We start from the raw sequence: 288,358 nt of genomic DNA, 5'->3' as shown, positions 1-288,358 counted from the left end.
ATGTGGTATCGATCCCCAACCGCGAGGCTTTTAGTATCTGGCAACTCGTTTCATGTCATTCAGGTACGTCTGACATTAATATCGGCTAATATTTGCAATTGACTTTTCTGTTGACAGTGACATTCGTTCTGATATGGCAAGTTCCATGCAACGCATGGCGGCAGAAGAGAACACAAGGCTTTTTCTGGTGGAAAAGTGAAACGTAATTATGTGACCAACGTGGTACATCCTTAAAAATAGCGCTTCAGCCGAGAAGAATTCTCTCAGTACTCAGTCAGTTAGCCCTTATTTTGACAACGACCTCTCCATTGTCATAAACAGTATTTCTCTTTTCTCAAAATGAAACACAATGAAAAGGAGGAATGTAACACTACAAATGTAAATAACCTTTACAAGTAGTTCAATGGGCAACATTTGTGCACCAAGCAGTTGGTAGATGGATATAGATACGTCTAAAAACCGGCCACAGCAAATTAAATGTCTTGTGCATAGTGCAGTGCGGTTTAAAAATGAACAAAAAACTTACGTTTCGGCCACTCCTTCGGCTCCACTGAAGCACGTCTTCACTGAAACTGAAATTTGATGTTTTGGGTAATTTCATAATGAGAAATATCACTGCAGTAAATAGTTTTTAGCAAAACCAAATCACTTTTTTGCAACGCATTTAAATGAAATTAGAAGTACAGTCGTGCTCTAAAGTATCCGAACGACCTGAATTGCACTTCACCCGATTGGCATGCAACCCACATAACGCAGCTGTCTAGCATGTCCTCTGATTGCTCCTTGGTACAGTCGTTTGACTATTGAAAATGGTTCCAATAAGTCACCACTAAAAACACTGCTCTGTATCGCAATAACTCAAGATGTAAAGTAATACCACGATACTACAAATATCAGGGAACACCTTATCACAGATAAGACTGTCATTAAGGCTTGTAAGCTCATATTTATTACAATAAATGACACACATGAAATGTTACCACACTCATTATTACGTCAGATACGTAATGCGCGTAGTAACTTCGTCGTATTCATGATTTACTCTCCAAAGTAACATACCGTACTTATTATTTAATACAAATAACATTAAAAATTTAAGCTATTCACGAGCACCTAGTTGAAAGCTTGTATGAACTTCAAATGCTACGACGAACCGTCTCGTTCTGCATATGGATTCGAAACCCAGGTCATGCAGAGTAAGCAAAGATTTCGGGACTGACGGAAACTAACAATAGTTCCTTACTAGGCGTACAGAGACTGATATACCTCGATTTTACACAGTATCAGTCAGCAAGTATCAACTTTAAATTACATACCGTAACATTTTTAATGGACGCGAACTCCTACCGAGCACCTATTGTCACTGTCAACGAACTACGAGAAATGTTAAATATTGCTTCTACACAAGTAACTTACTTGAAATGCAGTGAGGTAAAGCTTTGTGTTGGACAGGGATTCGAACCCAGAACCTAATCGGATTGTTATCGAAGCACAATCAACTGTGACATATCGGATTTTCTCGGCAGTAGCTAGATGTTTTAACTGAAATGACGAGACGAAACATTAATTTTTTCCTGTCCAGGACTCGAACCAGGCTCCTATCGCTGTTATATTCTAGGGAAAACGAACGTTAAGTATATGTTTGATACACCAGCAGCGGCATGTGAGCATGTTTGAACTAGAAATAATATGACGAAGAATTCAGTGCTGACTGTTGACTACTCGCAAAGAGACGTCAGCTATGGAATTATATTTCTCAACCAGTAGCTCGGAATAACATCCTTGAACTTACAGTGACCTCGCATATAGTTCTATGTCTCACTGGCAGTAAAAAACGCCAGATATCGTTAGTGTTGACAACGAATAAAAATACAGTAAAACTCAAAATTATTATCCACCAACATGTAGGTGTTCTCATTCTAGAGCTTGATAATACATAATGAAAACGTTAGTCCCGGGCCAGAATTCGAATCCATTCACGCGCAATATGTGCATATGTTGAGGAATCTGCAGTTTTGAACAAACAACAAATTACAGTCGAGCTGTATTGTCACGAAGAGATCAAATTCCGCGTTAAGGGCAGTCTGAGTTGCATTCCCAGTTCAGAACCAATTTTTATCGACGTACAGAAGCTCGAATAAAAGATGGAATAAGTGTCCTGTGATTCTACATAGCGATTGTTTTGTCACTAGAAGTAAATACCTAGTATAAGAAAGGTTACTGGCGATAGACTTTCTACATGTTGCCCCTCCTGTCTTCATTCTGGTTCAACCTAACGTCTACATGATAGAGAAGGAATATCATGTCTAATGTGAATTTCAGACCACAGTGCCATTATACCTTCTTCACTTGGCGTAGCCAGAAAAGAATAGAATCTGTCTCTCCCTATCAAAAATAATTGGCAGAAGTTGGAATCGAACCCAAACCATAAGCATATAAACCTATCGTCAGTCCAACAGACCATGAACTACTCTTTACTGTTACTTATTTTTCTTTGGTATCGCTGTTGCGCCACACTGGATGTGAATTCTGACACACAGGCTCCCTGTAGTGGTTTGCAGCATGTTCAGTACATTCATTTACTTGGCTGACCGAATTGCCATGAACGAGCTGCCTCGGCTACACACTGCATACATTCGACTATATTTTGTAATCACCGAAATAAAATCGCGTAACTGCCACCTACACAGAACTGACAACAGTGTAGGATGTATAAATTTAAATAGGAAGTGTTCCTTTCCACTTGAGCTACCATATTGCGCTACCTGTTCGTTGAAAACGTCGTGCAGTGCAAAAGAAAGGCTGTAGCTGACTGTTTCTCAGAAGTCTCGACCCGGACATTTACATTCTCTCACAGCACTGTGGAATGCTCTGTCTCTCAGAAGTCTAGATCCGGACATTTACATTCTCCCACAGCACTGTGGATTGCGGAAGTTCTGGAGGAATTTTTCTCTACTTCTGGAGGTGCTGAATCTATGTGTCAGCTAGCAGCATAAAGGTAAGTGTCTGGTCCCCTAGTTAAGAAGTTGCGACTTCGAGTTCATTCAGTGCTACATTTTTTAAAACGCAATTCCGCTGTCTGCTGAAGTTATTATTCTAATAGAACTTTGAACACAATTCCCTTCACTTCTCACCCCAACATAGTCGCATGTGTAAAAACTTCTAACTTCTGCGACGTTTTGTTCTTATTAGGTTTAATAAACGCCCAGGCAGCAGATGCATATCGGAACTTTTATATTATGTATGGGGAGAGCGCATCGTGCCAAAATACGTCAGAAAAGTATTTTCCACATTAGCTGACGTGAGGTACTGGCATTTTATTCTTCTTCAAACCTTGTTTGACAGCATTAACTCAGAACAAGTTTTCTACATGCATCTAATCAATAAACTGGATGGGCATTGTTAGACTGCTATAGATAATATCAGGGAATTCGCATATATCGTTGATGATTAATTCGTCTCTCATGTTTGCCATTGTTTTAACAAAACCAAATGAGACCTTACGAAAATTGTGCACTGTTTTGTAAGAAATGAATTAAAACTAACGACGATAACCTTACGACGAAAGTCAGTTTCAATAAAACTGAGTATCTGTGTACAAGCGTGCCTCTGTCGGCACAAATTAGTAAAATGCTGCGCACTTAGATTTCGATTGGGTCTGTGTTTAATTGGTATACTGTGTCATACTCAAGAGGTATGCAAATGTGGCATTTCATAGTTATGTATTCCTAGAAACCCAAAATTTGCTTGTCAGCAGAATAAAGAGGCGTTACGTGTTGTGAAATTTTGTAAGTTTTTCGCCATTACACTATGAGCCGAAAGTATTTTCTTGCGCTTTTCTTATCGATGTTTCTTGTAGCTCGTTCACAGAAGGGATAAAAACATTACAGTCGTGGCTGTCATCCGATGACACTCGTTCAGGTTGTTCGTTGATCCGTTAACACAGTTTTCTTATTACTGGGGGTAGCTAAAACCTCTGACCGAACACGCTGAGCTACCGTGCCGGCAGTTTTCCGCAGTACAGCACATTACCACAGAAGTATCGAAAAGGTATGAATCTTGGTTTCCACTTAGGAGGCCAACAGTGCTTAGAACTAATAAACCGCTATTTACATGACGAAATTAGTTGCGATTTCCACGTGCAACGACTTTCCTCAGCTGAAAGCCCTAAATTTTCAATATTTTGTTACGCCTAATGGGATAATAACTCAGATTATTCAATGGAAATGACAGGAAAAATCAAGTGAACTTTGAGGCTTAGTTCAGTGTACACCAGGAAGTAGCTCGCCGATCACAGAGTTTGCAAACATACCTTGCCTTGTTGGTAAATATCAGTTACATTACCAGTCGGAAGAAGACGAAGCGATGTGATCTTACAGTGGGCTGGGAAGTTACCACAGCTGGCGTCTCAAAGACGCGGCTGCTACTGGCTGGAGTACTCAATGCGTCTGACTCGCATTTCTGTAACTAGGTTTAGGGACTGGAGCGTAGTTAATAATAATACCCAGAACTGCCTGCAAACTAAGCATCATAAATCAGTAACTCTCAGAGTTGTTTTTATATTTCTTTCGTAAGTGTGTGAGTGTGTGTGTGTGTGTGTGTGTGTGTAAGAGAGAGAGAGAGAGAGAGAGAGATAAAAATAAATAATAATGAGAGAGAGAGTAAAAATTGTTGTAAAGAAATTGAATCATGCCCGCATCTCGTGGTCGTGCGATAGCGTTCTCGATTCCCACGCCCGGGTTCCCGGTTTCGATTCCCGGCGGGGTCAGGGATTTTCTCTGCCTCGTGATGGCTGGGTGTTGTGTGATGTCCTTAGGTTAGTTACGTTTAAGTAGTTCTAAGTTCTAGGGGACTGGTGACCATAGATGTTAAGTCCCATAGTGCTCAGAGCCATTTAAACCATTTTGAAAATTGAATCATCGTATGTAAAGAAATCTTTCATGAAAATGACATATTCCAAATCATTACGAAATGTCGTATTCATGAATTATGGAACAAGTATTAATCAACTCAAAAGTAATCAGTAATCAAATTAAATCATATCATATTGCTGACTGTCCATGAGGAGTCATGAATTACCGAAATTGTCGCCAGTATCAATGACCAAATCTAAACTTGAAAATAAGAGACGACAGCTTGTGCAAGAAACCGGGACTCCTAACAATATGCTTTCGTCCCTGTTAACTAACCACGAAAGATTTCTGATATACCTTCATTCAGAAGCAAAAAAGTGTGCATGCATTTAAAGATGAAGCGCATAATGTGAAGTTCTTTGACGGAGATACCAACCCCACACGTGATCGGATTGTTAACTAAGTAAAATCGAATGTTACGTATTGATTTTTCTTACCAGCTGCTAGGTGTTAGAATCTAAAATAAGGATACAAAGTTTTGTGCCTGAGTGACAATCGAACCGCACACCTTGCATCCCTCTTTATCATAGACGAATATAGCTGAAGTATCAACTACTTACTCACCAACAGTAAGATATTTGGGTCTTTGACCAGCAATAACGTCACCTATTGCGATTGTTGGCAATACATGAACAGACATTAAAAATGCACGTTAATTGTCACTAGTAGGCTGGTGTGCACGTGATAGGGCTTGAAATGAAATTATGATTATTTTTGCTATGGATCAGGATTCGGACCCACATACTTACCTTTGGAGGAGACACAGAGAAGATTGCAGTCTTGGGAAAAGGAACAAAATGACTGAACTACAGTGTTCCGAGAGATTCAGATCCTCGAAAGAGGAGAAACGAACCCGAATCACAGTCCAGCGGTTCTAGTTCAATCAAGTACAAGTAAAATAAGAGCCCCGTTCCTTTAAATGGCTATCGGTTCATCAAATAACATAATGTAAGTAAGTTTACTTGCGACATTATTTCTGTTTACCATGACGGCCGCCTACGTCATTTCCCAACGTAAACCGGCCCTGCCCAGTTGGTAATGAAGGTACTGATGTTTAATGCTGATTCTGGATTATAACGTCTTTTTCTTGAGATTACCAGAGGTAAAGTAAATCACTTTGTGCCTCTTAAAAGTAAATGCCTGAACCCTCACTTTGCACATGTGATAGTTCGTTCCATGAAACCACTGTGGCCACATTTCCCAGCCCCAAGAGTGTGCTGTAACGGATGATGTGCTCAGCTTACAAAATTAATCACGGTGAAAAAAATGTGAGTATATTAAATGGTTAAGCAGAAGCAAGCTTCTGACTCGGAGTTTATGCTATTCTCATGTCAGCCTCGATGTGAAGACAATTTGAAATTTCCACTAATTCAGCAAATTTCTAAGTTCGAGAAAATTTACTGTGAAGTGTGAAGTTACCGGATAATTCGATTCTTACCCTCATTATTACTATCATAGCGCTACTGGAACACATGTGCTTGAAGATCATTTAACGCCTTTTGGTCAACATAAAAATAGTTGTCGAAGAACAGGTTCTTTCTCTATCTATGGAATCCTTTTCATGTTAATATCAAACATCAGCAATTACTCGTATATTACATTAAAACTAAAGTAATTGATGAAGACCTTACTTGATCACAAAAAACGCGCTGCCTTTCTTCATTTACTTGCGCCTACAAACGGCTGTCGAATACTGCCAAACCAAAAGCCAAGGCATCTTACTGCCTTCCGATATACGTCGCTGTCACTTCTTTCATATAATTTGGTCGACGTGACCTGTTTCAAGTTGTGTATGACTGAGAATGTTTTAGAAAATCAACTGTTGTTCCTTTGCAATAAACAGAACGATTTTCATTCTAAGCTATTAAAGTTCAAAATTTTCGCAATATTAGTACAAATTTAATATTCGCTTCTATATTGTAGGAAAGTATTTCACAGTTGCAAATCGCGCATCCGACACACTGACCTTACACTTAGTCGCTGACCGTAAATTCTAGCTCAGAGGGACACCAGTTTAAGTAACCTAATGTAGCGAAGACTCTTTGTCAGTGCTCTTCTCACTGTAAAATAGGCAATTCACTCATTGGGCTTCATAAGTGCTCTGTAACAGTAATTTCTGTGTGTATGCAATGCATACGGATTGTAAAATTTAGTGGTGCTCCCACTTCTGTATACAATATGCCTGACATAAACGGGCCCTTTATCATTACAGGCCCTGGTCAGTGCAACATCATACTGACAACAGTAATGTGCTTATACTGACAACAGTAATGTGCTTACACTGACAACCTCACTGTTCGTTTTGCCTCATGTTGCAGTCATTTAAATAAAACAACATGACCTTCCAGTGGGAGACATTTCGTCCCCCATTTCCTTCTGTGAAATTTTTCACTAAGCTTTTTGCCTTCCAACCAGCGAAATGCGACAGAGTACGGGCGGTAAACGATTCACAAACAACGATTTAGTGCCGTTAAGACGATTTTTTTAAACACTGTCGTAGCTGAAGGAATTTAGCTTCCTCTTAAATCATTTTATGCAGCAACGTTCACAGATATCTCAAATAGGAAAAGCTCTTTATCCAGCTAGGAAGGCTGTAAAACAAACTTCCCACAGCTTTGGTCAGGTTGATCTTTTCGTCTGATAGCACTGCGTAAGTATTTTGTCTAAGAGGTATCACAAGTAGTGTTCCTGTAGCTGTGGGAATTATTGGTTGAAAACGAGTTTAACACCAATAGGTACAGTACTGATAAATATCGAAAATGTTTATCAACCTAAGTCTGAGTTCATACACAAACTGAGGCGTATTTATAATGTTGAAGCAAGACTGTGTATCCTTGTTTTCCTTGAGTGGGCATTGGAAGGCGTTTAGTTCTTCTGGGTCTTCAGCGTGCAATATGTGTTGTAGATACAATCTTAGACAAAAAAATTGGCCACTGAGTCGTTGACGTAAGGTGGACAATACAGTCGTGCTCCCCTCAGAATTGAGTTTCTGGTAATATGCTCGATCTGGCAACATTGCAGATTGCGACACTTCCCCGAAGAAGTCTTGATTGCAGTCTGAGTCTATTACTCTAGACTACGACCGTAGCCTTGAGCTAAAACGGGAGACTAGCTAGTACGACGTATGGCAACCGAAAACACATGTCAACAAAAATTTTATCGCCCCTTTCCTCTCGGTGCTGAAGCTATGAGTGTAATTCAAGCGAATCTACAATATATTTCGCTTTCTGTCACATTGGTAATTACAGTTTGGTTCAACAATATTTTAGGGAGAGATTTCTTGGCCCACCATCTGCCTCAGAGCTCCGCATGCGTCTGAGTTCTCTAGGACCCGTTTGCTGCCTAGCGGTGGGGGCTGAGGCATCGTGCTGCCTTGCCTTCTGCCGACAATGTCTGCTCCACTCCTCACTCTTCATAGTGTAAAATGCTTTAATGTTGTTGAGTGGTGACCCATAAAATCTGTCTACGATTTGTGTTTCGCACTCGATAGCAGCGGAGGCACAAAATCGACTTTATTTGATGAATATTTTATAGCACTAGTATGCAATACATCAATGTGGCACTGAATTAATTTCATTGTTTCTGATCCAGTGTGGTATAATTGAAGTGTCACATCCTGTTCTTTTTTCTTTCATAGGACATTCTTAAAATAATTTATTTTTGTCATGGATTCATATGTGTTAGTCAAGGCACAGAGAGTAAACGCAATGTAATGTGTTTGGTTTCTTTCTTTGGTTCCCTGTGGTAAATGGATGCCAAACATTGTGTAAATACCTTTCAGAACCTTCTGTATAGCTACTGAGGCCAACTGCTTGTTTTGAGGTCCATACATTATTTACCAGAGAAGTGAACGCTGTTCAAAAGTGATATTTAAAATATTCAGTTGCATTTAAAGCGACAAAATTGCCCATATTTGAAGCTATCCAGAGGAAAAGTAAGTCGCTTTTAGCAAATGTCTGTTGAGAGTTCCTAATTGCTACTGTGGAAATTTAGCTTTGGGGCCCTATAGTAATCAAGAGGTGCATTTCCTTCGTACTTATCACCCTGGCATGTGATTCTTAAGTGAAGAACAATATTGAAATTCGTATCAATGACGTTCGATTCGAATTTCTTCAGAGACTCTTGCATTGTGAAGTAGCTTGGCAGTCAGAAAGCCGAGATCTATGACCATTAACACAACTTACTGAGTCGAGCTACCAAGAGGACTTGATGTGTAAAGGGTGTCTTCCGATTTCGTTATAGATTTTTTTCTAGAAATTCGCAGCTCCATTAAATAAATAAGAAAAAAACCTCGCACACACTGGCCCCTACCACAGTCAAAACTGACGACATTGAGCCATTGAGACACAGGCGGTGCCACGGCGCTACGAACACACTGCTGCTAGCACGCCGCTCTCATCATGGTATTGGTCGCTCAGCCTCATGTATCGTGAAAGATAATAAAAGTTGTCACTTATGTGAAGAATAGCACTTCTTTAGCCAAAAAATTGAATTTTCTGCCTCAGTGTCGTAGTTTACATGAGGATTATATAGCACGAGTCATTCCAATGGAAAGTGAATATCAAGTGAATTTAGCGACTCGATTCGATACCATACACGGAAGTGATTGCAATGTCACAGTGTTGCCAAATGTTTGTGACGTTGTTGCCAATTCTCAACTGTGCTAGGAACAGCTCTGTAGCGGTATGCAAGGAGAATCCTGTGCTCATGTCGCAGGAGGATACGGAGAGGAGGCGCGGGGTTTGGTTAATATGCAGCTTTTTCTCCTACCAGTCGTGTCAACCATGCAGGTGAGTAATCTTCCATCATGATTACAGTTTCCTACTAAATATATATGAATAAAACACTTACCTTGTTACTTGGAGACAAAAGATAATTTCAGTACAATAAAAAGTCTTTGTAAAACAAGTTTGCCCCCCTGTCACGAAAAGTAAAATAACAAACACTTTGCCCCTCGAAATCGATTGCATCTATGTACAGTCTTTTGATCATACACGTAGAACATGAATTACATGACAATTTAGAAAAATGTTGGTGCGAGTGGAAGCTACAAGAAATACAGTTAACTAATTATTCTGTGCCACATAATAATCAATTCATCTGAAAATTCAGAAGAGAAGAAACTAAAAATTACGCCCATTAAGACACAAAATAAAGTGCAGATGCGGGCACTGTGCAGATCTGCGCTTTTTCATCTTCAGATCTATAAAACTGATGTATACTAACCAACGAATTCGTTACTTTCATAATGTTTCCGTCTTGTTTAGTCTTCTAATGTTGAACTGGATCCACACCCATGAGTCTGATTGTTTCTTTGTATCCTTCCATCTACTAATTTCGTGTGTTATTGCTCGGTGTTCAAAAAGCAAAATGTTATGCCTGCTCCCACGAGGTATTAGAACGAGGTCGCAAGAAGGCTAACGAATTATAATCAAAATACAATGAGACGCCAATTTGTATGTCGTCACTATGTTAAGTTGACAGAAGTAGTTGGGTATTTTGCCTGCATCACCGGCATCCGTTTGTCACCTTCTCTTACTGAGATTTTCATATTATCTTGAACACCAGAGGCCTAGATAAATGTGTATATTCTCCATGACGAAACATCCCACATTCCATTCATCCTGATCCATTTGTTACGTGCGTTTGGGTTCGATTCCAACTTCTGCCAATTATTTTTGATAGGGAGAGACAGATTCTATTCTTTTCTGGCTACGCCAAGTGAAGAAGGTATAATGGCACTGTGGTCTGAAATTCACATTAGACATGATATTCCTTCTCTATCATGTAGACGTTAGGTTGAACCAGAATGAAGACAGGAGGGGCAACATGTAGAAAGTCTATCGCCAGTAACCTTTCTTATACTAGATATTTATTTCTAGTGACAAAACAAACGCTATGTAGGATCACAGGACACTTGTTCCATCCTTTATTCGAGCTTCTGTACGTCGATAAAAATTGGTTCTGAACTGGGAATGCAACTCAGGCTGCCCTTAACGCGGAATTTGATCTCTTCGTGACAATACAGCTCGACTGTAATTTGTTGTTTGTTCAAAACTGCAGATTCCTCAACATATGCACATATTGCGCTTGAATGGATTCGAATTCTGGCCCGGGACTAACGTTTTCATTATGTATTATCAAGCTCTGGAATGAGAACTCCTACATGATGGTGGATAATAATTTTGAGTTTTAATGTATTTTCATTCGTTGTCAACACTAACGATATCTGGCGTTTTTTACTGCCAGTGAGACATAGAACTATATGCGAGGTCACTGTAAGTTCAAGGACGTTATTGCGAGCTGCTAGTGGAGAAAAATTCGGTAGCTGGCGTCTCTTTGTGAGTAGTCAACAGTCAGCACTGAATCCTTCGTCGTATTATTTCCAGTTCAAACATGCTCACATGTCACTGCTGGTGTTATAAACATATATTTAACGTTCGTTTTCCCTAGAATGTATGAGCGATAGGTGCCGGGTTGGAGTCCTGAGAAGGAAAAAATTAATGTTTCGTCTTGTCATTTCAGTTAAAACAGCTAGCTACTGCCGAAAAAATCCGATATGTCACAGTTGATTATGCTTCGATAACAATCCGATTACGTTCTGGGTTCGAATCCCTGTCCAACACAAAGCTTTACCTCACTGCATTTCAAGTAAATTACTTGTGTAGAAGCAATATTTACCATTTCTCGTAGTTCGTTGACAGAGAAAATAGGTGCTGGGTAGGAGTTCGAGTCCATTAAAAATGTTACGTTATGTAATTTAAAGTTGATATTTGTGTAAAATCGAGGTATATCACACTCACCGCGTGACCGCTACGGTCGCAGGTTCGAATCCTGGCGCGGGCATGGATGTGTGTGATGTCCTTAGGTTAGTTAGGTTTAAGTAGTTCTAAGTTCTAGGGGACTGATGACCTCAGATGTTAAGTCCCATAGTGCCCAGAGCCACACTGACCACTTTACATACATTTGAACATTTGTAACGACCTACGCAAAATACAGATATCTGGCTTGATGGAAATGGTACTTTAGCTCATAAAGTTCTTTATTTATTTATTTTTATTGATATTCTTCCACGTGTGATTCGTGTGTTGCCCGTACAACGTCTAGGTGCTACTCAGCCGCTCTACGTGTATTTAATACATCTCTTCCGTCATGAGCACCTCGTATTACTCCCTTATGGGTTTGCACATTAGGAATTGGTGACCTGGACACTTAAGCTTTAACGTATCCCAAGACAAAAGTCATGAGGAGTTACCTCTGGTGAACGTGTTGGCCGTAATGTTGGACAGTCTCTACCGCCTCCTTTGTCTTGAAAGGTTTTATCCAAGAACTGGCGAATTCATAACCCACAGTATGACGGTGCACCACGTTGCTGAAAGGCTGCTCAAATGCGAAATTCCTGTAACTGAGCTGTCAGAGCAAATGTACTACTATTCCATAAATTTTTTACAATCTAAGCTACAATTGACAAAATCCCATGGGCAGCGATGTCACTCGAACATTCATCTACGATCGTTAGATAAGACACCGAACAAGGTTCAAAATGGCTCTGAGCACTATGGGACTTAACATCTGTGGTCATCAGTCCTCTAGAACTTAGAGCTACTTAAACCTAACTAACCTAAGGACATCACACATATCTATGCCCGAGGCAGGATTCGAACCTGCGACCGTAGCAGTCGCGCGGTTCCGGACTGAGCGCCTAGAACCGCTAGACCACCGCAGGCGGCACACCGAACAAGGGCGCCATGATTTTCGCCCTCAGTCAACAGCTACGGCTGTATTGCTGTTTCATTTTTAAAATGACGAGATATCACAAAATAATGTTAGTGTAAGTTAATCATAAATAATGTGATATCTCAGTTGCTCAGAAATCCCACTAGTTGATCACACAAATTTGTTTTCAGAGCTGTTCGTTGCGCATGGCACTAACGTGAGCCACCGGCTTGAAAGTGTCAAATCTATGTGGCATCCCAAGGAGATTGTTACGGAACTGCGCGCTGCCGGAGAGAACAGTGCAGCCGCAGACAGAACGTAAACATCACTACACGATCGATTTGGCGTCAAGGCATCCATTACGAACAACGAAAGAATCTCTCCAGCACTGTGAAAGTGTACACTTTCCAATAAATGAACTATATTCTGGTTATGTTTTTTTTCCTACAGTAAACCACAGTTTTCCATCTTTTTAGCTGGAACCGTAGAGTTGCACTGGTTAAATGGCAAGCGAAAGAATTTCAAGGAGATGGCCTACTTGAACTGGCGGTATCGTCGCTTCCTAGAATCCCAAATAAAGCATGATGCATATGCTTCACGATAAATGCTTTTTGGTATGCTGAAGATACTGATAATGTATTTTCACTTTCACTAATATTCGCTGTCATAAAGTTCATATTATCGTAATATTGCCAACGACCGAGGTGCACGTATTAAAATGGTTATTTCAACTGAAACTATGCAGGTTATTGGATCAATAATAATGCTTCTGGATGAATTTTGCTGCTCTTTCTTCGATCTCCTAAAGTTAAAATATTGTCAGCCAACTCTTCCTTAGTAAAAATCATTGTAGACCTAAAAAATCATGTATGCGTTAACATCCCTACGACCCGATACTATATACGTGCCGCGTAAATTGCTCTAACTTCGGCATATGTTCCAATACGCACGATACAGGAACACTCTGAATATACTACACTTCAGTCAGATCTTCAGAAGGGTGATAAATAATTGAGTATCTCTTACACCGGTGAAAAATTTTACTGATGAAATGAAATAAACTCTGACATCGCCCACTACCGGGCACTGAAATAACTGCAATGGCGAAGTGAGAACTTGTGCCGGACAAAGGGATTCCAACTCGGATTTCTCGTAAACCAAGGTTCGAATTCCTCTCCGGCAAAAGTTTTCACTTGTCAACACTGACGTCATTTCAGTATCAAACTACGGCCGATGTCACAGGTTATTTCAGTTCATCATATGTATTTATAGAAGCGGAATAAAGAGCAGTGTCTAGTTCTCGGACATGTACAAAAGAACAGACGCCACACATATCCCGCGTGATTATAATTAAACTTTACCTATTTTAACATTTACAACACGGGAATTAATTACCGTACGAGTACAAAACTTGGTAGCATTAATGTCCAGAGTAAGGGGTGCATGATTTCCATGCATCACAGCGCCACCGTCCAGTTCCAACTATGGCCACCAGGTGCCGTGATCAGTCATCCTGCTTCATAGTCTCACACACACACACCTGACCAGTCGCAATGCACTCTTTGGCGTGTCAACATGAGCTTGGACAAAAGGAGCAGGGCATTATTAGTGCAGCTTTGTTATCAAAACGACAGTAATGCTGCAGCTGCAATTCGAGAATATCGCCAGCGGAAAGGATTACGGAAGGGTCCTCTTTCTCCACCTCCTCTGAGGAGTGTGATGAAGAAGTTTGAATCAACTGGAGAACTGGGCGTCGCTCCGGGAAGAGACCGAGGATCGAATGCCCCACAGGCAGTTGATGAAACCGCTGTTGCCGTGGCAGACAACCCTGCCCGCAATTCTCGATCGTCAGGCAGTGCGCGTGCTGTGTCACGACAGTCGAACATCCTGTGATTCACTGTGTGCAAGGTGCTTCGGACCACTCTCAAATGGTATCCGTACAAGACCCATATCGTAAAGGATCTTGCACCACAGGACGTACAGCGACGTGTTGACTTCGCTCTCCACTTTCTAACAAGGATTGAAGTTGACGATGGATGGCCGTGGTCCATCCTATGGACAGACGAAGCTAATTTTCTTCTGACAGGTGAGGTAAACACACGGAATTGCTGAGTGTGGAGATCTTCCGGTCACTGTTCATGAAGTTGCTCTGTATGTTGAACGTGTCACCGTATGGTATGGCTTCACGGCTACGTTCATCATTGGCCCATTCTTTTTTGAGAAGGTCGGCGCTCAAGGACAAGAGACGTGCAGCGTGAGTGGCTAGCGTTACTGCGATATGCTTCGCCAGCAAGTCTCGGCCTACGGGAGAGAGATCAGCTTACTGATTTGATGTGCTAACTTCTCTGCTAATCTTCATATCCTCCTCGTTTCCTCTGTCATGTGTTATTTTTGCCTCCAATCTGCAGAACTCCTGCATTCGCCTAGTTTGTGGTCTCCAATTTTGATATTAAGTTTATCGCTAATCTCACTCCACTGTTTCTCACCACTCTCGTATTTATTTGGTTTAAGCTCAATATATATTCTGTACTACTTAGTCTAGTCATTCCATTTAACTTCTACGATAAGTCTTCTTTTCTTTCACTGCAGACAGCTATAACATTAGCGTACCTTACCACTGCTAACTTATCACCCGGAATTTTAATCTCACCCTTGAATCTTCTCTTCAGAAGATTGACAGAGAAACAGACAGAGAAGATAGCTTTTTACATCGGATATGCATACTCTTCCTGATTAAATAAAAGGGGATGAAGCTGAATCGACATGTCATTCGAGGACGACAGAATAGCTTCGAAAAATAGGGTTGGAAGAATTTTGGCCAGTTTCCTACCTATTTGCCCAGATGTGGCAAAGGAAGCCTCAAATGTCCTCGTACAGTCTCAACAACGTACCTGGGAGACATGGGATTCTCGACACCAGCCATTATTAAAACAAAACACCGTGTGATCTTACACATGTTTTAACTATTTTCAAACCAAACAAGCATGAGCTGCTTGAAGGAAAACAGTTTCAACACTCACTGACTTCAACTAATAAAACCGCAACAGCTACCAGATACTGATTTATTAATCAGTCAATCACAACTAGTTTAGTGACCGTAAAGCCACATCATCAGGTAAAAAACAGATGAATCCTCAATTGTGATTCGATCTTCATGTGTTGTATGTGTTTCCTGTCCGTATCACCTATGGTTAGCTCCTTCCACTTTCTGGGTTTTGTCTTCCTTTGTGTCCTCTGTCACCCTACGGATGACGGTTCGTTCTTAAAATGCCAATAACAATCAGGAAGAGAGGGGAATTCTGTTACTTATCGTCAAGGAGATGTGATTGCAATTGAAGGTTCATCTTTCACCTGAAGTTGTGACTGTGGTCACGAACTAGTTGTGATTGAGTGATTAATAAATGCATTTCCGGCAGCTGTTGCGGTTTTATTATAGTTGAAATGGATTACTTTTAACGCTCTAACTGAAATTTTTTCGTCTTGAGTTTGCTCGTAGAGGTTAGCTTTAATCACCGTGAACAAAACGTGCATGATCAGTAGTTTTGCTGCAGGTTATTTACCACCTCTTTCTCGGCTTCATTGCACATCACGCGATTGTGCTCATGTTAGAACGTGAGTTTAAATTTATGGCTACAAAATGCGTCTTCAACCGTTCAGTTATCGACAGAGCATCTCGCTTCCCGGTGATACCTGACGGTGACCGCTTGTAATATTGCTCTGCTTCACACGTTAAGTAACAGCACTTGTGAAGCGACCCGCAATATTTATGGGTCGCCTATAACCGAGCAGTAGCCAGCAGCTGATGTGGCAACAATGTCGCGGCGAGTGACGTGTAAACAAACAATTTTAATCGGACTATAGAAAACCGCTCGAACACTGCCAGTGAATTGACCGCACTTATTACGGTTTAGTTCAGCGTCGAAAATTCGCCACGGCGCCACAAAAATTAGTTCCGTGGTAAAGTATAAAATTCAATTTTTTTCACACGCTCTTGGAATGCAAACAATTTTTTAAGTAGAGATTTAACTTTGCTATGGATCTATTTGTTCTAAACTGTAAATTCAGTATTAATCATTCTGAGCTATAAATGATTCATTTCTTCAGTTCAAAGTATGTTGTTTCGTCTTGGTGATCCTCAAAGATGAGGGCAGGCCATACTCCTCAGATCGCTTCTGTAAGAAATTTTTTCGCACTCAGCCTGGACTTCACACCCGACAAATTTTGTCATAATTTCTGCGTCCAACAATCTTTCCCTGCTTACTTCCAAAATCATTCTTCATTTCTTCGTCTTAGGGTTTTTCCATGAGCACGATGTTCACTTTGCAGATCCCCATTCGCCATATCTCTCGGTCTAATGCGTCTTCCGCAAGTAGGTCTGCAAAATGCCCATCTTCTCTCCGCCAGCTATTAATTTCACTGTCCAAACCACGTACCAGCTGCTGTGTTACTAAAGGGGTCTAGAAGTTTGATGTCAGCCTAGCGCTATCTCCTACTTTTCCCAAGAATTGATTAACCTCAAGGCAAATTGCTGCGAGAAATCGTTGTTGTTATTCTATAAGCTTTCACAGCAGAACTTCTCGTATATGACCATCGAATCTTATCTGTATGAGGTAAACAACAATTGGATCCCTTAGTAATACTGCCTCTTTCACTTTGGGAACTTATCCCGTCAGACAGCTGTTATGGTGTCACAGCCAGAGTTAGCGAATTTTCCCCAATATCAAAAGAAATAAGTACCTAATGGCAGCACCTGTTACGCTTAAGTGAAAAGGTATTTACTTTTTTTGAGTTTAAACATCTATGTAATGCAGCGATGTATGAACCTTTTAACCAGTACTCAGACAATAATTGCGCAAAGATAACACTGTTAGAATATTGAAAGCGTGAATACTTCTCTTGTTAATCTCTTCCTTTTTCTTTAGCTGCCATATTATCCTTTATCTACGCTCTTGTTATCAGATTTGGAAGGAAATATATCTTTGCTGCTGAGCTGTACTAGTAACTGTAAGTTTTATTCACATACGTAGATTGACAGCTCATTAAAGCACAAAAATTAAACTGCTTACTACGACTTCGTTATTTGAACATCCTCTTTCACTTTGGATAAAAATAAAAAATACATTTCATTCATGAAAAGTGAGTAAATTAAGTACGCAAGCATTTCATTTGGTTTGTGATTATTTCAAAAGCAAGTTTGTATCTAATTACAATCTGCATTCTACATTTACTGCAACCTACAGTCATTTGTATTTCTCTAAGTCGAGAATTTTTTTGAGTAAGATTATTGCGAAGGTAAGCTTCATTTCTTTTCGCGGCCAGAAAAACACCAAAAGAATTGTTTCCAAGAAAACTGTGGGCCGCACCTATTTTGCCGTTTCAAAGTGATTGAGAGTTAAAATTATTATCATCATTCTTCATTTTTACCAAAAGATCAAACACACGATTGTAACGTTCCAGCTTTCTTATAACGTTACCGCCAATTACAGAGTTCCGACAAAAGATTCAGAATATAAAATAATTTCCTCAAAATTACAGGCAGTAATTTTATAGTGTTACACAGGCATTTTGTTCGTTCAATTTAAAGCGGTAGGCGTTGCAGAGTGAAGACTCAGCTGATATTTAACTTGGGCAGTTTTGTCAATGGCTCAGATAACATTAATTGCGTACGGGATAGCATTTAATTTGTAAGGCGAACTGTTCCGTGAAATATATTGGAACACATTAATTTAGTATCCGATCTCCTCAATAAAAGTGATTTTCTTCCTATGCGTACTGGAGACTTATTGCCAACCATTAAAAATCGACTGGCCATTAAATCTCAACATTATTTGTAGACATAAAAAACTCTCGCTCACACACAATCCGACTGTTTTGGTGTATTTCAGTTTGTGATCACCATTGTAATTTAGACAACAATGATTTATGTACTGCAGGTTTCCGTGAAAACTGCCGATATCTCTCTCGGCTCCTGGTGGGAGAAATCGTATCTAGAAGCTGAAGGGTAAATGTGTTTTGGTCTGAAGCGCACTATTGTTGAGAATGATCTACACTCTTGCAGATAGGACAAATCTTTTGTTCGCATTATTTTCAACACCGTTCCGATAATATACGGGTATTCTTCAACGTATCACCGATGAATGCAAGACGTAGTTCTTATTAGCAAGGCGATAAATGCTTTAATTTAGCAAACGCAAAATATTCGTTCACGTCAGAGGTTTTAATCAGATTTTCATGAAAAAGTTTGTATTTACTACTCCTAAAATATAGTATTTTCCACAACATTGGGATATACTCTCCGAAATGGCTTTCAAACCACGGAATATCATTCTATTGTACCGTTCACATTTATGGAGATATAACTGTACCATTGCACATTGCCGTCCAGTTTTAAATAATTTAGACACCGAGTTTGATTTAGGGTCACGGAAAATTTGAGCAGTAGCGGCTAGTAAACACTGCAGCTTCTTAGTTAGCATTTCAAAGGCACCTTCCAAATGCTCTTTTCGCTATAAGTTGTTTGTGAATCCTGGAGAATGAAGGACGACGTAATGGGATACATGCCACCAGTCCTGGAACTGTTTATTTTTCTTTGGACCCTATTGGTCCAATATATATTTTTTAGCAATATAACTTTATCCTCTTGTTCCATCTAGTTCTCTCTGATACAGTGATCTGTATGACCTTCCTGTTGCTCGGCGTTTCCGTCTGTGTGCGGAATCTTTTCCCTTATTGTAGTTACATCCCATTCCTATGTGATTCAGTTGTTATTTGACATGGTCAAACGGGAAACAGCCGATCTGCCGTTTTAAAATGTGTGGATAAAAGTCCTAAGTCAAGAGCGCACGAATTACTTTAATGATAACTAGTTTCAGTGTCGTCATGTAGTAGGTCATCATGAAGTCAATGAGCTGAAACTAATAATCAGTAGAGTAATTCTTGTGGTACTGAATTTTTATCCACATATTCTACCTGATCCCTGCCTTCCAAAGGTTGCCTTTCAAAGTTGTTGCGTTTCATATTTTCTTTTCTTCCATTCTCGTGATGAACCCAGAAAATTCCAGTCTTCTCTTGCGCGTCACGCTTGAAATTATTTCTACACTCTCGAACAATTCCTGTATTCATATGTTGATCCAGACGTGACCTAATTCTTTCATGCCAAAATGGTCTCTACAAATACTTCGTACCTCCTCCTACAGCTGGATAATGGCTCTTTCCCAAGATAATCATCTCCACAGTATACTACAATATTTATAATTGTCGACATCTTGCGTTACTCGATAGTTTTTTCCTGCAACAGTTTGTCTTTACAGCATATCATAGCTTCTGCGGTAATTGGAACCTACAGTCATCTTACTATACTCGTTATCTCCAGTTCTCGGAGGCTGTACGCATTCTCCATCTTAGACTTCCCAGTGGACTTTCGCATTCAGTGGCACAGTACACGATCTTGAGGCCTGTCTCCTCTACAGTTTCACCGAAATTTCCCAGCGTTGCTTTTGTACTTTCTTCATTCTCATGTAATCAATGCCATAGCATCGGCAGAGGCTAGGTAATCCACTGCGGTCTTACGCTTTACTTTGCATCTGGTTTGTGCAGTTGCAGTGGTTTCTGCCTCGACTGTTCGACCATATACTCCAGAACCAAGTTTAACGGAATCGTTAATAACAATCTCCTTGAGGAACTCCTTAATTTAAAACTTTCCTAGTCTCTACTTCGAAACCTGTCACGAATACTTGGGTCTTCCAGAATTTCCCTCAATGATCCGTGTGTTATACAGATGCGTTAATACCCGGTAAATAGATTTTAAAACTCATATTTCTGAGATTATAAAAAATTTGGAATTGCGATAGGTGTCACCAGATGATGGTTGCGCGTGTATTGTCGTCCGCAATTCTTACGACTCAGCGAAAAAAAAAAGTCATCGCTTCATATGAGGTTGATCCAGAAGCGGAAAGCATAAGATATTAAAAGCACCATGAAAGTCAATTAATCATGGAGGTCTGTAACCGACTAATAGAGGCAGTACGAAAAGGCCACTGTTAGAAGACGAATACCCGAGACATCCAACGTATTGCTTGCAAGAAAAACTCCACAATATGAGAGAAATAACCGTTACAGATATCTCAGGGATGTACTGCGTAATATACGATGAAAAGTAATGACGGAATGACGGAATACGATGAGTGCTATGTCATGAACGTGCACTGACAATGTGCCGTCGACTCGCCTACTTCAGCCGCTACACTCTGAGGACACGTCATGTGAATTAAAAGAAATGAAAAGGTTTAAAATATAACTGAAGGCACAACAATTTTGATATTGTACTGTATCACGAAAACTTAGGTATGGTTTTCATATGAATCTTGACAAGAGCGAAACAGAATGGCTGCGGTATCTTACCACGACAACACTCGAAAGACGACTCTAACAAGCTTATTCGAAACATCAGAAAAACAAAAGCAGCGGACGAACGAAATTAGTCTAGCGTTTACATTTATCTTCAAGACATGAGCCTTGAAGAGTCACTACTGCAAAATAAGTGACTCTATTCATAGTGCGAGCACAAGTGCCACACTTATATAATTACTGGGTGATCAACTCATGCGTACAAATTCTGGTAGACAAAATGCAATAGTGAAATACTGATTATTTCTTCATCACAAAGAACATTCTGTCCACGGAACCATCAGGTTTCATAAAAGTCTACGAAGATTACTACCTCAATTTTTCCTTTAATGTGACAGTGCCCTAATATTAATTCCATTCAATTCTGTACAGATTCTACTTTTCGGAAAGCAACGTTATAGCCGTCAGTACTTTACTAGAACTGTTTTCCCAACCTACTAAACAATTATCTTGAGAAAATCTTGTATCAGATGGTCACTATCAACATACCTCTATAGAATAAAGGTAGCTCCTCTCGAGTCTTAGGTTGGTGCATATGTTTGTAGCGTTTATGTTCTGAATGTCGGTATTCCGGTAGCTATGAATTTATCGATCGTTTATATGTAGTTTACTGTTGCTATTTGAGCGTATGTGTTGTCATTTTGTTATTTGGAGACAGTGAGAGGAGCCGTGAACACTGCAAAATGAAATTCAAGTGGAAAAATCAGAGCATTTTCGACGTATTCTTCTGCTTGAGTCCAACAGTGGGGTGACTACAGCCAGAGTCATTTACGCTATCTATGAGGATAATGCCATTGGACAAAGCACTGCAAGAAAATGGTTTTCTGGTGTTAAGGAGGCCCGTTTTGACATTAGTGACTCTCGACGTTCGGGAATACATTTGGGTTTTATGAAGGTCGTGTAAACTCATAATCCGCACTTATCAATGTACTCGACAATGGCCAGATGTGATGAAGTATGATCATTCCACATCGTGCGACGTTTGAGTGCAGTGGGGAAGGTTTAAAAACGGGTAACTGGGTTCCTCATGCTCTAAGCAAAAATCACAAAAATCAGCAGGTGGCCGTACACGCATCTCTGCTTGCTCTTCATCGATTGGTTGATGAACAAAATCGACAACTCCTATCCTGTAGAGTTGTGACGAGAAATGTTGTCTTTATGTTAACAACAGGAAAAGAAAGGAATAGTTGAACCAGACAAAGCAGCAACTTCTGTTCAGAGACCTCGTCCACAAAAGATAACGTTGTGCATGTGGTGGAACAGCGACCGAGTGGTGTATTAGAAATTATTTCCCGGGGTGTAACTGTAAGTGCTGACATTTATTGTCAACGATTGAGACGACCCGCAGACGCAATCTAAGAACAACGACATGGAGCACTGCGTGAAGTGATGCTACTGCACGATAACGCCTTCCCACATTCTGCTAGGCTTGCAAAAAAGGTGGTACAGGATTTGGGTAGGGAAGACATTCGGCACCCACCATGTTCACCTGATCTTGCGCCCGCACATTTTCACATTGTCGGCTGTCTGCCTAACAACTCTCAAGGGACTTCCTTTCCGGATGAAAATATGCTCCGTACCTACCTCGACGGGTTCTTCGTCTCAAAATAACGTGATTTGTACAGTCTCGGAACAGAATAGTTACCCTGCGTTGGCAGACTGTTGCAAATAGTGAAGGAAAATATATTATTGATGACTAGCTCTCTGTTATGTGTATCTAAGGAAAAACGTTACGAACTTACAATGGGATGACACAAGTCTTGGGATACCTCGTAATACAGTGTCGGACCACTTTTTGCCCAGCATAGTGCAGCAGGTCGTCATATCATGGATTTAATAAGTCGTTGGAAGTCCCGTGCAGAGATATTGAGCCATGCTGCCTCTACAGCTGACCGTTACTGTGAAAGTGTTGCTGGTACAGCATTTTCTGCACGAACTCACCTACCTATTACGACCCATAAATGTCTTAGAGGATTGATGTTGGGCGATCTGGGTGGCCAATTGTTCCAGAGTGCAATTTAACCAATTGCAAGTGCCTGGGCATAATATTTTTGGGGACATGAAGTCCGTGATAGCTGCATATAGTCTTCAGACAGCCGAACATATTCATTTCCAGTCAATAATTGGTTCAGGTGAACCAGAGGGTTCATGTAAACACAACCCGGGTACACTACTATGGAGCCACCACCAGATTGCAGAGTGCCTTGTTGACAACTTGGATCAATGGCTCCGTGGTGTCTCTTTTGATTCCGAGTTGCATTTCTTTTGACAATTTCAGTCTGTTAAGAACTTTCTGTATCTCTTCCCTTCTAACAAAGCCAGTAGTGAAAGAGCTACAATGCAATACAGAAAACTGAACAGCCAGAAGACACGGTATCATGTCGAAGTAAGTACGTACAAGCATACAACCTCGGCAATAATGTAAAATATTCGAAATGCAAATCTCTGTGGCTGGTAGAACGGCCATCAGAGTGCAGAAGTGTTGTTCGTCTTTAGTGTTGTTACCTGGGCTGGCAGGGTAAAAATGGCGATAAACAGCGGTACATATTGAGTGATTGCTGTGAAGGACACGGTGCTATGCGTAATCTTGTGAGACAGCGTTATTAGTGCCGGGTTAGGAAGGAGTCTCCGTTTGGGCGAGTGGTTAAATCTTCCAATATCCAGATCCGTGTAGCATGTGGATGTGATAGTCGCCCAATGTTTTACTGCACCAGAACGTGAGGGAAGGCATACTCACTGTCAAGGTTACAATGACCACATCTGACAATCGCAAGGAAAGATCGCCAGATTGTGCACCAAGCACATTGTAACGTCTGCACATCTGACTCCCTTCGAAGCACTTTTAGTGGACACCTTGCAACATTCTGTGTCGTCGTCAAAGACTAGCAGTAGCCATGCGTAGGCTGTCGTTAATACTCCACTGCCAATGAATTGCACCACATTGTGTTCAGCTATGAATCGCAGCTCTGTACTGCCCCGGATGATCATCATTGGTGAGTAACATATAAAAGAACATAGTTATTATTATAGGAAACAACGATCTATAATTATTATACATCAAAGAGAAGCAGTTTTGATCGCATAATTTTTTTTAATGTGGTGACCGGTTTCGATCTTATAAGATAATCTTCATACCTACGATAAACAAGCATCCTTATAAACATATAAATAACGAAATCGTATATTGACGAACAAATGTAAGGATGTAGAAGCTTATCTCACTAGGGGTAAGATAGATACTGCCTACAGGAAAATTAAAGAAACCTTTGGAGAGAAGAGAACCACGCGTATGAATATCAAGAGCTCAAATGGCAACCCAGTACTAAGCAAAGAAGGGAAGGTAGAAAGGTGGAAGGAGTACATAGAAGGTTTATACAAGGGCGATGTACATGAGGGCAATATTATGGAAATGGAAGAGGATGTAGATGAAGACGAAATGGGAGATACGATACTGGGTGAAGAGTTTGACAGAGCACTGAAAGACCTGAGTCGAAAGAAGGCCCCCGGAGTAGACAACATTCCATTAGAACTACTGACGGCATTGGGAGAGCCAGTCATGACAAAACTCTACCAGCTTGTGAGCAAGATGTATGAGACAGGCGAAATACCCTCAGACTTCAAGAAGAATATAATAATTCCAATCCCAAAGAAAGCAGGTGTTGACAGATGTGAAAATTACCGAACTATCAGTGTAATAAGTCACAGCTGCAAAATACTAACGCGAATTCCTTACAGACGAATGGAAAAACTGGTAGATGCGGACCTAGGGGAGGATCAGTTTGGATTCCGTAGAAATGTTGGAACACGTGAGGCAATACTGACCTTACGACTTATCTTAGAAGAAAGATTAAGAAAAGGCAAACCTACGTTTCTAGCATTTGTAGACTTAGAGAAAGCTTTTGACAATGTTAATTGGAATACTCTCTTTCAGATTCTAAAGGTGGCAGGGGTAAAATACAGGGAGCGAAAGACTATTTACAATTTGTACAGAAACCAGATGGCAGTCATAAGAGTCGAGGGGCATGAAAGGGAAGCAGTGGTTGGGAAAGGAGTGAGACAGACAGGGTTGTAGCCTCTCCCCGATGTTATTCAGTCTGTATATTGAGCAAGCAGTAAAGGAAACAAAAGAAAAATTTTGAATAGGTATTAAAATTCATGGAGAAGAAGTAAAAACTTTGAGGTTCGCCGATGATATTGTAATTCTCTCAGAGACGGCAAAGGACTTGGAAGAGCAGTTGAACGGAATGGACAGTGTCTTGAAAGGAGGATATAACATGAACATTAACAAAAGCAAAACGAGGATAATGGAAATTAAGTCGGGTGATGCTGAGGGAATTAGATTAGGAAATGAGACACTTAAAGTAGTAAAAGAGTTTTGCTATTTAGGAAGTAAAATAACTGATTATGGTCGAAGTAGAGAGGATACAAAATGTAGACTGGCGATGGCAAGGAAAGCGTTTCTTAAGAAGAGAAATTTGTTAAATTCGAATATAGATTTATGTATCAGGAAGTCGTTTCTGAAAGTATTTGTATGGAGTGTAGCCATGTATGGAAGTGAAACATGGACGATAATTAATTTGGACAAAAAGAGAATAGAAGATTTCGAAATGTGGTGCTACAGAAGAATGCTGAAGACAAGGTGGATAGATCACGTAACTAATGAGGAGGTATTGAATAAGATTGGGGAGAAGTTTGTGGCACAACTTGACTAGAAGAAGGGATCAGTTGGTAGGACATGTTTTAAGGCATCAAGGGATCACAAATTTAGCATTGGAGGGCAGTGTGGAGGGTAAAAATCGTAGAGGGAGACCAAGAGATGAACACACTAAACAGATTCAGAAGGATGTAGGTTGCAGTAGGTACTGGGAGATGAAGAAGCTTGCACAGGGCAGAGTAGCATGGAGAGCTGCATCAAACCAGTCTCAGGACTGAAGACGACGACAACAACAACAACAACAACAACAACAACAACAACAACATATTGACGAAACAGTAAATAATACTGATGTACCACAGATGTCTGCCAGAGGCGGTGGCGCATGGAAACCCTCTTGATTGTGGCTGGTGGTGTACTGCAACGTGAATGAGGCCGGCGGTTAGTTAAAAACTTGAAGCCCCGCCACCGTCTCCGGCATAACGTCATGGACAGCCAATCACGAAAGTTGCATTTGTACCGCTTAAGAATGTAACGTGGTGGTTACTATTAGGTCATAATTACCATCTATAGAACTCATAAAACAAGTTAAAATCTTATCGTTTATAAAACATTGTGTAAAAAGATAATTACTGCGACCTAAATAGTGTGGCCCTCTATCATGTATTGTTATCGACCAAAGCAAAGATGATAACACGGACGCCACTTAGTATCTATGGCTACCTACTCGTATTATTAGAGCCAAAGATGCTATCTGTGGGGAAAGCATCCTGGTCGCTCTAACGTTGCCATGGAGACCCAACGAAGGTCGAACAGTACACAATACGGGAAAGTGGTATGCGCGTAAGTTACTGTTGCCACTAAAATTTTAATTAAAAGACATCTCATCCAAATAAATATTACTGTTAGAATGTGACATCAGTAGTGGAATGTTACACAAATTTATAAATAAGAGCTGTATTTCCGCAACGGTCGTTGGTCTGCATAGAATGCATCGTCATGATTATCATGAGCATAAATTAATGACATTATTCCAATAAAAACATCCCTTGTCAAATAGTGAAACACAGATAAGTGATATATAGCAAGAAAATTGATTGGTGCACACACGCACTTAATCCTGCGTAATATGTGGTAAAACAACAGTCACAAGTTAATATAGTACACAAAATATAAAGATTGATAAAGTGATACTAAACATATTGAAGAGGGTATGCACATTCGTCTGACGGAAAATACAACAGTTATAAGCAAATGTGGTAGGCAGGAGTGCAACAAAAACAATCGGCGGTAATTGTGTAATAAAAAACAACTAAAAGGAAGCGTTACAGCGGAGATGTGGTTGCCGTGACATCTATACTCATCCAGACTAATGGAACATCGTGAAGAGTGAAGTATTTTAGAATAATTCCTCAAACAGATCAAAGAAATATTTTTCTCTGAAATCCAGTTGTTCGTTAAGTAGAGTTTCTGGATCTTTTCTCCGATGTATATAAATTTCCATTTCTTCAAGGATATTAAGTAAAAGCCCCTTAGGGACAGTATGCAGGATACTCATATTGTTATTGATAGTCCCTTCAGGATGCTTATTTTGGTTAATGTTTTGCCCGAAGATAGACTTACTACGTGATGTCCCAGTAGTATGTTCATGATATCTTAAAATTTCTACCAGTTTGCCAAATATAATGACTATCACAATTATCACATGTGATTTTATACACCCCGGAGTTTAAATACTTATTGCTCTTATTACTCATAGTGTGTCTCAATCTATGTTGAAGTAAATTGTTCGTATCGATAAAATTGTTTGTATCCATAAACATATTCTGAAATATTGCCCAAATAGGTCATTTTGGTGAAATTGTATTTATTCTTCGCTCTGCTTTGTGTTGGACTTTGAACAGAATTGCTAATTTTCTCATAAAGGGTATCAATAAACTCGCTTTCATAGTTGTTGGCTTTAGCAATTTGTTTAGTCAACTCATTTCGCACAGCCTCATTTTTTAGTGGTAGTTTAACGATCGTATGTACCATTGACTGGAAAAAGCCTTTTTTGTATCTATGTGGATGACATGATGTGGAGTTAATTATTACATCTGTAGTAGTCGGCTTCCTGTCAATTTTAATTTGGTAATTATGTTCGACCACAGATTTCAATTTTGGATGGCTATAATTGAGTTTGCTCGTCAAATTATCGATCTCTTCTTTGGAGCTATTAAAAAGTAATAACGTGTCATCCACATATGTTTTGTAATATACAATTTTATTCCTTATTTGGGGGTTTGTCTCAAAGAATATAATTTCTCTATGATTGACAAAAATATCAGCGAGTGTACCTGCTAGCGAATTTCCCTACCACCTTTCTTTCTTAAGCGGTAGAAATGCCACTTACGTGACTGGCTATCCACGACGTTATACCGAAGACGGTGCGCGGAGCTTCAAGATTTTAAGTAACGGCTGGCCTCCTTGATGTTGCAATACACCACCAGCCACAAGCAAGAGCGTTGCCATGCACAACCGCTTCCGGTAGACATATGGTATATCGCCGTTATTTACGGTTTTGTCAACATACGATTTCGTCCTTTATATGTTCATAAGGATTCTTGTTTATTGTGGGTCTGAAGATGATCTTATAATAAGGTCTAAACCGGTCACCACATTAAAAAAATTTATGATATCAAGACTGCTTCTCGTTTATGTATTGGTGCGTGAAGCGGCGACGTGGCGAGAGATCCCATGCTTCCAGCATTCTGGAGAGGCACAGCAGTGTTACGCCTGACGTCATGTTGTGGGGAACCACGGGTTGAGACTTAAGACCACGACTGGGGGAACTCTGACAGCGCAGCAGTATGTGACGGGCATCCTGCATCCTCACAGGTAACAGTATCGTTGTGACATTTCCCAACAGAACAAGTTTCGTCCATATATAACAATGCGTCTGTATGAACTCCATGCGTAATGATGTTAAGGCTCTTCCATAGCCAGCAAGATTCCCAAATCTGTCCCCGATACAACTAGTGGGGGGGGGGGGGGGGGGGGGCACTTAAGACATCAACTCCGTCTCAGTGCCATCATCCAGGATATTAAGTGTCAGTTACAACAGTTGTGGACCAGCTTACCTCAAGGGAGTATAGAACTGATGTACAGGTATGGCACCCTTCCCAACTTCATCAGGAGTGCAACCAGACCAGAGGGGGTGAAGTATCGTATTGGTAAATGGTTTGATACTGCAAGTTCTTTGAAAATTTGGCTCGATTTCGTAGTCACTAAAATCACAACACATATCCTCTCAGACTATGAAATTTCATTTCTTTTCATCCTCTCCCTCTGAGAGCGTAAAATTTTTTTACGCAGTGGAGCTACATTTACAACCTTCATTTTATCATTAACTTCGACGCAACGGATATGTTGCTCATGCCTCGTAGTTCCTTCAACAAGTCACTGTATTACAATGTCTTTTCGCACGCCAGTCGAAGACGTGACACAATGCAGACAGATCTTCTGATACTGTTATCACTGGAAGTATTTTACATTGTTTTTCACGTTTTTTATTTATTTTTTGCGTTTCGGTGACAACATTCAGCAACTGACAGACATTTCAGAAATGAAAAAAGTTTGTTAAAATAATAGATAGCACTTAAATACCTAATTATCCATACAATTCGTACAAAAAATACAGCAATGTGATTTGAATCAGCTTCCAAAATTAAAGTCACTACTTTCTGTTTCATGAAGGTGTGCCATATAGTTACTTTTGTTTCAACAACAAAATGTATATAATGTCCTATGTATTAATATGTCTTCGGATACTAAGACTTCAGTACGGGGCGTGAGTCGTGCTTGGATATCTCAGATGGTGGAGCACTTGCCCGCGAAAGGCAAAGGTCCCGAGTTCGAGTCTCGGTTCGGCTCACAGTTTTAATCTGCCAGAAAGTTTCATATGAGCGCACACTCCACTGCAGAGTGAAAATCTCATTCTGGAAACATCCCCGAGGCTGTGGCTAAGCCATGTCTCCACAATATCCTTTCTTTCAGGAGTGCTAGTCAGCAAGGTTCGCAGGAGAGCTTCTGAAAAGTTTGGAAGGTAGGAGACGAGGTACTGGCAGAGGTGAAGCTGTGATGACTGGGCGTGAGTCGTACTTGGGTAGCTCAGGTGGTAGAGCACTTGCCCGCAGAAGGCAAAGGCCCCGAGTAAGGCAAAGGCCCCGAGTTCGAGTCACGGTCCGACACACAATTTTAATCTACCAAGAAGTTTCATATGAGCGCACACTCCGCTGCAGAGTGAAAATCTCATTCTGGATTCAGTACTGGTGCTTGTAACTACCGTTATTTAATGCCTGTGTTTCACATGTTCATCCAGTAAATGCAGGCAACGAATACGTTATTTAGCTTGGTCTTCGCACTGGAATGATGATGCTATGGAGCTAATGTCTAATTAAGCATCATGCTTAATGTAATGACTAAAAGTTCTTATTGGTATCTGAACCCATTTTGCGTACATCTCGTTGTTATCGTTACTGTTATCGTGCCGAGTGCATTTCTCTTGTTCGCCTGCGAGATTCTCCATTCTATGTGCCTTGCTCGTCTCACGAGATGCAGCACTTTCTGACAAAGTTTCCCAACGTTAGTAATTTGTGCTCTTCTTTGCGGTAGTGAATGGCTTTCTTCGCTAACATGTCAGCTATATTATTGCCTGGTATATTGATGTTTTCTTTTATGTCACAGATTGTGACGTCTCTTTACAGTCAGCCGGCACATGTAGGTCACTATAATATGGACTCTTTGATGCTTTAAGTACCGCTATCCCTTTATGAGGTTTTTGAGCAAGATGATTGTAAATACAAGGTCGGACACAATAATGATATGCTTATCTGTTAGCAAATAGGCATATTTTTTAGCTTTAAATTGAGCAGTACGCTCTGCAGTCATAACAGTTATGATATTTTCCTTCGTGCTGGCGCATTCTCTCCTATACGCCACGTTTTTCCTATACAGCCGGGAAATTATTTACTATTCTTGAGGATTCAGACAACGTAGACACTGCCCCGGTTCCGTTAGTACGAGAATGAGTATTGGCGACAATTCCCCGGACTTTCATAGGGTCTCCGTGCTGTACTCGCAGACACCATGATACTTCGTCAGTCGCTGAAATCGAACGGAACACAAATGGCTGCGCGTAGCTTCGTGCACGTTTCGCTGAACATTAGCGCGCGTATATACCTCCCCATAATCATCTGTAACACGAAATGAGAATTCATGCTCCAGACTGCACTCCCGCGAACGACGACCGATCTCTACGTGCCACGTTATACGCTAGCGGTGAGCTGGACGGGGGTTGCAGTCAACCGATAACAGATAATCGCACTGGTATCACCTCACTGTTATACGTCAGCCCGCTCCATCGATTACTCTGACGGAGTAACAAGAAGTAACCGTTAATTTAGGGTGGGACGAATAGCGGACTACAATGGAGGATGTCACATACTGAACATTATCTGGGAACAGAATATACGATGGGCGGTTGAAAAGCTCCAGCCCGAGATAGTTACCGAAATGTCTAGCACAAACACCACCACCTACTTTTATGATGACCCTTTGTAGGTATGCAAGTCATACTTCGCGGCTCCAGCTTTGTTACTTTTGCCGCTAGGATACATTGTATACCGTAGTGTAAGCAAAATGGTGAATATATAGATAATCTAGAACCCTGCTGTGATTGAATATCTTCATGGGAAGAGATTTACTTCCAAGAAAATTGCGGAGGACAGGGCAGAATAAACTTAAGGACAGTTCACCGTCTTGTGCAACAGTGAAGAATTGGGTGACCGACTTCGAACGTGGAAGAACGAGGGTGTAAGATGCACCAAGGAGCGGAAAGACTCTCACCGATTCCACTGATGAAACAGTGACTGCAGTTCACGATACGGTTTTGCAGGATTGTCGAACAATGTTGCTGCACATTCAGACCACATTTGGAATCTCCCACGTGCGTGTTTGTGACATTGTTGTCAATATTTTGGGAATGCGGAAGCTTCATCTCGGTGGGTTCTAAAAAACTTGAATGCACATCAGAGACGGGAATGTGGGCAGTGTTGTAAGGAAATTGTCAAATTGTCCGCCAATCTGAAGCGGATGAAGACGGTTTTTGCGAGGTATGTTTGATCCTGAGACAAAGCAACAGTCACAACAATGGAAACCTCCTTCATCCCCTGCCCCAAAAATGTTCCAGGTGCAAAAATCGGCCGGTAAGGTGTTGGCATCGGTCTTCTAGGATGCACAAGGGATAATTATGGTGAACTACTTTCAAACTGGCGTAACTATCAATGCATCATACTATTACACCCTCCTGCGCCCTTTGAGAGAAGAGATAAAGAAAAGAAGGCGCGGAACATTATCGCTGGGATTTCTTTTCCATCAGGACAACGCATCGGCGCACAAGGCCCTCGCAATTCTGGGCACTCGTCACTGCAGGTTCGAATTGTTGCGTTATTCGCCATATTCCCTGGATCTGGCTCCATCAGACTTTTTCCTTTTTCCAAAAACAAAAAATAGACCTCAGAGTGCAACGATTTGACGATGACGATCCAGTGATTGATGATGTGAACGCTTAGTTGGAGTAGAAATCGAAGACCTTTTATTTGAATGGTTTGCAAAAGTTGTCTGAGCGTGCCCGCAAGTTTATTAATGTACACGGGTATCATATTAAAAAATAAATTGGTATTTTGAAATTTCTGTCATTCTTCATTTAGGCGAGGAACTTTTCAGCCCTCCTCGTTTTTGGAGAACTTACTTGCATTAAACCGATTTCATTATTGTAAGAAATTAATGAACATTACTTTTCAGGGAGTAAAAATACCACGTAAATTAGTATTGATGATGCCCCGCGGGATTAGCCAAGCGGTCTTAGGCGCTGCAGTCATGGACTGTGCGGCTGATCGTGGCGGAGGTTCGAGTCCTCCCTCGGGCATTGGTGTGTGTATTTGTCCTTATGATAATTTAGGTTAAGTAGTGTGTAAGCTTAGGGACTGATGACCTTAGCAGTTAAGTCCCATAATATTTTACACACACACACAACACACACACACACACACACACACACAGTACTGATGAGGAAAATAAGTTACTGTCATATCTAATTTTGATCTACACATTTCATTTTATCCTAGACAAATCTCCATATTTCTGATACGACATTGCGCTGCCTATGTTGTGAAGAAGTACGATGGAAAGTTCCTTCAGATACGTCATACGTTCTCAATGATCTACGGCAGATACTCATCCTTTCCCGTCCACTGTCACTTCCTATCATTCTACTGAATCTACTGCCATTTGTTGCAACACTTCTGTGAAGTTTTCCTGTCTTTTATCCAATTTTTCTCTCTGTCCACAGACATATTACTTGCTAAATTGCTGCCTTTCTGTACTTTATTTGACAGATTTCTTTTAAACTTCTAGTTTATCGGCGGATTGATACATGGCATAAGGGACAAACATAAAGACATTAAGTTTTATTTACTATGTCAAACTATTATCTACGACTATATAGAGAAGCCATAGAAATATACAGGATCTCCAGAAATCCCCGTTACATACTTCTTGCAGTTGTTGAGGGGAATGAGTACATAATATTTTGAATTGGAAACCATGTCGAACACTTACCGTTTCCGTTCTACAACGGTTTCAGTTCAGTGATTAACTCATCCACTTCTGCTTGAGGAACTGAATTAGACGTGAAGCAATGCAGTTATTAGGCAACAATTAGAAAGGAACCATAACGAATCATCAATTTACCACTTAATCACATTTGTTTGTGTTAATACTTAAACGTTATGTTACATTATTCCAAAATAAAGAAGGACCAACATACTGTACAGTGTACAGAATAGTATCGTTGAATTACAACAGCGACTCCATGCGTCGACGACATGTATCGTACATGTATCTTCCACACTGGATATTGCCGCTGTTCAGGTGCTGTATCCATCTCCGGGAATACCACGTCACGCCAGGTGACGTGACGTGGCGGAGGAGGTCGTCTCTCCTTTCCGTTGCAATGCGCTGGTGCCCGCTGCGTGTATGTTGCGCTGGTGATTATCGAAAGTATCGCTATCTCAGTCGCCGGCTGCAGCAGCATAGGCTTCAGCAGCCTACGACCCACACCACACATAGTGCCTTCCCATGACTTATGGTGACTCAGCGCTTCATAAGCCGGTGACAAAGAAGAAAATGTGTCAGTTTCATGTAATTACTCATCTCTCATCAAAAAGGCTCTGAGCACTATGGGACTTAACTTCTAAGGTCATCAGTTCCCTCGAACTTAGAACTACTTAAACCTAACTAACCTAAGAACATCACACATATCCATGCCCGAGGCAGGATGCGAACCTGCGACCGTAGCGGTCACGCGGTTCCAGACTGTACCGCCTAGAACCGCACGGCCACCCCGGCGGGCCATCTATCATTAACAAACATGGTATAGAAGAATCAGTCATTGTGCAAACATCCTATTTAAATTCCAGGCCTCTCCGCAATGTCTCATGAAGTGACGTAATCTGACACTGTTGATTGTGTTCTGATCGCTGGTTCGGGACAATAAGCTGCGCGACCCACCTTTGTGCTCTTCGAGCGAAGTAGTCTATATGCTGGCACCGGATATCACCCTCTCCCTTCTCTAATCATCTACAACATGAAACACTACACACACACACACACACACACACACACACACACACACACACACACAAACCATTACAGACGCCTACAGTTAACAGATCCCCTTAGAACACAGCTTGTAGCCTAACACTTATATCGAATAAGTGTAGGTTTATTTATTATAACTGTGTATCAGCAATTTATGAAGTGTGTATTTTGTGTTGTTTAAACTTGGTGTATGGGAAGAAAACTTGTAATGCACATATGAAAAAAGCAAGAGAATATGTTGAAATTTTAAATTATTGTAATATGAATATGTTTATGAAAAACGGCATGAAACTTCCTTGCAGATTTAAAATGTGTGCCGCACCGAGAGTCGAACTCGGGACCTTTGCCTTTCGCGGGCAAGTGCTCCACCATCTGAGCTACCCAAGGATGACTCACGCCCCGACCTCGCAGCTTTACTTCCGCCAGTACCTCGTCTCCTACTTTCCAAACTTCACAGAAGCTCTCCTGCGAACCTTGCAGAACTAGCACTCCTGGAAGAAAGGATACTGCGGAGACATGGCTTAGGCACAGCCTGGGGAATGTTTCCAGAATGAGATTTTCACCCCGCTGCGGAGTGTGCGCTGATATGAAACTTCCTGGCCGATTAAAACTGTGTGCCAGACCGAGACTCCAACTCGGGGCCTTTGCCTTTCTTCCAGGAGTGCTAGGTTCTGCAAGGTTCGCAGGAGAGCTTCTGTGAAGTTCGGAAAGTAGGAGACGAGGTATTGGCGGAAGTAAAGCTGTGAGGCCTGGGCACGAGTCGTGCTTGGGTAGTTCATATGGTAGAACACTAAACCGCGAAAGGCAAAGGTCCCGAGTTCGAGTCTCGGTCCGGCACACAGTTTTGATCTGGCAGGAAGTTTCATATCAGCGCACACTCCACTGCACAGTGAAAATCTCATTCTAAAAACAGCATGTTTGTCAAAAGCTGGTTCATGCATAGGGCATTTTTATTTGTAATATGTTAACGCTGTAGGGAAGTCCGTCCGCAACGTATGTGGCATGATGCCAATTAGGTGGTTGAACCTGTCTTCCGCATTCTACATCTACATCTACATCTACATCTACATCCATACTCCGCAAGCCACCTGACGGTGTGTGGCGGAGGGTACCCTGAGTACCTCTATCGGTTCTCCCTTCTATTCCAGTCTCGTATTATTCGTGGAAAGAAGGATTGTCGGTATGCTTATGTGTGGGCTCTAATCTCTCTGATTTTATCCTCATGGTCTCTTCGAGAGATATACGTAGGAAGGAGCAATATACTGCTTGACGTTTCGGTGAAGGTATGTTCTCGAAACTTTGACAAAAGCCCGAACCTAGCTACTGAGCGTCTCTCCTGCAGAGTCTTCCACTGGAGTTTATCTATCATCTCCGTAACGCTTTCGCGATTACTAAATGATCCTGTAACGAAGCGCGCTGCTCTCCGTTGGATCTTCTCTATCTCTTCTATCAACCCTACCTGGTACGGATCCCACACTGTTGAGCAGTATTCAAGCAGTGGGCGAACAAGCGTACTGTAACCTACTTGTTTTGTTTTCGGATTGCATTTCCTTAGGATTCTTCCAATGAATCTCAGTCTGGCATCTGCTTTACCGACGATCAACTTTATATGATCATTCCATTTTAAATCACTCTTAATGCGTACTCCCAGATAATTTATGGAATTAACTGCTTCCAGTTGCTGATCTGCTATTTTGTAGCTAAATGATAAGGGATCTATCTTTCTATGTATTCGCAGCACATTACACTTGTCTACATTGAGATTCAACTGCCATTCCGTGTACCATGCGTCAATTCGCTGCAGATCCTCCTGCATTTCAATACAAATTTCCATTGTTACAACCTCTCGATACACCACAGCATCATCTGCAAAAAGCCCCAGTGAACTTCCGATGTCATCCACCAGGTCATTTATGTATATTGTGAATAGCAACGTTCCTATGACACTTCCCTGCGGCACACCTGAAATCACTCTTACTTCGGAAGACTTCTCTCCATTGAGAATGATATGCTGCGTTCTGTTATCTAGGAACTCCTCAAACCAATCACACAATTGGTCTGATCGTCCGTATGCTCTTACTTTGTTCATTAAACGACTGTGGGGAACTGTGTCAAACGCCTTGCGGAAGTCAAGAAACACGGCATATACCTGTGAACACGTGTCTATGGCCCTCTGAGTCTCGTGGACGAATAGCGCGAGATGGGTTTCCCACGACCGTCTTTTTCGAAACCGAAACTCTTCACACGTTCATGCCATACGACTTTATCGTACTTTCTATGGTGCCAGAAAATTGTACTGAAACATATGTGATGGGTTGTAGATGGTGTATTGAGGAATAAACCGATAATATGAACCCAAGTTTGGGAACATCCCTCTAGGCTACAGAGCGTCGAAGTTACAATGGCCAACGCCACCATGGTCAGTGTGCCGATCTGTAAGCCACCCGTTCAACAGCAAAAGTAATTCGGTACTGTAACGCTATGCTGAGCGGCCTCTACAGTATCGCCGTGACATTGCTCAACGCGTTTAACGAAATCAAACGTCCTGAATGCTGTCTGGGCTAATCCGGGTTGCTCTTCTGCCGGTCCATGTACAAATAAACGTTTGAAGCCAATGGTGTAGATTAATAACACGTGTTGGCCGCCATAGCTTCGACATTCTTTAGCGTCACTGGATGACACTTTCAGACATGGTTTTCTATGCTCACTTTGTTCTTCAGGACACCCTCTACGACCGCTCCGAGTCTGCCGGCATTGTTTTGTTACATTCTTTATGCAGAATGTATCGAACAAGACGTAAGATGTTCATATATATAATCTCCAGAATGGCTTAAGATATGAGGTTTACGAGAAATAAGAGCACGTATGTGCTGATGAAATTCCCTCGTTCTGTTAGTTTTTTTAAGTCATGTACCAATCCAGATTTTGAAGCAAGTACGAATTTTAACGGTACAATATACATTTACTGAAGGCATTCGAAAGTTGTTGAAAGTCGTTCTTTACCGTGGAAATCTCGCCACCAGATGGAGTACAGGGGAATGCTCGCCAGCGGAAAATGTAGGCCATAACGAAGGCAGAGGAGAAAACTTCGGTACCAAACCGAAACTCGGTAGATCTTCGACACAGGCCAAGTAGAGAACTAGAGTTACGATGAGCGTTCAGAACATAGCGACCATTAGAGACGGCGACGGTAGAGCCAATTAAGGGGTCAACAGCTGCACTCGAGTCTTCCAGGAAGAGAACGACCTGGGTGTCTGGTTGCGGCCGACCGTAAAACAAAAACCCTAAAACGTATAATAATCATGAAGCACACAAAAAGGTTTAACGCTACAGCGTTCCACTGAAGCTACGAAAATTGCTATGGCCTTTCCCTGAAGTGACGGAACGTCCAAACCACAAGACACTGAAAATATCCAAAGTGCTTAATCTCATTTAAAGCATTGGCGTTGCAACAAGAAGCACCGGCAAGTTAAGTGCCGTATTATGATGATGTCACATCAACATCTGCTGTGTTCAAGAAAAAAATGGAAGGGTGCAAAATCAATACAAATGTGAAAGGGACACGAACTTCTACGTATAATGGGCTATAAAATACTAGATACGGTATTGCCACACTATTAGATGTATCCGTTGGCCTAAACGGAGTCGAAATACACTGAAGCAGTAAAGAAACTGGTATAGGCATGCGTATTCAAATACTGAGATATGTAAACCGGCAGAATACGGCTCTGCGGTCAGCAACGCCTATATAAGAAAGTAAGTGTCTGGCTCAGGTGTTAGATCTGTTACTGCTGCTACAATGGCAGGTTACCAAGTTTTAAGTGGGTTTGAACGTGGTGTGATAGTCGGCGCACGAGCGATGGGACACAGCATCTACGAGATAGCGAAGAAGTGGGAATTGTCCCGTACGACGGCGATTTCACGAGTGTGCATTGAATATTAGGAATCGGATCAGGCATCAAGTCTCCAATACCGTTGTGGCCGCGAAAACATCCTGCAAGAATGGGATCAACGACGACTGAAGAGAATAGTTCAACGTGACAGAAGTGCATCCTTTCCGCAAACTGCTACAGATTTCAGTGTTGGGCCATCAAATTTTGTCACCGTGCAAACCATTCAGCGAAACATCATCGAAGTGGGCTTTCGGAGCCGAATGCCCACTCGTGTACCCGTGATGACCTCACAACAAAAAGCTTTACGCCTCGCCTGGGAACGTCAACACCGACACTGGACTGTTGATGAGTGGAAACTTGTTGCCTGGTAGGACGTGTCTCGTTTCAAACTGTATCGAGCAGATGGACGTGAACGGGTATGGAATCCATGGATCCTGCATGTCGGCAGGGGCTGTTCAAGCTGGTGGAGGCTTTGTACTGATGGGGGGCGTGTGGAGTTGGAGTGTTATGGGACCCCTGATACGTCTAGATACGACTCTGACCAGTGACACGTACGGAAGCATCCTGTCTGATCACCTGCATCCATTCGCGTCTAGTGTGCATTCCGACAGAAAAATTTGGAGATATGTGGTAAGGTCTTGTGGAACCAAACTGCTGAGATCATCGGGCCTTAAACGTACACACTGTTTAATATAACTTAAACTAACTTAAGCTAAGGACGACCTCCACCTGGATTGGATTGGATTGTTTGGGGGAAGAGACCAAACAATGAGGTCATCGGTCTCATCGGATTAGGAAAGGACGGTGAAGGAAGTCGGCCGCGCCCTTTCATAGGGACCATTCCAGCATTTGCCTGCAGCGATTTAGGGAAATCACGGGAAACCTAAATCTGGACGGCCGGACGCGGGATTGAACCGTCGTCCTCCCGAATGCGTGTACAATGTGCTAACAACTGCGCCACAACGCTCGGTTGAACCTCCGTCTGGAGGAGCAGTGCGGACCGTGGCAAGATGTCCCGGACCACGTGGCTACCCAGCGCGGCCCATTGCGACGGACTTGGCAATTCCAGTAGGACATTGCCATACCCCACACGTCCAGAAGTGCTTCAGATTGGTTCCGGGAGCACTCTTCAGAGTTTAAAGACTTCTGCTGGCCGCACATTTCTCAGGCACGAAGATTATTGACCATATCTTGGATGCCTTGCAACGTGCTGTTCAGAAGAGCTCTCCGCTCCCTCTTACTCTTACGGATTTGTGGACAGCCCTACAAGATTCATGGTTCATTTCTCTCCAGCACTACTTCAGACGTCAGTCGAGTCTAAGTTAGGTCGCGTTGTGGCAATTCTGCGTGTTCGCTAGGGCCCTACACGATATTTGGCAGATGTACCAGTTTCTTTGGTTCTTTATTGTAAATGGAAGAAATCGTGGTATATTATCTGTGGAACTATATATGGAGAAACAATATTGCCTTATCACGTCATTCCGTTTTGAACACCAGTCAAACGAACCTGGAGCGTCGTGTGCGCACCGCCGGGGAATTCCATATGCTCGCCGCAACTATTGTGGGAGCGCTCCAGAGTTGGCTTCGGGAGTATAGCTTTCCAATCGTAATTTTCCTTGTCGAGCCATCAGCAACCAACTACCGATTATCATCAACCACCACCACGTGGGTTTAGTGTGTCACGGACCTCGACCCGGGGAGAAGCTGCACACGTCAACAGGATTGGCTGGCACCATATTGCCCTGGGACGGTTTCGGCTTAGTTTGGCCTCGTATGAAGTGGAACTGAAGCGTACGGCATTTCTGTTTTACTAGAAACCTGATGTGTGTCGGTGGGACTGAGTTATTGGCGTCCTATAAACTTTCTTATTGACAATTGAAAATGATTGTGTTTTTTTTTATTTTTGGGCAGATGTTTTCTAGTCATTACTGACTGGTACTCATAGCTTCCATATTAACCTACTTTCTAACGCACGGCTTTCCGGGCGGGAAGGAGCGCCTGGTCCCCAGCACGAATCGGGCCGGCGGATATTTGTATAGGTCCGAAGAACCGGCCAGTCTGCGAATGGTTTTTAGGAGAATACGGGCTGGTTCCCCTTATTCCGCCTCAGTTACACTATGTCGGCCATAGCTGCCCAACAAGTTCTCCACGTACGCGTACACCACCATCACCCTACCTCGCAAACATAGGGATTACAATCATCTGGTGTGAGACGTTCCCTGGGGGGTCCACCGGGGGCCGAAACGCACAATAACTTTGGGTTCGGTGTGGGGAGGTGGAGTCTGTGGTAGTCGTCGTGGGATTGTGGACCACTGCGGCTGCAACGGGGACGGCTCCTCTCCATCGTTTCTAGGTCTCCGGTTAACATACAATACAATACAATACAACTTAGTTTGCCGATTGAACGACATTTTTATTTTCTTTGTTGTGATAATTAGTAACTGGTTTATTGTTATTGAATTTTCTGGGTGACCATCTTGATACTAAACATTGTTCCCTCAAATCTGAGATAAGCACAGTTTGTGGCTGATTCTGTGCAAGCAGCAGTTTTGATATTATATCTTACGTGATTGTTTCAAATAGATGTTGTTATAGAAGGAATATAAATCCGGACATAGATTTGACATTATAGGGTACGTTTTTAATTCAAACAATGTCAACTGAGTACTGGAAGGGTTAAAATCTATAAAATTAATAAATCTTTGTATAAGACAGGTTTTCCGTATTTTTTATGTGTGGTTGCGCGTTGTGGTTATTTATAAGCGTTCTATTCAATTGTAAATGTAATTGTGGGGAACGCGTCTTGATTTGGATCTGATTTGAATTGACGCTGTTATAATAAAGATGTTTTCTGAATGTTTTAGTACACGTTTCATCCGGATCTATAAGTCATAACAGTGGCCATACTAACTGGGTTGCTTGAAACAGAGGAATAAGAATTTTCCGAAGAATTATGCACACAACGAAATGAAGTACCGGCTTCAACGTAAAAACTGCTACGTGTGGAGGTTCACTAGCACTTTGGGGAGGAGACGGCTGGTCTTCATGGGTATCATCGAGTCTTCGTCTCCGGTAAAATAACTCAAAACGAAATAAGTTCGAAAAATAAATTAGCAGCTATTTTTCCAAGGAATCCCCTCAGAAAGTCCTCCCAGTGAGGTTTGACTCTAATTCCAAAAGTTTCGTGCAAACAATGCTAAAACATACTAGGTATGACGAAAGGAGACTTTTAAAACCATTTCATATTTGGAAATCAATGCTTACTCGAAGTGTGAGTAGAAACACTTGCAGAAAAAGATAGAGAATCACCCCAAGAGTCCAAGCAACTTTCCCGGAGGCCAAGAATATTTCTCGAAGGACGGTTACTATCAAGAAAGAGAAAACTGAATTCGACCGGTGTAATCGGGCTGAAGGAGGAGAGGGCGCTGAAATTTACAAAATAGCGAAACACAGATGTGTCACCGCAAAAGGCATTGAACTATTAAGTATAGCAAAGCAAAAGGCACCCTACTGACAGGGCTAATACCTGGCCCTGTAAAAGAAATCACTACAGCAGAAGTCAAACGAGCACTACCTAAAAGAAAAACAACAGAGCGAGTAGGCCAGACTAGGTATCAAACGAAGTGTGGCAAGGTTGGGGAGCCGCTGGGGAAACTGACAAGACTTTCCTTTTTTATATGGAACGTTGCAGCATTCATTATTGAACATCTAATGAAAATATTCCGGTTAATAACGATAATGTAATGCGGTGTATGGTCCCAAACGAGAAAGTACATATGCTCTTCCTTCAGTTTAACTGAAGCAGTCAATGCAGTTTATTTTATTGTTCAATCAATCACAACTTTTGAGTCTCACTTTGCACAGTGACGAGCTCAAGCTGATGGCGTTTGACACATTAACGGCAAGCTCGTACAATAGTACCTCCAATATTATACAGTACCTGACTCCATCAAGTCCCTATAATTATCTCTACAATAAATGGCGTAAAAAGTATGTATTACAATTAAGTTTACTACAGCGTTCTGTCAAGAAAGTAACTGAACTATTAACGGCAAAACGTAGCCGACAGATTTTATGGCGATCATCGCGTATTTTCCAATTTCATAACAAGAAATTTATAGACGATCTGGTGCATAAAAGCTATATTATAAGCTTATCGCCGTGATGAGGTGCGTTCTATCAGCATTACTATATAGCCTACGGACGAAGCGCTCGTTCGTACTGGCAACTGTAATTAATATTAATATTCAACCGCACGAGGCCTCTTTCTTTCTTCTCTGAACAAGTCCTCGCAGCTCCGTAAATCGTCGGGAAGTGAGAGCTGCGTGGAGAGCAGGTGCAAAAGTTCACCCTGTCCGCATTCATTTACGATAAATCATTATACATGATGAAGTTATTAATGAATAATAGAACAAGTAACTTCATTTTATTTACGGTTGCTGGGACAAGTGGTTATTTCGGTAGTGATGCGACTTCCCGCAGGTCCGTATGTGGACATTTTTTTGGTGGACCATGACTGAAAATATATCATGTACTCACAGGCGACACTTCTTCCCGACATTGACTCAGTTCGCTGTGTGTTGGATCTGCAGAGTCAGATGTCTACAACTTAGAGCAGAAAACAGAGGTCGAGCTGAACTTACAATTTTAGCCTCCACAGAAGCCGTCTTCTGATTTTGCACATCTTATGAGTGGTACGTATGGGTAGTTGTTGCAGCCACCGACACAAGATCAGCGTAAATTCAGTTAATTCGCGTTAGGGGTTTTGTTCCAATAAAGGTAACGGAAACACTGTTTCGACATACGCGGTGCATTTGCCTCATCACGGTCCTGGTAGAAGTGCGTTACTTATTCTACACATTCAAATCGTCGACGATCTGGCCCGCAGCAGACTGCTGAACACCAAAATGGCTCTGCGGAACCTACGTGGTGTCCGTCCGCCAAACACTTGTGAGCGTCCGTTGCGGAGGCATACATGTTTGAAAACCTTGTATCTGAGGTACTCAAGAACCACCCTAGGCACCGCTGATCTTGGAAGTCCGAGTTTTTGTACCATTCACGACGTACTACGACCCATGCGCCTTGCATTACACGTTAAGCAAAAACGTGTTGCGTGTTGAGATGACGAAGAAAGGGCTGCGACTTTTTGCACCGTCAGACACGGCCGTAACTCGTAGAAGTTGGCGAGACAGCTCACTCCGTTTTATAGTCCCTCGAGACGCCGCAGAGGATACGCCTGAGAGCATTCAGAAGTGTGTGTTTCAGCAAATTCTCGCACCTAACGCAACAGATACTTTTGAGGATTTGCTCCCTAGCCCACACAAAAAGCTTAAACGTGTCCTGGTCTGCGGCAGTGACAAGCGACGGGCAAGGGCAATTTCCGTGCTCTTTCACCACAACGCTTAATATCTCAGTAGGAAACAGCCGAGAAATTACAGACGTGGAGAAAATGAAACAACGAATCTGCTCTTCGGTGTATTTTAAAGTCGGATATTATTCTTAGTGTCACTATGTTAAATTATCTTGAGCTATGAAGCGATGAGGTTGCAGAGGTGGAGGACGGCGTACACTCTATCGGTTGGTTTCTCCTTCCTGGACTTCCTTTGAGTGTTGGAAATGAGAACACGGTCCAAGTTTTCCTAAACATACCTTGAAGAAAAACTAAAACTCGCACGTAGTCTGTCTGCTGCTGCAGGCCAACGGTGAAAACTACTAGAGCAAATCTGCCCACCTGTTTCACGTGCTATAGTAAGAGGATGCAGTACCCACTAGTTTCATGGTTTATGAAACTTACTGGTGATCGTAGCTCTCCACCTGCTATTACATTTACTGTTACTTTACGACCGTCCCGTTTACTTCCGAAGTCGTACCAGCGCAGTCAAGTTAATTAACTATCATTGCAAGATTAATGCCGTATCACACACAAATTCTGGATGGTTATACAGAGCGTTTCTAAATTGCCGACATACCTATTGAGGGTGTCTAATAGAGAACGGCACGTTGCTCTTAACTGTGAGCTATACACCCAAACGTACCTGTCCACAGCTACAGAATTCTGCTGTCTCATTTCAGTTCCCGATGAAACATCTACGCCATTGCTGTTTACCGCATACGCATGTAACTGGCCTAGCAACAATACCCATTGCCAACGGCATCTATAGTACAGAAAAAGGATGCGGAACATCAGTGGAAGAATGGTGCTATGTAAATACCGAACGTTCGAAAAATGAATCTCTCTTCCGTGGGTAAAGAATGCGCTGATCTGAATTCTTCTGACAGACTAAATCTGATAGTCGGCCCACGACTCAAACCCAAAATCTTGCCATTCACTGCCATTATTCTTACTAACAAGCACACCCGGGCTCGACTCATGATCCGTACTCACAGCTTTGGAAGCTAGGACAGAGCTACTGCCAGAACTGAAGCCGCTATGAGGGGTCGGGGATCAAACCTCGATAACTCAGACTGTAAGCATTCTTGAAAAATAAACTGCAAATGTCTGTTTTATGGTCATTTAATACTACTATCGCTTACACAACGTTAGAGTTGCGTCTTCAGGTACATCTAAATAAATAATGAGTAGATTGTGAATAGATTAAAAAATAAAGTTGTTTCTTTTTCTTTCTTTCTTTCTTTTTTTTTTAGAATGGCAAAAATTTAAATATTCTAGTAAACTTACATATTTTAGTTCATTTGAAGGAAAATGTTGAGCACTTGGGTGTCCCGTAAATGTGAAAAAGACGAAACGAAGTGGATGGCTATAAAAGGGAGTCAGCTCTGTAAAGAACAATAAAGTTGTAAAACCACGAAAAGGGACTTGAGGACGAACAGCAGTATTAAACAGCACTTGCGATCAAAAGACAGGACATAGTAAAAAAGAAAACATTAAAAAAGCGCCATGAAGCAAAATTAGAATGAATAAAAGAACGTTACAGCGATACAATTCAATTAAAACACTCTCACCGGAACATATCTGATGCATGTCGCTAAGAGAAGCTTGGTCTCAGGCGCCTTGTCACATACAATACAACATGTCAAAGATACACTGTCCTAAGAATAAACAGTCTCTCACTTGCCTGAAGTACATCACTCTGTGACATCCTCCCCACCCTGGTCGCCTTCCAAAGGTACGGCCAGCTGCACAGGACTATGTCGCCAGGGCGAAAGGGGATAACTCGTCCCGATGGGCGTTTAACTTCATGGTAGTTCCGGAGCTCCAACAGGTATTATTTAATCCAACGGTTTCAAAACGTGTCACGAGTTGCTGTCTCAGTCGAAATTCCTTTGTTGAATTCGTGTTCGCTGAAGGCTCTGGTCCCGTCGGAATAGTCGTAAGTTTTTCTTCTGTCAGAAAATGGGAAGGTGTGAGTGCATCACAGTCATCTCCTGATGTGATGGGCCTGGAGTTCACCGCGGCTTCAATACTGATCAAGGTGGTGTTCAGTTGTTCCTCAGTGAGCTTTGTGAGTCCCAATACCTTCCGTAGGCCACGTTTTATAGTGCCCACCATTCTTTCCCACCGTCCTCCGCACCAAGCCGCCCGGGACATAATGAATTTCCAAGTAATACCGTGGTGGGCGAGGAACTGATAAGTTTTTGTGGTGGTTAATGCCTTCCAAAGTTGGGCTAGATCCATATTCGTGGCGTGGAATATTTTCGCGTTATCTGTATATATCGTGTGGGGTAGTCCGCGTCTTCCGGCGAATCGCTGAAGTGCCATAAGAAACTTGTTCGTTGACAAGTCTGTACAGAGTTCGATGTGTACAGCTCGTGTGGTAGCACATACGAGGCATGAGTGTTGGATTCTTTTGATGGCCTGACGAGCTCTAAGGATCTAAAATTCGGTTCGCAGTTCGGATAGTACAGAACGAACACCGAAGTGATGAAGGCGGATGTGTGTCTCTCGAGTAATCAATTGTGTGAAGTGGTGGGAACCGTCAAGGAGTACAGGATGTTTTTGTCCCCTATTTAGGCTAGTGCACTGCAGTCGATCTCCTAGCCATATCAGTCCATCTTCTAGGAAAGGATTGTATCGTGCGATTTTTGACTCTTTTGGCAGTGGTAAGTTATTCTGAAGTGCATGTAATTCGCTGGGGAAGGAATCTCTCTGGCCCAATCGAATCCAGTACATTGTGGCAGCTGATAATTCGGTGGCTGTAAGTTCTCCTGAAGATTTATTCTTCTGACGAATGTTGTGTAGGAAGCGGAGAGTCAATGCTGTGATACGAATGAGCTTCCAGTATGAGCTGAATTTAAGTAAGTCCAGAAGGCTGCTTGGCGTAGATATACACAAGACTTGGCTCTGGGTTTTCTTCCTGTTTTCTTCGGGAGGAAGTCGTACCATCGTTGGAGCATCGTCTGGCCAGAATTCAGGAGGGGGTGTAAGCCAAGGCGGCCCATGCCACCAAATATCCTGAGAATTCATTTGGTAGCCGAGGAGTCCACGTGAGAGGTGGTCAGCAGGATTGTCTGGTCCTGAGCAGTGTTTCCATTGCGTGGGAGTCGTGTGCGTTTGTATCTGTTACACGATTACAAACGAAGGTCTTCTATCTCTTAGGATCACAGCGAATCCAACTTAGTGTTGTTGTAGAATGCGTCCACAATATCGTATGGGCAGTTTTAAAGTTTGTTCCGCGTCAAAAGTAACACAATAGTCTGGTCCCAATTACTGCCGCTAAAAGTTCGAGTCGAGGCAATGTCACCTTCTTAATAGGAGCAAGTCTGTTCTTGCTACAGACTAAATGGGTTACGACGTCATCATCTAAGACATTACAAGGTAAGCTAGATACCCAAGTGAACCATCGTGCCCCTAAGTCCCAGGGCATAAGTTCATCCCAGCCAATTCCTCGGCACCATTTGTCCTGGAATAGAAATTTCCCAACAAGGCAAACAGGGGAAAACAGTCCGAGTGGATCATAGAATTTAGCCGTACATTGTAAAAGGAGTCGTTTGGTGGCTGGCTCTTCTGACGATCTCATAATGATTTCGCTAGAATCGATACAGAAGTAGTCACTTGCGGTGTTCCAGTCTACGCCTAAAACTTGAGTCTGCGTGTGGAGTTCTCGCCCTTCTGCCCTCCAGATGGTGTGGAGTTGTTTACAGTTGGTATCCCACTTTGATAAGGGGAGACTGATCAATTTCATTAGGGTTACAAGTTCATAGAATATAGCTTTCACCAAATTATCACCTTGTACTGACATCACAAAGTCGTCCATGTATGCAGTCTTGTTTATAAGTGGCGCTACGGTGGGAACTGCTGTCACACGCTTGTCGGCAAGTTCTCTTAGTGTTTCAGAAAGTAAAAATGGGCTGCAGGTCAGGCCGAATGGGAGTCTCTTAAAACGGTATTCTGTTAGTTCGTCCGTCGTTTGAGGATTTCCTGTTTGATCCTGGCTAATTTTGAACCAGAAAAATCTGGTCAAGTCTTTGTCCTTTTCGTTCAAGGTTAATTGAAGGAAAGCTTGTGTGATGTCCGCGACGATAGCCGTAGAATATAGTCTGAAATTTCCAGAATCTCTGGTAATAGGAAGGAGCATTGTTTTCGTGAGATGAAGCGTCAAAGACTATTCTCTACCTAATGGTTCCGTATTTCACCTTCCTCACTGCATGAAGAGGGAGATAAAATAGCTCCTTTCCTGAGAGTGGGGTGGGAGCGACCTCTACTTGCCCCTTCATATTGTAGTCGAGCATAAGATCGAAATACATTTGCTTAAAGGTCTCTTGACGTTGAAATCTTTCCCTAAGGTGCTTGAATCGTTTTTCCACAATCGGTCTGTTACTCGAAAGCACTGTATGTTGTCTTTTGGGAAGTGTAACCACTGTTCGATGACCCCTTATAGGGAAAGATGCTCTAAACTCTTCAAGACGTCTCGTATCCTTGCTGTTCACAGGTAGATCCTGATCGGCAGTAATCCCTATAGTTTCCAAGTCCCAAAAGCGTCTGAAATCATTGTCCGAGTGCAGAGGAGATCCGTCAGTCTGAGCAAAATTTACCACGGTTGCGTGCACACAGGCTTGTGACACGTTACCACTAAGTATACAGCCAAACAGAGAAGGAACTAGCACTAAAGATTCAGAAATGCGCATGGGCGAATTGTGCTTCACTGTCTTCCAATAGAAATCGCCTCCTACAAGAATCTTTGCAGTAAGATCTTCTGTTGAATCGGTTTTCGGATCTGCTAGCGTAATCTTACGGGCATCTGGTAAACTCTTTATATGTTGTGGAACTGAAGGATGGTGAGAAATAAAGTGAGTACTTTCGAAGGCAGTAAGAGGCACTGAAGAATTCTGCCAAAGCCCCTTCATATTAAACTGAACAAGCCTGCGGTGGTGTGGGCGTGTAGGGTTTGATTCAAAGGAACAAATGGTTAGTTCTTGTCGGTTTACCGTTTGCAGTTTGAGATCATCAATCAGCGATTTTGCTATGAAGCTGGACTGACTACCTGCGTCCAGTAGACACCGCGTTGTCCTGCTCAATCCTGTAGGTCCTGAGACGCATACTTGAGCTGTCTGAAGGTACGTATATCCGTGGGGAGCGACAGATACCTTGCCCACGGAAGTAACGTTTGTCTGACCCGCAGGACCCCTAATATCCCTTCCTTCCTCACAAATGGACTTATGATGCAGTCTTTTACAGTTAACACACTTAACCCTTTCTTTCTTTTTGCAATTTGACACTTTATGCCGACGATGAAGGCAAAGAAAACATCTGTTTGCTAGTTTCAATTTATCTGTTCGATCATTAACGCGTATGATCTTCTTACAGTCTTTCGCCCAATGATCGCAAGACTCGCAAAAGACGCAGAATGGTTCCTTTACGCTGGTATTCTTCGGAGTCGATCTTTTAGATTTCGCGTGTACGTGAAGTTTGGACACTGTGGGAAGGTTACTAGAAGTGCTGGAAAATTCACCGCGTATCTTCTGTATGGTAAGCGCCCCGTCGACTTCCTCGTTCAGAAACTCCATCAGTTGCAAAATGTCCCTTTCGGATATTCCCGTACCCTTGGCGTGAATTATCCAGCGGCGGCATATGTCATCCGTAAAAGCGCGTAAACTTTTCGGCGCGAGGACTCGGCCGTATCCGTTCACGTCTTCCCCAAGTGCCCGAAGAGCTTGAATACGTCGCTGGCATTCAATGAATGTTGAATTAAGTTCCTCTGGGGTGGACAGCTTAATTGATTTTATGGCTTCAAGATAATCTAAGTGGGCTTGAATTATTCGATCCTTGTTGCCATACCGCGCTCGGAGAATCCTCTTCATTTCTGCGTACGTCTCGGCCGTCACTGAAATACCGTCCATAGCCGCGAAGAAAAAGCTGTTTATTAATTGTAGTTACCGTCGGATGGTTGTCAACCGACTGCTCAAACTGCTCCCAGAATCGCGCCCATGTCTCTATATCGCCTGAAAAAGTCTCAAGCTTGAACGGCGGAAGTTTTACTGAAGCTGTGGAACACTCATTGTTACAGATTTTACCGGTGGATTCTTGGGAATATTTATGTCTGATACCGATTTCGCAAGCTGCTTCTCTATTTCGTGAGACAATCGAGAAATTGTGAGTTTCGCGGTGTCTATATAATCTTCGCATTTAAGAACATCTTCTTCGTATTCGTCATCGTCTAACAACTCGTGAATATCCTCATCTAATTTAACGAGGCGGTTCAGAACGCTTCCCAATCTGTCAATGTAATATTTATAATCCCCGATTTCCGCTGTGTCTGACAACCTTGCAATTTCCGCTACGATTCGCGTAATATTTGCTCTTTCTCTCATACGTTTTCTCTTTAGAGAGTGTAACTGTGCTTCGGATCTGTGGTCTGACATGTCCATTCCGTCCGATTACTCCAAAGTTTAAAGCAGTGTCGGCTAGCGATCAGCTGGTTGGTCCTAGTAAGACGTTATCTTTGGATTGCTAGTCGAAGTAGTTCAATTGATGGTCGCTAGATGGCAGCACTTGTCATAAACAATCTACAAGCGTAGCGTAGGATCTGGTAATTGGTTAAAGCGCTAATCGAACAGCTACAATAGCAGCACACAGCGGCAATAATGTAATCAGTTGCCTTTACAAATGGCACTACAAAACATGTCAATTGAACTTAGCTGTGTATGCAGGCGGATGTCGTCGAAGAGCTTGTTGCGTGGTGTAACAAATCGCTGCAGTGAGCCCCCTCCTAGTATTGACGCGTGACGTGCGTCCAGAATTCGTGGTTCACTACGGCAATCGTGGAAATCCCGGGTTTCAGCACCAAATTCTTATGTCGTGAATCACAGTAGAGCAGCGATTTGCTGTCTAACAACTCTTTATTACATAGTCACAGAACATACAACACAACATGTCAAAGATACACTGTCCTAAGAATAAACAGTCTCTCACTTGCCCGAAGTACATCACTCTGTGACAAAGAGGTTCCCCCGTTGGAGGTTCGAGTCCTCTCTCGGGCATGAGAGTGGGTGTTATCCTTAGCGTAAGTTAGTTTAAGTTAGATTAAGTAGTGTGTAAGTCTAGGGATCGATGACATAGGCAGTTTGGCCCCTTAGGAATTCACACACATTTGAACATTTCATCTTGGTTGTTGTACATATTGTATATTATCCGTTTTTCGCTGTAGCTTATCCCTATTTTATGCATAATTTCGAACATAGTGCACCATTTTACATTGTACAATGCTGTTTTCAAATCGACAAATCCTATGAACGAGTATTGATTTTTCTTTGGCCTTGCTTCTAAAATCCGCATTGTCGGAATTGCTCTCTAGTGCCTTTACCTAAAGCCAAACTGGTCGTCATCTAAAACATCCTCAATTTTCTTTTCCACTTGTGTATATTATTCTTGTCAGCAACTTGGACCCATGAGTCATTAAGCTGATGGTGCGATAATCCTCGCACTTGTCGGCTCCTACAGTGTAAATGATGTTTTATTCAAAAGTCTGTCTCAAATGGTGAATGGTCACTTTGTTGCCAGCTCCCCTCACGACTTTAGAAATTCTAATGGAATGTTACCTATCCCACCTGTCTTATGACGTCCAAAGCTCTATAAAATTCTGAGTCTAATATTTGATCCTCTGTTTCCTCCCTGTCGACTTCTGTTTCTTCTTCTGTCACATCATCAGCTAGTCCTCCGCGTCATGGAGGTCATCAATGTGTTCTTTCCACATATCTGCTCTCCTCTGCATTTAACAGTGAAATGCCCTGGAATTCCCATTGCACTCTTAACGCAACTTGCTCTTAATTTCACCTAAGATTGTTTTGACTTTTCTTCACATTTCCCATGGAGCTGTTCCGCCTTAGCTTCCCTTCACTATTTACTTCATTCCTAAATGACTTGTGTTTCTGTTTTCATGAATTTTGCTGAACATTTTTGTAGCATCTTCTTTCATCGATCAACTGAAGTATTCCTTCTGTTATCCTTGGTTATGTTCCCAGTTACCTTCCTTATAGCTATCTTTTTCTTCCCAACTTCTGTGGCTGCCTTTTTAAGAGATGTCGATTCCTCTTCAACTGAAGGGCCTGCTGAGCTATTCATCATCGCAGTATCTACGAGTATACCCTGAAAGACTTTCTAGCGTATCTCTTCATTCTACGGTACTTCTGTATCCCGCTTGGCTGCGCGTTGCTTCTTTATGCCTGGTCTCGTAAATTCCAGCCTACTCTTCATCACTACTAAATTGTGATCTGGATCTTTATCTGCTTATAGGTACTCCTTACAATTCAATGCCGGGTTTCGAAATTTCTGCCTGATTATGATGTAACTCAACTGGAATTTTACCGTATCTTCCGGCCTTTTCCAGGTATACTTCGTCCACTTGATTCTAGAGCAGATGATTCGCTATTACTAGCTGAAAATTACTGCAGAACTCAATTAGTCTTTGTCCTCTCACATTCTTATTACCAAGTATATATTCTCTTGTAACCCCCGAGCGGTTCTAGGCGCTACAGTCTGTAACCACTGTCAAAAGCCTTTTGCTGCGCGGACTGTGGCGAGACATGTAGGGAGGGAATCGATGTGGTTCTGAAAGGTACCAACAGGAATGAGGAGTCACGACGACTCAAGTGACGTGACCAGCTGCGCAAGGTTCCTCGGTTGAGTATCCATGGCTCGAACAGCCCGAACAAGATACTCCCACGGATTCTCTATTGCGTTTAAATCTGGGGATTTGGTGCACAGGGGAGTACGGTAAACTCATCTTGGTGCTTTTTGAACAATGCATCTACTTTGCGAGCTTCTTGACACGATGCTTTGTCTGGAGGTATATACAATCGCGCTGAGGAGAAACAAGCCAGTCTGGGTGGCCGAGTGGTACTAGGCGCTACAGTCTGGAACCGTGTGACCGCTACAGTCGCAGGTTCGAATCCTGCCTCGGGCATGGATGTGTGTGACGTCCTTAGGTTAGTTAGGTTTAAGTAGTTCTAAGTTCTAGGGGACTGATGACCTCAGAAGTTAAGTCCCATAGTGCTCAGAGCCACTTGAACCATTTTTGAGGAGAAGCAAACTGCATGGCGAGGGGGAGTGGTTCAAATGCTTCAAATGGCTCTTAGCACTATGGTACTTAACTTCTGAGGTCGTCAGTCCCCTAGAATTTAGAACGACTTAAACCTAACTAAACTAAGGGCACCACACACATCCATGCCCGAGGCAGGATTCGAACCTGCGACCGTAGCGTTCGCGTGGTTCCATACTACAGCGCCTAGAACCGCTCGGCCACTCTGGCCGGCGGGTAGTGGGTTGTGGACACCGTGCCCAATGATGGATGTATACTTCCGTTGATACCTCGTGCCTTCCAGAATGCCACTTGACTATATGGCTCCCTCGTCCGGCTTGACCCTTTCGACGACTATTGCTGGATGTTTACTTTCATACGTTTCACGCCAATGGAGCAGGAAACAAGGTTCATCTCGAAACGTCACCTGTTCCCACTCAGTGGACGTCCAATTATAGTATCGGCGTGCAAATTCCATCCCTTGTCGCCGATTAACAGCGGTCAGCTTGGGTGCATGAACAAGGCGCCCCGATGCAGGGACCCATATACAACCATGCTCGTTGAATGGTCATTGCCGAGACACTGTTGGTTCATCTGGACGGTCACACATCTACGCAGCCTAAATTCACATCATCATGCACCACAGTTGCCTTGGCGCTGGTTTTTCATAGACATAATCGAAGCATTCACGCGTCTGCGAGTCGATTCAACACAACCTAGGGAACAAGGTTTTCAGCTGTGTCGCTAACGGTGAGTAACGTCACCCGTCCAAACTGCTAAAGGTTAGGCAACGGCGTTCGTTTTTTTGCTTAACATCATATCTGAAATGGTTGTATTCCTTTTTGCTTCATAGTAGCCCTTCTCGTGTACGTTACCCTTAGGAATTGAGAGTTAATATTTAGAATGGTGAGCAGCAATTATTTCCTGGTTGTACTGGCAATTATGAAGAGAAGAAGGAAGACCACATTCTTATATCCCCAACAGATGAAATTTACGTAGTGGTCATCTGCGATTACTTCGTACCCAGCAACAAGTGGTCTGTGGTAAGTGGTTTCCCTTTTAAGCATTTATCGACCAAGGGAAATAGCCTCCTGCCGAAATACAAGTATTGCAAATATGTTTCTCTTTAGAAGACTCTATTAACAAAGAATATTCTAAATTATTTCGCAAGTCTCTCTTTGTAGTGGAGCGTTCATGCTTTGCATCTCCCTCTAACTGCCTGTCTCCTTATTCTCCCATTGATTTAGGGTACATCCCACTGCCACCGTGGGAGGTGGCGCAGTGGTTAGCACACTGGGCTCGCATTCGGGAGGACGACGGTTCAAACCAGCGTCCAGCCATCCTGATTTAGGTCTTCCGTGATTTTCCTAAATCACTTCAGGCAGATGCCGATATAGTTCCTTTGAAAGGGCACGGCCTACTTTCTTCCCCATTCTTCCCTAATCTGATAGGACCGATCACCTCGCTGTTTGATCCCCTCGCCCAAATTACCCAACCAACCATCCCCTGCATTGTCCTCTCTCTCTCACTTACACTGTCTCCTTTTGTCTTTCGTTCCCACTATACCCCGACAGCTCAAAAATTCCGGGGGACCAACTTATTTTTTTCCGCTACACGTAAAATTTAAATTTCGTTCCAAAATGTGGCCTTCCCTACACCTATGCGTTAAAGTTCCACAATATGAGCGGGTACATACTTCCCAGACCTATGTATGGTCTCCACTCGTCTGTATTTTTCATTTCGACTGACTTCTCTCTCTTTTGCTCCCACTGCTTCTATCTCCATCGACATCTCTGTCTTACTGCCACTGTCCTGCACTGACCATCAGTATATCTACATCTACATCTACATCCATACTCCGCAAGCCACCTGACGGTGGTATCCCGTCTCATTGGCCTCCTGTGCTATTGTCTCCAACTATATATATCTTTCTCTTGCACTGCCACTTTCTGGCTCCCACCATTATTGTCTCCTCTCTCTTTCTCTCCCACTGTCACTATCTCCCAGTCTCTTTTAATGTCATTGTCGCTCTGCTGCTCTTTTAGCATAAAAGGCGCCTATATCTTCGCTTGGCAACATTTTTGCTGAGGAAGGCGAAATGAGAATTGAGAAAGTTGGTTCTCCACTTTTCTGTCAGAGTTTTTTTAAAAATCCATATATTCACCTGTTGTGTTCTCCGACAGGTTCCCATGCACTGTACACCTTAACCACGGCGGCAAGCGAACAGCTTACAAACTTAGTCGCCTCTGAAATGCTTCCACCCTCGATCCGAAAGCCAATTATTGTGCCCTTCTGAAGTCAGATAAACGGCGCCTTTCCTGCTTTACGACAATGACTGCACGTTCTTACGTGTCCTCCCGAGCCACTTTATATAGCCTCCAATACAAGTGCTGCAACCTGCCGTTTGTGGGTGGTTTTTGTACGCTGACGTCAAACGTAGGTGGTAGTCTGATTAATGTGAGTGCACAGTGAATAAAATTAATTAAGCATATAAAAACGTAAATGACCTGCTGTAATAGGCGGTATTAGCACACAACAAATGTAAGTACGCTCTTTAGGTTTTTATGTTGGTAACGTCACGTAGCGCTCTGTATGAAAATCACTGACTGGCTGGGTAGCATTGTTGGAATATTCGCTATTGTAGTGTTGGCCAGTTGGATGTGAACAGCGCGTAGCGTTGCACAGTTGGAGGTGAGCCGCCAGCTGTGGTGGATGTGGGGAGAGAGTTGGCAGAATTTTGAGAGCGGACGATCTGGACGTGTGTCCATTAGAAAGAGTAAATTTGTAATACTGGATATCATGAACTGATATATATATATATATATATATATATATATATATATATATATATATATATATATATATATATATATATATATATATGACGACTTTTGAACATTATTAAGGTAAATACATTGTTTGTTCTCTACCAAAATCTTTCATTTGTGACTATGCCTATCAGTAGCTAGTGCCTTCAGTAGTTAGAATCTTTTATTTAGCTGGCAGTAGTGGCGCTCGCTGTATTGCAATAGTTCGAGTAACGAAGTTTCTTGTGAGATGAGTGATTCATGAAAGGTATAGTTTATTGTTAGTCAGGGACATTCTTTTGTTGTGTCTCAGTTTAGTGTTGATCAGAATAAGTTAAGAGAGTAATGTCTGAGTACGTTCAGTTTTGCTCAGCTGTTTGAAAATCAAATAACATAGAGGTTTATCAGCATAGTAATTCATTAATTTTTCAAAGGGGATGTTTCACAAAATACAAAAAATAGCAACCAACCGACTCAGGAGTTCGCTCAGAAGAGCAGTTATTCACATACAACGGTCCATCGATGACTAACACTAAAACATATCAACACTAGAGCGCACAGGTCTCTAAGAGAAACAGGGTGAATTAGTACTCAGAAATCAGGACACCCCATCTGCATTTCACGCACAACAGCATCCATTCTAACATCACTGCCCATAGATTGGCGACTCTAAAATCTCTTCAAAGTATCACCATCGCACACAAGAGGCGACTGAGTAGATACCAAAACGGCAAAAGCCAAAATTTTTACTACAAGTACTCCAGGCACACGAGCCTTCAAAGTTACATATTCAGTCACACCATTAGCTAGGAGAATCTCAATATCGGGGCAGTCCAAACGATCTTTCTTCCGTCTACGCCCTAATATGTTACTCACAGAGCTCCACCGAGCGCCAATCGTCCCAGATGTTTCAAAGCGAAGCCGCCGCGTACACAGCAGTGATCGGCTCCATTCCATGTGGACACGTCACGCGGACGACAGAGCTCGCCTTTCTGTCGGCCGGTAAACAATTTCCCTTCAGCGTCGTCTGCATGCCCGTAAATACACTACCCTCTCGCGGAGCTAGGGTAATTGTACGAAGAGCTGGAGATCTCTTGTGAACAGCACGTTGCAAACCATCCCACATATGCTCAATAATCTGAGTAGTTTGGTGGCCAGCGGAAGTGTTTAAATACAGAAGAGTGTTGTTGGAGCCACTCTGTAACAATTTGGGTTGTGTGGGGTGTCGCATTGTATGCTGGAATTGCCCGTCGGAATGCACAATGGACATGAATGGATGCAAGTGATCAGACAGTATGCTTACGAACGTATCACGTATCAGAGTCGTATCTAGACGTATCAGGGGTTCCATGTCACTCCAACTGTACACGCCTCACGCCATTATAGAGCCCCTACCAGCTTGAAACTTCCCTGCTGACATGAAGGGTCCATGGATTCATGAGGTTGTCTCCATAGCCGAACACGCCCATGCGTTCGATACAATTTGAAACGAGACTCGTCCGACCAGGCAACATGTCCCCAGTCATCAACAGCCCAATGTTGCTGTTGAAGCGTCCAAGCGAGGCGTAAACCTTTGTTTTGAGCAGTCATCAAGGTTACATGAGTGTGCCTTCAGCTCCGAAAGCCCATATCGATGATGTTTCGTTGAATGGTTCGCACGCTGACGCTTGTTGATGGCCCAGCATCGAAATCTGCAGCAATTTTCGGAAGGGTTGCACTTCTGTCACGTTGAACGATTCTTTTCAGTTGTCGCTGGTCCCGTTCTTGTAGGATCTTTTACCGGCCGCAGTGATGTGGGAGATTTGATGTTTTACCGGATTGCTGATATTCACGGTACACTCGTGAAATGGTCTTACGGGAAAATACCCACTTTATCGCTACCTCGGAGATGTTGTGACCCATCGCTCGTGCACCGACTATAACATCACGGTCATACTCACTTAAATCTTGATAACCTGTCATTGTAGCAGCAGTAATCGATCTAACAGCTGCGACGTACCCTTGTTATCTTATAACCGCAGCGCCCTATTCTGCCTGTTTACATATTCCTGTATTCGAATACGCTTGCTTATACCAATTTCTTTGTCGCTTAGTGCATATAAAAGACAGTGTCCTGACTGACTGCCTGACTTGTCATCGCCCAGCTGAAACCGATAAGGATAGAAAATTGAGATTTAGAGAAGGTGTAGTAGATCTTACACTGAAGCCGTCGCTTAAGAAGAGATTTTTAGAAATTCCAAATATAAGCTATCAAGGCAATTTTGAAGTTAGACCTTCGAAAATTGGTGCTTGGTTCTCGGTCAGAAATTAAGAAACACATGTTTCACCATTTCTGGAAATTTATCCAGTCGGGGTGAAATAGAGGGAGAAAAGTTTTTTTTTTAAATCATATCATTATTGAAGTACTACCAAAGTAATTTTAAAAGCTACTTCTGTGAACACTGGTATGCGGCTTCTCAGTTATAAATAAAAAATTGTTTCTCAGTGTTTTTGGAAATTTTACCTGTAAGGGGTGCAATAGGGGATGATGTTTTTTAATAAAATATTTTATTATGAATGTATTTTTAAAGTTAAATCCATGAAAATTTAAATTTGGCTTCTCAGTTGGAAATAAAATATGTGTTTCACTATTTTTGAAAATTGAAACACTATTTGCATGAAGTGTGGGATGAAATTTGTTATGGAAATATGTCATTGTGCATGCATTTTTGAAGCTAAATCTATAAAAAATTGTATTTCGCTACTCTATTAAAAAATAAAACCGACGCATATCACTGTTTTCGGAAATTCAACCCGCAAGGGTATGAACCAGCGTCAGACTGATTCACTAACTCATTACCGCCCAGCCTAAACCACTAAGCGTAGAAACTTGAATTTGGAAAGCATTTGGATTCCATACTGTAGACGTCATTTAGGAAGAGATTGTCCGAAATTCCTCTCCAAATGTTTTGAAATAGGTGATGAAAGGCGTTGCAAATGCATGTCGTTATTAAGGGAATTTTGAAGCTAGAATTACGAAAATAGGTATTTGGTTTGTCAGCCAGAAAAAAAAAACTTGTTTTAGCAGTTTTGGAAATTGAACCGCTGTGGAGGTAAAGTAATGTATGAAAGTTTTATTGACGATAAATAATTACTAAAGAACTACTAAAGGATTTTAAGGCTCCATCTATGACAGTTGGTATTTGACTTCTTGGTTAGAACTAAAAAAAAGAGAAAAAAAAGTGTTTCTAGTGCTTGTGGAAATTCACCCCAAACGGAGTGCAACAGGGGATGAAAATCTTAAGAAAATAGTACGCTACATTTAAAAAAAATTAAGCTAAATTTATGAAAATTGGTATTTCACGGCTGGGTTAGATATAAATGGGATGAAAATTGCTGTGGAAATACACTCCTGGAAACTGAAATAAGAACACCGTGAATTCATTGTCCCAGGAAGGGGAAACTTTATTGACACATTCCTGGGGTCAGATACATCACATGATCACACTGACGGAACCACAGGCACACAGACACAGGCAACAGAGCATGCACAATATCGGCACTAGTACAGTGTATATCCACCTTTCGCAGCAATGCAGACTGCTATTCTCCCATGGAGACGATCGTAGAGATGCTGGATGTAGTCCTGTGGAACGGCTTGCCATGCCATTTCCACCTGGCGCCTCAGTTGGACCAGCGTTCGTGCTGGACGTGCAGACCGCCTGAGACGACGCTTCATCCAGTCCCAAACATGCTCAATGGGGGACAGATCCGGAGATATTGATGGCCAGGATAGTTGACTTACACCTTCTAGAGCACGTTGGGTGGCACGGGATACATGAGGACGTGCATTGTACTGTTGGAACAGCAAGTTCCCTTGCCGGTCTAGGAATGGTAGACCGATGGGTTCGATGACGGTTTGGATGTACCGTGCACTATTCAGTGTCCCCTCGACGATCACCAGAGGTGTACGGCCAGTGTAGGAGATCGCTCCCCACACCATGATACCGGGTGTTGGCCCTGTGTGCCTCGGTCGTATGCAGTCCTGATTGTGGCGCTCACCTGCACGGCGCCAAACACGCATACGACCATCATTGGCACCAAGGCAGAAGCGACTCTCATAGCTGAAGACGACACGTCTCCATTCGTCCCTCCATTCACGCCTGTCGTGACACCACTGGAGGCGGGCTGCACGATGTTGGGGCGTGAGCGGAAGACGGCCTAACGGTGTGCGGGACCGTAGCCCAGCTTCATGGAGACGGTTGCAAATGGTCCTCGCCGATACCCCAGGAGCAACAGTGTCCCTAATTTGCTGGGAAGTGGCGGTGCGGTTCCCTACGGCACTGCGTAGGGCGTGCATCCGTGCGTCGCTGCGGTCTGGTCCCAGGTCGACGGGCACGGGCACCTTCCACCGACCACTGGCGACAACATCGATGTACTGTGGAGACCTCACGCCCCACGCGTTGAGCAATTCGGCGGTACGTCCACCCGGCCTCCCGCATGCCCACTATACGCCCTCGCTCAAAGTCCGTCAACTGCACATACGGTTCACGTCCATGCTGTCGCGGCATGCTACCAGTGTTAAAGACTGCGATGGAGCTCCGTATGCCACGGCAAACTGGCTGACACTGACGGCGGCGGTGCACAAATGCTGCGCAGCTAGCGCCATTCGACGGCCAACACCACGGTTCCTGGTGTGTCCGCTGTGCCGTGCGTGTGAGCATTGCTTGTACAGCCCTCTCGCAGTGTCCGGAGCAAGTATGGTGGGTCTGACACACTGGTGTCAATGTGTTCTTTTTTTCCATTTCCAGGAGTGTATCTCCATAATAACGCAAAGGCGATTAAGAAAACCTTTGGACTCCAGCTACGAGAAACGCTTTTTTGTCAGAAGTATACTTTGAAAATACCATGCTTACATGGTCTTAATTAGATTTAAAAGCTTTGTAGGCCATATAGGCCTAATCTACGCGAGGGAAACAGCGACCGCTAAGTAGTTTATCTAAAAAATCTATTGCAACCAACAAAAAATATAAGCAAGATGTAGTGTATCGTATCTTCATTCTCAGAAGTCCCAAAAATTTTCAGTTTTATAATGTAATAGATCCACAGACAGTAAAGAGTACAAACTCATTTCCATCCCGTTTTTAGGCAGTGTGTCCTATTGGATTAAACGCCTCTTTGTGAATAAATTCAAATACCAGGTAACTCTTTCTACTAATAAGAACCTATAAAAACAGCTGATGATCTGTACTCAAACAGAAATGTTTACAAAATGATCTGCAGCAGTTGTACCAGTTACTGTCCTGGACAAACTGATGGAGCAGTCAAGGTGAGACATAAAGACCGTCTATTGGAGAGAAAGATAACAATGTACACAATTCCACCTTTGTACAACATTTACTTATTGCTTTTCATACTCGGGAGGATTTCGAGGATACCTTAGTCTCTGAGGAGCGTATATTAATTTTATGTGAAGAGCTCGAAATTTTTAAACAGTTAGAGAAAAATTATGGCTATATTCTCAATGATCAGCCTAAACTTGCAAGTAGGTATTTCCTGGAAGGCTTTAAGCCTCAACGTCTAGCAGAGAAGCCAAGTTTACCACTCGATGTTGCCCCTGTGCGTGGTGTTTATTTTTCTCAAAAACCTGCGTTCAGTAAAAATGTCTTTTATTTTGTTATTTTACACTGTACACTTCGCCATCCACGGTTGAGTAACTGTTCAATATTTTAGTAATGAGCCGCATCAGACTCTTCCACCATTTTTTATTGTAGTGTGTTTTATCCTGCCTATAACATCTACGCACATGTACACTGCTTAGCGTGCCTTCGTTTGTTCATTGTTTCAATGGGTATTTTATAACACCCCCCACCCAACGTCTAGTACTTTTGTTCATACAGTGTGGTTTATTAGTTCGACCACTGCTTTTAACAAATTAGCACACTGAACTCTCCTTCTGGAGGACGACGGTTCAATCCCGCGTCCGGTCATCCTGATGCAGGCTTCCCGTGATTTCCTTAAATCGTTACAAGCAAATAACGGGTTGGGTCCTTTGGAGGGGACAGAAGACTTCCTTCCCCAGCCTTCCCTCATCCAATGGGACCGATGACCTCGCTGTTTGGTAACCTCCCCCAAATCAGCCAACCGACACGACCTTTAGCATGATGATTCATAAGTGATGATCTATCACCCCTTCCCCCAACTTCCTCTTTCCGAAATCTGCATTTGTGTTTTAATGTTTGCACTTGCTCCGTAACAGTGTGTGCTTTTACGGTATTCCTTCATGTCAGGTGTCAGCTTAATACGTTAAGTATTGGCCATGTGATGCACTTTTAGTATTTTTTTGAAACGTTTTTTGCTATGACATTCATGCATGTTACAACCGCGTGTTTGCACACTAGCGCTTCTCATGCGTCTTTGTGATATTTTGAAGAGTTTCCTATTTTTCCTTAATCATGTGGGTTCTATTTCAGCCATATGACTTCAATGGTATACTTTTTTTTATCCCCTCCCATCTTCCCCTTTCAACGTTTTAGTTAGAATGTTAATTATAGTGTTGAATATTGCGCTTCTGAAGTGACACACGCTGCTCATCGCGAGTGCGTGCATACAGGTCCCGCAGGAGCGCCACCTACTAGATGCGGCCTAATGCTAGCGCCCCTACTCATCAGTCAGTCGACGCATGTCACTAGCTCTGTACGTTGCATACTGACGGTCTGTAAGCTCTACATGTCTCTCAAGCAGCGTACTACACGTTGTTGGATCAATTGTCATATGTGTGGCATTTTAAAAAGTCTTAAGACAAAGCTCTACAGTCGAGAGGTGCTACTCTTAAATGGTAAGTCAGTGGATAACATGCACATGTACTAGACCCAATCAACGACTCCCACGTTAAACATACTTAATATGTGATACTACGTGAGTGTGTTTCATTAAAAGTTTTTCTAAACATTTCCCGTAATTTTGTTTGCTGTAATGATACCGTATCTGTTATACACACAATGTCGTAATATTTGTTAATAGGTTCAATATCATCCGAAGAAGACAGTTTTAAAACTGTCGAAACTATACTCAGGATTTAATAACCCTGAATTCTGCGACTGGCTGGCTGTTATTTCCAATCCACTGACTCTCTTTCACCCACAGTTGCTGAAGCGTAACCATGTTCAAAATTTAAAAATAGAATTCTATCAGTTCCGTTCAACTGCTCTAGCTCGTCCTTCGCCGTCAATGACAAAATTACAATACTATCGGCAACCTTCATAGTTATTTCTTCTTCTCCTGAGCTTTATTTTCTTCCACAGATGTCTTCTTCGTTTCTTTACTGCTTACTCAATTTACAGATTAAATAACGTATCACACGGTCTCCCTCTTTCTCAACTACTGCGTCCCTTTTGTGCCCTTTGACTGCAGTCCGCATCGGAATAGTCGTTTAAATTAAGTGAAACTATCACAGAACCTGTAAGAACTTCCTGTAGAATTTACACATTAAAATTTATCTGGACATTGACCAGGAATTTATTTTCTTGTTTATATACAGAACGTACCTTCCAATCTGCAGCATATAATTTACTTTGGGAAACTGAATTAAACTGTGTTCCGGAACCTTCTCATTCGCGGGCAGCGCTCTTACCGGCTGAGCTGTTCAGGTTCTGTTCTAGTGCTTTCCGTTCTGCCAAAATCTGCCTCCTATTTTCCAGGTATCAGGGTACGCCGGGTTTGAGGAGAATATGTCCATGACCCAAACACCATGCAAAATATGAAGTCGCGATGGTGCTTTCATGTGGTTACTTGTTTTGGCAAGACTGGAGAGCGGTGCATGTTTGGAGTTGCTCTGCAGCACTTCATACCGGCTTCAAAGTAAGAGAGGTGTTATTAAATATCATTAGATTCTTCATATGTGGGTCCACAGCTCGACGTAATTTCAGAATGCTAAAAGCATTTGATGCTAATTTCTTTATTTGCATCATTTAGTATGGTACATTAGAGTCAAGTTAAGACTTATGACCATTTTCAAATGAAGTCGCGCCAGTTGTTTTTAAATATACTCTAAGACAAAGGGAAAATAATGAAGAAAACAGCGCACCGTGAAGAAATTATCCGGAAATCGATAGATGTAGGATACAGACGACACATGATTGCAACAGAAAAAAAATTGGATGATTTATTCAACAGAAAGAGCTTCACAAATTAAGGAAGTCAATAACGCTTTGGCCTACCTCTTGCTCCTATGCAAGCAATGTCACGGCCTGACACTGATTGAGAGAAATTCTGGATATCCTCCTGAGAGATATCATGACCAATTCTGTCCAAATGGCGCGTCAGATCTTTAAAACCTCGATGTAGTTGCAGAGCTCCAAAAGTTCTCAGTTGACAAGGGTCACGACGACCTAGCGTTTCTTATGCGCGAAGCAGTAGAAACATCGTATGTAGGCAAGCATTATCTTGCTGAAATGTAAGCCCACGATGGAGAGGTAGAATATCGTCGACGTACCGCTCTGCTGTAGGGCTCCGCGGATGACAATCATAAGGTCCTCCTACGAAATTAAATGGCCACCAAGACCATTACTACTGCTCGTCGGTCCGTATGTGGGATGACAGTTTGGTATCCACGGTTATCCGGGGCCTCTCCAGACACATCTTCACTGGTCATCGGGGCTCTGTTGAAACGACCTTGGTGTACAGAGGTCAATGGTAGTCAGTGGAAGAGGTGCTGTGATCTCAGTCCCCTCTCTGTGAGCCGGCTATCAATGGTCCTTGTGGTCACTGAAGCATCGGCGGCATTTCGTTTCGATGGTAACGAGCGCTTCTCTGACGACTGCTTTATCCCCACGTTCTGGCGCCTCTCTAGGTCGACTGCTTCCTTCTTCACTCTGTGTTCGGTAATGGTTCACCCATTCCTGACAACATCGCCGAAAGGGGGAGCGCTCCTATTCAAATACCGAGCACTTTCCCGATTACTCCAACCGGCTTCTTTGAGTCCAACTATACGTCCTGTGTCAAATTCTGACATCTGCTTACATTATTCAAACGTCCGTGTGCGAGGCACAGTAGAAGAAATTTAATTCGCAAAGCCCTTATGCCTTGGTATTGACATGTCCCCTTACTGTCCTTGCCAGCTGAGAGCGGTGAAACTGGTCTGCAGCGTCATACATTCACCCGTCGGCCGCCAAAGTTAACAATTTTGCGTTTGCCATTGATACCAGTACGAATATTAAATTGTGACCAGTTTGCACAACTCCTTCGTAACGCGCTGTTTATTTTTTTATTTATTTTTTATTTAGTGACAGACACTCCGTCGACTCACCTGCATTCTAAAATGGTCACAGGTCGAAACTGGCTAATAACATAATGCAATACATGAGACAGCGTAGGTCATATTTAAAGAATGTGAAAGGACACTGTGCACGTTTATAATGGTTTTAACATTTAGAAATTTTCATAAAGTTTTAATCACGAGCTTGAATAAATAAAACTGAGACCAAGAAACTTTGGTGTCCTTATATTTTAATCATCTTTCCTGATATCGTACATGAGTGACCGCATCGGCATCCTTTTCTTTGTTAAGAGTCTCTTAACCCATGTTGTCACTCCATGTCGCAGTTTCTTTGCTGAATTTGAGGGTACTTAGCGGCTGTGTCACGATTCGGTTCTCGTCTTATCGTTTCGCTTTACGCAGCGACGAAGCTTGGTGAGTTCGTCAAATCAGCGTATTAAACGCACACCAGTCGTCATCCATGAGACCCTACCCAGTGAACACGTCGACATGTCGAATGCCACAGACGTATAGACTATTACACCTTAGTCTCACATAAGCGAACTTCATGACGTGTGAAGACAGTTTGATTTATGTATTTTGAAAAAAACATTTTTCCTACAAATGTTACCACTGTGTCCACGGTACTGACCTCGCACGTACTGACATTGCTGTCGGTCTGGGGTTAACTTATAGGAAAAGATAGTACAATAAGTTGTAGTAACCTGCCGTCTTCAATACAAGAAATGCAGTGATAGGAGAGGCGTTAGTTCTTTATCAGGTACTGTTATTTGACATCGGTTCCAACTGTTCGTGACTCACATATGCAGGCATAGACGTTCTATTAAGCGATGTAAGCGAAATTTCATATGGGATGCCACTCGGAATATCTGTGATGTTCGCTAAAATAACATTTTCAGTGCTCATTAAGGTAAAAGATCCTAATCCAAGTGCAAGATAATCCACATAATTTTACGAAAATACTTTTCATTCACAAAAATCAAAAAACGAAAGTAACATCTTTATGAGCAAAAAATAATTTTCCTACGAAGTCGTGTGCAATGCTGGCAGACTTGGGTCAACACACACACACACACACACACACACACACACACACACACTGCTGTTGGCAAGGCGCATACCTCGAGTTGTAAAACAACCGTTGGTCACTGTAGAATGTCGTAACTAAGCGTAGACTACGGTACCTTTCCTAGTACCTTTGGTCAGTTAAGGGTGTAAACACGTTACCTGTACATTATATGTGTTGCATACTTACCGAGCGTTACCCAGTTTCGATCTTCCTTGCGTATCCGACCAGTGTCGTACTAGACAATTTGACAAGGTGCGAAGTGATTCAGCCTATTCTAATTTTCTTAGTCTACCAGCTTTATGTCTGATTATTTTAATATCTATATCCTTACAAGTTCACTGAAGAGGTACTTTGTTACGCTTTTGCAGTTCTTATTTTACATTTCGTTTAACTAAGGATTGGAGCTGAAGTTCTACATTTCTATGTAGAATCCATACACCAGCAGCAAATCAGGGTATCATGCTATGCTGGTTCCATAGGAGTTAAAAGTAGGAACTCAGAAAACTTTGTGCAGTATGCAAACCTACGTTCCTTGTTGTAAACATCGGTCAGTGCTTACGTTTGGTGGTCAGCCGCCTGCTGTGATTCATTAGATGCTTTTTATCTCAATAAATTAATCGTGACCGCAAAAGCCACAAATTTTACGATGTGCGTGGACCTACATCAAGCAGTGTGTTATAAACCTGAATTCATTCCACGATCAATACATGATTTTTTGTGCTTCAAAGGTGGAGTAACTTGTTGTTAGATTTGGATGATCATTTTTTATTTTATGGTTTCGTAGGTGTTGCGGCAAAAAACAGCATGGACAGCAGAACAAAACACTACCGCGACAGGTAACGAACGTAAAATTACTCCCGCACACAACCAGACAAGTGTATCCTTGAAAAACACGCCTCGCATGGTTCAGTAAAGGAAAAAGAAGTTTAGCGCTGATACGACCGTTAAGTTACGATAACAACAATGAACGATTTCACACTGAAGACGCTTAAGTCAGAAGACCAAATTTGTAAGTCTTTTATATTTCAGTGTTTTCCACTTTTTCCATTGCCTTTTTGTCTACCAAAGTTTAGTGTAGCAACATTTTTACTGTTAAGATTATGTTGAATTCCATGTTATGACGAGGCGTCCAAATATGATGCAATAAACTTTTACGTCAGTATACAGGATGTTCGGAAATTCCGGTAATAAACTTCTAGGACTTATGGAGGGGAGTCAGTAAGTAATATTTTGAATAGGAAACCATGGCCGAAAACGTACCCTTTCGTTGTACTACGGTTTCATTTCAGATGTTTAAAACTCATCCAGTTCTGCTTGAGGAATTGAATTAGGCGAAAGGAAACATAACGAAACATCCACTTGTCACTTAAGGCCATTTGTTTAAATTAACACGTAAACATTACACATTTATAACATTTCAAAACAATATAAAAGAACCCAGCTTACTGTATGTACATAACAGGACTGGTGCACAAATTGTACCTACGAAGCGTGTCCTGGTACACACTCTCCATCCCACCTGGTGTCTCTTCAGATTCTAGTGTAGCGCCCAGAACTCGTGACAGCAGATCTTCTATGCCTCTACAGGAGTCTCGAAAGTTTAATTTTGCTTACGACACCACAAATAGTAGTCAGTAGGAGCTAAATCCGGCGGTCGCGCACGTGGTTGGACCACCTCGGCCTATCCATCTTTCGACTATATCTTCTACTGAGATGTCGCCGAACCGCTCGTGAGACGTGAGGTGGTGCAACATCATGCTGAAACCACATTTTCTGATGTACATCCAGTAGCAATGCTTCCAATAATGGATCTAATATATTGTGTGGCAAAATAAAGTTTGTAGGAGCAGCTACCTTGAATGGAAGGAGGTATGGTCTAATCACAACAATAGACCAGAGTACCTGTCCGCACTTTAATACCAAACCTGTGACGAGATTGCTGAACATGCCTGGCCTAAGGGTTTAGTCGGCCCAGACCTAGCTGTTTCGAGAATTCAGGACACAGCCATTAGTGATCTTTCATTCATCTGTTGACATTACTGGACGCGGAAACAAATGTGTGTCAATGCAGCAGTGCAGCAACAACGTAGAATAGGCAGCGCATTGTGGAAAATCGGCTGTACCCATAGCGAGAACCCTCTGTACGTGGTACGGTTGCTCACACACAGAACGTCCCAGACGATGTTGTGACTAACAAACACTGTAAGCGTACGCTCATTTGTGTGAGTGCTTTTGAGTCCGATGCAGTACATCATCTACAAGTTCGGGCGTGCGGCGTTGCCGTGGAGCACCAGTCCTGCCTCCTCAGGGTGAGAGTACCTGTTTCTCCGAGCCGCTGCGCAACTTGGGCAAACGTTCTGTGTGATGCCGTGGTACGTTTCAGAAAAAGTTCTTGAAACAGACGACTAGAAGCTCTTCCTTTACCTCGAGCTTTCCCAACACACAAGTAGCTTGTCTGCGTATTCCGAAGACGTGTACCGAACCATGTTTGCTATATCGGAGACACAAAGGCACTGAACACGTATCGCAGCTTGGTAGACGTTACGTTACACCAGGTGACCACCTGACAGAGCACACCGTCACCTTGTCTACCCTGCTGCATACCAGAACAAGCAGCTCTGAGAATTTTCTCTTTACTTCAGCAGACGTGGACGCGTTGAACATCTGAATTGAAGTGTCGTACAACAGAAACGTTTCCGGACGCTGTTTCCTACTCAGAATATTACGTATTCACTCGCCTCTACAAGTCATAGAAATTTTTAACGGGAATTTCCGAACACTATTTATACCATTGTCCGTCCAAGAGAGCAACAAAAATTGTACATAAAGTTGTCAGTATCGCCACAGTTCGATACAGAATACCACCCGTTAGAGTGAGACAGTATCATGAGGCTAGCCGGAGGGCTGTAATTCCATTCGGAGCGTGTCGGGCAGTAAACTGAGGCACAGAGAGCCGGTGAAAATTCTGAGAAGAATGCAGACAGGGGAATAGTTTTACTACTCACCAGTGCATAGAGGACAACTCCAATAGATTCCGTGCTGGTAATCAAGGAAATTTACGCTACACCTTAAGATTCAAATGGGAGCAGCCATTTACTAGCTACAAAAAGGAAACAGAGAAAGTGTGGGTTAGGGATTTACCTTAAGATTCAAATGAGAGCAGCCATTTAATAGAAGAGGAAACAGAGAATTCGTGGGTTAGGGATTTAAATTTTCAGGCCCTTCACGTGAGGGAGACATTGCTGCAGAACAGTTGAAATGTTTTATAATAATATCAGAAAACAAAGAGTGAAGAATTTTTAATGTCCTATACACATATACTGTACATAGACGATTCATTTATATTAACATGGTTCAGTATGTAGTGTATTTCTAACTCACTAATAATACATTAAATTACTGACATATTGCCACAAGAAAACTAAAAAATATTTTTGCAACAGATAAGCAGGGTTAGTCATGAAAAGACACTATTTTAGCTCCTGAACGGGTAAAGATACAGAAATACGGTTAAGAACAATTGATAGCACAAAGAGGTCACATACTTTTATTATAACACTAGCTTAGCGCCTCTTGCTTTCCGCTCGTAGGCTACATGATCTGCACCGATGTCTTTGATTTTCCTTAATTGATTATTTTTGCTCGCAAATTGGAACAACTAAACTTTTCACGCTAATTAAGGACATAGAAGGACTTTTCCAAATGTACTCCTGGCTAGAGAGTGATTCTGGTACCTAGAGTACAAGATTTTTGGTAATCATGCCTTTTGAGTTCTTGTGAGGATAGTTTCGTAGAAACTTTCATAGCCTAAAACATACTTCTTTATATCTAACCGAGAGGTGAAATACCAATTTTCATAGATTTGTTTTTTTTTAAATAAGAGTAAGCATTTTGTTAAAAAAATCATCCACTGTTCCACATACCCCCCCCCCCCTCCCCCTCGCCTTATGAGATGAATTACCTAAAACAGTGAAACACGTATTAACTTTATTTCTAACAGAGAAGCCAAATACAAATTCTCATGTATTTATCTTTGAAAATGCTTTCATAATAAAATAATTTCATAAAACTTTTCATCCCCTGTTTCGCTCCCTTAGGGTGTTGAATTTACAAAACACTGAAACACGTACCTTTTTTTAAATTTCTAACCGAGAAGTCAAATGTCAGTTTTCATAGCTGTATCTTCAAAAACAATTTAGTTTTTCTTCAATAACGATTTATTGTCAAAGAAGCTTTCACCCCATATTTTACACCTTTAGTGGTTCAGTTTCCGGAATGCTGAAACACTTATACTGTTATTTCTACCTGAGAAACCAGATACCAGGTTTCACAATTCTAGTTTCAAAACTATTTTAAATAGTGACATTTTTTTCGAAAAGCCTTTCATCCCCTATTTCATCTTCTTACGAGTGGAATTGCGAAAAATCCCTTCTTAAACGCTGCCCACACCATAAGATCAAGGCTGGGCAATAATGAGTCTGTGACTCAGTCTGGGCCTGATCACCCTCTTAAGGGTTGGACTTCCAAAAACAGTGACACTTTTTTTCGTTTCTAACCGAAAAGCCGAACACCAGTTTCCAAAGATTTACCTTCAAAAAGTATTTCACAATTAAATATTTTCATGAAACATTTCACCTCTGTTTCATTTACTTAGTGGCTGACTGTCAAAGAACAGTGAAAGACGTGCTTTTTTTGTTTCCAAGAGAGAAGCCAAAACAAATGGTTCAAATGGCTCTGAGCACTATGGGACTTAACTTCTGAGGTTATCAGTCCCATAGAACTTATAACTACTTAAACCTAACCAACCTGAGGACATCACACACATCCATGTGGTCGCGCGGTTCCAGACTGTAGCGCCCAGAACCGCTCGGCCACAACGGACAGTAAGCCAAATACAAATTTTCATAGATTTAGCTTTAAAAATGCATTTATTATGAAATATTTTCAATAACTTTTCATTCCCCATTTCACTCCCTAAGGGGTTGAATTTCCAAATTCATTGAACGTCTTTATTTATAATGAAGAAGTGAAATATAATTTTTCACAGTTCTAACTTAAAATACTTAGCAGTTATTTAATAATTCTTTAGTTTCCTGAACAATTTTCTTCCGCTATTTCACCCCCAAAGGGATTAATTTTCCAAAAATGCTGAAACAAATCCTTCTTCATTTCTGGCCGAGCAACCAATTACCAGTTTCCGTAGATCTAGCTTTAAAGTGCCTTAATAGCGAAATAGTTTTAAAGAATCTTACACGCCCTGTTTCATCTCCTTAGGGAGAGAATAACGAAAAATCCCTTCTAAAAAGCCGCCTGCAATATAAGATTAGTACCCTCTGCAAATTTCAAGTTTCTATGCTTAATGGTTTTGACTGGGTGACTCAGTCGAGACATTTCCTCTAATATGTAGAGATTAATTCTTTTAACTCGCTTATGAATCTAGATATTATAGCAAATCTGTCTTTTATAAGTGGAGCTGTATACCGGTTAAACACTTTCGAAAGCTCTTGAAAAGAACAGTTCAGTCGGGTAACATTTTGTAACGATTGTTAACGGCGAGGCTGCAATTTTTCACAAGGTCAACGGAAAAAATTGTTGAAATTAAGAGGCATGGATGCCGGCATTGGCTACTGTGATGTAAACGCTGCAGCTGATGTCTGCTTATCAGGCTCCGTAATTTAGGTTGTCTCCTATCTCCACTGAAGAGTAATAAAAAGAAAGGAGTCTTGCATAATCTTGCCTGCCATCACAAAAAAGTTAATTTCCATTTCAGTGATTCACGCTCGGAGACATCTACATTAACGAGAAGCTGGATATATCAGTGGAATATTGTTGAATGTTTGCCCTCCTTTATTTAACCCAGGATTTCATTTGAGATTATGACCCTGGCTTTATCCCCTGAGCCATTATCACCTCTTTATTATATCTGATCGACGTCTAAGTAAATACAATATGAGTGCGATGCTTCTCTTAGTGGCAGCGCCTTTCGCAAGACGTGGTGGAAGAAAGTTGGGTTAACCACGGTTAATCAAGACAGAAATGAACTGAGAATCCTCACTATAGAGCTCATACATTTACTGACTGTTTGTAAAGTAACAGTTTCGTACAGATACAATTGATGGAATGCAAATGTTTTTGCCATGTATGCCCTACGCTACCAAATATTCTGAAAGAAAAATGAGCTTATGTAGTAACAGAAATTCTCGATGACTCCGTCTCAGCCGGTACGCAAGTCAGAGTTGTACAGCGATATGGATATACAGCTGAAAACTCTTGCCTCATATAATAGTGAGCATTGCTTAATTCTTCAGTCCCATCAGATTAGGGAAGGATAAGGAAGACGTCGGCCGTGCCCTTTCAAAGGAACTATTCCGTAATTTGTCTGAAGCGATTTAGGAAATTCACGAATGGTCTGAATCAGGATGACAGGACGCCGGTTTGACCCGTCGTCCTCCCGAATACGAGTCCAGTGTGCTAACCACATCTTTCCCCTCTCGGTCGTTATGCATGATGGGGAAGTTATTCAAGCATCTCAGGGTTTATGACGTCATGTCTCCTGGTTTAATTACCATACGTTTTCATAGTTTTATAAGTACATTCAATGGCATTTGTGGATACTCTCTGTAAAATGTGTTGAGAGTAGAGTTAGTAGCAAAGAAGTCATACATTAAAACGTCATGCGAGATGCAAAAATTTTTTCTCGCATCTCACTATTTGACCTTTATCTACCGAACCATGTATGATGCAACGATAAATTATTGTAGATACATTTAGTGTAATATGTGGGTACTGCGGCGAAATGTATTGCGAAGCACAGAAGTAACAAATCTGAATGTCAGTCAGCGGCACTTTTTGACGCAACTCATTGTTTAAGGCGTCATATCGTTGGATATATGACAGGCCGGTGGTTCTTTGCCCCACAGCGATTGTTGCCTAACAGTAAAAGATATGTGCACCAGTGTTAGTTCAAACCGCTCCAGTAGTTTAGGAAGAGATGCGGAACATACATACATTTTTTATAATACGTATGGATGTATCCTGATCGCCGATGTTCCTCTCTAGGCAGTTGCACGCTTGTCATGAAACTAGTGCGAAATGGCAACTTTCACGTAAAACGAATGACGACGAAGAGCCCTGCAACTCAGAGATAGCTTTTTAATGGGACATTTTGTATGAAGTCGACTACTACAGATTGATAATGTTCTGACGAATCTACTGGTGGTCTCACTTGTAGGAAAACGTAAATCTCTATAGAACACATAAGACCTATTACATAAATCTTCCCTATTTTAGCAATCTAATTAAAAAAGGAACATACAGTTATTGTGTGCAGCAGTAATAACTGATACTAGAATTAAGTGTTATTGTTCCATCACGTTTCAGGTATGCAACAGCAATAATTCTCCTTCTTCTTCTGATTTTTCGGATGTATAACGTTCAGCCATCTTCAGAGTGAGCCGCAAGACTGCCGCTCCAGTGCTCGCTTCGTCACTTTATACTCGTGTACCGCGCAACTGTGCATGCGGCGCAGATGCAAAAGCGCCAGAGACGTTGGTCGACGGCCGAGACGTGCACAATGCGCGAGTTACATCTATGACTCCGCAGTCGATCTGTGTTGGCATATCGATAAATCATTGTGAGCTGCACTGTGACGACGTCTTTGCAAGTTTATTACAGCAAGTGCTGGATTCCATGATTTATCAAGGTTGAAACCACTATCTCTATTAATTAAGTTCGTCTTCAAGCGAATTTCAATTGCCTCCTTCACTATCGACTCCCAAAAAGATGATGTAGTTGCCAAAATTTAGACGTTGTCATACAACATACTGTGACCAGTGTCAATACAGTGCTCTGCCACTGCCGACTTCTTAGGTTGTAAAAGTCGTGTGTACCTCCGGTGTTCTGTACATCTTTCTTGGACAGTACGAGTTGTTTATCCAGTGTAAGAAAGGCCACATTCACATGGAATTTTGTAAACTCCAGATTTTCGGAGCAGCAAATCATCTTTGACGGAGCCCACAAGTACAGCTGTCTTGGGCGCAGGACGAAAAATCACTTTTACTTTGAGTATGCTGAGAATCCGTCCTATTTTTGATGAGAGGCTACCCACATATGGCAAGAAGGCAATCGATTTAAAGATTTCTATGTCTTCTTTCTTTGTGGCCTCTTTCAATTTCATTTTCAGTGCCTTCTGTGTTTGCTGTGGGGAGTACCCATTGTGTTCAAACACTCTTTGTAAGTGGGAAAGTTCATCTTGCAGACTACTTTAGTCCGAAATAATATGCGCTCTGTGGGTCAAAGTTCTGAGAACACTCATCGTCTACAAAGTATGGTGGCAGCTATTTCACCTAAATACAAATCCGTGTGCGTCGGTTTCCGACACACTTCAAAACCCAAAGTGCCATCCTTTCTGCGCCGAACCAGAACATCCAAGAATAGAACGCATCCTTCCTTTTCAATTTCCATTGTGAACTTTATTGGATCGTGTAGGCAGTTTATATGTCTTAAGAAGTCTTGCAAGTTATCTTCACCATGGGACCAAACTGCAAAGGTATCATCAACATCCTGTCAGAATAGCGTGGGTATCCAGTCAGCAGATTCAAGCGCCTTCTCCTCGAAGTCTCCCATAAATGAACTGGCCACCAGAGGGATTAACGGATTACCCAAGGCGACTCCGTCCGTCTGTTGAAAAAATTCGTTCTTAAATAAGAATTATATAGAGGTCAAAACATGTTGGAATAATGATGAAATCTCTTCGTTAAAACTTCTCTCAATAAGTTGTAGAGATTCTGGAAGGGGACCCTTTGTGAATAAAGACACCACATAGAAACTAACTAATATATCACAAGGGTTCATTTTCAATTATTTCAGTTTACTAATGAAATCAGCATAGTTTCTTATGTGGTGAGCACATTTTCGGCTGCACATCCTTAAACTTAGTGGAACACTCTTTGGGCTGTCAGAACCTGAAGAGTCATAAAAGTGTTATTGCTTTCGCCATTTGTTGTTCACTGCAGTCACGAACCGGGAAGGCTAGCAGATGACAAAGTTCACTACAGTAGCAGGGAAACACGTGACGGAATTTGTAGGTGATTAGAGGTTGTCCCCCCCATGAACCATGGACCTTGCCGTTGGTGGGGAGGCTTGCGTGCCTCAGCGATACAGATAGCCGTACCGTAGGTACAACCAAAACGGAGGGGTATCTGTTGAGAGGCCAGACAAACGTTTGGTTCCTGAAGAGGGGCAGCAGCCTTTTCAGTAGTTGCAGGGGCAACAGTCTGGATTATCTGGCCTTGTAACAATAACCAAAACGGCCTTGCTGTGCTGGTACTGCGAACGGCTGAAAGCAAGGGGAAACTATAGCCGTAATTTTTCCCGAGGGCATGGAGCTTTACTGTATGATTAAATGATGATGGCATCCTCTTGGGTAAAATATTCCGGAGGTAAAATAGTCCCCCATTCGGATCTCCGGGCGGGGACTACTCAAGAGGACATCGTCATCACGAGAAAGAAAACTGGCGTTCTACGGATCTGAGTGTGGAATGTCAGGTCCCTTAATCGGGCAGGTAGGTTAGAAAATTAAAAAAGGGAAATGGATAGGTTAAAGTTAAATATAGTGGGAATTAGTGAACTTCGGTGGAAGGAGGTTCCAGACTGAAGCGCCTAGAACCGCTCGGCGGTGGGAGGAGGAACAAGACTTCTGGTCAGGTGACTACAGGGTATTAAATACAAAATCAAATAGGGGTAATGCAGGAGTAGGTTTAATAATGAATAGAAAAATAGGAATGTGGGTAAGCTACTACAAACAGCATGGTGAACGCATTATTGTGGCCAAGATAGATACGAAGCCCACACCTATTACAGTAGTACAAGTTTATATGCCAAATAGCTCTGCAGATGACGAAGAAATTGAAGAAATGTATGATGAAATAAAAGAAATTATCCAGATAGTGAAGGATGATGATAATTTAATAGTCATGGCTGACTGGAACTCGGTAGTAGGAAAAGGCAGAGAAGGAAACGTAGTAGGTGAATGTGGATTGGGGAAAAGAAATGAAAGACGAAGCCGCCTGGTAGAATTTTGCACAGAGCAGAAATTAATCATAGCTAACACTTGGATCAAGAACCATAAAAGAAGGCTGTATACATGGAAGAAGCCTGGAGATACTGACAGGTTTCAGATAGATTATATAATGGTAAAACAGAGATTTAGGAACCAGGTTTTAAATTGTAAGACATTTCCAGGGGCAGATGTGGACTCTGACCACAATCTATTGGTTATGACCTGTAGATTACAACTGAAGAAACTGCAAAAAGGTAGGAATTTAAGGAGATGGGACCTGGATAAACTGAAAGAACCAGAGGTTGTAGAGAGTTTCAAGGAGAGCGTAAGGGAACAATTGACAGGAATGGGGGAAAGAAATACAGTAGAAGAAGAATGGGTAGCTTTGAGGGATGAAGTAGTGAAGGCAGCAGAGGATCAAGTTGGTAAAAGTACGAGGGCTAGTAGAAATCCTTGGGTAACAGAAGAAATATTGAATTTAATTGATGAAAGGAGAAAATATAAAAATGCAGTAAATGAAGCAGGCAAAAAGGAATACAAACGTCTCAAAAATGAGATCGACAGGAAGTGCAAAATGGCTAAGCAGGGATGGCTAGAGGACAAATGTAAGGATGTAGAGGCTTATCTCACTAGGAGTAAGATGGATACTGCCTACAGGAAAATTAAAGAGACCTTTGGAGATAGGAGAACCATTTGTATTAACATCACGAGCTCAGATGAAAACCCAGTTCTAAGCAAAGAAGGGAAAACAGAAAGGTGGAAGGAGTATATAGAGGGTCTATACAAAGGCGATGTATTTGGGGACAATATTATGGAAATGGAAAAGGATGTAGGTGAATATGAAATGGGAGATACAATACTGCGTGAAGAGTTTGACAGAGCACTGAAAGACCTGAGTCGAAACAAGGCCCCGGGAGTAGACAACATTCCATTGGAACTACTGACAGCCTTCGCAGAGCCAGTCCTGACAAAACTCTACCATCTGATGAGCAAGATGTATGAGACAGGCGAAATTCCCTCAGACTTCAAGAATAATAAAATAATTCCAATCCCAAAGAAAGCAGGTGTTGACAGATGTGAAAATTACGAACTATCAGTTTAATAAGGCACAGCTGCAAAATGTTAACGCGAATTCTTTACAGACGAATGGAAAAAATAGTAGAAGCCGACCTCGGGGAAGATCCGTTTGGATTCCGTAGAAATGTTGGAACACGTGAGGCTATACTGACCCTACGACTTATCTTAGAAGAAAGATTAAGGAAATGCAAACCTACGTTTCTAGCATTTGTAGACTTAGAGAAACCTTTTGACAACGTTGACTGGAATACTCTCCTTCAAATTCTAAAGGTGGCAGGGGTAAAATATAGGGAGCGAAAGGCTATTTATAATTTGTACAGAAACCAGATGGCAGTTATAAGAGTCGAGGGACATGAAACGGAAGCAGTGGTTGGGAAGGGAGTGAGTCAGGGTTGTAGTCTCTCCCGATGTTATTCAATCTGTATATTGAGCAAGCAGTGAAGGAAACAAAAGAAAAATTCGGAGTAGGTATTTAAACCCGTAGAGAAGAAATAAATACTTTGAGGTTTGCCGATGACATCGTAATTCTGTCAGAGACAGCAAAGGACTTGGAAGAGCAGTTGAACGGAATGGACAGTGTCTTGAAAGGAGGGTATAAGATGAACATCAACAAAAGCAAAACGAGGATAATGGAATGTAGTCGAATTAAGTCGAGTGGTGCTGAGGGAATCAGATTAGGAAATGAGACACTTAAAGTAGCAAAGGAGTTTTGCTATTTGGGGAGCAAAATAACTGATGATGGTCAAAGTAGAGAGGATATAAAATGTAGACTGACAATGGCAAGGAAAGCGTTTCTGAAGAAGAGAAATTTGTTAACATCGAGCATAGATTTAAGTGTCAGGAAGTCGTGTCTGAAAGTATTTGTATGGAGTGTAGCCATGTATGGAAGTGAAACATGGACGATAAATAGTTTGGACAAGAAGTGAATAGAAGCTTTCGAATTGTGGTGCTACAGAAAAATGCTGAAGATTAGTTGGGTGGATCACATAACTAATGAGGAAGAATTGAATAGGATTGGGGTGAAGAGAAATTTGAGGCACAACTTAACCAGAAGAAGGGATCGGTTGGTAGGACATGTTCTGGGGCATCAAGGGATCACCAATTTTGCATTGGAGGGCAGCGTGGAAGGTAAAAATCGTAGAGGGAGACCAAGAGATGAATACACTAAGCAGATTCAGAAGGATGTAGGTTGCAGTAGGTACTGGGAGATGAAGAAGCTTGCACAGGATAGAGTAGCATGGAGAGCTGCATCAAACCAGTCTCAGGACTCAAGACCACAGCAACAACATAGAGGTTGTATAGGGTGTAAAGTTAGCTACAAACAGTTGCCACTTCTGGAGTAAACAACGGTCCCAAGTGACTGGTCGTCGACTCTAACTCAGCTTGAATGACAGTTACGGGTATGTCACTCCAGGCTACCTAAGTTTTAAACATGGGATCACCAGTCGTTGTTGTTGGCGAGCAGTGGTGAGCCGGCCTCTCTGCGGTACAAGGCCAGAGGTTTCAATCCATCAGAAACCTGGAGAACGTTCTAGCATTGGGAACAGTCGAACACTCTCTGTATCGAGGTAGGTCAGGACAGGACAGCCAACTTGGAGCCTTGAGTTACCTTCTTGAAAGGCGTCATGGAGAAATGATGCATCCATAACACGCCAGGAACGTAACGTCCGCTGTCCAATTGGCGGATATACTAACCGCAGGTGGTAGTGTTTTGTACCCATTGTCACTCAGTGTCATCACGGCAAGTGTTGGGACCATATGATGATGCCATTCGCAATCTGGCAACTTTCGTTCTTCCCGCAACACCCACACACAGGTATTCTCCTCGGGAGTCTCCACACACGATTACATCTATCGTGATGCTGTACACAGAACAGCTCCAGTGTCGAGTGATTCTCTCTGCTGTCGCTTCAGAAGATGCCGCAGTGATGGTCACCATGCTGGCAATCCTTGGTGCTCCAGGTATTGTCGAACTATTCGTGTGTAACTGACAGTAACTATAAAACAATCTATATCGCAAGACACGTTTATTAAAAGTTGACCAGTTTCAGTGATCACATGTTGATCTCCATACCTTCAATCATACTGATAAATGTAAATTTAAATGTCTTGTGACTAGGGCCTGCCGTAAGGTAGACTGTTTACCCGGTGAAAGTCTTTCGGTTTGACGACACTTGGGCAACTTCCTCGTCGATGGGGATGAAATGATGGTAACTAGGACAACATAACACCCAGTCCGTGAGCGGAGAAAATCTCCGAACCAGCCGGGAATCGAACCCGGGCCATTAGGATTGACATTCTATCGCGCTAAACACTCCGCTACCGGGGGCGGACAACCTTACTAATGGGCAATGGCTGTGCATGGAGCAGCAAACGTTAAATGACAATATTCAACTGCAGTTGGGCAGTTAACTATCGTCATTCGGCGTTTCCTGCTCCATGCGTAGCCCTTTTCCATCAGTATCGCTGAGGGTATGAAGTTCATCATATGATGATTGAAACCAGTCAACTTTTAATAAACGTGCCTTGCGATGTATGCTGTTCTATAGATAGTTTGTAATATTACATTACAATCGCTGACTCTTTCCAGGAATGTATACAAAAATAATTTACCCGTTTGTATAGGTGTCTTTCTGCAACCAAGCGCCTTAGTGCCATGGTGACCTTCCACTGTTCTCCCAATAGATGTCTTATCATTCTGTCCCTTTTTTCTTGCGAAACTTATCAGTCCACCTAATTTTCAACATTCGTCTGTAGCACCACATCGGAAACTCATTGATTCTCTTCTCCTTCGGTTTTCCCACAGTCATTGTTTCGCTACCATACAGTCCTCTGCTCCAAACGTACATTCTCAGAAATGTCTTCCTCAAATGAAGTCCTAAGTTTTGTCAGCTCCAACCTTTTTTATGTAGTCCTTGCTCCGTCCACCATGGGTTACTCTACAGCCTAGATAGCAGTATTCCTTAACATCGTTTTCCTCGTCATCCCCAGTTCTGATGTTAAGTTTCTCGCTGTTCTCATTTATGCTACTTCTCACTGGTGCACACTGGACTCGCATTCGGGAGGACGACGGTTCAATTCTGCGTCCGGCCATCCTGATTTAGGTTTTCCGTGATTTCCCTAAATCGCTCCAGGCAAATTCCAGGATGGTTCCTTTCAAAGGGCACGGCTGACTTCCTTCCCTATCCTTCCCTAATCCGATGACACCGATGACCTCGCTGTTTGGTCTCCTTCCCGAAAACAACCCAACCCTCTCATTGCTTTTGTCTTTCTTTAGTTTACTCTCAGTCAGTTTTCTCTACTCATTAGACGCCTCATTGCACTCAGTAGCTCCTGTAGTTTTTCATAATCTTAACTTGGTATAGCGAAGTTATCAGGGAATCTTATCGTTGATATCCTTTCAACTCGAATTTTAGTTCCGCACTTGTTCCTCCACGAGATACAACACGACATTCTAAGAGACAACCAACATACAATGTAATTTATGAATGAGAAACTTGTTGTGTAATTTTTCCTTATAAACAGAATGTAGATGGCGTTATTCTTACGAGAAAATATTTAAGCATTAATTAGCTGAAACGTTATTAGCTATAAAATGCACACATCGAAAAGAGTTTTGCACCACCTCCGTTCCGACGTTCCGAGAGCTCCGGAACCTGTACAGAAAATTGGAATACTGATCAACATAAACATAATTTCTGCCCTTTTTATTGCTCATGAAAACCACACATTGCATATTGTACCACATACAGCTGTTTAGCAAAAGTGACAAAAAGCAGATTACAGAGTACCTGACGGCTCAACACAAAAGTTTTGTCTCAAGTGCAGATAGTGTTGAGGATCAGTGGACAAAGTTCAAAACCATGGTACAATATGCGTTAGATGAGTATGTGCCAAGCAAGATCGTAAGAGATGGAAAAGAGCCACCGTGGTACAACAACCGAGTTAGAAAACTGCTGCGGAAGCAAAGGGAACTTCACAGCAAACATAAACATAGCCAAAGCCTTGCAGACAAACAAAAATTACGCGAAGCGAAATGTAGTGTGAGGAGGGCTATGCGAGAGGCTTTCAATGAATTCGAAAGTAACGTTCTATGTACTGACTTGGCAGAAAATCCTAAGAAATTTTGGTCCTATGTCAAAGCGGTAGGTGGATCAAAACAAAATGTCCAGACACTCTGTGACCAAAATGGTACTGAAACAGAGGATGACAGACTAAAGGCCGAATTACTAAATGTCTTCTTCCAAAGCTGTTTCACAGAGGAAGACTGCACTGTGCTTCCTTCTCTAGATTGTCGCACAGTTGACAAAATGGTAGATATCGAAGTAGACGACAGAGGGATAGAGAAACAATTAAAATCGCTCAAAAGAGGAAAGGCCGCTGGTCCTGATGGGATACCAGTTCGATTTTACACAGAGTACGCGAAGGAACTTGCCCCCCTTCTTGCAGCGGTGTACCGTAGGTCTCTAGAAGAGCGAAGCGTTCCAAAGGATTGGAAAAGGGCACAGGTCATCCCCGTTCTCAAGAAGGGACGTCGAACAGATGTGCAGAACTATAGACCTATATCTCTAACGTCGATCAGTTGTAGAATTTTGGAACACGTATTATGTTCGAGTATAATGTCTTTTCTGGAGACTAGAAATCTACTCTGTAGGAATCAGCATGGGTTTCGAAAAAGACGATCGTGTGAAACCCAGCTCGCGCTATTCGTCCACGAGACTCAGAGGGCATTAGACACGGGTTCACAGGTAGATGCCGTGTTTCTTGACTTCCGCAAGGCGTTTGACACAGTTCCCCATAGTCGTTTAATGAACAAAGTAAGAGCATACGGACTGTCAGATCAATTGTGTGATTGGATTGAGGAGTTCCTAGATAACAGAATGCAGCACGTCATTCTCAATGGAGAGAAGTCTTCCGAAGTAAGAGTGATTTCAGGTGTGCCGCAGGGGAGTGTCATAGGACCGTTGCTATTCACAATATACATAAATGACCTGGTGGATGACATCGGAAGTTCACTGAGGCTTTTTGCAGATGATGCTGTGGTGTATCGAGAGGTTGCAACAATGGAAAATTGTACTGAAATGCAGGAGGATCTGCAGCGAATTGACGCATGGTGCACGGAATGGCAATTGAATCTCAATGTAGCGAAGTGTAATGTGATGCGAATACATAGAAAGATAGGTCCCTTATCATTTAGCTACAAAATAGCAGGTCAGCAACTGGAAGCAGTTAATTCCATAAATTATCTGGGAGTACGCATTAGGAGTGATTTAAAATGGAATGATCATATAAAGTTGATCGTCGGTAAAGCAGATGCCAGACTGAGATTCATTGGAAGAATCCTAAGGAAATGCAATCCGACAACAAAGGAAGTAGGTTACAGTACGCTTGTTCGCCCAATGCTTGAATACTGCTCAGCAGTGTGGGATCCGCACCAGGTAGGGTTGATAGAAGAGATAGAGAAGATCCAACGGAGAGCAGCGCGCTTCGTTACAGGATCATTTAGTAATTGCGAAAGCGTTACGGAGATGATAGATAAACTCCAGTGGAAGACTCTGCAGGAGAGACGCTCAGTAGCTCGGTACGGGCTTTTGTTGAAGTTTCGAGAACATACCTTCACCGAAGAGTCAAGCAGTATGTTGCTCCCTCCTACGTATATCTCGCGAAGAGACCATGAGGATAAAATCAGAGAGATTAGAGCCCACACAGAAGCATACCGACAATCCTTCTTTCCACGTACAATACGAGACTGGAATAGAAGGGAGAACCGATAGAGGTACTCAGGGTACCCTCCGCCACACACCGTCAGGTGGCTTGCGGAGTACGGATGTAGATGTAGATGTAGACCTTCAGAGGGGCTGGTCCAGGTTGCTGTACACACCGGTACCTCTAATACCAGGTAGCACGACCTCTTGTATTGATGCATGCCTGTATTCGGCATGGCGTACTATCGACAAGTACATCAAGGCACTGTTGGTCCAGATTGTTCTACTCCTCAACGGCGATTCGGCGTAGATCCCTCAGAGTGATTGGTGGGTCAGGTCGTTCATAAACAGCCCTTTTTAATCCATCCCAGGCCTGAGCGATAGGGTTCATGTCTGGAGAACATGCTGGCCACTCTAGTCGAGCGATGTCGTTATCCTGAAGGAAGTCATTCACAAGACGTGCACGATGGGGACTCGAATTGTCGTTCATGAACACTAATGCCTCGCCAATACGCTGCCGATATGGTTGCACTATCGATTGGAGGATGGCATTCGTACAGCCGTTACGGCGCCTTCCATGACCACCAGCGGCGTACGTCTGCCCTAAGACAGCAGGGAACTTAAACCTTGGAAAGTGTGTCTACGGCGTGGAGCCTGAAAAGGTTTCCTCCAAACACGTCTCCGACGATTGTCTGATTGAAGGCATAATATGTGACACTCATCGGTGAAGATAACATGATGCCAATCCTGAGGCGTCCATTCGGCCTGTTCTTGCGCCAATCTGTACCACACTACATGGTGTCGTGGTTGCAAAGATGGACCTCGCCATGGGCGTCGGGAGTGAAGTTGCGCATCATGCACCCTATTGCGCACAGTTTGAATCGTAACACGACCTCCTGCGGCTTCACGAAAAGCATTATTAAGATGGTGGCGTTCCTGTCAGGTATCCTCCGAGCCATAATCCGTAGGTAGCAGTCATCCACTTCAGTGGTAGCCCATGGGTGGCTTGAGTGGGGCATGTTGTCAACAGTTCCTGTCTCTCCGTATCTCCTCCATGTCCTAACAACATCGTTTTGCTTCACTCCGAGGCGCCTGGACACTTCCCTTGTTGAGAGCCCTTCCTGGCACAAAGTAACAATGCGGACACGATCGAATCGTGGTATTGACCACCTAGGCATGGTTGAACTACAGACAACATGAGCTTTATACCTACATCGTGGTGGAATGACTGGAACTGATCTGCTGTCTGACCCCCAACGTCTAATAGATGCTGCTACTGCATGGTTTACATCTTTTGGTAGGTTTAATGACATCTCTGTAAGTTCAAAGGGACTGTATCTGTGATAAAACACCCGTCAACGTCTGGGAAGCTCTGGGGGCTGAAGTGATGCAGACCATTTTTGATGTGTGTAAAAAAGATTATATTATGAGTTTTATGTGGTAAAAGAAAAAAGAAGCTATTCAGTTCAATTTTATCAATTTTTATGTTGACTCCAGTATTGTCAAGACTAACAGCAGTAGCAAGAAGTTTATAGCAAGTTACAGCTGGCAGAAGTTCATTGCGATTTCTGAGTCAGAACGTTTATAATGTAGGATGGATGGGTTGCCCAACTGGTACTGGACATTGAATCACGTGAAGAACAAACAACCTTGGAGTAATGGATTCTCGAAATCGGTCATAATTATTTACGTTAACTAAGCCCAATCAAGTATTTGAAGTCAAAGAAGAAGCTTACGATTGCTATTACTCGACTCCACACTCATCACAGATATTTTCTTCTGTTATTCTCGTTCAGCCTGTACTAACGTGCATAAAAGTTAATCTTCATTTCCGTAAAAAGCACAGAGGAATGAAAATGTTATAACCAGGCCAGAATAGGGAAACTGATGTTGCCACGACGGGCGTGTCGCCAAGTCAGTTCACGCTTTATTCGACATAGAGTACATTCCAACCCTGTGGTTTTGAAACGTCTGTTCGTTACCGGAGAAGCCATGTCTACTGAACACAGTTATGTAAATTCACATACACTGCTGGTTAGAAGACAATCTCCTCTTGTTTCGTCACGTACGACAACCGTTTCCGTGAAGTGAAAGCTGTGGTGTGGTATTGTAGGAAATTTGACTGTGTGTTCTTACATAAACCCAGTCAGGTTAAATTGAAATACATATACACACTTACTACCAGCACACTACCCACTGTTCTAAAAGAGCAGGGAGTGATTCCAATATGGTGGCTATACAGCTCACTATTTACATGTTGCAGTTCAAAAATGGCTCAAATGGCTCTAAGCACTATGGGACTTAACATCTGAGGTCATCAATCACCTAGACTTAGAACTACTTAAACCTTACTAACCAAAGGACATCACACACGTCCATGCCAGAGGCAGGATTCGAACCTGCGTTCGTAGCAGCAGCGCGGTTGCGGACTGAAGCGCCTAGAACCGCTCGGTCACAGAGGCCGTCGGTGTTGCAGTTGATCCTAACTTTATGATTAATCTAAGAGGAATAAATAAGAGTTCCACAGAACAAACAGAGGGAAAGAAAGGAACCGTAGAGCGGAATAAGTCACTACTTCTGCCTCTGAGACCTTGCAATCGCTCGAAGGTTCAAGACAAACATATGCTTTGCTTCACTGGTCTTATATTAGGGATCTCCATGTGATTGAGTCAGTATTTTGGATACTAATTCATGCTTGTTGTTACTTCATATTCATTTTAAATAATTGGGTTGTTATAATGGCAGCCAACCAAAAAAGAGGCAGGCTATATAAAGAGCATGGCGCGAACGTTGGTAACGGAGGTAGTTGTCCTCTATTGTGAATCTGGAAGGACAGTGAGAAAGTTCCTCACTGCACCATATCCCTGTCACACGTGTTCGACGTGATACATGAAATATATTCGCAGTTGCGAATACGAACAACCGTCAGCTGTATAGAGGAATGACGACAGTGAAAATTTGTGTTGGACCGGAACTCGAAAGCGAAATTCCCGCTTCACACGAGCTTTCATCTTAACCGCTTCGGCTATCCGTGCACTACTCAGACTTAGCCCCAAACTTCATACGCCGTCGTTCCTACGTCACAACCTGACATTATGTCATTCGCATTCAGGGGAGGACAATGAAACTGAAACTTGCTGCCCGGTATCGGCAAATAAAGACCACACATGCATTGCAATACCGTGTTCAACGTGATGTCAGCTAGTCGTGCGTGCATCTGACCTCACTATTGAAGACGGGAAATAGGAACAGTTACGTATGGTGATGTGTGTGACTGCGGAAGGAGTGTCAGGAACTTAAATTCATGCAGAATGTAGGCTGTTTATTACAAACACTGTCCGTCACATGCGCATATATTTGCGTGAAATAAACGATTTCGAGGAGGCCGCGTTTCACTGAAAGACAGCACTCGGCTATAATAGGCCTATCGTGTCATTACCCATTCTGTTATTGCTGCGGTGGATGCTGCTGTCAGAAATGACCGACGGTAGAAGACATTCGGCTGATGTTAGGCATGAGTGACGGTACCGCTCACACCATAATGACAGAGCATCTGAAGTTCGGAAAACCTGTGCTCAGTGGGTTCCGCGCATTCTGACGCAGGAGCAGAAGTTGGACAGAATGTCGAAATCACTGATGCATCTGGAACGGTATCACGATTGTCGTGGGAGGTGAAACACTGTGCCATTATTTTGAGGCGGACAACAAGCATCGGAGCCGGCAATGGAGGCACGTGGACTAACTCCACCAAAAAAATAGAAAATCGTGCATGACATTTCCGGAAAATTATTTATACCTTTCTCTTTGACTGCAAGGGCCCGCTGATCATTGGCTTTCTGGAGCACGGCGCCGCAATAACGCACTGATATAAGAGCACACTTCACAAAAACTGAACTGCGCCATGAAGTCAAAACGCCCAGGAATGTTGACGGATGACATCATTCTGTTGCAGTACAGTGCTCACTCATATAACGCCAAGACTGTTCCTATTACTCTGGGAAGACCTTTAACACATCCTTCACACAGTCCCGACCTATCCCCGTGCGGGGTTTCCTTATTTTTGGCACCTCAAAAAAGATATTCATGGCTGTCGATTTGCCTCGGACGACGCCTGCGTTCAACCGTGGTTCCATAGGTAACCGAAAACTTTTTTTCCACGAATGGGAGAATTGTGACACAGTTATTTTGATTACTGCTGAATTAATAAAATTTTACTTACTTTTTTCCATCTGCCTCGTTTTCATTTGCCTGCCCCTTATATATATATATATATATATATATATATATATATATATATATATATATATATATATATATACTCTGTGTGGAGAACAAAGCAATATGTGGGCGAGTGACAGAGCTTTTGAGAGTGTTTCACAACACTCGAAATACCAATCCATTACCTTCCAATATGCATCTCGTACGTTCTCTTCAAATTGCACGATCGTTCCCAACTAAAGGAATGTAGGTAATTCCTGTATTTCAATTCCTCGTTTTAGCACGTAACAATGGCGACACGGTTGTCAAATTAGAGATCCTAATTTTTTGTCAAATAATACATGGAGCTTACATAATCGCTGGAAGGTGCCGTCGACGAAACATTTAAACCAGAAACAAGATGACATTGCTATGTGGAACCGATATCTGGATCAGCTAAAGGCAGAGGGCTAAAGGAGAAAATATAATTTTAATATTTTTCAGCGTTTAAAGTCATGACTTTTTATCGTAATGGTAAACTCATGTACAGAGTTTAGTTGCACGTGAAATAAAGTCATATTTCATCCCAATTAGGTTGTTTTACAAATATAAATTTTTTCTAATATAAATTTCTAAAGTAACTCATTGAATTACCAGTTTGCTAGGAGTCAGACAGCATTCGAACAGATGCACATAGTCTTCTATCTGTGAGTACATATTTGTGTATACATTCAGGCGTGTGCAGATTGGTCAGAAACTGTCTAAAAAGCGTGTAAGAGTGTCCTAGGGGAGTTTGCACCGAGACATAATTCCTAAGAAATAATAGGATACGTTGCGATGTTTACGAGTTACTTAGCTTTGAAGTTAGCCAGTCAGATCGTCTCGCGCGTAAATTCAAGCAACCTGTCCAAGGCAGTGTAGTGAAACATGTTCTTTGTTTGGTTTCCTCAAACAGAACAAACATAGCTTTTGCTCAGCCAGCTTAAATTTGTTGCTTCCGAAAAAGGCATATTTGAAAATGTGGTAACTCAGCGACCCGAAGATATCTGACTTTTCCGCATTTTAGAGCGTGCAATTGTTTGATTTTAATCGCGCAGTGACCTGATTGTTAACTTCAATGCTAACTAGCAATGAAACGTCGCAACATTCGAGCCTTTCTGAGGAATTATTTCTCAGCACAGCCTCCCATGCAGCACAATCACAAACTTTTCACACTTTTCTGGCCATCCTATAGTAATAATAACTTAATATGTATAACTTTCGGATAAAGGAAGACGCAAAAATTTATTACAGATTACTGGCATTGTCCTTCTCTTTTTGTTTCCTGTTTCCACTGTTACGAACGTAGTAACTTGTTTTTAAGTAACTGTATGCTGATAACGCTTTCCTCAATGATGAAGTACCATAATCCTAAGTATGGTAAGTTGAAAGGTAGAATTAATTTTCGTATTTGATTACAAAAATCGATGAGTGATGAAGATTTTAAGACGACAAATCATTAAATATGTAAGATTAATTAAAGCAATTTTCGTAATAATAAATGATTTCCAGTATATTCTGTGTCCTCTTTTAACATTATTCCAGTATGTCTAATGGACTACTGAGTCATGTCAGTTCACCCTGTGGTTTAATGCGGGTGTGGTAGATAGAACAGATACATCTGTAAAAAAGGATTTCACTGAAGATATCAAGATAAAACATATTTCTAAATTTTTATGAGGAAGTTGTCTGAAAACGTAATGCTCCCTATCATGTGAATAGGTACAGTGCCTTCCTCACTTGAATGAAAATTACGCCAGGTGACGCACAGTGCATCGAAAACTGATGAAATCAGTGAAGATAAGGTGATTCTGGCGCTTGTAAAATGCGTACGCAGAAAGAATCCTAAGCATAAGTTTTTATTCTTTTTACGCGGATACGTACCTCGAATGTATGAACGATAAAACGCGTCCGTGTTGCGAATTTAACGGAAATTACGTTCATAGTCATGCTAGTAATGTTATATTAATACGATATAGTGCTCAATTGCTACGAACAATGCTTAATTTCTGCTGTAAATGGGAAAATCTATGACTGACTGCTCCGTAATGAAATATTCCACCAATCACGAGACTGTCATGTTTACAGAGCTGAGTATGGTAAAGCTAGAAGCATGCAGTGTCTGTAAGTATTTACAGTCTAACATGAAAGAATCGACAGGGTCTGATCAAACGTGTCAGGTCGCCGCAATGCAGCACGTAATTCAGCACTAAATGTTACGAGAGAAGTAACCGACAATTTAGAAGGAGGCTGGGTGTATTGTGTTGTCACCAGAGAAACAGTAGCTCAAGAGAGCTCAGTGAATACGAACGTGGGCTAATCATTAGATGTCACCAGAGTAACAAATCTACAAGCAAGCTATAAGTGATGTTATTATGAAGTGGAAAGGTGAAGAAAAGAATGGACAGACCTCATGTAATGACTGATAGGGGCTGTCGAGTACTTGAAATTAGTGAGTGGAGTCACTCATGAGTTCGAGAGTGCTATAACCAGGCCAGCTAACATAATGACTATGTATAGGGAGAAATAAACGGGGTACGTTGGACCAGCAGCTCCTCAAAAGCCACACATTTTTGTCATCAGTTCTAAGCCAGACGTCACTGGACGTCAATCATGTTGAAGGCGTGGGTTTGGCGAATGACTGGAGAACAGAGTACAAAGGTACAGAAGTACAGAGGAGGTGGTATTACGGCGTAGGGGCTTTACTCGTGTTTAGGGTTTCATCCATTTGTTATGCTTCAGAAAAAGCTAAATTTGGGAGGAAATCAACACGTTTTACATAATTGTGTTCTGCAGAAATAGAGGAACAATTAGGAGATGATAACCGATGCGTCATCACCTGTGAGGCGAATGCTTGTGGACAGTAACATTCCTGAAATGGGGTGACATGCCCAAAGTCCCGATCTGAATCCAACGGAACACCTTTGGGATGAGTTAGAACGTCGATTAACTCCAGATCCGATCGTCTCACATCATCAGCTGTTCTGGTTTCGGCTCTTGAGCTGGAATGGGCTGCCACTCTTCCACTGATATTCAGACGCCTCACTGAAAGTGTCCACAGCAGAGTTCTAGAGGCTGGATATTAACATCGACTAATACGTTACCCGATACTTTTCATCTCATTGTTTATAACTGTTAGTGGTCTCTACGTATACTAGATGTCAACTGCAGATGTCTGAGCGTTCAGGATAAAGATCCTAATACGGAATACGTTTCTTGCGCAACCACAGTACGTCAGCCACGAAGTTTCACTAGATAGTACTTTCCGAAGTTGCACCTACATTAATCTACAGAGTTCCCGAGACGAAGAAAATGAACTGCCTCAAAACTAATGCAAAACTGGTGATATTTCTGTGCTATTATTTCAAAATTTCTTTCTAACATGGACATTGGGAAACTGATTACAAAACTGATTCCGCTCCCTTTCATTTAAACTATAAAATCCACTGTTGCGCAGAACCACGCCATGGGATTCAGAAATCGACAAATCGATTGGGGCACAGTGCTGTACTCTGAAGATAGACTACTAAGAAATGCAAGAGGTTTGGTGATCGGTGTTTCAGTCTAGTGGCCGATTCGAGAATCACATGAAAGGATACGCACTAAAGACCGTCATAAACAGTTCCTGACATTTTCAACTCTTGTTGTTTCTGTGGAGGATTTGTGGAGCATTTGTAAATATTTCCGGCCAACGTATTTTTAGTGTTGTATAAGATATTAAGCTGTTTGGAAGATATTGTTAGTTCTTTAGTTGTGGAACGTCATGTCAAGTAAAACTGCAGACATTTTTAAAATTAGTTACGCAATGTGCGGACGGTAAGCCACACGTCGTCGATCGTGTACCATCTCCCGTTTCCTAAGATCTTTTATCATGGAACACGTGGTATTTGTCAATTCCGTGAATATGTTTAATCTCCCTGCCATGAAAAAGAAAATTTTTGTTAATATCCTATAGCTTCTGCTTCAATTTATATTTAACTTATTGCTTATAAGTATAATACGTATACTTGATTTAAGGTCATTCACTGATTATTGGTGTTTGGCAGAGTAAAAGTGAACACATGTCAGTTAGGCTATCACAAACAGTACTGATGGGATTTCCTGGATCGGAACCGTTTAAATTCCGGTAGAGTGTTTGTTCACTGGTACACAACCATTTTCTGCCTTGGAACATTGCTCCACATTTGACAAACCTTTACTTTACTGGAGAAATTTACGTAATTTCAGAAAAAAGGCTGCTGTACAAGAGAAATTGATGCCATTACTTAAAAATGGAAACTGGACTTCTATTAGAAAGATGGGTAAGTCTGAACTGCATGTAATTCGTAAAAGCAATCATCACAAGCAATGCAATCGCTTTTTAAACGAAATTGACACAAGTTACACGTACGTTCCATAACTCACAACAAAAAACTGAATATCATTTACACTGGTATCATATACCAACATTAAGATGTGCAAGAACACATACGTCTCTATCTTAAACGAAATACGTGGTGTCTACAAATACGCATAACCTAGGAGGAATTGCATTGGAACTCACTTCCATAGAGAACGTACAGAAAATTCGATACGGTAATTCTCTCAACAGGATATTCAGTACTGAGTTCTCGGGAAGATAATCTGCACTTCTGGGTAATACGTGCAGTCTCTTCTGACAGAGATATATCTATCGGTTGCAGATAATGGATTTAGAGGTTTAGAGATAATGGATTTGCAAATGGTTGCCAGTTTCCTGCCGGATACACTCAGCAAAGACACAAACAGGGCGAAATACTTCCGGATCGCCGAAATTCCTGTTTTGATTTGGAGGATAAAGCCGCAAAATACAACGTAAAATTTTCTGCTTATGTGAAGGAAGAACTTATTGTAGCTATGTGGAGTTATCTAAAGACGTATTCCAATATTACGCTGATCTGATAAATAATTGTATCCAGAATTGTTACAATCCATAACATAAAGTTTATAACGCGAACAATGCTTAATCAGGTACAGACATATCGAAAGTTTTCGTCCAATTAGAGCGTGGAGAATGATGCAGACGACAGGAATGGAAGCAACTGCTGGGTCCACTTACATGGTGACAGTTTTTGCGTTAGGACTTTCAAACTGCACGGCTGACAACGGGGCATGGTGCGAATTGGTGTGCGCTGTGTGGTTCAGTTTAGCGACGAAGCCAACTTTGATTTGGATGGGGCCGTGAATAAGCAAAATTGGCTTATTCGGGGGACTGAGAATTCACATTTCGCGATCGAGAACTCTCTTCACACTCAACGGGTGACTTTGTGGTGTGTAATGTCCAGTCACGGAAAAATCCTTGCGCTATTCCTTGAGGGTCCGGTGACTACCGAACGGTACTTGAACGTTTTGGAAGATGACTGCATCCCCATTATCCAAAGTGACCCTGATTTAGACAGAATGTGGTACATACAAGGAGGAACTCTACCCCATCGAAACAGGAGAGTGTTTGATGTCCTGGAGGACCATTCTGGGGACCGCATTCTGGCTCTGGGGGGCATCCAGGGGACGTCTTCATGGTCCTCGATTGGCCACCATATTCTCCGGACATGAACACATATCACTGCTTTTAATGGGGTAATATTAAAGGCCAAAACCACTGATGAGCTGAAAACAGCCAATCAGGAGGTCGCGGCAGATTCGATGTTCCGACACTTCAGTGGGTCATGCATAATTTCGCTATTCGCCTGCGCCAAGTCGTCACCAATAATGGCAGGCATATCGAACATGCCATAACCTAAATCCAAATATCTGTAGTGACGTTTACATGTTGAATAATGTGTATGCACAACGTATTTTGTAACTAATTTATGTTTTTCTCATATAGTTCATTAATTATCAACATGTACCAAGTCTGTATTTAAACACTCAGTAAAACGTATCAGTATTAAAAATTTCTAAAGAAATAGCACCAATGCACAATTTAAAAATTTGTAACACGTTCTATTAGAAGAACACTGCTAAGTAATACACTTGTTGCGGTATGTTGATCATTCAGTGCCATTTGTGTAGTTTCCCAGATCATGACCCCCCTCCCTCCTACATCTGCGACGGCACTTCCGTCTATCAGTGGTAACTTGTGAATTAAGTGTAACTAGCTTCGGGTGGTGCAAGGTGCTATTCAGTCTGAGAATGAAGTGGCCTCCCGTGAGAATTATAAATAACTTGCAGTCCGGCTGTTGTTTGCTGACATCCAAAAAATGATAATATGATAATAGAGTGGAACTACCATCTACTATATAGAGTCAGAAAACCCTTATTGTTACGTTACATGAAGTTAAGGAGACAAACAGTGTACATTATATTAAGTGCTTGACTCGTATGTCAGATGCTGTATACAAGGTGATTCACAAATATATGTAGATATTTTATATGTTACTCTACAAGTAAAAAAAGTACATATAGAATGGACAGAAAATGTTTAGTTACAGAGTTACGGCTAATAAAAGATTTTGCCTGAAATTTAGCAACTTCACTAAAATGAAGCCATCGCAAAAGTGTACGAGGTTAAAATACAGCATCATTCCCATTTATTTTGTTGTTGTTGATCTGGTGAATCTAATAACACATGTCCCAGACGTGTATCTGCAGTAGTTTTCCAGAACATCCGGAGAAGCAAAGATTATTATACAAATAAATTTATTTACTTTGCATTAATAATGTAGAAAAGTTAATGACATTGTTGGCAACCGTTACTGAGTTGTTTCAGTCGCTTCCTAACGTTGGAACGAGTTAGCTTTCTGTATTGTTCAGTGACAGAACGTAATAACAACTGTGTATTTCAGTGAAACCACATAGTAACTGTTGTAGTTTGTAGATTATTTATGAAATACTGACTAATCCATACAGTTTCAGTTGGCGTCATTACCATCATTGTTCCAAAATTAAAATCTTCTTTTGAAGACGTTGTGCAATTGTCTGAAATTTAAAAAACAAATTAGACCAACTGGTTAATAAATTAAAAATTTTACGAATGAACACACGCTTCACTTATGAGAAGCTTATGTTTCTGTTGTAGTCTGTTCTTTGACACACAAAATTTTATGTGAATCGCACTCAACTTTCTAATACACAAATATTTTTTGTAAAAGTAGTTACTTTGGTTCAACAGCGAATGTGTTGAAATATCATTCTATTTGCCGCTCACATGCACCAACAGTTGTGGAATTAGTTTCTTCTATATTGCGAAACAGTTTAACAGTATTGGTATGATATCAGAAATTGAGTCCGCCTTGATGCCGAACATCTTGTTATTCGTTTATTTATTTACTCTCCCAAACTAGTTTCGTCGACAAATATCACCATTAGTGTTTTTTAAAATCTTGTTTATTCTATGTTACAGCATGTTTTAAGAATTATTGTCGCTGTTTGCGACATATTTTCTGTACGTCTTTTTTTTCTGTTGCCGTTTTTTTACTTAGCGAAAATCATGTCATGTTCGTTGGATGGTATGTAGCTGCTTTTATACACAGAAAATCAAAACATTCGCACTTTGTTTCTGATCAAGGCGGACTCAGTTTCTGATATTATTGTTTTTTTTTTATTGCAAACACGGACCAAATGGAAGAGTTCCATGATGAAATTATTGTAACAGATTTGATTTTAAAGTTTTATTGTCATTTCTGTGTGATTTTTCCTTTCAGCTACAATTATTGTGACTTGTTTGGTAGATTAAATGTAGGTTTGGCGTTCCATACAGGTTTATTAGGTTACACATTTACTAATTTGACTGGGAATATAGTAAAGAAAACATCGCATTGTTGTATAGATATACGATGTCTTTCTGCAAAACGTAAAGTCGTTTGCTGTGTACTTGGCAGTTTTTGTTATTAAAAGGAAACGATGTTCTTCAGTAAATTTCTGTATGTTTCAACAAAATAGTAAATAAACTGTCGTCTAATTTACTTTTTCATATCTCATTGGATCCTTAGGAAAGTGAAGACAAATATGGTGATACATTTTAGTTAGTGCGAATTTTTATGGCACTACATATCCTCACTATTGTAAAACTATGCTAGAAATGTATTTAAACGATTCACCCAATATCGTATTCGGAAATGTCGCTTTCCGTTCTCTTGGAGCGCTCCTGTCTCAGTGTACAACAAAACAGCATTAATGTGGTGACTATTGGGCAATGTCACCGCGTGTTTCCAATAACGGCCACGGGAAGACCAAATGCAGTATACTGTGGTCACGTAGTTTCAGACTATACGGAGAATAATTTTATAGTGGGCTTGAATATTTGAAGAACCAAAGAAGAAATTTTATAAAATATATATAGATTTTCTGGGCATTAATATTTAATGTTAAAAAAAATATTCTCTCTCTCTCTCTCTCAGGTGTAGTGTTTGAAAGGAAGTATATTTACATTCATATTTATAGTGTCTTGAAGTAAAATATGAAGGAATTTATTCAGTTTGCTGAAGAGAAAGCTGAGTGGAAACTGGGCTTCTAGAATTCACTTTTCCGCAATACTCTCACAGATATCATTTCAAGAAAAGAAACAAAAATAAAAATCAAGTCAGATAACGATAAAAATTACATCGTGACATTTCTTTTTTCCTCATTGTAAACAATGCGTTCATCGAGTTTATTAATAATGTATGTTATACATAGCACTTTGGCGTTGTTAGAAATATTTAACTGACGTAAAAGTTATTCAGCCAGCAACGAATTTCTTTTCGGTTGTCGTGTTAAACGAGAAGGTAAATAAAGCTGAAATTATTATTTTTTCCTCAAATAATTTTAATGTTATGTTCTAGCCCGGATCTAATTAACAATAATGAAGCTGCATACTAAGATCTCGCAGTATTTTTAAAAGTAGTATTCAGGTCATTGCAAGACAAGAGACAAGTCTTAAGACAGCAAATCGGTACTACCATTTGCGAAATTTTAGAAATGGTCTTGCACACAGTATCGCCACATGAGGTGAGTTCGTTCTATTACATTTTCTTGCTGCATACTCCATTCTCTCAGTTGGATTAGGCGCGTGATAAATTACTAGTTGGGGTGTCTAGCAGGGGGGAGAACGATGTATTTTTTCCATGTTTTCTGTGGAATGTGTGTGTGTGTGTGTGTGTGTGTGTGTGTGTGTGTGTGTGTCGTAAACTGCTGTATTTGGTGGCGATGGGAATGAAATTCAAGTTGCATACTTTGAATGCCGTGTTTTACGAATGTAATGAAGTTTGATGAAGAACAAACGCCCTTCTATTCATTTTAAAGCATCTTAAGTTGTTACTATAACAGTAGAGTTTTTCTTACAAATTTATTTTCTTGGGATCACGCACAGTTCTCACAGTATTTATTACTATCGTCACTTTTGTGTGCTTCTTACGTCATTCGTCACGCTCTTCTGCACATTTGTGGTAGATTCTAGCAAACAGCACTCTCACTAACTCTAGTTATATTCACGATTTTGTGTTGTGAAGAACCACTGTCATCTCGTCATTTCGTGCTGTTTGTTTGATTCCTATCCTCTTGCTATTTTTTACTCTCTCCCTCGGGGGTCTTGTCTGGGATATTAATGGGTATGTTCAGCATTGTTTGTCGCTGACGATAGGACACTCTTACCGCTGTTTTTCGTTCCCTTTTCCTTTCTTTCTTTCTCTTCTGCTCTCGTTCCTCCGCTCGGAGTTTGAGGTTCCTCTTTTTCTTTTTTCTCCCTGTAAGCTCCTGAAGGCCGGTCCACGCATCTGACGCGGAACAGGTGATTGGGTAACTCGTAATTCCCAGCCCCAGGTCGACAGGTATGGTTTGCAGTACCCCCTGGTACATGCCAGGCCCATGGAGGAGTGATTGATTGCTTGAGCTGCTACATTACCACATTGCCTATTGGTCCTTCTGTCAGATAATCATGAGGTGTGACCTGAGGCACTTGCGGCCCCTTGTGTAGACCCAGGGGGTCCCCCAGTTGGAAGAACCGCGCAATAGAAGACGCTGGGAATCATTCTCTCGCAATGAGCCAATCATCTTTACAATCAGCGTCTACAAAATGTAAACGGAACGGGGCTAACGATTCAATGACTCCTCCAGCTGCACCACAGTTCCACGTGGCCTCACACACTAAAAATGGTCAGCTATTTGCAACGGTAAACCCGTTTATTACTCAGAAAGATGTTGATGCCATTGCCGGCCCTATGAAATCCTGCTCTTCTTTACGGAATGGCACTTTGCTTTTGGAGACTACTTGTGATTCTCAAGCACAGAAACTGCTTGCAGCTTCACTTCTCTATGGCTATCCTGTGCATGTCGAGGCCCATAGAACTCTGAATTCTTATCGTGGTGTTATTTACACCAGGCTGCTCCACGGTCTGACAGAGATTGAAATCCTATCTTACCTCTCTGATCAGGGTGTCACTGCCGTCCACCAAGTGATGAGATAGGTAGATTCCTCCTTAGTGCCCACCCGCACTCTTTTTCTCACCTTTCATAGTGGTACGTCCGTCAAAAATCAAAGCACAGGCCGACCGTGCATTCCAAAACCGCTGCACTGCTACCAGTGTCATCGTTACAACTACACTCGAGAGTCCTGTAGACACCCAGCCAAATGTGTAATATGTGGTAGGGATGCGCATGAAGACAATTGTCCGCCTCTTCTCCCTGCTGTGTCAACTGCAATCGTGGTTGTTCCGTGTATCTTGATGAGCAGGCTGTCCAGGAGATCTGGGTAAAGGAAAAAGTGCCTTACCCAGCCGCTCGCAAGTTATTGGCTAGTTGCAAACCCTTTCTCTCACCTATAGTTCTGCTCTTTTTATTCCTTGCTCCATGAAGGACATGGCCACACAGACATGCGACCTCAAATTCAGCGCTGAGGTTATGAAATCGCACAGTGTCAAGGTATCATCGCCTTCCCTCCGTCCAGCTGGCCAACAAGCCATCAAACTCTCGCCTCAAAGGGCGAAGCCACCAGCGACGCAACTGGTAGGCTAGTAATGACAGTACTCCTTTGAAGACTTCCTGCATCCCTCAAACAAAAAAAAAAAAAAACCAAGTCTTGCTTTGCTAACTGGAAAGGCTCGAAGAAGTCCACCAAAGGCAAAGTCTTCTCCTTCACCTACTCGAAGATCCTCTTCGACGGTGTGATAACTTAGCCTGGCTGGCCTATGTGTCGCTAGTGCACACCACCAACCGTTTTCCCTCGTTGGACTCCACAGACCGACATCACAAGCGCGCCGATGCCTCTGTGGACCTCATGGAGCAGGATCCTCCTCCTTCTGAGCCCTGTAGCAGCGACACTTCGCAGGCTGTCATCGGCAGCCGGCGAGGCGACACCCATTCATTTCTACCTCATGACTCTCCTCCAATAGAACGTTCACAGCCTTCAGTCGCACAAAAGGAATTCACGTTTGCTTTCAGCCCTTGCACTTTGCCATCAGGAAACAAAACTGCGTCCTCACGACCGCTTTGAGCTTCCATATTTCTTCCCGGTTCATTTTAACCATCCCCCTGAGATCGAAATTCCATCTCATGGAGGCATCATGCTGCTCAGACGGGATGATGTTCAGTCAGTCTATCTCCCTGACTACCCATCTACAAGCAGTTGCAGTTTGCCTTTTCCTGACTCACCTGACTTTTTCCCTCTGTGTCATTTATGTCCCTTCATCACCAGGGCCGACTTCCTTCAGCTTATTGGGTAGCTACCACCCCCATTTCTGCTACTCGGTGACTTTAATGTGTCTCATCCCCTTCGGGGTTCTCCCAGAACCTGTTAGAGAGGTGCCCTCTTGGCTGATCTTTTTAATCAACTCAACCTCCTCTGCAGCCACATTCCTTCCCAACACCTCCCACACATACTCCCATTTGGACCTATCCTTCTGCACTGCCCAGCTTCCCCATCGTCTTGAGTGGTCCGTTCTTTCTGACACCTACTCGAGCGACCATTTCCCATCTGCTGTCCGTTTGCTGACTCCTACCCCAACTGCGTCTGCAGCTTACTAAAGCTGATGGGTTGCTTTATTCCTCCCTGGCTACCTTGAAGAACAAGATTTCCCCACGACCAGGTGGATTATCTCACAAACGTTATTCTTACTGCTGCAGAACGTTTCATTCCTAGCTCTTCTTCTTTCCTACGCTATGTCCCAGTCCTTTGGTGGAACGAGCCATGCCGTGCCACAATTCGCGAGTGTAGACGTGCTCTCTGTGTTTTTAACTGTCATCCTACGACGGCAAACTGCATTCATTAAAAACAGATGAGTGCAAAGTGTCGTCGCGTTCTTCGGGATAGCAAACGAGATAGATGGATTTCATTCACTAATTCTTTCAGCAGTTCCACTCCTTCCTCTATCGTATGGGCCAACCTCCAATGGCTCTCTGTGACCAAGATCCATTCGCCAGTTTCCGGCCTGACAGTAACAGACGATGTCATCGAGGATCCTGCTGCTATTTCCAAAACCGTGGGCCACGATTTTCCGGAAATTCTGAGCGCTTCCCACTATCAGCCTGCCTTCCTCCAACGGAAACGAGTGGAGGAGGCTCGGGCGATAGCCTTCTCAGAATCGTGAGTCCTACAATGACACCTTTACTATGAGGGAGCTAGATCATGCTCTCAATTCATCCCGATCCTCAGCACCAGGTTCAGACGCTGTCCATATTCAGATGTTGCAGTTCTTATCTCAAGTGGGCAAGCACTTTCTGCTTAATACATACACCCGCATCAGGACAGACGGATGAGGACAGAAACCTTCCTTCTAGCTACCGCCTCATCTCTCTCACCAGCTGTGTTTGCAAGGTGATAGAACGTATCATTGATGCCTAGCTGGTATGGTGGCTCGAGTCTCATAATTAACTAACGACTGCACAGTGTGGATTTTGAGCGCGCCGTTCTGCAGTTGACCATCTCGTTATTTTGTGCAACCATGTCACGAATGGTTTTCTGCGGAAATCCCGGGATTTTTTTTTCGATTTGGAGAAGGCGTAACACCTGCTGGAGAACTGGAGGGTTTCCTTGGCCGCCTGCCTCGTTTCCTCCAGGAATTTATAAAGACCTAGTTTTTAAGGTGCGTGTGGGTTCTGCCATATGGGACACCTTTATCCAGGAAAACGGTGTGACTCAGGGTTCCATCATGGACATCGTCCTCTTCGCTATCTCCATTAACCCTATAATGGCCTGTTTCCCACCGGACATCTCCAGCTTCCTTTATGTTGACGATTTTGCCATCTAGTGCGTTCTCCACGGACCTGTCTCACTGAGCGGAGTCTTCAGCGATGCCTTCACGTCTTCAATCCTGGAGCAGCGATAATAGCTTTCGCTTTTCTACTGACAAAACCGTCTGTATGAATTTCCGGCGATGCATTTGGTTTCTCACACCATCTTTACATTTTGGGCCTGTTGTCCTTCCGTCCGTTGAAACTACGAAATTCCTGGGGCTCATACTCGATAAGAAACTCCCTTGGTCCTCTCACATATCTTACCTGGAAGCCCACTGTACGCGGTCCCTCAGTGCCCTACGTGTCCTCATGGGTACTTCCCGGCGTGCCGATCGAACCACCCTCCTCCATTTTTAGCCGTCCCTTGTCCACTCGAAACTCGATTATTTGTACTTTGTTTATGCGTCTTCACGTCCATCCGTCTTACGCCGTCTCAACACTGTCCATCATCGTGACATCCGTTGGGCCACTGGAACCTTCTACACTAGCCCAATTGAAAATATGTATGCTGAATCTGCTGAACTACCACTGTCCTATCGCCGTGACTTTCTCCTCAGTACGTATGTATGCCGTTTGTCTGCCATGCGTGGACATCTATCCTATGCCTCCTTCTTCGGTGATTCCTTTGGTCGCCAGTATAGGGCGCGTTCCTCTTCTCCGTTACCTCGTGGAGTCCGATTTCGGCACTTGCTTCGGTTGCTTAACTTTATTCTACCTCCAGCTTTCCAGGTTGGTGTGAACCCTATACTACCTTGGCTTAACGAAGCGGCCCGTGTTAAACTTGGCGATCATACGCTTCCTAAGGACACTAGCCTCGCTCTATCGCCCTCAATTTCTCGAACTTTGCATGGAATATCGTGATAGTACCTTCGTACAAGCTGCTCTCGGACTGACCGTGGTGTCGGGTGTGTCTTCGTCACTGAAGCCCACGTCTTTCGATATCGCCTTCTGGCGCAGTGCCCGGTACGTACAGCCGAACTCTTCGCCCTGTATCGGACGACGAAGTACATGGGGCGACACAGACTTTCCAATTATGTCCTATGCTGAGACTCACTCAGCGTCCTTCTATGTCTATGTGTGCTGTACACCGTCCATCCCTTCGGTGCAGCGGGCCCTGGAAAAATGTCACTTGCACACTCTTGGTGGAGCCCCTGTGCTGTTTATGTGTGTTCCTGGTCATGTCGGTCTGCCAGGAAACGAGGCTGCTGACGCTGCCGCCAAGGCAGTAGTCCTCGTACCTGAGACCTCTAGTTCCTATGGTCCCTTCAGTGATCTCTGTGTTGCTGTCAGTCAGAAGGTGGTGTCCCTTTGGCAACGTCATTGGTTCTCCCTTCATGAGAATAAACCCCGTGTTATTAAGCCCCTCCCAGAGGATTTGACGATATCCTCTCGGCCCTCCTGTTGGGAGGAGGCGATTTATCCAAGTTGCGTATTGGGCACTACCTTTTTAGTCATCGTCATTTGACATTTGAGAAGTGGCGCTGCTCCACCATTTTGTACGCATTGTGCCCAAGCTTTAACTGCCAGACACTTCCTCACAAAAATCCTCTTTTAACCGTTTACCTTCTCTCTTGGATTTGCCGCCTGAGTTATTGGCCGCTTTAGCAAATGACGCGCAACCTGTCGACTTCATTTTAACTTTTATCCGTCAAAGCAATATGGCGATGACCAATTAATTTTTGGTTTTGAACCGCCATTTCTGTCTGGTGTCTTATGTAGCCCTTTTTTACGTCTGTTGGGGTTAACATGTAGTTGTTTTTTAACTCCTCTCTGTCTTCGAATTCTGTAGTTTTGACTTGGGCGCGTATGACAACATTTATTTTTGCGCCCTAAAACAAAAAAAAAACAAAAAAAAACGATCAGTTCTCATGCTCTAACTTACTACTATACGAGGATGGTGTGATACGTCCGATAAGAAAAGGAAGAAAATGTCAATTGAGGGATATACACTTGGTGGAACATCCTCCAGCTTTTTCATTTATGGGATAAAACTCTCCAAAATATTCGTTGACTGCAACTATCACTTCCCCATTTGAAGAGAATTTATTCCTAAAAAGCCAAATTTCCGAAGTAGGGAACAGTAAAAGTCGCTTCGGACCAAGTCTGAAATTTGTGGTAAGGTCTTGTGGGACTAAACTCCTGAAGTTATTGGTCCCAAGCTTACTCACTACTTAATCTAACGTAAACTAACTTAGTGTAAGGGCGACACACACACCCATGCCCGAGGGAGGATCGAACCTCCGACGGGACAATCCGCACGGACCGTGACAAGACGCCTTAGACTGTTCTGCTACCCCAGGTGGCCGGGACTAAGTCTGGTGGATTGGATGGATGATCGAGCGGTCTAAGGCGCTGCAGTCATGGGCTGTGCGGTTGGTCCCGGCGGAGGTTCGAGTCCTCTTTCAGGCATTGGTGTGTGTGTATGTGTCCTTAGGATAATTTAGGTTAAGTAGTGTGTAAGCTTAGGGACTGATGACCTTAGCAGTTAAGTCCCATAAGATTTCACACACATTTCAACATTTTTTAGGATGGCTGAGATATGCTGATGTGTGCATTATTCTACCGAAAGAGCACTTTTATTCATGCCAACTTTTTACATCTACATGGCTATTCTGCAAATCACACTTAAGTGGCTGGCAGAGGGTTCATTGAATCACCTTCACAATAATTCTCTATTATTCCAATCTCGAACAGCGCACGAAAAAAGCGAACACCTCTATCCCTCCGTGCGAGCTTCGATGTCCGTAATTTTATTATGATGATCATTTCTCTCTATGTACGGCGGAGTCAATGAAATATTTTGTCATTCGGAGAAGAAATTTTATGACTGAAATTTCGTGAGGAGATTCGACCGCATCGAAAAACGCCTTTGTTTTAATTACGTCCACCCCAAATCATGTATCATGTCAGTGACACTCTCTCCCCTATTTCGCGATAATACGAAAGGTGATGCAATTCTTTGAATTTTCTCAGTGTACTCCGTTAAACCTGACTGGTGAGGATCCCATACCGCGCAGCAGTACTTCCCAAGAAGACGGATAAGCGTAGTGTAGACAGTCTCTTTAGTACGTCTTGAAGAACTTTGCTCTTCTTTCAGCCAAGGCAAGTTTTAGACGATCCAACAATGGAGCATAATAGGATCCAGTTATAGTTTTGCCTTTTTCCTTGGGAATCCCAAAAAGTAGTGTCTGTCACCTTACCAACAGACGAAATGATGTTTGTTTCTTCAGTGCACTTTCACCAGCCTCTGTCCATTGTTTTGACTGCTGTTTGGACTCTGGTGTGTAATTATGGAACCAGATTTTATAAACAGTCAAAAATAGAAGCAAAAAGTGTTTGCAGATTGCGATTAAACATCTCCTGACCTCATGTTAAAATATAGCGCCTGATACGCTTTACCTCGACTGTGAGCAATCGCGCCACCGACCTCGCTCGCAGCTTCTTCATAGCCAAACCGCTGTGCAGGATGTTATGCACTCATTCAACTGAAATGCCTGCAGTATCATGACTTTTTAATCGACGGTCTTACATCATCATATCACGGATTTTGTCAATGGTTACCTTTGTGATGATCTCAGTTGGACAGCCGGATTGCGTTTCGTCTTCGGTGCCTGTCCGATCACATTTAAATTCATTAATCCAAAAGCAAATGATCTTCAGTGATGGTGCAGAGATTGTGTGAACCTGATCCAGTTCTGTTTTGATTTGTGCCGTGGTTGAACCCTCCTTGCGAAAATGTTTCATAATTGTATGAAATTCATTTTCTATACTTTCAATCGCTGTCCATACACTAACCATTTCAGACGGTTGTTAACGATGAACTGTGAGGTATACATTGTTTAAATTCTTTATGAGATTCTTAGAATGCTCAATCCGACCAGCCATGAAAGTGTAACAAAAATGTTCCATTCTTTCATGGAAAATGGCCAGACTTACCAAACACCCCCCAAAAAAGTTCAAATGTGTATGAAATCTTATGGGACTTAACTGCTAAAGTCATCAGTCCCTAAGCTTACACACTACTTAACCTAAATTGTCCTAAGGACAAATACATACACCCATGTCCTAGGGAGGACTCGAACCTCCGCCGGGACCAGCCGCAGCGCCCTAGACCGCTCGGCCAATCGCGCGCGGCATCAAACACCCCTCATACCCACTCGAACAGGAAGACATAAACACTCACACAAACAGAGAAATAGCAGACGCTCTCACTATCACTAAAGCTAAACAATAGGCCAACCTATTCTGCACATAGGTATGAAGTGCGCGAAATGACGAAATGGCAGTGGTTCCTCACAACACAAAAACACAAATGTATGTATGTATATAGTCTTAGTGACAGTGCTGTGTACCAAAAATCTACCGCATATGTCTATAAATACGTGACTAATGTTGTAATAAACAAAAGCCACGACTAATGATATAAATTAACACTGTTTATTGTGGCAAGTTAAAGCATGAGAACTGCTCATGATCCTAGCAAACTAAAAATGTATGAAAGTCTTGTTGTTACAGTGATCACTGAAATTTGGTTTCGGATAAAGCTAAACCCATATGGCCTTTCCTAAACGTAATTACAGTTGAAAAAGACGGTATTTAACCTATAATAAATGTATAATTGTCACTTCGGCGAAAACAGCCGGAAAACTAAGAAGACAACGTAGAGCAAAATTCTCAGATCGAGGAGCTAACGATCATAATAATAAATCTGTGAAGTATTTGAAACACAATACGTGTTTGTTACCAAAGGAAATTTGGTTTCCACTCTGAATTCAGTTAGTGCTCATGGTAAGCAGTCAGAGACAAGAATGTCGCCTAGGGGTACGTGTGTCCCATTAGAAGCATTTCTTCTATATTCAGAAATAAAATTTCCTTAAATCTCAAGTGCGTTGAGCAACTGCAGAAGGAAGCAGATATCTTGCTCCTTGCAAGTAACGGCAAACAGGAAATCCAACAATGTGTTTGTTACAAAGTAGTTTTTTAATAAGTTTGATGAAATAAAAGAGTTCCGTAAACGGGGCATGCACAGTGTCATGCAAGTGAAGAGTTCATCAACTACCTGCACCTAGTTAATAAACTGGAAGTTGTAAATGATTGGCCTGAGATAGTCGGCAATCTCTTGGAGGACTACAATAAATAATTTACATGAAAATGAGGAACGGGAGTAGAATTTTCTTCAGGTTGTATCTCATTACCATTTTCAGGGTATAAGAGGAGATATTACCAAAGAAGTGGAACTTTCAAATGGATACCTAACTTCCTAGCGCAGTTGTGTTGCAAGTCTTCTACATATCAGTTTTATGCACTGCACTATTCATATTAAAACAATAGCACTAATAATTAAGTAAGTATTGAGTTACAAAATGAATCAAATGTTTATACGATATATTTGTTCCCCATGCTGAAAGTCGAAGGACGCCTCTTTCACATACGTTTTTGAGTCTTATCGAGCCCAAATAGCACACAATTAAGTTTTCTTGTACAGATTGTAATGGTACACGAATTACGTAACCATTACGGCACTTCAACTCAACCTCTCTATACCAACAATATTCTACTGTGTTTCTGTAGAATAGCTAACATATTTGTGAGATAACATTTAGATTTGATTTCATTAATGTAGAGGTACTTTGATACAGCGATATGTTTATGTTGCAATGATATTATTCTTATGTGTATTCTTTCTGTTGTCACTATGATAATTGACGTATTTGTAACTCTGACTTTTGGGCGCGTAGTTTGTTAGAGATTCGGACCTTGAGAAGGTCAAGTCTTGGACGTCATGTTGGAAAGACGCATATTGTAGTCAGCTTATGAAATATGACCTTTAACAGTGAGGAAGACGTTTTCAAGTATGTTTTTTTATTGTGAAGTGATGTTTTGTGTGTTACGTGATTTGCAGCAACAGTAATAAAAAAGAAGTGTAACTTAAATTCGGAGTGCTGATTACTTTTTTACATCATCATTTTGCTAACTTTGAAAGGTTTAATCTTCAAGAATGGTTTGTGAAGCGCATCTACAAAACTTTTCAATATCGCAGAATAAAACCTAGGCCTCTTTGCATCCGAGCTTGGAATCATCACCACCTAGATTTTCGACGATTGAGCCATGTTTTTTACGAGACCAGCGTGGGAAAAACGAAAAAATGAGTGCCTAGTTTATTGATTATTACATGAAATGACTTTATTAACAGTGCTCTAATGACACCTGCTACATAATAACTTTGTTGTTGCCAGATAATACAGTATTTAGCAGCGAGAGCAACACCACAATCATTTTTAAATTTTTTACCTTTGTTGTGGTAAGGTTGTTAGAAGATGAACTAAACTGAGTAGGGGGTAGGGGGAGGGGGTGGCACAAGGAAAAGGATGAACCTTCGAAAGTAAGAGTCAACCTAATGGGACATGGCAACAACGCACAGAAATCAACAACGGTATTCTAAGTTATTTTTACTTTTACAGAGATAACACTCACTTAATCAGATTGCATACAAGACATAGCTCCAGTTACAGATGACAAGCACTTGGAATTTTTTGCTTCGTTGGAGGCTTGTCGTTCTTCCAGTAGAAAGATGTTTCCAACAAATTTACTTCCATTCTGCAAGGATGGCTAAGTTTATCGCCGAAACCAAAACCTGGCAAGAGATTTTTGCGACTCGATTGACGGCCAGAGCATCCGTTATGGTCGCGTCCTGAGCAAGGCACCGCCCGGTCGTTGCACTTAAAACTCACAACGGCGCGCTGTAGACTCGACGATAACACAGGGAAAAGAAAGAAAGGAATGGAAAAAAAGGAATAAAAATTTTCTGCGTGTCGGAGGACGGACGGACTTTACGAGACAGGCCGCCAGTCTTTTTCTTTTTGCAGAAGTCGGAGCCATAACGGAATAAAATAAATCGACAATAAAGCGAGCAGGAAAGCAAGTCCACGCGGCAAAGAACATAAAGCGGTAATGCACAATAAAAGCGTGTGATGTGTGCTCAGCAAGAAAAGGGAGTGAGCGCTCAGCACGTCGGTGCGTCCAGAGGGCTAGTATCACGTGCCGACGTCCACAGCTTCGTTACCTGTTATCTGAGCTTAATTAAAGAACTGTCCTAGCGTTTAACAGACAAGGGGACGTTTGTGCACAGATAACAGGACCTGCTTGGTCTGTAGCTTCGTAATCTGCAAGTGTGATTCAGCTTTTTCTCCATCAGCTATGTTGCTAAAACTGTCATCAGCTGCTCCAAGTGCCGGACGTCACATTCCCTGTCTAGGTGATAACCTCGTGAGTCAGCGAGTCTGTAACTGACACAGATACCCGCCACAGGGGAGTAACACTGTGTAAATCTACTTCACACGCAAGACTCCTGGCTCTAGCCTCACTTATTTGTCCATCTCTTTCCTTCCATCTCTTTCCAACTACCACAGTCTCCTCCTCTTTCGGGATTTAAAAAAAAAACGCTTGAATGTGTTCGCATGCAAAAAGTTTTGGGGAAATTTTTAAAGATGATGATCAAGGTAGAATGAGGCAGCTGGTAAACCCTACTTGTCGCTAACAGTCTTTTAAACAGGAATATGCTTCCCTTTTAGTCTTGTGCTAGGAGCATTCTTCCAGTAGCTCCCTTCCTTAAAAAAAAATTGTTCAAATGGCTCTGAGCACTATGGGACTTAACTTCTAAGGTCATCAGTCCCCTAGAACTTAGAACTACTTAAACATAACTAACCTAAGCACATCACACATATCCATGCCCGGGGCAGAATTCGACCTTGCGACCGTAGGAGTCGCGCGATTCCAGACTGTTGCGCCTGGAACCGCTCGGCCAATCCGTCCGGCTCCCTTCTTTACCTGCCACAGAAGTGCATGTCACTCATATGAAAAAAAAAAACTTTAAGAACGGTAAAATTTTGGTATTATACTTGCATAAAGTCGAAATAAAACAAATTATACACCTCGGACCAGATTTTACGAGCACAAAAATTTTGCACGTCCTTCAGCACTATAGCACGGGGTTTCCACAACGCTTCTGATGACAGGGCAAACCCTTTACATAATATTTCTGTGTGCTACGTCACTTTATAAACTATATTTCAGTACGTTTCAACACTGTAATTTCCTAACGGGAAATGGCTGACGATTAATTAGCTATTTTCTAGATTCGAGTGTATTTAATTTCAGCGAAAAAATGCTTCCATCGGAGTGCAAAACAGAGAAAAAATTCTCCTGTCTAAAAGAGTCTTACTGAAATGTTGAGTATCAGCTCCTTCATTCAACCTTCCAGTGCACCGTCACAAACTTGTCCAAAATTATGATAAATATTTTTATGTTATCAAGTCTGTCCTTATTTGTAACTGCAAAGACAGAACGTGCTTCTTCCAACACCTTCGCTTGTAACTATTGGAAAATGGTCTGAAAATGGCCTAAAAATAGACTGAAACCGGTCACCATTGTAACAAATGTTTTTATGCCATCAAGACTGTCCTAATTCGCAACTTTCAAAGTTTACACTGAGATCGCTGCTTATCCAATTATGTTTACAAAAATCATTTACGTGTATTTCTTGAGAAAATCTTTCTCTAAATGTGTCGAAAGTATTAATCATGTGGTGCTCGTGTATACTGAAAAATCCGAGAACGAATAATAAATACGATTCCGGGCATTGCTCCCAGGGAGATACTTCAAAAATGGTTCAAATGGCTCTGATGGGACTTAACAGCTGTGGTCATCAGTCCCCTAGACCCTCGAACAACTTAAACGTAACTAACTAAAGGACATCACAGACATCCATGCCCAAGACTGGATTCGAACCTGCGACCGTAGCAGTTGCGCGGTTCCGGACTGAAGCGCCTACAACCGCTCGCCCACCGCGGCCGGAGGAGATACTTCAAAAATGGTTCAAATGGCTCTGAGCACTATGGGACTCAACTGCTGTGGTCATCAGTCCCCTAGAACGTAGAACTACTTAAACCTAACTAACTTAAGGACATCACACACATCCATGCCCGAGGCAGGATTCGAACCTGCGACCGTAGCAGTCGCACGCCTCCGGACTGCGCGCCTAGAACCGCGAGACCACCGCGGCCGGCGGAGATACTTCGATCGAAATTGTAAATGTATGCTTCGACGAAAAATCTTGCAGATCAGATTGTAAAGATGTATTGAATTAACCCACCTTTAAACACATATATTTACTTGTATTTATTCTTCGGAAATATAGCCCCCCATCTGGGTGACTGACATACAAGCAAAGTAAATGTGAATAATAATAATTTGATAATTATTTTTACTTATTGCTAACACATACTACAAAATAGGTATTAATATTACAACAAAGAAACAGAAAAGGAAAGAAAAAGAATTACTTTTTACCACTATAAAACCATTATTGACTACATAATCACCTACGTGAATACTAACACTTCTGTAGGTACTACTGTTTTCATGACTGATTCCGATTGTACTCTTGTTGCTGATTTCTTAAGGAGCTGATACATACAGGGTGAGTCACGTAAAAATTGCACTGGAAATACTGCGGAAATGGAAATTTCTATTGATGTTCGGTTTTGACAGAGTGGGTTGGTAGTCAGGGGCTCCACGTGTTCGCCACCAACAGACTGTAATAACGCTTAGAAAGTGTATTTTTGTGCAAATACACACTTTTTAAAATGGAACAATGGCTTTTGACCTCAAAAGACTAAAATTATGGTAAATTTGAATGTCAGTGGTGTCTGTTACAGGATTCTAGTGCGAGTCGTTTACGAGATATCGCATTTTGTAAAGTTCCCACACCAACACTCGCACAATGCCTGTGGCAGCACACAATAAAGAACAAAAAAAAAGTGCCTAAGGCAGGCTGTCCAGAGCAGCGAGAGCTCAGTCTTGTAACGTTCTCAAACTGAAAGGCGAGAGCCGACCCTCTCCAGAGCACCCGTACAAGCCGAACGCAGAATATTCCTGCCCCCACGACAGTGGTCGTGGTTAAACGTTCCAATCAGCAACTCGAAAACCGGCGGAAAATTCCAATCTATTGCCGACGCACTACTAGTCCACCAATGGAGATTCTTGGCGCCAATTTCTGCGCTGATTTTGCTACGTCACAGAGCTATGCCTTGATCAAGCCAATCGCAGTTACGATTTTGCAGAAAACGCAGGAATTTGCCTGCCAAGACTGCCTGGGGACACAAGTCATTCCCACGCCTCGCTGGTAGCCCACCAGAAATTGTTTTCACTAAGTTTCTGCGAAGTAACGGAATCTCTAGCCCAGCCGCCCCTTCTCGCCCCTCTGGGCGTGTCGCTCCCGCTCTTATGACAATGTCGGCATCTGGAAAGCATCCACTCGACTCCCTCACACCCATCGGATTAACCCCTTCATGCTCAGCAGAACTCGCCTGTCACCGAACCACCCGGGTGGCGAGAGACGCTGGATGGGAAGTCCGCTTATGAAGGAATAGCAACTTTTCACCGCACGCAATTAGAGAGGAAAATCGAATTACTCAGACTAAGATAGAAATATGAGACAGGGGCTCCAGCCACCTCTCAAATTTTCTTTTAAATGTTGGGTGGCTATCTGTCAGACTTTTAATACTATTTGACAAATGACCAAAGATTTTTGTGGCACCATAACTCACTCCCTTCTGTGCCAAAGTGAGATTTAATCGTGAATAGTGAATATCATCCTGTCTTCTAGTGTTGTAGCTATGCACTTCGCTGTTATTTTTGAATTGGGATGGTTTATTAATGGTAAATTTCATAGGTGAATATATGTATTGCGAAGGTACTGTGAACATCCCAAGTTCCTTAAATAAATGTCTGCAAGGTGATCTTGGGTGGGCTCTAGCTATCATTCTGATTACACGCTTTTGTGCAATGAATACTTTCTCTCTTAATGACGAATTAACAAAAATATGATACCATATGAAAGCAGTGAATGAAAACTGGCATAGTAGGCTAATTTACTGATATGTTTATCACCAAAAATTTGCAATAACCTTAATAGCATACGTATCGGAACCTAACGGTTTCAGCAAATCATCAAAGCGTTTCCTCCAATTCAATTTCTCATTAATGCATACACCCAGAAATTTTGAGTATTCTGCCTTAGCAACAGACTTCCGTTCATATTCTATATTTATCAATGGTGTTATGCCATTTACTGTACAGAATTGTATAAACTGTGTTTTCTCAAACTTTAGTGAGAGTCCATTTGCAGAGAACTACATAATAATTTTCTGAAAGACGTTATTTGCAATTCCCTCAGCTGATTCTTGCTTGTTGGGTGTGATTACTATACTTGTATCATCAGTAAAAAGAACTAACTTTGCATCTTCATGAATATAGAGGGGCAAGTCGTTAATATATATTAAGAACAATAAGGGACCCAAGGCTGAACCCTGTGGGACACAATTATTGATACCTCTCCAGTTAGAGGACTCGGCTGGTTTTTGCAGACTATCTGTACTGTTAATTTCAGCCTTTCACAAGGATCAGTATGCATCTTAATAAAGAACTAATCTTCTCCCCACTGTGGGTTGTAGTGTAAGGATTCGACCGTTTTCGTTCTGCGAACCCTAACACCTCCTCAGCTATTTCCATCTTACTAGTTTTTTTCTGTCACGAAGCCAGAGTGACGTGGACAACAGTGACGACAATCTTGCTGCCTGCATCGGTAACAAATGAGTGATGTTAGGAGAGAGGTGGAGGGGGAACTGCAGGCTGACATCACATTTGTCAACCCCTGATGTAGACCACAATCCTAGTTACAAAGTATTAAGAAATAATTAATGTGACATACACTGCTGACAAGCATTGACACTCCGGAGTCATTAGTGTAAAATGTGATGATTTGTAAATGCTCTGTATACATTTGGTATGGTAGCACATAGATTTTCCTTTCAGTAATACACTATGTAGCTATAAGCAAGTACTATGTTAACCAGACAGGGTATGAAAATTGTCAAATCTAATGATGATAATTACTAGTAATGAATATTAAACAATGTATTATACAGTGATACATAGTATGTACACTTCTTAAAAATCAAGGAACTATAAATGTCAGATCTAATTATGACAATCACTTATCATCGTTATTAAACTATGTATCATGTGCTGACATGTGGCCGGCCGCGGTGGTCTCGCGGTTCTAGGCGCGCAGTCCGGAACCGTGCGACTGCTATGGTCTCAGATTCGAATCCTGCCTCGGGCATGGGTGTCTGTGATATCCTTAGGTTAGTTAGGTTTACGTAGTTCTAAGTTCTAGGGGACTGATGACCACAGCAGTTGAGTCCCATAGTGCTCAGAGCCATTTGATTTTGCTGATATGTACCCATGGGGAAACATTTAAATTTTAGTCCACATTGAATATCTTGACGATCTTGTCCTTAAGACTAATACCTAAATTACTTCCAGAGCATATTAGACTGAAGTCTGTGTTCTCATCAGTATTATATCATAACCATAAAATGCAAATGGTTTTAAATTGACTTATTTATGTTGCAACATAATAGATGCTAATAGTTTTGTCATTATGTATGCTGTTAACGTTTATGTGGTATTCACATTCAATGTAATTAATAATAGTGAGTATCTCTAATGCCTCAGTGAACAGTCTTTGACCTACTCTGTCCAGTGCATGAGTGTACTATATACAAACATCTAAGAGGTTAAATGGACACTTTTTGAAAGAAGTCCACTGGGGTACACTTATATGTGGCACCTGAATATTGTAATGATACTAACATAAACTAAAATAAAAACTATTACATTGTAAGCGATGTATGTCTCTGATTTGCCCCTGCCGGGATACAGAGTGAGATGTGTGAATGGTGTACAGTATTCCATATAAGTTCCTTATGTCATGCTTTCGATGTAGTGCATTTCCTGCACAGATGTATGGGTGGTACATTTCGCACTTTCAAATGCTTCTATTTATGAACATAATGACGCGTTTGGGTACAATGAGACTTCAGTATGTGAAAGGGGTGTACTGGGGTACACTTATACATGGCATCTGAATGTTATATAGATGCTAATGTAAACTAAAATGAAACTATCATATTGTAAACGACGTACATCTCTGATGGGCTCTGTAGAGCGGATCGCTGACTTTGCACTACTGCAGAGCCTAACATATTGCTTCAGGTCTGAGATTGTAGAGTTGATGTAAGAGAGTGCTTGGTGCACAGAGGTGGATGTATATCAGTCTCTGAGCGAAAGAGGATTCAGAAAGGGCTGAATGTATTTTGCCGTCACTGTATTCCTTTATTGATATTGGGAGTTGCATTGCCCAATCACTTCGTGCAAAGTTTTGCTAACAATCACACAGCACACCACTTGCGGTTACAAGATAACTACACTTTTGTATGCATTGACAGTTCAGACATTCATTTAAGTTTTACAGTAACATAATTACAAAGAACGTTACAGTATGTTAAGTAATATTAGAGCTACTATTAGTGATAGAACAACGAAGGACTGATAACGGTTACTCCAATTAAACAAATGCGTAACTGAGATGATGTTTCGTGGGTACATTGCCACGGTGATGTATGGTATGATATATTTGATGTTGCTTCACGTAAAAGTGCATACTTTAAACTCACACACACCGTTTTATGTGTTTTTGTTCTCTTTCGCACAGTCGCCCCTATGATGATTTGATCCAACACCGACATCGATTGTCTCATAAAATATACTGATACAGCTATGTATTGAAAAATGCATTTCTTAACATTCATCAATGTTGTACATCGCCACCTCCATAAAATATTCCCAACTATGTTAATGCAATATGCTATAATCGTCAAATGTACATTTGACTACGCGAAACAGTCCATATATCGATTGTCGTAGCACATGTCTTCATAATGACTTCTGTAATAATTGAAGGTATTGTGCTGTTTAGAAATGCAATAGTCTGTGTCTTGAGTCTATTTACAGTAGAGGGATGTCGCATTACGTTTGAAACGCAGACTACTCCGGACTGTGCACCCAGCCCTATTAACTTTTGGTCTGTTTCTGCGAAAAATTTCCCAGAAATAGCGTTCAAAAATATCATATCTTTAGCAGACATTGCAATACTCTTTGCTCTTATACATTTTATTGCCGCTCGGGATTAGCCTAGCGGTCTAAGGCGCTGCAGTCATGGACCGTGCGATTGATCCCGGTGGAGGTTCGAGTCCTCCCTCGGGCATGGGTGTGTGTGTGTGTGTGTGTGTGTCTTTGTCCTTACGTTAATTTAGATTAAGTAGTGAGTAAGCGTAGGGACTGATGACCTTAGCAGTTAAGTCCCGTAAGTTTGCAAATTAAAAAAAAACTTTATATTTATATATTATTATTGCTGGCATCCCTGGAAAAGCTGTATATGTTTGCGCTTTTTTACATCTGTGTTTCGTTAAATGTGTCGTTCCCGACTGGAAACACAATAATGTTGAACAGTTTATGTACCATACGTACACAGTAGACTTGCTATTTTCGCCTACGGCCAACATAAAAGTGTTCCAGAAGTCCCTTTTTAGACTCTGCCGTTCCTTCAGTGTGTACACATTGGCTTCAATCTTACTTCTTACTGCACTCGCTTCCTCGCACTGTGTGGTTGCCGACAGACACAAAACGACTGAGAGGTCTGTGCTGGCTCCAGTCGCACAAGGATGCAGATACATTTAACATCTTTGAACTCGTACAGTACTTATTATTTGGTCACGATTTCTATTCTCGGCCAGTAATTGCTTTGGGCAGCTTATCCAGTTAGACTGTGCTCGCTTACGGGGTGATGATAGTACCTAATTTTAGCCTTCGACGCTGTCACCCACACTTCTGTCTTAAATAAATAACGCCTTGATGTCTCCGCAAGTGTTCTATCAAACGACTCCTTCTTTTAGGCTGTTGGAACCATAAATTTCTTTCCTCCCTAATTCGATCAGTTCCTGCTCATTAATTATCCCATCTATCGATCTAATCTTCATCATTCTTATACAAACGATATTTCAGAAGATTCTTTTCTTCTCAAAAGTTTTTATCGTCCATGTTTTCCTATCGCACAATGCTACACTCCACACATATATCTTCAGAGAAGACTCTCTGACACATCAGTTTATATTTGATATTAACAAACTTCTTTTTTCTAGAAACGCGTTTCATGCTTTTGCTACACTGCATTACATATTCGCACTTTCTGCGTCGTCCGTAACGAGCGTTATATTTTGAAGTAAATTAGACCTAGTAACACGGTACAATATTCAGTATGAGAGAGAAAGTTCGGAAAGCTCAATGAAGGTAGAGAATGCACACGTTATCGTGACAGGAAAGTAATAAAATCGTCTCATTTTATTAAGAGTAGACGTCACAAATTATTATTTGCCTACGCATGATTTAAGGTTCTTACATTTCCAATTAATCAGTTACGCTGCAGCAATAACGGAAAAAACAAAACAGAGTTCCAGTAAAACGTAAAATTTTCGGAGCAGAAAATAGGTTTAGCAAATAGTTTAGACGGATAGTTAAACAAGGGGCAATAAATAACAAAAATTATTATGTTTAACAAATATATGACAAAACTGTGTGCCAGTGTCAGTGCTCGAAACTGTGTTTCCTAACTTTAACTGATAGTACGGTATTGCACAAATCTAAAATTTTACTTTCAGGGACTATTCGGTGAGGATAGATTTGTGGTCGGATGATGACATAAGCCACAGCATGAGAAACATCTCTCCAGCTGTCACTCATCTTCAGTATTCAACCAAGAGATCAGATTGTTTTGTAAGAACAACAAATGTGGTAGCAGCTCCCATCTTTCTACCATCGTTTCACAAATACATTCTTTCGGATTTTCAAGAAATGGGGTCTGCCTTTCCCATTTTTAATTTGGCTTCTACCAGTCCGTCAATCCAAGCCCGTAATTAATATATTGTCACACATTTATTATTCATAATGATAGTTTGATGTTTACTGAACTTCTCCTTAACTCACAGTTTGCATCTCTTGGTAAACGTATTCCACTGCTCTCAAGCTTATATTGTTTTAATGTATTTTTGTCTTCTCTGAAACTGTTCGAATACAAATGGTTAACTGGAACTGCACGGATCGTAAATCATGCACATGGAAACAAAATTTGTTTTCCTTCCCACCACGGAGCGAGAATAAATGAAACTGTTTTACTGCTGTCCCAGACGATAAATTTTTAACTGCACTAAAGCAGTCAAGGCATGTATCGTTAAATTATCTCTGCTACTAATGAATGATTCAGAAGATTAATATGCATGCTGAGGTACATAATACAGTATTCACAGAACTGTCGATTTTATATGCCGAAGAGGATGTACGGCAACCTCAAACAACAGATAGTATAGTTGATAAAAGCCAAAGTTTTCGTAGGATGCAGGTTGTAAGTACTAACAAGAAGTCAGCGCGTGGTGACTTGTCTGTCATTAGAAAATTCAGTTTTGTTTATTTTTTACTTTATTTTATTTTTTCCAGACTTCACGGTGCGGCTGAAGTCATAAGCACACAAATCATGACTTGAAATTTTACAGTGCGCCCTTTCTTTCTGTAAGCACGCAGCGGTTCTTGATGTTTGTTGACAGGCAGGGGCAAAAATGGCATTAGGAGGTGGGTAAAACTAGAATGAAGTCAGTTAAAAGGCAATAAACATAATAGAAAAGCAAAATGAGCAATTATATCAAGCAATCTTTTTTAGGAGATCTCTCGATAAGAGTTTATAGGATAACCGGTGTCCACTGTAGGGAATTAAATCGTCTTCACCTTGTTGTTACGGTGAGAAAAGAGTAGAACGTGGTGTACAGTCTTTGCAGTATCTGCTATAACCTCAACTGCTTCAGAATGCTAACACACATGAAAGTGTGGTTAAGAAACCCGCATAGTTTAGAAAGTGGTGCTACGTCACTGGTTCGTTACAGTGAGAGCAAAGTGGTGTGGGATCGCCGCTTAGTGGATAACGGTGACTGAAAAGACAGTGCCCAGTAAGTATAATTAAAGTTATCTCCTCGAACCGAGATGGACGCCATGAGGTTGCCCAAACCGCTGGGAGGTATTTAATTTCTCTGAGCTTATTTCAGCCAAGAGACGGCCAGTGTTGGTGGCAGAGTGGAGAGTGTTCGTATGAATAACAACGATTAGATTGTCCGAGGCGACAGACTTGCTAAAGTGCCTCCGCAGTGTACTTGCTTCTAAGGTGGTACGAGTTTAACAAGAGGAGGTGGCACTACAAACTAACGCTGTACGTTGCTCCATAAGGTCGACGGCGCCATTTTAGGTGCCCCAGAACAATTACAGTCAATTCTTTACAACTGCTTCTTGTCCTTGTTCTTAATTTCTGTTATGTGCGCGCAAGAGTTGTTTTATGTAGTAAATGTTACAATGGATTCGTGAATAACATAGTGGCGAAAAGACATTTTCAGAAGTTTTACTGGTCTTCAGAGGGTAATTGATCTAGTAATATGACGCATTTAGCCTCCTTAAACCTCATCTCGAAACATCGGTCTGTCAGACCCCTCCTTTATTTTACACGACGAGTGTGACATCACTGCAAAAAAGCACGCATTCACTTTCCCAGTACCTTCGCCACCATACTTGCCACGTGTAAAGCAGCAGTCAACTATCAGTTTTACTTCGTCAGAGAAGACGTACAGAGTATTGTTTAGAGGAGTGCGCGAAGTAGTGTGCCTGAGATATCGCATGTTTCGTATTACGTACAAGAATTTGGTAGGTCCAATAGACCGCCTGTTTCTGATTACGACATATTCTACTTGCAATGGCTGTTATTTTGTGGCGTCTTCTTCTATGCGTGAATTTATGTCATATTTCAGGTATAACATGGATCGACTTTCTAAGACGAGTAACATATCTACAGCTAATCCAGATTTGGAAGCTTGGGTGCAAGCACAGTTACGGGATTTAGATGAAGCGGAAAATGGGATCGATGACGACACATTTGACGATTCTGATGTTGATCCAGATCTGGTGCTAGGTGAGAGTCACCATGAAACAGAGAGTGATACTAGTGAAGAAAATGTTTTATTGCAAGAAGAGCCTGGAACGGTCTATACTACAGATAATACCTCACAGCAAACACAGTACTTTTATGAAAATAATTTCCAATGGGAAAGTTCTGAGCCTGTTAGAGCGAGAAGAACACTAGAGCACAACATTCTCAAAGAAAGAATGCCTAGCCTAACAGCCAAAAGTCGAAGTTTGGGACAAAGTCCTACTAAATCTCAAATATGGAATAATTTAATGGATGATGACATGATAGATGAAATTGTTTTACACACAAACGTGAAACTGAATACAATAAGAGCAAAGTTGCAGGAAACAACTAATCCGTCCAATTACAGAGAGACTGACAACGTTGAAATCAAAGCTTTCACAGGCCTTCTAATGATGACATCAATATACAAATCGCCTGATGAAGATATGTTGTCGCTTTTCGAAAAGGATCTGACCAGTTATTCTATATTTGTGGTGACAATGTTGGCAAAGCGCTTTGAAATACTTCTAAGATTTGACGATGCGACTACCAGAGACGAAAGAAAGAGTTCAGCTGCAATATCAAACATTTTTGAGAAATTTATTTTCGATTCTTGGAAACTATACTGTATAACAGGCGACGTTACAGTGGATGAAATGTTAGTACCAATCAGAGGAAATGTCCTTTCCGCGTTTATATGCCTAGCAAACCAGCCAAATACTGCATAAAAATTATGCGCCTGGCAGATTCTGCAAGCACTTACCTCTTCAATGCCTACATATATTCAAGGAAAGATAGTGATGGATATGGTCTGACAGAAGAAGAGAAAAAGCTTGCCAAACCAACTTAGGCTGTTTTACGTCTGTGCAAACCAATAGAAGGAAGTAACAGAGATATTACCGCTGACAACTGGTTTACATCTATAGAACACATTCGTGAGCTGAGAAAGAAAGGACTAGAATATGTAGGAACGGTCAGAAACAACAAACGCGAAATTCCCAAGAGTTTTTGGCTGCTAAAAGTAGGCCATTTGGGTCAGCATTATATGGATTCTCTGAGAATGCGACACTGGTTTAATTTGTTCCTAAGAGAAACAAGGCAGTAATTCTTGTCTCTTAAATGAATCATTCCATTGAAAATGATTCCATAAAAAATAAGCCAAAACTTATTTGTTACTACAATGCAACGAAATCTGGAGTAGATATGCTCAACATGAAATGTGACAATTATTCGACAAAGAGACGTACAAGGCGCTGGCCAGTTGCTATCTTTTACACACTTGTAAACATCAGTTGCGTGAACAGTTCCGATCTGTATCTGTGCTACGCAGGAAACCCCATGCTAAGTCGTCTCAAATTCACCAAAAGTCTGGCCTTGGAGCTGATAGAGCCACATCTAAGAAGATGCCTGTAAATTAAAAATTTACCTGGAAAGAGCAAGGAAATGGGGTTGGGTTGGGTTGTTTGGGGAAGACCAGACAGCGAGGTCATCGATCTCATCGGATTAGGGAAGGAAGTCGGCAGTGCCCTTTCAAAGGAACCATTCCGACATTTGCCTGAAACGTTTTAGGGAAATCACGGAAAACCTAAATCAGGATGGCCGGACGCGGTATTGAACCGTCGTCCTCCCGAATGCGAGTCCAGTGTGCTAGCCACTGCGCCACCTCGCTCGGTATCAAGGAAATGATCCACAAAGTTCTGGGAGACACTCAGCAATCAATCGAAGGAATACCAAGTGATAGAATCGTCGGGAGGAAGGCGTGATTGAAGCGCCCTGCGTCCAAGAAGACGAAAACTGCTTATGAGTGCATCAAATGTGGTCACCCAGATTGCCTGGAATGCAGCAGAAAGACGTGTGCAAAAGAGTTGTGATTTACTATTTCAGTTCAGTTCATTTTTATCTTTGTTTACATCTTCTCCAATACTTTATTTATATTTAGGAATATATTGTCAGGTATAACAATGGTGAAAATCATATGAAATCTGACACTGAATGACTGCAGGTACTTGTGATATTTCGTGTTTATTTTATATAATTTAAACAACAAAGTATTTATATGGGCTGAAACGTATTAAATTTACTCATAAAATGAATTAACTGACTATTTACTTGATTTCTGTCAACTTATGTTGAGTTCTGTGATATAAAATATTACTTGATCTGAGAGACCGCATGTTTCTAGCTACGCACACTTCAGAGATGTTTCGGATTAAGGGTCAATATAACTTTGTTTTTGTTATACGTTTCGAATAAACGAGAAATGAAATGTGTAATATGGCAAGACTGCTTTCGTAATCCAGCATTTTCCTTAATATGAACAAACGAAACAGATGTTCGGTCTGTCTCCTCTTCCCGAAACTATTGAGTACACACATTCTCAGGTTTGGTCGGTTTCCTGTCTTTCCTTTTCACAGTATTCATCCAGAGAGCATTTAGCGCTGGAGTAATAGGAAATAAAGGTCGAATGGCAGAAATAGAACAACTACATTGAAAATAACCACCGCTGCCAAAATTCGTGTATATTAAAGAAAATGTACCTTTAACGAGGCCATCTATGAATGAAATGTGATTCATTTAAACTTTAATTAGAACGATTAGTCGCACATAAAAATCGCGAGTTGGCATGTTTTAATCAAACCACACTGAACAAGAGCTAACGCTAGGGGCAACTGACGGTGTGAAGTTTTTGATGTCATGACATTTGCCCTTTTATACCTTCATGATTACAGCGTTAGCAGCAGCATCTGCAGTCTCATTCGTCGACACGCCGACATGTCCAGGATTCCAGACAAACGTCGTATTACTCGGAGCATCAGCGAGCGAGAGAAAGCATTCCTGACTGATAGTCCTTTCTTAATTTAAAAATAATCCATGAGAAATGGCTCGCCACTCTCTCATTTTAACAACAATGACAGGCAGATTAGTATTCATATTTTAGGGCATTCTCGGTGTTCCCCAGTAGTTGATTTCGTATATGCGGTTTATGTTTTTTTACGTGAGGGAACTGTGGACAGAATGTTCGTATAAATGGATACGTAGCGTGTAGAGAACTTGTGCACGAGGAGCCGTAGTTGAGGCGACGGAGAACAGGGAGAAAGATGGATTGTGGGACGTAAGTGCTGTGCCCAGCGATGTGGCTGTGTGAATGATTCTGGGAAGCAGCACTGTGTGTATTGTGCCTGCAGAGGTCCTTCGGGCGATGGCATTCCAACCTTCCCCTTAGGGTCGGAGCAGGAAGGCGCCGGTTCGCAAACATTTTGTAGGTGCCAGGTGATAGACCGTCGCGAAGTTGGCCAAATGGTGGAAAGTGTGTGGAGTAAGCCATTTAAAGGAGACTGCTGTAATCTGAGCTTTTGTGGAGATGTCGGGCAGGCCACAAGAATCTGAGCATTCTCATGTTACGAGCTGGAATGATACAGACGGAGTGGCTGGTGCATGTGTTTACTGGAGGGAAGACTGTAACTCACCTGATGGCAGGAAGTCGCAAGGTGCTTTTAGCGAGCGGCAAAAACATATGTTCCACAGGCACTACTGTCCGGGAAGACTAACAGCGTTCTTTCAGAAACTGGAAATGGTCGGCCTGGAAAGATTAGATCTCTTCGTAAATGAGAGACTGTGGTCCCTTCTAGGTAGAGGTAGACGTTTTCCGCTGAAACATGGCCATGTTTACTATGAGAATAACGCCTCCTTAGTTTAAAATCTTTTTTTCAGACAAGAGAGATTGTGAGTCGCTGATTGGCTCCTCACAGGATATGTAAAGCAGGTATTTTCTTTTCCTTCTTCGTCTTCTGGTCCTCCTTTGGTGGAGAATTCCATGTCTTTCCCTAGAGGGTGAGACTTCTGGTGTGCAACTTGTGGTGGACTAAGAGCCAGCGAGTTTCCAACTGTACCTCGGGCTTATCGCGTATCACGAGGGTGAACTTATTCGTCCTGAGTCGGCCTCCTGATGTTCGACAATTCCAGCATGCACCGTCGTGCCTGAGAGTCAAATCGGTTTGGCCACACCAGCAAATGGGTGCACCTTAAACTGAAATATGCCGGGATTTCAGGGCTTTAATAGGGAAGCTTTCCGATTTCTAATAATCAGAACGCCAGTTCGCGTAGCTTGCAAATTTTCATGGATGCGATAGAACATTAGTGCTGTCCTAGCGTGCCGCTCCTCGCCCGCGGCGTGCCGTTTATTGCTGCCGCCTGAATCTAAGTCAAAATTAAAATATTGTTACACCGGCACAGGGTTGTTAAATGATATACACAGTTCCCTGTACTCTGGTGAAACATAGTTTGTGGTATACTTGGTCGTAGTTGATTCCAAGTGAATAGGACTGGGCCTCAAAGTGTGTTCATGTAAACAAAGTCAGGTTGCGTTGTTAATGGGTTTAACTCAAGGTAGAATTTGTGTAGCTTACACCCCAACGAATACTTTGCCAATCAAGCACCACCCGTTTTCTGATTTGTGTTCGTAATTTTATCGTAAGATTTATCAGCTCGTTGTAGTTATAATAGGATGAATAAAAGCTTGCCATTATCTTTCTAAACTTAAATACGCCACTATTCCCATTCAAATTTCCTCATCTATTCACCGTGTTTATTATTATTATTATTATTATTATTATTATTATTATTATTATTATTATTATTATTATTATTTTGTGGTTACACATGGGCACAACAGTAATTGAAGGTTCAATTTTACTAAATTAGGCAATTGGATTATTAATGTGAGTTCTGAAAGAGAGCACAGACAAAGGCAACAGAAGTGCCATAAGTATATTCACTAATATTATAAATAAAACAGATTAAGGCTGTAGCTCACAATTAGAATGTTGTCGAGAAGATAAAACTTCGTAATTTAGAGACAGCATATATTTACGATTAAAGCAAACGACGGCTTGTAACCTGAAATTCATTCATTTTTTCATGAAGGTGCTCTTGCTACTGTATTTGCACTCAGTTTGATGTGTGTTGGATACTTTTGGAGACTCAATGCGGTTTCCTATGCAAACAATTTTGCATAAATATGACTTTAACGGTTGCACATACGTTAGTTTTTATTCCACTGTCAGCATCCGGGACTTACGTTTTGTAACGTGTTCTTCTCTGAGTATTCATGTTCTTTCAACAACCCCGGAAGGGCACACTTCTTCTTCTAGGAGTTCCAATTTACTACAATCAGACTTTTTTCTCATTACGTATTCTTTATCCTAACGTTTAATTTCAACGATAATTTTGAGCGGAGTAATCATACTATGTGACACTGACGTATGTGTAACGTTAGGGTAGATTACTTTTGGTAACTAGTCACTGTGAAAGAAGAAATTTTACCTGGAGTAGCGCTTCTGTTAAAAAACATTCTAGAGTACTGCCGCAGTTACTCTGAAATCCAGTTCTGTTCGTTTTAAGTAAATCAGAAAAAAAAGTTTTATAGAGACGTGATACGTAGGTTCGCACCATCTGTATAGGTGCAGATTGAGCCTCGTCAGAAGAGATAAAGTGTGGACATCATTTAGTGAGCCCTAGAAAATGAGATTTTCCATATTCGGAGTACAAATGGGCTCGCCAGTGCTCGTTTGCCAAGTGCCAGCAAGTTATGGCGGGGCTGCGAGACGGTGGTTTTAATCAATGCCTAACTATAATCTACAAAGGAGATCGGAAGGAAATACGTCCAGTGCATCTGGGAGCGGGTACCATAGAGGGCTTGTGACTTAGAGCCGATGGTCTCCAGCGGCCACAGCGATCCACGTTTCAACATTAGAAGAAAATATTTAAGAAAAGAATTCAAAATCGGTATCATACTGATTGGACAGCCCATACACCTCTCAAGTGAAGTACGTACTAACGTGACTATAAATAAAACATTACTCATCATTTTTCGAAAGTGAATTTAGTCTATTTATGGCAACACTTTCTATCACCTGATTCTGAAGAAGATATTCTCAGACAAAAGGTTTATTTCATGCTGAAGGTAGCACATTAGCGTTACCTCTTGATTTCGATCTTATTAAATCCGGGAGACAGGACGATAGTGGTCTTGGCCTCTGTTGCCCACAGCGAAACTAAGTGTACTGTGTGGTACCTCTTCTTGAAGTTATGGTAAAACCAACCACCATCCTTGAATAGTCTCAAATAGTTTCAGGAGTCGCTTTACTAGGTCCTTGTTCTACACAATCTCTCCAGGATTTTCATTAATTTATTTATTTTTTTGAGTCGTCAGTCTTCTGATTGGTTTGATGCTGATGCGACTACGAATTTCTCTCCTGCGCCAATCTCTTCACCTCAGAGTAGTAATTACAGCCTATCGCTTTAATTATTTGGTGGATGTATTCCAATTTCTGTTTACATCTACAGTGTTTGCTCTCAACAGCCCCGTCTAGTACCATGGAAATCATTCCCTGATGTCTTAAAAGATGTCCTACCATGTGCCCCTTCTACTTGTCAGTGTTTTCCACATATTGCTTCCCTATTTTATTCTGCGCAGAACATTCTCATTCCTTACCTTATCATTTCACCTAATTTACAACATTCGCCTTTTGCACCACGTCTCGAATGCTTCGATTCTCTTCTGTTCCTGTTTTCCCGTAGCGCATGTTTCACTACTGTACAATTCTGTGCGCCACACGTACATTCCTATAGCGCATGTTTCACTACCGTACAATTCTGTGCGCTACACATACATTCTCAGGAATTTCTTCCTCAAATTAAGGCCTGTGTTTGATACTAGTACAACTTCTTTTAACCAGGGATGACCCTTTTTACAGTGCTTGTGTGCTTTTGATATTCTCCTTCCTCCGTCCGTCATTGGTTATTTTGCTGCCTAGGTAATAGAATTCCTTAGCTTCGTCTACTTCGTGACCATCAATCCCGATGTTAAGTTTTTCGCTGTTCTCATTTCTGCTATTTTTCATTACTTTAGTCTTTCTCTAATTTACTCTCGATCCACATTCTGTACTCGTTAGACTGTTCGTTCCGTTCATTACGTCATGTAATTCTTCTTCACTTTCACTCAGGATAGTAGTGTCATCAGCGAATCGTATCATTGATATCCTTTCACCTTGAATTTGAATTCCACTATTGAACCTTTCTTTGATTTCCATCATTGCTTCTTCGACGTACAGATTGAACAGTAGGGGCGAAAGACTACACACCTGTCTTACACCCTTTTTAATCCAGGCACTTCGTTGTTCGTCGTCACTCTTATTATTCCCTCTTGGTTCTTCCGCATATTGTATGTTATTCGTCTCTCCCTACAGCTTAACCCCATTTTTCTTAGAATTTCGAACATCTTGCACCATTTTACAATGTCGAGCGCTTTTTCCAGGTCGACAAACCCTATGAATGTGTCTTGAATTTTCTTCAGTCCTGTTTCCATTATCACCCGCAATGTCAGAATTGCTTCTCTGGTGCATTTACCTTTCCTAAACCCAGACTGATTGTCATCTAAGATATGCTCAGTTTTCTTTCCCGTTCTCAGATGCTATTCCTGCAATTAAGTTTGATGCATGACCTGTTAAGCTGACTGTGCGATAGTTGTGCACCATCTGCTTCATTTGATCTTAAGTCCTCCAAAGCTCTCTTAAACTCTGATTCTAATACTGGATCCCCTATCTCTCTTAAATCGTCTACTGTTTCTTCTTCTATCACATCAGACAAATCTTTCATCTCGTAGAGGTCTTCAGTGTAACCTTTATACCTATCCGCTCTCTCCTCTGCATTTATATAGTGGAACTCCCGTTGTTCTCCTGATGTTAGACAATTGCTTTTTATTTCACCGAACGTTGTTTTCACTTTCTTGCATACTGAGTCAGTGCTTCCGACAATCGTTCTATTTTCGATTTCTTTACATTTTTCATGTAACCATTTTGTCTTAGCTTCCCTGCACTTTCTATTTAGTTCATTCCTCAGCGACGTGTATTTCTTTGTTCCTGAATTTCCCTCAAGATTTTTGTAGTTCCTTCTCTCATCCACTAACTGAAGTGTTTCTTCTTCTACCCTCGGTTCCTTGCCAGTTACCTTCTTTGTACCTATGTTTTTATTTCCAACTTCTGTAATTGCCCTTTTCAAGAGAACTCCATTCCTCTTCAATTACACTGCTTCTAATCTATTCCTTAGTGCTGTACATTTAGCATTAGAGAACTTCGAGTGAATCCATTCATTACTTAGTACTTCTATATCGCACGTCTTTGCATATTGATTCTTCCTGACTAATCTTTTAAGTTTCAGTCTACTCGTCATCACAACTACATTGTGATCTGAGGCTATATCTGATTCTAGATACGCCTTACAAACCAGTATCTGAAAAATGGTTCAAATGGCTCTGAGTACTATAGGACTTAACATCTGAGGCCATCAGTCCCCTAGAACCTAGAACTACTTAAAACTAACTAACCTAAGAACATAACACACATCTATGTCCGCGGCAGGACTTCCAGACTGAAACGCCTAGAACCGCTCGGTCATAACGGCCGGCAATCCAGTATATGACTTCGGAATCTCTGTCTGACCATGATGCAATCTAACTGAAATCTTGCCGTATCACCAGGTCTTTTCTAAGTATACCTCATGCCCATGTGATTCTTGAACAGATTATTCGCTATTACTAACTGAAATTTATTACAGAATTCAGTTAGCCTTTTACCTCTCTCTTTCCTTGTCCCAAGCCCATCTTCCCCTGCAATATTTTTTCTGCTCCTTTTCGGTCCCCTATAATTATTAGATTTCCATCTCCCTTTACGTACTGTAAAACCCTTTCGATATCCTCATATAGTTTCTCTATTTCTTCATCTTCAACTTTCGACGTCAGCGTGTATACCTAAACTATCGTTGTCGCTGTTGGTTTGCTGTCGATTCTGATCAGAACAAACGTACCATGTAACTGTCCACAGCAACGCATTCTCTACCCTACCTTCCTATTTACAACAAGTTCTATTCCCGTTATACCATTTTCTGCTGCTATTGATATTACCCCACACTCATCTGACCAGAAATCCATGTCTTCTTTCCATTCCGCTCCAATGACCCCTACTATACCTAGATTGAGCCTCTACATTTTCATTTTCAGATTTTCTAGCTTCTCTAACACGTTCATAGCTCTGACATTCCACGCCCCAACTCGTAGAATGTTATCCTCTCGTAGTTTTTTCTCATGGTCGGCTTCCCCTTGGCTCCCCTAAAGCAGATCCGAATGGGGATTATTCCGGAATATTTTGCCAATGGACAGATATTCATGACACTTTTTCAGTTACAGGCCACATGTCCTTTGTCTCTAGTGCGTTGGTTTCCATCGCCTTATGTATTCCATTGACGTTGATTATTTCTGATATTTCCACTTTTAGGGGCAGTTTCTTACCCCAGGGACAAGAGAGTCCCCTGAACCTCTGTCCACTTCTCCGGCCTCTTTGACAAGGCCGTTGGCAGTAACAGTGTGACTTATTATGCCAGAAGCCTTCGGCCGACAATGCTGGCTATTAATCGGAATTTAAGTAGTGGCGGGTTTCGAACCCGGCACAGAGAACGTTGTGATTCCTAATAAAAGCCACAACCCCTAGGCAATGTACGCATTTTCAGGAACTACTGACAAGAATATTTTGTGTTTTTTGTCCTCTAGTAATTGAACTTGAAAAATTAAATGTGCTGCAGTTTCATTACGTAGTCGGCACTCAGAGCGTCTTTCTCTATACGCATGGTATGCAGATGTTTTCTAGAGTTCCCATGACAGGTTCACAATGTCGCTCTTCGTAGTCTCACAAGGGATTCATGGCATTCTGCAGCGAACTTTGATCTTGCATCAGGTGTTGATAGAGATCTCCGAGCTGAGTATTACGTCTTAACCGCGGTAGTTGCTAATTATCCTAACGAGAAGCAGTATCATCGGTAGTGATATGTATTTCTGCTGTTGTTACAAAGGTATTGGATGTGTATTGTCACATTACAAGTATCAAGAAAAATTACCTCACGCGTATGTTTAAACAAACGATGTCAGAGATTCTTCGAATGACTGCGTATAAACTACTTCCGCTGCTGGATATATTCCACTAAGTAACACTGAGACGTCGAGAAATTCGAAGGACAAATACGTATTCTTGGGAAATTTGTTTAATTCACACTATTTCCTGTCATATTACAGACCTCTGAAGACGAAACTGGAGAATCTGGAGCTTTCAGAAACAGAGTAACAGCTAAGTGTCGCAGCTGCCCCAACTACATGACAGAAACATTATCGGTAAGATACCTGGCTTGGTTTTCTGAAGTGGTCTAAATGTGAGTGGATGCTTTTGCTTATGCATGAGTTCGTGCACGTTCCAGACAAGAGCTGAACTACAAAGTTTTATGGAGCAGTTAGTCCCCGTGTAGATTGAGGCTAAGCACCTACTATATTCATGTCCTCCCGATAAGCAGTAATCCAATGAAGCTGCCACCAAAAAGTAGGCGATGAGGTGTTCAGCTCCACGATGCGCTAACTTTAACTTGCAGGATCTCGTCACCTGGCTCAGTACAAGCAAAGTCTTCGTTCAGAATACTGTTCTCCCTTTTTTAAAGGAAAAGGCCATTTATGCCTTAGATTTATGTGCTGAGTTCATAATAATTATTTAAATAATTTTTAATATAACACGTTTTCAAAACGGAATAAAAATTATTAAGTAATTTCTCCTAACCCCATACAGATTCCTAACCGCATATTGGTAGCCCTGAAAATTTGTGCTTGTATATTTTTTAATAGCCGTGAAAATACTTGTAGAATTTACAACTAAATACTCGGGCCACACACAGTAGAGAATAGTAAGCATGTGAACTATTCATGCATCAGCTACGTACTGCATGCACCCCACGTTTCTCGTTTTAAATTCCTCGAGTATTTCCAAAGCTATTAAAAATTTATAAGCACAAATATTCACGACTATCATTATGAGGTTAGAAATCTGTATGAAAAGTTTTTAGTCCGTTCCAAAAACGTTTTATATTAAAAAGTTTTATTTAAATAATTTCATCTGATTTTTTAGAGACGTATGGTAAATCTCGGGATTATTTCAATTTCTCTTTAATGGAGTGAACTGATACATTGCTTCCTCCTACAATTATCTGACGAAAGGACTTGGAAGGTAAAAACTGGAGAGAATGGACGTTACAGGGGGGCTTACCAGCAACAGTTCATACCATGGACCGTTTTCAAGTGGAAAATAGGGAAATAGCAGTGGTACACAAATTACCGTCCACCCCACACCAGACACGAAAGGGGGTTAATACCGCGTTGTCATCGACGTCTGGGGTACACAACGTGATCAAAAGTATCCGTACACCTCGCGGAAAATGACTTACAAGTTCATGGCGCCCTCCATCGGCAATGCAGTAATTCAGTACAATGTTGGCCTACCCTTTACCTTGATATCAGCTTCCACTCTCGCAGGCATACGTTCAGTCAGTTGCTGGAAGGTTACTTGGGGAATGGCACCCCATTCTTCTCGGAGCGCTGCACTGGGGAGAGGTATCGATGTCGGTCGGTGAGGCGCCTTATCACGGTACGCGCTGCTCCCCCCCCCCCCCCCCCCCCCCCCCCCCCCCGTCGCAGGTTCGAGTCCTACCTCTGGCACGGGTGTGTGCGTTGTCCTTACTGTAAGTTAGTTTAAGTTAGATTTAATGGTATGTAAGCTTAGGGACCGATGAACTCAGCAGTTTAGTCCCAAAGAGCTTACACAAATTTACAATTTTTTTCGGTCGGTGAGGCCCTCCACGAAATCGGTGTTCCATGGGATTCAGGTCAGGACTCTGTGCACGCCAGTCCATTACAAAGATGTTATTGTTGTGTAACCAGTCCGCCACAGACAGTGCCTTATGAACAGGTGATAGATTGTGTTGTAAGATGCAATGGCCATCCCCCAATTGTTATTTAACAGTGGGAAGCAAGAATGTGATTAAAACATCAATGTCGGCCTGTGCTGTGATAGTGCCACACAAAACAACAAGGGGTGCAAGCCTCCTCTATGAAAAACGCGACCACACCATAACACTGCGACCTTCGAATTTTACTGTTGGCACTACACACGCTGGTAGATGAAGTTCACCGCGCATTCGCCATATCCACACCCTACATTGGGTCGCCACAACGTCTACCTTGATTCGTCACTCCACACAACATTTTTCCACTGTTCAATCGTCCAATATTTACGCTCCTTACACGAGGCTTGGCGTCGTGTGGCATTTTTCAGCGTGATATGTAGCTTATGAGCAACCCTCGACCATAAAATCCAAGTATCCTCACCTACCGCCTAACTGTCATAGTACTTGCAGTGGATCGTGTTGCAGTTAGGAATACCTGTGTGATGGTCTTGATAGATGTCTGCCTGTTACACATCACGACGCTCTACAACTGTCGTCGGTCTCTGTCAGTCAACAGACGAGGTCGGCCTGTACGCTTTTGTGCTGTTGTGTCTATTAACGCTTCCACTTCATTATCACATCGGAATCAGTGGACCTATGGATGTTTGGAAGCGTGGAAACTTCGCGTACAGACAGACGTATGACACAAGTGACGCTCAATCACCTGACCACGTTCGAACTCGTCGGATCGCTCCATTCTGATCTCTCACGATGTCTAATGACTGCTAAGGTCGCTGATAAGGAGTACCTGGCGGCAGGTGGCAGAAAAATGCACCTAATATGAAAAACCTATGTTTTTTTTGGGTGTCCGGATGCTTATGATCACATAGTGTATGTTGTAACTTTCATATCTCTAGCTCATCGGGGAGTTAGTTTAAATTGCATAATTTGCACCTGAAAAACAGGCAAGAAAGCGACCTATTGAAATTACAATTGCTGTAATAAATACTGTGCGAGTAAATCCTGGTCCAATGTAAGAGAGGGCCTGATGGTTCTAAGCAGATCAGGTTAAGTAATTAAATAAATAAAGTAATAAACAATCTTTAATAATACGCAGTGATGCATTACAAGATAATTCTTGATAAGATTCTAACGCAATGGAGTTACCTAAGAAGGAAAATGTTGATGAATAATAATTTAATTACATGGAAACATGGAACTTCTGTTGTATGCGAACGAATGTATCATCGTTTAAGCGGGAAAGCTTTAACTTATTTCTTACGTTAGATGTGTGCAGTTGGAAAATGTATGATATTTAAACTTCCGATGAGACTGAATAGAGTGAGTTAGATACGAATAAAAGCATCACCTCTGGAATGACTTGGTAGATTAATAATTCGGCAGATGACTAATTTCGTTGATTACTATTTCGGCAAAGGGTTTGACACTGTATAATGTTAAGGAAGGTACGAGCATATGGAATAGTTTCCCAGATATGTGAGTGGTTCGAAGAATTCTTAAGTAATAGACCCAGCACGTTGTCCAAAAACGGCGAGTGTTCATCTGAGCAAGCGTATCATCAGGAGCGCCCCAGGGAAGTGTGATAGGACCGCTTTTATTCTCTCTCCGTACATAAACGATCTGACAGACAGGGTGAGAATCTGTCTGCGGCTGTTTGGCGATGACGCTCAGGTGTACAGCAAGGTATCGCCGTTGAGTGACAATAGGAGGATACAAGATGTGATAAATTGCGGTATGCTCTAACTGTAGAAAAATATAATTAGGCAGACGAGTAGGCGAAACAATTCCTTCGTGTTCGAATTCAGTATAAATAGTGTAGTACTTGACACAGTCAAGTAGATGGAATATCTGTGGATAAAGATGCAAAGTGATATGAAATGCAACAAGCACGTAAGGTCTGCAGCAGGGAAAGCAAATGGTCGACTGCAGTTTACTGGGAGAACTTTACGAAAGCGTGGTTCTTCCGTAAAAGAGACAGCGTGTAAATACAAGTGTGATCTAATACTGAGTAATGCTCAAGTGTTTTATATCCCCAACAGGTCGCATGAAAGCAAGACATCAAAGCAATGAGGTGACTCCTAGTTTTGTTACCAGTAGATTCCATCAACATGCGAGTATTACGAAGATGTTTGGTGATTGGAAGTGGGAATCCTTGGAGCGAAGACGTCTTTCTTTTCTTGGAAAACTATCGAGAAAATTTTGCGAACTGGAGTTTCAGGCTTACTGAGGAAAAATTCTGCTCCCGCCAACATACATTTCACTTAAGGACCACAGAGATAACAGAATTTAGGAATCATATGTTAGCATATGGGCAGTGGTTTTTCCCTCGTTCTGTCAGCGAGTGAAACTGTGTAGGAAGTGACTAGTAGTGGTCCAAGTACCCTCCTTCACGCACCATACGAAGGCTTGGGGGTGTGTATGTAGATGTAGATTATCGTACCCGATAGTTATCGAAGCATTTCTCACAAAATCCAAAGAAATTCAGGTCTTCCATAAAGGCCGTTACTTGTACCATAGTTAGTGTCCAGACGCTCACGAATGACGTACGAACTGTAATTCAGGATATCAAAAGAGAAACATTGAACCTGGTTTTAAAACTTTCCATTAAAACTCCCTCTATATGATTATCACATGATTACAATACTGTGTCTTACAGATATTAGCGTCGCTGGTGTTGAGAAACTGCTGAAGTCACTAAAATAGAACAAAGCTCCAGGCCCCGATGGAATCCCTACACAGATCGCTCCTATCACAAGAAGGATAGTGGAAGTGATCGACAAAAGTGTCATGCAATATCCTTGACACTGATTTATTGTATAATCGTAGAAAACATTCTTAGCTACAACACAATGACCTCCACGCCAACTAACACGGCGTCCGAAAACATTTATCATGTGAAAACCAAAGATGCGGTATTTCCCAACTTCCGAAATTCATTTGATATAGTACCACATCTACAGTAACGGATGTATGACCGTATTCGGTATCAAAGAAAACTTGAGTGAATTGGGGATTTTTTGCTATGGAGGAGGCAGCATATTATCTGGGATGGAGATATATCAAAGGATGTAGAAGTAACTCCTCGGGAGTGCTCCAGGAGAACTGTTATAACTCTTTCTGTTCATGTTGTATATTAATGCCTTCGCACATAATATTAACAGGAACCCCAAATTTTTTTGCAGGTGATACAGTTGTCTATAATGGAGGACTGTCTGCCGGCCGGAGTGGACGAGTGGTTCTAGGCGCTTCAGTCTGGAACCGCGCGACCGCTACGGTCGCAGGTTCGAGTCCTGCCTCGGGCATGGATGTGTGTGTTGTCCTTAGGTTAGTTAGGTTTAAGTAGTTCTACGTTCTAGGGGAGTGATGACCTCAGAAGTTAAGTCCCATGATGCTCAGAGCCATTTGAACCATTTGAAGCACTGTCTCAAAAAGCTGCAGGAATATTCAGTCATATCTTGATAAGATTTCAAAATGGTGCAAACCCTGCGTTAAATGTTCGAGATATGTGCACTTCATAAAACGAAAAAACGTGATATCCTATGAATACATTATCAGCAAGTTACACAGGGGACAGGTCATCTCATAAAAGAAGTGGGTGTAACACTTTCTATGGATAACAAATGGACCAATCACATATTCACAGTCGAAGGTACACAAGATAGTAGACTTGGGTTAATTGTTAAAATACTACTAAAGCAAAAGCAGCCTACAATGTAGGTTGCTTACAAATCAATCGTGCGACCCATCGCTGAATGTTGCTCAAGTGTGTCGGACCTGTCTCTGGCATTTCACCACTGTGTTTTTTCTTGTCCCCTGAACGTTCTTTTGATGGTGCCACACATCGTATTAAATCCCTCAAATTTTTATTCAGCATCATCTTCACGAAGATACAGTATCTCACAGCTCAAGAATATGAAGGTGTAATTTGTTCAATGGTTTAGTTTCCTAATATGACTTTAAATCTTAACGACTGTGACCCTTGGAATGGCATGGGATGAGTTTTATTTACTGATACACTTAAATTGTGTTGCTTTGCTGTTTTACATGTTTCATATAGCGCTCTCTGTAAGTGATCTTCGTTATCTGCCGCTAGAATCTGGTTGTCAGCAAACATAAGAGTTTTTATGTAAATTGAAGGTGAAGAGGGAGAAAGGAAAGTAAAAGGATGGAACTAATGGTATCAACTACATCGAGACTTCATGCAGAATCAACGGCGACGAGTGAAGATGTGTGACAGACAGGGACTCAGTCCCAGGATTACCATTCTTACTAGGCAGTTGCATTAACCGCTGCGTCATCCGGACATAGTGTCCCTCGCAAATGCACGGCCTACCTCGGCGCGCTCTCCGGCCGACCAGCATTCCCATCAAGGGCCACATATCGGTAGTCCACGTCCATGTTCCCCGTCCAAGTTCCCCATGCTCTCTACTTCCAGATTCCCGCTAGAGGTCGAACGTAAATGTGTATCCACACAGAAGGTTTTTAATTCATTGCCCACCAAGGTGAGTCAGGTATATGTATGCGTGGTGACTGTTCTTTCGGATATGTCTGAAAGAACAGGGACCCCACATTCATATAAGAAGAGTCTTAATTAAGTTTCTTTCTTTGAAGCTGTCCTGAATATTTCATTTTATAGTCCATTTCCTACATTCTCTGGCAACATAATCGAAATATAAGTTAAAAAGTATTGGCGAAATACAACTCCTTAGTCTGACCGCCTAATTGATATTTACTTTTGCTATAGTTCCAACTTTCAGCTTTATATGTTTAGGGTCCTTGTATATATACTGCAGGTAATATCAATCTGATGTTCTTGTATTCTTCTCTTCTCCATAATACTCCATAGTTTTCCTCTGTGAACATTGTTAGACGCTATACCGGTAAATGAAGACTGAGTAGGTCTAATTGTATTCGCTTGCTTTTCTATTGTTTTGACGAGAAAATGTTATCTGAGCAGGAGATTCCTTTCACGAAATCTACTGTTCGGGTAATAATACGCTGTCTGCGATGTTTCTCATTTTCTTTCCTATCATCTGCACATATTTTTGTATGGCGTATTTAAGAAACTCATCCTTTTATAATTTACACAGCTCATTCTTGATTCTATTTTAAAAATGGGTATTACTGTTACTTTCTTCCATTCCATTTTTTGTAGCCAACATAGATTTTAAAAATCTGTAGATGTGAAGTACGTTTACAAGCAAACAAATTATTATCATTTCAGAAATATTGGGTGATTTATGCAAGACGATAATCTTCGCAAATTTTGCAAGACAATAACGCGTTGGTCAAACTCTGGCCTTTATGCCAGCAGTTATTTGGTTTGGTATTGATTGATGCATTCTTCGATGTCGTGCCAAATTCTGTCCAATTGGTGCATTAGATTGTCAGAATACCAAGATGGTTGAAGGACCCTGCCCATAATGTCCCAAGCGTTCCGTAGTTGGGGAGAGATACGTGGACCTTGCAGGCCAAGGTACGGTTGAGCAAGCACGGACACAGTAGAAACTCGTGCCGTTCGTGGGTGGGCATTATCTTGCTGAAATGTAATCCCGGGATATGTTGCCATGAAGGGCAAAAATATGGGGCATACAGTATCGTCGATTTACGGCTGTGCTGTCAGGTTGCGCGGACGACAACCGGAGGAGACCTGATATGAAAAGTAAAGGCACACCAAACGATCACTTCTGCTGATTGTTAGCGGGAAATATTGCATTCGACATTCAGGTTGGTCTCTTATCGGTGCCTGGGGTGTCTCCAGACACGTCTTCAGGCTAGAATCTCATTGATTGGGATAGAAATGTTTTCAGTGAGAGCCCCTTTTCGAACTGAGCGCCCTTGACCAACGAAGACGCGTCCGGAGCATTACAAGCACTATCTTCCAGCCAGCTCGCGATTATTACTAACACGTCTATTGAACTGAATTTGGCTGGCATCCCTTAGGAGTACATCCAAAAACTCTGGCACTCAGTACTAAGCGGCATAACAATTTGCATTAGCGCCACAGGTGCACTAATGCGTTACAGACTTGTTCAATTCGTGAAGCTCTTTCTCTTGAATAATTCATCAGATTTTTCTGTAATTATGAATATTTGTTTTTCTGTACATGTACATTTTTTTGTCTTCGAGTGTATAAATCACTGTTTAAGCGACAGAAAACTCCCGAAAACCCTCTTACTATGCAACTAGGTCCGACAATTTACGTCATCATGTGACAGATTTTGAAACTTAAAATGGTGTTTGCCACATGTCTGTTTCTGTATAGTGTGTTACGTGCATTAATGAGCTGAAGCATTATCAGTCGGCAAGACAGCGGAGGAGCGCCGTCCTGGACGAAACGTCAGGAACAAAAGAGTTTATTGGACCACGGAAGGTTTACGAGCAGCTATATACTGTTAGAATCAAATTCTCGGTTTTCATTGTAATTTCATTCTAACGAGCTGCATGGTCACCGATAGTATAGTTCGGACATGTCCGAAAGAACAGATACCATCTTAGTATATATATATATATATATATATATATATATATATATATATATATATATATATATATATATATATATGCTCACCGGCCACTTGAGCGTCTTCTTCTTCTTCTTCTTCTGTGAGAATGCACAAACAGTGCCCGAACTACGATAATCGGCAACGCGCCGCGAATAATGAGTATAAAGGGCGGGGGCACTACGAATATAGTGCGGGACAATACGTTGAGAATGTGGGTTTCGCGGGAGGCGTGCCAGAGATAAATCCCTGCAGTCGCGCTATCCTCTGTGTCCTCGGTGGCTCAGATGGACAGAGCGTCTGCCATGTAAGCAGGAGATCCTGGGTTCGTTTCCTGGTCGGGGCACACATTTTCATCTGTCCTCGTTGTCATATGTCAACGCCTGTAAGGAGCTAAGGGTGTTCATTTCATTGTAATTTCATTCTAACGAGCTTCATGGTATCTGTATCTGTTCTTTCGGACATACCACCTTAGTATATACATTTCTCCGAAAGTCAGACGGTATTCGCCAGACTTATAGATTATACACACCAACGTGAATAGTCGTTTTGTTGCCACTTCCCCCTATGATTTTAAAAATTCTGATGCAACGTTATCTGTCCCTTCTGTCTTACTTAATCTTAAGTCCTCCAACGCTGTCTTAAATTCTGATTCTAATACTGTATCCCCTATCCCTCCTAAATCAACTTTTGTTTCTTCTTCTGTCACATCAGACAAATCTTCCCCCTTATAGAGACGTTCAGTTGTACTCTTTCCATCTATCCGATCTCTCCTTTGAATTTAACAGTTTAATACCTGTTGCACCCTTAATGTTACCAAACTTGCTTCTAATTTCATCGAAAGTTATTTTGACTTACCTATATGTTGAGTAGTCCCTCCGACAGTCACTTCTTTTCCGATTTCTTCACATTTTATTTGCAGGTAATTCGTCTTAGCTTCCCTGCACTTACTGTTTATTTCATTCCTCAAAGACTTGTTTTTCTGTATTCCTTAATTTCCCTTAACATTTTTATACTTGCTCATTTCATCACTGAACTGAAGTATCTGTTCTGTTCCCCATTCTTTCTTCGCATTTACCGTATTTGTACGTACGTTTTTCTTTGCAACCTCCGTGATTGCGCTCGTCAACTTCAGCCTGCTCTTCATCACTACTACATTGTGATCTTCTTCTAAGTAACCTTACAATCCAGTATCTGATTTCGGAATCTCTGTTTGCCCGTGATGCTATCTAACTAAAATCTTCCAGTATTCCGAATGTTTCTTATTTTCCAAGTATATCTCGTCCTCTTGTGATTCTTGAACAGAGATTTTGCTATTACTAGCTGAAATTTATTACAGAACTTATTTAGTCTCACTCCTCTCTCATTCATTGTCACAAACCCATATTCTCCTGTTATCTTTCCTTCTACTCCTTCCCCTAAAACAGCATTGCAGACCCCTATGACTAGCAGATTTTTATCTCCCTTTCCGCACTGTATTAGCCTTTCAATATCGCCATATGCTTTCTCTATCTCTTCATCTTCAGCCTGCGACGTCGACATGTTTACCTGAATTATCGTTGGACGCTAAATGACTGGAAAACAGTGACCTGGTTAGATGAGTCCCACTTCCAGCTGGTAAGAGCCGGTGGTAGTGTTCGAGTGCGGTGCAGACTCCACGAAACCATGGACCCAAATAGTCAACTATATACTATGCAAACCAATGATGGCTCCATAATGGTGTGCGGAGTGTTTACATGGAATGGACTGGGTCATCGGCTGTGTTCTGCTATTTGGACACCATTTGCATTCCATGGACTTCATGTTCCCAAAAAAAGTTGGGATTTTTATGAATGATAATGGGCCATGTCTAAGGGCCGTAGTTGTTCGCGATTGGTTTCAAGAACATTCTGGACTGGACAATTGGAGCGAATGATTTGTCCACCCATGTATCTCCTGCTTACATGGCAGACGCCCGATCCATCTTAGCCAACGACGACACAGACGAATAGCGCGACTGCAGGGACTTATTCCTTGAATGCTTCCCGTGAGACCCACATTCCCAACTGTCCACAGTCTACATACGTAATGTTCCTAATAGATATTTGTCCATCCACTCATTACTCGCGCCCAATAAGGTGACGATTCCCGTAAGAGTGCGGGCAACCTGTGCACATTCGCGCCTTTCAACTATATATGAAGATAGTAACTGTTAACGGAAGAGCAGATACCATTGATGACCGTGCAGCTTCTCTAGAATAAATGATAATTAATTGAAACCCTCAGCTGCCGACAGGTGTTGTAGATATACCGCGATGGGGACAGTTGAAAACGTGTGCCCCGACCGGGAGTCAGACCATTACGAATCATTACGAAACATTACGTATGTAGATTGTGGACAGTTGGGAAATTGGGTCTCACGGGAAGCGTGCAAGGGATACGTCCCTGTGGACGCGCTATTCATCTGTGTCCTCAGTGGCTGAAATGGATGCCGGCACGGTAGCTCAGCGTGTTCGGTCAGAGAGGTGGTTGGCCTCTGTAATAAAAAATTGAGTGGAAGGATCAACAAATGAAGTTGACCGGATGTCATGTGACGTCCGCAACGACCAAACACCACGATCAACAACGATCAAGAGGGGGAAAAAAAGATAGATAGTGCGTCTGCCAAGTAAGCAGGAGATCCTGGGTTCGAGTCCCGGTTGAGGCACACATTTTCAGCTGTCCCCATCGAGGTATACTAACAATAACTGTCGGCAGCTGAGGGTTTCGATTTAATTATCATTTACAAAAAAAATGGCTCTGAGCACTATGGGACTTAACATTTTATGTCATCAGTCCACTAGAACTTAGAAATACTTAAACGTAACGAACCTGAGGACATCACACAACACCCAGCCATCACGAGGCAGAGAAAATCCCTGTCCGCGCCGGGAATCGAACCCGGGAACCCGGGCGTGGGAAGCGAGAACGCTACCGCACGACCACGAGATTCGGGCTATCATTTACATAAAAGTGTCTTTTATCAAAGCTTTAGAGCACAATCCGAAGACGATTTTCTTAAATAAATACCAAAAGTTGTTACACTGGGATAAAGTGTCGATTTTATAAAGATCCTAGACTGACGCTTTGTGACGAGAATTGAACCTATCGACGCATTATTCGTGAAGAGATGATTCGGGCGCCGTTTCTGTCTTACGGCATGTCAGGCGAATCTCTTATTTTTGCTCCAAATTCGGTTATTTGCAGCCTTATTCGTTACTTAAGGTTTATGTATATTTTATGCTCATACGACGTAAATAGAGTGGTTTCGAGAAGAATAGACATCGAGGTACTTTACATGTCTTTTAAAAATGATTTCAATAAAACCAATAACAGAATATATGCGCAAAAAGTCATATTTTGAAATAGCGCATAAATTTCTACCTCCTGATGAACAAAGATTCTGGTTTTCATACAAATACTGTTACTACATGAAAGTATATCTTTGCCACATATGTCTCTTTGGTTTTTGCGAAGACTGGTCTATTCGGCATTTATGTAACGAAGTTCGAGGACGGAACGGTTTTTGTGTGTTTGTTACTCGGGTCTAGCTGATTATCGGCTGTTGACAGTAGTTGGTTTTTTGGATTATACGGAAGAAAGTTTGGTTTCACTGTTATTATGATGAAAATGGAATGCATCGTCTATGTCATAAGAGCAAAAGAAATTTTTCTTCAATTGAATAAACACTGAAAAAGAAAGCTTGCGTTTCATTCGTGCAAATGATAAAAACCTGCACCATTATTAACACCAATATCTGTGGATTAATCTAGAATATGAGACAGCAGCATGCCGGATGTTTACCAAAGAAAAATCACCAAACAGCCGTACGTTTTCAGAAGCTGTTATTTTATTTATACAACCAGTTTCGGAATCTCATCGTCTTCAGAGCCTAGCATGTTAAAACAACCATTCGTGTGGACTGTGTGAACATATACCGGTAGTTTACATTACGGGAAATTAGTTGTGGTAATAAATGTCATTAAGGCCTACAAAATGTAACATACAAAGATAAAAAGAGTTCCTTTGCACGCAAATCACAACATAGCGGAATAGGTCCATTTACAAGATGGCATCGACACTTCGTCATAATACAATTGTAATAAAACATGCCAAACATTACGAAAAAGGTCAGTATACAAATTCGCTCATTTTTTAAATTCCGCAACTCATGTAGATGGAAATCACGATAGTTCTTAGGAAAATCTATCCTTCTTCCAATTAAAAATCACGATTTCACCTATGAAGCACTCAATAGTGTGCACGTCCATCGCCCAAATATCGTCACCACTTGTGATGTACCAGAATCAGGTTGCCGCAATATCAGAAACACAACCAGAGGCAAAATCCAACGGCCGACAAATTAGTAAGTGAATAACGGTAAGAAAAGAACTTGCGAGGAACGCCTATAAAATACCTAGAGGAGAGAATGTTTTATGTATAAGCAAAAAAATGAAAAGATATGACTTCGGGTCTCTTAAATATCAATTAATCAGTGGACAAATACTATGACTGAATAAGAAGTGACCCCATACTAACCAAGGAGAGCCCACGAACATCACGGTTAATTACGTAATTACTATTCCATTGAGAATATGACTTACCATACTATTAGCCTATTCATAGAATGAAAAAAAAAACATCCAAATATGAGCTAACAAAAATGGTTCGAATGGCTCTGAGCACTATGGGACTTAACCTTTGACTTCATCAGTCCCCTAGAACTTAGAACTACTTAAACCTAACTAACCTAAGGACATCACACACATCCATGCCCGAGGCAGGATTCGAACCTGCAACCGTAGCAGTGGCACGGTTCCGGACTGCGCGCCTAGAACCGCGAGACCACCGCAGCCGGCCGTTAACTAGTTGTTCTCAATAACATCATAGTGGGAACCGGGCATATTTCAATTTGAACCTGCTGTAGAAGTCTGTGCAAGTGTGCCCTCTGCCGGCCGAAGTGGCCGTGCGGTTCTAGGCGCTGCAGTCTGGAAGCGCGGGATCGCTACGGTCGCAGGTTCGAATCCTGCCTCGGGCATGGATGTGCGTGATGTCCTTAGGTTAATTAGGTTTAATTAGTTCTAAGTTCTAGGGGACTAATGACGTAAGAAGTTGAGTCCCATAGTGCTCAGAGCCATTTGAACCACCACGTGCGCCCTCTCAAATAGTTTCGAGATCGCCGGCAGTAGACTAACTGGGATGTCACACTGATCACACACGCGTATCACTGCCACCATCAGTCGATAGGCAGCAGAGTGGGCCATTATTCTCCGGAGGACGTCTGCCCAGCCCAGTTTCCCATCAGCCGCTGCCGGGGGCTATTCTCGGACAGCGACGACGCGAGCCAAGGGCAGCTTCGATGACGGCGACGCGCTGTTTAGGCGTCAGGAATAGTAGCGGGCCGAGGAATCACAAACAGTGCGCGGCCTGGCGTGCAGTTTAAGTAGCCAACATTTTAAGACGCGACCTCGCGAAATAGACCGTGATTTACGAGTGCGTCTCCTTTCCCAGTGAGGGCGAAAAATGGCCGACTGAGTACAAGCAGCGCCCGGCACAGCTGTTCTGACATGCGCCGGTCACATACTGCCGCAACTCGACGTTCCACGTGCTGCGCTGCGGGGTCTGCCGGAGGATGAACTTCCGCGTTGCAATAGCCGTGTGTTGCCCGACTCTTTCCGTGAAGTGCTCTCTCGAAATTTCAATAGTAAATCTCTCTGTGATGCCCGACGCCTCTCCTGTAATGTTTGTCAGTGGAGTTTGTTGAGCATCGCCGTAGCGCTCTCGCACCGGCGAAACAATCCCGTGACGAAACGCGCCGGTCTTAGTTGGAGGTTCTCTATCTCATCTATCAGTCGTACCTGGTAGGGTACCCAGATAGATGAACAATACTCAAGAATCGGTTGAACCTTATAACCCCACTTCCTTCGTCGATGAGTTAAATTCCTTTAATACTTTTCTTACGAACCTGAGTCTGGCATCTGCTTTTCCCACTATTTATTTTATATGATCGTTCCACTTAAGATCGCTTTCCACAGTTACTCCTAGATACTTTATGGTATATACTGTTTCCAGCGGTTTGTCATCAATAGTGTAGCAGTACGGTAGTGGATTTATTTTCCTATCTATGCGCAATGTCAATTTATTTGCGTTGAGCGTCAACTGCCAGAGCCTGCATTACTGACAAATTGTCTGGAGGCCATTCCGTCGAGCGTCAACTGCCAGAGCCTGCACTCTCCTCTAAGTTTGCCTTAAAGAGCATCCGACGTTTTCTACTAGGTCATTTTATACACTATTTGATCTAAAGTATATGGATACCCCCAGAAACATACGTTTTCATACTAGGTGCATTGTGCTGCCACCTACTGCCAGGTACTCCACATCAGCGACTTCAATAGGCTTTAGACATCGTAAGAGAGCAGAATGGGGCGCTCCGCGGAACTCACTGACTTCGAGCATCGTCAGGTGTTTGGGTGTTACCTGTCATACGACTGTACGTGAGATTTACACACTCCTAAACATCCCTACGTCCACTGTTTCCGATGTCAGTGTCGACTCCTGTTTCTTCTTCTTCCCACTAATAGATGTCGTCACTCTACTCTTTCAACCAATCTTCCCTCTCCTCTCCATTTAACGGAGGAATTCCCATATCACTCATAACGTTACCCCCCTTTGCTTTTAATTTCACTTAAGGTTGTTTTGAATTTTGTTATGCTGATTCAGTCCTTCTGCCAGTCATTTCGCTTACAGTTTCATCACATTTTTCATGTAGCCTCCTTGTCTGCACTTCCTGTTTATCCGTTCCCAAGTGACTTATATTTCTGTAATCCCCAATTGCCCTAAACTTTGTTGGGCGGTTACGTTCCTTGTACCTATGTTTTTATTCCAAACTTCTGTGATTGCCCGTTTCAGAGATGTCAATTCTTCTTCAACTGAACTGCCTACTGGTCTGTTCATTATCGCAGTATCTACAGGGTGTTACAAAAAGATACGGCCAAACTTTCAGGAAACATTCCTTACACACAAATAAAGAAAAGATTATATGTGGACATGTGTCCGGAAACGTTTGATTTCCATGTTAGAGCTCATTTTAGTTTCATCCACTTACGCTCAATGGAGCACATTATCATGATTTCATATGGGATACTCTACCTGTGCTGCTAGAACATGTGCCTTTACAAGTACGACACAACATGCGGTTCATGCACGATGGAGCTCCTGCACATTTCACTCGAAGTGTTCGTACGCTTCTCAACAACAGATTCCGTGACCGATGGATTGGTAGAGGCAGACCAATTCCATGGCCTCCACGCTCTCCTGACCTCAATCCTCTTGACTTTCATTTATGGGGCCTTTGAAAGCTCTTGTCTACGCAACCCCAGTACCAAATGTAGAGACTCTTCGTGCTCGTATTGTGGACGGCTGTGATACAATACGCCGTTCTCCAGGGCTGCATCAGCGCATCAGGGATTCCATGCGACGGAGGGTGGAGGCATGTATCCTCGGTAACGGAGGACATTTTGAGCATTTCCTGTAACAAAGTATTTGAAGTGACGCTGTTACGTTCTGTTGCTGTGTGTTTCCATTCCATGATTAATGTGGTTTGAGAGAAGTAATAAAATGAGCTCTAACATGGAAAGTAAGCGTTTCCGGTCACATGTCCACATAACATATTTTCTTTCTTTGTGTGTGAGGAATGTTTCCTGAAAGTTTGACCGTACCTTTTTGTAACACCTTGTATAGCCTCAGAGAACTTCAAATGTCTCTCATTCCTTAGTATTCCCGTATCTCATTTCTTTGAGCACTGATTATTCCTGATTAGTCTGTTAAACTTCAGCCTGCTGTTCTTAAATAATAAGTTACTATCTGAGTTTATCTGCTCTTGGCTACGCCTTACAATTCGATAACTGATTTCGGAATGTCTGTCTGACTACGATATACTTTAACTGTAATCTTCTCATATCTCCCGGCCTTTTACAAGTAAACTTCCTTTTCTGGTGACTATTGTACAAATCATTCGCCGTTACTAGCTGAAATGTATTGAATAACACAATTAGTCGTTCTCCTGTCTCATTCCTACTACCAAGCCCAAGTTCTCTCGCAACCCTTACTACTCCTTCCCCATTCAACCGCATGCCAATCTCCCATAGCACTTAGATTTTCATCTACCTTTTGGTACTGAATTACCCGTTCATTATCCTCATATACTTTCCCTGCCTCTCAATCCTCTGCTTGCAACGCCAGCATGTATAACTGAGCTACTGTTGACGCTGTTGGTTTGCTGTCGATTCTGATGACCAATCCTATCACTGCACTTCTCGCAGTAAATCACTCTCTGCCGTACTTTCCTATTCATAACGAATCCTACTTCCATTATACCATTTTCTGCTGACGTCTGATCAGAAATCCTTGTCTTCTTTCAGTTTCACTTCACTGACGCCCACTATATCTAGATTAAGTATTACCATTTCTCTTTTCAGATTTTGTAGTTTCCCTAACAAGTTCAGATTCCGGACATTCCATACACTGACTCTAGAAAGCTATCCTTTCTTCCATTATTCTATACATTCCTCATGGTCACGTTCCCCAAGGCAGTCCCATCCCAGAGATGCGAATGGGGAACTAGTCCGGAATCTTTTGACAATGGAGAGATTCTGATGACACTTTTTAAATTACAGGCCACATGTCCTGTGGATGCATATTATGTGTTTTTAATGCAGTGGTTTCTATAGCCCTCTGCATCCTCATGCCATTTTCGTTGTTGATACTTCCGCCTTTTACGGGCTGTTGTCACAGTGAGGGGTGACTTTATGGCGGAAGTCTTCGGACGCCATTTCCTCTTGATTTCTATTCAATATTTAAGTAGTGGCGCGTTTCAAACCCGGGACCAAGATCGTTTTCATTATTCATCAAAGACTCTACACCTAATCCACAGATGTGTATGTAACATAGAACGTCAGTTCGACTGCTTAACAACGTGTGCCTGATATCTGATGATTGGTTGTCCCAAATGGTGTAACATTAAGTCATTTTCATTCAGCAACTTATGAAGTTTTACCATGTGACCTATACAGCATTTGTGTTGTAACGTTCCAATTTCTTGTATTTTTTTCTTGTAATATGTTTCGTGTTCTCGCTGCAGCTGTGTTCTGGTGACAATGTATGGAAAAGCGTAACGGTGAATAACTTACTTTACGAACAAGACACTTCTAAAATTGAATCCCGTGCCAAATATGAATGGTCGCTTTCCTCAAATATGGAAGAATTTCTCAAGCGATGAAAGTAACATAAGCCTGTCACATAGTCAGCCATTAGTGACTGCGGGCAACCGAAGCACACTCCTAGCGCTCTGTACACTACAGCAGTCAGAATTCTCTATCGTTCCACTTCTGTGACTGTGATTGCCGTCTACCATAGCCACCACGAAAAGACACTGTTCACCCTCTAGGCAGGCGATCTCCATGACACTTTGGCCATCCCCCCACACACCACACCACTACTTTGGCGTTATGACTGTGCAGGCTGCCTGGGTCCTTGGCATACCACAGCAGACTGAAAGTTCTGTATTTGTTGCTGGCTACCAATCAACTCTGGTCTGCTCCAACTGTGGCCCGCAGCTAGAACTTTGCTCCGCACTGATCCACCCAAGACAAGTCCAGCCAGTACCGCACAGCAGATCGGTGTAGCCCAATGACTCGTCCGCCGCTAGGCACTGCGGCTTCAAGCAGTGGTACATGCAGACGCCGCATCTACCCGTCCCTCTGACGGAGACACCCAGGCCCAGCCAGCCTACACGGACAACCCCGACCGCCGCGCCGATCCTTGGTTCCAACGACACTCCGCAGACTTGACCGCAGCTTCCACCGCGGCGGCGGTATTAGACTCCAGATTATGATGTCGTTAGCACTCCATGTAGCTGACTAAGCTCTACATTGTCAAGTCACCCCACATGACCTCGAAGAGGCGTTGCTGCCGCTGAAGCTCTGCTGAGACTCCATCTGGCGAGAATATGATTGCCGTAGCAGCGCTGCTACACTCACCTCGGAGGGTAGAAATACAGCTGAAGAACATATTCGATTTCTAATGTAATGAGGGATTTCGTGGCCGGGTAGGATTAAGGCTAAAGAACATATCCTGAGCTGAAACATAACGAGAGATATTGAAAAGAATGACCTCTTCCATGCCAACGAGCATGGATACGAAAATATCAGTCACATGAAACCTGGCACGCATTTTTCTCACATGACATCCTGAACAGCATTCTGATACAGGCTGTCAATCAAGTTTTTGTATGTGGTTAAGAATTTCTTGGTTGGGAGGACACATCGCGTTAACTTGGATGGAGAGCCAATGACAGGTGTAGAAGTAACTTAAGGTTTGTCCCTTGCCGTTGATGTTGTGTATTAACGGCCTCTCAGACAAACTTGATAGTACCCTCAGACTTTTCGTAGATAATTCAGTTATCTGTAATGAACTGCACTTGAAAAAAAGCTGTACAAATATTCAGTCAGAACTTTCAGATTTTAAATTGGTGCAAAGATTAGCAACTCGTTTTTAACTTTCGGAACTGTAAAATTGTGCGTTTCTCAAAGCGAAGAAAACGTAATATCCTATGACTAAAATATCAACGAGTCGCAATTGGAATCGGTCAGCTCATGTAAGTACCTCCGTGTAATAATTTGTACTGACATAAAATAAAAGTATCAGACAGGCTCAGTCGTTGAAACAAATGGCGTACTGGTAGAATACTAAGGAAGTGCAATCATTCTATAAAGAAGATTGCATACAAAACTACTAGTGTGACCCATCCTAGAAAACTACTCAAGTGTGTGGCACCCATACCAAGTAGGACTAACAGAGGATAGTGAACGAGTACAAACAAGGGGAGCACGAAAGTTGACAAGTTTGATTGATTCATAGAAGTGGCACGAATACGTTGAAAGAACTGAACTGGTAAACGCTTGCAGGTAGATGCAAACTACCCCGTGAAAGGCTAGGAAGAGAATTTCAGAAACTAACCTTAGCTGAGGCGTTTAAGCAGTCATTCTCGTCGCGCACCGTACATAATGCAACGGGAAAAAGCACTAACAGCGGAAAGTGTCCTCTGCCAGGCACTTCTCTGCGGTTTTCAGAGTATAACTGTAGACATAGAGTAGGCTTTGTGTGTGTGTCTGTGTGTGTGTGTGTGTGCGTGTGTGTGTGTGCAAGTGGGAAAAGTTTACATTTTCCGAATGAGTTTGTTATGGATACTACAAGGCAGTACAGTGTAAGTATCCTGAAACATGTTTTCGTTTAGTTAACTAAATTTTCATTATTTCCGCCAACACCACGACCCCTAGCACCTAGTAGCATACGTTCCTGTAAAATCTCCATCTGCTGATTGACACCTGCAGTGCTTCGAAAACTAGTTAATGGAACAATAAATCGCATCAGACTTAAAATGGGAGTGTTTGGGTGTTACATCTGCAAAAACAATCAAGTTACAGTTGCAGGTAATAAACTTCGCCGTGTGGGGTATCCGAGCGGGTCTGAGCGTCTTGTCATGCTCTGCGCGGCTTCCCCCATCGGAGGTTCGAGTACTCCCTCGGGCATGGGTATCTGTGTGTTGTCCTTAGCGTAAGTTAGTTTAAGTTATATTAAGTAGTGTATAAGCTTATGAACCGATGACCTCAGCACTTTGGTCCCATGAGACCCTACCACAAATTTCCAATTTCCAATACACTTCTTTCAAGATTTTTGAACCATGTGTTAGCAACTATTACATTGCACCCCGTGCACAATTATGCCAGGCTCCCTCCGCTTTCGTTCTTCTGTCTCTCTCTCTCTCTCTCTTTCTCTCTCTCTCTCTCTCTCTCTCCGCGCGAGATTAGCCAAGCAGTCTGAGGCGCTGCAGTCACGGACTGTGTGGCTGGTCCCGGCAGAGGTTTGAGTCCTCCCTCGTGCATGGGTGTGTGTGGTAGTCCTTAGGATAATTTAGGTTAAGTATTGTGTAAGCTTAGGGACTGATGACCTTAGCAGTTAAGTCCCATAAGGTAAAAAAATAAAAATAAAATAAAATAAATCTCTCTCTCTCACTCCCTTCCCCCACACACTCTCCCACCCCCTCACCTGCAGTCCATGTACCTCCCCTTCCCTTTCTTTCCATTTCCATCCCCAAACACAAATCTATTTTCGCTTCAAATAACTATCAGTATAATTTCCTTTATCCCCCTAGTTGTATGAACTCATCACCCTCCCCCACCTCATCCTTTTCCTCCAACATCACTGAATCAATTACACTGTCTGCAGGCTTAATCTCCCCCACCCCCTGGTTGCCTCCTTCCTCCCCACGCCCCGCCTGTTGCCGCACCTCTATCGCTATATCCCTCCCTCTCTCCACCACCACACCCTACAGCTCCTTCAACAGGGCAATTTCCAGCGCCTCCCCCTCCTGGGTGATGAAATTCACCTTGCCATATACCCTTCATTCCAACTACAACTTGGCCTTGTTCCCCCCTTCCTCCCCAGGGTCCCTTTTTGCTAACCCCTCCTTCTCCCAGAGTGGATTTTCCTCCTTCCCCCCATTGAGTCCCTGCACCCCATTCTTGGCTGTTTTCCTCTCCTGTCTCTTCCCAGCCCTCCATCGGCGCGAACCCCCACCTCATCTTCCTTTCTCTCCCCTCATCCTCGCCTCCTTCCCCTGCTTCTCATTTCCCTTGCCCCCCCCCCCCCCCCCCCATTCTATGTAGGTCCTCCCAGGTTTTTATTCGGTATCAGTGTGCTACATTAGTGTTATGTTTCGGTGCCATTCTAGTGTCTTCTACTGATGTGTGTTTTAATTCTGTGCTTGACTTGTTTACTGACTATGACATTCCTTGCTATGCCGCTCGTCATGTGGTTGTTTTATTTGTTCTACATACTTATATGCTCCTGCCATGCTTTGTCTCATGCATTTTAATCGTGTTTTTTTTTTCTGAGTGTAATATACTTTTTCAGATTTTTATCTCCGATTTACAGTCACTGCTTTGTATGTCTTATTTGCTTCTGTTGCGCCTTTTTTGTTTCTATATGTTATCTTCTTTATATTATTTTTAAGTGTCTTCCTGCCTATTTATGTCTCTTGGCTGAATAGCAGCACTTATACTGCTGCCAGCCCGCCCCTGATGGGGAATGGAAATGACAATAAAGGAAAAAAAAATCACGACGAGCGGTACCCCTCGTCTCACTTGAAAAGTTGATTAAGATTCAGCTAACCAAGTCATTTCCTCTAGTTTGATTTCGTTTCACACACACAAATTTCTACGTCGGAAATAGGATACCAGCGCTCTCATAAGACTAGTCATGAGCTACGCCGACAATCTGATGCTCGTGAAATTCTCGGCATACTTGTTCCTACTGGGAAGCACTGCGCAGTGTAATGAAGCAAACGTTTATAACTGTTTGCTCCCTCATTGCAGGAACTAGACGCTACGGTACAACTGCCAGACTGCCGCGTGTGCACTCCTGGCATTCAGCGACGCAGATTAGCACTGGCGCCTGAGACCAGCTCGCTCTGGGAACGGTAGTTTAATGGGATGGTAGCATGTCTCCCACCAGTAAACATTTTGCGTCCCGGCGGTGCTTGCGATAAATTCGCCGATGGAGCCCACCACAGACTGTGCGTGTCGCAGCAACCTCCCCCCCCCCCCACTCCCTCCCCCCCCCCCCCCCCATCGCCATGCAGTGAGGTAGGCCGGGCCTAGTGATCATGCAACAAAGGACGATCTGGTGGCGAGGAGTGGGGGGAACAACATCGCAGCTCTCCATCACCTCACCCGACCTTGACGCACGCTCGGGGTTGAGTCGTTACTTTCAGCGGCGGACAGATTCAATTTGCGCGCCCGGCTCGGCCGGAACAATAGAGCATCAAGTGTATGTCGCGCGGTCGCCCTCAGTCTCTGAACTGCATGGCATGTGGGATTTCAAAAAAACTTTCCCGGAATTCGTTATAGTCGAATAAGTGCAGTGGATATGATATTACTCTTCAAAATTTAGCAGTGACATTTTGCAGGAAGTTGGTATCCCTTACCTTCCTCTAGTGTAGCCCTATAACATGGTAGTAACTATGGCGTTGCCTCCGTGGAATTGCGGTAAGACCATTGAACTCTTGTTGAAACAGGATATCTGCCAGTTATTGGAGTTAAAGACGTAGGCTATCTCCTAAATAGATAAAGATGATACGGTAGTACGTTGAATAAGTGAAAGTACTCAAAGGGATGAATGATATGTTATATCGACAAAATGCAGGCAACGATTTATGCTCCGTAGATTTAAATGATTAAGAAGTGTCATGTTTAGTTAGACGAGCTACTGATTGACAAGAAAATACCTATTATTCAGATTCATAAAATGTCAAGTCAAGACATGTAATGTTGATAATTTTGTGACAAAAATAAAACACAGCCTGTTGTAGATACTAGAAAAGATCACATGGCACCACAGCAATATACACAACGTGTTTGCGTTACGTCTACAGTATTCACCTGTGTTCGAGTACTCCATTCGCTCAGTTACGATGGTTGCGGCCGGACTACAAAACGCTGTGTCTACCTCATTGGCTCGCATGCACCCACTTGCACATCATATAACAGATACCTTTCACTTCATCTCTTATTTATTATTGTAGTTTTGCCCCTACACAAAACGTAATTAGTCTCAAAATCATTTGTCATTGGTATTATCCACGTCTGGAACAGTGTTTCCCGAACAAGCGGAAATACACTGAGGCGCCAAAGAAACTTGTATGGGTAGTCAAGTTCAGAGATACGTAAACAGGCAGAATAAGGCGCTGCGGACGGCAACGCCTACGGAATACATCAAGGGTCTGGCGCAGTTGTTAGATCATTTACTGCTGATTTAGTTGCAGGTTATCAAGATTTAAGTGAGTTCGAACATGGTGTTATTGTCGGCACAAGAGTGATGGGACACAGCATCTGCGAGGCAGCAATGAAGTGGAGATTTTCCCGTACGATCATTTCACGAGTGTATCGTGAGTATCAGGAATTCGGTAAAACATGAAATCTCCGACAGCATTGAGGCCTGCGCGATCAGGACCAATGACGTCTGAAGAGAATCGTTCGACGACACAGAAGTGCAAATTGTCGCACATTTCAATGTTGGGCCATCAACAAGTGTCAGCGTGGAAATCATTCATCGAAACGTCATCGATATGGGATTTCGGAGCCGAAGGCGCACTGGTGTACGCTTGATGACTGCACGACGCAAAGTGTAAGGCCTCGCCTTGGCCCGTCAACATCGACATTGGACTGTTGATGACTGGAAACCCGTTGCCTGGTCGGACGAGTCTGGTTTCAAGTTCTATCGAGTGGATGGACGTGTACAGATATGGCGACAACCTCATGAATACATGGACCCTGTATGTCAGCAGGGGACTGTTCAAGCTGGTGGAGGCTCTGTAATGATGTGGGGCGTGCGTAGTTTAGTGATATGGGACCACTGACACGTCTAAATACGATTCTGACAGGTGACACGTACGTAAGCATCCTGTCTGATTACCTGCATCCATTCATATCCATTGTGTATTCCGACGGATTTGGACAATTCCAACAGGACAATGCGACACCCCACATATCCAGAATTGCTAACGAGTGGCTCTTGGAACACTCTTCTGATTTTAAAGCCTTCCGCTGGCCACCAAGCTCCCCAGACATGAACTTTATGGAACATATCTGGGAAGCCTCGGAACGTGCTGTTCAGAAGAAATCTCCACCCCACTTGTATTCTTACAGATTTATGGACGGCCCTGCAGGATTCATGGTGTCAGTTCCCTCCGGCACAACTTCAGCCATTAGTCGAGCCCATGCTGCGTCCTGTTGCGTCACAGGGACTCTACATGATGTTAGGCAGGTGTACCAGTTTCTCTGTCTCTTCAGTGTTTTCTGTAAGAATTAGGGAAAGGTAGAAACGCTCCAATTGCAGATTTATGTTGTTTTTTTTTTCTCGTAACTGGACATTGTACTGTCATGTCTCACTCGAATATAGATGCAAACGTTCACTTGCTTTAAATGTTTTTCAGTCAGTCACGTCACATTATTCTCCCTCTTTTCATTTGCTACGTTCATTATCTGCGTTCGTCTTTTTCTCCTTGACTCATTTCTTCTCTCACGTCCGCTGCTGCCACGATCAACGTTCTGAATCTACCTTCCTATCCAGAAATTGTTCTTTATCATTTTAGTTTTCACAAACAGACATTAACTGTGTTTATATCTATAATTGATTTCATACTTCTTGGTGTTGGACTCTATACTATACTACTTACAGTCTGCGTGTCATAGTGAAACATGAAGAAAGCCTGGTTAAAAGCAAACGAGTGGTTGTTAGGACCAATAAATAAATAAAAGTCTTATGACATACGTGACTAGTTGTGAACTAAAGGAGCTCTTTAACATACATACACCATCGTTCATAGTTGTAAGATGAGGATCTTTTAATTAGGTTCCTCACGTATCATGGTGCATGTGCGAACGAAGATTGCATCGTACTTCTGAGCAACACCCGCACTGAAATATCGTATTTAAGCGCCGACACTGGGAAATCGACTTTCAATTAAAATGTCTCTCCCGTTCGGGAATATACATAATGGATGTGCAAATGCTCGTGAAGTACACATGGTTAACGATGTTTGGAAGTTTGGGTTTGGCCGACAAACGTGCTCGGATAGCGTAATGGTATGGTGACCGCTCCCGATAAACGGGAAATTCAGGTTCGAGTCCTGGCCAGGCACAAATTTTCACTGTCGTCATTCAGTTATGCAGCTGATGGTTGTCTTGTTCGCAACTATGCATACATTTCATGTAATTGATGAGGCTGTTATCGCCGCAGTGAACTGCAGTATCACACCACATTCTATGTCTACTTCATCAGCTCCTGAGTCGGCATGCGTCTCTGAACCCCACATTAGAAATCTAGCAATTCCTCTCATCCCACGTAATAATATACCAGCTGTGCCCATCGAGAAAATAAAAAGCATTCCTTCTGTGTTGCTACTGCCGTCAATGCACCGCGCTGTTGCGTTTGAAGAAAACTTCCTTTCATTTTATATAATTGTTCATTTGGGATGAGAGTAAAATTCGCATTTACATAAGTATAATTTATTTAGTGGTGTTAATGACTGTGCAACTGGAATAACTTCGCCAATTTACCCGTTTCTTGGTCGCTGTCCCAAATAAGTATCTTGTATTCGCGACGCCACATTCTAATACTTCAGTATCGGAACCTGCCTTTTCTTTAGTCGTCTCGACTGTACGGTCACCATCGACTGGAATTCGTTTTTGTGCATCGGAATCCATCTCTATTTTCTCCGATTCCCCGAACTTCATTATATTATATAAATGAGTCACGGAACCCACGTTACACTTAAAAAACTCACAAGTGCCGCAACAATATTACATAATGTAGAACTACGGAATGGTCGCTCATTTAAAAGCAAGAAGAATGGCTAGGAGTCCATCTTGCGATGCGTTGCTTTGTAGCGGCCATGTTGGACAACTTCAGTTTTAACAGTTTTGTACAACTTACTATTACAAGGCAATAAACGGATTTTTATAAAGTTTAAATAATGAAACATACATTAATTACTTGAATTTTGTCCAGTTGTCGAACATGCTATGGCGGGCTAGCTCTGCTGGCGTCCCTTGCCTTTCCTTCACAGTTGGTTTTCGAGACAGAATTATAAATTTTCCTCTCAGAAAGTGACCAGATGACGTCAATGGACAATATCTTCACATCAGGTTCGTTTTCCTTTGGTTGGATACATGAAACTGAAATATAACAGATGTTATTCATACCGTATAAAATTCTTATTCCGCGCCCTACATTGGGCGCCAGCATGATGCTTTTGGCTCCGGTATTTGAATAAAGTTGTAAAAGTGAAGTTGTCATATTAATTTCTCTCCTATCAAGCAAAGTCAGTGTTGTTTGTGGCGCGCATACTTCCTACTGAATCTGACACGCATTTAAAATAAATACAATGATTTCTTAATAAAAATAGCTCCCGTTCACAAGTCTGAGTAATTTAACACCAATATTAGTTCTGCGGGGCCTATATCTGAAAGAAGTGGAAACAGCAGTTTCGCAGTTCGGAGATAATGGCCAAATTATACATACTTAGCATTTGCTCAAAATGATAGCAAGTCACTTTTAAATGATTCGCATATAATCCGATGAATATGCTTTGCTTATAGCAGAATGAAATCAGTGTCACAATGCGGACTGCATTTGACACATTGTGTCTGTTCGTCACCATCTGCTGTACTCGCACTTCCAACTAGAGTTTCTGAAACAAATATTACAAAAAACCATAATTCAAGTACATCTTAATAAATGTGACTAGAACAGTCACTTACAAATGAAAACTATAATGTAACTAATTTTTAACATATTTAACCATAAATCAAATCACTTCTGCTACAGAGACACTTACACAAAATACGTCTGCTCAGTTCGATGGAGACAAGAGAAGTGAATTCCAGTTTTCTGAGTGTAGCTTCACTCCTTGCGTTTTTCTTAAAACATAAAAAATACAATTCCTCCGATTCGTTTCAGCCAAAAGATAGTTTCTCTAACAGCGTTGGTCTTAATTTACAGCCCATACACGTTTCATTACATTTTCCTTATACAATTTGGAATATTTCTTTAACAAAAGAACGCAATTCGCTCAAGAAAATTATTTTGAAATCACTTTATACTTAAAAATAGATGACATTCTTCAAGTTGTGGTTGTTGTTGTGCTCTTCAGTCCTGAGACTGGTTTGATGCAGCTCTCCATGCTACCCTATCCTGTGCCAGCTTCTTCATCTCACAGTACTTACTGCAACCCGCATCCTTCTCAATCTACTTAGTGTATTCGTCTCTTGGTCTCCCTCTACGATTTTTACCCTCCACACTGCCCTCCAATGCTGAATTTGTGATCTCTTGATGCCTCAGAACATGTCCTACCAACCGGTCCCTTCTTCTTGTCAAGTTGTGCCATAAACTCTTCTTCTCACCAGTTCAATTCAATACCTCATAATTAGTTATGTGATCTACCCATTTAATCTTCAGCATCCTTTTGTAGCACCAGATTTCGAAAGTTTCTATTGTCTTCTTGTCCAAATCATTTCTCGTCCATGTTTCACTTCTATACGTGGCTACACTCCATACAAATACTTTCAGAAACGACTTCCTGACACTTAAATCTATACTTAATGTTAACAAATTTCTCTTCTTCAGAAACGCTTTCCTTGCCATTGCCAGTCTACATTTTATATCCTCTCTACTTCGACCATCATCAGTTATTTTGCTCCCCAAATAGCAAAACTCCTTTACTACTTTAAGCCTCTCAAATCCTAATCTAATTCCCTCAGCATCCCCCTAGTTAATTCGACTACATTTCATTATCCTCGTTTTGCTTTTGTTGATGATCATCTTATATCCTCCTTTCAAGTCACCGTCCATTCCGTTCAACTGTTCAACTGCTCTTACATGTCCTTTGCTGCCTCTGACAGAATTACAATGTCATCGGCGAACCCCAAAGTTTTTATTTCTTCTCCATGAATTTTAATACCTACTCCGAATGTTTCTTTTGTTTCCTTTACTGCTTGCTCAATATACAGATTGAATAGCATCGAGGATAGGCTACAATCCTGTCTCACTTCCTTCCCAACCACAGCTTCCCTTTCATGCCCCTCAACTCTTTATAACTGCTATCTGGTTTCTGGACAAATTGTAAATAGCCTTTCGCTCCCTGTATTTTACCCCTGCCACCTTTAGAATTTGATTATTCAAGTAATGTTTCATTTGGTTACACCTCACGTCTCTCCAGAGATTCCGATGACGCGCGATGGCGGTAATTGCCGATGCTGCGTTGCAAATAACGTCGCGAGATCCGTTGTGTTACCGCTAGTATGATTCCCGTACTATTGCAGCTGAGTCGAGAGCTTCATGTGGGATTGCAGTTAGTGGATCCGCACAATTTGAAATACGCGGCGCCGAGGTATTTGCGGTTTACATTTGTGTGTACGATGTCTTACTCCATGGTACAGCACTGTTCAAAGCTTATTAGAGTCGAAGCTCATTTCTCGTAATGTTAATATCCGATATCGTGCACTCACAGTATTGCGGCAGTGATCTACCAATATGTGTTACTTACACATGCGAAAACTGTCGTATTTCATCCATCAATAGAAGCACAGAGCACTGCTCACAGTCACTCAATAGCAACCACTGTCCTGCAGTTGACGCTAATACGCTTTATCCGTGTTTCCTCACACGAAAGTCAACCCAATCGTCGTATCGTCACGCCCGCTCTCCTCTCGTCGCCGACGATACCCTTTGAAAGGGCAGTTTCAATAGTGGAAACAGGGTCTCTAATAGCACAGATACAAACACACTGAAAGAGTTATGTTCAACGTGTTTATGTGATCTCACCTTCACTGGAGCTTTCGGCTAAGGGGGAGAAAACCCTGACAGAAAGACCAGGCAAGTCAGAAGGCCTCAAGATGACAGGAGTATCAGCGGACTACTCTACCAAGCTTCGTAACCTCTTCTAGAGTGTGAAGTACACACCCCAATGCAATTTCCTTGGAGTTAAAACCACGGACTGATCATCTAATGACAACCGAATTTCGTAATTAAATACAAATTGAATCTCTGTGGGTGTAATGTGCGTGTTATCAGTTAAAAATAGAAGGAATTAACACAACTAGTAAGACAAAGGAGAATAAGTATTGCAACCATAACAAAAACCAAGAAAAAACTTAAAGGAACTAAAGATGCAGGATATATCCTGGTACACAGCGGAGAGAACGTGGCAACCAGAACAAAGGCACGTGTGATGCGGCTGATCTGTAGTAAACTGAAGGAATGGTAGTGTCCTATAACTACCTCAATAAAAGGATAATATGAACAATTACACTGGGGAGAGGTCACATCATGGTCTTTGCGCCATACGCACCAGAGGAAGGAAAGAAGGAAGAAAGGAGGGAAGGAGAAAACAGAAAAATGATATGCCACACTTCAGAAACAGCTGGAAGAACTGAAAAATAATGATTACCTTGTTATAAGTAGAAATTTAAGTGCTAGAGGTGGCAATATACCAATAGCATAGGTATTTATAACGTTTGGGAAATTGTATGTGAACGACGAAAATGTCAACTCACATTATCGATACGCATGTGTACCATGGACATCTCCTGACATGACATCTCCTCAGACGATTTCATGATTTCTCATGAATTAATGTGTCGATAGAATGGAGAAAGGCAACTAAACCTAATCAGAATAAAACCTACAAAAACAATTTACTGCAGGAGGACAGTGTCAGATATCTCATGTAAACAGACTGTCAAATCATCTATTAAATGTAGAGAATGAAGAGAAAGAATGGAACGGAATAAGGAACACCATCCGACAACTAGCACGAGAAGCCCTAGGGGAAACTTAAAAAGACAAAGAAGAGTAGTCTGCCAAGATGGATGGAAGAAATGAAGCAAGCAGCAAAATAAAACTATCAAGCTTATCATAACAGTCTATAAAATTCCTGTGATGCAAATATAAATCTCTATAGAGAAAAACGAAGAATATTAATGGAAATTACCAGAGAAATACGAGGGGCAAGTTTATCAGTGATACTGTAAATGATTGGCGTGAACATTCAGCAGTTTGCATATAAAATGATTCAGGAGGGCTCGACTAAATACTATTAAGGGTTATGGTATAGTGGAACACATCAAGAGCGGGATTTTGTGTACGAAAATTTAACTGTTGCCTTAATGTCTATGGATGAATTAAAAGACTTTCTGAAAACAAGGAGAAACTGAAAAGTCGCAGGAATACGTAGCATTAACCTAGAAAGTCTGAAGAATGGTAGAACATCCCTTGAATGAAAGCTGCTTCACTTATAGAATTCTTTTTGCATACAACAACCAATACCACAATACTGGACAATAATGACAGAGATTTCAGTTTTTAAGAAGGGGGACGGAAAAATTTGTATTAATTGCAGGTGAATTAGTAGTATGGGAGTCAGCTATAAAATCTATGCAAAATTAATAAATCAAATAATGGAAGCATTTACGGAGTGTGTTAATCATGTATTCGTAGTGAAACAAATTATTGATAAACGCAGAGAATGAACCATTTATCTTGCCGTTCGTAAGATCGCATGCGTATCTCAGCGGTACAAATATCTGTACCGTACCCTAGGTGCAACCACAACAGAAGGGTATCTGTTGAAAGACAGGAAAACGCGTGGTTCCTTAAGAGGAGCAGTGGCCTTTTCAGCAGTTGCAGGATCAACAGTCAGATGATTAACTGATCTGACCTCGTACAATCAACCAAAAAGGCCTTTCTGGGCTGGTACTGCGAACTGCTGAAATCTAGGGGAAACTACAGCCATAGTTTCTCACAATGACATGCAGCTCTTCTGTATAAGATAGACACGAAGTCAACACTTACCACAGTAGTACAAGTTTAATGCCAACCAACTCCACAGATGACGAAGAAATTAAAGAAATGTATGGCGGGATAAAAAAAAATTATTCAGATATTTCAGGGAGACAAATATTCGATTGTCATGGGGGACTGGAATTCGATAGTAGGAAAATGAAGAGAAGGAAACGACGTAGATGAACACGGAATCGGGAAAAAGAGTGAAGGAGGAAGCTGGCTGGTAGAATATTGCATAATTTAATCATCGTTAAGACGTAGTTTAAGAAACCTGAAAGAAGGTGGTATAAGTGGAAGAAACCTGGAGACACTGAAGGTTTCATATTGATTATATAACGGTGATACAGAGATTTCGGAAGCAAATATTAACAGCTCAGATGCGGCCCTAAGTAAAGAAGGGAATGGCAGAAGGACCATCTAGAGGGCTATACAAGGGAACTGAACTTGAATGGAATTTATAGAACTGGAAGAGGACGTAGATGAAGAATTTAAGATAGCCAGAAAGACCTAAGTCGAAAGAAGGTCTCGGAAGTACGTAACATTCCAGCAGAACTAACGATAGCCTTGGGAGAGCCACCCAAATGGAACTCTTCCATCTAATGTGCATGAGCCAGGTGAAATGTCCTCAGGCTTGAAGAAGAATATAATAATTCCATTTACAAAGAATGAAAGTGTTGAAAGGTGTGAAAACTGCCGTACTACCAGTTTAATAGGTCACGGTTGCAAAATACTAACACTAATTATTTACAGAAGAATAGAAAAACTGGTAGAACAGTTTGGATTCCGGAGAAATGTATAAACGTGCAACGCAATACTGATAATATGACTTACCTTAGAAAACCGGTTTAGGAAAGGAAGACCTGCATGTATAACAATTGTAGATGTAGAGAAAGCTATTGATAATGTTGACTGGAATACTCTCTTTGAAGTTCTAACGGTGGCAGGGGTAAAATACACAGGCCGACAGTTTATTCACAACTTGTACGGAAACCAGACGGGAGTTTTAAGAGCCGAACGGCATCAAAGGGAAGGAGTGGTTGAGACAGGAGTGAGACAGGGTTGTAGCCCATCCCGGATGTTACTCAGTCTGTGTATTGAGCAATCAGTAAAGGAAACCAAAGACAAATTTGGAGTAGGAATTAAAGTTAGAAGAAATAAAAACTTTTAAGTTTGACACTGTAATTCTGTCAGAGACAGCAAAGGACTTCGAAGAGCAGTTGAACGGAATGTACAGTATCTTTAAAGGATGACATGAACATCAACAAAAGCAAAACAAGGATAATGGAATGTAGTCGAATTAGATCAGGTGATGCTGAAGGAATTAAATTAGGAAACGACACACTTAAAGTAGTAGATGAGTTTTGTTATTCAGGCACGAAATTAACTGATGACGGCAGCAGTAGAGGATATCAAATGTAGAAGTTTCTGAAGATCGAACGTTGATTTAAGTGTTCGGCAGTCTTTTGTGAAGGAACTAAGGGGCAAAATTTTTAGGACAATTTCTGAGACCCCATTGTATCAGCAGTTAGCAGTGGAGGGAAGCGTGGGGCGTCAAAGTGGTAGAGGGAGACGAAGAGATGAATACAGTTAGCAGATCAAAAGGATGTAGGTTGCAGTAGTTATTCGGAAATGAAGAAGCTTGCGCGGGATAGAGTAGCATGGAGAGATGCATCAAACCAGTCTTAGGCCTAAAGACCACAGCAACTGAGAATTCAAAATAGAAACTCATCAATCGTTTATTGACTACGAAAAGGTCTTCGAAAGTGTGAGAAGGATGGATTTGTGGGAGATTATGGATAAGAGGGGCTACCCCAGGCAACTAATTCATGTTTTCAGAAGTACAAAGGAAGTCATAGAAGCAAATGAAATACTGAGTAAGCCAATAAATGTCAATAAAGGCCCACGTCAAGACTGCGTCCTGTCATATTTACTGTTTATCTTAATTCTGACAACATCGTACAGGAATGGATGTTCGAGCACTATTGTTGTAAATTAGAACGCGAGAAAAGTGTAAGAACTTTTTTACTTGTGGACAACAAAGCAATCTTTGTAAAAGACGATGAACAGCCGATACCGGTATGCTGACTTCACAGATCGCAATAAAGCTTATTTGAAGAACACAATCAAAATCATGGCATTTGGGGTTAACCATAATACACTCCTAAAAATTGAAATAAGAACACCGTGAATTCATTGTCCCAGTAAGGGGAAACTTTATTGACATATTCCTGGGGTGAGATACATCACATGATCACACTGACAGAACCACAGGCACATAGACACAGGCAACAGAGCATGCACAATGTCGGCACTAGTACAGTGTATATCCACCTTTTGCAGCAATGCAGGCTGCTATTCTCCCATGGAGACGATCGTAGAGATGCTGGATTTAGTCCTGTGGAACGGCTTGCCATGCCATTTCCACCTGGCGCCTCAGTTGGACCAGCGTTCGTGCTGGACGTGCAGACCGCGTGAGACGACGCTTCATCCAGTCCCAAACATGCTCAATGGGGGACAGATCCGGAGATATTGATGACCAGGATAGTTGACTTACACCTTCTAGAGCACGTTGGGTGGCACGGGATACATGCGGACGTGCATTGTCCTGTTGGAACAGCAAGTTCCCTTGCCGGTCTAGGAATGGTAGAACGATGGGTTCGATGACGGTTTGGATGTACCGTGCACTATTCAGTGTACCCTCGACGATCACCAGAGGTGTACGGCCAGTGTAGGAGATCGCTCCCCACACCATGATGCCGGCTGTTGGCCCTGTGTGCTTCGGTCGTATGCAGTCCTGATTGTGGCGCTCACCTGCACGGCGCCAAACACGCATACGACCATCATTGGCACCAAGGCAGAAGCGACTCTCATCGCTGAAGACGACACGTCTCCATTCGTCCCTCCATTCACGCCTGACGCGACACCACTGGAGGCGGGCTGCACGATGTTGGGGCGTGAGCGGAAGACGGCCTAACGGTGTGCGGGACCGTAGCCCAGCTTCATGGAGACGGTTGCGAATGGTCCTCGCCGATACCCCAGGAGCAACAGTGTCCCTAATTTGCTGGGAAGTGGCGGTGCGGTCCCCTACGGCACTGCGTAGGATCCTACGGTCTTGGCGTGCATTCGTGCGTCGCTGCGGTCCGGTCCCAGGTCGACGGGCACGTGCACCTCCGCCGACCACTGGCGACAACATCGATGTACTGTGGAGACCTCACGCCCCACGTGTTGAGCAATTCGGCGGTACGTCCACCCGGCCTCCTGCATGCCCACTATACGACCTCGCTCAAAGTCCGTCAACTACACATACGGCTCACGTCCACGCTGTCGCGGCATGCTACCAGTGTTAAAGACTGCGATGGAGCTCCGTATGCCACGGCAAACTGGCTGACACTGACGGCGGCGGTGCACAAATGCTGCGCAGCTAGCGCCATTCGACGTCCAACACCGCGGTTCCTGGTGTGTCCGCTGTGCCGTGCGTGTGATCATTGCTTGTACAGCCCTCTCGCAGTGTCCGGAGCAAGTATGGTGGGTCTGACACACCGGTGTGAATGTGTTCTTTTTTCCATTTCCAGGAGTGTATATATGAAATACAGATTGCCACTGATGGAAAGGTAATAAAGCAAACAAGTCTGCTTAAGGGATAGCTGACTATGTACGTACTAATGTGTGGAAGAATCAGAACATTAAAGAATAAAGACCTTAAAGGGACTCCGGTGAAATTTCATAGAACAATGGCGTCCCTAGAATAACATGTGACAGCGAAGCAAGGGTTAAATGGAGAAAAAATGAGCAACAAATTCAAGCAGCAGAAATGAAATTTTAAGATCAGTGAGAGCATTTACAAGACACCACAGAATAAGGAATGAATATGTTCGTCAGGAGCTAAACGTTTTTGCCCTGAATGACTAGGTAAACCACTACGGGAAGAACTGGCAAAGCATATGCCTAACATGGAGAAAAGTAGACCGTCGAGCCGGCAAGGACTAACATACTAATGGGTGGAAGAGACGTCGGTCGTCCGAGGAAAGGTGGGAAGATGCTGGAACGGGTCGAATGAACAGTACTTGAAGAAAATAAATATTGGAATCTATTGACATTTACTACGAATTATAATGGATTAAACATAACAAGGAAATGAGGGAAATATTTATATAGGCTTCCTGGAGATATGTACCTTTACACTATATAAAGTGAGCTGGTTGCTATCCATGATTATCATTCCAATATTACTAGATAATCAGTTTTCTTGATGTCTAAACTCAAGTTGTTGCTGATTAAACAAAACAACCAGTTCAGGTCAGATTGTCGACACTTCGGCGGTTTCATTTCGTGAGAAACACATCATTATAACGACGACCAAGGATGAGATATTTGAACATTTATTGACTTTTTGTTTGTACACAGAAAAAATAAAGTAAAGTCCTATGACATGAAGGCTGGGAGCTCTCTCCCAGGGCATCTTCAGCAGCCTAATTGGAAATATTTCTCGTAGTCTGCACGCCCGCACGTACTTTTAATTCGCGAGGTATGATAGCCACGTGTGGAAGTGTATCTGTCAAGTACAGATGACTGTAATACGTGTGTGTGTGTGTGTGTGTGTGTGTGTGTAGAGTAGGAACACTGCATCGTTCTTTTTAACAAGACAGACACTGTAATGCGCCGATATCAGGCACCGACTTTCAATGAAAATGTTCTCCCCTCTACGGGAATGACGTGTGTAAGGGTTGAAACTTAGTAACGATGACATATGGATATTTTGATCGTTCGGTGAATTATGCACTGGTAGCCAAAGCGGTTAGTGCGGCCTCTCGCGTGAAGAGAGAAATCGGGGTTCAAGGCCCCGTGTGGCACAAATTTGTCACTGTCGTCATTCCCTTAGCAGCTGCGAATACATTTCATGTGCTCAACGTCGGTGACCTGACGGTGTATCCATCACAACAACGGCCTTCGACACAGAACGAATACGAGGGATTAGAATGCTTTATATTGGCACTTACATATCATCCTATGCATGAATGCAAAATCCGTCTCGTGATCCCATTGTGTAGGACGTGGAGAGGAAAAATTTTCAGACCAAAACAAGAATATATGTGATAACGATATCACCAATATTTTTTATTTCTTCTTATTCATTAAAGTATACGCTCATCACCAAATAGTGAAAATTGTATCCAATAACTAAGATTTGAGTTGTTAGATAGTCGTATTGTGCTATCGATAAAATATCATTTTTTCTTCTGCTTATCATATACTGGGATACATGTTTACATTTGGCAGGTCTGTACATCTGAACACAGTCTTTCTTAAGCTTTAGCATGTTTAGTGGCAGCGAATAACGTAAGTATCCCGTTTAACCGTAAGCCAAAGTTCATTTGGTGAGCAGTCACATACGACTTTTCCGTATGACTAAGAGTATAATAATGGACTGGATACTATGTTACTGTACCGGAACGTCACCCCTAATATAAAACAATAGAACTGTCCAACCATTGCTGCTGTTACCGTGGCCTAGCAGCAACGTAGGCTGAGGAGAAGTGGCTAAGACTTCTTGTGGTGCAAATACATCTGAGCAGTACCACACGAGATACAATTAAATAAAGCAGTTCCATATAAATAAATTAAAATGGGAACATTAATTGTAAAAAACTTAACTTGTTCTCATTTAAAATTTTTCCAATACAACAGAACAAAATCTTTTGTGAGAGAAATACCCAACTGTTCAATTCAGACGCCAGTAGAATTCAATCACACTCCAAAATGGATTACAAAAGATTTCGTGTTCCGTGAGTGAGTTCTACTTCAAATTATTCTAAATCTTCAAAAGAAAAACGGATGGAAGCACGGGAACCATATCTTAAATTCCATCTTACGCGCATCAAAAAAAGTTTTGCATCACCTCGGTTCCGAGAGTTCCGGAACTTGTACATAAAACTGGAACAGAGATAAACATAAACATCATTTCCGCCCTTTTTATTGCTCACGAAAACCACATATTGCATGTTGTAGCACCATACAGCGAGACCTTCAGAGGTGGTGGTCCAGATTGCTGTACACACCGATTCCTCTAATACGCAGCAGCACTTCGTGTCGCATTGATGCATGCCTGTATTCGTCGTGGCATACTATCAGCAAGTTCATCAAGGCACTGTTGGTCCAGATTGTCCCACTCCTCAACCTCGATTCGGCGTAGATCCCTCGGAGTAGTTCGTTGGTCACGTCGTCCATAAACAGCCCTTTTCAAACTTTCCGAGGCATGTTCGATAGGGTTCATGTCTGTAGAACATGCTGGCTACTAGTCGAGCGATGTCGTTATCCTGAAGGATGTCATTCATAAGATGTGCACGATGGGGGCGCAAATTGTCGTCCATGAAGACGAATGCCTCGCCAATATGCTGCCGATATGGTTGCACTGTCGGTCGGAGGATGGCATTCACATATCGTGCAGCCAATGCGGCGCCTTCCATGACCACCAACGGCGTACGTTGGCTGCACATAATGCCGCCCCAAAACCCACCTTGCTGCATTTGCTGGACAGTGCTTCTGAGGCGCTCAGCGCGACTGGGTTGCCTTCAAACAAATCTCCGACGATTGCCTGGCTGAAGATATATGCGACACTCTTCATAAGGGAATGTGATGCCAATCCTGAGCGGTCCATCCGGTATATTGTTGGGCCCATCTGTGCCGCGTTGCATGGTGTCGTGGTTGCAAAGATAGACCTCGCCATGGACGTCGGGAGTGAAGTTGTGCATCATGCAGCCTATTACGCACAGTTTGAGTCTTAACACGACGTCCAGTGGCTGCACGAAAAGCATTATTCAACAAGGTGGCGTAGCTGTCAGGGTTCCTCAGAGCCATAATCCGTAGGTAGTGGTCATCTACTGTATTAGTAGCTCTTGGGCAGCCTGAGCGAGGCATGTCAACGACAGTTCCTGTCTCTCTGTATGTCCTCCATGTCCGAACAACATCGCTTTGGTTCACTCAGAGACTCCTGTACACTTCTTGAGAGCCCTTCCTGACACAAAGCAACAATGCGAACGCAATCGAACCGCGGTATTACCGTCTAGGCACGGTTGAACTACATACAACACGAGCCGTGTACCTACTTCCTGTTGGAATGACTGGAACTCATCGGCTGTCGGATCCCCTCCGTCTAATAGACGCTGCTCGTGCATTGTTGTTCACATCTTTAAGCGGGTTTAGTGACATCTGTGAATAGTCAAAGGGACTGTGTCCGTGATACAATATCCGCAGTCAATGTCCATCATCAGGAGTTGTGGGAAACGGGGTTATGCAAAACTTTTTTTTCATGTGTGTATTACCTTCAGAATTAAATCTGAAACCACACTGTTCAAATCAAATGCATGAAGGGAGTCTGTAAGCCAAGCAAACGTGCAGAATTTACTAGGGAGAATAAAGTTTACCAAGCCCGATATTTACTTTCGTTCTGCGATTGCAGCCTTGTTCTCCTCCCGATTACCGTCCAAGGAGCGAACGTTTACCTATGCTCCATTGCATAAGCCGCCATTCCATAATTTTTATCTTCAGCGTTGCTTAGGGTTGGTGAAATATCTAATTACTACATGCAATATTTGTGACCATACGAAAATCCTCACGGTATGCCTCGAACTGCATAACATAATTTTCCAGGATGAAACAGAATTGCCCTGTCTGCGAAATTCATATAGTATTCCAGGACAATTCACTAGAGTAGTAATACGATTTGCCTCCTGCTATACGAAGAAGTGTATGGTTCACTTATGATCGGGCTGCAGTACATTTCAGTAACATGGTTGCGTACCCTGGTACCTTCTACGGTAGATCCACAAACATACTCTGGAATCTATCCTACGATGTGTGGAGGAGGCACCTTGTACTGCTACTAGTCATTTCCTTTCCTAGTCCACTCGCAAATGGAGCGAAGGAAAAGTTTACAGTATCAGGTTTCCTTTCACTGGCTTTTATTGCCACAAGAGACTAGTTTACTAATGACTGAATAGAAGACTGTGATCCGCTTCCCGCGTTTACGTAGGACTAGAATTTTCTAGGATTCCCAGAGAGATCATTCGCTAAACTAAGGCAGTGGAAGCTGTACGTGTGCCCCGCGAGTCGATCTTTTTATAGACACACTAATTTCTACTAACGTTTGCTTGTCAACATTTGTGTGGTATTTTTGAAACGAATGTGCAACAGCATTTCCAAATTTTGTTATTAAACCACCTTGGAACTTTGCCACTCTCAATCCAATTACTAGACATACACTTCTCCACAGCGCTATTTCTACATTTTAGGTTGGGACTGCACTTGCGTGGCCACCCAACACCAGTCGTTTGTACTATTATCCCTCTGGTACCACCTAATATTAACAGAAATTATTAATATAAAGACGCTTTATCAACGACTTTTAGAAACCAGGAAAACAACTGGGTAGCGTCCGGCGGTATTTCAATGAAGGAGACGCTCCACGATCAAAAGTAAGGAAGAAAAGTCCTCTCGATGACAGAATAATCAGAGGCGGAGCATAAGTTCGGAATGATGAATGAAGGCGAAAGAAATCGATCATTTTCAAAAGGAACCATACCGGAAATTTCCACTAGCGCAACACATAGATATGCACCTTTAGGCACCGATCTGAACCGTCATCTATCCAAATCAGACTCCAGCTGCTTTCTGCTGTTACCGCTTGCAAGGTCCAACGAGGGTATGCATGTATATAGGAAGGGGCAAAAAAAATCGGGCCAAAGGACTGGATTGTAGGGTACAAAGAAATACTTCAGAGGAGAGGAAATAAAGTACTAACCTGACTACAGCAATTCTAAAAGTGACAGCCATTCATCTCTTGGCATTTTTGAGCCATGGTCAGCAAGTTGCTGTAGGTGGATCGAAACTGGACTGCTGGAATTGCTGCTGTCTCATCCTTAATGGTCTGCTGCAGTTCTTGAAGACTGCAAGGATTGTTGCGATACACCTTCGACTTCAGGGCTCCCCACACAGAGTAATCGCTACATCCTGTTGGGCTGTGATTATGTGCTTACGTTCTCCTCCTTTCTTATCCTCTCGTCCGGTTCACTTTCGTTTGATTCACCCATTAGAACCAAGCGGAGGCGGGTTCTGATTACCTGTCTAGCAATGTTGTAAGTTATTTTGATACGAAGTATATATATATATAACACTAATTTTCTCAATTTTTTCTTTGATGAATCTGACCACAAAATTATTAAGAATATTAATATAACATTAAAACTGATGAATATGTATTATACATTCACAAAATTGCTGTCGCCTCATTACTTCACGTACATTATATATTTTACTTTTTACGTTATCAAATATTTATGACTTCACGCTACATATTTAAAGATATTTTCCTTACATTCTTTTCACTATTTTTTAAAATGTCATTCAATGTGTGTGAAAGTTAACTCACTGCAGTAATTTCGCTGGTAACAAGCGTAGAACTTCTAGAGCTACCCAATTCCCAGGATTATCCAACAGAAATTGTACACTGATATGCTGCTGACGGGTTTCCTGTAGTCTTATTTAGGGAGGATGATTCAGGACAACGTCTCCTCTAGGATCATTTTAAATTATATTAAAACAGTCCCGTGGGCGGATGACTACGTTCCTTTATTGACAGACTGCTGTAATTTATGATGTGTTGCAGTGGAAATTGTGCACGCTACAAACTGAAATACTGCATAATTGGAAATGAACTCCCACCATTCTCCCTCCCAGCTTCCTGTACCCGCGAATTCCTAAATCTGTGTCTTTGTATTGGGACACGCGTCCACGTATCACGAAATTGTTGCGGGCATTCACTTCTGTTCCACATCTATAGATTTTACGTTCTGCTTTACCATCCACCGATTTCGAACAGAATTTGTTTAGTATCAAGTTCATAGGAGCTTTGTTCTCTCTTTCTATAGCAAAACGTTAACAGAGGGCCTTCTGTTTTTATTTAATACGTAATTTCAAGATGTGTAGGTATTGTTTTATCGAACAAGGGAATTTATTTCCCCTTGAAAAACCCTCGCCTAGTCCTTGTGTTTTAGTACAAAGAGGCGTTTTGTTCCATACATGCAGCGAATGTGGAGAGGCGTACAGATCAGTAAAAATAAAAATTCATGAGAAGGGGTTTCAGGTTAATGCCCGCTCGTTTAATTCCGTAGGGCAACCTTGAAATTCGGAACGCGCGCAGGCACATGACCCGCAACGGAATACACGTGTAAGTAGATCACTGGTAATCAACAATAAAGTCCAGCCTAGCTGTATGTCTCCCATCCTTTTTGCCAAACAACTGTTTCCATCCGCTTTGTGCGGTCTGCTTTCAATGAGAGATTGACGTTAAACAGAAAAAAATAAGAGATACAAAAATATTTTTGAATGAAGTTTTATCACTGGAATACTGTAGGACTCTGTGAGGAATGAGTATTTGTTTTCCCTTCATTGTCACTATTCAAAGCATTAAAAGAATGACTAAAACGGATACAGCAGAATCAATGACTCTATTGTGATAAGGATCGCCGACAAACTAATGTTCGAAGTTCAATGTTACCATTCAAGAAAGGGTGAGGGGATGGAGGAGACGGAGGGGTGCGGAGATGGAGGAGACCTAGGGGTGTGGGGATGGAGGAGACGGAGGGGTGCGGGGATGGACCCACCGTTGAAATGGACTATGAGGATGAGGGCAATGGATACTGAAAAATTACTGTTCTTCCTTTTTTGTTTATAAAAACTAAAACATATGTTGAATTTTCCCAGTAAATTTTTAGTTTTCATTTACCATGCCTGGGTTAAACTTACAATCTGTATTGCCTTGACTTTTCTTACATCTCGCCAGAAATCAAGCTGGTCTTCCCCAAGATCGGGCTCTACCACTCTTATGTAGACACACTTTGCAACCATTATTACTAATGAACTCATGGTTTGGCAATATTTACACCCGTCATCGTCTGTCTTCTTCGGAAAAGGAATTGTGACACTTTTGTTAAATTCTTCAGTAATCATTAATATCAGATGGAAAAAAAATTCTATGCGTTATTATGCTCGCCTTTTTTTCTATTGACTAAAAATCATTTGCGGATTTTATTTTTCGATATATTTCAGTGCTAACGTATCTTCTTGCTCCGTTGAAAATACAATATAACTCGTTTTATGAATTTTAAAATTTCTATTTCTCTACCATTCAAACCATAGGAAAATCAACTGTTTTGTGTTCTTCATATCTTACATATTTTTCCAGGCTTTAACAATTTTTCGACTGCGTGGAACGTCAATGAAGCCATGAAGTTTGATAATACACTGACGGGAAAAATCGCAGTACCAAAAATTATTGATGTGAATTAATGAAATATCAGGAAAACATTTATCTTAGGTACCATATTTAAGTAGTTAATGTTGCAAGATCAAGGTTAATGTATGTACGAGATAAGCCATTGCACGTGTGAAATGTTCTTACATTAATAACCGGTGTAACCGCCAGATTGTTGAATGCAAGCAAGCAAACGTGCATGCATTGTACAGGTGTCAGATTTCAGTCTATCGGATGAGCTCCATAACTGTTGCCCTTGACTGGTGATTAAGGAACGATCAGCGCTGGTTTTGAATGAGGCTAAAGTTGTAGTCAGATGATTTCCCATACGTTCTCCACTGGAGAAATATTTGGTGATGGAGCAGGCCAAAGCATCAAGTTGACACTCGTAGAGTATGTTGGGTTACAACAGCGGTATATGGCCGAGCGTTATCCCGATGTGAAACACCCGGTGAAATGCTGTTCATATACGGCACCACAACAGATAGAATTACCAGGCTGCCATATAAATTTGCAGTCAGGGTGCGTAAGATAACTACGAGATTCCTACTGTCATACGAAATTACACCCCAGACAACAACTCAAGGTGTAGGTCCAGTGTGCTTAGCACACATACAGGTCTTTTTCAGAACCTCAACTGGTTTACTTCTAACGATCACACGGCTATCACTGGCACCGAAAGCCGCGCGAGATAGCCGTGCAGTCTTAGGCGCCTTGCCATTGTTCGCGCGGCTCCCCTAATCGGACGTTCGAGGCCTCTCTCAGGCACGGGTGTGTGTGTTGTCTTTAGAGTAAGTTAGATTATGTATTATGTAAGCCTAGGGACTGATGACCTCAGCAGTTTGGTCCCATAAGTACATAGCACAAATTTCCAATTTATGGACCGACCGAGGTGGCGCAGTGGTTAGACACAGAACTCGCATTTGGGAGGACGACGGCTCAATCCCGCGTCCGGCCATCCTGATTTAGGTTTTCCGCGATTTCCCTAAATCGCTCCAGGTAAATGCCGGGATGGTTCCTTTCAAAGGGCACGGCCGACTTCCTTCCCCGTCCTTCCCTAATCCGATGAGACCGATGATCTCGCTGTCTGGTCTCCTTCCCCAAAAAACCACAACCAACCAACCAATTTCTGGCACCGAAACAGAACCAGCGTTCATCAGAAAACAGAACAGACCTCCACCCTGCCCTCCCATGAGCTCTCACTTGACAACATTGAAACCGCTGATGGCGGTGATTTGACGTCAATGGAATGCAAGCTACAGGGCGTCTGGCTTGGCCCTGTCTTCGAAGTAACCGATTTGTAACAGTTCGTTGTATCACTGTGGTGCCAACCGTTGCTCAAACTGCTGCTGCAAATGCAGTACGATGCGCCACAGCCAAACACCGAACACGATGCTGTTTCCTGTCGGTAGTGCTACGTGACCACCCGGAGCCCGTATTCTTGCGACTGTACATTCTCGTGACCATCGCTGCCAGCAATCATGTACAGTGGCTACATTCCTGCCAAGTCTTTCTGCATTATCACAGAAGGAGCGTCCAGCTTTTCGTAGTCCTATTACACTGCCCCGTTCACTCAGTAAGGTGCTGATAATGGCGTCTTTCTCGCCTTAAGGCATTCTTGACAGACGTCAACTCACCACATTCAATCTCAAAGATAACTAAAGCTCACGACCTTTACAGCCTGAATTTAAAGCAAACATGATTCCAATCCTCATAGTGGTGGTGGTACTAGCGTCACTCTTACCGAACTGGCGCGAAATTGGAATAGGTATATTTTTCTAATGTAGAAACGTGCCTACCAACTTTCGTTTATTCGCACAACTCCTTGGTGCTGCGATTTTTTTTTCGTCGGTATATACTACGAACATCTCTAAATCTATGAGAGCTGTACAATAATGAATGATAATTGTTTTTAGCACCATACCTTTACTCGTCCTCATAATTTTGATGATCCTTCTTAAAGTGCTCTCCCATGAATGCGATGCACTGGTCCAAGCGCAATTTTTTGAGAGGTCCTTCAAAATCGCCTGCGCAGCCTTCACCACTGCTTCTGACGATTGATAATATCTCCCACGAAGGCGTTTCTTCATGTTAGAGAATAGAAAAAAGTAACATTGGGCTAAATCCGGACTATAGGGAGCGTGAGGGATGCATTTCACGTTGATTTTTGCAAGATATTCAGCAACAACATTGGCAATATGTGGCCGCCTAGTATCTTGGTGCAGCATCCAGCCTGCATCACGGAAATTTGGTTATTTGCGCCGTATGGACTTGCAATGTTTTCAGGAGATCCCTGTAGTATTGACCAGTTACTGATGTTTGTCCAGGTACAAATGCATTTAAGTCATTCCATGAGTACTAAAGAGTGAGATGACCACAACTTTCGTAGCAGAAGCAACCACTTTTGCTTTCTTTGGGGTTGGTGATGAAAGGGGTTTTCACACTGAACTTTGCTGTTTGCTCTCAGGATCAAAATTAAGTAGCCAAGTTTCATCAGCAGTGATTTCATTTGAAGGAAACTCCGGATCTTTCTCTAACGTCAACTTTATCTGCATGCAGACCTGCACACAAATGTCCCTTTGTTCGGGAGTCAGCAGTCTTGGAACCCATCGCGCATAAACACGTGTCATGTGTAATTTTTCTGTCACCAATGTGAAATGGTCAGTATTTCAGGAAGTAATCTTACGGTAATTCGTCGCTCCTCTCTCACAACGACAACAGCAATGTTTTCTTCCACAAGAGCAGTAACTGGAGCACATGGTCCACCTTCCTTTGAAATTAACTGTCTCCCTCTCTATAAACATTTTAAACCACTTTCGATCAGTGCTGTGTGGAAGAACAGATTCTCCATAGGCCTCCCGTAACATTGTATAGGTCTCAGCTGAAGATTTGTTGAGAAGAAAGCAGAATTTCAAACCGCATATTGTTACTCGCTTGTTACCTCCATTGCAGCGGCAGGGTATACTGAACATGTCTGAACTTGCCCACCTCTCATAGGCGGGAAGCAGGAGTCCGAACAATGATGCTATTACGGCGTGTTTATTGCACATTAAGCTAACAGAATATCATAAGATTAAACTTTAGCGCAAGAAATTATGACCATAAAAATTATGATCATTCTTTATTGAACAGCCCTCATATTAGGGACCGTTTTACTTAGTTTTTATCTTTGTCTGTCCAATAGCTTTTACAAATGGAGAATAATCTCAAACTGTTCATTTAGTGTCTTCTTACTGTATGCACTCGAATGCCGAAAAACTTCTAATCACAGACCTTGCATGAAAGCTACAGGCCATATTCATTACTGCCTATGGTTAGATTTCTAATTACTTCTACATCCCTTTCCTCTTGGTACAGTGAGGGAGTCTTGTGATTTTGGCAGCCTTGGGCCCCAATACCTGTTTTACTAAAGGGAAGTTTACACTTACGAGAACGGAACAGACGTACAGTTGTCCTCGGGTGAAAGTCATTCTCGACGCAGACAAAGAGCGATGGAGAACAGTCTGCCCTCCCAGCCCAGTATGAGTGCTGAGGAGGGCGGACAGTATCCCGTAAAACTGCATTGTGTGAGAAGTGCAAGGAATCCCTTTCAGCTAACGTAATAATCTGAAAGGAAAGAGAAAAACGAAGCAATGAAGCATGAGAGCTGTCGTTGAGCCCAGGTGTGGCCTGCTCGAATCTTTGTTCGAATGCTAGTAAGGGGTTTTCTGCATGGCTCACTATAATTATTTCGGTAGGGGCTGCGAGTTCCCATACGTGCCTACACGTACACCCTTTGGTTGGCCATGACTGAAAATTTCCCATGTAACGGGAGACATTTTCTACCTCTTCCCAAGCCACAGGACTAACACACCTTACTCGTTAACCACAACAAAATCTACAAGTGTAGGAAATTGTTAAACTTCTTTATTAAATTATCATTAAACTGTGGCAATTTTGTCCGTAGTTGCTTTACAGTTTCTAAGGGTATTTTCGTTCCGTCGTTGCAGTTACAAAAAAATACGTTTTTTTTTCAGCAATCGTTTTCGCTTTATTGAGTTGAAGCATCGTCAATGGTGGTGATTTCCGACTGGTTTCTCGACTACATCGGGAGATGACGCCTGGCAGCACATCTTTGACACCAGAGATGTGCTAGCAGACGGCATCTTCCGGTGTAGAGAGAAACCAGTCAGAAATCACTACCACTGATGATGCTTTACCTCAATAAAGTCCGCCCCGATAGCTGAATGGTCAGAGTGACAGACTGCCATTCTAAGGGGTCCGGGTTCGATTCCCGGCTGGGTCGGGGATTTTCTCCACTCAGGTACTGGGTGTTGTGTTGTCTTCATCATTTCCTCCCCATCCGGCGCGCAGGTCGAACAATGTGGCGCGAATGTAATAAGACCTGCACCAAAGCGGGCGGACCTGCCCCGTAAGGGCTTCCCGGCCAATGACGCGAAACGCTCATTTCCATTTACCTCAATAAAGCGCAACCTGACTGCTGAAATAAAACACACATTTTCTTGTAGTTTTAACGACAGAACGAATATATCCTAAGGAAATTATCATTGGTCGAAACTTGCAAGGTATGCTGCAATTCGCTGACAAGGCTCCAACGCTGGCAGGGCTAGTTAGGTTTCGTTGAGTATAGTTAGAACAGAGTTAATTCATGGACACCGTCTAGACCTCTTGCTTGATGCAGTACGCTAGGTCTTAGAACCGCAGAGGGAGGTTTGTCTTAGAGCGATATATAAACTTAGACTTTGCTGCCGCTACCGCTACCGAGCCATCTTCTACCCTCGCACAACTTAGAGTGCGAAGCAAGTGCCATCATTTGTGCTACCGCAAAGAAATGAGTGCGGTGTCACTTAATTTGCATCAGCGTTTGGTTTTTCAGGTGTAATTTTCGAAGCCAACTAGTTGCATTAAGGCGAACGTATGATGTTCAGTCACGCTGTTTCAGTAAATTTTTTTAAATCGCTAACGTTTTCCGCAATCATTGGCTGTTTTACATCGTCCTTTAACGTGTCCGTTCATCCATGCCAAGGTTATAGTTCATGTTTTCAGTCATTTGTCCAGTTAAATTTTTGTAGTCTTGATTCAATGAGTAAATCATTTATGATGTGTATGGCAGTAAACCAGATTGTTAAAGTAACCATAGATTTCTTCGGTAATTCCTTCATTAACAGGTCTGTGTGAAGTCTGGTACCCATGCTTTCATGCTTCACTGGGCAACCACTAGTGAAATTCACTTAATAACACATTACCTGTTCTTAGACCTTGTCTCCTTTTAATCTTGTGGGAAGCTTCCCATACCTGTAGGCCAATGGGGATAGGATATAGGATCTGTAGTGCCTTAGAGGTATGCTAAAAATCCCAACCGACACTTCACATAATTCCAGAAATACTCGTCAATTTTATGTTATTTTTTTTATATAGTTTTCTTTGTCACCTCTGATTCTGATTTTATGTGCAATTTCACTTCCTATAGAACCAAACGTTACGTATTATCACTTCCTGAACATTAACCGTAATAGTGAGATACATATTCTGTCGACACCATTTAAAGTATTCATAAATGAGTCGTACATTTTAGTGACTGGAGAGAATTTAAGAACAGAGTCCCACAGGATTCAATTTTGGGTTTCTTCCTGTTCCCGAAGTGAATGTACGACCTTCCAACTGACCTACATCCAGCGGACAAAGTAATTTCAGCAGATGACGCAAATGTTAACAGTATTAGAGACAAAGCATTAGAACAATTGTTAATAATATTTTGATAGCATGGTCATGTAGTTCTTTGTGAACTGACACTCTCCAGCTGGAAAGAGTGGGACAGGGTATATTCAGTTCCATAAACAAACAGAAAAACGCCAGCAACTAATACAGAACATTAACAGGAATCAAGAAGGTAACAGAATGTTCCACTTTTTAGTATAGTCATTGATGGAAATTTGAAGTGAAAGAATTATGTTGTTTAGCTGCTCAAGCAATAAAGTTCAAAAAAATTGGCCCTTCATGGATTTGCTGATTCTGAGAACAAATAAGTCACATTTATATATATATTGCATATTTCCACTCACTGATATCTTATATCATAATTTGCTGGGGTAAATTATCGGAAAGAAAGTATCGATTGCCCAAACGGAAGGAGAGAGAATAATATATGCTGTTCATTCTCCTTCATGTTGTAGGCTTCTTTTAAAAGAGTTAGGCATTTGCTCTGCTCCTTTACGCTGCGTGTGTGTTCGGTAATGAAATTCGCTACAAATAACTTGAGAAGAATAATTGTACTCACAGCTACAGCACTAGAAAGAAAATTACTTTCGTTGCTCAAGCTATTATTGCTCGAGAGAGGATTTAAATGTGCAAGCAAAAACACCTTTAATCTTTCGCCCAACAATGTATAACATCTGCACAGAATCAAGCCAACTTTAAAATCTTGCTTAAAATCGCTTCTTCTGGTCAAGTAAATTTATTCCATTGAAAACGTTTTTCCCAAACTGGTAGCGTGTATAGCTTAGATCAGTAGTTTCATTCTTATTAAATTTGAGCCACTTTGCTATATTGTCTGTAAATTGTAACAGTACTGCCATACAAACTATTCATGTATATATCTGTAGCATGTAAACTTACACGTTGCACATCATTTCAATGAAAACCGTGCAAATTATTTGCCGGACATATAAAAAACTAATTTCCGTTAGACAGATACGTCATCTAGTATTTGCTTCTGTCCCTGTTAGACAGACACGTAATCACGTAATTGCCTCTGACCCTTTTCAGTTTATTTCGTGTTACCAAATTTTCCTTCACTACATTCATTTCTATATACACAAACAAGCTAAACAATAGTAGCTAAACAGTAACATAGCCATTCCTTATTTTACCTTACATACTTGGTTATTATAAATATTGTACATTATTTGCCTATTACTGCATTGCAGCTACATTCTAACGTTACGCAGTCAGTAACATTGTAAACCACATTTCCAGACTTGAAATTTTCATATATGAAATGTGGAGGAATGACTTCTCACTTTGTCTCCACGGCTTAAAGGACGCATTTAATTCTCCGTGTTTATTGCTGTAAAAATACACTGGCGTGGAACTTATCCCCTGGAATGTTTAAACAGTGGGGAAGGTTAGGGGCCGATGAAAGTGTCTGCAAACACTGAATGCCAAAGATGCAAGAAAAAATGTTGACACTTCCAGAGAAGCGGCAGCTGGTAGCAGCATAAATGTTTAATGTGAGACCCTGAGTCTTCCACTCGTCAACACAGCTCACGGTGCTAAACGGCTTCACAGATCAAGACGAACTCTTGTGATGTAGCACATCTCCGTTCAGCGCAACAGATCGTTTGTTTCCTTTCGTTCAGTGTCCATGGTGAAAGACATAACAGAAACGAATGATGTTTGCTTTTTGCCTGCTAAATAGAGCGGCTGTTCCTCCTGAAAGAATAGTTGTTCAGCACGGATAACTAGAGAACATAATGTATTTCACGGAGTCATTGACCTTAGTCTGTTGTTTTGAATCTTTTGAACTTTTCGGAAATTTGTTAATTAATAATCCTTTTTATTTACCATGCTGAACCCACTTGTAAAGAGTAACAGGGGTACAAAGCTACGTCGATATCGAAGACGTTAGCAACAATGCAGTAAATAAGGTGTGTCATCAGAATCTGTTTAAACCAAATCGTTGCACTAATGTACCAACAAGATGTTGACACAAATGTAGTGTTTATCCTCCACTTGAAAATAACCATAAAGTGTCTTCCGAAGCATCTCTCCCTATGACATATCTTCTCGTAAAAATATGGCACTGGATGATCCTATATGGCGCGACATTCAGCTTGTCGTAAAAAGAATTTCACAATAGTCAAAATAGTATGAGGGGCGTTTAATACGTAAAGCAACACATTATTCTTATGGAAGAATGTTGGTTTTATTCAGGATTTCAATCACCATATTATTCCCCACTGTTTTAGCTGTAAACCTCTATTTTTCAGAACTATATCCGTTCAATGAGACGCACTTACGGCTCCTTGCTAGGGGACCTTTATTACCCGCTTAGTACCACTCGATTGGTCGACGTCGGAGCCACCGTCTGTCTGCATCAATAAGCTCCCCATCACCCACGTACTGCTTGCTGTAGAGGGCATCGTTCATTGGGCGAAGCAGATAGAAGTCGTGAGGTGCAAGGTTCGGGCTGTAGGGTGGGTGAGGTACAACAGTGCAATCAAGTTTTGTGAACTCACCTCGTGTGCGCAGACTTGTGTGACGCCGTACATTCTCATGCAGAAGGAGAAGTTCGTTTGGATTTTTGTGGCGACGAAAACGGTGAAGTCGCTTCTTTATTTTTCTGAGAGTAGAATAATATATTTCAGAGCTCGTCCGTTGCACCATGAAAGGGGACATCTAACAGAACAACCCCTTCAGAGTCCCGGAAGACTATCGCCATTACTCTGCAAGCTGAGGTTGCGGGGTTTAGTTTCTTCTTCAGGGAAGAGGTGGTGTGGTCCCACTCCAAAGACTGCCCTTTTATTTCCGATGTGATGAATCCAAGTCTTATCGCCTGTGTCGTCCTCGCCCCCCCCCCCCCCCCCCCCCCGATAGCTGAGTGGTCAGCGTGACAGAATGTCAATCCTAAGGGCCAGGGTTCGATTCCCAGGCTGGTCGGAGATTTCTCCGCTCGGGGTCTGGGTGTTGTGTTGTCCTAATCATCATCATTTCATCCCCATCGACGCGCAAGTCACCAAAGTGGCGTCAAATCGAAAGACTTGTACCCGGCCAACAGTCTACGCAACGGGAGGCCATAGTCACACGACATTTATTATTTTATAGCCTGTGTCGATGATCGACAAAAAACTGTCACGATCAGCCTCGTAACGAGCAAGCATTTCCGCACAGATCGTTCTTCGTCGCTCTGTATGGTCTTCTGTTAGGTGGCGTAGAATCCAGCGGGTGAACACCTTTGAGTACGCTCATTAGCCAGCGAGCGTGTGATCTGTTCCAACAGAGACGTCCAGTTGAGCATGGAGGTGTTTGATTGTGATCTGTCGATGACCTCGAATGCGAGTGTCCGACTGTCCCAACACTGCAGGAGCAGCAGCTGCCTGCGGCCTGCCAGCATCAGCACACGGTTGATCAGACGGGTTTGTGAGACCTTGATGCCATGATGACAGACACATCGCCTAACGACTCACCGTGCTTTTGTTCACTGTCAGATCACTGTAGACTTTCTGCAATGGCCAATGAATATCTGCGATGCTCTGGTTTTCCGCCAAAAGAAATTCACTGACAGCTCTCTGCTTGGAGTGCACCTCTGATGCCATTTCGACAGTAAAATACAGTGCCGCCACATCGAAACTTAATGAAGCGATAGGCGATGAAGCGTAAACATTGAACGATGTTCTACAACAAAATCCACATTTCTCCAACTAAAATCTGCCTATAAAAATGTTTTGCTTTAGCTGTAAGTTATACTGATAAAAAGTTAAAATTGTAGTGATTATCGTGAAATAAATTACCTTGTACAAACGGGAGGAAATACAAAAAAGCAAAGTGTCCTGTCTAAACAGTACTTGTGAAACAGGAAGACATAAGCTGATTATACCTTAAAAATCATGGACTTCGCCCACATAGTGAAATAATGAAACCATATATGCAGAACAGAGACGAATTCGGAGTCATTTTAGCGTCATTTTACGTACTGTTTATTTGTTCAGATTGGTCACACTCTGACTGGCTCCTTTTTGCGGAGTTTGCAATAGTCACCAGCTCCTGCGATAATGCCTCAAATCAAACGACAAGGGCCGGCTAGCTACTTAAACGTTCAAATATTGCGTAAGAGGTCAGAACGTGCGAACAACACGTCATCTATCCAATCGCGTTCACTCTCACTCAGAAAGGGCTGACGTGATCAGACAATGGGAAGGTACACAGTACGCAAGCATTAGGAGCCAGCTGAAGTAGTCTGGTGTTTTCACTATGTGGAACTATATCACTATCCGAAAGATTTGGCAGGACTGAAGACTGGACTATTTGACATGAGGTGAAAATACTTTGGTAAAGTTTTGCATTGCTTGTAAGCGAAACAGAATTCTTTCGCATGCTATAACAGCATGTTCAGGCCAGTTCCAATGCTTATCTATATAATGCCGAGATCTTTGACTGATTTTTTTATTTACTTCCCTAATTTAAATGATTCCAGATCGTATTTACGTTAACAATGCACAAAGTATAAATATTCCTGATTTTTTTTTTCAGGTACCGTGTAAGAGAGATACACAGCTCGTTACTTACGACATCAATGAAAGAACAGTACACGAGAGAGGGCAACAGGTAAGTCATCACATAGTATAAACTAAAGCCCATACTTCATGTATTTTATAAAAGGATACTTCATACAGCATTATTATTTCGTATGTATGTATTTAGTTGGATATTTCTGTCCAGCAGCCGTGAGAACCACTCCTGAAACATAATTATTAAATTTAAAAGCTTGTACATATAGTAAAGAGTACATTGCAGATATTTAGTACAGCAAATAAAATGGCACCTCTGTTACGATGTCATTTGCGCATTATGATTCGTCTACAATGTGAATAATTGCATCCACATGTCAGTGGGATAAAAGGGAGAGCTGGGGTCAATAACATGGTAACCCACACAAACCAAGCTTCATGCAAGCTGGAAAATGCAGAGATATCATAATTCAGTGCACTGAAGCATTTTATCAAGTCACAATGATTTCTTTTAATTTTTTCTAACCGTTTTACTCGTATGTGGCTTACCATCTTTTTCATGGGAAAACTGATCTGAAGTGTTGGTAACCATGTTTTTTTATATTAATAATTCTGTTCTTTCCGTATGAAGGGTCATTTATATTTATTATTTAACTCCTGAGAAAACAGTACTGTGTCACATAACTGTGTTACTGAATAAAACTTACGGAAATAATCTTCTCAATAACAGAAAAATGACTGCATTTACGATCACATAACTCTTAAGGAATAAGTATTAAGTAAAATCTGTTGAAAATATTATACCATAACACAAACAACATACTTATGACAATATCTTAATATTAATATAAATGATATACTGAATATTTAACAGCGTATGTATTTTTCTATTCTAAGAACTCACTCCTACCAGATATGAACCGTAATTAATACTCATAAACCGATTTAGTGTAACAACATTTCATGAACTTGAGTTTCACAACACATTCTGACATTTTTTCACAACCTTTTACATTGAGAAGTAGGAAAAATATAGTGAAAATTGTTACTAAAGTTCATAGGAATTTCTTTGTGTGTGTTCAGTTGACACTGTAGAGCAGTTTTCTTCATCTAGCCCTCCTTCTGGTCTGTGACCTATATCCATTTAACTGTAATAATTTTCAAAGAAAATATTTGGGATATAATATTTCAAGAATAAAATGTCTTTCATTTGTAACAGATCTATTCTTTTTCATCCATTGTACTGTCTTTGCTTGTGATCCAACATGATACATATGAACAAAAATTTATGTTTGATACAGGCCATTACATTGGTATTTAATATTTAATTTCATTGGGTCGTCCACTGAATATGAGATGATAACTGCATTTTTGAATTAGATATGTTCCTATTCGGCCGTCTTTGTTCTGAAGTTAAAATATTTCCTGAGGTTCTCAAGACTTACAAAATCCTTGTGCATCATTCTCGTTACAATGAACATCTTTATTTGAGAAAATTTTTCTATAACTTCTATTCATTGTTGAGGAACATACACAGCCTAAGCATGCCTTCTTACATAGCTTTCTATATAGCCAAAACCTTGGTCTGGAGGAAGCAATGTATGGCCTGAAATAAGGAAATGGTGTTCTAACGTTCAAAGTGACCAGAAGCAATGAGATAGGATAAAAAAGCTACCACAGACCAATATTTTCTTTGTATGCCACAGTTATCACTTATCAAAACAAGTTTCTTTCCTCTCACATTAAATTTCTCGATATGCTTCTTCAAACTTCTTATGATCTCCTTTTATCCACGGCCAACTGTGGGCTCATTCGAAATACAGAAGTAACCTAGCGCAGACTAAGTACACTAAAATTATAGCACCACAATATAATGGTACAAGAAGCTGGGCCAATACTCAATATAGGGAGAGGCAATACTTGTTGAAGGTCGAATGTAAACATGTATGCTCTTCAGTTTTGGATAAATCTGGCAACGGCCTTGCCGCAGTGGCTACACCGGTTCCCGTCAGATCATCGAAGTTAAGTATCTTTTGTTTTTATAAATTCAACTTGTGCTCTTCGATGGTGCAGCTCCTGTTGAACTTATAACTCATGGACTTCCTTGGTATCCTTTTTTAATTTTCAGTCTTTAATTTTCAAGGAAAGTGTCACATGTTGTGCACCTGCCACTCTTTGAATGCATCAGATATATATTCAGTGTTCTGAAGAGTTTTCTGTATTTGTCGAAGTGAACTGCCTTTAGTGCATTTTCTTTGCAGAAGTTATTGACCTAATGATCATAGATACTTCTAATTGAGTGTTTGTTTACAATATGAACCCTGTCCAGATTATTTTTCCAGCTGTAATGACTTCAATATTTCGGAATTTTCTTAATGTAATCAATTACATACTTGATCTGATCGCCACTAAAACTATTATTTATAGTTCCATGAAGGCTTCTCTGGACCAAAGGAGGGGTGTTCTGACCTAGAGCTAGTTTTTTAAACATAATCTCCACCCTTCCCCTCGCTTTATGAAGTCCATGTTTGTTTAGAAATTCTACTTTACAAACCACCACTTCCATAGAATCTTTCAAAACCATATCCATCACACTATAAGAGCTTCTACTTCCATCACCAGTCTTCATGTATCTACTTTTAATTTGGATGACTTTAACTGAGCCATGCAAATACGAATTCTGGAGATCATAGTTTTTGATGTGGGTCGTCGGGTGCACATTTCAGAGCCCATGTTTAGTGGACATTTTTTTCTTGTTTTGGTTTTGACAACAGTACAAAGTACATGTATTCCACCGTCAGAGGTATCAGAACAGTTTTTGCTTACAACTTTTGACTCGTTCTTTTCCGGCACAGAGACTCTTTCCTCAAATCGATATATTTACCCATCATAGGACCTTTATAACATCATCAAGGAATCAGCCTGTATGTAGATACATATACAGACGCTTACATCTACACCTTTCACGCTCTGTAGCTTCGTTGGATGCCGTTCCCGGACATGGGTTCCTATAAAGAATATTATGAACTCACTGCCCTCAACACGTCCTTGAGGTTCCTTGAAGTTCTTAACGGGAATTTCCTAACACCCTGTATTAAGAATTCAGTCTTGAGCACCACTTTCTTCTTCAGTTTCTGTATTCGCCTCACCATTCACTATCTAGACAATCATGTATTTTATAAGACAAAAAATTTAAAAATGACGATTATTACTGAATAAAACAGGAATTTAATTTATATTATTTCTATCGTTACATATAATTACTCACTGCATTAATTAATAATAAAGTTTGTCTCCTTTCTTTAACCTTGCACTCTGTGAGTAACTCAGTTCGACTTTTACGTATGCACAGTGCAGTACAGCATATGACAGCGTACTCTATGTCTGTCCTGAAAAGTCCCAGTGATACGTATCACATTTTCATCCCTGTGCTCCAATTTATTTATTTTCAGCCTTACTGTCCTTGAATTCAAAATTAAATATCGCTAAAACTAAGATCAATAGACGAATGCAAGAAACAGTATGATTATTGTGAAGGCTGCAAGAATTTCATGCAGAAGTTTCGAAATAGCTGGAAAAGTTGTTAACAGAAGACGCTACAATCGCAATATGTAGTGTCTGTAAACAGTGTGCCGCAGTTCAGAGCGATCAGTTCCACTGATAAAACGTGAAAGTTACAATACCAAAAGACGAGGTTGAAATCATGTAATTCTTTATACAACGTGATTATTTGGTACTGGAATACCACAGGTTAGAGCACAGTCCTACGCCAACAACGTGCAGTTTTCGAATACGATTTAATGTTCCTAAAAGACCCGATCCGGAAACCATTCGCACCCTCTTCGTCAGATTCAAACGCCAGGCAACGCGGCTGATGATTTAGCGGGGAATGTAGGCCCCATGCAAACTGTAATTACTCCTGAAAATGTCACCATGGTTTCTGTAATTGTTCAGCAATATCTAAGAATCTGAAGTCTTGTAGATGAGACTCGTTTCAAGCGCTCCAAAACGCGGAAAATACTGCGGGAGGGTCAACAGATGTTTCCATTCAAAAGCCAGCTGTGCCACAGAGGGCTGACTTGGCAAACAAGAGTCTCACGGTGATTGATCATGAAGTATTTAACGTTAGGTGCATATCGTTCATAGATGAAGCACACTTCCATTTGAATAAGAGTCGCGGATAAACAAAACTTCCATTTTTTTTTTTAATTTCGAACTCGCCGTTTGTGTGAAGCGAAACAATTGTATTCTCTCAAAGTTACTGTTTGGGCTTAGCTATACGGTATAAGCGTTATTGTCCTTTTTCTCATGCGAGAAATGATCAGTTGTGAATATTATGATTCAATTTTGTCGCCATACAGGATGGCGGATCGATCAGACACCGAGTGGCTCTTGCAAGATGAGGCTGGACCACATCGCATCAGTGTTTTGCTTTCTTTATAAACACTTCGGGAAGAAAGTCGTTGTGTTCGATTAGTGCAAATTTACTGACGCAGGAATGGGTTGACCTCCATATTAAAACGATGTGGCTGCTTGTAACAACTTTTTGTCTGGCACATTGAAAGCCGCATCTAAAGGCATTTCCGTTGAGGTACTGCAGGATGTGATGACAAATTCCATTGTTCGTTTGCTCCATCTCCGTACTGTGAGTGGTGGACATTTCTAAAAGACTGTGATGTGATTGCAGGGGCTGCTTGCAGAGGACGAGTTTAATTATTGACGCTGATACTACAGCTAACCACCTGCTAAGCGTTTGGCGTCATCTATTAGTAGCTTTTGAAACTATGTCGAACATCTGCATCACTTTTGTATAAAACTCTTACAGCTTTCATAATAAACATACCTTTTGCCTATTGACCTTAGTTTTCGAGATATTTAATTATGAAATCAGGGACTCCTTTACTGGACATCCCCTACGTATGACCACAGTGATTCCGAAACCCATTATGTATATCGGGATCTAATAAAAAAGTTGAACAATGAATACAAAGTACTCAATATCAGCTGTTAGTCATTCAAGACAGACGTCGCAGTTAAGGAGAGTTAGAAAGGAAAAACATTTTTTTTCACATTTTGGGATGTTTATCTCCTTATAAAATTTGCAATTTTCCGAATACAATTATATATATATACTCAGATGGGAAATATTTTATTTTATATTTAAAATATAATCTGCACCAGTTGAAAACGTTAAATTTTTACGTACATTACTTCAAGATCTAAAAAATCGGTAACTTTTTTTAGAAGGCTGTGCATTGAAGAAACTTTTGATGGTAAAACCATAAGTGGCAGGCTGACACACAAAATCATTGATGAACTATTGCAGTATTATGGGATGGCCATTAGAAATAATACTGAGGATTTGCAGGTAGTATGGGCTACCTTGTTCCCGAGACTGTCAACTAAAGAAAAACTAGTACACCACCTTTCACCTCCTGGACCTGATTCATGGTGCATTCACCTCAAAGCCCAGTACTCAAACAGTTCATACAGCCATAAGCATTCCAACCGAGCAGCTGTAATGGATATCATAAAACCTATTTACAGAGACCTGGGAAATCCTGAATGTCTGCATGGTCAGGCTCAAAATCACAATGAATCGTTCAATAATCTTGTATGGAATCGCTTATCCAAAAAGTGTTTTTGTTGGAATGAAGAAACTAAAAAAAGAAAAGAAGAGTAGAATAAAAAACTTGGAAAAAATCAAGAGAAAGATATATAGTATGGTGCAGGGTGCTTCTGAATAACTAAAAATAAAAAATTAAGCATATATTAAGTGAGTTACAGTCTTTTGAAACTTTATAAGCCATTCCTGAAAGTTTACATTTTCTGTTGCATTTTTCCCTAAGTCTCAGAAACCACTTCGAGTAGAGTATTCAGATTTTCAAGGAGTAATGACATATATATCCTGAGTCTACTGGACTAAAAGAACATAATGTTATGTATAATTAAAATTATGTAGGATAATGTACAAAGTTCACAAAATTTTAACTGTGAAATTAAACAATTTTATTTCTAAAAGCAGTAACTGAAATGCAATTATTGTTGTTTAGTAGACTCAGAACGTAAAGTTTAATGTCCTGTTAAAGTTTCATATCAATGGCTACAGTGGTTCCTGAAATATAGGGAAGCAGAGTCACTAAATTTAATATCTTTCGGGATAGGACGTTCCAACTCCCCTTAATGTTCGAATCTCATTGTGTTCTGGATACAGTCTTATGTAACACATGAAACAGATAATTTTGTCAAGCCCAAAAACAATGTAAAGCATTTTCATTGCCAGTTAATTTGCTGGCGTAATATGGTTGTTGTACCTGTCGAACGCTGCTAAAATACGACGCTATCAAACTGTCGGCAGCTGTCCAAAAGCCCCCGGATGCCGTCAAGCCGTGCTAATCCACGGCGACATCCCTCCAGATGGCCAATCTGGCAGCCCTCACTGGATGGGTACCCCAGCTAGCCCCGGGATTACTCAGCCGCTGGCTGGCCGACCGGTTAGCGGCATTTGATTGCCCCATTCACGTCTCAACTCACTGACCACTGAGATTTTAACATACCGTAACTATTGTTGGATACCAGATAAACTGTAATACAAGAGCCATCGACATCGAAACATTTAAAAGTTTACCTGAAATTTAGAAATGCAGACACGGCTTGGTTTACTAACAACATTCTTTCTGAACCTTCCAGCGTACATATCAGCGTACACTCCGCTGTGGAGTGAAAATTTCATTCTAGAAACGTTCTTTCTGTTTTGCGGGACTTCATTGGATGTGCCCTGTCTCGTCTTTCATAACCGTGATCGCTATTTCCAGCTCGTGTAAAATTAGCAGACAGCTCCATTTCGTACTTCAGTAGGTTTTTCATCTAATGGTATGGGTTAACTAGACTGGATAGTGATGCAACCTACTGTAACAACCATGTCTCCGAATGGAAAGGAACCTGCGACAGCTATTTTCATTTAGTTTCGATTAGTACTTGTGAAGGGCTGTCGTCTCCAGCTGGGTTTCAGTAACTTTTGGTCAATTTCAACTTGAGGGAAACAGTTAATTCCCAATTGTACGCCATTAAATGACATATAATATTAAGGTACATGTTGATCATTAGTTGTATAAAACGCCTAAATCCGTCAGTTATTACGCCCCACAAAAGTTGTTAACCTGAAGTCTGAAATGTGTGGGACAGGAGGGGCAGCATTGGTTAGTGTTCGATTAGATTATGTCCCGTCGCTCATAGATGCAACTAGTTTTCTTTAAATTATGCATTTCTTTTTTCCTCTAGCTTTTCCAGATGGTACAACATTACGTTATAATGACTAATAGACAGAAATGGGATATTAAATCAATGGTAATGGTAGCCAATTTATCTTTCGAAGTGGTAGTTTTAAAAACAGTTACGGAGTTCAGCCTATCGAAATCAAATTTGAAAAGATACGTTCGTAGAACTGAGAATAATCCCCACTACTGAGTTGACAAGTCAGACTGAGACGCCCGCTAAACCCACTGGGGAGAACAGGTAATAGGATTGTGGAAAGGCCCAACGGTTGATGTCAGTTTCTGCTTCTAATTGTCATTTATTGTAATTTAATAACCTTTACAACCAAAGCGGCACATAGTCGAATTTTTACCGAATGCAACTCTTTCACGGCTGAAGGTCTCCAACAAGATATCTCAAGAAGACAAAAATCCAATTAAGATAGCAATAAAATAATTCAAAAACATCATACTCCAGGTGCAATACAAATGGCTGAGGGACCAATGAAAGTCCCAAATTTTACAATATATTACCATAGACCTATAAAGGCAGAAGGCCAACAAAAATCTTAAAAAATCAAAAATTCAATTAAGATAGCAGTAAAATAATTTAAAACCCAAAACGGCAACATACGCAAGGTGCAACACAAATGGCTAAGGGCCACAATGAAATTTCAAAACTTCAGAATATATTACCATAGAACCTTAAAGCAGAACACAGAGTACGCGAAAGAACTTGCCCCCCCTAACTTCTAACAGCAGTGTACCGCAAGTCTCTAGAGGAACGGAAGGTTCCAAATGATTGGAAAAGAGCACAGGTAGTCCCAGTCTTCAAGAAGGGTCGTCGAGCAGATGCGCAAAGCTATAGACCTATATCTCTGACGTCGATCTGTTGTAGAATTTTAGAACATGTTTTTTGCTCGAGTATCATGTCGTTTTTGGAAACCCAGAATCTACTCTGTAGGAATCAACATGGATTCCGGAAACAGCGATCGTGTGAGACCCAACTCGCTTTATTTGGTCATGAGACCCTGAAAATATTAGATACAGGCTCCCAGGTAGATGCTATTTTTCTTGACTTCCGGAAGGCGTTCGATACAGTTCCGCGCTGTCGCCTGATAAACAAAGTAAGAGCCTACGGAATATCAGACCAGCTGTGTGGCTGGATTGAAGAGTTTTTAGCAAACAGATCACAGCATGTTGTTATCAATGGAGACGTTAAAGCAACCTCTGGTGTGCCACAGGGGAGTGTTATGGGACAATTGCTTTTCACAATATATATAAATGACCTAGTAGATAGTGTCGGAAGTTCCATGCGGCTTTTCGCGGATGATGCTGTAGTATACAGAGAAGTTGCAGCATTAGAAAATTGTACCGAAATGCAGGAAGATCTGCAGCGGATGGGCACTTGGTGCAGGGAGTGGCAACTGACCCTTAACATAGACAAATGTAATGTACTGCGAATAAATAGAAAGAAGGATCCTTTAGTGTATGATTACATGATAGCGGAACAAACACTGGTAGCAGTTACTTCTGTAAAATATCTGGGAGTATGCGTGCGGAACGATTTGAAGTGTAATGATCATATAAAATTAATTGTTGGTAAGGCGGGTACCAGGTTGAGATTCACTGGGAGAGTCCTTAGAAAATGTAGTCCATCAACAAAGGAGGTGGCTTACAAAGCAGTCGTTCGACCTATACTTGAGTATTGCTCATCACTGTGGGATCCGTACCAGATCGGGTTGAAGATAGAGAAGATCCAAAGAAGAGCGGCGCGTTTCGTCACAGGGTTATTTGGTAAGCGTGATAGCGTTACGGAGATGTTTAACAAACTCAAGTGGCAAACTCTGCAAGAGAGGCGCTCTGCATCGCGGTGTAGCTTGCTTTCCAGGTTTCAAGAGGGTGCGTTTCTGGATGAGGTATCGAATATATTGCTTCCCCCTACTTATACCTCCCGTGGAGATCACGAATGTAAAATTAGAGAGATTAGAGCGCGCACGGAGGCTTTCAGACAGTCGTTCTTCCCGCGAACCATACGAGACTGGAACAGGAAAGAGAGGTAATGACAGTGGCACGTAAAGTGCCCTCTGCCACACACTGTTGGGTGACTTGTGGAGTATAAATGTAGATGTAGATGTAGATGTAGAAGGCCAGCATGTTTAACAACAAGAAATCTTAAAAACCAATTAAGATAGATATAAAATAATTTAGAGAAGCAACATATGCAAGGTGCATCAACAATGGCTTAGGGCCACAATAAAACATCAAAATTTGTGAAATATATTACCATAATCTTTAAAGGCAGAAGGCGGCAATGTTTAAGCTTGAAAGATAAATTTAAAAATTAAGTTTGTAAAATTTTAAGAACACAACCAATAACTATTCGCCTAAAATTTAAAATAGCTGACAACAGATAATTAAATACCAGTGGCACTCAGAAGGACTCCAGGGAGGTCGGTCTACCCTCGTTCACCTAGGTGAGACAGGTCGTGAGCCCAACTACACGTGATCCGTCGGAACCCAACCAGGGGACAGCCACGGACCGACCTACGCAACGACTTGCTTCCCGTCAATCAGTACATGAAAACTGAAACTGGTAATGCTAAAAACGTGATAATCCACAATGGAGTATGTATTAGCTGTCAAAATTACACACCATGTTTGACAGCGACAACAGTTCAGGAAAGGACGCTGCTTGAAATTACGTTAGTGGCCTGGGCAGGAATACTAACGGCCACTAGGCAGAAAATTCCGCTGGTACACTTGAATTTGAAACACGGTAATACTTAACTTTGCTCAAAAGAACACTGCCTGAATTTACGTCAGCGCCCAGGGTAGGTAACCAGAACACTAACGGCTACAAGGCAGATAATTCCGCCGGTGCACTCAATTCGTAGTCGACCAAACGAGTTAATTGCATCGCATGGCGGCTAAATCTCAGCAGTACAACCACTCGGTGTTGCTCACCGGAAAACCTCCCCAACATCAAATCACCGAAGCGAACCACCACAACATGAATAGACGTGGCTTGGGTAGTTGAAACCACTGCTCAACTTTGACGTCCTGGATCGGCGAACAACGAAGCTCGTAGCGATCGGACAGCTCCATACACGCTCCGACACTGCGCAGGGGCTGCCAGCGGTCCCAGCCGAATGCACCGTGCAAAGATAACTTATTTCATCCGCAACAACCGATCGACTCCCTCCAGACCCCCTTTCCAGAAACTATATGCACCAAACCAGAGATAGTACACCGCCCAAATATCGATACACATCACTATTGCCTCACGTAGAAGGGAGAAGAACCACAACGTGACCGCGACAGGGAAGGAAACCCAAAAACAGACAGACAGCGAAGTTCACGAAAATGCGTAGTTGGGAGAAAGCACGGTTTACAGATCGGGAAATTTAAAAAAATGTGTTCACTGTGGAAGAAGACGAGCTGGTGGCATATATAGTTTTGTAGGGAGTAGATCTTTTAGTCCAATGGTGATACATCTTATTGTCATATTGGTAGCTTATCAACTAGCATAAAGAAATAGCTTACTACTCAGATTTGGCAAAGAAACGTATCTAGCTGGCCAGTGCTGGGTTATAGGATATACTGCTTGGCATCCTACGTAGTCTACGCACAAGGGGGAAAATGCAGTTGGTAGTCGAGTGACGGGATTCAATAAAATAACAGTAATTTGGTATTAAGTATTAAAATACTTGTACGTTTTCAGAATGGCATCAAAATATTTTCTCCTTGTTAATCATTTTTTGAAGATTCCATATTTCTTAGTCTCAACTGGCCGTTAAACGAATTTTGTGTCTTAGTCCTGAGATAATATTCGCAATAATTTCAACGTTTATGCAATAGTTTCACGAAAAGCAAGCACTTCTCCCAAATAATGTCAAAAACACGTTACATACAGATTCAAGTGATTTTCAAGTAGGTAAGTTAGGTTAAAGTACAAGTTGATTTTTTGTATCTTTAACAAGTGTTATCCCATGTTCAATTATTTTACAAAATTGTTAAACAATAACCATCCTGTTTCGCTCCGAGTTTCCCTATCACGTTAAGCAGCATTGAATTTTTAATTCTTTCTATTCAGTAGTAATGAGCCGGAAAGAGACCACACACTAACACACGTATAAGACATTTACAGTGCGCCAAGAAAAAGGTTATAGATTGAGGTGTAGTATGTTATTCTGTATTTACTCACATGGCAACTGAATTACACATGAACAGTGTTGGTGCTAAAGCGCACGTAACTTTATTTTTTCGAGATGACTATCCTCTCGTACCTGAAGTTGGCTAAGATTTCTTCAACGTTCACATTGAAATATCTTGTGGAACCCGTGTGATATATACAATCTGGTTGTAGTTATAAAGGGACATTTTGTTCAACCATCTGGTTGAAAGCAAGCTAAATAATCATTTTTTAAAGGATTGATAGCAGGGAAATAAATTGAAAATGTATTAGATAATGGTCAGTTTCGCGCTGGAAAAGGTAAAGGCAGCAGAGAGGCAGTTCTGATGTTGCGATTGATAATGAAGCATGACTGAAGAAAAATCAAATCACTTACATAGGACCAGTTGACCCGGAAAAAGTATACGACACTATAAAATGGCGCAATATGTTCGCGAAAATTAGAGGTAAGCTATAAGGGTACAAGAACAAAGAAGGAGCAATATGAGTGGAAGACAAGGAAAGAAGTGCTCTGATTAAAACGGGTGCAAGACATTGATGTAGTCTTTCGCTCGTGCTGTTCAATTTATTGGTCGAGGAAGAAATGACGGAAATAAGAGAGAGCGTCAAGAGTGGGTTAAAATTCAAGATTAAAGGATATCTGCGTTAAGTATCGTTGATTGCATTGCTATTCTCAGTGAAAGTGAAGAAGAATTACAAGATGTGTTGAATGAAATTAACAATCTAATGAGTAAAAGATGTGGACTGAGAGTAAATCGAAGACAGACGAAAGTAATGAGAAGTGGCAGAAACGAGAACAGAGAGAAACTTAACATCAAAGTTGGTGATGGCGAATTAGGTGAACTTCAGGAATTCTGTTACCTATGCAGCAAAATAACCGATGAGGACTGGAGTAAAGACGACATAAAAAGCAACTAACAATAGCAAAACGGGCATTTCAGTTCAAGAGAAGTCTACTGGTATCAAACATAGGCCTCACTTTAAGGAATAAATTTATGTAAGCCGGCCGGTGTCGCTGTGCGGTTCTAGGCGCTTCAGTCTGGAACCGCAGGTTCGAATCCTGCCTTGGGCATGGTTGTGTGCGGTGTCCTTAGGTTAGTTAGGTTTAAGTAGTTCTAAGTTCTAGAGGACTGATGATCACAGATATTAAGTCCCATAGTGCTCAGAGCCATTTGAACCATTTTTGAAAGTTATGTAATTTGTTGCAGTGAAATAAGGACTGCGGGAAAACGGAAACAGAAGAGTATCGAAGCATATGAGATGTGGTGCTACATGAGAATGTTGAAAATAAGATCGACTGAGGAGGTTGTCCTCAGAATCGGCGAGAAAAAGAATATGTGGGAAAACACTGATAAAGAGAATGGACAGGATGACAGAACATGTTTTAAGACATCAGGGAATAACTTTTACTGTACTATAGGGAGCTATAGAGGCTAAAAACTGTAGAGGAAGACAGACTTTGAAATATACACAGCGGACAACTGAGGACATAGGCTGCAAGTGACACTCGCAGGAAAACGTTGGCCCCGCCGAGGAATTCGTGGCGAGTCGCATCAAACCGGTCAGAACACTGATTACTGAAAAACAGCAGGTGAAATGCTGATGAATGCGTTCTTGGATACGTGAAGCGATTTCTGGTTGTCCCGATTTACCGATGAAGAAGCGACTACAAGTGAATTTCTTGTATTTGTGTTATAAACTGGTCGCTAGGCTGGTACATTGGACAAATGTGCTGTCAAGATGTCCCATTGCGTCCTGTATTGGGACCACATTAACAGCAGACCCTCCCCACTCCCTCCTCCACCACGTGCGTCAGATCCTGCGTGTTTGTGTAATTAATGTGACATCGTGCAGCAGCTAATGCCAAATCCATCACACACGCCAGTCGATATTTCGTGCTGGTTGGCTCAGTCAGGATCATCCTGGCCAGCCTACTTTTTCTATCAGTCTAAATGCACTAATATTAACCAAGTACCTATTCGTAAAATAAGATAACTTTACTAATGAATAAATCCCTTACGTCCACTTGTCTTCACGTCTATACCTTCCATTCTAATTTAGTCAATTGAAACATGTGTTTAATTTAACAACCGTGTACAGGAACGAATATGTGACTCATCTCATCTCCCAATTCTGGACCAAAGAAACGTACGCTCTTTTTGCATGAACCGACTCCGACATCACACTGCAACGAAATTTTCACTATTCGGATAGGAGGATATGGGAAAGACCTCAGACTTAACAGCTTCACTTACATGTCGTGACGATATTTCTAAGCGTACACAGCCACAAGATTCGGTTGAAATTCATTTTGAATGCTCTCCAGTACATTACAACGAGGGGTGTTTCCATAAACCTTGAAGAATGTTTACGAAAGAACTAACTGAAGTTCTTTTTGCCTTTCGCAAAAGAACCAGTTTAACAATGAGCCGTATTTTCAGTGAAAGTGCTTTTCTTAGTTTTTAAAAAAGAATTGCGAATATTTTGCATATTGAGAGATAATACTGTTCATTTGAAACTTCCTCGCAGATTAAACATGGCTCCCGAATATTGGACTTTTGTCTTTCGTGAGCAAGAGCTCCACCGACTGAGCTACCCAGTCACGACTCACGATCCCCATTACAGCTTTACTTCCGTTTATAGCACATAACTTGTCTTCCAAACTTCACACAAGTTCTTGTGCATACTTTGCTGAACTAGGCAAAGATCTCAGGTCCGATCCCTGTTCCGCATACATTTTTAATCTGCCAGGAAGTTTCAGATCAGGGCACACTCGCTGCAAAGTGAAAATTCGTTCTGAATACCATCATTGAACGCTAGAATGCCAAAATTTAACTTTTTTGGTTAAGCCTTGAAACTATGGTTTCTTTACGCCGAAAGAAAAATTGCAACAAGGGCCCATGTCTTTACCTTATGTAATTATTTCATATTATGTTTTAAGGAACTGCTGAAACCTACTAAAAATTTGCCTGTAGCTTCCTAACCGTAGTCTACTGCAGACAGTCTCTTATGGAAAACATAATGGCATCTACATCTACATTTATACTCCGCAAGCCACCCAACGGTGTGTGGCGGAGGGCACTTTACGTTCCACGGTCATTACCTCCCTTTTCTGTTCCAGTCGCGTATGGTTAGTGGGAAGAACGACTGTCTGAAAGCCTCCGTACGCGCTCGAATCTCTCTAATTTTACATTCCTGATCTCCTCGGGAGTTATAAGTAGGGGGAAGCAATATATTCGATACCTCATCCAGAAACGCACCCTCTCGAAACCTGGCGAGCAAGCTACACCGCGATGCAGAGCGCCTCTCTTGCAGAGTCTGCCACTTGAGTTTGATAAACATCTCCGTAACGCTATCACGGTTACCAAATAACCCTGTGACGAAACGCTCCGCTCTTCTTTGGATCTTCTCTATCTGCTACGTGAACCCGATCTGGTACGGATCCCTCATTGATGAGCAATTCTCAAGTATAGGTGGAATGAGTGTTTTGTAAGCCACCTCCTTTGTTGATGGACTACATTTGCTAAGGACTCTCCCAATGAATCTCAACCTGGCACTCGCCTTACCACAAATTAATTTTATATGATCATTCCACTTCAAATCGTTCCGCACGCATACTCCCAGATATTTTACAGAAGTAACTGGTAACTGGTAAGCTTTGAAGACATGTTTCCTAAGTGTTGAACGACTACTAGTTCTATAACAATGACATTATCGGAATTCGAAATAAAAACTACTTTCGAATGCGTAGGCCTATATATTAAGTCCTTTGTCACCTCTGCTCGATAACATGTAATTTGTCTGATGTTGAATTCAAGCGTTTAATCTAGAAAATTGTCCGAGGATGTCACATGTTGAAACCAGCTATTTGGTTTCCAATGGACAACAGCATTATCACCGTTATCTACGCGACTATCTTTCGGTACTCACATGTGTGAATCAGATATCGTACAATGTTTTATCGTAACTTACTTTTTTATAATTTAATTCACCTACTTTGTAACTAATGGAGAAGGTGTAAAATAACATCACTCGATTGAGAGGATGACAGAGAACCACCGCTTCGAAAAACAATGTCTTTGTTCCATGATGAAAGATTACTAATTCGTCATTGTTGAACAATATATATAGAAAACGAATTACCGCGTTAACAGTAAAATCAAAGACGAAGAACTCAGTTAGCTAATATCCAAGGAAAGTGATTAATAGCATAACAACATTTTATTCTATGAGAGTAAACATTAATGGTGGGAGCTATTCATTTACGACTTTCGTAAAATAGATGCATGCGTCAAAGATTTTCTGTCCATCGAAGTAGTCTCCGGGATAGTGTATTACCGTTGCCAGCAATGTGCAAGTACTAGAATGCCCTTAACAGTGCCAGCTGTGTTGCTAGTTCGAGGGGACCGGTCTACAGTATTGCGTGACTAATCTCTGTAACAGTTGTGAAGCAATGGCATGAAGTGCTTGCTTGAATTTAGGAATGAAGTTGAAGTCCCAGGGCCTAAGTACGGAATGTGTGGTGGGTGGTACGGTACTTTGCAGTTCCATCAATCGAACAAATCAGTCACAACTAGCGTCATAAGTGTACGACCATTGCCCTGCAAAGTGATGAGCGGTTCCTGCAGAAAGCGTCACTGCTTCTTTCTCTCAGCTGCTCGCAGGCCGTCTTCCAAAAATCAACAGCTTGGAGAAAGAAGCGGCCACATTTTCTACAGTATGTGACGTCCCCTTTCCGCCGCGTGCTGGTGTTGTACACGCTGTGGAGCTGTTACTGCTACAGCTCGGTCGGTTGAGTCGAGACGTGATGCGCAATGCTGGATGTCTCCGTCGGTTAACGAGAGACAGGATCTGAGAAAGCTCTTAAGAAATCGTTCCTCACGTGATGATTAAAGTTTGATTGCGAGTCCGCACAGTTTCCTTATTAATGCGAACTGCGCACTCCGATTGTCTCTTATGGTTTTAAGTTAAATTATTATGTGCCCGGTTAACACTTTAGTGCAGTAATTGATGAATCTTCCCTCATGCGCTTCGTCCACATCACCAAAAGCGAGGAAAAAGTTCAAGTGCAGATCTCATTGGTCGTTATTTGTTCGTTGCTAAGTAAAATTGTTCGCTCTATTTGACGTGAGAACCACAGATACAGTTCAACAATGTCTTAATTATCTTGCGTCGTATTATTATGTATGTCCAAACCTTCCTTGTCACAACTCACAGTCCACGAATTTACTTCCGAGTTAAATAGTAACTGTTCATTAACTTTTCATGAGCAATTACCAAATATTCATAGAATTATGGAGGCGACACGTTGAATTTCCACTTTTGATGAACAATTTTATTGTCCCTTTTCGCTAAATACTTTATAAACATCACACCACAGGCACACACGGTTAATTAGCACTTGCAGTTCTGTATCTCGACAATTACGACAGCTTTAATCCTTTTCATAATGTATTCGTGTCAATGTCTCCTTCTCGAGACTAAACGTGAATTATAGTCTTTTGAAACTTTGTCCATTCCTTTCTATAAGTTTACTTATATGAAAGTTAAGTCCAATATTGTCTACTTCCGTTAATAAAGTCCAACAACTCGATATACACAGTCAGCATAATATCTCGGTGCAAGTCCCTAGTCTGAATATCAGCTCACAAAATCCGTGCGTCTACATCACGCAACAAAGACTCTTGAAGGTAAAACAATCTCGTCGCACTCCGTTCGCTCAGCTATGGCAAGAGCTGCTCTCATATGACTCAACAGCACGATAGCTAGCGACTTACTTTTTCCGTGAAGGAGTATTGTAGACGCATTGAATTTCTTCGTTGCGTTTACAACTCTCTTCCACATAAAAGTTATCTCTGACCGACATTTCTTTGGACTTAACATTCATGGTATTAATTTGGAATTAGTACTTAGATTTTGGCAATTAACTAAAGATGACCTTCCTTTCTTCTTCCTTTCTACCAAAACACGCTCGGTAACGCTTGATGTTGGTGTTTATCAAGACGTTCTGGTGTTATATCATCGGCAAAGTTGTCTTACCTGTCAGGATAACTTTTCCCTACTTCACATCATGATGGTTTTACCTAATTGGATTTTGTGGTTCATTACGGTCTTACAAGGACCCACCCATAATTTTGCAGGACAGTGATCGGGAACACATGGCGCAAGTTGTGACTGGTATGTTTGATACATGGGGCTGGGAAGTTATGTTCCACCAGCCAAACTCCGCGGACTTCAGTCCTGGGATCTTCAACTTGATTCCTAAATTCAAGCAAGCACTTCACAGTTTTCGCTTCACATTTGTTACAGAGATTCGTCGGGCAATAGACTGCTCCACACTCTAACATAAATAGCCCCGCTAAGGTCGTCCTACGACTTCCACATCGCTGACAACGGGTTATACACAACGCTGATGTCAAATTTTGACGGCAAAACTTTGAAACACGTATCTTGCTGCAGTCACCACAGACGCATACTGCAGCGGCAATACCGCAGACAGACGAGCGATGCGGGTTGCCGACTCCGCTGCGAAGTCTGACCGACGTTAAGAGCAAAGCAAACACGTAGGTGCGACCAACGTCCATCAGAGGGCATCAACCAGCAATAAAGGATCAACGAACTATTTCCTGACGATCACGTATTTGCAAATAGTCCCGGAAACATCCTTCCGCAAGGGGCTAGATAAGCAGGCGCTCTGCCGTTCAGCGGGCAGTGCGGAGAAGATCGGCCGGTGCAGCGGTGGGCCACCTAGACCACCCTCTCTTCCGCAACAATTGTGCTACGTCGCTTCCGTCGCGTAGGCTATTTATAAGCTGTTAACAGCCGACTTTGACGTGGAACAGTTGTACGGGTGTGGAGTCGAAGGGAACTGTCATTATAGGATTTAGTTGTTATTTGCTTGATCCGCAGAAGGGATCCTTATTATCCTTTTGGCTTTGAAGAGTGTGTTACTGTTGGTGGTTTATTGTAGTTCCCTTAATAAAAGAAATCTGGCGAAATGAGGTGGTTCTTGCTCTGTAGCTGTAGCATATGTATTTTGTATAAGTTTTGAATACGTAGTTGCCAATATTGAAGTTGCAACTCTTGTAGATATTTATCTCCAGGCTTTTTTTTCTCTTCGGAGATGTCAATTTCTCCAAGAACTATGGCATTTCAAGCGAACCTTAGTCATAACAATGTGCCCTACATCGAAATTTGAACTTGAATCTTTCCCTTTTGCAGTCAATACTCTGCAAGTTTAATGATGTGAACCCTCTACAAAGCCAGAATCAAACGTCATATTCTCTGTAAGTCTCGCCTAGTTGTAAATAACACTTCCGTGTAAACATAAGACTTTATCCGGAAGTTAACTTCAGTTGGTGTTCTCACCTTACAGCAGAAGCGCTTATCAATATTCTGTGAGAAAGAAGAAACACACTAATATAGACATTACTTTGGAATAGTGTGGAAATGTTACAGGGAACATGATTGTCACGTTTAGGCCTCTTCTCATAGGTAGGTAGGTAGGTAGGTAGGTAGGTGGACTGAGTTCCCATCACAAAGGAAGTTTGTGGTGTGGGAGCCGACACAAACAAAATGGAAACTAAAACAATGGTGCGAAATATGGTGAAAGTTAGCCAAAGAGAAGACTGTATGATTTTACATAAGTAAAAACTAAAAGACAGCTGAGACACGGATATCGTGTCCAAAGTACAAACATTACTCAGAGGTAAATTGTCTTTTTGAGAATATTAGTCGTGCGGTAGCGTTCTCGCTTCCCACGCCCGGGTTCCCGGGTTCGATTCCCAGCGGGGTCAGGGATTTTCTCTGCCTCATGATGGCTGGGTGTTGTGTGATGTCCTTAGGTTAGTTAGGTTTAAGTAGTTCTAAGTTCTAGGGGACTGATGACCATAGATGTTAAGTCCCATAGTCCTCAGAGCCATTTGAACCATTTGAGAATATGATAGAAGAAGCAATATAGGACATGCACTATTATATGAAGCTGTTGGTAGTGGTTTTTTATAGTCCATAAAAAGCAAAATTCTTTCTTGTTGTTTACCTTCCCTTAACGCTGAGGACGCCCGTATAGCGTAAGGCGCAAAGCGCAAGCCTGCGGGACAGAGATGAGAGTCAGACACGCGCGGCGATTAAAAACGCTGGTGTAGCTGTTTTTTTTTTAGGCAATTTCTCACTCTCGTATAGACAAACGCCGGTCTGGTACTCAAATTGCCTCTTAGGTAATGCGATATATATAGTGAAGTGTCAAAGAAACTGTTATAGGCATGCGTAATCAAGTGCAGAGAGATATGTAAACAGGCAGCAACGACAGCAACTGTCTGGCGCTGTTGTTAGATAAGTTGCTGCTGCTACGATGGTAGTTTATCAAGATTTAAGGGAACTTGAACGTGGTGTTATAGTCGGCGCACGAGCGATGGGACAATGCGTCTCCGAGGTAGCGATGAAGTGCGGATTTTCCCATACGACCATTTCGTGAGTGAACCTTGAATATGAGGAATCCTGTAAAACGTCAAATCTCCGACATCGCTGCGGCCGGAAAAAGATCCTGCAAGAACGGGACCAATGACGATTGAAGAAAATCATTTAAAGAAACATCATTGATATGTGCTTTTAGAGCCGAAGTCTCGCTCGTGTACCCTTGACGATTTTACAACACAAAGCTTCTCCTGGGCCTGTCAACTCCGACATTCGACTGTTGATGACTGGGAACATGTTGCCTGGTCGGACGAGTCTCATTTCAAATTATATCGAGCGAATGGACGGGGATGCAGACAACCTCACGAATCCATGGACCCTGCATGTCAGCAGGGGACTGTTCAAGTTGATGGACGTTCTGTAATGGCGTGGGGCGTGTGCAGTTGGATATGGGGGCCATTATACGTCTAGATACGACTCTGACAGGTGACATGTACGTAAGCATCCTGTCTAATCACCTGCATGTACTCATGTCCATTGGGCATTCCGACGGACTTAAGAAATTCCAACAGGACAATGTAAAGACCCACACGGCCAGAATTGGTACAGAGTACCCCCAAGAAAACTCTTCTGAGATTAAACCCTTCCGCTGGCCACCAAATTGCCCAGACATGAGCATTATTGAGCATATCTAGGATGCCTTGCAAGGTTCTGTTCCGAGGAGATCTCCACCCCCTCGCACTCTTACGGATTTATGGACAGCCCTGCAGGATTCATGGTTTTAATTTTCTCCAGCACTGCTACAGATATTAATCGAGTCCATCCCACGTCGTGTTGCGGCACTTCTGTGTGATCGCTGGGGCTCTACACGATATTAGGCAGGTGTACCAGTTTCTTTGGCTCTTCAGTGTACGTACAGCTATGATAATCTACAGGACAAAGTTAATATGATTTTCAACATCGCAGATCTGCGAAAAAGGGAGCGGTAACCCTTCGGATATCTCGGGTATGCATGCAGCCTACGTAGCTATTGCACATCTCGGCACCGCGAACTCTACATGTCACAGTCTCGACCGGACATCAGGTGGCAGTTCGAGCGCTGACAGAGGCCGCCACTTCTGAGCGCCCTATTCGCGTCGGCTCAAAACGTGACAAGAAAATAGTATCACGAGTATTCCACCGACGGAAGCCATAAAGACTAGCGCAAGGGCTATGCCAGCCAGTTTTTCCGGCTTCGAGATCCTCACCCGGCCTCCGGGCGGATGCTACTCACCTCATCGTAGGGACCACTGCCGCTGCTTCCAGCTTTCATCGTTGCACATACACTGCATTAGGTTTAGACTTTCCTGTGGCTGTGTTGGACCTAATCAGGACAACGTTCTCGGAACTTCGATTACTTCCCTGCAACTGTATTTTTCTACGAAGCTGGTAGTTGTGTTACTACATAACAGAAACAGTCAGGCAACTTTTAGATAGCACCTCTATCGAGCGTCTGTACCAGTACCTAGGGAGACGCTGTATTTTGTTCGTATCATCGGATTAGACGTATTTTTTGTAAGTCTGCAGGCTGGATACCATTTTTTTCTGGAGTTCTGCTTATGCAGTCAGTGATCCCATAAACGAACGGTAACCTAACGGAGTGAGAAGGCGGTTCCGCGAAATCCTTATTGGCGTGATTAATATTCCGCCTAAATGCCCTGTCGACTGAACGACTATCGTACCAATCCAACTCTGATTCCAGGTTGTCATCATCGCTGATTCGGACGGCACGTCAGGACAAAGTGTTGAGCACTGCTTGCTGCTGGGCTGGGTGATGACGCGAAGTAGCATCTAAATAGCTCTCTTTGGATTTTTTTACAGGTGTTTGGTTTGAAAGGCGCTCAAATGCGCGGTTACCAGCGCCCATACAAAGTCCCAATTTGCACACAGTCCAATTTTTACACAATCCAATCTAACCACTGTCACGAATGATAATGATGATGATGAAATGATGAGGACAACCCAAACACTCAGTTCCCCGGCAGAGAAAATCTCCAACCCAACTTTTTTTACAGAGGACAAGTAAGGCAAATAGCTATGACAGTCGTTCAATATTAATCACGGTAATAAGAATAACGAGGAACCGTCTTCTCGCTACGTTAGGTTACCGTTCTTTCCTGAGGTCACTGACCACATAAACATAATTCTAAAGAAAAATTATATCCAGACATCTTTCTTTAGTCAAAATAAAATAAAAGATTTTTTCCGACGAGAAACGGATGCACCTGATTGTCTCCACATTGCAGGCGGCTATTAAAGTGGCATGTTGCTGGGGCAAAACGTATATAGGCGAAACAGAAAGAATTGTTAAAGAACGCATCAAGGAACACGATCGGCACACACGCCTAAAGCAAAATGTAAAATTGGAAGTAGCGTAAAACCAAAAGGACTGAGTCTATTACTTCGATTTTAATAAGGTACGTGTGCTGGCTAAGGAAACCAACATTTATAGAAGAAAGGTCCGAGAAGGGGTTAAAATTCCCAAAAATACATGTATTTTCAATAGAGAGGACGGCTATACGCTTCCGGCCTCGTGGTTCCCAGCCTTCTAGAAAGTGAATATGCGGCCGCGGAGTGCGAGAAATATAAACAATGCGCTGCAAGTTACCTCGGAGAACAATAGTATTTTGGGTAAACATGCCCCCACTCTTGCTCTGTCCGTTTCGCATATAGCCAATGATGATGGCCAACTAATAGCAGTAGGAGGAATTTAAACCAATAACCCTTCTCCATCGGAAGTGTGGAGTATTGTCTTTTTATTCAATAACGATGGGCCACCAATAGTATCCAAAAGAGTTTAGCACATAACTCCCCTTCTCCATCAGCGCATGATTATTAGCCTATGACGAAGGCCGACCAATAGTAGTCACATGAATGCTAACCGATAGGCCGATAGACCGGCCGGTGTGTCGGTGCGGTTCTAGGCGCTTCAGTTTGGAACCGCGTGACCGCTACGGTCGCAGGTTCGAATCCTGCCTCGAGCATGGATGTGTGTGATGTCCTTAGGTTAGTTAGGTTTAAGTAGTTTTAAGTTCTAGGGGACTGATGACCACAGAAGTTAAGTCCCATAGTGCTCAGAGAAATTTGAACCATTTTTTAGTTAACCGATACTTCCACTTCTCCAGCACAAACGCCGGAAAACTCCCCTTGATAAGCGAACGCAACACTGGTCTCTGATAGTGTTCTAGCAATAGTGGACACGGAAACATACTAAAGAAGATCCCAGCAGAGCGGTCGAAATGTCGACTATTTTAGAAGGAAATATGACGCGGCCTAATAACCCAGAAGATTTTAACTTGAGACGTATCTTTGTTTGTCAGTAGACGTGCTGAAACTTGATCACTGTTTCTGCTGCTTTTCCGTAAGGGTCACTTCACGTTTTACATGCAGAAGGCACACGACTTCCCTTCTTTCGGTAATACTGACGACTGTGGCTTCATGAAGGGTCAAGTTAAAAAAGTAAAATAAAATTTACCGAGTCCCGGAAGACTTGATCCCGAAGGAAAACGAAGATCTGCTGTAACCGATACGACGGTGTTCAAACAAGTGCGATAACATGGCGTGGGAATCAGGCTGCTCGCTCAAAATGTGGAATTGTTTCTATTTGTATTTCGCCACCAGATGACTGAATGGTCGAACATTGTTACGTAGTAACATCGTATTTTGCACGTTGTTCACACGGCCGAGCTTGTAGTTCTGCTTGAGACGCATTGGCGTGAGTGTGTGCTGTGCACTCCAGCTTCCTATCGTTACTGTTACGTCTCGTGTCATCTACGTTTGCGTTTTGATTCACTGTATATAACACTTCTTGTTCTGTCGAGCATGTTGTAGAGTGTTCATTGACTATTAAATCCTTCGGTTCGTTAGCAAAACGTTTGTCTTGTCTCCAAGGAAGAATACCGTGCAACATTTCGATAAGACTACAAATGCTATTGAACCACGCTCATTGGCACTGCATGATCAGATTGGGGACGTATCACGAATAACAACGGACCATGTCCACACGACATATTATGACCTTGAACAGTATACCTGTTCCGAAAAAGTGCTGAATGTTGTGTTATTGGACTGTTACTCAAGAATCACGAAGGCGCAACTCAATTTCATCATCGCGACAGAACTTGAAGTGCTGATTCTGTTTTAAGCCAGATATTGATTATGAAGTTGTCTGGGTCTTCAACGTCCCAGGGCCAGAAGAAGTAAATTCCTCTCTGAAAGAAGTACGAACGAAATTCCAAATTTTTAGTGGCATGCAGTCGGTAGAAAAGCAGATAAGTCAATCACGATTGCACGATACAAGGTGCAGGTTTCATTCTGAGGCCAAGCTTTTACTTGCTTTACACGTACTTAAAGCGGACACCTTCGTCATAACTACCCTACACGCGTTTTCATTTTTAAAAACTCTGTGCAGCAACGGAATTAACTTTTGCAGAGCTCTTTACTCAAATTCAAGCAAATGACGAAGTTCAGTCAAGTACTTCCGGGAGTGTTACGTGACGAATACTTTCCGCTGCTAGAAATTAAACCTCATGTTGATCAGCCTATTTCTAAAATCGCTAAATTTGTGGCAGCTAATAAGGGACTACGAACATACGACGGCAACAGTTTTGCGACGCCTTTACTGAAATTGAACGGTCGTATGAAAGGGACACTCTAAAACCTGCGTCTCGAAAAGAAAGTTGCCAGTGAAAATATAATACATGATTTCAATCACTTGCCAGTGACATTATATTCGTAGATTGTTTCTATCAGTTGCCAGAATGGCAACAAGACGTGCCAGCACTTTTTGCGCGAATTACCCGACACCAGATATGAAAACATGTAGGAACAAGGCACACGTTAAGGAAAACAAACAGGTCAAGGAAACTGGTGACAGTAAACAAATATGTTCGTGTCCGCCAAACAACATAAATATTCCGAGCAGGGCAGACGGTGTATGCAAACGAGAGGGAAGTGGAAGTCAAACTGTAAATACAGATCAGTTTGAAAAAAAGCCACCCGAGATGCATGCCAAGTAACAGACGAGGAGCAAGAGTAGGATCCTCCCGTCGCTATCACCTGTTGAGAGAAGTGACATCAGTACACGTTGACATACGCAACTACAACCCAACGTATATTTCACAAAAAAACAAAACTAAATAATACACCCAAAGCAGTGAAAGTCACGGAAATCGAATAAATATACAGAATGCAACGAAACCAATTCAGTGATGTCACAGGCAAACACATTCATTTCCCTGTATAACAACCGAATCACATACGATTTAGAAGTATCTTCACTACAGCATTTCACATACGAGTCTGAAACACGTATTTCCCTTGTACAGGAAGCGCTACAAACTTAAATCCACCTGGTTTTCGAACAATTGTGAACTTCCCACTCTAAGAAAACACAGGCACGGAAGAGTCAGTCAGAGATACTGAAAATTACAAAGCTGTGATTGACATATATTACTGTAATAAATTAAATGACCCTGTGAAGCGCTTGGGGCCTATGGATTCTTGGAAGTAAATATACATACGCTAGTAAAACATATTTTGCTCATGTCGTCTTCGAACTGCAGGAGCGATAGCAAATACGTAATAGAGAACATTCATCAACTAGTGCCCATCACAAATTTTACCCCCGCTCCATTTTCAGATTACTAATTGTTATCCGTGTCATTAAATCTAGAGAAACAGCCTACAGAAAGGTATGGAGGCTAGTGGATGTTAGACTTCTCTAACCTAGATGCACAGTCAGAACTTCATGGACCAGCTGCATACGTTCACTCCAGAATTTCACGTCAAAAACAAACATCGAGTGGTTGAATTTATTACAAGGCGCTCAAGAACATGTGTAATAATTATCGGAAGACATAATATCATTGAAGTAAAGAGAACTATGGAAATAGTTTTCGCCATATTTAAAAAGTTGTACGAAAAATTCACCTTCCAAACGGGAATAAGGAGAATTAAACAGAAACTCATTACCACAACAGGAGGCAGACTGTCTTAAGCAGGGCCCATAGAAGTAGAAGAGACACCATCCATGTATCACATCATCGAACATCAGACCAGTTGCAGAGGCTCGTTCCTAAACCAACTGCACATAGACGATGAGATTATACTCAATCATTAAAATGAGATGGTGAGTGAAATACAAAGGCGTTACCGGAACCTGTACTCCGTGAGTACACACATAAAGAAAAAAAAATGTTCAGATGGCTCTGAGCACTATCGGACTTAACACCTATGGTCATCAGTCCCCTAGAACTTAGAACTACTTAAACCTAACTAACCTAAGGACATCACACAACACCCAGTCATCACGAGGCAGAGAAAATCCCTGACCCCGCCGGGAATCGAACCCGGGAACCAGGACGTGGGAAACGAGAACGCTACCGCACGACCACGAGCTGCGGACCCACAGATAAGGAGTTGAAAACTAAATCGACACAATCGCTTGACAGCGATATCACTGAAGATGGGAATACAGCATTTTCACCTGATTTTAGCGTGGATGAAGTGTCTGTTACATCACCTGGTAACATAGCACCAGGCCCAGGACAGGACGAAATTCCCAAATAGTTTTATCAAAAATTCTGAGACATTATCGGGACTACTGTTACTGCAGTTCTTGGTGACATAATTAGTTTGTGGTTCTACCTAACAACATGGAAGAAAATTTTTTCTCCTATCGAAGATGAGCGTGCTGGAAAACTTTGAAAATTTGCTGCGTACTACACTGCTGACCTTTGATTACAAAACAACCGTCAGAAGTATTAACAGCTGGATCAGCCCGTTGCTTAAAAGACTAGTCAAATAACATCAGGTCTGCATTACCGGAAGGACTATTTATTTAGCTGTTTCTGGAATCAGAGACTTCATTCCAGCAGCAGCTGGACCTTTTATCGTGTCAGCCATCAATACATAACGACATCATTGGAGAAAGAGAGTCAGGACGAGTGTGTAATAACAGTAAATCGGAATATAATTTCTGCCATATGCGCTAGGGTTTGAGTTAATGGATAACTGATTAACTTCTTAGTGGGTGTAGCACAGGACAGTCCAGTCTCGAAACTTCGTGCTGTAGCTGGGATCTTTGCAGCAGATTTTTTAACAGTACAGTGCCTGATCAAACTCCATTGGCTTCGCTGTCCTAATAACATGTCAATGGAGCACCCATGAAGCGAATGACGAAGAAGTGCTCCTAGCTCTCTAGCTATACATTTTTGAGACCATGTTTTCTAGACCTTTCGTTTCGAATGATCATACCTGTCATATCGCTGGATAGTGGCCATTCCTCCTGGGCCAAGCGAAGTGGCCGCACGGTTTGAGGTGCCATGTCACGGATTGCACGGCGCCTCCCGCCAGAGGTTCGAGTCCTCCCTCGGGCATGGGTGTGTGTGTTGTTCTTAGCATAAGTCAGTTTAAGTAGTGTAAGTCTAGGGACCGATGACATCAGCAGTTTGGTCCTTATGAATTCTAACACATTCCTCCTGGCTCACTGGCGGACGTGTTTTCGACAGCAAATTTGCGTTAAAGACTTGCTAGTTCCTTTCCTCGTAACTGAACGACTACTACCCTGCAGTTACAGAGTAGTAATCCACTGACTAGTTTGTGGAAGTACCTACACTCTTCTCACAATCACACTGTTGAACCTGGCATCATTATGTGTATTTTTCAATGAAGTAGCTGCTGATATCTTCAGTTCTCGTTGATAGTAATCCACGCCGTAGTCTAGTGAACAGAATACGATCCTACGGAAGACTGCGCGAGATCTACGTTTCTATTGAGGGCTACCTATCCAACGGCACTCCCCAGGTGCGGAAGTAGCTACAGGTGTTGTCCAGTGCGCTATGGAGCCGTTATTATTCTCCGTTTTGGTTAATTCTGCAATTTAAAAGTGTGTTAAGGTAGCCATTTTTATTTCTGTGTGTAGTTTTGTAATCGACCTCATCAGCTTTACGTTTGCATATATATGGTTGTTCAAAAAGTCTCTCTGCAGTACCATATGATTGTTTGCCGGGCGTGCCGTATGCCGCAGTGAATATACCGACATGAAACTCACTGCAATATCGTTGTACGTTTATTGTATCGTTGAAAAATATGGGACCCACAATCCGACGTCTAGAAATTGCAATCCAAACTCCTATTTTCACAGAATGAATTGGTTCCTCATCAAAACACAATGGATTGGCAGTAGTCCACATACGAGAATTTTCCGAGGTACCCGGATAAATGAAACAACGACTCATCAGTGAAAAAAGTGTCATTAAGAATATACCTTCCATTTTGTTGAACGAAATTTTTGAGCCATAGACAATAATGCAGTTTTTTTCCATGATCAGTATTTTCCAGTTCTTGCACGACTGTCAGTTTGTATGGGAAAAGTTCTAATTTTTTCCCTTACAGCTGTGTGGGCCATTCCGACACTAACATCGATTACCTGGGACATTTTATCGAAAATATCGAGTAGTTTATCCCAAGAGAAAACTCTAGAACGACCATTCCTCGGTGCATCTGTCACTGAACCCGTACTTCGAAATTTGTTAATCAGATCTCGCACAGTACCGCGATGTGGGAGTGTTGTCTTCTGGAAGACTGAATTAAATGTTTGACGAACTGAAACTGTTATTTACCGCAAGCTTTGAACACTTGTTCACTAAAAACACAGGCTCTTCAATGGTTAGCATTTTAACACCGACAAAAATGAAACAAACGAACAAAAGAACTAAACTTAAACCTTCACGTTAACATGTAACGACACTCACCAACTATACTACTGACGCTGGGTGTGATAAACGAAACAGTGGAATGTTCGGAGAGTCCACCAGAAGGGAAGTAATCCAGGCACGCGCTGCTAACAATCATACGGCACTCCGGAGAGACTATTGAACACCCCGTATATATCTCAGTTACCTGTTAGTAAAATTAAGATCTTAGATTTTTTGGAGTCTTTGTAGGAATGATTTGAGGAATAGCAATGGAAACTCTGCGAGTCTGCTCGAAGGAATGCTACACTGTGTGGAGAGCTGCAACACAAGAGAACTGCAGCGAAATGGAAGGAGACCTGCCGAGGTGTAGAGTAGGGTAATCGTGCTTAGTTTTGAATGTATTAAAATGGGTGCGAAATCCGTGAAGGAATTTGGATAACTAAGTACAATCGGCGTAAAACGGCAGACAGTACTTGCCAAGCAAGTAGATACCCTCATCATCAGTTCCTTTCGAATTTAAATGCATCATGTCACAAATAATTTCTTATATTAAAGAATTACAATGCATTCAGATTTTATTATAATATGTCAGACATAGCGGGAGGGAGGATATTGGTTTAATTATGTTTCACAATCGTATTGGAAAATTCTAAGTCTCGTTTAGTGGCTGGGAACTATGAAACTGACATCTTTAAAAACAGAAATTGCTTAGTTGACATCATACGGTTCTTCTGATACTACATACCAGCCATTCTGAAGGAACCACAGCGACCTATTTGATGACAGTGGAATACCACTTTTTTCCGTCATGTGAAAGATCTTTGTCAAAGAAATGTGATAATATTTGATAAATTCAAACCCGCTTCTGGCCATCGTAATTTAGGTTCCCCATGATTTCCCTAAATCACTTCAGGCAAATGCCTGGATCGTTCCTTTCAAAGGGCGCGGCCGATTTTATTCCCCACCTTTCCCTAATCCGATGGGATCATGACCTCGTTGTTTGGTCCCCTACCCCAAATCAACCGCCGGCCGCTGTGGTCGAGCGGTTCTAGGAGCTTCAGTCCGGAACTATACGTCTGCTATGGTCGCACGTTTGAATTCTGCCTCAGGCATGGATGTGTATGATGGCCTTAGTTAGGTTTAAGTAGTTCTAAGTGTAGGGGACTGTTAACCTCAGATGTTAAGTCCCATAGTGCTTAGAGCCATTTGAACCAAATCAACAAACCAGCCTGTTCACGTCAAAGAGAGAGGTTCACAGTGAGAAGTTCCGAAGATACTAGAGTCGTGTGGCAGCGTGTAGACTGAAAGAGCAAAGTCCATCGTGAGCTAGGCTCGACTACCTTTGGAGATGCCTTTCGACACTAAATACATGTGTCGAATAAGCGTATCGTAGTTACGAAACGAGCCTAACAGCCACGTAGGCTAACATGACTGAAAAAAACCGAAGGAGAATTTCAGGCATATCTTTTGCACTACGTAGGCCTACTTTGTTTGGTTGTAAAACCATTTATTTCTGTGATAGTTGATAATGACATTAACTGGTATTTTGTTTATTAACCGTTACATCTAATAGGCATTTTTAGTACTTCATTAATGCATTATTGTACGACATACGTGTTACTAAAGTTCTTAGATTTAGAATGGAATCTAACACTTGGAATCAATTATGACAGAATTAGTAAAAACAGTACTAAATATAGCACAACAGATTATGAAGTGTAAACTGCCTTCAGTGGCTTTAGAGATGAAAAAGCGAGATTAATAACAACAAAGAAAAAATTAGGACAGGAGAAAATATATTGAAGCGACAAAGAAACTGGTATGGGAATGTGCATTGAAATACAGAGACACGTGACAGAAGTGCGACGCTTCCTCAAATTGCTGCAGATTTCAATGCTCGGACATCAACAAGTGTCAGCGTGCGAACCACTCAACGAAACCTCATCGATAGGGGCTTTTGGAACCGAAGGCCCACTCCTGTATCATTGATGACTGAGCGACACAAAGCTTTACGCCTCGCCTAGACCCTTCAACATCAACACTGGACTGTTGATGACTAGAAATATGTTGCCTGGTCGGACGAGTTTCGTTTCAAATTGTGTCGAGCGGATGGACATGTACGGGTATGGAGACAACCTCATGAATCCGTTGATTCTGTATGTCAGCGTGGGACTGTTCGAGCTGGTGGAGGCTCTGTAATGATGAGGGGTGTGTGCAGATGGAATGATATGATACCTCTGATAGTCTAGATAAGACTCTGACCGGCAACACATACGTAAGCATCCTGTCTGATCACCTGCATCCGTTCATGTCCATTGTGCATTCTGACGGATTTGGGAAATTCCAGCAAGATAATACGACTCTCCACACGTCCAAAATTACTGTAGAGTTGCTCCAGAAACACTCTTCTGAGTTTAAACACTTCCGCTCGCCACCAAACTCCCCAGACATGAACGTTATTGAGCATATCTCGGACGCCTTGGAACGTGCTGTTTAGAAGAGATCGCCACCCCCTTGTACACTTAAGGATTTATGGACAGCCCTGCAGGATTCATAGCTTTAATGCCCTCCTTCCGATATTTCTCGAGTCCGTGGCGCATTATGTTGCGGCACTACTGTTTGGCTCTTCACTGTATAACATGACAGAAATCAGTGAAAAACGAAAAGATAAGTAACAGTAACTTGCACAGGAAGTGAGCCCTTGAGTCACTGACGGACAGCGATTATTTCATATGAACAAATTACGAGATTAAGAAAAGGAATGGCTTTGTTACAAAGCGATATTGAAATGTGTGTTTAGTGCAGGGTTGCTTGTTCCAGAGGCAGACAGTAGCACTGGAGATAAGATTAGAGAATTTATTTTCTTTAATGGATAGGAACACTTAGAATCATTGATAAGACTTCATAAAGCGATTACGATGAGTTGATAGGTACCTGATTTGTAACTACAGATACTAATAGGCGTTATACTAAGCAACCTATGAGTGAACTCATAACTTTTGTATCGCTGGAAGCACCTAAAACGCGTGTATGGGGCACTGACATGGGAAAAAAAGCGGATCCTACACATTCAACGCAAACAAACTTTCTTGATTGGTTATAACTGTGTAAGTGTTTTCGTTACGCCTGCCGTGCTGGATTACATCGCAGCAGAACAGGTTAGTGCGCAGGTATATATTTCACATCCACTAAAATATGTTGCGAAGTTCTGAAAGGTATAGGAACATTGCCTAACGAGAGTGTTGGTGTCTCATAGTTTATGAAGAAGTCATATGAAGATATGAAGTACTAATTGTAAGAAAAACGTCATCTGTTCAGCTTTCGGCCCACAAATACGCAGCCACAGTACAGCTGGCAGCCTGTGAGAGGTGAGACGAGGAGCGGGAAAACGGTGCTTCCCCTCGCATCCCATTCGAAACGCGCCAGCCCGTTACTCGCCGACCGGGCAGTACTGACTTATCAGTAGACACAATTGTGTGTGTTTTTTTTTTAATGTCGTTGTCCGCTGGTTATGGTCTAACATTTTCTTTCATTATCATTATTATTATTATTTAGTTGCATCCCCACTGCCAAAGAGGAAAAAAAATGGCTCTGAGCACTATGGGACTTAACTTCTGAGGTCATCAGTCCCCTACAACTTAGAACTACTTAAACCCAACTGACCTAGGACATTACACACATCCATTCCTGAGGCAGGATTCGAACCTACGACCGTAGCGTTGTAGCCCGTAGCGCCTACAACCGCTCGGCCACCTTGGCCGGCCAAAGAGGAAATTGAAGTGAAATCTGATAATAAGCATAACATTCACATCAAAATCTAGAAGCACAGGAAAATATTTCACCTTTGGTGATGTTATAATTGAATAAACCGAAATATATATCTTAACAAAAAGTTTATTTTAGTGACTGCACTATAGCAGTATCAATAAATTACGAAGATCTACAAATTTATTGTTTGTAATATTCTTCTTAAACGTTTTTTTCTTAATCTCTTTTTCTTATACGCTAAATTTGGAAGTACTATGGGTTTCCCTCCATAACGAAAATCTTTTTCACAAAGTAATGATTAAGGTCCAAAACATTCGAACAAAACACATACATACAAAAATTTTTACTAAAACACGACAAAATATGATCAACTGTTTTCTTCTTCACGGAGGATTACAAATGCATCAATGTTAACGCCTCTTCTTTTTCCTTTCAAATCCCAATTGCGTTTTCCTGTGCACTGACTGAGGACACTCCGTCTGCAGCATCCAGCAATCGTCAGCTGTGACGCTGACATCCCATCGGTCCTGGTGTTCCCCTTTGTTTAATGTCTTAATAAAACCTTTCTCCCTGTTTCTCACCTAGAGCACCCAGATTTTCTAGAAGATGTTTGGCCGGCCGAAGTGGCCGAGCGGTTCTAGGCGCTTCAGTCTGGCACCGCGCGACCTCTACGGTCGCAGGTTCGAATCCTGCCTCGGGCGTGGATATGTGTGATGCCCTTAGGTTAGGTAGGTTTAAGTAGTTCGAAGTTCTAGGGGACTGACGACCTCGGATTTTAAGTCCCATAGTGCTCAGAGCCATTTTAACCATTTGAAGATATTTGACATGTGAGTCCAGAAAGCCAAGCTACAAGCTCATTAAGGTTCCCAGTACTTTGAAGTTATCCAGCATGTTCCATACTAGTTCTCGTTACGAAGTTCTTTGCAGTTCTCAAGAACCTTGTTTGGTTTCATTAATTTTTTTTTTCAAATATTTCGTCTTTTAGTTTCCGAAAGTTAGGACTGACGAAGACCCACTTTTTTCATCTTAGCTTCTAGCAGCCACGGTAAATCACTTGCCACATAATTGAAAGCCTCACTAAATTCTGGTAGATCTAAGATACGCAGATCAGCCACAACGTTATGACCACCTACCCAATAGGCGATAAGTCCGCCTTTGGCACGGAAGCAATGAGGCCTTGGTAGGTCGCTGTAAGGAGTTCGCAACACATCTGCACAAACAAGTCACCTAAGTCCCGTGAATTCTGGAGACAATGAGCTTTAGCGCCACGTCCTATCACATCCCAGATGTGTTCGATCGGTTTCAGATCAGGCGAGTTGGGGGCCAGCGCATCAATTAAAACTCGCCAGTGTGTTCCTCGAACTACTCCATCACATTCCTGCCCTTATGACATGGCGCATATCCCTGTTGAAAAATGCCATTGCATCGGGAAACAAGATCGTCTTTGAGTCCGCGGTTTTCAACCAATGTACGATGCTCCTGGCCATCATGGTGCTTTGAACGAGCTCCAATGGACTCATTGATATCCACGTGAATGTTCTACAGATCATAATGAAGCCACCGCCAGATCATCTCCATCCCGTAGTACAAAATGGTTCAAATGGCTCTGATCACTATGGGACTTAACAGCTGTGGTCATCAGTCGCCTAGAACTTAGAACTACGTAAACCTAACTAACCTAAGGACATCACACACATCCATACCCGAGGCAGGATTCGAACCTGCGATCGTAGCAGTCGCACGGTTCCGGACTGCGCGCCTAGAACCGCGAGACCGCAGCGGCCGGCCCCGTAGTACACGTGTCAAGTTGGTGTTGTCTTGGAAGGCGACTGCTTCGAGCGCTCGCATCGGCATGATGAAGAAGGTATCGGACTTCTTCAGACCACGCAACGCTCTGCCACTGCGCCCAATGTCACGTGGGCGTTTCAGTAGTAGTTGTTGATGTCGTGGTGTTAACATTGGTGCATGCATGGGTCGTCGCCTGCGGAGTCCCATCGTTAGCAGTTTTCGGTGAACTGTGTGTTCAGACCTACTTTGACTCGACCAAGCATTAAAATCTGACGTTAGCTCCGCCCAACCTGAAAAGTTGTGCAGTTTCCGAAATGCTTGTGCCGAGCCTCCGGGCCATCACACGCTGCCCTCGGTCAAAACTCGGATAGATCGCCCGTCTTCCCCATTCTACACAAGGACAACACAGTCGTTGATAATACAAGCACCTTGCGTGTGTCTGAATGGCAATTACTCCTCACCAGGTGACACTGCTATCATCTAAAAGGATTTATATCGATCTTCTGGCTGATAGATGTATATTGTGTCATAATATCAAGTTCGATGTCAAGAGGAGGCAGAGGATTTTTTTATCAACCTTTTAATCGAATAGTAAATTTTTCACCTCAACTTTTGGTATTCTAATTGGTTACATATTTTGAGACCACTACTTGTCATTTGAACGACTGCTTAGTTTGTAGAGGTATTAGAGCTCTTTTCTCCCAACTTGAATACAGTCGGTGTATCGGAAGTGGTCAAGAGAGTTAATACAAACATCACAAAAGTTTTGTAACATCCCAGTTCTCAGAACTCCTGACGACAGGCGATGACATTGGATACTGTATCACAGACACAGTCTCCCTGACTCTTCAGAGATGTCACTAAACCCACCCAAAGATGTAAACAACCATACATGAGAAGCGCCTTTTAGACGGAGGGGGTCCGACAGCCGATCAGTTCCAGTCATTCCACCAGGCGGGAGGTACACGGTTCGTGTTGTCTGTAGTTCAACTATGCGTAGACGGTCAATGCCAGATTCAGATCGCGTTTGCATTGTTACTTTGCGCCAGGAAGGGCTCTCAACAAAGAAAGTGTCCAGACGTCTTGGAGTCAGCCAAAGCGATGTTGTTTGGACATGGAGGAGATACAGAGAGACCGGAACTGTCAATGACATGCCTCGATTAGGGCGCCCATGGGATAATACTGCAATGGGTGACCACTTCCTATGGATTATGGCTCGGAGGAACACTGACAGCAACACCACCATGTTGAATAATGCTTTTCGTGCAGGCAGAGTCATCGTGTTACGACTCAAACTGTGAGCAATAGGCTGCATGATGAGCAACTTCACTCCAGACGTCCATGGCGAGGTCCATCTATTTAACCACCATTCAGCGCGTTATAAGTGGGTCCAACAACATGCAAATGGACCACTCTGGATTGGCATCACGTTTTCACCGATGAGTGTCTCATATGCCTTCAACCAGACATTCGTCGGGGACGTGTTTGGAGGCAACCCCGTCAGGCGGAAAGCCCAGCGAGTGCAGCAAGGTGGAGGTTCCCTGCTGTTTTAGGGTGAAGTGTGATCATGGAAGGCGCCGTAAGGCTGAACGATACGTGAATGCCATCCTCCAACCGATATCGGCAGCATATTGTCGTGGCATTCCTCTTCACGGACAACAGTTCGCGCCCCCATCGTGCACATCTTGTCAATGACTTTCTTCAGGATAAAGACATCGCAAGACTAGAATGGGCAGTGTGTTCTCCAGACATGAACTCTATCGTACATTCCTAGGATATATAGAACAGGACTTTTTATTGACGAAGTGACCCACCAACCACTCTGAGGGATATACGTCGAATCGCCGTTGAGGAGTGTGACGATCTGGTTAGTTAGTTGGTTGCGTGTTCCATTGGTCAGTCACACAGTATGGTAGCCGTTATGATGTGGAACGTGTCAAGTACACAAGAACTGCACATATAACACAAGATATTTTAATACATATATATTACAATACAAAGTTAATATTTATATTATTTACTCCATTCCATTAAATGGCACAAAAAGCATATAATATATTTATAGGTTTATTTATTCCTATTCAAGAATTAATCTGTAGTATAGAAGGAGTTGTCAAGGAATATGCTTTCAATTTATCACTGCTGTGTGTCAGACATTTCATTTCATCTGGCACTTTGTCGAAAATTTTTATAACAGCATTTTTTACCCCTTTCTGTGCCAAGGATAGATTGAGTAAAGGATAGTGTAAGTTTTTCTTTTTCAGGTATTATAATCATGAATGTCACTGTTGTTTTTAAACTGGTCCATGTTGTTGAGAAAAAAGTTCATTAGTGAGTAAATGTACTGTGAGGCTATTGTAAGAATTCCCAATCTTTTAAAAAGATGCCTACACGATGTGCGACTATGAACCCCACACATTATTCTAACGACTTTGTTTTGAGCAGTGAATACTTTTTGTCTAAATGTTGAGTTACCCCAAAATATTATTCCGTATGACATCAGAGAGTGTAGATATGCAAAGTATGTGAGCTTACTAATTTCTGTATCCTCAAAATTGGCCATTATTCTGATTGCAAAAGTTGCTGAACCTAGTCGCTTTAGAAGATCGAAAACACGAATTTTCCAATGTTGAGTTACCCCAAAATATTATTCCGTATGACATCAGAGAGTGTAGATATGCAAAGTATGTGAGCTTACTAATTTCTGTATCCTCAAAATTGGCCATTATTCTGATTGCAAAAGTTGCTGAACCTAGTCGCTTTAGAAGATCGAAAACACGAATTTTCCAATTAAGATTGTCATCTATATGTACACCGAAAAACTTAGTATCCTCTAACCTGTCTACTGACTTCTGTTGATGTGTTATATTTATTGAAGGAACTGTTCTTTTTGCAGCAAAAAAATGGATGTACTGTTTCTTTGTTTTTTGTTTTTTGTTTTTTTTTTTAGTTTAGAGCAAGCCTATTTACAGAAAACCAATTAATGACTTTCCCAAAGACCTTATTTGGATAATTTTCAATTGGAATTTCTTTTAGTGGAATAATAATGATGCTTGTTTGTATCTTCAGCAAACAGTATCAGTGCAGCTTCCTGTTTCAGATAGGAAGAGAGGTCGGTAACATATATCAAGAACAGAAGGGGATCCACGATTGAACCGTGTGGAACACCTAATGTAATTTCATCTAAGTTAGATGAAGTGGCAAACTTATTGAAATCACTTGATCTTTATAAGAAAACTTTTTGCTTCCTGTTCTGCAGGTATGACTTCAACCACTCCTATGCTACTCCATTTATACCATAGAATTATATGTTTTGTAACATAACATCATGGTTCACACAATCAAATGCTTTGCACAAGTCACAGAAAATTCCTATTGGTGACATTTTACTATTTAAAGACTCTGTTATGTGGGCAGTGAAATTGTATGTTGCTGTCTCGATGGAATAGGGATTTTGAAATCCGAACTGTGATTTACTAAGTATCCCATTACTGTTGAGATGGCTAACCACTCTTGAGTACATTACTTTCTCGAAGATTTTTGAAAATGCTGTAAGCAAGGATACTGGCCAATAATTATTGACATCTGTGGTGTTCCCCTTTTTGTAGACAGGCCTGACAATGGCATATTTTAACCTGTCTGAGAAAATATCCTGGCTTAGTGATGCATTACATATGTGATTCAGAATATCAGCTGTAATTGCTCCACATTGTTTTAATATCTTATTACAGATATCATCTCTCCAACATAAAATTTATTTTTCAAAGATTTAATAATTTTACTTATTTCACAAGAGGTTGTTAGGTGAAACGTAATCTGACTAAATTTTTTTCAAAACTGACTCTTTCATGTACTGCCTGGCTTTTTTTTTTTGAAGTATTCTCACCAATTTTTCTCCTACAGTTAAGAAATGGTGTGAAATACATTAGCCACTTGTGTACTGTTGGTTAGGATGGTCTTGTTCTCTTTAATAGTAATACTATCAACCCCAATGGTTACTTTACCTGTCTCCCTTCTAACAACATTCCATACTGATTTGATTTTATTGCCAGAGTTCTCAGTTTCTTCTCTGACATAAATATTTCTTGATTTCCTTTCAACTTCCCTCAGTATGTTACAATAATTTTTATAGTGTAAAACTACTTCTGGATCTTTAGTTCTTGCGGTCTCATACAGTTTTCTTTTTATTTCTGAAGACACTTTACTACCTGTAGTAATCCAAGTTTTCTTTGAAAAGTGCATGGTGTTACATTTAGTAATTTTCTTCGGGAATCAATGTTCAAAAATGGATATAAATTTATCAAGAAATATGTTGAATTTATCATTTGAATTTGGCTCATTTTATACATCTCCCCAATTACCATTTCTTAAGCGTTCTCTGAAGTGCTCTATAGATACCGGGTTGAGCGACCGCACACTGTTACTTAATGGTTCCCGAACTGTACACCCTGTTAGGTTTTGTAAGTTGTGCATCAAGGTCTGACAATCCACTTACCACAGGGAAAGGATATGTTTCTTTTACATCCTCTTTCTGTACAAATACATTATTATTAGAGTTCTACTGTCTTGAGCTATGCATGTAGGGAAACTAATCACAGATTCTAAATTATATGTAGTTAATAACACTTCTAGTTCTCTTTTCCTATTAGAATTACTTAGAAAGATTACATTGAAGTCACTGCAGATTAATAACTTCTTCTTTTTGTCTGACAGGCAGCATAATAGGGAATCAAATATTTTTATGAAGAGCTCCCAGTGTCCTAATGGGGACCTGTACAGTGTTGCTAATATCGAGACTACATTATCTAGCTGAACTTCACATGCACAAACCTCAAAGTGTTGATCAACACAAAATTTGCTTACATCTGTAGTTTTGCATTTATACCCTTGTTTTATGAAAATGGCAACTCCTCCTTTATCCATCCTAGATCTACAAGTGTAAGATGTTAATTATACCCACTTATACTGACACTATCCATGCCCACAGGTACATGGTGTTCAGACAGACAAAGTACATCAATCTCGTCCTAATTTTTGAGATCATCTAAACACACCTATAGCTCATCTACTTTATTTATTATTCCCCTGATATTTTGATGAAGTAAATTGATACTGCCCTTAGTTTTACCCGTATTTACTGTACATGAAGTTTCTTATATTCTATTTATCTTGATTGTCATCTGTCTGGACTTGAGCTTTAACCTTAAAAAGCTTGTCTGCCTGGACCCATTAACTACAGGGAACACTCTTGTATGACTGTGGAGCCCCCTTACAGTTTCTGCTAATGGAGAAGCTAACATATTTTTCCCCATCCTAGTCAGGTGCAGGCCGTACTTAGTGTATCTCCACCTACCAATTGCCTCTACTGGAAGAACACTTACGTGAGATTTTTCCGGTGTCTGGAGCATCCTGCTCAGCTCATTCTTAACATGCCTTACAGCAATGTTTACCAAGGGCTGATCATGGCGCTGAAAGAACTCCACAAACCCCACATTTGTGTGTTCAGTTTCTGCTCCTATTTTGTCCAGGTCACTCGTAATACTGTATCTTGGATTCATAGCCAGTATGTTTCTTGCTCCCCCAAATATAATAGTCTGATCTTCTTTCTCATAGTCCTCCATAGCTTACTTAAGTTTTTTGTCACCTCGCGAAGGGTAGTACTTGGTTTCACAAAACGTGTGACCTGGTACGCTGCACCTAATTTCTCCTGAACCTGCTGGCCCACACCCCTCCCATAACTGCTGCCTATAAGCAGAATTCTTATTTTCCTATTCTGGTCTGATCCCGACCTGTCTCTTTTCTTTAAGCTGATATTCTGCTTCAACTCACTTTCAACTGGGTGAGGCCCTTCTTCTACTTCAAATAGCAAACCAAACTGATTTACTAATTGAATTTCTGGAGTTATTTCAAGTTTTTCCCTTTTTCGACCTTTTATTGCTACCTTTTCCCAGTTCCCAGTCTTTTTCCGCCTTTAACCTACATAATTCTAAGTTCGCATTTTCTAATTCAGCATTAAGGGCACAAATTTCTGCCTCGTGTTCAGCGGTTTTTCTGTCCTTTCTACATAACCTACACTGCCATGGAAGAGCCTCATTTTCTACCCTCGTTTCCTCACGACTACATTCGCTCCAATGAAACCGTAACGGTCTACACAGAGAACCCCCCCCCCCCCTTCTTTTAAATTTCTACGGCAACCAGCACATTTGTTACACTTGCTTTGACAGACAAACGGTGCCTTGACATGTGAACAGTATGCCAGGACAAATGCAGGCAAGAATTAATGCAAGAGGACGTGCTACAGGGTATTAGAGGTACTGGTGTATGCAGAAATCTGGAACACAATCTCTGAAGGTCTCCCTGTATGGTGGTACAACATGCAACGTGTGGTTTTCACCAGCAATAAAAAGGGAGGAAAAGATGTTTATGTTGATCTCTATTCCAATTTTTTCTACAGGTTACGGAGCTCTCGGAACCGAGGTGATGCAAAACACTTTTGGTGTGTGTATAGACTCTCGATGATATGAAATTCGCAAAAGGAAGCACCATTCGATTTATATTTATCGCTCGTTACGGAAATTGTGTAAAAGCTTTAGATAAAACAAACATATAGTGCCATACAATATCACTAAATCTGTATTACAGACTATAAAATTAATCATTCTTTTGGAGCAGGTTACATTGCAAACTTTCATGAAACAATGCTGACGTTATTATAATGATTATGTAGCTACATTTTGCATACTTCATAGAAATTCTAAATTTGTGTCAAAACTGCATCTGATGGAGCATTCTACCTACTTTGCCTGAAATCTGCACTAAAAAATACACCGGAAAAAATTACCTTTACGAAAATATTTGATTTTCGCTTAGTGTTACTAAGACAGCAGTTACTCACTCCGTGTACACGAACAGAGTACTTTTTGGTGCATTTATTTTGGAAATATCAATGTACTGAAGGAGTGAGACGATTGATTGGATTTATGTCACTCAAATGTATTCAAATCAGCCAGTCAGTCACAATTTTCACGCAGCTGAATTCATGGAAATGTTTTCAGAACAGCGCGCACTGTCCTATCCATGTAACGGCACGCCAGCCGCGGCCAAATTCCTACCGCGCTCAGTCTTCTCAGCTGCGGGCAGTACAGGATAATAAATTCCCTGGAACAGGAGGATACTAAATCACCATTACTACGCGTATGACTTCGCCGTCATATTTTTTATTTTTATTTTTAGTATACAGCTTTGTAAGGCAGACATTCATAAAGCAAGAGAATGATGTTGGCTCGAAAAATCGACCGAATGGTGTCTGGTAACGGGCCGTGCCGCCTGGCTCTTCACGAGAATCGTGATCCACCCATCTTCAGTTGTCACTCGTGGAGTTACTGACGGAGGTAGTTTTCGAGCACGTAGTCCGTGAATATCTCAAGTAACATTTTTTACTTCGGCAATGCAGATGAAAGGAAACACTCCATTCTAAAATGCCGACTTCCAAAGGCAGAAATTTGTGCCGATCCGATGGTGATTTGTTTTGTCGGCTTTATGTTCTTATCTGAGGCACATTCTCTGCAGAGTACAAAATTCTATACAGGAGGAAAGCAAGTAAACCTGTGAACTGCGAGACATATTAAATACGTTAATGAATGTACACTCCTGGAAATGGAAAAAAGAACACATTGACACCGGTGTGTCAGACCCACCATACTTGCTCCGGACACTGCGAAAGGGCTGTACAAGCAATGATCACACGCACGGCACAGCGGACACACCAGGAACCGCGGTGTTGGCCGTCGAATGGCGCTAGCTGCGCAGCATTTGTGCACCGCCGCCGTCAGTGTCAGCCAGTTTGCCGTGGCATACGGAGCTCCATCGCAGTCTTTAACACTGGTAGCATGCCGCGACAGCGTGGACGTGAACCGTATGTGCAGTTGACGGACTTTGAGCGAGGGCGTATAGTGGGCATGCAGGAGGCCGGGTGGACGTACCGCCGAATTGCTCAACACGTGGGGCGTGAGGTCTCCACAGTACATCGATGTTGTCGCCAGTGGTTGGCGGAAGGTACACGTGCCCGTCGACCTGGGACCGGACCGCAGCGACGCACGGATGCACGCCAAGACCGTAGGATCCTACGCAGTGCCGTGGGGGACCGCACCGCCACTTCCCAGCAAATTAGGGACGCTGTTGCTCCTTAGGTATCGGCGAGAACTAATCGCAACCGTCTCCATGAAGCTGGGATACGGTCCCGCACACCGTTAGGCCGTCTTCCGCTCACTCCCCAACATCGTGCAGCCCGCCTCCAGTGGTGTCGCGACAGGCGTGAATGGAGGGACGAATGGAGACGTGTCGTCTTCAGCGATGAGAGTCGCTTCTGCCTCGGTGCCAATGATGGTCGTATGCGTGTTTGGCGCCGTGCAGGTGAGCGCCACAACCAGGACTGCATACGACCGAGGCACACAGGGCCAACACCCGGCATCATGGTGTGGGGAGCGATCTCCTACACTGGCCGTACACCTCTGGTGATCGTCGAGGGGACACTGAATAGTGCACGGTACATCCAAACCGTCATCGAACCCATCGTTCTACCATTCCTAGATCGGCAAGGGAACTTGCTGTTCCAACAGGACAATGCACGTCCGCATGTATCCCGTGCCACCCAACGTGCTCTAGAAGGTGTAAGTCAACTACCCTGGCCAGCAAGATCTACGGATCTGTCCCCCATTGAGCGTGTTTGGGACTGGATGAAGCGTCGTCTCACGCGGTCTGCACGTCCAGCACGAACCCTGGTCCAACTGAGGAGCCAGGTGGAAATGGCATGGCAATCCGTTCCACAGGACTACATCCAGCATATCCACGATCGTCTCCATGGGAGAATAGCAGCCTGCATTGCTGCGAAAGGTGGATTTACACTGTACTAGTGCCGACATTGTGCATGCTCTGTTGCCTGTGTCTATGTGCCTGTGGTTCTGTCAATGTGATCATGTGATGTATCTGACCCCAGGAATGTGTCAATAAAGTTTCCCCTTCTTGGGACAATGAATTCACGGTGTTCTTATTTCAATTTCCAGGAGTGTATGTTACTGTTTCTGCAGATTACTAAGTTGCTAGAAGAACGCTCAGGAACAATAAAAATGGCTGGCTAGTTAAAACCTTACTGGATATAACCCGCCTATAACCTCCTTAACTGTCTTGTCGGAAGGAAATCTATTGAATAAACACTAGGCTTTACTAACACAGGCATAGTAAAGTCAACTAGCCTTAAGTAAGTTATAAAATGAAAACGAATCACACTTCGTTGCTCTAACGCCGTGTACGAGTGAAGCACAACCACCGTCAGTAACAACTGACAGCAGCGCCGTGCGGCAGAGATAAAGGCAATAATGCCGGCACGAGAGAAGAAAGGTCCAACGCCGGGAATGGATAAGTTGACTTCATATTTATAGCCATCATTTGGCTACAAAAAAAGGGGAAAGATTTTTTGGTTTCCCCTCGTAATCAGAAATGCGTAAATAGAACCTCCAGCCTCAACATATATTAACATGAAAGGAACATACACATTGGTTGAGAAACAAGGATTCACAGTCTAGCACTTACATACTTTACATTTTTGCACGTGAACAGTTAGTAATAAAGGATACTAGACGTTAAACGGAAGAGTAGCGGCCACTCTGAGCGACACCCGAAGCTACTTAAGCTAGAGCACTCGCAACTTGTTAACTTATGAGCTTAGCGTCGGTTGTAACTATCCCAGTAGTACTTTACTAAATTATGACTCTGCTAATCTGGATTAGTTGCGGTTTAATCCAGGTACTCAGTTTAAAGCGGAGAGATAACCCCTCTATAATTAGACAAACACTAGTCTAGTAAATTACTGCATACAGGGGTAGCCTTAATAGTAAACAGTGCCCTCGACTAATTTATGACTGAAGGAATTAGAACTTGGCAGATGAATGATTAAGACCGCCACTGAGGAAAGTAGACCACTGAAACAAGGAACGCATGTCCGTTAGCCCTTATGCAACAGAAGGCCTCAACTGGGAAATAAGGACCAACAAGGAGAAGTACACGAAATGTTCACCCGACAAGCAACAAGGACTTCGTTCCTCAGAACTAACCAAATCACAGAAAGGCAATGCTGAAGCCACACGCTGATCAAGGAACAAGTAATAAAACCGCTGCGGAAAAACTCAATACATATTCTGAGGAACACAAGGCAGCGACACAACTAAGAGCGCCAACAACCCGCCGATCAACAAGGTGATGAACAGTTTATAAAACACGTCCAGTCAAATTTAATATTCTGTGGGAAACCGCTTTCGCAAACCACATGTAGTCGATACAACACCACAAGTGGCTACCTAACACACAGTGATGCCTCCAGTCTTAATTTAGGTGCTCCAGTTTGGCACAGAAAACAAGTGAAATGTCATACTCGTTCCTCTCAAATGATATGCAAAACTTGTTTCATTATCAATACACTCACTACTCGCACAACACAGCTGAGATACGTAATCAATAAACTCCCTGTAGATCTCAAAACAGCAACTAATACGAGACACACGACAAACTACACTGAAGAACCAAAGAAACTGGTTCACCGGTCAGATATCGTGTAGGGCCCCCACGAACGCACATAAGTGCTGCAGCTCAACGTGGCATGGACTCGACTAATGTCTTTAAGTAGTGCTGGAGGAAATTCATCGATCTTCAGGGCTGTCCATAAATCCGAATGGTACTAGGGGACGGAGATCACTTCTGAACAACACTTTGCAAGGTGTCAGAGATATACTCAATAAGATTCATGTCTAGGGAGTTTGATACCCAGTCGCCTGTCGCATTGTCCTGCTGGAATTGCAAAGTCCGTCTGAATGCACAATAGACATGAATGGACACGTGTCACCTTTCAGAGTTGTATTTCAACGTATCAGGTGCCCCACATCACTCCAACTGCACAAGCTCCACACCATTATAAAGCCTCCACCAGCTTGAACAGTACCCTGCTGACCCGCAGGGTCCACTGATTCATGAGGTTGTCTCCATAACCGCACACACCCATCTGCTGGATACAATTTGAAAAGAGACTCTACATCTACATTTATACTCCGCAAGCCACTCAACGGTGTGTGGCGGAGGGCACTTTACGTGCCACTGTCGTTACCTCCCTTCCCTTTTCCAGTCGCGTATGGTTCGCGGGAAGAACGATTGTCTGAAAGCCTCCGTGCGCGCTCGAATCTCTCTAATTTTACATTCGTGATCTCCTCGGGAGGTATAAGTAGGAGGAAGCAATATATTCGATACCTCATCCAGAAACGCACCCTCTTGAAACCTGGAAAGCAAGCTACACCACGATGCAGAGTGCCTCTCTTGCAGAGTCTGCCACTTGAGTTTTGCTAAACGTCTCCGTAACGCTATCACGCTTACCAAATAACCCTGTGACGAAACGCGCCGCTCTTTTTTGGATCTTTTCTATCTCCTCCGTCAACCCGACCTGGTACGGATCTCACACTGATGAGCAATACTCAAGTATAGGTCGAACGGGTGTTTTGTAAGCCACCTCCTTTCTTGATGAACTACATTTTCTAAGGACTCTCCCAATGAATCTCAACCTGGTACCCGCCTTACCAACAATTAATTTTATATGATCATTCCACTTCAAATCGTTCCGCACGCATACTCCCAGATATTTTACAGAAGTAACTGCTACCAATGTTTGTTCCGCTATCATATAATTATACAATAAAGGATCCTTCTTTCTATGTATTCGCAATACATTACATTTTTCTATGTTAAGGGTCAGTTGCCACTCCATGCACCAAGTGCCTATCCGCTGCAGATCTTCGTGCATTTCGCTACAGTTTTCTAATGCTGCAACTTCTCCGTATACTACAGCATCATCCGCGAAAAGCCGCATGGAACTTCCGACACTATCTACTAGGTCATTTATATATATTGTGAAAAGGAATGGTCCCATAACACTCCCCTGTGGCACACCAGAGGTTACTTTAACGTCTGTAGACGTTTCTCCATTGATAAGAGCATGCTGTGTTTTTTTTTTTTTTTTTTTTTTTTTTTTTTTTTTTTTTTTTTTTTGCTAAAAACTCTTCAATCCAGCCACACCGATGGTCTGGTATTCCGTAGGCTCTTACTTTGTTTATCAGGCGACAATGCGGAACTGTATCGAACGCCTTCCGGAAGTCAAGGAAAATAGCATCTACCTGGGAGCCTGTCCAACCAGGCAACATGTTTCCAGTCATGAACAGTCTAATGTCGGTGTTGACGGGCCCAGGCGAGGCGTAAAGCCTTGTGTCTTGCTGTCACTAAGGTTACATGAGTGGGTCTTCGGCTCCGAAAGCCCATATCGATGACGTTTCGTTGAATGGTTCGCACGCTGACACTTGTTGATGGCCTAGCACTGAAATCTGCAGCAGTTTGCGGAAGGGTTGCACTTCTGTCACGTTGAACGATTCACTTCAGTCGTCGTTGGTCCATTTCTTGCAGAATCTTTTTCCAGCCACATTGATGTCTGATATTTGATGTTTTACCGGATTCCGGGAATCCACGGTACACTCATGAAATTGTCGTAGGGGAAAATCCCCACTTCATCGCCACCTCGGAGATGCTGTGTCCTTTCGCTCGTGCGCCGGCTATAACAAAAACGTTCATAGTCACTCAAAGCTTGATAACCTGTCACTGTGGCAGCAGTAAGCGGTGTAACAAATCCACCAGACTCTTATTCTCTTATATAGGCGTTGCCGACCGCAGCGCCGTATGCTGCCGTTTTTCATACCTCTGTATTTGAATACGCTTGCCTGTACCAGTATCTCTGGTGCTTCAGTGTATAATACACTAATCTTTCACGTAATTGACGAATCACCGATCACACGTCACTGCGGAACCACTCATAATCGAGCTGAAAGCGATTATCGAACACGTGAAACATGACTGACCACGAGCACATACGTCATCAAACACCCAAAAAAACCACTCATATAACAGCTTCTGGGTGGCTGCCGCTGGAAGCAAACCCTAACCTGCCGCTAATAGAACATGACAGAAGGTAGCCAGCAGTTTCACATTTCATAAGTAAATTACGAAGGCATGTGACAGCAAAGAAAAACAATTCAAAAAGAGTCTCGCTCCCAGGGTCGCACCGTGTAGTATCTCACTCTGTGCAGATTTTGTTGCAGATGACTGAATGCATTACAGGAACTTTGCAATCACTGTTAGGGAAATCGAGTACAGGATTCAGTCGAATTGAGCAGCTCAGATCTCAGTGTGCAGCTGACAGTACCCAGCATCGGAAATAAAGTTTAGGCTAAATTTCCAAACCTTGCGCACACACTGAAAACGTAAATATATCATTAGGAACGGCATGTCACGCTAGAAATCTCGTGAAGTGAGCCAAAACGACTTCCATGGATATGACGCCTAAGCTTATCGGCAACACACTAGCACACTGGTGTTAAGTATGAGACCGACAAATAGAGTATTAATAACTATTCATACACACGGTCCACATACCAGTCACACCATAAGTATTTTGTTTATCATTAACCACAGGTTGTTTGCTAAACCACTCAAAACTGTGCCAGCACATTTCAGAATACGTGATTTATGATCAATTAGGAACACACTACACTCACATCTAAACCACGGAGACGTCAGCTTGTAGGTCTCTACAGGAAGCAGCTCTATATTTGCCAGAAAGTAAGAATTCCATCCGATGTTTTCAACATTTGAGAAGTGAGTAACTACGATGGAACAAGTGTACTAAATACCTGAAGCACTTCAGCTACTCGTAAGAATACTAAGCATTACTCAACTCTATTGTACTGCACATGACGACTCAGTGAAAACCTTTGGGCAGCAACATCTAAAATCATCATTTCACGCCTCGGCGATATAACGAACAAAAACATCATCACGGCTTCTAGAGAAGTTCCTCCTTGACGGCTGGAAGCGCCAGGTCACGAAAACAGCCGTCAGAGAGCGTCAGTATAACAGACACCGCCGTGCACGGTTGATGGCGGGGTTACTAAAGTTAGAGCAAAACAGTACCGCAAGACACACATACTCATACGTCTATGCACTTCATTTAAAAGCTGTTTTTTATGACAAATTTCCTCCAGTTCATCTCATTAACTACTGTAGTTCCGCCAGTGAGGGTGAGGGAAGAATATGGCCCTAGACTATTCAGAGGAACCATCAAGAAGTTCACTGTGGATGCTGCGGAAAATCCGTAATGTGAATCGCATACATTAATTTCAGTCGGCACTGAGATATCTAGTTAGTAATTTAGGGACTCGTCGGTGGAATACTCCTTTCAGATTTGACAGGGATCTTAGCCTCTTAAATTTTCTGGTTGCAGAAGTTGCAACATAGGAACCCCGTGCTTATTCCCCACTAATCTCTCATATGTGGTTAAGAAGGCAAGGGAAATATCACTTATAAGACATAGTACCAGAGACTCTCTCTACATCTGCAGGACTATGCAATTCACGATTTAGAGTTTGGCAGCAGGTTCATGGAATCACTTCCAGACTAGTGTTACACTCCTAAACAGCAAACGGAGAAAATGAACACCGAAATCTTTCCGTGTGAGCTTTAACTCCTCTTTTTATGATGGCTGTTTCTCCCTAAGTCATTGGAGTAAAAAAAAATTGTTTACGGCTTTAGTTTAATGATTCACACACCCATTCGGGTATAATATGCGTAGCACTCTCTTCCCTGTGCGCAGCACACTCTTCCCTGTTTCACGATACAACAAAACTTTTGAACTACGTAGAAGTCCCACGTGGTAAGGTTCCCATACTGCGCAGCAGTAATACAGATAAAGGAGGAAAAACGTAGTTTAGGTAGATTGTTCAATAGATTTGTTGAATATTCTAAGTGTTCTGCCAATAAAAGATAGTCTTTGGTTCACGTCACATACATCATTTTCTGTGAAATAGCTAGAAATCGATTTATTCGTAATTGCAAACCCTAGGCATTTAGTTCCATCGACAATGTTCACATCTGTCTGAGTTACAGTGCACTCGTGTGGAGAGCCTCACAGATTTTATCTCTTATGGTCAGTTGGCACATTCCGTTTAACACAGATATCTTGCTTAAGTCGTTTTTCAATTCGTTTTGATCCTTGATGACTTTACTAGACTGTAAACGGTAGCATACTCTGCAAAAATCTAAGAGGACTACTTACATTCTCTTATAAATCGTTTATATAGATTAATGACAGCAGAGGTCCTGCGAACTTCCTTGGGGAACTCTACTTATCACTGCCTCTATATCTCTATAGTCACTCCACAAGCAACGGTACTGTGCATGGCGGAGGGTACACTGTATCGCTACTAGACATTCCCTTTCCTCTTACGCTCGAAAATAGTGCGAGGGAATAACGACCGTTTTCGTGCCTTCGTATGAACCCTAATTTCTCGTATCCTATCTTCGTGGTCCTTAAGCGCAAGCCGGCCGCGGTGGTCTCGCGGTTCTAGGCGCGCAGTCTGGAACCGTGCGACTGCTACGGTCGCAGGTTCGAATCCTGCCTCGGGCATGGATGTGTGTGATGTCCTTAGGTTAGTTAGGTTTAAGTAGTTCTAAGTTCTAGGGGACTGATGACCACAGCAGTTGAGTCCCATAGTGCTCAGAGCCATTTGAACCTTAAGCGCAATGTATGTTCGCGGCACTAGAATCGTTCAGAAGTCAGCTTCAAATGCCGGTTCTCTAAATTTTCGCAATAGTTTTTCTCGAAAAGAACGTCGCCCTCCATCCAGGGATTCCCATTTGATTTCCCAAAGCACCTGAGTAACGCTTTCGTGTTGTTCGTCTGTACTAGTAACAAATCTTGCAGTCTACCTCTAAACTGCTTCGATGTCTTTCTTTAATCCGACCTGATATGGATCTAAATCTCTCGAGGCGTACTCAGAGCATGTGTCCTTTATAAGAGAACCACTCTTTCCTAAAATTCTCCCAATAAACCGAAATCGACTATTCGCCTTCCCCACCGCAGTTCTCACATTCTCGTTCCATCTCATACAGCTTTGCAACTTTACGCTTGACTGTGTCAAGTAGGATACTACTGTAAAACTGTATCCTACTCATCCTTATTAACTTACTCTTCTCCACATTCAGTGCTAGCTACATTCAATTTTGTCTAAGTCGTCATGAATCTTTCTACAGTCACTTCGACACCTTACCGCACATCATCTGCAGAAAATTGCAGATTCTGCCCATCATGTTCGCCAAACCATTTATGTATACAGAGAACAACAGCGATCCTGTTACACGGCTCTGAGACACTCCTGACGATACACTTGTCTCTGATGAAGACTCGCCGTCGAGGACAACATAACGGGTTCTATCATTAGGAAGTCTTCGAGTCACTTTACATGACTTCCGGTCAGTTACTATGAATTGTGATATTTTTGGCAGAAAATCTTGAAGCTACTCTTTTTAACTGAGTCAGTATAGACACTCCATTCAATTACAAGCCGTTAGTGAGGATCGGTGTCAAAAGCTTTCTGGAAAACAAAATATATGGACCCCCTGTCTGCAGCAGTCGTTACTTCGCGTGAAAAGTACCAGTTGTGTTTCACAAGCACAATGTTTTCTGAATATGAGCTGCATATGTATGTATCAACAGATCGTTTTCTTGGAGGCATTCCGTGATGTTGGAATACTATATATCCAAAATCCTTCTACAATCAGATATAAATGATATTCAAATGGTTCAAATGGCTCTGAGCACTATGGGTCTTAACATATGAGGTCATCAGTCCCCTAGAACTTAGAACTACTTAAATCTAACTAACCTAAAGACATTACACACATCCCTGCTGCCGTAGCAGTCGCTATCAATGATATGTGTAAAGGTTTCTCTTTTAATTACCGCTACTAGTCACAAATTTTGTCAACTATTGTATTACTTATTTATTTAGCGACATGTTTCGAGGTAATACATCAACTTCAGGTTAAATGGAAATTTCGCCTAAAGATGAGATATTACCTCGAAACATGTCGCTAAATAAATAATACATTAATTGACAAAGTTTGTGACTGGTAGCGGTAATTCAAAAAAAAAAAATCTTTACGTGTTTTATGAGACAGTCACGGTCGAAAAATAATTAAAATGGCTTTAAATTCATCAATGATATGAATTACTTCTACTTCCTTTATTGTGTCTGGTGTGACCTGAGTAACATTCCAGTCTTTAGGTTCAAATTTTTGGTCTAGTTAACGACTGTAAATCTCACTGTTTTTCTAGACCTTTCAGCTGACAGTTTGACGATTTCTTTACAAATACGTTTAGCGTACAACACTTACTACCTTTAAAATATCAAAGATACTTTTAAAGAAATGTCAGTTGAATATCAGAAAAGGACTCCAGTAAGTCGCATGTCGAGACATAATGAATACGTCTTCATCTGTGTGCCAAGCATGACTCGAATTGTTGTTTGCCAACCTTAGCGAGCATTGCTAACGCGTCAAAACGACCAGATTTTTAATATTCCTAAGTTTTTTGTCTTTTGATTATTTACTAGTCTATCAGAGTACATTAGATTTTAACTTGATTTGCAACATCGGTTCCTGCTATATTTCACAATCCACCGGTGCGTAATATGTTAAATCGACAAATACTGAAAATACTTTTCCATTTTTTTACAAAGATATTATACGACGCGCAAAAGCGGAATATAAAGAGTCGTAGCTCCACCTCTCAGACGCGTCTTTAAATTACAGAACCCCTTCCCGTTTTCCACGCACTACGCATACCGAAAACAAACCCATAGTCGTATCTCAAAGAAACGAACAAACTACCGCAAAGAAAATATAAATTCAGTCGTAAACCTGGAAGTGCATTCTGATTTCCTCGTCGGGCCGACGCGTTCTTCTTCCGGGAATGCGACGTGCTGAATTTTCCATTTCATTTTCTCCGGTGGCAGTTGACACCTCCCTCTCCACTTCCCCCCCCCCCCCCCCCCCCCCCCCCTCCCCAAGCCGTAGCCAGGGCAGGCGGCGGGCGCGCTTGGAGCGACGCCAGGACGTTCGCCTTGAACCTGGGCCGGCGCACCACGTACTGTCCGGGTTTTGCGGCTCCACCCGTGCGGGACAATTTCCCCCAACGACGCGCGACGCATCCTCCTCTGGCCCGCAGTACCGCTGCAAGGACGCCTTCGGGGGTCATTGGAAGCAGACCGAGGGCCAGTCGCAGATCACCGACAGCTGACCTGGGGTCTCCGCCTCGTCGTTGTATGACGTAAATGTCGGCGCGTCCTAGGACCGGAGAAATTCTCGGAGCGCGATTGCGGATTTTTCAGCTCACGTCCGATTCACGACTCGTGCGATGTAGGGAATGTCAAGAGCATACGCATATGTGACTAGGAGGGGGAACTTGGCAGTTGCAGAGACTGAACGGCGAATCAGTTTTGACCTTACAATAAAATCTTCACGGCTTTTATGTCGTAGAAGACAAGTGTGACCGCAACGCCTCCGAAAGAGTACGCTGTCTTTTCACTTTGTGGAGAAGTTCCTGTGTGTTGTAGTCCAATAAGTAATGCACTACTTTTTTTTCTCGGCCTATTTCCGTTGAAAATTTGTTGTTGGACATCGTGGAAGGTTCCCGCTTTAGCCCCTGTAATTTCATTAAGTTATGATAGATGGCTGCGCTAAACGTTGCCTTCAAAACGGCGTGTGTTACGGAGTTGAGTTCCAAGCAGAGAACTGTCACTGAGTTTATTTTGGCAAAAAAACAGAGCATGGTAGATAATCAAAGGCGCTTGCAAAAAGTCTACGGAGACATGGCGGTGAACAAAAGTACGGTGTCTCGTTGGGTGAGGCGTCTTTCGTCATCGCAATGGGGCCACAATCACTATTACTTCAGCTCGTCACATTTATAAGCGTGAAAAGACCAGGCTGCGTACAGAGGCATACAGATAACTGTATTTTTCCTCGCTCACTGCGCGGCTGGAACAGAAAGGAAAACTGACAATATTGGTACCATCTCGTTTGATGGATGAAGGGGTAGTGTCGACTAGACGCCAGCTATTTAATATTGGCCTATTCTATGACTGTACACAAGCATGGAATCCTCCCTGTTTACGTTGGCCAATGGGCCTAAAGATCGTGTAATAGAGCTCAGAATATCGTTGCGAAAATAAATTAAATGCAAATAGACGACTGCAGGTCTTCTAATTTTAATTCACAATTTCGTTTCAGTTACAAGAAACGTACCCAGAACAAGTTGTCATGAAATCTGAAACTAATCATTTCAACGCATACGTCGATGATGCGTTCGTTATGTAACAGTATGGGAAATTCCCCAGACGAATTCTTCGAACACCTCAGCAAAAGACATCAAAATATAGAATTTACAGTGAGATTTATGGAGAGCAAATGTTGCCCTATTTTGACGGTGCATGTGCAAAACTCGCTTTGGGACATGGAGTACAAAGGATTCCGCAGCTCGTGGACGTGCGGTTGCGTTCTCGCTTCCCGCGCCAGGGTTCTCGGGTTCGATTCCCGGCGGGGTCAGGGATTTTCTCTGCCTCGTGATGACTGGATGTTGTGTGATGTCCTTAGGTTAGTTAGGTTTAAGTAGTTCTAGGGGATTGATGACCATAGATGTTAAATCCCATAGTGCTCAGAGCAATTTGAGTACAAAGGAAACCCAACGAGGCGTCCCTGTACCTTCAAGGGACCAGCTGCCATCTCCCAGCACATCTGAACTCCTTTCTGACGATAATGCCAGACACAACGAAGGCCATTATGTAATTACAGGGATTTGCCAATGGAGCTGGACCGCCTAAAATGATTTATGCTGCCAGTGGCTAAAATGACGTACTTAAGAAAGCGCTGGAGGCAAAGACCCAACGACAAAAGAAAAACACAAGGAAACCATGAAACAGAAATTAGCGTTCCTCCCATATGTCTGTGCAGTTCCGGAAAGAAACGGGAGATGTATATCTAAGAAAGGTATCAAGCCCATTTTACTACCAATTTCAAAAATAAAGACCCTTTTGGGCAGCGTAAAATAAGACTTCTGGTTCGTAGACCTGAGGCAATCATATGGAAATTCTTACAACGGAGAACGCAACGCTGTGTCTTCCTACGTTTCACTGTACTCAGGCAGGGAAATAAATCTACACTGACCGGGCAGCGCTCAACGGAAAAGCACATGTTCGATTTCGAAAAATCTTCGCTCATGTCTTCATCAAGTTGTTCGTAATTGGGATTTCTAGGTATGTAGTTGAATCTAGAACCTTCAGATTTGTGTGGTTTATCGTGTAACAGAAATTTCTTTAAGTACTCGGGTGGAGGACACAACACTTTTCATTTTCACGATTAATTATCGCTCTTCACATCAAGTGGATATCTTATCTACATCATTTTGTTGTTTCTTTTTTATTATGATTACTTAACTAAATGGTATACGTCATCATATGCTAACAGTCTAGGAGGGCGGTATTTACATCGACTAAGAACAGCAGGGAGCCTATAACGTCTTCGGGGGACCCCAGATATAAGTTCGGTTTCGCTAGATGACTTGCCGTTAGTTTCTGAAAAGTGTGACGCTTCTGACACGAAATCACTAATTCAGTCACGCAGCTGATACGATACATTCTAGGTAAGCAATCTGAATAGAAGCCTTTTGGGGAACGGCGTAAAAAATCTGTAAACCCAGAAATATGGACTCCATTCTTGGTTTGAAATAACAATATTTTCCAAATCCGTGCTCGTCATTTTCCAGTAGATCGTTTTCTTAGAGTTCTTCATAATGTTGGAACACAGTAGTCCCTCTAAAATCCTACTACAGATCGTTGTCAGTGATATGCGTCTATGTATCAGCGGGCTATGTCTACTTTATTTTTGTGTTACCCCTAGGAATGGATCTTTCGTCTAGTGAACGGCTGCAAACGATAGATAAAAATGGAGTAATGGCACGAGTGTAGTCTAACATTAACAATATTGCTATAAAACCTGGTACACTTGCTTTTGTTAGGTGACTTTATATGTCACGCTAGATCAATATATCTAGTTCCAAATTACTCATGCAGACAGTTGTTCCTGATTCGAATTCTCGAAAATTTTCTGCGTCTTGTTTGGTGAAAGACTTTCATACTTAGTAACTTTACATTAGTGGTAACATTACAATATGTCTAAGCGCTGATATACTTTGCATAAGATCAGAATCTCTTTTGATTTTCTGCCATATTTCTAAAAGGGTTTCGTTGTGGAAACGATTAATAGCAACTCGTGTTGATGTTCGCACTATATTTAGAGCATCTTCAAACCGTCGCAAATCTTGGAGATTTACCGTTCGTTTAAATTAGGCATGCTTCTTTCGTTGCTTCTGTGTAACGAGTGTGATCTTTTGCGCCTCTTATTAATGTACTTGGTATGAAACTCTCACTTGCCGTCAATATTTTTTTTTTATCTGAGGCACATTTAGTCAGTGCATACTTAGGAATGGAGGCTGCCTCTTAGGAAATCATCAAGCGAATGTTTGTCAGTTTTATTTTAAATATATGCGTTTCATTTTTGTGAGTTTCGAGGTTACGACATGCAGTCTCGCTAAAGCAACCTTGTTGTCACCAGTTCTGCTAACTGTCATTTCACTCCCTAATTCCTCAGGATTGTTTGTCGTTAAGAGGTCTAGATTTTTGTAGCAAGCACATCCCTTTTATGAAGGTTCCTGAACTATCTACTCGGAATAATTTTCGAAGAAGGCATTTAGTGCAGCTTCGAACAGATTTTAACTATTCAACATCATTCAGAATTGCTCTTCACCACATGTGCACTGTGGACATGTGTAGGACTGATGCTGCACCAAGTTTTCTTGACACTACCGTCACTGAGACACAGGTTTACAACGTTGGTTCTGGAGGTCCTCGACCATCTACAGAGGTCATGTATGTGAAGCTCTGCCATAGAAAAGTGTACTTCAGGATCCCGCCTATCATTCTTTGGTCCAAGCTTACTAGGATGAAGTTCTGGCTCTTCATAGGAAATTTGTAGTTGGATTTGCACAGTGGCTAAGTTCCCCTCCACCAATGGCTTCCTAAATTACAATTTGTAGTGTTAATACTTCGACAGGCGAATATGCTCCACCTTGAAACGCTTTGAGTAATGGGGTACCAGCTTGCCACATTCTTCCTTCCTCAGCACCTTTGAGAATTATACCAAAACTTATGGCTTGCGAACATATTTGCGTGCTTTGTAACATTCAGCTCTCACACACACAGACTTCCCTAACTGTAACTCCCTCACACCCACTAGTCTATCGCTGCAAGTCACTCATATCCATCCCCCGCACTTGCCCATTCTCATTCACTCATTCAGCTCAACTCATTGCCATTATCTCTTTGTGTGTCTCCAACTGTCTCTGTCGCCTATCTCACAACCACAGTTCCTTCGTTTTATTCTGCTACTGCTTTCTCCTCTCATTGTCTCCCTCTTTTCTGTGTTTCTCCTACTATGTCATTCATTCCTTCCTACTGCTGCTCTCCCTTCTCATTGTCACTACATCTCATTTCCTTGTTGTCATTGTTGTCTAGTCTTGTCTCTCATTGCCAGGCAGTATATTGTCGCACGTATACCAATTAAAAGAACTTCGTGATTGGCAGATTTATATGCTGTTGAAGACCGGAGTACCAATTTGTGTATACATGCCAGATGATGATCATGCTATCGACAGTTAAGTGAGCACAAAAGAAATGTAATGCACCTGTGATCTACCTTCTCAGGCCCCTTCCCTCCCCTTGAAGCGCAACGGTCTTACCACAGTGGATACATCACTTAGATCACCGAAGTCATGCGCTGTCGGGCGTGGCCGGCACTTGGATGGGTGATCATCCGGACCGCCATGCGCTGTTGCCATTTTTCGGGGTGCACTCTGCCTCGTGATGCCAACTGAGGAGCTCCTCGACCAAATAGTAGCGGCTCCGGTGAAAGAAAACCATCACAACGACCGGGAGAGCGGTGTGCTGACCAGATGCCACTCCTATGCACATCCTCACTGAGGATGACACGGCGGTCGGATGGTCACGATCGGCCAGTTGTGGCCTGATGACGGAGTGCTCCCCTTGCAAACTGTGTCACCTGGCAAAGCTCTGCAGAGTGCTGCTTGTGCGTGCAGAACAGACAACACAGCGAGCACTTGCAGCTTAAGAAACAGCAGCGATTGGCTGACGCCCGGCCTCTACCACTCAACCCACTGAAACGTAAGCCAGACTAAGTATAGCCATCCAGAACCTTTTAACAATTTGAATAAAAACTGAAAGGACCCAAAATATCGTCACTCATGCTGGGGATAAAGAAGGACTCTGCAAATGCTACGAAATGTATTGTAGCATCTTTCTTTCAGGAAGTAAACAAAGCCTGACGTATACAGTAATGTAACTTAATCTTCTGGAAGATACAATCAATATGACAGATATCCCTACAAAAATTAGGACAATTCCCCAAAACAATTAGTAATAGATTTTGGGCAAATGTAAAAGGCGAAAAGATTCACATATCTGGGGGGAGACTATTGAAGAAAAAGGTTTAAAAAATCTGCTTTAGAGGAAAGGATATACTCGTAAAAGGTGGGGAAATTACATGGCATAACTCACAATAAAAAAGTAAGGCCCTACAACACAGCAGTGAAACCGGAATGAATGTATGTTAGCGAGTGACTAATATTAAATCATAAATGTGAGGAATTAGAAATGTTAGGATATTAATCCCTCTGTCGGAAATTAAGAAATAGCGATGAAATTGAAAAGGAATATAGAAAACACGTCAGAAACAATAAGGAAGGACAGATAACCATTTTGGGGTACGTTTACAGAATGGTTGACAACATCCTCACCAAGCAGAATCTCTGAATGTCTTACCGGAAACAAATTAACAATCACCTGCATTCAAGAGGAAGTACTTGGGAAGGAATAACATAAGAACAGCTACTGGGAGAACAGAGTTTTAGAACTGGAAGGATTTCAAAGCAGAAGAGTAAAGGACACTGGCAAAAAGTGATCTGAAAACAGGAAAAGCAAATATAGTGAAAGAATGAAGGAATACTGGTAGAAAATGAAAGAAATCAAATGTTGCTGAAATGAATTTGAAACGTGCTATCTAGAAGACGTGAATGGCCTTCTCAAGCACAGGCTTATTGGCTCTAAGTGTTATGAAACGACGTCAGGCGTTGCTATTTCTTGTAGACAACGGGACCGAACGAGTTGCCGCCGTGATAAGACATCACACACTCAGTCGGAAGGACAGTGGATAAGATCCTCACTTGGCCCCATAGCTTCAGATTTCCAATTGTTCCCATAAATATTTTAAGGTAAATGCCGGGTTTGTAGCTTCGGAAATGATATGGCTGGTTTCTTTCCCCATGCTTTCCATTTAGAACTTGTAGCCGGCCGGTGTGGCCTTGCGGTTCTAGGCGCTTCAGTCTAAAACCACGTGACCGCTACGGTCGCAGGTTCGAATTCTTCCTGGGGCATGGATGTGTGTGATGTCCTTAGGTTAGTTAGGTTGAAGTATTTCTAAGTTCTAGGGGAGTGATGACCTCAGATGTTATGTCCCATAATGCTCACAGCCGTTTGAACCAATCGAACTTGTACTCCATCCCTAAAGACCTCGTCGTCGACGGGGCGTTTAGCTCTAACATTATTGATGGGTTAGTTATTTCCTCCGCTATATAAGCACTTAAGGAGAGGAATCGTTAACCTGGAATCCAGTAACACAATTGTCGCCCCTTTCACCCGTTGATGGACATAGTTCTCACCTGTGTGAATAGTGTTGCCTGGAGGAAGAATATAAAGTTTCCTCTGAAATTCCTATTTACGTTCTTTTGCTTTCTTACTGTGCAACATAGGTACATATGGGTTTACCGCTTATCCATTTAGAAATGTGCATTTCCAGGATATTGAGAATATGTGCGTCCATAAAATGTCGTCTAGAATTTAAGCTGATCTACAAATAATCAAAACAAGTTGCAATACCAGAATATGAAATTGGCACTGAAACTAGCAGATAATAGAATACCACTGCCAAATGGAAACTTACTAGAATCGATATAAGAACAATACGCTTTATCAGAAATTTATACGTCTTGTATGCACTGTGCTTTCTGGCATTACCGCGCCTTATCTTTAGACTAGCGGCCGGGTGTGTTGCATTGTTTCTTCCTTAGTCGTGCTTTAAGACAGGTGTGCAGCGAGGAAACGCTTACGAACGGTAGTGAGCTGCAGAGACAATAACGCGCCGCCTTATCCCGTAGAAGCTACTTGGCCTCGTTCTGTTCGATAGCCAATATCGTGGGCCGTTATCTGGTATTGCTTATGCGTGACGTGGCATTGAATTTAACAGCAGATAGTGGTAGACAGACGGCACCAGTACACAGGAACAAAGCTGGAGCTTCCTGGAAGGTGCTTCATGAAGGGGATTTCTTGTTGCTCTGGCTATCAGAACGCTCTGAATTTGGTACAATGTGTCGCTTTTGCTATAGGTGATTTCTGTCGTAAAAAGTAATGCAGTTATACATCTGTGTTACCAGCTACATTTATTGATTGAATAAAAATTCGTGCAACGTATTCCAGCGTCAGAAACAACCTTTCATTTCGCTAAAGTTAGGTTTTCCACATCATGAGCTCCTCTTCGAAGACATCAATAGGAGGCGTGAAACATATTTCATGAGATTTACAAGTGTGCTGATGCGAATATTATTCAGTTTCTCCCTGTTTTTCAGTCCTGATATCGTGTACAATACACTCAGGAATTAACATTTGCGCTGCAATCCGAGGAAACCGTGATGGTCGTGAGACATCAACACAGCGTTAATGACACTGCTTCGGCTTTTTTCTTGACGCAAGTTCCCTAACGTCACAACTCAAAAACTCGCACGTTCATCCTTATAGGTTACCGCATATTCAACGCCTTGCATATTTTCATAAACATTTCTTGCACCAGTGCACGAAGCAAGTAGACATGATTACGACATAATGTTCGTTGTGCTGTTTTACATGGCTCTCCTTCGTTTTCTTCTTATATTTTTCATCACATATGTATTGCATTTGTTCACTTCAGCTGTTTGGTATTATGTTATTAGATTGTTTCCTTTTTTATGTCCAAATTTGTAGGTGTTACTGTTAGGGATATATGTGACTTCGATTGCTTTGCTGATGTAACTCACTGCACGCGTGGGTTTCTCTCAGATCCATTATGTCATTGGATTAAAAAATGCTGTATATGTTACGTGCTGATTTTGTTTTGAATCCATATTAATGATATATTTTATTATGTAATTATATGATGTGATTTATCTTCCTTTTTAATCATAAATAATCGTATATTCTTCAATCATGCTATATGTGTCTAGACTGGCAGCATGTGCTGAACAAACGACGTTGGATTCTAGTAAAACTGTTGGTTTTTCTATCATTATTCAAGTAGTTTTAGTCGAACTCGTCTAAGTCTTTTGCGATCTTCCCTGGAGATAAGGCATCTACCGCTGTTCCCATTCGGTGTAACACTTCATCTAAAACTGTTGGGTGCGGAATCACGTAGATGAAGTCTTTCACAAACACCTCAGCAAGAAAGAAAGATACGAAAGACATAGGCCCCTTACTGCCAATTCGTCGTTGAGACAGCTCATTGTTACGAAGTGCTGTTACATGTATCAGAATGATGATGCTCCATCGTTTAAAAAAATAATAAAGAAAATGATGTTGTCACAGTTGCATCCATCTTTTCCGCAAAAAAGAACTAGCAGTAAATCTCTTCCAGGAAAGAGGCACAAAACACATGAAGCTTTGGAATCTCCGTCCTGCTGGACTGGTGTGCATGTGACTGCTATATTCCAAATCACTTACGTTATAGTCTTAACACTTTTACACTTAAATAGAATGGTTCCTCATCACTGAACACTAAACATAAATGAAAGTGGTGTCTTCCATCTGCGCTTGTTGTTTAGCATTCCCTCTCCATCTGCTATTTAACGCCATCACATGGGCTTGTAGCAATCGAAACCGTGAAAAATTATGAATGACAGTGCTGGTAAACCTCTTACGTTATTTGATTTTCAAACAGCTGAGGAAAACTGAACGCACTGAGACATTTTATGATCAACAGTTCCTGACATCCAGTCTTACAAATTTCCTTTTTCTGACGGACACACGTCCAGATCGTCCGCTCTCAAAATCCTGACATCTCTCTCCCCACATCCACCACTGCTGGCGGCTCACCTCTAATTGCACAACGCTACACACTGTTCACATCCAACTGCCCAACACTACAATAGCGAATATTCCAACAATGCCAACCAGCCACAGATTACATACAGCATAGTCAGTGATTTTAATGCAGAGCGCTACGAGGCGTTACCAACATAAAATCCTAAACAGCCTACTTACAACCTTTGTTGTTTGAAATACCAATTGTCCAAAGACATGGCAGACACACTATTTCCATCAACGAATCCTCAGAACTGTAAGGAGTGCAGGGCTGTAACTTGGACGAAAAACACCCGATTCGGTCGTAGGTGACGTGCTAGTGTTGAAATGGGATGTGCAAAACACCTTTAGTTACTGCCTTATCGCCATCTCGACCCGTCGCCGTTACATAATGAAGAAACGTGCGTGCAGGCTACTTGTCCCTGAGAGAAACCTATCGGCAACCACATGAACCAACTGCCTTCAAGTGATGGAGAGGTACACTTTCAGTTTCGATAATAAAGTTAAAATTTAGTGCAATATCTTCATGCGTTTAGGAGATAAGCTCCTGTAAAAATGAATAAAGATTCTGTACGGAACACCGTGAACTCTGAGCAGTGAAGTGAATGAATGGACTGAATGTTATTTATGGTATAAAAAGTCTGTCTCTGAATGTAACCAAGACTAACCGGATACATTTTTAGAGAAAACAAATTTGCAGCATTAATCAGTCGTGATTGTTTGCTGTCAGGTGTGGTACACAATACTGTCCGACTGTGTTACGGTCTCCAGTGAGTTGTTACGTTTATTCACGTTGAAACACAAACTTGGCGGCGCTGACATACTGATTACTGTACTACAGGAACCTCCACTTTCAGATGATGCGCTGTCATGGAATTACAGCAAAATCCCGTGGCAGAGGGAGGGGTATGACAAGTAAATAGAAAGACAATTAATTCGAAATGCGGAGGTGAACTAGAAATAAAATGTATAGGTTGTAATATTTATCCAAGTAATTCTTGAATTATATACGAGAATTCCTCAAGGGGTAGTTTTAAATAGAATACACAACGACGTGCTGGAGAGTAATGCCTCCGAATTTCTTTATTCTGTTCTCAGTATCAGTTGCCGTATTTAAATGGATGCATACTACTCGGTCGACTTTCTCGCTTCACTGAAGCAAGTATGAATCCTCTGCCGCTAGAGGGAACCGAATTCTAGTGTGTAACATGGTAGTGCGTGAGAAACACAGTGCTGTAATCGAGTTTGTAACCCCAGAATACGTGCCTCCAACTGAAATGACATGCAAGGTCACACAGGAATGCTGCGACGTCTGCAACAGTCCGACGCCTTAGGTTCACTGTGATCGATCATACTCCATAAAGCCACGAGTTGGCCCCACCCGATGTTCATATTTCTAAACCTTAAAGATCATCTTCGAGGACTTCACTATGAGAGTGATAACGCATTGCAAGTAGAAGTGAGAATGTGGATCGTCAACAAAGTCAAACATTCTACGGTGATGGAATCAAGAAACTGGTCTCTCACTGGAAGAAATGTGTTTGTGCCAAACTATGTTGAGAATTTAGTATGTAAACATGAAGAATGAAGATGTAGAATATTTCTGAAGTTTTTAAAGTTTAAGATGATTTAAAAGTTTTCAAATTAATTCGGAGGCTTTGCTTTTCAGCAGGCCCTGGTACTGTACTGGTACTGTATACGCTTTTTTTACATACTGCGTGTAAGTAAGTTCGTTATTAACCTAATGTGAAAGAGGTTACAAGACAAAAATACCTTTTTGTAGAAGTAAGAGGTATATCTTTATCTTACACTGTACTTTAAAAGCTTGTTGCGCATGTGATGCACATTTCTTAGTAGTAAAACGGTCTGAAATTGTACGTTACTAACAATAATATGTGATGGTGTATTATATCGCCATAGTGAAATCGTCTCTCTACGCTGCGCTAATGTTCTCATACGTGTGAGCATCACTGATATATGCCAGAATACTGACTGCAGCCACTGACAGTGACATAATAATACTACCTTTTCACTTTCTACAGTAAGCCAAAAACCATTAAAATATGACATGCTATTGTTAACTGCTCGTCTATAATCACAGTGAGAAACACCAAAGAGAAAGCGAGTGCCCCAGGGAAGTGCGGTAGGTCTGCTATTGTTTTCTATCTACATAAATGATCTTTTGGATAGGGTGGATAGCAATGTGCGGCTGTTTGCTGATAATGCTATGATGTACAGGAAGGTGTCGTCGTTAAGTGACTGTAGGAGGATACAAGATGATTTGGACAGGATTTGTGATTGGTGTAAGGAATGGAAGCTAACTCTAAATGTAGATAAATGTAAATTAATGCAGATTAATAGGAAAGAGAATCTTGTAATGTTTGAATACTCCATTAGTAGTATAGCGCTTGACACAGTTACTTCGATTAAATATTTGGGCGTAACATTGCAGAGCAATATGAAGTGGGACAAGCATGTAATGTCAATTGTGGGAAAGGCGGATAGTCGTCTTCGGTTCATTGGTAGAATTTTGGAAAGATGTGGTTCATATGTAAAGGAGATCGCCTATAAAACACTAACACGACCTATTCTTGAGTACTGCTGGAGTGATCCCTATCAGGTCGGATTGAGGGAGGACATAGAAGCAATTCAGAGGCGGGCTGATAGATTTGTTACTGGTAGGTTTGATCATCACGCAAGTGTTACAGAAATGCTTCAGGAACTTGGGTGGGAGTCTCTGGAGGAAATGAGGCGTTCTTTTCGTGAATCGCTAATGAGGAAATTTAGAGAACCAGCATTTGAGGCTGACTGCAGTACAATTTTACTGCCGCTAACTTATATTTTGCGGAAAGACCACAAAGATAAGACAGATTAGGGCCCGTACAGAGGCATATAGGCAGTCATTTTTCCCTCGTTCTGTTTGGGAGTGGAAAAGGGAGAGAAGAGGGTAGTTGTGGTACAAGGTACCCTCCGCCACACACCGTATGGTGGATAGCGGAGTATGTGTGTAGAAGTAGAAGTAGAAGTTACAGAAAGCTGCAATGAAACCCGAAATGCATATTCATTATCGTGTATCATAATGTCATTGATACAGTTGTACTAACGATACGATTCTTTTACTAGTTCTTTTGTTTAATTGTGGCAAGTGTGTTTTGTGGCTGTGACTGTCACTGCTGATCTGTGTTATCTGGCGGAATTTGTGGGAGAATATTCTGTCACATCAAAAAACGTTATTTGGTAGATGATAATTGGAACTTTGCTTGTATAAATTGACTTCATCCTCTTTGAAGATCTATCACTCACTAACTGCGTGTGGCATTATTAGTCATTTTATCCTGAAAACAAATCCCTTTGTTGCCATCACATCGCCTTTATTTATGATTGCAGTTATTATGATGGTAGTAAACCTCTATTTATCATTCCAGTACTTTGCCGCTGTGCATCACACATTTTCAGAGGTACTTTCAAATTTTAATTAGGTCTGTGACTAGTTCCGTTTGCGTTATTTGTCTTACGTCTGCGAAGGAAAAAGTTCTCCCTACAGTGGCACAAACTAGACCACATTTTGATGACACTGATGTGGTTACGAATTAGTTTTCAACAAAAGGAAAAAAATATGGACTGTTGTCATTTTTCAGTAATATACATGGTATTCTGAATGAGATTAGTAATAACCGCATTCTGTCGAAGTATCTGTTGCGTCTGAAGGTACACAATTTTACTAGAGGAAAATCACTGAAGTATGCATAGCTATGACTTGTTAAAGGTTGTAGAACCACTGACGCAGTAGATTTAAAGCTCTAAGAGACAGCAGCGTAAAATATCTGAAATGAAACTTCTGTCATATTCTGTTGTACTGTAGGGATTTATTCCTGGTCTCATTCGGATTAAGTTATTCTGAGTTGTTTCAGCTGATCGTATTTAGAGAAATCGCAAATTACAGTGTGATATTTATTAGCGTTTCAGTTTGTGTTTTTCAGTTAAGCCCATATGCTTCGACAGCCCACTCAAGTAATGCAATAATAACTTTTGATCACGATAATGTTTTAGGTAGATAGAAACACGAAAGTGTTAAATCTCTAATCGTTATTTTGCCTACGTGATTTAATTTTTACTGTTCTTTGTATTTTGTAAGTGTCTTCAGAAGATTCTGCTGTGAGATTATATTCGCTGAATCACAAAACAATGTTTGGCATTCGAGATTAATTACTGGAATGTTATCTTGTTTCACCTGGTTGCCGCCACTGTCGCAGAAAATCTGTGTTATCGTTACGTTGCAGATGTTTGACGATTCGCAGAAACAAAAAAGAATGACAGGAACTATCTTGTCAACGCACATTAATTTGATAAAATACCAAATAAATTCCAGCCATCACTCCAATGCGTCCACCATCTGTGAAACTGTCACTGTTAAACCATTTCAGACAACATATAAGTCTGGATGAAATATGAACACTACTTTAGCATGCAAAAATGTCGACTGCATAACGATGTATTTAATTGGAGTATTGTCACTTATTTTACGTTACGTACGCTTTGGTCTTCTCACGAAGTGGGTTCATTATGGCAATCTGTTCATAGTTCAGTCTTTTGGTGCACGAAATAACTGATAAGTTACTGTCCATAACACAGTCCTTAATTCTGGCATAATTCACGATATTTCTAACATACAAACATAAACGTCCAGTAGAATCAAAATACGCTCGCGTTTGCTAGACGAATCTGCTTCTGTCTCTCTTCTTCCCGACATGTCGTTCGTCTTGAACACCGACTATTTTCAGCGCCGATTTTTGATGATTATTGCGTCCTGAAAATCTTTCTTCTTGTTTTCTTCTTGCTTTTCTCTAAATCTTCTCTTGCCAAACTTCTTTTTCATTCTATTTTTAGAAACAGATATCTTCTAGAAATTTTTGAGTTTTTCTGTAGCAATGTCGATGCAGTAGTTTTGTGCAAACTCCTGTGGTCCACCCATTTCCACACTTTTATACCACGTCCTGCATGTCAATAGGATACTTATCTTTTCTTCTTATAATCCACTATCTTCCACCACAGCGAAAATAGTTTCTTCTTCCTGGGGATTATTATTTTTAGATTAATTAACTTATTATTTGAACGAGGCCCAACACAAACTCATTGCGCTTGCTGCTCTCCAGATAACAAAATTTCACCACACATGAATTTTTCCTGTGTTTCCAAAGTGTATATACCTAGTTTACACATAAATTACATACAATTAAATTCACATATAAATATCACAACAAATTCATATGCTACATTACATATCGTTCATATTATAACATCAAATAAACACAAGGGATTAAGAAGATATAAATAGCTACAATCTTTATTATACATGCAATTAAACATCAAAGGCTTTACGTTGTGTTGTGATAACAGAAGAAGGACATACAACTGTCACAGAACCAAATATTTGTAGTGCCTCTTAGCAGCAGCAGTATGTAAACGATGATTAAATTTTGCTCATTATACAGTAGGCTCACTCCAAAACCCATTAAGTGCTCATCTGGTCATTTTTGGGATATTTATACATTTCGTAAATGAATAGCTTTCGTGCAATTCAAACTATAATAAATGAAACAGGTATCGCAGGAATCTGTTAGGTTCCTAGTTAAATATTCTCTACAGCACTTGAATGATCGTTCCTGCATTTTTTTTTTCAATGAAATTATTTGCACAACAATATTCCATTGAGTGCACTTAATTGTTCCCAGCAGAAGGAAATCACGAGGTTTTGGAAATAACATAGATCACAAATGAATTTAATTTTTAGTGTTCTTTAATTAGTTTTGGGAGCGATTAAGTCATAATATTTTTTTGTGTTAAAAGCTGCCGACATACGGACAGACGAGGACAATTTCACAGATTTTCACACTCAGGTTGTACATAATCGTGACTTATTTAGTTTCATAATCGAGAATAGGTCTTTCAAATATTTATGTTGATCGAAATACTGTAGCACTTCTGCAGCCTCATTATGGAGGCGTGGAAAGTGTACCTGAGGAAAACAATTTAGACCTCCTGGACTCTTTTAACGTGGACGGTTTGTCTTTAAAACGGGAATTAAATTGTAGATCAGTCAGTTCCATCAGCGCGTGCACAGCTGTGCTTTCAACTGAAAATCCTACGCTCTCGAAAACAGGTCGAAAACAGATGTATGATTGGTAGTGTCTCCAAAACATTTAGAAAACTATCCTTGAAATTCTTTCAAGACCACAACGAATTCTTCAAACTTGGCGTTTCCTTTAGAGCCACTGAGCTTAGAGAACTGGAATGCCTTTTTGTGCCCTAACTTGTCCCTTGTTTTTTCTATGCGTCCCTATCAAACTAGAAATAAGTTGAAACTTCCTGGCAAATTAAAACTGTGCCGTACCGAGACTCTAACTCGGGTCCCGAGTTCCAGTCTCGGTCCGGCACACAGCTTTAATTTGTCAAGGAGTTCCATATCAGTGGACACTCCGCTGCACAGTGTAAATTTAATTCTGCATAAATAAGTTGTCCCTCATTTCAGTTTGTTATTGGGGACAGTGTGCAGTCAAATCCACTTAAAATGCGGGGTCTCCAATCCGTTGCGGAAGTTCTAATTTTCGTTACTGCCTTCCTTTTTCCTTCATAAAGTCAACAATAGCGGGCATTTTCCTTGACTTAATCATCTTACTCTGCAGTAATGTATAAAATATAAACGCTCTTCGTTCAGCTACATCGAAAACCGATGCACCTGACTCTAATAATACGTGCCATTTCGGAAGTTCGCACGGACAATTCAAAAATGGTTCAAATGGCTCTGAGCACTATGAGACTTAACATCTGAGGTCATCAGTCCCCTAGAACGTAGAACTACTTAAACCTAACTAACCTAGGGACATAACATACATCCATGCCCGAGGCAGGATTCGAACCTGTGACCGTAGCGGTCGCGCGGTTCCAGACTGAAGCGCCTAGAACCGCTCAGCCACACCGGCCGACCGCCAATTCCTTCACGTCCTCCATTACTGCAAATTTAGCACAAAGTGTTTCTTGACATACGGAACAACGATCCCTGTCTGCTGATCGTTGGAATTTTTCGCTTTTTGACTGTCAACTAAATCTTTAAAACCTTCTGCTATGTTGCAGTGTCATTTCGTAGCAAATTTGTGGTACCCGTCTATTATGTATTGAGATTACGTCATTCCATTCATTTTTAAAGGCATATGATGACTGATCGCTAGGTTGTCTCTTTTAGTGCAAACAGGCACTGAACCCTTGAAAGTTCTTCATACCAAGACCAAATAGCGAAGATTAAACGGCGCTGACACCACGATTCTGTCAAGGTGAAGAGAGTCGTGCCGATTCATTACTCCAAAGTCAGCCATTGGTCAGTGGCATCGCTTATTACAGCACCTCAGCGCCGCTCGTCATTTGCTGCAGAATAGTGTGGATAACGAGTAGCTGCTCGACCACTGCACATTCTTTTTAGCCTCCACCACGAATTCTCATTGCGTTAGCTGGACTGCTGGTAACACTTCGGAGCTCGCGACTTATTACTTCAGCAGGCTTCATGCGATTTTTTGCAACCACCCTCCGCAATGTTCGACGGCCCCTGTCCATTAGTAGATTAGGTGCGTCTGGTCTTGGTTTAACAGTGGTTGTTCCTTAGCGTAACCTCTGCACATTCAGCACAGTAACAGACCGTTGGCTTGGGATGCTTTAGAAGGGTTCAAATGTCCCTATTGACTTTCTCACTCGGATGACATGCAATGACTGGTCCACGTTCCAAGTCACTGAACTCTCCTGGCCGACCGATTCCGCTGGTTTCTCCTTCTCTAGTGACAACACGGTCCTCACCGCTTATTTTTAAACAGGCACGTCCACCTCTCGTGACAACTAATGTTCAGACCTACAGGTGTCTGGATACATTTCATCGTACGGTTCATTGCTTCAGCCTGCGTATATCTCGCGAAAAGGGAATGAAGAATTCACAAGGCCACTTACCACCAGTCGTACTTAACGCACACTTTTCGTGATTGTAAGTGGGGGGGGGGGGGGGAGAGGATGGGGAGTTCTGCAGTTGTACACGAGTTACCCTCCATCACAGGCCGTAAGGCGGCTTGCAGACTTCGCCAAAATTAGTTAAAAAACAGCCGTCGATCGCACAATTATTTATTAAAAATATGACCAGTTTCTGCCTTAGTACAAATAGTTCAAATGGCTCTAAACACTATGGGACTTAACATATGAGGTCATCAGTCCCCTAGACTTAGAACTGTTTAAACCTAAGTAACCTAAGGACGTCACACACATCCATGCCCGAGGCAGGATTCGAACCTGCGACCGCAGCAGCAGCGCGGTTCCGGACTGAAGCGCCTAGAACCACTCAGCCACACCGGCCGGCCTGCCTCTAGTTGGAGGCTTTCTTCGGATAATGAACCACCCGGCTCACAATGATGACGTTTGGAACAGTCGTGATGACGTTGTGTTTATTAGACTGTTATTGTATGACTCATAGTCAATAACTGAAATATTAGATACAAAAATGAATAACGTTTCCAAGAACGAAAAATGGATAATACACAAAACGTAGATTTTTTGTAAATGACGCACCAAAAATTAAATTCTATAAAGCGTAATTAAGTTCATCGAACCTCAATTTAATATTAAAATAATCTCAGAACTAGATGAAATATTCACTTGTCAGCTGGGGTTTAGTTGAACTAGGCCACCCTGATTGATAAGTTACAATTGTGTTACCGAAAACCAAGAAAGTCACCAATTAAACGGTATTTCCCACCAGTCCAGCACTATAGCCTAGAGCCACAGTTTTCGGCGACTTGATCCAAGAAACTAGGCGTTTAACTGTCCTGTCCTCCGTTTTTCGTCTAGTTTGATGCTGTGCTCCATTTATTCTTATACTACACTTTCCTTTTTAATACCTAATCTTATGAATACCGTTTCATCTCTGCTTGTTTTCACTGGTCGTCATCGTCATCGTCGTCGTCGTCGTCATCGTCTTCGTCTTCGTCGTCGTCGTCGTCGTCAGCACCAACCATTTAGCATCCACTGTTCGATACACATTTCATCTAGACTTTTACATATATTATGGTCTTCAGTCACTCGTATCTGTGTTGCCTCTGAAGTACTTGTATATCACGTACGAAATTTCCATTAAATCATCCTTTCGTTCTTTTCCTATCTCCTGCAATCCAATAATTTCGGTTCATCAGCCACCCATGCTCCTGGTAAAACGCTCCACTAAACTCCATTTCATTTTCTTTGGAGTCATAATTACGTCTTCCAATGCAGTCTGTTCCCTGATTCATTTGTTTTCCTATCTTGATCAAATATCCTTTACACCTTTCGTTTCTTAACTAAAGATATTTCACTTATGTCTAAAGCAAAATAATGTGTACATAACGTAAAAGTAATCGTTATTTAGATATTACTGTATGTTTCTGTGTACCCAAGAATATAGGCTTTAGTGATTTTAGAAAGGACCACGATATTGAGATTTTAGTATGTAATTGTGAAATTAGCCGCGACAGATTGAAACAATTATTCTGGATATAAGTAGTTTTTCAAACTGTATATTAATTGTCAGTGTACAATTGAGGGGAACCCTTACTAATTTGAGGGCTAATCCCTTCTCAGTCGCAGATGTTGAATTTTCCCTATTTTTAAAAGCCTGAAGGTGCTTTCGCTGGCTCTCTCTGCTTTGTTTTATTATTGCTCGGGTAACAACTAATATATGAGGTATAATATGTTGCTACAAAAAGAGCTCCGAAATACCTTTTAGTGATGCTGTGCTGTGACTTTCTTTGGATCATTAATTTTCAACAAAACAAAATATATTATGTTCTTATTATTCTGGATCTGGCCTTCTATTAAGGGAACATTTTTTCGTTACTGTAACTCGCCAAAAAAAATCAACATATCTTCCTTCCTTTACAGTTATTGAAAAAGTTAATGAAAATTATTTCGTTATCATTACTGATGTTACAGTACGCTATGATTGTTCAACATCAAAATTTTGCCGTGGATTTTTGTTAACAGTAAAACACCAATAACTACCACGACTAACACGAGAACATGAGACTATTATCATAGAAAAAGATGTTTTTACTATAATGTTTGCCAGACCAGAACTACGCACAGCTGGATTTCTTTTATGTTATGAAGGTAAATTATCTTTTTGAACTGTTAATAATATATTATCAGAAGCCCGCGTCAACCAGTAAAACATATAATAAAATCTGCTGCTCTGCTCTGCAATTCCGAAAGTTGAAAGAAATCATTTTAGTTTACTATTACCTGTCCGCTTCTTTGCGGTATAATTGGTTTCATTTAATGCAGTTTGAATGCGCCGCGGCAGCGGCTCGTTCGTTCGTAGCGCAGCTCTGCACCACGAGTAATATTTAAACAGCTGAAAACGTCTTAAAAGGATGGGATAAAATACCAGGCAAGCTTATTACAAATCATAATGCAAGTTTTCACTAAATAACTCTATTCAATACATTTAAACAGATTCAATTATTACACACCTTTACAATGAGAACGTAATGGCGCACGTCTCTCAATCTTGACAAAAGTATGCTACGCAAGAATACAATATAACGTCACAGGCCCTTCCTACTCACGTAACTGCAAGAAGACGACAGAGAAATTAATGTTCGGTCACTACTATTTAAACTTGTCACATATTCTCACCTTTGTCTGATGTTTAATAAGTATCGTCTGTGGGGGTTTCAGTACTCGCCGACACAGATATTATTTAAAAAAAAACAGTACATAATTCTATACAAGTACAAAACCTGACAAATAATGCTTTCACATTATTACATAAAGTTCACACAATCGTTGTCCACGCAACTACAATCATCCAGTTCAATTATTCTTTCCTCCTTTTTTTTACAACATATAAGTATTTTTTCAAACTATATATTAATTGTCAGTGTAAAAATGAGGAGAACCCTTACTAATTTGAGGGCTAAGCCCTTCTCAGTCGCATATGTTGGATTTTTCCCATATTTATTAGCCTGAAGGTGCAGAAACACACTATATTCCCCCAACTAATTCTAACGACGAATGTAACTGAAAAGGGGGCATGTAATCAAATTATCTCCGGCAACTACCGCTTAATAACGTCACAAAGTAAAATTATTACGCTGCTTATTTCTTAATAAAAAAAAGGCTACCGATAGTACCGCAGTTAAATCAAGACACAAAGTCAAAAAATAAAGATATTTTAAATCGAAGCGCTAATACAGAGACGTTGCTACTTGTATGTATGGCATGAGGTGAAAATAAAACACATCCTTATACGGGACGTGACATCAGGTAACATACAACAATAGGTCACAGGGATTTGTCATCGAAGGAAATTTTATATCCATTACACAATCAAAATTAACATAAAATTTGATGTGAAAATTCCTTTGGTCTCAATTTTTAAATGCTTTGAAGGAAGGGAAAGGTGACCTAAATATGACCCACAACCACAAAATTTGTATTTTTTTAAAGAAGAGGAGCAACCATATAGAAAAAGAAACTGTAAATGTCACAGTATAAGCTGCTTTAAAATGACACTTTAATTCTTTAAAGTGTAGACGAGAAAAAATAAAAACACTTTCATTTATTGCCTCAATATCTTCAATATGATGCGGCTAGTCCAAAATATGATACACGTGTGCCATTGTTATCAGCATGAAGATAGCTGAAGTCTTACAGACGATATATAGAACACGCAAAACGGTATGTATGCGTAACTGGAACTTTTGTGTGGGGGAGACGAGGTGGGTGGGTGGAGGGACTATTTCTACTTTATTTATGTCGTGAGACGTACGTCAGAGTGGACTACAGAAATGTCTCATTCGTTTTGTTGTTTCTTAAAACGTTGATGTCAACAAGCAATCGGTAATCGGTAAAAACTGTTTACAGTTATACTTAATACATTGACTCTAACAAAAAAGTAAGAAATATACAGAAGTGGATTGTGCTTCTCTCTCTCTCTCACTCTAGAGCCAAAACTTGTAGCTCATTTTCCAGTAATTTTTGTATGGTAAATACCTACCTGTTGTTGTTGTTGTCTTCAGTCCTGAGACTGGTTTGATGCAGCTCTCCATGCTACTCTATCCTGTGCAAGCTTCTTCATCTCCCAGTACCTACTGCAACCTACATCCTTCTCAATCTGCTTAGTGTATTCATCTCTTGGTCCCCCTCTACGATTTTTACCTTCCACGTTGCCCTCCAATGCTAAATTTGTGATCCCTTGATGCCTCAAAACATGTCCTACCAACCGATCCCTTCTTCTAGTCAAGTTGTGCCACAAACTTCTCTTCTCCCCAATCCTATTCAATACCTCCTCATTAATTATGTGATCTATCCACCTTATCTTCAGTATTCTTCTGTAGCACCACATTTCGAAAGCTTCTATTGTCTTCTTGTCTAAACTAGTTATCGTCCATATTTCACTTACATACATGGCTACACTCCAAACAAATACTTTCATAAACGACTTCCTGATACCTAAATCTATATTCGATGTTAACAAATTTCTCTTCTTCAGAAACGCTTTCCTTGCCATTGCCAGTCTACATTTTATATCCTCTCTACTTCGACCATCATCAGTTATTTTGCTCCCCAAATAGTAAAACTCATTTACTACTTTAAGCGTCTTATTTCCTGATCTAATCCCCTCAGCATCACCCGATTTAATTTGACTACATTCCATTATCATCGTTTTGCTTTTGTTGATGTTCATCTTATATCCTCCTTTCAAGACACTGTCCATTCCGTTCAACTGCTCTTCCCAGTCCTTTGCCGTCTGACAAAATTACAATGTCATCGGCGAACCTCAAAGTTTTTACTTCTTCTCCATGAATTTTAATACCTACTGCAAATTTTTCTTTTGTTTCCTTTACTGCTTGCTCAATATACAGATTGAATAACATCGGGGAGAGGCTACAACCCTGTCTCACTCCCTTCCCAACCACTGCTTCCCTTTCATGCCGCTCGACTCTAATAACTGCTATCTGGTTTCTGTACAAATTTTAAATAGCCTTTCGTTCCCTGTATTTTACCCCTGCCACCTTCAGAATTTGAAAGAGAGTATTCCAGTCAACATTGTAAAAAGCTTTCTCTAAGTCTACAAATGCTATAAACGTAGGTTTGCCCATCCTTAATCTAGCTTCTAAGATAAGTCGTAGGGTCAGTATTGCCTCACGTGTTCCAACATTTCTACGGAATCCAAACTGATCCTCCCCGAGGTCCGCATCTACCAGTTTTTCCATTCGTCTGTAAAAAATTTGCGTTAGTATTTTGCAGCTGTGACTTATTAATCTGATAGTTCGGTAATTTTCACATCCTGTCATCACCTGCTGTCTTTGGGATTGGAATTATTATATTCTTCTTGAAGTGTGAGGGTATTTCGCCTGTCTCATACATCTTGCTCACCAACTGGTAGAGTTTTGTCATGACTGGCTCTCCCAAGGCCGTCAGTAGTTCTAATGGAATGTTGTCTACTCCGGGGGCCTTGTTTCGACTCAGGTCTTTCAGTGCTTTGTCAAACTCTTCACGCAGTATCTTATCTCCCATTTCATCTTCATCTACATCCTCTTCTATTTCCATAATATTGTCCTCAAGTACATCGCCCTTGTATAAACCTTCTATATGCTCCTTCCACCTTTCTGCCTTTCCTTCTTTGCTTAGAACTGGGTTGCCATCTGAGCTCTTGATATTCATACACGTGGTTCTCTTCTCTTTAATTTTCCTGTAGGCAGTATCTATCTTACCCCTTGTGAGATAAGCTTCTACATCCTTACATTTGTCCTCTAGCCATCCCTGCTTATCCATTTTGCACTTCCTGTCGATCTCATTTTTGAGCCGTCTGTATTCATTTTTGCCTGCTTCATTTGCTGCATTTTTATATTTTCTCCTTTCATCAATTAAATTCAATATTTCTTCTGTTACCCAAGGACTTCTAGCAGCCCTCGTCTTTTTATCTACTTTATCCTCTGCTGCCTTCACTACTTCATCCCTCAGAGCTACCCATTCTTCTTCAACTGTGTTTCTTTCCCCCATTCCTGTCAATTGTTCCCTTATGCTCTCCTTGAAACTCTGTACAAACTCTGGTTCTTTCAGCTTATCCAGATCCCATGTCCTTAAATTCCCACCTTTTTGCAGTTTCTTCAGTTTTAACCTACAGGTCATAACAAATAGAGTGTGGTCGGAGCCCACATCTGCCCCTGGAAATGTCCTACAGTTTAAAACCTGGTTCCTAAATCTCTGTCTTACCATTATATAATCTATCTGATACCTTTTAGTATCTCCAGGTTTCTTCCATGCATACAACCTTCTTCATGTATACAATCTACCTGCATCTATAGGTATTCCTCTTTCCTCCTCAAAATTTAACGAGGAAATAATCTCCTTCACCTACGTGCACTGGATCAGTCATTGCAATATCATCTGGTGTGGATCTCCAAGGGGATCCGTGTCATACATACTGTCATCAACTCTTCAAATGGACGTAGGGACCGAATCAGTCTCTTAAGTATCATTTCTTTTCGTGTTCTAAATTTTGTCTCAGGCATAGGTTTTTGGCTCTCCTGTTTTTCGCCTACTCCATGTTTCACTGGAGGCTTTTCTTTTTTAGCAAAGAGTTTACTGCTAGAGGAATGGTCTGCCGCAGTTGCGTTGCTGGAGAATGGGAATGAAGGCAACCCGCGACACACTGCAGTGTGGCTGGTGACTGGACAGTTGGCGACAATGTATCACATTTGGGAATGTATATAATTTGGGAATGGAGCGTGTCATATTTAAGGATCCTATTGACTGCTGATAACAATCTGTATATAACATAAGTGTCAATAATGAATAACTCGCGCAGATACAGCACAATTTTCTGTGTATTTCATAAAAATTTGGCAGATATATAGTCAATATTTGAGCAAATGTGGTAAATGTTTTCCAACTGTGCACATTTATTTTCAGTGTGAAAGTGCTGTTTGTCGCAATTATATTTTAGCTCAAAAGTGAAGTTTCTAATGGAAGACAAATTGTGACTAACTATTACTAAGCAATAGCAGCATAACTAACAGTAGGAAGATTTAAAACTGGTATTGTTTCATTATGAATAGACTGGGTGTATCACTTTTTGGAAAGTTTCAACTGTATCAGCTTTAGGATATCTTACCTTATAGTTCTTGAAAATCTGTTAGTGATAGTACTTTGAGCAGGATTTTCTACTCGATTTTTCCTCTGAGATACTTGTCGATCGAAGATGACTTCCTGTCGTATGAGTGATTATAATAAATAGAATTATTTTCTTTATACCTTCCGGAACGAATGTCGTATGCAATGAATTTATGTGCGTTTTGCATGGTTCACCGTTTCTTTGCGATGAAATCAATGGAATTTTAACGTCCAAGAGTTACTCCAAAAGGAAAATGCTGAAATCTGGAATCATTTTCTCATAGTTGTCGTATCTAGTTAATAAGTGCAGAAACGGTTCAATCAGTCATGTGATCAGGGCGACTAACTGGTTGCAGTGAAATATGGATTATGAGAAAACTGGAACAGAACAAAATCGAAGCATTTGAGATGTGGTATTACAGAAGAGTGTTGAAAATAATGTGTAGTGATAAGGTAAAGAATTAGGGAGTTCTCCGCAGATTTGACGAATACATGAAGAACACTGACAAGAAGAAGAGACAGGGTGATAGGACACATGTTAACACATTGGGGAAATATTTCCATGGTACTAGAAGGAGCTGTAGAGAGTAAAAACAGTAGAGGAAGAAAGAGACTGGAATACATCGAACAAACAATTAACGGAGTAGGTTGCAACTGCTGCTCTGAGATGGAAAGATTGGCACAGGAGAGGAATTCGTGGCTAGTCGCATAAACTAGTCAGAAGACTGATGACCGAAAAAGTACAGTACCTGTACTGAACAGTTGGAAATGAGGATAAACAATATGACAAAGTATTTACAATCGAATGGCTGATACAAATATTGAGTATGTACTCAAACAGCGAGATTCCCGCATTTCGGTTTGCCTGGGTTACACTAGACATACTCGTATTAAGCTATTACAAGTTACTGTCAACAGCAGAGTGAGAATTCAGGAAGAATCACCATATACCGCCTTCTGAGATAAGCTGCAGGCATCACGCGGGCAGTCTGGCAGTGTCCTCGGCCCTATGAGATGAATGTCTTGCCATCGCGACGCCGTCCTCAGCAGACTGTTGACCAGGCGGCAGCTTAGCAGGACATAGGCAAGGCTACTATCTCGGAGCATCCGCGATTTATGACACATCTTGACTGTTCCAAGGATCCACTACAGCTGCACACTGTGTCCAAGTTTCCTATTCCGAGGGCTTAAACCGGAACTGCTGCGTGGCGAAGTGTTCTTCTGCCCTTCTTTTCTGTTCCATAGTTCACGCTCATTCCTTCGACTATTGTAGGTTTTCCAGCCAATGGGATTTTATGTTTCAATGCCAGGGTTTGTAGATCTCTGTATAGTGAAAGTATAACCAGTTTTCTGGTGGCCGCCATTCTCGTTCAGCGACTGCTTGACTAATAGAGAACAATGAAATTAGGGTCCAGGACGGTCTTATTAACGGAGACATAAGTCTACAACTGAGTCAAACGTTGAATTCTACTCTGAACGAGGAAAAGATAAATGTTCCCACATTATTAGGTTCGCACTCGAAAGCGATTGAATGGCGGCAGCCGGGAATGTCCACCACAATCACTGCCACCACCGTGGTGGTTGCAACGCCAGCGATAGGAACAGAATAATAGATACGATAACGGACAACGTATGCCGGTCACAGATTCTAGAAGAGCAGCGGCCATCGGGAATGTGATCTGGTGGACGGGGTGGGCACCGAGCTTCGGTTATTAATTAACGATGCTGTAACTGTAAGTAGTCTGTTTTTATGTTTGTATACTGGCAGCGCTATAGACTGTATTAATATCACTGACAGCGCTCTCCGCCCTAGGCCAGAGACTCTGTTGTTGGACGGACTAGGAGATAGTTAGCGAGCGGAGGGTTGGACATGTGCCCATCGTGGAGACTGAGTGTTAGTAGTACATGCATTTTGCAATGATGATGGATGTAGCTGGTAATGTTCGGGTAGGGGAATTATTGATGACTATATAATTTTTGGAACTGGATGTCATGTGGATAAGGTAAAATATGATAAAAACATTGTTTACTCTTCAACAAAAGTTTTCTTTTGCTAACAATATGCCTCCTAGTAGTTAGAGTCCATAGTAGCTAAAATCTTTTTATTTAGCTGTCTGTAGTTATTGCTTGCTTTATTTACTGTAGTTCGTGTTATGAAGATTTTCTGTGGGGTTATTGTCTTAGAGAAAAGTATGGGTTATTGATAGGATTTCTTTCAATTCAGGTCCATTCTTTTGTGTTAATTATTTAAAGCCATGTTGTCATTGTATAGCAGTCACACTGCGTTGCGCTTGTATATTGGTGGGTAAAAATTAATAGGTTAAATTGAGTTATCTTTGTCACGGAGAATTCTATAGGTCAGTGTTGAAACGATAAAAATAAGTAAAGAGGCAGTAGCAGCAGTTTCACTCAGCAGTTTAAGTAAACACTAAGAAGTTTCACGTGTGCCAACTGATTTTGTATTTCCCGCATTTCTCTTTTGTGTTGTGTATTTATTTATTTCTGACTTTGTATAAATTTCCTAATTTCCTCGTACTCCTCTGTGTAATTAGAGTCTACCGGTCTTGTATCATTCAAATGATCATCTACTTTTGTACATAAATTTGTTAACTGATCCGAAAGTTCGGCTACTTTTTCCGATAATGTGCTGATTTCCTCTGTGTGTTTTTCTGAGCCGTTTTAGTTTGTCCGTTTGTGTCCTAATCGTATCTACTGTGTCCTTTAAGTTATCCTAATTTTTTACAGCTTGCGCTACCGTATCGATAGATTCAACAGAGTCAGTTTTAACCTGCAAGGTGTGATTTTCGTGTACACTGATCTGCAGTTCTTTATATCTGCTTCATGATTGTGTACTGTGTCTTCATGTCGCAAATAATAGGCTGAAAATGCTCACAAATAGGTGTTTTTACGTCTACAGAAATGTTTTGATATTTCTATTCGATTTTGTATTTCTCAGCGGTTAAATCTTTACGTGTTTGTTCAAATGTTTGTTCAATTTTGCCTAACTTTTAAAGTTGTTGCTGTGCTTGGTTCTGGTTTTGTTGCATTGTGTCTAACTTTCGAAGATGTTGCTGTGCTTGTTTCTGGTTTTGTTCCATTGTGTCTAACTTTTGAAACTGTTTCTGTGTTTGTTTCTCTGTTTGATCAAATTTTTGAATTAATTACAGTAACAATGCATTAATGACTGAAATATGTTCCTTTGTGCTTTTCGTCAGTGCATTTGCACCGGTAATATTCGTATTTTGAAAACCAGAGTGTTTGTCTTGACTTAACTGAGGAAAGTGTTATGACGCAAAACTTGAATTTACGGTATTTGTAAGATTTTGTTCTGTTATTTCGCATTCCTCCCGCGGACTGTTACCAACCAATCACTCGACAATAGTTCCTTGTTCACTGATTGTTTCAACTTCTACCCTTTTATTTACTTCCTAGTCCCTGTCCCTCTGCACTATTACCAAATTATTGTCTTGAACATTTGTCAGTTCGTTACCAGGTGGTGCTAACAAGCTACGCTCGTCGTCAATCATTTCTCACTTTGCTTTCCAGCCTAGTTTTACGCTTTTCACTCGCCATAATTATCACACTGTTTTACACAGTAACACACAAAAAACGAGTTTAAAAGCAAAAGCAACAAGAAACACTAAAATAGCACTGAGAACAATCATTATCTAATTAGTTGCAAAAGCGACTGCGAGATACTTAGTACAAATCCACATGCATGCCACAACTACTTTACTCATGACAATACCATATAACAATAAGAAACTACAACAACAAAAGAAATTCGATACATACAATTACACGCTAACAGTAAGCAATAACTAATTCCTAAGCATGTGTTAATTATTCAAACTACAGGAAAATCAGAAGATTCCTGTGAAGTATCTTCAGTTAAGGGTCGACAGTTAAAACTTTTTGTGTTTACTTACACTGCTGAGTGAAACTTCTACTACTGTCTCTTTACTCTTTTTTTTCATTTCAACACTGACCTACAGAACTTTCCCTGACAGAGACAACTCAAACATAACCTATTCATTTATTATCCACAATATACAAGCGCAAAGCTATCTGACAGTTGTACAGTGACAACATGGCCTCAAGTAATTAACGCAAAAGAATGGCCCTAAATTGGGAGAAATCCTAACAATAACCCATACTTTTTCCTAAGACACTTACCTCACGGAAAATCTTCATAACACGAACTACAGTAATTAAACCAAGCAGCAACTACAGCCAGCTAAATAAAAAGATTATAACTACGAGGGTCGGTCAAAAAGTAATGCCTCCCATTTTTTTTCTACTTAAAAAAATTAAGTTAAGTGAAAAATTTGAATTTGGCGCCATTCCTCAAACCTTCTTCTGCAATCCACTGCAGTAGTAACTTTCTGTGTCAACAGGTGGCAGCACAGCAGAAGTTTGTAAGATGGCCGACATCGATGTTCGTTTGAGACAGCGTTGTGTGATTGAATTCTTGAATGCAGAAAGTGAAACGCCCATACGCATTCATGAAAGACTGAAGAAGGTGTGTGGTGTTGTGACAGTGGATGTCAGCACTGTTAGACGATGGGTTCGTCGTTGTAAGGAAGCTGAAGGGCAAACACCGTTGACTGACGAAAAGCGGAGCGGCAGGCCGGTGAGTGCACACAACATTCAGCAAGTTGATGACATCATTCGTGGTGACCGTCGGGTGACTGCAGATGAAGTGTGTCGCATTATTTCTCTTAGTAAAGGCAGTGTGATCACGATTATTAAACAATTGGGGTACTCAAAAGTTTGTGCACGGTGGGTTCCAAGAATGTTAACCGATCAGAATAAAGAGGCAAGGAAAACAATAGCCTCCCAACACTTGCAGCGCTTCCGTTTGGAGGGAGATGAGTTTCTGAAAAAAATTGTGACCGGGGACGAAACATGGGTGCATTTTCTTGAACCCGAATCAAAGAGGCAGTCAATGGAGTGGCGTCACACAAGCTCGCCGAGGAAGAAAAAATTCAAAACTGTGCGATCGGCAGGGAAAGTTATGGCAACAGTTTTCTGGGATACAGAGGGTGTGATTCTGGTTGATTTTTTGGAGCAGGGATGCACAATAAATTCTGTTCAATACGTCACAACCCTCAAAAAACTTAAAGCACGTCTTCAGCGAGTTCGCCCAACAAAATCAATGGCAGATGTTCTTCTTTTGCATGACAATGCAAGACCACACACCAGTCGTCACACCTCTGACGAGATTGTCAAAATTGGATGGGAAGTTTTGCCTCATCCCCCATACAGCCCTGACCTGGCACCATCAGACTTCCATCTGTTCGGGCCACTAAAAGAAGCTCATCGTGGGATTCATTTTGAAGATGAGGAGGCCGTCAAAACATCCGGGCGTCAATGGCTTAGGAAGCAGAGCTGTGATTTTTACCGTGCTGGGATACATGCCCTTGTTCAAAGATGGACCAAAACTGTAGAGATGGGCGGAGATTACATTGAAAAATGACAGAATGATCCTCAATGTTGTGGTTTTCAACCTATGTAATTGCATTTAAATTTCCTGACAATTAAACGTAGAAAAAAAAATAGGAGGCATTACTTTTTGACTGGCCCTCGTACTATAGGGTCTAACTACCAGAAGGCACATGGTTAGCAGAAGAAAGATTTTGTTGAAGAGGATTCAATATACTTGGCAGATTTTACCTTATTCAAGTGACATCCAGTTCCAAAAATTATATAGTCATCAAAAATTCCACTACCGAAACATTACCAACTACATCCATCCCCATTATACAATGCATGTCTTACCAACACTGTATCCACGAAGGACACAGGCCGTCTGCTCGATAACTGCTGGTCCGTCCAACCACAGATTCTGTTGCCGAGAGCACAGAGCGCTGACAGCGATGTTAATACAGTCTATAGCGCTGCCAACATACAGCCATATAAACAGGCTACTTACATAATTTACGGGAAGGTGTCGAAATTGAGTAACTGTTGCAGGATACAAGATGACTTACACAAAATTTCTAGTTGTTGTAAGGAATGGTAGAAACCATAGCAAAATCCAAGTTCACCCGGATGAGTAAAACAACGTACCCGTATTGTTTGGATACAGCATTGTTGTTACCTTGCCCGATGCAGTCACATCGTTTAAATATCTGCGTGTAACGTGACGAAGCTATATAAAATGGAACGAGCATGTAAGGACTGTGGTATGGAGTTCGAACAGCTGACTCCGGTTTATTGGGAGAGTTTTGGGGAAGTGTGGTTCATCCGTAAAGAAGACAGCATTGAGGACAGTAGTGCAGTTTGCTCTTGAGGATTGATTGAGTGTTTGTGAGCTGTACTAAATCGTATTAAGGGAAGACACAAAAGCAATTCAGAGGCGGGCTGTTATATATGTAACGGCAGGTTCGAGTAAATCGCAAGTGCTACGGAGATACTTCGGGAAATTAAATGGGGATCCCTAGAGGGAAAGCGACGTTTCTTACGAGGAACACTATACAGACAATTTAGAGAACCGGTATTTGAAGCTGACTGCAGATGGATTCTATTGCCGCCAACGTATATTTAGCGTAAGGTCCACGAAAACAAGATACGAGAAATTAAGGCTCATGCAGAGACATATAGATATTCGTTGTTTTGTCACTCTATTTGTGAGTAGAACAGGAAAGAAAATGACCAGCAATGATACAGGATACTCACCGCCTCGCTCCATACTGTAGCGGAGTATGTAGGTATACACAGACGTAGATGAAATCAGAAGATGGCAGCAGTAGCTTTGTGAAAAGTACGATGGAGAACTCTTAGTGTGATCCGAGGAGACACCCGAAAAACCTACCAGACTGCGTATCCTTGCTTGATAGTGTTTTAACAATTGGCCACATATGCATATCTCTACTAACATTTAATCAATACTAAACTCATGTACATGTCACTGTATCTGCGAAAACGCTTGACAAACACCTTTTAACGCGCATTTCGTAGCAAGTATTTGAAATTGATCTAGCATAGAAAAGGTTTTACAATACTGAGGACTGGAAAACTGGCTTTTTGGTTAGATTTCCATGTCTTTTATTGTTTGTGTAGTGTAACGAAACATCAAATGCAAGTAAATGACTGAAAAAGTATGCAGGTCTTCAAGAATTTAACGTTATGTAAGAAGTAAAGTGAATTAATAACTGGATGTGTTGGCTCAGTTATACACAATAATCACTTCAATGTTTTAACAATTTGCAAACAAATAAAAAGCACCGAGAGAGAAATAATTCAACCTCACATTATTATGCAGCAACGCTAATCACGAATTTGGACAAGTTAGAACAGAACAGCTCTTTGTTACGTGATACATTCGTTAGCGAATTTTTTAAGATTCTATTTAATGAATAAAATTTCTTCTTGCTGCCTCTTTCCCTTCAGTATAAGTTCTACACCAAGTTTCTTTCCATTAAGACTTCGAAAAGGTCGGCCAAAAGCATTGCACTATGGCACTGTCTCAGTAAAAACATCCAAAACTACGTAACAAAATACCTAACTCATCCTACGGGAACAGGAAAACGCTATATGTCCACAACAGTCATGTTGCGCTGCTTCAGTCAATCACAAACTCAAACGGCGTCAAGCGGAGGGGCAGAGGGTGTCGTCATACTTTCTCTTGACAGTGCCAAGCTACTTGTAAATGTAGGCTCTCCCGACGTGTACTGCTGATGAAAAGCTCTCGGGTTTCGAATCGGATGGCAAAGTATTGCAACGTTTGGCCTGAAGATGATGATGTATACCACTTTTCGAAACGTTGTGGTTCTTTAACACTGGCGTCTGACTGGAAACCCGAGAGCTTTTCATCAAGAGTTAGTACTTTTGTTCTTCCGGCAATCAAAATTACACCAGACGCACGTTGTGATAATCGGAATTTCAAACTCTGGCTGCCACATGCTTCTGGCCACATGGCTCTGAGCACTATGGGACTTAACATCTATGGTCATCAGTCCCCTAGAACTTAGAACTACTTAAACCTAACTGACCTAAGGACATCACACAACACCCAGCCATCACTCTGGCCACTTGAAAATCCTTCTCAGGACGGTCACGTTCTCTTCAACTCGCTGTTTCCTAGCGGCATTTCTAATCCATTAGTGTGCAACACGATAGCTTAGTGTTGACAGAGATACACCAGTCCATCTGCTAAAAATCAGCTAACGGAAACATTCCAGTTATACCTCTTCCTGCAACGGCAGAGCACCTAATTTGCCGTGGTCTGGCGTTGTGGTGGTGAATAGTACTTAGTGCTAACACTAAAAACTGGAACCAGGTCACCTACACATTAAATCACTTCACTCTTATGTTTACCGTCACATACATAATTTTTTTAGGACCAGCACAGAATTACTACAGATGTTACTTTACTCTAAATTAAAAATCACATTCTGTGAATTAAGTGTTGACTTAAATGGAATAATACGTGCGAATACGGGATTATGCTGAAACATATTTATACATGAAATGTATTCGCAGTTGCAAGTACTGACGACCCTGTGCTGTATAATGGAATGACGAAAATGGAAATTTGTGCTGTACCGGGTCTCGAAACCGGCGTTCCTGCTTATCACGAGGGGTCACCTTACCATTTGGCAGACCGAGCCAACTCACAGCCAGACATAATCTTCCGTAAGTCGTCAACCATGTGTCTATAAGATGTTCTCGTACATGCATTATGTATATTCCAGTACAGCGGAGACATGGTACTTGAAAGTAGTTTGCCTGGTGTCGTAATTCGGAATATGACAGGCATTGCAATATATTGGAACATACTTAGTTGAGTTGTGCGAAAAGGAAAGGATCTTCGCCACGTTCTTCTGTGCTGAAAGTGCAGAAGTAAAAATAAGAATGTATAGATACCATTAAACTATTACTTCGACGTTTCTCCTTATGTGGTCGAACCTCGACTTCTCGTCCCCGATTTGGACGCCATATGCAACTACACAGCATGAATATTAATTGCAAAAATGTATTTACAAAAACATAGCCTGATTACATAATCTGAGTTAGTATAAAGCCGTAATAAGTATAGAAGAAGTTATTGGAATGATTTGATAACTTCAGAGAGAGTAACACGATGTGCAAAATCACTGAGGCAACGACTACTTCTCTAATTACTAAAAACACTGGAGTAAAAAATCAGGAAAATATTATAAAGAAATAAATAATTAAGGCTTGTCAGATCCCTAACTGGTACTGTGAAATGGGGCTGAAAACTCTATGATGAACTAAGTGGACAGAGATTGACAAAGCACAGAAAAATCTGAACCGGAGTCGATAAACTCTATGCTAATACAATCAGTGTGATGAGTGGTACATAATGTTCATTTCTATCTTCATAATACTGAAGAAGAAACGATCGTAAAAAATGTGGAAACCACTAAGCTGGTATTTCTCAGTTGTTGAATGTAATAAATGTGGAAGTATAGGGAAAAAATGGAAAAACTCCTCAAAGCTGAAGTATCCAGTTTAGAGTGTTTGACATGCATGTCGTGGGTAAAATCAACAAGGCTCGTTTAGGGATTCTTTTCGTTGACTTTCTGTTGATATAAGGTTTTCTGCATCACAATGAAATATGGATCAATATATCGAGAAGTTCTGACAGGAGGCAGCACTTTTCAAAGACGGGAGAAGGGGATTACCAATCATATGGTCTACAACAGAGTAAAAATGAACCATTCTGGTCCCATGGTCTTGTTTCCTGCAAGGCCTAAATGTCTAAACAGTGTCGGCAGTTGGTAGGACCTCTCTAAATCTGGGAGCTGACCGCCAGCAAATACTTAGTTTCAAGAGATCGTTGTGTGATATCCCTTGCCTGCTCTCAGTCCAATTCTGTCCGTCGTGGTTACAGCCGTGGCGATAGCACCCGGTGTCGAAGAGTGGCGGATCCTCCTTGGGAGAGCTGAGCTGCGTTGAATTGAAGCGGTAGAACTGGAACTTCGACTGCTTCCTACTGTAACCCTCGCAGGAACAGACTCTCTAACAAACTCTGTCATTTAATCAATCCACGGAGCGCGGCCGTTCAACGTGATGTGCGCGAGGCTACTAGTGGGCTCGTTTCGCCTAGCCCGTCAGCCGACCTGTGCAGCTAGCGTGCTTTGAGGGAAGTCTATGTCACAGGCGTTGGGACTGTCACAACACACGTTCAGCATTCTTGTTAGTTGTTAGGCTGACTGCGCAGAAGATAACACTGTTGGTTGTATACCGTGCAAACAGCGCAACAGAACATGGAATAATGCCGGGGCACCAGACTGTCCTAACTAAGGGTCAATGAGCAAGAGATAACTAGAGAGAACCGCCTATGGCTCCCTAGATAATGTTTAATAATGTAACAGAATACGAAAAAGACGGAACAACACCTCCCTCCCCCCCCCCACCCCCTCTCGAATACTGAGACGGTCCAGAACAGCTGCGGGAGGAAATAAAAGTCACACTCCACAAAAAGACGAAAATGGAGGCTCACAGTTGGCTGAAGATAACACTTACCGCTACCACAAACATTTGACTGAGCACAACGGAGACCCAGTAGTAGACGAAAAATATTTTCGCGTCACAGATAACATTGACGTTGCATGCACACAAGGAACCATGGATTATTACGTAGCTAGGCAAATCGAACATGAACTCCTTCAGTGGACAACGTTGCAATATTTAACACTGTTAAGAACTGAGGAACTAGAAGTAGTTGATATCAGTGTAAATGGACTAAGACATAGGAATCTACGCAACATAGATAGACAAAACGAAAGTACTACGTATCCGATTTACACACAGAGTGACATACGACGCCACAATAGTATATACGCATCCCATCCGCAGTACAATAAGGAAGATGAAATGAGTCAAAGGGACACAAGGGCGCTGAGCACCCAATATGAAAATGCAGAAAACAAAATAGAATATAACACAACAAAATGTAAAAATAGAATAAAACCGTTACGTTTCGCATATGGAGGCAGCATACACAGCCCATACAAGCTAAAGACAGAAAATAAAAACGACCAACATACTCACACAAGATGCACCAATACTCACAGTAAACACAAATGCTATAACTGAAGACAAAAATATCTCAAAAACACCAGACAGTAAAACCGACCTAACGCAAAAACAAAGAGCTAACGCAGCCACCATAGGAATACAAGCAGATAGCATATCTCCACTTAAAATACACTCACAGGCAGGGAAGAATACCCGTCACAAACAAAACTAGATAAAGACCTACGCACAACAGACAGAAATGCAGCGAGAATCGACGCATCAGGTAATAAAGACGACAAACAAATTACAACAGACAAAAGCGAGTTAATATACAAAGAACTATAAAGTAACCCATCTCTCAGTAGACTAGAGGATAAAGATATTTTTCCAAACAGCACTAAGACTGATAATACGTATTAAATATCTAGAGGGGGATGAAATAGGTTTTCCAATCACCAAACAAACAGATAGAATGGTACTCCGAACTGCAAATCTCCCGACAGACCACCGCATCTCTTGGAACAGACATTCTCAAGAAGGGATAAAGGGAAAGACTGGAAACAAATTTAAAAGGATTTTGTAAGGGCACAGGGGTGTGTTTACTATGACCCTAAAGAGGCAGGACAAAAAAGCAACATTAGTACAAAATACCCATCGAAACATGAAACTTATCAAATTAAATTGCATGAGAAGTGCCTTAGTGAGGACAGAGGTAATTGAACTAATAGAGGACAAATCAGTTGAGGTAACCATACATGCGCAATGGGAAAATACCTGCCATTTTGAGGCAATACATTAATCACAGGTTCCACACATGGAAAGGCAGCAATCGTGGTGGCAAACACACAGATACCGCAGATAAAAACTACACAGGTGAACACGGAACACACAGTAACAATAGAAATCATACTAGGCAAGGAACACTGTGTAACCTCTGCCATGTATGCTCAATAGTACCTCGAAATAAAATCATTTACAAATAAAATAAGGGACATAACACAGTTCGCCAGAGACAGACGTTTACTGATACACGCACGAACCTCTGGCATGCCGACAGAACGGACGCCAGAGAGTAGGACAATGTAGACACAGTAGGCCTTTTCGTACTGAATAACGCAGGACAACCACCGTCATTTTGTGGATATGCAGGTGGAACCAGTAACATTGACATTACACTAGCAAACGAAAAATTAGTTACACTGGCAAGTCCAAGACAAAGTCACACGTAGTGATCACGACGTAATAGTCAAATACAGCAACCGCTACTGACGCAAACACACACACACAACACAGCACCCACGGTAGCTACTACACGAGGCAAACAGGCAAACTCTGAGAGGAGATCAATAACTGACGTCTCTACACTATACACGGTAGTATTGATTTCATAGTTTACACCCTCACACATATATTACAAAATCCCAGTCAGCTGCCATATAAGTAGCAAACGAAAACGCAAGCAGAGAATGCCATTGTCCATAACGTCGACTAGACGCCGGAAGGACTCGCGAGACAAAAGGCGACTCTATCAAAGGTGAAAACAGCACAAGGTCGAGCAATTAGACCCCAAATCTATCGCGAAGCTAAAGAAAGGTGTACAACCGAACTTAACAAGACAGAACCACTGGGACAATTGGCGTGGACTCGGTTGGAATATAATGTGTGGGGAGAACCGTACAAACTGAAGACTGAAAAAATCAACTCACCACTTGTACTGTCCCCACTGAGATGTCCAGATGCTCCACTACGCAAGGCTGGAGACGTTCTGGAAAATACCTTCTACAAAAGTATCTCACGGATGATGACCCAATTCAGGACCAACAACATGTAAGTCTCCGTAGACTGCTGTGTGACAAACTTCAGTTGCACAGACAGCTCTTCAAACTTAGCCCCACCAAATCGAGTTTAGTCCACAGAAATCTATAGATAACGTCATTAACAACGCACTATAGACAATACAAGCGACACAAAACAAATAGGTAGTTGCGATCTTAATTGATATATCCTGCGCCGTTGATAACCTCTGGTGGCCTGCATTATTTGCAAGATTAGGGAAATGCAGATACCCACTTCTTTATATTACTGTCTCCTAGACTACTGCAATAATAGAGCTGTAGAATGGCACGCGGGCCATCAGAAGGTCGTCAAAATAATTACGAAGGGCTGCCCACAGGAGTATATATACTGTTCCGTATTCTAAGATATTGCTGCATAACGTCTTTTAAACACTCTTGATGAGAACAATATGGTGACAGGCGTAATTGCGTATGCAGACGACGTAATGATAATTACATCGCCGAATCAAGAGCAAATATTGAACTAAAGACAAAACAGACACTGGAAAAAGAATATAAATGGTGCAACAACAACAGACTTCAAATAGCAGGCAAGAAAATGCCTCCCTATAGCTAAAGGGAACATAACAAAGAAACCCATCAATCAGACTTGACAATACCACTATATAATGAAGACTTACGACAAGATATCTCGTAGTCAATGTTGACGGAAAACTCTCATTCAAAGACCACCCAAAACTTGCTACTGACAAAGCGACGAAACTGATGTTTAAACTAGCCAGACTCAACACAGCACAGTTAGGCTACTACTGCAGACCATATGAACCTACCAAATCACAATGTGTGAGTGCATTCTGAGCTACGCAGCCAGAAGATTAGCCCATCGTCTCTGCCCCACGTCACACAAAACCGTAGAACAACGCGGACAGAGAAGAATCTTTTTAAGAATGTCATGAGGGTTTGGGAGAACATCTATACAGGCATTAGGCGTCGTCCCGAGTGTGTATCCAGAAGACTTAAACGTACGTTTCAGAGCTGTAGCCTACTAGACCAAAGTGGGATGGCAGGACAAAGAACAGGAAATTACAGGTCAACAAATAACTGACACGAAACAATTTAATAAACGGTGAAATAAAGTGTGGCAGACCTAACGGGAGACAACAAACGATGCAGAGTACACACATTCTTCCCGAACATCCAAGAACGAATGAGCATGAAATATATAGATCCGACATGTGGTATGGTCCACTTTCTTACAGGGCACGGACCGTAACGACATAATCTCCATCGTGTTAGACTAACTGACACAGGAATATGCACGTGTGTGGAAATCGACACAGCGGAACACATCACATCACATTACATTGCGACATGTGTAGACACACACTACTACAATAGCAAGGCAATGAGATATGATAAAGGATGAGTCAGCTGGATTATTGTTTGGAACTAAACACCATCACAAGCAAATTTTCTCAAGCACTTCACACAGCATACAGAAGGAACGACCATACGTGAGATTGAGTATAGGGAATCACTCTATTAGACAACTCAACACATGTAAGGATTCGGACAACAACACTACCACTGACTCGGATGCCTCAACGAACTCAGAACAAGACAACATGGATACATAGACCAAAGTAAAATTAAATAATAGAACAATGAGAAAATAAAAGTATATATAGAACATTAGCCAACGACAGAAAACGTATAAGGATTGTAACTAAAGATACGTAACACGAAAATAATCGCCAAGTTTAATTGGATAGCGGCTTACAATACAGAAACACATCGAGCTAAAATTCCTTAGGGAGACGAGGCTCGACGAAATTCCGAGGCTCCCATCCCTCAGGAAGAGCCATGTCATTGCCAGTAATTATTCAAGAACGCCATACGAATGTCAAATGATATGTAAGCTGTAAATTTCACGTAATACATTTTCCATAACGCATAACTAGAAGTTGCACTATGACACTAAAACTAATATGAGAAATGTACATTAATTGACTATACATAATGAAAAATTGTAAATGACGTAATTCAATACAATTTGTGCTTGGATCTAAGCAAATTGCTGCTTCGTCTGGGACTGGCTCCAAGTTCTTCCAATAGCCAGGTAGTGCGACACCTTCTTGCATTAAAAACCTCTGTTAGCAACTTAAAAAATAGTTGTTTCTGTTTTCATTTCCGCACATTATATTCATTTGTATTGTTACTCTTGTTTTATTGTTAAAAATAGATTTTGTTACAAATATTACGCAATATATTGTAACATGTAAAATTGTAAAACGTAGGACCAACTTTTTAAAATAGGCAGCAGATTTCGAAGTGTGGAATAAATAAAACAAAATGAAAAACTTTAGTTCCTATGGTTTCGATAGAAGAGTGTTGCGACTTAGTGATTGTGCACATAATTAGTAAGCAGGGGCCTCGTATTGAATCATCAATTTAATAACCAGTTTTGTGTGTCATGTAGAGGAAGACTCGGCGAGGTTTCATTGAAACTCACAAAACATATTTGGTAGTGTGATGACTTGAATTGTTTTGTTTCTGGTGTGACTCTTGATCCACATAGCTCTGAACTGTTAGCCTGTTTTATCTTGTTGAGATATCCATAGCATTAGGAGAACTTTTCATTCTATTCCTGTACCATGCTTAAAGCAAGTCTTCGGACATGTGATACAGATCATCTCTTATAAATGTCCTTACATATTAGTGTTTTAATACGTCGCGTAATGACTCTCCCGCCATACTTCTCTAGGATCGTGCAGACAAGAGCCGCGGAAGCATCGCACTACGTTACGGAATCTCCAAGGGCTAACAGAAGGAACGCTTTTCAGTCAAAAAAAAAAAAAAAAAAAAAAAAAAAATAGACTTATTATTAAGTCTTCCTTACTTCCAGTTAGCATTCGACAGCTCACGGAAATTCAATTATGCTACACTGTAACATAAATTAACGTTCTCGGGACAAGTTTTTCAAAGATAATTGAAAAATGTACTTAGTGAGACTGAGCAAATCCATATCCGTGTGAACATAAAACACATAGAGAGCTATAGTTAAAAACTGCTTGAAGGCTTGCACGTTTCCCAGCTGATTCTGCAAACTGTTTACAACACACACTTATATGCATACGTCTATGATTTCCATTCTATAAGCTGACAGATACCGACGGATGACAACACATCTTCACATTCAAAATGTGTGACTCAGCAGAGAAAATATATGTGACAGCATTATGTAAAATACTGCTACGCAGTATTCATCTTAATAAATACGGTTTACATCTATGTACGTTAGCAGCACATAATGCTAATAATTAAGCTCAGTTCACATTATAGAAGTGGGATTATCTCACATAACTCATTTAACCGAAATGTCTTTCATGCTAAAGTGAAATCTAGTAAGTCAAAACATGGCAGTGGAAAATCAGTTGAATTAACTACCACTATGTAATAACATTATTATTGTTATCATTAATATTACTACTTTGTACTCTGTACGACTTTGTACACGAAGGTAAAGAGAAGCGTGGTACAGAGTGGCGTGGCAATTGTCGTCGTTGGAAAGTTGGACAGGAGCAGAAATGATTGGCGAACTAGTTAACACAGTAAACGGAATATGTACTAATATTTCTCCAACTGGACGATGACTCATTTCAAATAATGCAGCAAGAAGTAGAGTCCAGATAATACCATAGCAAAAAGGCTGAGACTCTCTTAGCAAAAGCACTAACGACAGTGCTGGAGGTGCGAATAGGCGGCGTCTGTGAAGCGTCAAGTAGCAAAGAGCCCCCAAGCGTAAGTCGGCCATATAACTGCCGCCGACCGTCCCATGTTGCAGTGGCAGAAGGTGCTTGTGCTGTGGAGCCGCTGGATGCGTGCCTCATAGAGTGTGCTTCATTGGGTGCTTTTCTATAGGCGTTAAGTGGATGACGTTTTTACTATCTTTCAAGATGCTGTGGAAGTGAACTCAGGGCTAGCTGAAGGTGTTAATTCACTACACCCTCAGATGGCAATCACTCAAGAGCTAATGGATGGTAACAAGACTCTCAACTGTTTACATATGCAACAATGATTAGAGAAAGGCAGTGTCAAATTTGACACCTTTCGCACCCATCAGCAGCATGCGCTTCCATCACTCATTCCTCTTCTTGTTATTCACTTTGTCAAAGGACGATCTTTTTCAATCAGTGATTCATCATACCACGGAACTTCCCCTAAGTCATTCTTCCATCGACAACGAATTAGCAAACCTTAGATATATTGCAGTGAGCATCGAATACAACCCTAATATTCTAGATGACATTTTTCAACAACAACAAAAAAACAGTCCCAACGAATCTAAATTTCTGCTAGGTCCATTACCCGCTAATACCATATACGCTAGCCAGCCGGTGTGGACGAGCGGTTCTAGAGGCTACAGCCTGGAGCCGCGCGACCGCTACGGTCGCAGGTTCGAATCCTGCCTTGGGCATGTCTGTGTGTAATGTCCTTAGGTTAGTCAGGTTTAAGTAGTTCTAAGTTCTAGTGGACTGGTGACCTCAGAAGCTAAGTCCCATAGTACTCCAAACCATTTTGAACAAGATACGTCAAAAACCCTTTTGTAGACACTATACCTTATGACCTCTTAAGGGACTTTAGAAAAACGGTGTGGACGTCGCATTTTCGTCTACAAGTAAAATCGAGCTGCAGTTCATGCATAATGAACTACCTACAAAAGACTAATATGCGGACTCAGAGTTAACAGAATTGAGTGCATTAACTGTAGACTTGTGGGCCAGACTAGTAGGAAATGACGAACAAGATTTAATGAATTTTTACTTAACAAGTAATGACACTTGAAGAACATTAGGCTTTTGCTCAGCACCTAAAATCTAGGGGTCACCAGACTCTGAGGTTTACAAATTTATTGTATTTCATACCATCCACAAAGGGGAAAACTTAAATCAATTAGACGAAACGGAAAAGCAGTAAAGTGCAGAAAAAGGTAAATTATTTAATAATAAGTTCGTTAGCAGAAACCAGTTCTATGATAATATTGACACCCTCTATACTGAACCTATCAATAGTTCTTTATCGTGAATTTGATAATACCTCATACATTACTTCATCTTCTTCTTTATTGTTATTTCGTTCCCCTGCCCCATATTGTCAGAAGAGGGCTGGCAGCGGCACAATTCGCCGCTTTTCAGCCGATTGCTGTTACAGTTAAAACAAGGAGAAAACTATACCTATAAAGGCGATAAAAAGGGGGGACATGAAACAGAAGAAATGGAGATAATGGGTGTTAAAATATACACTGACACAGAGACGTTCATTGTGAGGCAGTTAAAAAGTCAGCAAATGAATAAAGACACAGTTGGCGATTCATGGAGCACATAAAATCACAGAAGTCACATGCACAGGTTAAAAGTTGGCCACAGTATTAAAACGCTTTAGAGCAAAGTCACTTAAAACCCCTGTGAGAGATGAAGTACACACCATGAAGAGTAAAAACTGACAGGAGGCACCTGCCATGGGAGAAGCCTGAGAGGAGTGAAAAATAGGGGAGAGCAAGGTGCAGTAGGGAAGGGGGTGGGAGAAAAGGGGGGGGGGTCAGGGGTCGCACCAAGGCGCAGGAGATGGGTGGGGTGGGAGATGGAAAGCAAGGCAGGAAGAATTGCAGAGACACAGAAAGGATGCACTGGAAAGGAAGGGGACTGGAGGAGGGAGGAAAACCGCTCAGAGAAAGGAAGAGGAGGGGAGAGGGAGGCCTGAGGAGTGGGAGGGGGAAGGTAGGGCTACAATTGCGCTTGTTATCTCCTAACTGGCTTTTTAAATTCTGGCCTATTATCTTTTACTTTCAGTTTAAGTCTTATTGTTAGTGGGTTCTAACAATTTCATAACTTGTATAGATCATATTACCACTAACAGCTTGTATCTTTGCGTTAATTTAATTTTAATAATTACACTGGTTATCTAATTTATTATTTTCCATATATTTAATTTAGTAGTGCAACCGTTTTTGTTAAGTACGTTGGCTAACTAACACCATCTGCCCTTAATGTCTGTTACTGTGGTTGTGTTTACAGCTGTATGTTTGTGTGGCCGACTATGAGGTCCGACTTATGTTCTCAACCGCATTATATTTACATTTCGTCCACTGAGCGCAACGCTCAATGGTTTGTACGTCGAAACCTGGTTGTCTCCGTATTATGTAATCTCTTTTAAACATCTTTGTTCGTTTTCTGCAGTTCCTCTTTCAAAAGCCACGTAACGTCCGGCGCAGGAGTCACGGCGTTTGGATGGAAGATCACATCTCAGTCAGTCACCAAAATGGTGAGATTCGAGGAGCCTTACTGAAATCAAGCATGCAAATGCTGTGTAGACTCAACGAAATTAGCCCCGAAGGGAAGAGAACGCGCTGACACAGTACATGGATTCCCAATCGGTGGCAGGGTGTCCTCACTGACAATGTTAACTGTGGATCTGGAACATTTTATCGCACGACCCGGATTTTCCAAGACATTTAGGTGTTTCGGGTCGAAACATTCTGTATAATTAACGTGAAGGCGAACTTCAAAAATATATCTATCGTTTGAACTTAATAGGAAAGAATAATTATTTTAAGATACCAGTAGATAAAACTAAGACATCTTTACTCGATAGGAAATACAGAGTTCAAAACAAAATTTTAATCGAAGGTCAGATTTTATAACAAGTACAGTACTTCAGATACCCACGCAGCTATATTACTTCTAACGAAAGTAATACAGCACATTAAAAAATACACGAAGCAACATGACAGTGAAACTTCGTTTATACATAGAAAAGGCTCTATCCAAGTCCAGGTGGCAGAAATGATAGCCAAAGATTACACTAAGCTAGACAGGGTTCCTAATGAAAACGTTAGACAATAAAGAAATATTTTTGCAGAAATAGGAGAAAGGAGAAGCACATAAACAAAACTGGAAGGAACATCTGGAAAATATGCAAAATAAAGACACCGATTCCCATGATCACACTACAACACAAACCCAAAGCCAAGAGGCAAATAAATTACCAGTTAAAAGATGTAACTGAGACCAGAACAGATGTATAGGCCTACTCTGTGAAAGGCAGAAGACGAAGAAGAAGAATAAGAAGAATCGGGAGGAGGAAGACGTTAATTATGTCTCAAGTACGCACAGTGTTTGTGTGTGGTAGTGGCATGTTTTTTCCATGGTGAAAGGGGTTTCTTGCTAAAATATTATTTATGCACTGTTTTGTTACTTATATTCTCAATGTCAGTGTTCCCGAGAGTTTCACCAAAGTACTTGAAGCGTTGAACGTTAATGATGTTGTCATCCCAGAGCAGCGATCGTGCGTCCATGTACTGCGTCATCTAGTAAATGATATGAAGGTCATTTTGGTCAGCAATATCATTAAGCTTTTGAAGGCTGTGTCTGACTTTAGAGGTAGTCCTGGTAAATATTGATGTCCCATCGTAGAGGCAAGACACTTGATAATTGCTCTTCAAATTTTTGATAATAAACTGAACATTTACCTCATGTGCAGCAAAATCTATGAGCACTGTATAGAATATCTGAAAAATTATTCCTTTTTTAATATTACTGTCACGTTCTATAAAGTAACTGCGGAAAATTCATTTCATATTTCACTTTTTAAGAGTCCGTACCTCGACCAGTAAAAATGGACCCTTCTAGTATCACTTGGTTGTCCATCTGTCTATCTGCTTGCGACTGCAGCTGTTAAAAATAACTCTTCTTTATGTCACATACTAAAGTCTATGGTCCTACGTGATGTAAAAAATTTAAGCTTCTACGTCAATGTAAACAAAAGATACATTTATTTATGTCACATACTTTGAGACAGGCAAATTCACTCATCAAAAGGTACAGCGTACTTCCCGTTGACTTACACTCGTGAAATTTGGCATCACGTAAGATTTTGCACTACAAAAGAAAGTAAACCAAAAGTAACAACTTTCTATTTATAAAAGATAAAAATATTCTTTTGTCATGTTACCGACTGTCTGCACATCCGTCTGTGAAAACCCGCCTTTCTCAGGAATGGGTAAGCGTACCAAGTTGCAATGTGGGTCACATTCTAAAGTCTACGATCCCTTGGCTATGAATGAAATTTAAGATTCTGCATCAATGCAATCAAGAGATACAGCCATTTATGTCACATACTTCCATACTTGTCAGTATCGACATCGATAACAGTCAAAAATCGTTGAAATGCTCGAATCTTGGGTTCGATGCCCTGCTTATACACACAATCGGGCTTGTACGGAATCCTCGGTGAGCGAGTGCTGCTCGCACTTTCCAGGATTTTTTATTCCGAAATTTACTATAATTTTTAGATATTGTAATAAACGACTGGAAAAACGCTAATGACAATAAAAAATTGCTGTTTATGTGACTTTTAACACTTAAACCTGACACGATCAGTAATTAGATTATGGTCGTAGTTGGATATTCATAATGCAGACAATAAATACAAAAATTCTAGAATATTCAGAGCAGACATAAATTTTTCTGTCACAAAAATATCACAGGTGCACGGTTCCCCCGCTACGGGACCGTGAAGATTTAGAAGGTAATGAATTTCGGAGAAGGTGTTCAAACTTCCGTGTGATGAGTATTATTTCAGCAATGTTACCTCACTCTTTGGGTTTCTTTTAGAGATATTAAAGAGTATTTATCTGAAGACATACTTACATGTACTTAGAACAATACAAAAAGGAGTAGTTGTTTTACACAGTATTAACTATGTTCCGTATTAAATTCCTCTTTCTTCCCTCAACTTCCATACTTGAATTCGATCCAAAAAGAGATTGTTTCTTACGTTTCAGCGAGTCGTGTGGTAGGGGCCGGGCGTCAGCAAAATGCGGCAGTTTTTTGGTATCCATGTGTTCGCTGTGTAACTCGTTTTGTAGGTAATGGCAGTCGTCTCCTATGCTGCAGGGCTCCCAATACGGAGGTAGAGAAGCAAACGTGGACTGATTTAATCCCGTCAACACATGGTTTGCTGCATACGAGGGTCACTCCAAAAGAAATGCACACTACTTTTTTTTATCAATCTTTTATTCTATATGTTTGAAAGTTTTACAGTGTGTAGATACATCGTTTAGGAACAACATTTTCATTTCTCCACGTAATTTACATCCCTCTCAACTGCCGTACGCCATCTTGGAACCAGCGCCTGTATACCCGCACGGTAAAATTCTGGACCAACCTGCTGGAGCCATTGTTTGGCAGCGTGCACATGGAAGTCATCTTCAAACCTTTCAGTTTCCCAAGAGATGATAGTCACATGGAGCCAGGTCAGGACTGTACGTCGGGTGTTTGAGTGTTGTCTATCCAAGTTTTCTAATCGCTTCCATGGTTTTTTTTTTTTTTATTGATATGAAACCTTGCATTGCCGTGCAACAGCAAAACGTCCTGTTTTTGCTGATGTGGTCGAACACGACTCAGTCGAACTAAATGTTTCTTAAGCGTCGTCACATATGAATCAGAATTTATGGTGGTTCCACTTGGCATGATGTCCACAAGCAAGAGTCCTTCGGAATCTAAAAACACAGTAGACATAACTTTTCCAACAGGTGTGGTTTGAATTTTTTTCCTTTAGTCAATTTGCATGACGCTACTCCATTGATTTCCTCTTCGTCTCTGCTTAAAAATGATGGAGCTATGTTTCATCACCTATCACAATTCTTCCAAGAAATTCATCTCCACCATTCTCGTACCGTTCCAAAAGTTCCCTGCATCCACTGTCAACATCCTGGGAACCCAACTGGCACAAACCTTTTTTAACGCCAACGCTTCCAGTATTCTGCAAACACTTTCTTCTCCTATCCCAACGTAGCATGACAATTCACTGTGATGCGTCTGTCGTTAACTCTCTGCACATTGTCTGGAGCGTGTACTGTACGAGGCCTGCCGCTGCGGGGACAATCCTCAATATTGCCATGCCCGCTTTCTTCACGTAACCTGCTTGCCCATCGACTAACTGTACTGCGATGGACAGCAGCGTTTCCATACACCTTTTTCAACCTCTTGTGGATTTTTCCCACTGTCTCGTTTTCACAGCACAGGAATTCTATGACAGCACGTTGCTTCTGAGGAACGTCAAGTGTAGTAGCCATCTTGAAGACATGCTGTGTCGGCGCCAATCACGGGAGAAGGTAGAACTAAGTTTGAAAACAAGCGGGAAGGATGTATCTACACACTGTAAAACTTTCACACGTGCAGAATGAAAACTGTATTTTTACAAAAATAGTGTGCATTTCTTTTGGAGTGACCCTCGTACAAGCTGGCAACATCGCACCCAATCAATTCGTCACTCAGGTGTTTACTCGAGTTAAAAAAAAAAACAAAAAAAACGTTCAAATGTGTGTGAAATCTTATGGGATTTAAGTGTTAAGGTCATCAGTCCCTAAGCCTACACACTACTTAACCTGAACTATCCTAAGGAGAAACACACACACCCATGCCCGAGGGAGGCCTCGAACCTCCGCCGAGACCAGCCGCACAGTACATGACTGCAGCGCCTTAGTACTCGAGTTAATTTTGCAGATGTAAATAAAGTGGTAGATTACTTACTTAAGAAAACAGTAATATAAAGAACCATTAATGGATCCTTATGGGAAACCTATTCGAATAGCTTTTCTCGAAGATGCTGTTGCTGGAGACCCTTTGTGAATGTCTTTTGCAACGAAATTTATCTTCGTAGTTCGTGTTTTTATTTTTATTTTTTTTATTTTTAGAAATACTGAACCTTGAATGTGCATGTTAAAGAAGCATTGATGCAGTGTCGTGACTTGGAGTTACGTGTAAAACCTCAGCTAGTGGCATTTCATAAAGAAAATTCAAACGAGACACGTGTTGAGTGGGAGGGGCAGCTTTGGTAGATGGCAGGCGTGATTGATTCGGTAATTAGCCACTGAACATCCGCGTCACGGGTCCGGCGCGCTGTCTCCGGAGGACTGTTGCGCAGGGCGCATGCGCGCGCCCGCCCCTATCGGACCGGAATACGATCGCATCGGCGTTATGACAGTGGCCTGTTACAGCGGCGCGCCACAGGTGGTGGAGGGTGCGCCAGCGATAACAACCCGCCGTCTGTTGCACTTCAGAGTCAGACCTACTGCTGGCTCGGTAGCGGCGGCAGTGTTCAAGCCTCTTGCGGGAAGCGGGGTGTAACTGACACGCAACCGCCACGCCTGTCGTAGCTGACCTTCAGGGCCGGAGGTGAGTTGCTCGTAAGACGTTTCAATGCTCCAGTAGCTCAAACATTATACAATAGTGTTATAACACTCATATAGGTGACGCATACCACTTAGTAACAGCACCTCCAAGCACTCGCTCCTCGTGCGAACTTTAGTTTGGTCTGATTGTTATACAACTGAACTTGATTCTATGTTCACACACCGCATGCCGCTTTACGGTGTGTGGCGAACGGAACCTGTAGTATCAATATCACCACCCCATCACCGTCTTCCCCACTCAAGAGCAGTGGGGGTGAGAATTACTGTAGATATAAACTCCTTAAGAGCTCTAATTTCTCGGATTTTTTCGTCGCGGTCATTTCGCAAGGCATACGTGGGATGAAGTAATATGTTGCACAAATCTTCTCCGAACGTACACTCTCCGAATTTCCGCTGTAAGTTGCTCCGTGATACACAACGCCTCTTTTGTAGCGATTGCCACTGGCAATTGTTGAGAACATCTCCAAGGTCGTCGCGCTCCCGTGAGGAAAAGTGCTGCTCTTCTTTGGATTTTCTTTCTCTCTTCTGTTAATCACACTTGTTGAAGGTCGCAGGCTAATGAACATTACTCAAACTCGGTCGAACAACTGTTTTGCAAGGCACTTCTTTAATGTAAAGGTTTTTTTTTAAAATCACCTTTACCACTCACAAACTTCGTCAACTGTTTCATTACTTATTTATTTAGCGACATGTTTAGAGGGTTAAACCACATCTTCAGGCTAAATGGCATTACAAAAAGAATTTTTCAGTAACGTCATACTTATGTTACATAGTATTTTCGTAAATGCTGTAGTCATCCTGTGGAAGAAGAGAAAACTTAGTAAAAGGCGATGTCACTTTGGAAGCTGGGCTCTAGTTGACAAAGTTTCTGACTAGTAGCGGTAATTTAAAAACCTTCACGGTCGAAAAATAGTCAAAACGGCTTCAAAAACCTCTTCAGTGGCTGTATTACATCTCCTCAATAATTCTTCCTATCAATCTCAGCCTGACATCGTCCTTTTTCTTTATTTTTTTAGTTTGCTTTATGGGGTCATTCCACTTTCGGTAGGTCCGGGCAGTTACTTCTACATATTTTACGGTTTTTACTGTTTACAGTGATTCTGCACCAACAGCTTAATCGAAAAGTAATGGATCTCAATACGACGAAAAACCAGCCAAAGTTGTAAATTTCACTTTTTTTATTCGCTCGATTACTAGTAACAAACTCAAAAATGGTATTTCCCAAAATCCAAAAATCATCTCTAAAATGTGCAAACGAACAGCTAGAGTAAACAGTAATGAAATCCTAAACTCAGATTGGAATGTATTCTGCAGAGACAGGCTGGACAGTGAAGGGGGAGGCGTGTTTATAGCGATAAGAAGTGCAATATTATCGAAGGAAATTGACGGAGATCCGAAATGTGAAATGATTTGGGTGAAGGTCACGGTTAAAGCAGGCTAAGACATGGTAATTGGATGTCTCTATAGGCCCCCGGGCTCAGCAGCTGTTGTGGCTGAGCACCTGTAGGATAATTTGGAAAATATTTCGAGTAGATTTCCCCACCATGTTATAGTTCTGGGTGGAGATTTTAATTTGCCGGATATAGACTGGGAGACTCAAACTTTCATAACGGGTGGCAGGAACAAAGAATCCAGTGAAATATTTCTATGTGTTTTATCTGAAAACTACCTTGAGCAGTTAAACAGAGAACCGACTCGTGGCGATAACATATTAGACCTTCTGGTGACAAACAGACGCGAACTATTTGAAACATTTAATGCAGAACAGGGAATCAGTGATCATAAAGCGGTCACTGCATCGATGATTTCAGCCGTAAATAGAAATATTAAAAAAGGTAGGAAGATTTTTCTGTTTAGCAAAAGTGACAAAAGGCAGATTACAGATTACCTGAGGACTCAACACAAAAGCTTTGTCTCAAGTACAGATAGTGTTGAGCATCAGTGGACAAAGTTCAAAACCATCGTACAATATGCGTTAGATGAGTATGTGCCAAGCAAGATCGTAAGAAACGGAAAACAGCCACCGTGGTACAACAACCGAGTTAGAAAACTGCTGCGGAAGCAAAGGGAACTTCACAGCAAACATAAACATAGCCAAAGCCTTGCAGACAAACAAAAAATACTCGAAGCGAAATGTAGTGTGAGGAGGACTATGCGAGAGGTGTTCAATGAATTCGAAAGTAAAGTTCTATGTACTGACTTGGCAGAAAATCGTAAGAAATTTTGGTCCTATATCAAAGCGGTAGGTGGATCAAAACAAAATGTCCAGACACTCTGTGACCAAAATGGTACTGAAACAGAGGGTGACAGACTAAAGGCCGAAATACTAAACGTTTTTTTCCAAAAGCTGTTTCACAGAGGAAGACTGCATTGTAGTTCCTTCTCTAGATTGTCGCACAGATGACAAAATGGTAGATATCGAAATAGACGACAGAGGGATAGAGAAACAACTAAAATGGCTCAAAAGAGGAAAGGCCGCTGGACCTGATGGGATACCAGTTCGATTTTACACAGAGTACGCCAAGGAACTTGCCCCCTCTTCTTGCAGCGGTGTACCGTAGGTCTCTAGAAGAGCGTAGCGTTTCAAAGGATTGGAAACGGGCACAGGTCATCCCCGTTTTCAAGAAGGGACGTCGAACAGATGTGCAGAACTATGGACCTATATCTCTAACGTCGATCAGTTGTAGAATTTTGGAACACGTATTATGTTGGAGTATAATGACTTTTCTGGAGACTGGAAATATACTCTGTAGGAATCAGCATGGGTTTCGAGAAAGACGGTCGTGTGAAACCCAGCTCGCGCTATTCGTCCCTCTGTTAAAGGAAGGTAATGCAGAAGACACAAAATTACCTGCCACCATGATTCTAAAAAATAACAGAATCAACTCTGAAAGGCACATTAATAAATTACTTGAAAAACATTTTAAGTCAATCATTTTGGTTTCTAAAATGGCAGAAATACAGAATCAGCTGTAGCTTTTTCTTAGTCGTCAGTCACACATGACTGGCTTGATGCGGCCCGCCTCAAATTTCGAACACCTCACTTGTTTAACCTTCTTCACTTTACCTTATGTCTTAACACATGCCCTACCATCGAGTGCCTTTTTCTTGTAAGGACTGTTGACTTTCGCAACTTTCGAAATGGTGTGGATGTATTTTCTCCGAAAGTCAGATGGTATGTCGTCAGACTCATACATTTTACATGCCAAAGTGAATAGGCGAACTGTTGCCTGCTTTTAGAAATCCTGATTGAATGTTATCCATCCCTACTACCTTATTCGATCTTAAGTCTTCCAAAGCTCTTCTAAATTCTCATTCTGATAATGAATCCCCTTTCTGTTCTATATTGACTCCTATTTCCTCTTCTATCACATCCCAGGCAAGTCTTCGCCCTCGTAGAGGCCTTCAGTGTACTTTTTCCACCTCTCCGCTCTCTCCTCTGTATTCAACAGAGAATTCCCATTGCACTCTTGATATCCGTGACACCCGTGTTTTTCATTTCGCCGAACTTTTCTATATACTGAGTCAATCCTTCCGACAGTCATTTCTTTTTAATTTTTTCACATTTTCCTTGCAGCCATTTCGCTTACTTCCAGGCACTTCCTATTTATTTCATTCCTAAGTGACCTGCATTTCTGTATTCTTGAATTCCTCTGAACATTTTTGTACTTCCTCCTTTCGTCGATAAGTTGAAGTATTTCTTCCGTTACCCATAGTTTCTTTGTACCTAGGTTTTTCTTTGCAATTTCTGGGATTGCCCTTTCTAGAGGTGACCATTCCTCTTAACCTAACTGCGTACCGAGCTATTCAGTATCGCAGTGTATATAACCTTTGAGAGTTTCAAGTGTATCTCATCATTCTTCAGTACTTCCGTATTCCACTTCTTTCCGCATTGATTCTTCCTGACTACTATATTGAATTTCAGCCTTTTCTTCATCACTACTAAATTGTGATCTTAGTCTACATCTACTCCTATGTGCACCTCCGTATCTACCGATATTCTCCAAGTGGTCCTTGTCCTCTTGTGATTCTTGAACAGAGCATTTGCTATTACTAGCTGAAATGTATTGCAGAACTCAATTCGCCTTTCTCGTCTCTCATTCTTACTACCAAACTCAATTCTCCCGTAATCCTTTCTTCTAATCTTTCCCCTGAAACCGCATTGCAGCCGCCCATGACAATTAGATTTTCATCTCCAATTACGTACTGAACTACCCGTTCAATATCCTCATGTACTTTCTCTGTCTCTTCATCTTCATCCTGCGACGTCGGCTTATATACCTGAACAATCGTTGTCGGCGTTAGTTTTCTGTCGATTTGGACGAGAAAACACTTATGGAACTGTTCACAGTACTTCAGTCTCTGGCCTACCATCGCATTAATAACGATTCCCATTCCCGTTATACCATTTTCTGATGCTGTTGATATTGCTCATCTGACCAGAAATACTTATCTTCTTTTTATTTGACTACACTGACACCCTTAGTATCTAGACTGAGCCTTTGCACTACCCTTTTCAGATTTTCTAGCTTTCCTACCACGTTCAAACATTCCACTCCCCGACTCGTAGAACGTTACTCTTTTGTTGGTTATTCAATCTTTTTCTGACCTCACTGTTGGCAGTGAGGGCACATTCAGGAATCTTCTGCCAATGGAGAAATCATTTTGACACTGGCAGGCCATATGTGCTGTGGATACACATTACGTGCCTTTAATTCAGTGGTTTCGATTCTCTTATGCACCCTCAGTTCCGTTGATCATTGCTGATTCTTCCGCCTTAAGCGGCAGTTTCCCACTCCCAAGGGTAGGAGGGTTCCCTGAGATACTGTCGGCTCCTCCGCCATCTTTGACAAGGCCATTGTTGATGATTTTTATTTAAAATTTTCGCGGTAGTGGCGTTAGAACTCGAGCCCGAGGACGTTTTGATTAGTAATCAAAGACGCTACCCCTATACCACGAGTAGCACCCCTCGCCCCCCCTCAGCCACAGCAGAATTTACAAAAATGGTAATTGATGCTCTTGAAAAAGAGAAGTGCGTCATAGGCATATTTTTATAACGTTCTAAGGCTTTTGATACTGTAGACCATAAGATTCTAGTAAATGAGTTAAAAGCATCAGGAATAAGGGGTAATAACAAGTTCGTGTCGTACCTAGCAGATAGAATACAAAGAGTAGATGAGCCAGAACATTAGGACCATCGACCTACCATGGATATAAAGGCTTCCAGGCGAGAGCAGCATAATCTGGCGAGGAATGTCTGATAGATACACTCACGGAGCGTGTAGTATCAGTGAGCGTCCTTTCTGTATGTAGAACGGGAAAGGCGCGTGATCTGTCTGAGTTTGACCGAGGGCAGATTGTGATGGCCCAGAGGCTCTGTACGAACATCTCTGCACGAATTTTAGGGTTTTCGAGGAGTGCTGCTGTGAGTGTTTTCAACAGGTGGAGAAACCAAGGTCAGACCACGTTCAGATGTCGTTGCGTTGGGTGGCCACCCCTCATTACAGATGTCGCGTATTGTAGGCTTGAAAGACTGGTAAAAGAGGACAGGCGGCCAACTGTGGCGGAACTAACATCAGTGCTGGGCAGGGTACAAGTGTGTCTCCATAGCCAACGACCCATGCATGAGTCCATGTTAACATCACCGTATCGGCAACTACGACGGAAACGGACACGTGACCGTCGGCACAGGGCGCTGGCGAAGTGGCAGAGCACTGTATGGTCTGATGAACTTGCACAGCTCTCGTACGTTCGACCCAGTAAATTACGCAATATACACAAGTTGTGCTTGTACGCAAAACGGCACGTACAGGGCGAATGAATTCCCACAGACAAAACGTGATAACACATTTGAAATAACACTCACCGCGGAAGTCGTAAAGGGCCACTCAGCAGTTACTCTTACAAGAACGATCCTTACAGCTTACACACCAGAATTAACACAGCTGAAGGTGACAACGGCAGACAGAAGTCTTGGAATTGTGACAGGATACAGGCCTTTGAAGGGCTGCACTGTCCTCCAGACCTAGCAAGGCCCCAGTTCCGCTATTAGCGTGAAGTCTCTTGCCACGTCGTCCACTAATGATCGTTGTTTCCGAAGTCGGCCAAAACAAACTCTGGGCTCGTACGGCCCACCACCGACCACAGCACGACCAGCAATGCAACGACAACGACTGACAGGGTCACTGCTGTCTCTCGGTAACCAGCGTCAACTTCCACCGCGTCTCGCTGCTACGCCGATTCCCCTTTCGAATCGTTCCTCGCGCGCCTAAATCGGCAATCACAACCAATCGCACTGCGGCAAAGCGTGGGCACAAGAAAGAAAGGACACACTAGCTGCTCCAGAGATAAGTTGCGGCTCATAGATGGATAAATTAAATGCCTTCCAAGAAAACTAAAATTCCAGTTGTATTTTGGGCGCAGATTGCAGACTCAGTCAAGGCATATTGCGATTTTAATGAAAATGAAATTGAAGTAATCGGGACGTGTAGCCAGACGAATGGATTGTAAATGGACAGAGAGACAGTGTTTCATTTCGAGGGAGGTAGAACACTGACACGCCAAGCTAATGGCAAGTGGGCAGATATAAAATATGCAGCAGCAACATGGACGGGTATCGTCGGGAACTGTATTTCTTGATGTAGTCTGTGTGGGGTCTTTATCCAGCAGTGAATGTCGAAAGGCTAATGACGATGTGCAAGTGATCACAGATCAGTACATGGATCGTCTAGAGGTGATATGCAGATCTAACCTCTACCAGCAGTAACTGCAATTTTTAAAACTGTGGGTTTGCAGAAATTAAATATTCTACTCAAATCGTGTTAATTATTAGCAGCTCAGTATCGTAGGAGATCGTTGTGTTTAGAAAATGTTTTCAGTTTATTCTACAAGAATACCACCTATACCCTGGTCACTCAATCTATCGCTGCCTGTTGTACTATATCACCGTGTATGAAGAGAGGCTATTACTACCTACATCGTTTTTAATGTAGTCTCACATTATACCCTCGTAGTCTTAAAGTGATGTCTAAAATGTTGCCATTAATGTACAAAACTTCTTCGACGGTGACTGTGAATGTCAGGCTATTGATTCTCGACTGTATCTCAAATTCGTGAAGTGTCATCGCTGGTCGTAATGCAGTCCAGAGTGACTTCTCGTAGCCTCCAAATAGATTTAACGATACTTCTCCTCGATGCGCCCGTTTTTATTTCTGTGACGTATGTGACAACTGGTGAACTGTGTACACTACATTTGAATGACAGAGCCGTACACTGAGATCAACGTTGCTCTTGCACCTGTTAAAATATACATGTTACGGTAATGCACTTCAGT

General features: G+C 41.8%; 1 pseudogene; it reads left to right on the top strand.

Moving 5' to 3' along the window:
* The first annotated feature begins 95,907 nt into the window (after positions 1-95,907).
* LOC126335718 (protein TEX261-like) lies at positions 95,908-245,550 on the top strand (annotated as a pseudogene).
* The last annotated feature ends 42,808 nt before the right edge of the window (positions 245,551-288,358 follow it).

Source organism: Schistocerca gregaria, chromosome 2 (genome assembly GCF_023897955.1).
Source record: "Schistocerca gregaria isolate iqSchGreg1 chromosome 2, iqSchGreg1.2, whole genome shotgun sequence".
NCBI classification, from domain to species: domain Eukaryota; kingdom Metazoa; phylum Arthropoda; class Insecta; order Orthoptera; family Acrididae; genus Schistocerca; species Schistocerca gregaria.
Note: the sequence above shows the minus strand (reverse complement) of the source record. Positions and strands in the feature narration are given on the sequence as shown.